Here is a 288,358-nt window from a genome sequence, read left to right on the forward strand (position 1 = left end):
ATTGTCTCAGCAGGATGCCCACCATAGTATCATTAGCTCTGTGCTCCAACTTTTCTTCAACAACATAACCCGCATGTTTAAGAAAAACAATTTTTTTTTAAAAAAATGGATGCTTCCGATTTAGAGGGTTATCTAGAAATGAAGTTTATCTTCGTGAAGGCAAGCTTTGGAAGGACAAAGGGCAAGCAAGTCCTTGCGTTTGGGCTCTGCCCTCCTCTGCTCCGGAATGAAAAGCTGAAGGCAGTATTTGGTCTTCAAGCCTGTGAGTCTTGCAGCCACCAGGAGGCAGTGGAGAGGCAAGTATGTCAGGCTGGCCTGCAGGCTCGGAAAGCCGTCAGTGGTATCTGAGCCCAAAGGGGCTAGTCACAGAATTTCAGGACGAGTGTATGTCTAAGTACAACTGTGTGACTGTCCTTCGTTTATAAATGACTTGACGTTTTTTCTTGCATTGTTTATTGCCCTTTCTTTGTTCTGTATTTTTAACCTTCTAACTTGCATGTGTTGTGGGGAATTTCTTTTCTGGCTCTGACTAGTTGGTCTTCTGTAGACTTCTTGCACCTGGATACACATTTGTTTCTCTGAATTTGGGATGTAGTCTCTGATTTTCTTGAAAATATTTATCTGCCTTTGCTGCACGATTGTTCTTGTCCTGTGGGTCTTTTTATGGTTCCCCGGAGCTGGGTTCTTGGTGCAGAAACTACGTATCGATCTTGATAAAGAGTAGTGAGTGAGGAATCACAGCGTCGGCGTCTAAGGTTTTTGTGGAGTTAAAACTGGCAATGGAAGAGGGGTAGACACATAAAGGAAACAGTACAGAGCCTGGAACATTGCCACAGGAAAAACTGTGAAAGATATTAAAGTCAAGGAAAGATGATTTGTTCCACAAATTGTTTCCCACTGGATACCCATGAACCGTGGAGGAAAAGAACCAAGGAAGAGAGGAAGGAAGGGAGAGAGGAAAGGAGGGAAGATAGAATGTTCAATCCATTCAACATAAACTTTGGAGGTGTGTGTGACCTTTTGATCTGGTGACACAATATTGTCATCTAAAACGTTCATGATCAAAAACCATACACTCTTGACCCCTCTGGCTCCTACAATCCTTTCCCCCTCTCTTCCGCAGGATTCCCCGAGCTCAGCCTAATGTTTGACTGTGAGTCTCTGCATCTATCAGTTACTGGATGCAGCCTCTCTGGTGACAGCTGGGCTAGGCAGTGATCTATCAGTATAACAGAATATCACTAGCATCATCACATGGACATTTTTTCCTTCCAGTCATGCTTGATTCTATCCTAGGTCTCTGGGCCACCCAGCCTGTGGGTGGTGGTACTCCAGGCAGTGTCAGAGTGGGCACTCTCTGGTGGCATGGTTCTCAGGCTGGACCAGTCATTGGTTGGCCACTCCCTCAATCTCTAGGCCACCCTTACCCCAGTATATCCCATAGGCTGGACAGACCATAAGTAGAAGGATATGTGGCTGGGTTGTTGTCCCAGCCACTGGAAGTCTTGCCTGGCCACAGGAGGTTTCTAGATCAGCCTACATTATCCTCTTTTGTTGGGAGTCTTAGCTGGGGTCATCCTTGTGGATTGCAGGAGTTTCCCTTGCACCAGGTTTCTGACCCCAAGTGACTCCCTTCCCAGTAGTCTCTTTTAGTAGTCCCCCACCCCCACCCCCACCCTATCTCTCATGTCCTCACCCCCACCTACCCCCAGTCTATCCACGAAATCTCTTTTATTACCCCTTCCCAGAGAGATTCTAGTGTCCTCCTTGAGCCCCCCCCTTGTTACCTAGCCTCTCTGGGTCTGTGGATTGTAGCCTGTTAGCTTTGCTTTACAGCTAATACCCACTTATGAGTGAGTACATACCATGTTCGACTTTCGGGGTCTGGGTTACCTCACTCAGGATGATGTTTTTCTAGTTCCATCCACTTGCCTGCAAATTTCATGATGTAATTGTTTTTAACAGCTGAATAATAAGCCACTGTGTAAATGTGTCACATTTTCTTTATCCATTCTTCAATTGAGGGGCATCTAGGTTGTTCCCAGGTTCTGGCTATGACAAATAAAGCTGCTGTGAACATAGCTGAGTAAATGTCCTTGTGGTGTGATTGAGCATCCTTTGAGTATATGCCCAAGAGAGGTATTGCTGGGACTTGAGGTAGATTGATTACTAAATTTCTGAGAAACCGCCATATTGATTCCCAAAGCTGCTGTACAAGTTTGGACTCTGCCAACAGTGGAGGAGTATTCCCTTTGCTCCACGTCCTCTCCATCATGAGCTGTCATCAGTGTTTCTGATCTTAGTCATTCTGACAAGGGTAACGTGAAATTTCCCTGCTGACTCAGGATGTTGAGTCTTTTTTAAAAAAATGTTTCTCCGCCATTTGAGATTCTTCTGTTGAGAATTCCCTGTTTAGATCTATACTCCTTTTTTTAAAATTGGATTATTTGTTTTTATATGTCTATCTTGAGTTCTTGAGTCTTTTGAGTTTTTTTTTATATTTTGGAAATAAGCTCTCATCAGGTGTGGAGTTGGTAAAGATCTTTTCTCATTCTGCAGGCTGCTGTTTTGTCTTATTGATGGTGTCCTTTGTCTTACAGAAGCTTCTCAGTTTCATGAGATCCCATTTATTAATTGTTGATCATAGTAGCTACACTATTCATTTTCTGTTCAGGAAGTTGTCTCCTGTGCCAATGCATACCAGGCTGTTCCCCACTTTCTCTTCTACCAGGTTCAGTGTATGGTGTGGGAAGTCCTTCTGTCTATGTGTTGCTTTTATTGGTTAATGAATAAAAAAAAACTGCTGTGAGCTTATAGCAGAACAGGGCAGAACAGAGCTAGGCAGGGGGAAAATAAACTAAATGCTGGGAGCAAGAAGGCAGAGGCAGGGAGAAGCCATGTAGATAGACATCAGAACTTTACCCGGTAAGCCACAGCCGTGGCAATTCACATATTAATGGAGATGGATTAATTTAAGATATGAATTAGCGAGAAATATGCTTAAGCTATTGGCCAATCAGTATTGCAAATATGGTTTCTGTGTCATTATTTGGGGGCTGAGCAGCTGGGAACAAACAAGCGGCTTCCTACAACAAGTGTATCTGGTTTTATGTTGAGGTCTTTGATCCACTTAAACTTGAGTTTGTGCAGGGTCATAAATAATAGATCTATTTGCATTCTTCTACATGTCAACTTTCAATTATACCAGCGCCATTTGTTGGAGATGCATTCTTTTTCCCATTGTATAATTTTGGCTTCTTTGTCAAAATTCAGATGTCCATAGGTGTGTGGACTTAGAAATCCCACAGAAAAAACTAACCTGGGCTCGTAGGAGCTCATAGAAACTGAACCAACAACCAGGGAGCCTGCCTGGGACTGACTTAGGGCCTCTGCATATATGTTATATTATATAGCTTGGTCTTCCTGTGGGACACCTAACAGTGGGAGCAGGGGCTGGCTTTTGAGACTCCGTTCCTCATACTACGTTGCCTTGCACTACTTTAATACAAGACAATCTGCTTAGTTTTACTACAGCTTGATATGCCATGTTTTGTCAATATCCATGGGAGGCCTGCCCTTTTCTGAACAGAGATGGAGGAGCAAATGAGGATGGGCAGAGGGGAGGTGGGGAGTTGGGAGAGGAGGAGGGAGGGCAAACTGCTGTCAGGATGTAAAAGAAATAAACAGCCACACAATCAGGTCACCAAACCCAGACATTCAAAAGTTAGGTCAAAGAAGTCTTTGATGTAAACATAAACTAAAAACTGTATTATTCTTAGTGGGAGAATTTTGATGTATAACCCAGGCTAGGTTCAAATTCAGGTCCCAGCCTTCCGTGGGCTTAGACAGCAAGTGTATACCACCATATCTGGCTTAAACTATAAACCTTTAAAAGACATAGAAAAATATTTTTCTACCTGTGGCTTAGAAAAAAGTCCTTGGTCTGAAATATCAAAGGCATATAAATTGAATCATCTGAATTTGCATACGACAATGTAGCTTAGTGAAAGAGTTCATGCTCAGCATATGCGACATTTGGGCTTAATTCCCTAGCAGTAAAATAAAAGTGTAAAGTAAAAGGAAAATGGGAAACAACATAAAAACATTATTTCAGCTGGGCGGTGGTGGCACATGCCTTTAATCCCAGCACTTGGGAGGCAGAGGCAGGCGGATCTCTGTGAGTTTGAGACCAGCCTGGTCTACAAGAGCTAGTTCCAGGACAGGCTCCAAAACCACAGAGAAACCCTGTCTCGAAAAACCAAAAAAAAAAAAAAAAACAAAACATTATTTCACTCAAGTGTATCAGATGAAATATTAAACTGGACAGGTACCTTTATGAAAACACTCATGTGTGAATGGGCATGCCGATTATTTGCAATGGCCAAAGACTGTGGACAATCACATCTCCTTTAGAATATGAATGGTTAGCCACTGGTGGCACAGCCACACCAAGACTCCTCTGCAAGAGGACACATGGCAGTCTTGTGCCCTTGGCCCTTGCACCCCCAATAATTATTGAAGGCATTATGGTAGACGTAGAAAGAAAGGCATCCTCAAAGTCCACATATGGTTCCAATCAGGTAACTCGGTAAATGACAAAATGAAAGGGCGGACAACAGATTGGTGATCAGCGGCTAGAGAAGGTGAGAAGGCCGCTGGTCTGAGAGAGCATGGAGAACAAGAGCCGTTCTTTGTGGAAGCGGGATCACTGTATGTTAATCGTGTTGGCTGAAAATTACACCAGTTTGGACTGGCCTAGAACATACACCTATGCCAGTGACTAGTTTTGATATTGATAGTGTACTATAGTTGTAGAAGATATAATCATAAGAGAAAACCGAGTGAATTTCTCCAGACTGTCTCTGTAGCATCCGTCCAGTATATTAAGTGTTTCACATTAAAAAGACAGATCTTGTCATTAGACAAGTCATTCTTTTTTTTGTTTTTGTTTTTTGTTTTTCGAGACAGGGTTTCTCTGTGGTTTTGGAGCCTGTCCTGGAACTAGCTCTGTAAACCAGGCTGGTCTCGAACTCACAGAGATCCTCCTGCCTCTGCCTCCCGAGTGCTGGGATTAAAGGCGTGCGCCACCATCGCCCGGCAGACAAGTCATTCTTATTCACTAGTCAGGTGCTGATTAAATTTTTTTTTTTTTTGGTTCTTGTTTTTCTGTGTATCCCTGGCTGTCCTGGAACTCACTCTGTAGACCACACTGGTCTTGAGTTCACAGAGATCCATCTTCCTCTGTCTGGGATTAAAGGTGTGCGCTGTTGCCGCCGCCGCCACCACCACAACCTGACTGATTCAAAATAGTAAATCTCAGTTAAATAAGATAGTATTCACTTCAGTTCCTTAGTCACATGAAGTGTATTCCAAGTGTTCCTTATTATACTTCCCAGAGGAGGAACAGTCCAGTCCCCGGAGAAAGTACAGTCATTTACTCTGTGTGTAAAGACAGGTAACTTGTGTTGGTACTCACACAGTTTTAATTGATCTGCCTAGAATTTTTAAGCCAGAAGTAATGGTCTTTCCCAGTAAAATTAAAGAAAATAAATGTACTCAATATGTATTTTTAAAAGCATTGCCATTTTTTTTAATGGGTAACAGTTTGTACAGAGACTCATAACTGGTTGAAACATTGAGAATGAATGAGTGTTGAACTTATCCCTACAGAAGAGGTGCACACACACAAAACTAAGCCATGGAGGCAGAGAGAGGCTAGGTGGAGGAGGAAAGGGAGGGATATGTTTATAAGCTACTGCATGCTTATACGAAGCTGTCAAAAATGAAATTAAAATATTTGTAACTTGTAATTTTGAAGCTGTCCAATATTTTAATAAGGAACTGAAATACTTGTTTCATGTCTAGAAAAAAAAAGTAAGTTTTTATTTCTTTATTTTCCAAAGCAGTTACAATTTTTCTCCAAATCCCAATAAAACATATATAGGAGATAGGAAAAAGGAGAAGATAGATTTTAGGGGAAAAGGAAGTCAGTTTGAAACGTTTTCAATACCCTAGGCTTTGTGCGGCTTGCTGCTAGTGACTGGCCTTCCAGGGGTAGCTCACTACCACAGAGGAAGTTCAAACAGACCTTAAGCCTTAACTAAAGCTATTTCTGAGGCGAAATGACCTTGAGGAAGTACCAGTTCTCTTCCCGTTTTCCTCACAGCAAACCAGCTGATTAAGATGGAGAGAACTCAGTGAGTGGATGCTGGGTTTCAAGATGCTGTAAGGTGCTCCTGGTCCCTGGCTGTGTGAAACTTAAAATTTACAAGCAGATTAAACAGGAAGGGTTGAAGAATTGTTATGAAGAGGACATCATGATGTAGAAAGCAGTTTGTCAGGCCTAAACAGAAAGTATAACAAGAAAAACAGAACCGTGAGTGTCTGGTTGGGAGCTGTCTGTGGGTGGGCTGTGGCCCTCACTGTAAATGGGTCCGAGACAGCCTCACGGTGAGAGTGCTTACAGGGGTGTCTGCCAGTCGAGTTCAGCAGCTGCTGACAGTGCTCTTCGTGTGAGGACATGGGCTATGATGCTGCTTCTGAGTTTCTCCTCCCATGAAGTTTTGTATTTAGCCTCCTAACTTTGGGGTTTATGAATTGTTGCATTGGAACAAACTGATTGAAATTTTGGGTCCTAAACCACTGTGGAATTTAAACTTATGTGATTAGATTGGTCATAATTGCTTTGGTTAGAGTTATATCTGGTTTTATGAAGTCTAAAATGGCAAGCTCTGAGTTGTGAATGTGGAAATGGGCACACATTCATGCAGGATTTTACTCAGGGCAACATATTCCACATCTGTGTCCATATAGTCCCCGGATAATGGAAAGGCCCAGTCATTAGTTTGTGAAACATCTATAATGTAGGATTTTTTTTTTTTAAAGACAGAGTCTCCCTTTGTAGCTCTGGCTGTCCTGGAACTCACTATATAGACCAGGCTGGCCTCAAACTCACAGAGATCCACCTACATCCACCTGCTTCTGCCTCCCAAGTGCTGGGATTAAAGGTGTGTGCCAACCACCGCCTGGCTATAATGTAGACATTTATTCTCTATGAAGTTCTACACTTTAAACTATTATGAGATATTTCAAATAAATTTTTATTCATACTCTCTGTCTCTTTCTGTCTTTTTTGTTTCCCATACTCCTAAAGCATTGAAAAGTAGGTTAACAAACAAACAAACAAACAACAACAACAAACCAAGAGCCCTGGCGACACATGCCTTTAATCCCGGCTCTCCAGAGGCTGAGGCAGGCAGAACTCTGTGACGTTAAGGCCAGCCAGGTCCAGACTAGTCAGGATTACAAAGTGAAACCTATCTTTAACCAACTAACCAACCAGCAACCAAACCAAACCAACCACAAACCAATCAGCCAACCAACCACCAACCAGTCAAACCAGTCAACCAACAAATCAACCAGCCAAGGGCCAGTATATTTATTAAGATGTATGAAACATAGCAGCAAAGCAAGACAGCTTCAGTTCAGCCACAGGAAACTGGCATGTGGTCATTTTAAAGCTTCCTGCCACCCGCCTCAGCTACGGAGAGGCATCCAGAGACATTGACATCTCATAGATGCCTTCCTGTGCACACTGCCAGTACTTCCTGCACCACAGCCACCATTTAACCCGGGTGAGCTCAGGGGCTCTAGTGGGTGAGGTTTGGGAAGCATCAGGCCCTGAGGTGGACTTCTGTAGTGCCACTCACGTCACAGAGGACAACTAGGAAAGGTCACAATTTTAACAGTGTTCGCATGATCATCATAGCTGCATTACCAGCTCTCAAAACCACCACCTCTGGGAAGTGTGAGTCCGGATGAGGGGAGGCTTATGAAAGGTGGCCAAGTGGAGTAACAGGAACCTGCCAAGCTGACTCTATTCCTGTCACCCAGGTGAAGACAGAAGCATAGGACCAGCTCCACAAAGTCGTTCTTTGACACATGCCGAGTGGCATGCACACATATAACCACATTTGTACGTATGCACAGTAACAGTAAATACACCTCATTATACCCTATATCCTGTGTCATTGACACTAGCAGTGAGCAAGTGTGAGAACCGTGAAGTGCACTGAGCTCATCTCCCTGATGTTGATGTGTAGTGTCTACCATACCTTACTACAACAGGAGAATTTCTAGAAGGCTCCAACTGATTTTCAACTGTATTTCTCCAGCTGGTCTCTTCTATGCTTCCACTTGCTGGTTCATAAGTTATTCTGAGTGTTTATTTTGCTGTCCTCCTCAAAATCCCTCAAGTATTCAAAGGAAGTGCATGATTTTTTTTTTTTTATCTCAGTTGTCTTTCGGTAATGCAGTAGTTTGTTGAAAGGATTCTGAAGCTGAGTCGAGATATTGTAGTTTGAATCTGACTATAACATCATAACAAAGAAAGGGAATTAGTGTTAGATGGTTATGTGAAAGTCGGGTAGACACGTGGCTGTATTCTCTTTGGGCAGTCTAAGAAGCCTGTGTTGTAACCAAAACACCCATTTTAGCCAATAATCTTATCTTTATACATAATATGAGTAGCATCTTTAATTAAAATCCTTACGTGTCCAAGCAAAAAGTTACTCATATAGCAATGTGATCTGCATACTTGTTTCTGAAAAGGACCTGAAAGCTCCTCCTTCTCTGGGGAACACAGTCACATTGCTCAGAATTAGTTATTCCTTCTCTTAGCTCTTTGCGGGGGGGGGGGGAGCTGTGAAAAGATCCTAGTGGTCCTTAAGAACTTTGTTTTTCGTGTGTGTGTGTGTGTGTATGTGTGTGTGTTGCTAGATCAAACCTAGGGCCTGGGACAGTCTAAACAAGCTCTGTCCCACAGAGCTGCACCCCCAGCCTAAGACCTGTTTTTTTTTTAATTTATTTATTTTTTATTGAAAATTTCTACCTCCTTTCATCCTCTCACTTCCCTCCCCTCCCTCCACTCCCCCCCCCTCAGTCCAAGGAGCAGTCAGGGTTCCCTACCCTATGGGGAGTCCAAGGTCCTCCGTGCTCCCCCCAGGTTCAGGAAGGTGAGCATCCAAACAGACTAGGCTCCCACAAAGCCCATCCATGCAGTAGAATCAAAACCTAGCGCCATTGTCCTTGGCTTTTCCGTCAGCCTCCACAGTCAGCCACATTCAGAGATTCTGGTACTCACTCATAAGTGGATTCTAGCCATAAATAAAGGACATTGAGCCTATAATTCATGATTCTAGAGAAGCTAAATAAGAAGGTGAACCCAAAGAATAACATATAGTTATCCTCCTGGATATTGGAAGTGGACAAGATTGCCGGACAGGGGTTGGGAGCACGGGGGTCGGGGTGGAGCGTGGATAAGGCTAGATGGGGAGAGAGAAGGGAGGGGGAAGATGGGGAGAGCTTGAGGGAATGGGATGGTTGGGATGGAGGAGGGGTAGATGAGGGAGCAGGGAAGTAGATATCTTAATTAAGGGAGCCATTTTAAGGTTGGCAAGAGACTTAACTCTGGAGGGGTTCCCAGGTGTCCAAGGAGATGTCCCCAGCTTGTTCCTTGGGCAGCAGAGGAAAGGGTGCCTGAACTGACCTTATCCTATAGCCACACTGATGAATATCTTGCATATCACCATAGAACCTTCATCTGGTGATGGATGGAGATAGAGACAGAGACCCACATTGGAGCAGTGGACTGAGCTCCCAAGGTACATATGAAGGAGGGAGAACATTAGCAAGGAAGTCAGGACTGCGAGGGGTGCACCTACCCACTGAGACAGCGGGACTGATCTAATGGGAGCTCACCAAGGCCAGTTGGACTGGAACTAAGACCTGTTTTTAAAGGAAAGCTTGTCCTGAACCTAATGGCTTGCTGTAGTTAAATCACATGCAACTAGCCAGCATCGCCCTTCCTATCCCACCTACATCTCTCCCTCTGACCACATGTTGAAATACTTTCTTGGGGTTTTGAAATATAATCTTGGGGTGTCCTCACAACTAGGACAGTTATGAAATAGCACTGTAGTTCCTGTTATTTATGTATTTGCCATGCACATGAGACGCATGCCTGCTGTCTAACTACAGATGGATAAAAATTCTGCCCCCAAATGATCAATGCAATTGCCTCTCCTCAAGAGGCAAGAAAAACATCGATTGAAAGAGAAACAGGTGCTGCTGGCTGTTACATGAAAGGAATCTTTTATGGGGTGTGGTGAGTACTGCTGTCTTATGACCACAGTTTCAGAACGATCTCGGCATACAGTAACAGAATTTTCTGAGTATATAGATCGAGTTGCTGGTTTGTGGCTTCATTCACTGTTAACTGATCATAAACATTTCTGCTGTGACTGAAAGTTGTTGTGAATCTTCAGCAGAAAGTTCTATGCTGCGGCTTTCTTTTTCTTTTTTTATTTATGTTATTTCTTGTTTTCATGACCCAAGATATGTCTGAAGGAGCGGCAGTTTTCCCTGTGGGTCATAGTACAGCCGTGTTCCCCAGCAGCCATAGAAGTGAGTTCAAAAGACTGGAGTCAATTATTATTATTATTATTATCAGCACCATCATCATTATTATTATTTTCTTCTTCAAGGCTTTTGGGAAATCACATATGACTTATCAGAGTCTGAAGTCTAGTTCACTGGACCAGATTTTCTCAGTATTTTTTTTTAGTAATCTTATATTCTCTTACATTTAGTCAACTAACCAAACACAAAACAAAACTAACTTAGGTGAATGTGTTTGTTCAGACAAAAAGCATTTTAAAAAGACAAACTTTTGCTGGCAAGAAAGAGGAAGAAGAGTGTGCCTGCAGCCTGCCTGGCATTGCTGCTGGACAAGCTCCGAGGCTCCTCTGTGTTGCTGCTGTCCCGCAAAGCCAGGACTGCAGCGGGTACGGATTTTGTGTGACAATCATTACTCCTGTCATATAATATTATTTTTCAAGCTACTAAGATTTCTCTGGAAGTTGCTTTCTGAGGCTGTGTCACGGGGCAGGTACCTTGATTTGTAATACGTTCTGTTTTGTAATTTTAGCTCATGAATAACTTTGAGAAGAATACTGGTGTGTATTCTATAGTGCCAGGTACCTTAGGGCAGAACCCCATCACACATAAATTCTTGATTTTAGGATAATAATAGAAGCTGACCTAAGATTTGAAGAATAGCTACTGTATTCGGATTTTAAACATTTCAAGTTGTAATCTTACTTTTCCTTAAACTGTTACTTCTTGTTGTGTCCACCAGCCTCTGCCCCCTCCATAGTAAGAAGGCAGAGTGAAATACAGAGAGAGAGCATATACAACAGGTCCTTGGAGGAGAACTGAGTCAGGCTGTAACCAAGGCTGATTCTCCTGCTGTCTGTGTCTTTGTGGATGGAAAACTAGATCCATGTGTGAGGTAAGCTTAGAACAGGTTATGAAAACACCGGTGCCTGTAGTTACACAAACCCAAGAGGCTTTGACCAAAGTTTATGTAGATTAGCAGTGACTTGGGCACCTCTCAATAATTCAGTTTCAATAAAAGAAAGCCTCTTGTCCTCTAGATTGTCACCATTTATAAAAACGCTAACTAGATTTCAGTGGCACCTCTGCTATTTTGACCGAGGGTTCTGTCATTTGACATTGCTAGAATCAATTTAGATTCAGATTCATTTTGTGATTTTTACCTAAATTATTTCAAGCATAGACCGTGTTTTCTATTTTATATATTTTACCTAGCATGGGGCTCTCAGAACAACACGGGCATGTGAGGTTCGTCAGTCATTCGGAGCGGCTGTTTTTACTAACTAAGTGGGCCTCGTTGTGTTCTAGCTTTCTGTAGGAGAATGAAACAAAATGGCTTCACATTGTTGGATGGAAGCAAACTGTGTTTTTTTTTTAAAACAAGAATATTTCTGTAAATATCTCTATTGGAAGATGATGGGGTTTTAGGTAATGGTTCCTACAACTGAACTAAAAGAAAGTATTGATGTAGCCATCCGTCCAGACAGTTCTTTACTATTTGCTGTGTTCCACAGCCTATACACAACCAATATACAGCAAGACTCACTTGTTTTTTCATTAAAGAAATTTCATTGATTTTTCTCAGTAAAATCTTCGAGTAAGTATTAAGACAGATCCATGTCAAGGACATGGTTCTGACCATGATGAAGTAATAACTGTTGGAAAACCTTCTTATCATTAAGAAAATAAAGACCAAACAAAAACATGGGCCCAGATAAAGGGCTAGGCAGATAAAGGCACCTGCTGTCAGCCTGAGTACACAGGTCTTATCCCTGGGACCAAGTGGAAGGACAACACAAACTCCTGACAAGTAGTTTTCTGACCTCTGCATCTATGCCATGGTGTGTGTGTGCACACACATGTGTATGCGCACACACACTTGATGGCAATAAAGTTTATACATTTCAAAATGAAAACGATTTCAGAAGCATAACCTAGAGCCGTCTGCAAGCCTACAAGCTAATATACCTGTATTAGAAAATATATTGGAAAAGTCTAAAGTACAAAAACCTATGTAATAAACTTAGAAGCCAAATAACTCTACCTAGAAAGTAAACAGTGGTAAATGTGAAAATTAAAACTACGCAACAGCGAAAGTAAAAGAAACAGAAGGAAACGTTTTGGAAAAGCTTAGCAAAATTGATAAATCCATATCCAGACATTAGAAACCGGAGGAAACAATACTGTTGCTCGGATTCTACTCAGTTGTAAGTGACTTTATGTCAGTGGGCCCTGCAACATATATGAAAGAGACCAGTTGCTGCGTGGGATATACATAGGGCTGGGACATAGGATAGGGTAGAGTAGAGTGCTTTTAGCATGAACAGGCCCTGGATTTACTCTCTGCCACAGACCTGTAGGACGTACATACTTAGGAAAGCAATACAGAAGCATAGAGCATTCAAACTGCTCGGAGTCTGCTAAACAAATTGAATTTGTCTTTTAAAGATCTTCTAGCACGTTCTGCCATGATGCTGACAGACCACATTTGAGAGCCTGTCAGGCTGTGGTCTGTGAACAAGTTAACACAGCCCTTCTGGTCAATGCTTGTCTTCCATAATTGATTAAATGACATGGTACAAACTAAAAGTGTTCTCCTTGGGTGAAAAACATAATAATTAACTAATACTATCTTTAGTTAGGAGCAGTTCATCTTCTAACTTACTTCAGAAAGTGTGTGTCCCTACTACCATGAGACAGCTTCAGTATTTGTGTTTGTGAAATTACGTATGAATAAGTGTGCAATGGGATTTCCTGGGTGAACACGCTGGGTATAAGCACAGTTGTACTCTTTCTGGACATGCTGCTTTAACTGTGAGAATTAAACCAAGATGATGCTATTTTTAGCAATAACAGTTTGGTTTTGGGTCCTGAAGCAGAAAGAGGAATGGAGTATCTGTGTATGTTTTCATGTATATGTGTGCAAGAGGGAGTCTTTTCTTTCAAACATTGCCCTTTGTTCAGACACCAACTTAGAGGTGTGGGGATGCAGTTCAGTTGACAGAGGACTTGCCTTTTCATGCGTTAAGCCCTGGGATCATTCCCTAGAATTTCACAAATGCAGGACATTGGCACATGCTTGTAACTCCAGCAAACAAGATGTGACTGCAGGAAGGTCAGAAGTTCAAGTCATTCTGTGGGTGGTCCTGGATTGTGTAAAGAGAGTAGTCTGAGCAAGTCAGCAAGCAGTCCGCCTCCAGGGCCTTTGTCAGTTCCTTCCTCCGGGTTCCTGTCCCGAGTTCTTGCCTGGACTTACCCGGATGATGAACTGCAAGCAGTCATGGAATAAAACCATTCTTCCCCTAGTTGCCTTTGGTCAGGATGTTTTACCACAGCAATAGAAAAACCAAGTAAGAAATTGGTGCCACATCAAAGAGTATTGCTCTGACACACCCGACCTTGAGATTTTGGGAGGATTGTGGTGGCCTTTGAACTTTAGGCTGGAAAAGCTGTTGAGTGTTGAGCTCAGTGGGTCATTCTGTGGGTGCTTGGAAGACAGAAAGAGTGAAAGAAGTGTAGACGATGGAGGCGCTGCTTGTGAAGTTTTAGAGGGAAGTAGACACTGTCAGTGTCGCTTGTGTGATATTTTAATGAAGAACCGCTGAAGTCAAACCTTCCCTTTACTGTTACAATTGACTCTGGTCAGATGGAGCTGAGAAATCAGTGGTGATTAAGAAGGGACGAGCATCACTGAAGATCATAAAACTGGGAATATTTCCTCAGGGACAGGATACAGAAGTTGTGGCCAGAGACTGTATCTCATGCTGGCAGGTAACATTACCCAGATAGTCATGAAGGAGTCGAGGAGACAACTGAGGTTTGACACTGTGAGTTAGGGATGGGGTCCATGAAGAGAGGCCAGAGAGGCCATTACTGAAGGTACAACCTCGGTTGCAGTACAAGCTCCAGGATCCAAGGTGTCATGGAGAAAAGTTGAGGCTTGGCAAAATGTGGCATGGGCAGAGTCCCTCAAGAGAGCCTTGGAGAAGCTATGGGTGAAGGTGGAGCTGAGTTGAAGAGACCCTAGAACTTTGGAGAGGCCTGTAACATGGATGAACAGCAAGGACGACAGCAGCCATGGAACCAGCCTGAGCCCGTTGAGATAGTACATGCTGCGGCAAGCCCTCTGGAGCCGTGGAGTGGAACCAGCCCGAGCCTGTGAGGTAGTGTGCTGTGCAGGTTCCTTGGAGCTAAGAAGGTCACCAGTCACAGAAATCTGACAGATGAACTGTACAGTGTTGGATTTTTCCTAGAATGTGAACGTAACTGTTCTCTGGCTCTTCCCTCTTGGAATAAGAAAATATTCAACTTGGTTTTTTTTTTATATTTTATAAGAACCTACAGTTACGAGGATTTGGATATTAATGTACATTGTTTCAAGTTGACAAGGAGTCAATTGTGCTGACCATTTTTTAAGTCAGCTTAGTACAGGCTAGTGATTTTAACCATCCTCTCGCATAAAATTTCCCTTGATATTTTCATCTTTAAATTTCAAATAAGGAAGGGGATATAAGAACAGATAATGGGACTTATATTATTAAATGCATTATATTATAAGTGAAGTTTACATAACTAAACTTCTTATGGGTGTATTGACGCTTTACTAAGTGACCATTTCTTTTGCTTGGGATCTTTGGTGTGGATATATGGATCTCTTGGCATCTTGTATTCCTTTAAGTGGGTTCTTGTAGTAAGCATTTATGCTATTTTTGCTCAAATAGTTCATCCCCATTTCCTGACAATATATTAATACATTTCTACTCTTTTCATAGTCATTGTTTCTAAACCAAGTCTTACTGAAATTCTGATGGATTTTGCTTTTCAGAAGGTATTAATTAATACTTGTGGTTTTTTTCCTTTCTGAAACTAAACTTCTGACACTTTAAACAACACGGTACTTGACTGGCTATTTTTTACAGGGCTGAATTTATTCCAGCCACAAGTAATGCATATCATTTTCCTTTTAATGTTTGTATTATATTTCTTTCTAATGCCAGCAAAAGAGCTCTGAGACTTCTGGTACAGAATGGTGATAAAGAAGACAGCTAACCCACGACATGGTTGCAGCGTGGGTGCTTTGTTGTCTTCTCAGGCTTGCCCTAGCTTTTCTTCCTAGCTTGTCCTTTTAAAAGTTTACTTCTTAGGCAGTTCCGAGTGCCTATCCGAGTGGGATAGTGTGAGCTATCCCAGTGTGTGTTTGGTGTGGTGTGTTTGATTTTTCAGCCACTATGCTCTTCCAAGGTTTATTCTCACTCATTGGTGAACCACACAGGGCAGTTTTCCTGCTGAGTCAGCATGTCATCTTCAGGACTGCAGCAAAGGTCTAAAGCCACCCAGAGCAAACCCGAGCCATGTAGAGCTTATCCTGAATGAGTAAGACTGGTATATTTAGATTTAAAATCTCCGCTGCCTTTCCTCCCATTCAATAAGTAACAAGAAATAAATCATGGCTTTCTTCTTAAAGAATTGATTTTGAAAACTTGACTTCATTTCCAAAATAAGGTATTTTATATATTTAAATGTATTTGTTTTAAAAAACCCTTAAAAATATAAAACCAGTTTTTCAGTTCTGTGGGGGATTATGGATTAGAAAATGACTTGCTGATGTAGCTTCGTTTTCTGCAATGCATTATCTTGATTTTGCAAGTGAACTTTCAAGTTTTTTGTTTGTGCAACTAAGTTTCTGTGACCTTTCTTCCTGAATGAGCAGCACAGCCTATCTGAAACATTAGGACTTTGTCCTGGCAAGGGTCAGTTTGCAGAAAGCTTTTAGTTGGTCTGTACTGCCTGGTTTAAATAGCCAAACACCTGCTGAGCAAGCCCTGTGAGTGGCTGTGCAGGCTTCCTCACTTAGGCCTTGCAGGGCTGGAGCACAAAGACCGCGATTGTTACCCAGTAAGCCCGAGTCACATCCTTCTACCAATCGCCTTAGGAGGGCTGGTTACCATGGAATCCACCATCTGTTCACTCCCCGCTGTCGGAATGTGATTATCCTTGCTGGGCTGAGACTGTGGGGTTAGCAAGGCAGCCCATGTAGTGTGAGATTATCTGCAGTGCACTGGGCATTGGGAGACTCCGGCTGGCTTCACCGGAAGAACAAATGAGGGCAGTTGTGCTCCAGCCATTTGTGACTTGTAACCACAAGGAAATAAATCAGCTCTCCTAGGGTAAGTAGCCCGGCGCTGCATATCCAGTTTGTACGGCATTTGGTGTGAATATCATCTCTCTGTGGTCAAGGAAAGGAAGCCCTAAGATCTTCGGTAAGATGCCCCCTGAAATGCTTACACCCCGTCTTATATTGTTTTCAGACAACCTGTACCATTTACGTGCTGGAATTATCCTGTAATGTTTAAAAGTATCTCCTGCTTGTGAAAGTGTACTGTGATCGTAGAATGTGGCAAATAGACAGTCATCTTGTAATGGCTTCTCCGGTGAATTACACCGGTGTTCTTACTGAAATACACCCACGGCGACAGCGGGTTCAAGGTTCGTTCTTCTTTAAGGGATGACTCCTGCCGGCGGCATTTGTAGATTTTGCAGAATTGAGGTTTTTGCTGGAGCACATGTGTGGAGTGTGGTGCTGATGGAGTGCTTCTGCCCGGGATCCAGGGGCCGGTGCATGTGGAAACAATGTGACAGTGCGTGGTGACAGATGGAGGCTCCCCGATAAGGGAGGGCTGAGCCCCGGCTCGCCTCGCAAGAGCTTCCTTTGTGATTGTTGCTTCTCCTTACCCACAGCTACTTAAAATGTGCATTGCATATTGTAAGCGGCAGAAGGAAATTTTAATTTTAACAAATGGATGACTGACATTTTTCCCTGGTGGCTCAGAGGTTGGTAGCTCGAACAAGGGACTACTATGTCCTTTGTAAAGCAGCATTGTATCTCCTTCCCCCCAAACTGTGCCCTAAAATAAGGAAGTGTGGAACAAAAACAGCTGTCTATTCTGGAGCTGTCTTTTGTGTCAGTACCTCTGCCGTTGAAACCCCGGCACGAGCACCCCGAGTTTGGCTGGTCTGCCATTTTATCTTCTGTAGGGAAGGCTGCAGTCGGAGGCTCTGCCTGTGCAGTTCAGTCAGGCTTGAACTGGGGTGTCCTCTTGGGTGTTAATATTAGTGAGCCAGTGGCTACTTAGGGAGCTAGAAACAGTCACCGGTCACAGGCACTACGCTTTTTCTTTTTGAACCGTATGAAATAGGTAACCTGGCATTCCTCAAGGACTCATGCTTGTGTTTCATTAATAGTTTTCAAGCCTACTTTTGTGCAGTCCTGGTACTAACTGTAGTTGACTTTAGTATTCTGCGTTTATGTTAATTTTTTAAAATATGCAAATTAATCTAGGTACATAGTATCTTGAAGAGATATCTTTCACCAATACTAAACATTTGTCTACCTGAAAACTTCCTAATAACTATACAAAGTTTCCAGTTAATCTTGTGTTACTCGGAAATTTTTTTTAACTAATCAAAATCAATAAACATTTTAAGGTTTATAAAGTCAAATCATGTATATTTAGGTGTTATTGTTGCTCTAATTACCCTGTATCTTAGAAACCTGAAACAGTATTGGGGTGAAGCGTGTTATCACAGGCCTTGGCTGTGGTCATTCTATCTGCTCTTCGCCAGTTGACATCTGTGACTGTGCTGCTATTTTCCAGTCACCAACTTCAGTTAGCAAGGTGGTGTTTCTAAGTGGAGGTCTGTCACGATGTTGTAGGCTTTGGCAGGTAAACTTGGAAGCATATTTCTTAAGATCCTGCTTGTTCAGGTTTCTAGCATGGCAAACCCATGAAGTTTGGTGAAGTATGATCAAAATCTTTAGCAGAATTTTTATATTGAAAAGAAAACGTGACCTGGCTGGATGTAAAACAGTCGCAGTGCCCAGCTATCTTACCTGCCAGCACAACACTCTCACGAAAGTCCAAGGCAGACATGGAATTCACTGGAGAGAACTGAATGAGCAGTCACTCACCTATGACTTTACAAAGGGATTTCATTTTGTCTGATGTGGATAACACTGTGATGAATATTTTTCTTTTCTATAATTAAAAAATATCTCTATCTGGGTGCATTTAAGATACATTAAAAGGAATAAAAAAGTTCAAAGGCTTTGTTATATTGGCCACTGACAAACTTAGCAGCTTTAGGGGGTGACCCCAAATGAGATTAGTGAAGACCACAGGCAGGGCCAGTCATGCCGAGCACTGGTGGTCCTTACCCAGACACTCCGAGTCTAGAGTGCAGAGCAAGATGGCTAGTCCTCACTTCGTGTGGGTTTAGACCCTCTACTCATGGCCTTTCCACACTGGTACCAGCCCTGGTGCTGGCTCTTTTCATGAGGATTGAGAAGCCATGAATTCTCAGGTCTGCTGAGAGCACTGGCTTTGCTTGTCCCCATCTTTCCAAGGGTGGGGGCTGCTAGTTTCTTGAGCCTTCTGCTAACTCTCCCAATGCTGTCTTTTCAGTTCTTCAATGTAATTTAGGAGCCATGTGTGTTTTATGTTGATAAATATGTAAAATGAACTATTCAGAGTTCTTTCGCATAAAAATATTAAATAGGAAACAAGTAGAAAACTAAATAAAGTTCTAAGCGTGATTCAAATCATCACTGTGAAGGCATACAGATCACCCTACTGTCAATTTACCATGGTCATATTTTTTGCTTTTTTATGTGAGCCATAGCACTGAAATGCTACCTATAAGTAAGTTGGTCATAGGACTAATACTAGTAGTTAATTTTGAATAATTTTCTTCCTGTTTTTAAATTTTTTTTTTTTTTTTTTTGGTTTTTCGAGACAGGGTTTCTCTGTGGCTTTGGAGCCTGTCCTGGCACTAGCTCTGTAGACCAGGCTGGTCTCGAACTCACAGAGATCCGCCTGTCTCTGCCTCCCGAGTGCTGGGACTAAAGGCGTGCGCCACCACCGCCCGGCTTTTAAAAAAAATTTATTCAAATTTCTGAGTTAAATCCTTCTGTCTCTTTAGAGCATAGAGTCATTCTTTTCAAGTTCATTCTTTGAGGCCCCTGTGACCTGCTTTGTCCTTGAGCTGGGATGATGGAGTAGAAGTGGGTGTTTAGGTCAGAAAATCAGGGTATCCTACCATTGTTAGCAAATGCTGCTCCGCCTAGAGGCACTTGGAACTGCCTGTTTGTTGTTTGTTTTGTTGTTGTCGTCGTTGTTTAGTAGATGTACTGAAAATTTTTTCCTCTTCTCCCACAATTCTGTATTGTCATGATTTCAGGTAGTACTTAGAATGAGTCAATACATGAGCAGAATTCCGTACTGTGTTAGATGCAAAGCCTGTAACACATGCACGTTGGAAAACGTAAAGTCACGCAGACGCTGCGTTTGGGGAGCAGCCTTTCAGCTGGCCCTCGATTCCAGCGCTGGCTGGTCTGAGTTGTCTTCTTCTGTCTCGTTGACCCCTGAGCTGCTCTGCTACACAGAGGCCAGGTTCCCTTAATGTTGCAAGGAGTCAGCCTCTCTGGGCCACAAAGAGCCCCTTCGTGGACAGCATCGTTTTTCTTTTTTCTCCTTCAGTTCAGGTCACCTTATCTTGGAAAGATGCCTAGAAACACCTTATTCTTAGAAGAGTTTTTTCTTGTACGAATAGCCACACTGTAGTGCTTGGCTCTTTTGTAACCATGTGTCCTTTCTTTCTCCCCTCTTCATCTGTCTCAGCCTTTTCTAGTTTTATTTGTGGATTGTTTTTGTTTGTTTGTTTGTTTGTTTAGGTTATGGGTTTCCTTGTCTTGGACCCAGATGAGTGAAACAGACCTGGTATATTCACGTAGGCAGTCAGGCTAACTTGGAGTTTTCCAGTTCCTATTGTATATCTGTGTATATACATTTCTGTAAAGATTCCAATAGGAACAGAATCATTTAGCTTTTATCCCAATTTAGAGAAGAATTTCAGGCCTATAAAGATGAAACAGTTATCCCAGGTTACAAAACCTGTGAAATTGCTCACGTTGGTTATGGCAGGTTAAATATAGAACTGAGAGCGAGGTCACTGACTTTACTCCTCTGATGAGGAGCGAACATGGGGGAAGGACTCCCTAAAATCCCACTCGTAGAATTTTCAGTGAGTATTGAGAGCACAGAGTATCCAGAGAGTATTGAGATACTTTTCTCAGTTATCAAATTCACAAGAAACACAGGTTTCTTATGAATGTTTGACATTTAATGAGGCAAAGCTGTCAAACCAAGTAGATTCCCAGATGCTTAGTTAGTATGTTTTCTCCCTATGACTGTCTGTACATGAACGTTAAATGACAACCAGGATCTTGCTGGGTGACTCTGAGGTAGGCGGGGTGGAGTGGGGTAAACACTAGGAGAGAGATAGTCCAAGGTACGGGGATAGCTATAATCTGCGGGACACACCTGTCACCTAGATAATCTGCCCTGTTGTGGCCCAGTGGGTCTCTGCCTTGGACATCACAGTGCTCAGCCTGGGTGGCTTATCTCATTCCCACTTCCTCTGTTCCTTCACCAAGCACATGTCCACCTTTCCTAAGAAGCCCCTTCATACTATCCGGACCTTCTGTGACGATGTTACTGTCATTACTGTTAACTTTTCATTTCTTCATATAATAATTATCAAATGTTGACTTTGTGCTAGGTGCTAGGATTTGGCGCTAGGGTGCAAGCTGATTGGTGAAATTTTCACAAAAGAGGGATAAGACATTATAAAAGTAAAAAGAAATAATTGGGCTTTTAAGCAATGTCCATTTTCTGAAGACAGACAAGTGTTGAGGGGTTGGGGTAGGAGGCTTTAGATTAGGTAATCAGGAATTGTTTATATAAACATAAGACCATCACATGTGGTCCAGGTCCATGGGTGTCATCTTTACCTCTGCAGGGAGAAGATGCAGGGTGTGTTAATAGGATTATATAGAAATCCTGCTGAAGGGCGGTGAGATGACGACGCAGTGGGTAAAGATGCCAGCCGCCAGGTCCGAGGACCTAACTTCCAGCCCGGGAGAGTCGTGTGGTAGAAGAAGGGAACTGACTTCCTAGGTTGTCCTTTTATATCTACATGTGTGCCCTTCCTTCCAAACACAAATTAAAATAACAAAAGTCTTTGGCTTCTTGTACTAGGAATGGGCACAGCAGATCCATTTTTTTTTTTTTTATAACTTAATGCTGTGTATGCGCCCTTTATAAACCAAGATGTTACTAGCCATGCTTGAGAAGACATTTCAGGACAGTGGGGATGAACATCAGCATTTAAAAGCCCAGCACAAAGCCAGCCGTCATGGCTCACATTTGTAATACCAACACTCAGAAGGCTAAGGCAGGGAATTGTTGTGAGTTGGATGAAGGTCATGTCTTATCCTTGGTATAAATGTTTTTAAAGTCAACACACGAAGTGAAAGTTGTGTAGTGAGAAGTGTCCTTGAGAAAGACCTTAGGACAGGATAGCTGTGAAAATCAATCTTGTTAAAGTCCAACATGCTGAGAGTGGATCCTTCCCCGCGAGATAAAATGATTGTTTTGCGTGGAATAAGGAGTGTGCGGCTGAGGGCTCACCCTTGCAGTCATGGTGACCAGAAATCACAGCAGCACCTGCTTTGTAATCTCTCTCTGCACCATGTTCACCCTCCTGCCACACCATCTTTGAGCATGCTCTCTCACACACAGCGGCCTTCTCTCCTTACAAAGCATATAGTTCCATTTGAGTAACTTTAAATTTGAGTAAGAGGGGTTTATCATCAATGTGCAGGAGATGGACTCTGCTTCGTTACAATTTCTTGTAGATTTAAATTGTTAATAATTGTTTTGCAGGAATTTTATGATAAATATAAAAGTGAAAAGGTAAATTAAAATGTCAGAGAGAAGATAAGCCTGTTTCAGATCATTGTTACTACAGGCTGCTTTGTGTTTACACTAGAGAGTGCACAGGCAGTAAAAACTGTAAGGATAAACTTCCTACCAATTGTGCTGGCTCAACAACAGCTTTGTGATTACCATTTGTACTCAGATTGAAAACTGCACAAATATTGGTAAAAGGCATTTCAGAGAGGACCCGAATGTGGAACTAAGTGATGGGTAAAGCCCCTCACGGTCCCAGTGCTGTGTTAGGGAAGTAGCCCGTGCTCTCAGAGCTGACGCAGTTAAATGTCCGGGGAAGATCCTGGGCTACAAACCACAGAACTTTTACAAAAGGAAGAGCAAGGATGCGAATGTCTTCAGAGTGTGCAGCTGAGCAGCAGGCAGTGAGGCTGACTCATATCTTGAAGGCAGATAATGCGTTCTGGGAGAAAATTGTGGGGTACTAAGCTGTGGCTTTTATGTCCTGTGATGTCTTATTTTCTCATTTTTTGTATGGCCAAAGCAGTTTTAGGGAGAAAGGGCTTATTTCGGCTTCAGAGAGATGGGGTCCATCTTGGAGAGGAAGGCACAGCAACAGAGCATAAAGCCAGCCAGGGGAAATAGCAAGTGGGGCCAAGCTTTCCCCCGGTGCCATACTTCCTCCAGAAAACAGGGCCACCAGCTGGGGGTCATGTGTTCAGATATATGGGCCCTCTGGTGGGCGCTTCCCATTCAAACCGCAGCAGTGGTTATGGTGAAGTGCGGCAGTAATGCGTGGACAGGCTGTGCTGTGACATCAGACTGCTTGTTGAACCCTCAGATCTTACCTTTCCCTATACAGTGAAGACCTGTAATCTGGGAGAAAGGTGTGTGCCTGAGCATAGTTGGTGCTAGTGTGAAGTTGCACTTGACTTCCCTCCTCTTCACTGGAAATGGCCAAACTCCATGAAGAGTACGCTGACCTCAGCATCAGACTTTTCTATAAAGCTGATGTTTCTCCTTTACATAATTGAAGGGCACGGTATTTACATACAATTTCTAGTATTGAGCAGATCAGACAGAATCTCTCCATATCAAAGTTAGTTGCTATTGCTGTGATAAAGAAGTAAAGGCAGTCTTGCCCCCAATGATCTCATCTTAGTAACTGAAATGCATTAACACAAGACTCTTAAATAACGGTGCAATGGTATGGGAAGGTGCTGTGGTTGCACAAGGAGAAAGAAGGGTCCCTGTCATGTCCAGAAGCAAGAAATGTCACTTTTGAGACAGCTATAAACGGACTCTTAAGAGCAATATGCGATTGGCCAGGGGGAAAAGGTTTCTAATAACAGAGGAACTTACACTAAAGCTGAAGATCTATAAAAGAATAATGCAGGTTTGCAGTATAAGAGTGTGGGCTGGGTGTGGTGTGCACAGTGAGGACTATAGATAGAGCACCGACTTTTGTTGCTGTAGCTATGTCCTGGCGAGTTTGTGGAATAAGCTCACAGATTTTAAGCTGGTGAGCTCTGTGGTTCTGTGCTTCTTCTGGAGCTGTGACCTTGACAGTTTCATGGGGGTGCAGGGCCTTGGCATCTCCCCAAGGAGCAGTGGAACCTCAGGTCATTAGAGTTAGGACAGTGGTACATGAATGTAGAAAGGACGGGACTGTCAATGAGTAGAATTATTAGGACAGCAGTTAATTGGATATGTGAAGGATGTTGGAAGATTCGGAAGTGTTAAAAATAGCTTGAATGTGGGTAAATGAAATATTAGCTAATGTCGGTGACACAAAGAGGAAGTAGAATTGAATCCCATATTTGACTCAGAAATTTCATTTAATTTCTTATCACATGTCTAACTGATCCTGATTGGTATATGAAATTTGTGCCCTTTACTTTAACATTCAATTAAATTTCCTCTTTGCCAGTCTCATAGAGTACATTCTGAATACTGTTACCATCACACCCTATCTCCGTCGTACCCTAGATCCTATCACTACCCTTCCAAGAATTCCCTTTCCTACATTCCTATTGCTTTTAAACTAGCATACAAGATGGAAGGTATCATTTTGACATGTTTTAACTGTGTGCTTTGGTGATTCTTCTTCCTTCCATCCCACCCACCCCACGTCTCACCTAAATCCAACACTCTCAATATGCTGACTTTTCCCAGCTTCCCATCAGCAGAACAGCAAAGGGTGACAGATTTTTAATTTTCTTCCTACCTCATTCCTTGACTTCTCACATCCATTACCATTTAAAGTTGTTGCCTAAGGCGACTGAACTCTTGCTGATGGTGAAGGCAGAAGACAGCCTCTGGATTCTCGGTGTAAAATAACACACACACACACACACACACGCACGCACGCACGCGCACGCGCGCACGCACGCACACGCACACGCACACGCGCACGCACGCACACGCACACACACGCGCACGCACACACACGCACACGCGCACGCACACACACGCACACGCACACACGCACGCACACGCACGCACGCGCACACACGCACGCACACGCACGCACGCACACACACACACACACGCACACGCACGCACACACACACACGCACACACGCACGCACGCACGCACGCACGCACGCACGCACGCACGCACGCACGCACGCACGCACACACACACACACGCACGCACACACGCACACACACACACACACGCACACACACACACGCACGCACACACACACACGCACACGCACACACGCACGTTCACGGAAAGCCTGACCCTAATGAATAGCTACTTCGTTAAATTCTTTAGTTTAAGGTACTGAAGCAGTGTGAATGTGGAAGGCAAAAGTGGCTAAGATTTGGCTTTCTTAGAAAATGTAAGGAGGGAATATTGCCATTGACTAAACCCCTTAAACACACTGCTAAATCACCACTTTTCCTTAATTTTTGCATTCTTTCTCTAAAGTTTTGTCCATCAGCACCAAGCTCGGTTGAGCCTTGAAGTAGTTCATGTAGCGCTGGGCAGGTCCACTTACAGTCCTAATTTTACTTCATACTTAGGTTTGTGACTCTTTGGAGATGTTTGAAGACAAACCACATAGCCTAGAAATATCAGAAGAAAGGAGAAACACTTGGTATCTCACAAATACATTAACTGTATAGAGAAAGTACTGTTTAGCTCACGCATGTAAGTTTTGTACAGGTGGAGTCAAAGATGCCATGAGACTAAGGCAGTGACTCCCATGCTGCCCCAGTGTCCCTGCTTTTTTAGCTTAGCAGAGAAAATTAGCCCTCACAATTTCTGCCAGCTCTGGGACCATCCTTGCTTAGTTCTCCCTGGTGAGGTGGCCGTGATTATGTATGTGTGCTCATGAGTGCTTAGCTAAAGGCCCGTGGGTAGAAATTACTAGATAAAGCACTTAATGGAAAGAATAAGTCCTTCTCAAGCCTCCTTAAAGTGCTTGAGGCTAAGGAATCGGAGGCTACGCTGGTAGAGCTGAGAAATTACGGTGAATGGTGGTAAATCTCTCTTCCTGAATGAGTCAGAGCCTTTAGGTATTTGTTTTGCTTTTTCTACCTGCCTTTTTCCGGTTTTCCTTTTGTTGCTGTGCAAAAACATTGTCCAAAACCAACTTTGGAGGGGAAAGGTTTATTTGGCTTACACATCCAGATCATAGTTCACAGAGAGAAGCGAGAAAGGAACTCAAGCAGAGCAGGGACCTGGAAGCTCACGCTGCTGCAGCAGTGACCGTGGAGAGCGGCTTTTCACAGCTCCCGGTGGCTTGCTTCAGCCTTCTCAGACCACCCAGAAGCACTTGCGCAGGGATGGCCCCACCCACTATAGGCTGGGCTGTCCGTCACTAATAAAGAAAATGATCTGGCTTGCCTGCAGGCCACTTTTATGGAGTCTTTTTCTCAGTTGAGGTTCCCTGTTCCTAGATGACTCAAACTTGTGTCAGTTTGACAACAAAACAAAACCATAGACCACAATCCCTGCTATTCTTTTAAGAATATCTCTGCCGGCATTCAACATTCTGCTGGTGGAGCCATTGCACATAGCCTACTTGTTTCCTCCTGAATTGCTTAAAGCCTGCCTCCTTCTGACTGTGCTGAGTGAAGCAGGCAGACAGAACCTGTGTTCTTGGGGATACTTGTGAGTGTTTGTGTCTTTTGGATATAGAAATGAAACCAAAAATCCACAGAGGAAGAATATCACAGAGGAAGATAGATTTGAATTTTTTTTTAAAAAAACTCATTTTGGATATATTTACTCCTTTTAAAGCTGGAGGCAAGTAAGCTCTTTTCCCCATTGGTGGGGGAGGAGTCATGCGTGGAGGTCAGAGGACAACTTTCAGGAGTTAGTCATCTTCCACCGTTGGGCTCTATGGTTTGAGCTCAGGTCTTCAGGCTAGGACAGGCGCCTTTACTTGCTCAGCCCTCTCTGGTGGCCAAACTAAGCTCTTAATCAAGATAATTGCAATAGTAGTTTTCAACCGCAAGGACTAACAGCTACTTCAGCTGTGAGGACTAAAGCTACTTCAGCGCATAACTTGATTTTATTTTGCACTTAGAAAAAAAAGACATATTTTAGTTTTAGTTATGGTTCTAATTGTATGTCCGTGTGTGGGTGTGTGCATTTGAGTGTCCACTGAGTGTAATTGTATGTCCGTGTGTGGGTGTGTGCATTTGAGTGTCCACTGGGTGTAATTGTATGTTCGTGTGTGCATATGTGCATTTGAGTGTCCACTGGGTGTAATTGTATGTCTGCGTGTGCATATGTACATTTGAGTGTCCAATGGGTATAATTGTATGTCTGTGTGTGCATATGTGCATTTGAGTGTCCAATGGGTATAATTGTATGTCTGTGTGTGCATATGTGCATTTGAGTGTCCACTGGGTATAATTGTATGTCCGTGTGTGGGTCTGTGCATTTGAGTGTCCAAAGATGCTGGGAAAGGTATAGATTCTGTAGAGATGGAGTTACAGGCACTCTTCAGGTACTTGTTAGAGATCTCATATCAGTTCCTCTGCAAGAACAGCAAGCTATCTTATTAACCACTCACTCATCTCTCCAGCCCCCAACTTTTCACTTTTATTTAGTTTTGTAGGTGGGAATTGAACTCACAGCCTCGAGCCTAATAGGGTTGTGTTCTACCATTGAGCTATAGCCCCATCCCCACTGAGAAACCTCACCTAACTATATATCTTACTGTTAATCCCAAGTCATTGCATTAATATAATAACTAAATTTGCCCAAAGCAGAACTGAAACTATTCACAGAAGCTAATTTTTAAAAAATAGCATTAGTGTGCAGAAAAAAATACCTAAAAATACTCTGAAAAGATGAGATGAAGCTGCAAACTGGAGCTAATTTCCCCTCAAGGCTGTGGCTAATATAGTCACCAGGCCTACTTTGCCCTTAGTACATGATCCTGTGAACACCATCCTGGCTTGTTATTTAATGTGGACATTGATAAGAGTCATTAATACCGAACATAAATTCTTACTTTGATGCTTAATAAACTGCAAAGGACATGAACTATAATGTGGCATTTTAGATAAACTTGGTTTTGTGTGTGTGTGTGTGTCTGTGGGGTTTGAGACAGGGTCACTCTGTGTAGCCCTGGATGTCCTGGAACTTGCTATGTAGACAAGACTGGCCTTGTACTCGAAGATCTGCCTTTGTCTCCTGAGTACTGAGCTTAGACAAACTTAATTTAAAATAGAATTAAATGTGCTGTAGTAGAATAAAAACCCTCATTCTAAACCCAAACACATTTGTGAGTTCTATTTAGAGTACACATCATTTTTAAAGACAATATCTTTGGTCTATGAGAGTTCTGTGAGCCACCTTAGTGCTCAGAGAAAGAATGTGTGTTGGGTGGTGGGGTACTTGGTTTAAAGTTATGACATTATCTGATGAATCCATCTATGACTTAACATTGGAAATACTGCTGAATAATACAATAAAAATTCAGAAAATGACCATAATTTCATCAGGCAATTTCAGGTCGAGCACGTTCTCAGTGAGTACTCAGCTCCCAGATTCTTAGAAAAACTTACTATTAACATATTTTCAAGTCAAATACTCGTGCACCTCTTGTATGCTCCAAATTGTTCTTTTCTTGAGGAAAGACTATAGTTATCGAACCTAACTTTGACTGGGTCTGGTAACAGTATATATAGCCCCACTTAATTCAGAGGCTAAGTAAGCTAGACAGATTGCTGAACCCAGGAGTGCAGGGTCAGCCTGAGCAACATACAGGTCTTAAGAACGTTGTTGTTGGTGGTGGTGGTCTGATGGGTTCATCCTAATTTGTCTTGATGTAGATGGCTTTTTCTTTAGAAGAACTTGGTTAAAGCGTCAGAAGAAGGTGACTTGCAGGTTTCTGGTATTTTTTTTTCAGTTGCTGCTTCAATTTACATTTCTCATGAGGACTTAGATTGACAGTCTCTTTAGTATTGGGTTACATAATTTATGACCATTTATTTGAATTCCATGCTTGGAAAAAAATCTTATTTTAATTTATGTCTTTAGCCTGAGATAATTTTTATTCAGATATTTCTTTACCAGATTATCTTATTTCGTTTCTATTTGTTTATTTATTTATTTATTTGGTTCTGGGATCAACCCTGGAGCCTGTGTATAACTAGCTCCTCCACTCCTGTATATATCCAGCACTTTTCTGTTGCTTTCAGATAAGAATTTATAAACCAATGAAATTCTTTGAATTTTTTCAGTGTGGAGATTATATTTTATCATCAAATTACAGTGTTAGCTCTTCTTCTGCCGTCTAGACTGATCTAGAGAACATGATTAAAATTTTGGAAGCCAGCGACTTGAAATCATCTGGTTTCTCAATACTTTGGTAGGCAAAATATGGCTGATCCAGGTCATAATTTTATTTTAGCATTGGTGCTATAATGTGTTTAAGTCCTGTCTTTGATCGCTCTGTTGTTATGATAACCACTATGACCCAGAGTAAGTTGGAGAGGAAAGGGTTTATTTCAACTTACACTTCCAGATAAGGTCAACACTGTGGGAAGCCAGGGCAGACACTCAAGGCAGAAACTGAAGCAGAGACTGGAAGAATACTGCTTGCTGGCTGGAGCCCTCTGGCTAGCTCATTGTTTGATTTCTTTTTTTTCTTTCTTTCTTTTTTTTTCCCCAGTGGCAGATTTATTTATTTGTTTATTTATTTATTTATTTATTTATTTTTTAATTAATTTATTTATTAAGGATTTCTGCCTCCTCCCCGCAACCGCTTCCCATTTCCCTCCCGCTCCCCCGATCAATGAGGAATACTGAGAATTCAAGAACAATCGCAGTGGGTTTTCGATCCTACTGCATGTACTGGCTTTGTGGGAGCCTAGGCAGTTTGGATGCTCACCTTATGAGACCTGGATAGAGGTGGGCAGTCCTTGGGCTTCCCACAGGTCAGGGAACCCTCATTGTTTGATTTCTTGGAGCCTAGGGATGGTGCTCTCCACAGCTGGGCCCTCCTGTGTGACTGTTATCCAAGACAGTTCCCCACGGGCATGCGCACAGGAAACCTGCAGGAGGCAGTTCCTCAGTTGAGGTTCTTCTCTCTTCCCTGGAGAATCCAGTTTGTGTCAAGTTGACAGTTAAAAACTAAGCAGTATAAATCATATTTATGATTTAAGTCTTAGGAATAATTTAAATGTTGAAGATTAAATGTGAAAGATCCTTGAGAACTGTTTAGGAACCCAAATATGATCAATATGTCTTCTAGACGCCATTTTCTTCAGGGCAATAGTCTGCTGATTGTTGTGTGCAGGCAGACTATTGGGGACAGGAAGCAGGCGACAAAATGCAATGGTTTTTTTTTTTTTAGTATTTATTTATTATGTATATAATATTCTGTCTATGTGTATGCCTGAACGCCAGAAGAGGGCACCAGACCCCATTACAGATGGTTGTGAGCCACCATGTGGTTGCTGGAAATTGAACTCAGGACCTTTGGAAGAGCAGGCAATGCTCTTAACCTCTGAGCCATCTCTCCAACCCCTGAAATGTTTTTCATAAGGAGTTAAAAAAAAAGACTCAGTACTCCCCTGATGCCCAAACCCACTGGGCTTGAACTCACTCTTAAACCTTCCCTCTAACTTACAGAAATCCTCCTGCCTCTGCCTACTGAGTGCTGGCATACAGGTGAAGCACCACACTTAGCACCATTCCTAATTTGTAGAGGTTCTCTGGCGCCATTATTCTCTGCCTCAAATACGTCTAGTAGATCTGATCCTTACGAGGAACTCTGGCGGCAGTGTGGATGGTGAACATGCAAGCTCACTGTGTCCTTTGTCCCTGCCATTTTACAGTCCGCCAGTTATGTTGACTGATAATACATTATCTCAGGCAGTGGAATTCTGGTAGTACTTGGTACTGCTTGGCCACAAACACCACAGGCTACACCATGGGCATAGGATTTAAACAAGTGTGATACGAAAGGTCCACGTGTTCTCATTTTGACGACTCTCCTGTGTAGCGTTTAGTCTTCCTCATGGGTTATACAGTCTTTCCCTTTGAGGTCAGAGTGACCTTTGAATGAGAAAGTACTTTCAGTCCAGAGTGTTGGGAAAGGGTACTAGAGAAAAGATATTTAAACATTGCCTGGACTGGTCTCCATTAGGTTAGGTGTTAAGTATATTGTTTATTTCTTTTCAAAACTGACTTCTGTGTATATATCCTTATTGCAATATATCTTTTAACTTTGTAGCAATCATTGAAGTAGTTTTAGTAGACTTTAGATCAAGCTTGTAAAAGATAAAGCAGCTCCTTGTAATCTGCAATACAGATGGAAAATTGCTAGAATTTTTGGACAAACTTTGTCTCATTGGCAGGTGGGATTTATAGGTCCATAGCTTGGGTGAGAAAGTGTATCGGTGAACCCTCGGTTAGAGCAGCCATCAACATGGAGCGTGGATGGAAGCGGACTCTTTCAGAACTTTGTAAGCAAGATTTTTAAAACAACAGGAGCATATGTACTCATGTGTTAGTCTTTATTCATCCTAAGTTGCTTTCTTCTTCAGATTTATTATTTATGTGTATGAGTGCTTTCCCGTGCAGGAATGTATGTGCACTATGTGAATGTGGTTCCTGCAGAGGTTAGAAGAGGCTGTCAAGTCTCCTCAAACTGGAGCTACAGAGGGCTGTGAGAACTATATAGGTGCTGAGACCCAAACCCAGATCCTCTGGAAGAGCAACCAGAGAACCCCCTGGGCCATCTCTCTAGCCCCCGTCGTGAGTTTTTATTTTATAATGCATATATTAGTTCATCGATATGTTGGATATTTATGGTAAATTTTATACTCAAAGGGATATTGCATGAGGAAGTTTGGAGACCACTGTTCTAGACAACCTTCCTCACCCTTTGCGCACCTGCAAGAGGAAGGACCCTAACCAAACTTGCCAATCACCTTTTCCTTGACAGCTTCCCTTTTTGCTACTTGAGAAGAGGCAGTTTAATGAAATTGTTTGCAGTGTTTGCAAAGGTGCATACTGATCCTAAGAGTGAATGTCATTCACTGTGCTCTCTGAAGGTGCATACTGATCCTAAGAGTGAATGTCATTCACCGTGCTCTCTGAAGAAAGGTGCATACTGATCCTAAGAATGAATGTCATTCACCGTGCTCTCTGAAGAAAGGTGCATACTGATCCTAAGAATGAATGTCATTCACCGTACTCTCTGAAGAAAGGTGCATACTGATCCTAAGAGTGAATGTCATTCACCGTGCTCTCTGAAGCAAAGGTGCATACTGATCCTAAGAGTGAATGTCATTCATCGTGCTCTCTGAAGCAAAGGTGCATACTAATCCTAAGACTGAAGGATCATTCACCGTGCTCTCTGAAGCTTTGGGAAAAAGTACTAAAGAGCATCATAAGGACATTTAGTGATATTTTATATAAAACAAAACAAAACAAAAACTCAACAAGGGCCAAGACACATAGTCATATTTGATCCCTATGGCTCCAAAGACCGATATAGTTGGTTTGACTGAAGGAACTGTGAATGAGGAAGGAAATGAGCATCCCCAGGGGCCAACGTATGAGCCAAATAATGAGTTCCAGTGATTTGGCATCCGTATTAGAAGGATTTTGAATTTAACTTTTAGATTTAATTTTAAAAATTCTAATTTGCTGCTGGTAACTATAAATTTCTAGTGTTCTAAACCTGAGTCTTGGGGCCACACAGAAGGCTCAGTGATTGGGAGAATTTGCTGCTCTTTTATAGGGTCCAGATGTGGGTGGCTCTCAGCACCCACACGGCTGCTCAGAACTGTCTGTAACTCCAGTTCTGGTGGCTCTCACTGGAGCTCTGGCTGCATGGACACCAGGCACACATATGGTGCACATGCTCACATGAAGACAAACACTTATGCATAGTTAATTTAAAAAAAACAGTCTTAAACCCGAGTCCTAGCCATCTGTTTACCATCCCACATTGAGGGCAGCAAGGAGTCATATTTCAGTAGCAGAGACTGCTTACAGGAAGCACACCTTTGTTTCAGCATTGCTGTTATGGGTGGCAATATAGAAATATAGATAACAGAAATTGACAGGATAATAATAAGAAAATTTCAGGTATTTTTGTAATTTATCCTGTAGCCATCTGTCAGATGAGGCTCAGTTGATAGAAATGTGTTGCTATTTAAAGTTGGCGTTCTTTTGATCGTTGACCGTATTTCCCCCACGAAGATGATAACTTGGACCATGTTGTAGAAGTTTACTGAATGTGGTTTTACTAATTTTCTTCCCTTGGAAATTTGTTACCGTACCATACTACTGATTATATCAAGAGAAACTATGTTTAACAATACCATTATGTATCAGAAGGGATTGGAGAAATGAGTAAATTAGAAGGCTAACTGGTTACATTTTGCATATATTTTCGTTCACATTCTTACTGAAGCCTTGAAGAATTTTGTAGCATGGGCCAATGAGATGGATTAGCTGGGAAAAGCGCTTTCATCCAAGCCTGAGGACCTAAGATCTGTCTCTGGGACCCACATGATGGAAGCAGACAATGAGCGTTTGCACACACACACTAAACAAACATAGGAAAATGTTTTTGGTGGCCAATACAAAAGACTTGTGGCTGCTGTTAACCAGCTAGCTGTTAGGCTTTTGGGGAAAGGAGAGAATATTTAGAAGAAATTAGAAATTAGGACCAGGCGACCAATGAAACCTAGGCAAATGAAAGTCTCATTGCTGTCCCAAATTAGTATAATTGGCTGTAATTTACCCTTTGTTTCATCTGTCAAGTGCAAAACCTACATCTTATTTTCTTAAAACCCTAGAGGAGGTTTTTCTGGGACCTGCGTCCTTATTTCAGAGTTGGATTAAAATTAGGTTCCTGTGAAATTTCCACAAATAAACATTTTTTCCCCTTCTCAGAACCCAAGCATATTTGTAGTAAGAAGGGCATGAGATAGGAGGGGGAAGGTGAACAGTGCAAAGCCTACAGGCCTCCTGTAGAGTGTAGGCTTTATCTCGGTCAGCTGTGCCTTGTAGCACTGCGAAGACCTGAACCGACCAGCAGACCTGACGGAGTCCCTCTCTATAAAGGCCTAAACCTTTCTATTCTTTGGCTGCCTGATGAGACGCTGCATATGCTTCCAGACACACCTCAGACTTCAGCGGCAGTCCATTAGCCAGATATTTGGGAACCAAAGCAGGACGGTAGAATGAAGGTTTGGATGTACTTCATTGTGAAGTGACTGTCTACAGTCCCCTTGCCTATCAGCTGTCCAAAGAGGGGACCAAAACAAAAATTCAACAACTTTCCAGAGAAATAGCATGGGATGTTTGGTTAGCTGACTAAGCACACAGGATTTAGAAAGCAAGGGGAGGCTGCCTGGTTGAACTTGGGAAGCATGGATAGATAGCAGACTAGATTCTAATTGTTATAATTTTTATTGCGATGGTCCCATTTTAAACCTTTTACATTTTAATAATTTTCTTATGATAATACTATAACGATGATTTTTGTTGTAATAATGCCCCTTTAAACCTTGTATTTTATTTTTTCATACAGTATATTCTGATCGTGGTTTCTCCTTTTTCACTTCCTCCCAGATCCTCTCCACATCTCCACCCTTCCAATCCCACACCTTCTTTCTCTCTCTCTTTAGAAATCAGACAAGTCAATAAAATAACAAACAGACACAGAAAAGAAAAAACAAAAACATGAGAAACACTTACACATGTAGACACACACACCTACAGAGAGAGAGAGAAGAGAGAGGCACAAAATCAGGACCCATAATGGATAAAACAACACATTATAAGACAGAACATTTCCAAAAGTACCACTGAGTTCAATTTTTGTGTCGGCTGTCTACAGCTGGATATGGAGCCTCCCTTAAGTGTATACCCAGGGAGACTCCTTGGAGAAACCTGCCTTTTTCTCTGTCAGCAGTTGTGAATGGGTGTAGGTTCTAGATTAGGGGTGGTAGTCCATGTCCACTTCTTCTTTGAGCACTGGGACTCCATTTGGGTTGGATCTGCCATGGTCTCGGAGTTCATATGTGTGGCAGTCCTGTTGTGTCTGAAAGACGGTTTCCTTGGATCTTCCAGTCCCTCTGGCTCTCATGATCTTTCAGTCTCCTCTTCCACATTTTCCCCTGAGCCATGAAGGGAGGGGTTTGATAGAGACATCCCACGTAGGATTGAGTGTTCCAAGGTCTCTTACTCTTTGCCCATTGTCCAGTTGCAGGTCTCTGTGTTAGATCCCGTCTATGATGTTTAGGAGGAAGCTTCTCTGATGATGGCTGAGTGCAGTACTTATCTATGAGTATAGCACAATGTCTGTAGGAGTCATTGTACTGTTTTTTTTTTCTTTAGTAGAACAGTAGTTAGTTTTTCCTTAGGCCCATGACCTATCTCATCTCAGTTTCCTGGCCACACAAGCAGTGATAGGCATGAGTTCAATGTCATGGAGTTGGCCTTAAATCCAATCAGATAGTAATTGGTTACTGCTGCTGTTGGCACCAGTATATCATGCAGGCGGGTCACTATTGTAGATTTCCGAGTTTGTAGCTGGGTTGGTGTTTACATTTCTCCTCGGGTAGCGTGCAGAGTACCTTCCCGTACCATGAGCACTAGTCATCAGGGGTGAAGGCTCCCGGAAGGAGCCAGCTTCACTTATCTATGTTCAGTGAGGTATGTAGGTGTTATCTTCCGCAATAGGGCCTTATCAGCAGTTTGTGGGGAAGCCACCAGCAGTCTTTGCAATAGCCTGAGTTATTTGGGGGAGTTTTCCACGGGACCCCTTTGGCTAACAACTCAATTCGGGACCCCTTTGGCTAACAACTCAATTCGATGGAAGCTGCTCCTGACACTGTAGGTTTCCTTTGGTGGCAAGAGATGTCTAGTTGGGGCTTCATCTCTGCTTTTATTTATTTTTTTATTCTGTTTAGATTTCTTTCATATATGTATGTATTTAAGAAGTTTCTACTATAGTAGGTTTCCATGTAACTCCTCAAATGACCTCTTAGTGTTAACTGCCCCTTTTCATATTCCCTTCCATACCCTCCACTTCTCACCCCACCTCCATTTAATCCCCCATTCTAGCCCCCTCTTCTTTCCTTAACTATCTATTCTGTTTGCCCTACGTTAGTACCCCTGCCCGACGAGCCCCTTACACTATACCTAACCTCTGGAGTTCTGCGGTAGTAGTGTGCCTATCAAAGACTTAACAGCTACCACCCACATATGAGTGAGTACATACCATATTTGTCTGTTTGGGTCTGGGTTACCCCACTCGGGATGACTTATTCTAGTTCCATAGATTTATATGGGAATTTCATGATTTTTTTTTAACATCTGAGTTGTTAAATGCTCCATTGTATACATGTTCTACATGTTCTTCATTCATTCTCTGGTGGACATCTAGGCTCCCCCCCCCCAATTTCTAGCTGTTATTAAATAGAGCACATGTGAACATGGCTTAGCAGATGTCTCTGGAATAGGATGAACTGTCCTTTGGGTATAGCTGGTTCTTGAATGACATCTATTTCCAGCTTCCTGAGGAGCTGCCACGTTGACTTCCGTAGTGGCTGTACAAGCTTGCACTCCCACCAGCAGTGAATGAGTGTGCTCTTACCCTGCATCCTCAGGAGCATAAGCTGTCATTTGTTTTATTCATCTTAGCCATTCATGCCAATGAAAGGTGAAGCCTCAAAGAGGTTTTGATTTGTGTTTTCCTGATGACTAGGGATATGGAACATTTCCTTCGGTGTTTCTTAGCTAGTTGTGTCTCATCTTTTGAGAACTCTCCATTTAGTCCTGTAAGCCACTTTTTAACTATGTTCTTTTCTTGATGTCTGGTTTTTGTTGTTGTTGTTGTCATCAATTCTTTATTTGTTTTAGATATTAACCCCATATTGGATATTACTAAGATCTTTTTCCATTCTGACGTCTGTCACTTTGTCTGAATAATGGTATATTTTGCCAAACTGAAGCTTTTCAACTTCCTGAGGTCCTGTTTGTTAATTGTTGTTCTTAGTGCCTGTGTCTGTGTCCTTTAGAAAGTCTTTTCCTGTGACAGTAAAGTTCAAGACTATTCCCTACTTTCTCTGCTGTCGGATTCAGTGATTCTGGTCTTATGTTGAGGTCCTTGATCCATTTGGAATTGTTTTGTGCAGGGGGATGAATATGGATCTCTTGGATTCTTCTACCTGCAGTCATTCACTTTGACCAGCACCATTTGTTGAAGACACTGCCCCCCTCCCCCGCCACCAACAGTGAATTTCTGGCTTCTTCATCAAAGATCAAATGTCTATAGGTGTGTGGACTTACGTCTGGGTCTTAGCTAGGATCCCGTGGTCAATATGTCTATTTCTACACTAATGCTATGCTGTTCTTATTTCTATTGCTCTGTAGTACAATTTGAGGTCTGGGGTGGTGACACCTCCGCAATTCTTTTGTTTTTCAGGAATTTTTTTTAGCTATCCTGGGTTTGGTATGTGTGTTTACATATAAAGTTGGAAATTGTTCTTTTAAGATGTATGAAGTATTGTGTTGGAAATTCGATAGGGTTTACATTGTATCTGCAGATTGCTTTTGGTAGGGTGGCCATTTTTAATATATTGATGCTACCAATTCATGTACAAGGGAGATCTTTCCATCTTCTGATGTTTTCTACAATTTCCTTCTCCAATGTCGTAAATGTTTTATTGTAGAAGTCTTTCACTTGCTTGGTTAAAATTATTCCTAGATAATATTTTTGTGTGTGTGGCTATTGTGAAAGGCACTGCTTCCCTGTTTCTTCCTTAGCCTGCTGTCATTTGTATATAGGAAAGCTACTGATTTTTGTCTGTTAATTTTGTGTCCTGCTACTTTTGTTCAAGTGTTTATCAGCTGTAGACGTTTTTGGTATAAGTTTTCGAGTCATTTATGTATAAAATCATATCTGCAAATGAAGATACTTCTTCCTTCCTATTTATAGCCCCTTGATCTCCTTCAGTTGTCTTATTGCTCTAGCTAGAACTTAAGGACTATATTGAATAAGTTTGGTGAAAGTAGACATCCTGTCTTGTTCCTGATTTTAGTGGAAATGGTTTGAGTTTTTCTCCACTTAGTCTGGCTGGTGTTGGTTATAGGCTAACTGTAAATTGTTTGTCTTATGTTGAGGTATATCCCTTGCATGCCTAGTCTCTCCAAGACTTATTTAAAAGGGATGTTGGATTTTGTCAAAGTTTTTTTTTTTTCTCTATCCAATGAGATGATCATGTGGTTTTCGTCTTTGGTCTGCTTATGTTGTGAATGTCAATTATCAATTTCCACATGCTGAAAGATCCCTGCATCTCTGGGGAAAATCCAACTTCATCATGGTAGATGATCTTTTTGATGTGTTCTTGTATTCAGTTTGCAAGTTTGGCGTTTTTGTTTGCTTGTTTTTTGAGAATTTGTTGCATCTATCTTAACAAGGGAAATTGGTCTGTAATTTTCTGTCTTTGTTGGATCTTTGTATGGTTTAGGGGAACTGTGGCCTCGTTAAAACAATTGGGCAATGTTCCTTCTGTTTCTTCTTTGTTGAATAATTAGAGTACTGGCATTAATTCTTTGAAGATCTGGTGAAATTCTGAAACCATTTGTCCTGGGCTTTATTTTGGGTCGGGGGAGATTGAATTATTGTTTCTATTTCAATAGGGGTTATGTGCCTGTTTAAATTGCTTGTTTGATCTTGTTTTAACTTTGGTAGGCCTTATATATCAAGAAATTTATGCATTTCTTTTAGGCTTTTCCAGTTTGGTAAAGTATAGATTTTAAAGTATGTCCTTATGATTCTCCGGATTTCCTCAGTGTCTGTTTTGATGTCCCTTTTTTGTCTTTAATTTTATTACTTTGTATCTTTACTTTTTAGTTAATGTGGCTAAGCGTTTCTCAATTTTATTGGTTTTTCTCAATGAACCATCTCTTTGTCTCTTAATTCTTTGTATTTTTTGTTTGTTTATTTGTTATTGTTTTTTCTATTTTAATGATTTCATCCTTGAGTTAGATTATTTCTAGCCTTCTACTTTGGGGTATTATTCTGTTTCTTTTTTATCTAGGTCTTTCAGATGTGCTCTTAAGTTGTGAATATGGAGTCTTTCCTATATATTAATGTGGGTACTTAGTGCTATGAACTTACACTTAGAACCACCTTCACTGTGCCCTATAGGTTTGGATATGTTCTGTTTAGTATTGTCGTGATCCATTTTGTTCGTTTGTTTGCTTTTTGTTTTTGAGACAGGGCTTCTCTGTGGCTTTGGAGCCTGTCCTGGAACTAGCGTTTGTAAACCAGGCTGGCCTCAAACTCACAGAGATCCGTCTGCCTCTGCCTTCCAAGTGCTGGGATTAAAGGCCTGCGCCACCACCACCTCGCTCATGACCCATTTTTAATTCAGTAGTGAGTTATTCAGTTTCCATGAGTTTGTATACTCTCTGTCTTTTTTGTTGCAAATAATATTCAGCTTTACTCTGAGGTGGCCAGATAGGATGCCGGGGTTATTTTAGTGTCCTATCTGTTGAGACTCCCTTTGTGTCCAAGTATGTGGTCAATGTTGGAAAATGTTCTGTGAGCTGCTGATAAAACGGTATATTTCTTTTTTTTTGTTTGGGTGAAATGTTCTGTAACTATCTGCCATTATGATGTTGTTTAACTCTAGATTTATCCGTTCGGTTTTTGTCTGGATGACCTGTCCATTGGGGAGAGTTGGGTCATCCACTATCAGTGTGTGAGGGTCAGTATGTGATTTTAGTTAGAGTTGTGTTTCTTAGATACCATAGTGTTTGGTGCATTGATGCTTAGAATTGCAATATTTTCTTGATGGATTTTTTCTTTTGACATGTAGATAATGCCCTTCCCTATCTCTTATGATAAGTTTTGGTTTGAACTCTATTTTGTAGATATTAAAATAATATAACTTCTTGCTTCTTTCATCCAAATTTTTTTCTATCCTTTCACCCCGAGATGATGTTAAAGGTCTGCTTCTTGGATGCAGTAGGGTGATGGATCCTGTTTCCTCATCCAACCTGTTGGTCTGTGTCTTTTTATTGGGGAATTGAGACTATTGATGTTGAGAGTTATCAATGAGTATTGTTTACTGATTCCTGTTATTTTGTTGTTGTCTAGTTTTATTTCCTCCCTTCCCAATATTATGGTCTGTGGTTATTTGTTCCTTACTTTTTCTTAGGTGTGGCTAGCCTCTTCAGGTTGAATTTTCCTTCTAGTGCCTTCTGTAGAGCAGGCTTTGTGGGTAGATAGTGCTCAAATGTCTTTGTCGTGGGTTCCCAGGAAATGCCTGCTGGAGTTGGGGGCTGGGATAAAGCAGTGAGGCTGGGGACTGGAAGGTAGGAGGGGAAGAGCTGTGTAATCATTGGAGATGGGGCTGGGGTAGTGGGGCCTCGGCAGTGGTCTGCTGCGCAGCTAGGGCTGAGACTGGGGATTGGATTTGGAGGGGATGGGATAGAAGAAGCTCTGCAGTTAGTCTCCCTGCCTCCCTGGTCAGTGTGGCTGCTGCTAGCCCACCTGCTTCCCTGGCTGGAGAGTGGCTGCACTGTTAACTGAACATACAACTAAAGAGGCAATAAACTATGTTTGTGTTACCCATTTTAAATAAAAGAGTAGAGATTCAAGGATAAGTTCTTTTTGAAGATGTATACAAAACAATTTAGAACAAAAATAAGCAAAGGATCCACCTGGCTTATGTATAAATATTTCTAGGCCTCATTTTCTAAGGTTCTCAGACATGAAAAATGGAGAATATATACCGATTGAATCTTGTACTTTTTAATTGTGTTATTTTTAGCCACTGAGAGAATTGTTTTAATACCAAGCTATTTGGTGTCATTATATTATTATATAAATGCTAATAAATACAAAATAGTCTGAGTAAGATTATAGTCATTCTGTGCAAATGGTGATTTCTCCCAGTTAGACAACATTTGAAAATAAGAATTTTTCTTCTCAAGTGAAAATCAAGCCTTTCATTGAATCCCACTGCCATTTTTATCCAAACAAGGCTGGATGCTAATTTTCCCTTATTGCCAAGATGCACTTATTAGAGATAATTCGCTGAAGCTGGTTCTGTCATTGTTACATGACATTTTCAGTTGTGTGACGTGCGATGTGCTGATATAAACATATTAGCTTTAAATGAGAATGCTGAGGCAGACAACTTAGTTAGCTTTTAAGTGACTATACGTAGAATGTGTACAGAAATAATCTCTCTACGGTGGGGGAGATGAATGGCAGGGTGTCAGTTCACTAAGGCTGCAGAGGAGAATTCTGTGAACAATTATATTTGGTTAGTGTGGATTATAGGTATTCTCTAGGTTGGTATGTATAACAAACATTCTAAATTAATGAAAGTGTTGGAGCCTGTTTATTTAGAAGGATTCATCTGTGTACCGTCATCATTCCAATGTGCAGAAGGGGTTTATGTAAAGATATAATTAGTTCACGTTTTGCAATTTGTTCCAATCTTTTAAAATCTCAGAAAGCATATATAGCCAGTGTTCATATCTATTGCAGAAGATGAGAGGGCCACAAATGTAGCAGACATTGTTTGAGTATCACCTGCCAGAAACAGTCACCCTCCTGTCATTTTGTTTGCTTTGCAAATTTTGTTACTTTGTTGGTTTTTTTCTTTTTTTTTTTGTTTGCTCATTTTGTTGCTGATGTTGGAAATGGGGTCTTACTATGTAGCCGATGGCCTGAAACTCATGACCCTCCCGTCCACCCTCATCATTGAATGTCTTCGAGGATAAGTTGCCTTTATTCTGTAATGTTGAAGAAATAAAGGATTTCAAACATTGAGACGGCTCTTCTTATGTTATAATGGTGCATATTGACCATACACTGTATAAGCTTCCTTATTTTTCAGGATGCTGTCATGACTCTGTGATCAGTCTGCCCAAGTGTGGATCTTCTGCTCCCTCTAAGTTTTGCACTTTAAGCTGCCATATGGAGTAATATTTACTTTGCCTTTTCATTGCTTCTCTAGAATGTGCATGTGTGTGTCTCTGGTTTGCCCCTTGTTCTTGCCGAGTTACACCACTGCACAATGTCTGTCTGTTTACTAGTTGAAAGCTTGGTGAGCATTCCTGGGTTTGGTATTTATGAATAAAGCCCCAGTTAACATCCATTCTGTGCAGGCCAGTACTCAGTTCTCTTTACTGACTACCTGCAAGTCAATGCCGCTAGTTCATAGTGCGAGTGAGTGCATGGGTAACCGGACAAGCAGCTTCCATGGCTAGTACTGAAAAGCCTGGAGTTTCCTTGTCTGTTTATATGTGCACATTGGCTATTTGTAGACAATTGAATTCCCATTTGTTTGTTCAGTTAGTTTGATGTGGGAGTTAAAGCCAGGGTCTTTGCCAGTGAGGTAAAGGCCTTAGTGCAGATTCTCCTTAGTTCAGCTGGCGCTTCCATGAAAACAATATATTGGTTTTCTGGGTTTTGTCTATAAAGGAAAAAGTGAATTGAATTATATCCTAACCTGTTAAAATAACTTGTTATTTTCTTTGTTTTTGTTTTTAGAGATAGGGTTTTTCTATGTAACCCTGGCTGTCCTGGAATTTTCTCTGTAGACCAGGCTGGTCTTGAACTCAGAGATCTGCCTGCCTCTGCGACTCCAGAGTGTTGGGATAAAAGGCATGTGCCACCACCGCCCAGCTTAAATTAACTTCTTAAAGCTTACCATTTTATTTCTATGAATAGGCACATTTTTTAAACCCATAACCCTCATTTTCTCGTCAGTAAAATGCTTACCTTATAGTAAAGGTTCGCTGAAATGTCCCGTGGAGAGAGCCTAAGGCAGCACCTGGCACAAAGGAACTATTAGCAGGTCTCAGAGAAGAAAAGGATGTGTTTGAAGAGCAAACCCCAGGCAGTAACTTAAATACTGCTCAGGAGGCTTAGGAGGTGTAGACTGCAGGACGTTTGGGAGACAGAAATGTTTGACTTTTGCAGTGCTGACCCTTGACAGGGCTACATGGTCCTAGATCCGCACAGTGCCGTTTCAGTACACATGGATGGAGTCTGCACTGGAAGTAAAGACAGTTAGTTCAGACTTCTCTTTGGTTTCTTTTCTCTGTTAGAAAATTCTGTACATATGGCAGACGGTGATGGTTCAGCCTTTAATCCCAGCACTCGGGAGGCAGAGGCAGACAGATCTTTGTGAGTTCAAAGCCAGCCTGGTCTACAGTTCTAGCACAGCAGGACTGTTTCACAGAGAAATCCTGTCTTGGGGAAAAAAAAACAAAGCACTAAATGGATGCGGAAGATGGCTCACATTTCTATACGTAGGCATTGTATATTATACTTACAGTTTCGAGGGAAAAGGGGGGGCATGAATCTGAAGCATGTGGGATGGGTTGGAGGGAGAGAGGCAGAAGGGAATGATGTGATTATATTTTAATTAAAAAGAAAGTAATTTTAAATATATATTAAAATTTGCCATCTGCAGAAAACAAAACTTGGTCCTTAAATGCAAACAACCTGTGTTGTGCGCGTGTGTGTGTGTGTACATGTGTGTGTACATGTGTGTGTGTGTGTGTGCTCACATGTGTGCATGTGCACCATTCTATTATGGGGAAAGAGTCTGTTCATCTGTCATCCTTCTGTGAGCTCATAAATACTTTTATTTTTATTTACTTGTTTATTTTTACCAGCTGCGTCCTGAAATAACGAAACTTAGTTTCCTCTGGAAACTGTTACGTGCTGTTTGTTAGTTCTGCACAAAGTTTATTTCCCAAAATCAGCTGTACTAAAACAGAAAGTTACAGTATCAAAATAGACTTGAGGTCACTCAACATTAATGTTAGTTTCCAGACGGCGAGTCTGTGGCATCTTTGTCCAGCGCGGCGATTCGGAAGAGTAGCGGCCATCCATTTTCATGTGGGCCCCCGAGGGTTGTTGCTAGGTCAGGCCCTGATCTGTTTATAAACTGCTTGGCTCTCAATCATATCGGAAGTTTCTGCGCCTATTGCATCGGAAGTTTCTGCGCCGCTCCATTGCTTGTTTTACTCTAAGAAGTAGATGTCTGTCCATTCTCATCTCCTCTGTCCCTGGAGCATCGCAGCAGCAGGCCAGCCTCCTGGGAGCTGTAGCAAGTGATGCGCTGGGTTGTTGTTACACAGAGAGTCCAAGAATGCACCGAAGTCCATAGTACGCTGCCTGGATCTCCAGCCAGGCCCTGAGCGGTAAAGCCAAGAGATTTAACACTCGAACCGAGGAAACCTGAATTTTTTTCTTCCTAACCCGGGTAGACTGTTTATGTGGAGTCATGACCACTGATCAAGGTATGTCCCCTTATTTTCTAGTGGCCGCTTTCACGTTATTTTTAGACTGTGGATTACTGTAGAGTCTGAGTGCCAGGGTCATAGTTTGATTTTATTTAAAGTTAAATTGTTTTTCACTCTCAGAAGTAAAATAACTTTCTCCACAGCTTTTGTCTTTTAAAGGAAGCTTTATCTCTCTTAACAAAGCACAAACTTGTTTGGTTAATAAAAAATAGGAGCCAACTAAAAACCTTGTTCAGCTGCCAAGAGAAGGAATGAAAAGAAAAGGAAAAAAGAAGCCAGTTTCTTCTTTTTCTTCTGTGAACAAAGTTAAGAAATGTTTGCTTCTAATGCCAGGATGTCAGTGTTGCCCTGTGAGCCACACAGATCTCAGTCTCAGTCTCGGTTAGGTAGGGATTTGGGGGAGTTGTAACTGTAGTTCTCGTTCGTGCTTTTAAGATAATACTGTAGAGCCAGGTTTGGCTTTGGTCGTTTCGTTTGTTTCTTTGTTTGCTTTGGTTTAAAAATTGTTGATGGTGGTATCAAGTCACTGTGGTTCCCTTGAATATTCTAGAGAACGAATTCATGAGCAATTAAGTCTTTCGAAGAGAAATGAAATTTCACTCTTTGGTAAAAATGTAATCACATGACAGGAAGTAGCTCCTAAAAATACTGTTTCCAACTGAAGTGGGAAACTAGGTCTGATGGCTGAATGGGAAGGTTATCACAGGTTCCCGGCAAGCTATGGTGAGAGCCTATCTCAACAGCACCCCAACTCCCCCCACCAGCCCCAAAAATACCAAAACTTTTGAATCTGGCCAAGGGGTAATTAGACAAAGCTTTAGCCCCAGCACTTTGGAGACAGGGGTATGAGCTCAGGTCAGAAGTTCAAGGCCAGCCTGTGTTACACAGATAGTGTTTCAAAAATCTGAGAAGGGGAACTAGAGAGATGACTTGGCATTTGTTGCTCCTCAAGAGGACCCAAGTCCAGTGTCCAGCATCATGTCAAGCAAATAGCAGCTGCCTGTAACTCCTATTGTTCTGAGGATCCAACACCCGCCACGGTCTGGACTCCACGGGCACTTGCACACATGTGGCGTATGCATATGCACACACTTGAACACACACACAAACACCCATAACGATTAAAAGAAAAAAATGACAGCTTTAAAAGAATGGCTGATATGGGCTGATGTCTTCAGTGCTTTTCTTACTGTGACAGTGTGGATAAAACCATACGCATTCCTGAAAAATGCCAGACGAAGTGAAACATAACTGGCAATTCTCAAAGTTGCCCAAATTCCCTTCCTTGTGGCAACTCTCACTCCTTCCTTCCAGGTCAGCTGACACACCTTACAGCAGTCCAGTGTGGGGCTGATCCCACTCCTGCGGCAGAACTCGCCAGGCCCTGCCCTCTCCCTCCCAGGCAGAAACCGGATTCCTGCTTAGGGCTTCCACTTTTCTTGGGTGACATTCGGGGTTCCTGTAGGGTCTCGCAGGTTGCCATGGACACTCCGCCTGAGGCATTTTAAAAGAAGAAATGCAGCGAAAGGGAAGTAAGCGTTCTTTCACTCCGTCGGCCAAGTTCTGTTTTTCTTGTAATAGCTTCTGCCTCCAGAAGTTTGGTATGACTCGAGCAAGCCTCCACGCCCCCTTGCGAAGGTGGTTCCCGAGCCAAGGGCACCAGCCTTAGAGCTGAGCCTGGCCTCAGCAAGACTCGACAGCACTCTGGGACCCACTGCGGCAGTGTGGCCTTCATGAGTGCCTTTCAGAAGAGAGAGGCAGCTGACAGGACAGTGGCCTTTCCTCTCCCGTCAGTGGGTAATCTTTCTATGACATCATGTAAGTTGAATTTGTGTATATATGTATTTGGTATACACGTCACTTGTACCTTTTATAGTATTTCTTTGTTTGGGATTTTTTTTCCTTGGTTTGTTTGGTTTGGTTTTTGTTGTGTGGTACTTTTGAGACAAGGTCTCAAGTAACTGGCTAGCTTGGAATTGAATATATAGACCCGGATGGCCTCAAACTCGGAGAAAAACTCCTGCCTCCTGTGCAATTACCAAAGTGCAGCAGCAATGCTGGGCTTTGTCTTATCTTTGTAATTTGTTTACTGTGTACGGTGTTTTGCCTGCATGTGTATCTGGATGCCTCTTGCATACCTGGTGCCTGAGGAAGCCAGAAGAGGGTGTCAGATCCTCTGACTCCAGAGTTACAATTGCTGTGACCACAATGTGGGTGCATAGAATGGAACCCAGGTCTTCTGGAAGAGCAGCTTCTTAACCGCTGAGCCATCTCTCCAGCCCGTTTTATCTTTTTAAAATGACTTTCAAAAGCTTTTCATTTTTTTAAAATTGAATGTATTTTATTTATTTTTTTTAATTTATTTATTTATTAAAGATTTCTGCCTCCTCCCCGCCACCACCTCCCATTTCCCTCTCCCTCCCCCAATCAAGTCCCCCTCCCTCATCAGCCCGAAGAGCAATCAGGGTTCCCTGACCTGTGGGAAGTCCAAGCTTTTCATTTTTTAAAGCTTACACCTGTGAGAAATGTTTTTCACATAAAAAGTAAAATGTAACCTAATTTGCTGAAAGAGTCAGCAGGAGGAGTATTATGCGGGCCTTGAGGAGTAGTGATTTAGTCTTGAGTCTTCGTTTCGCGGAGTCTTTGAGGGGTTAATTTTATCATTTATTTTATGCAGTATTGTGTGTCTGTATGTGTGATGTGTGTATATGAGTTGTGCCACGATGAACATGTAGAGTTAGCGGACAACTTCTAGGAGTTGGTCTTCTCCTCCCACCATGGGATCTGAAATGGAGCTAGATTCATCAAGCTTGTATTATGTGATAGCTAATCTTTGTGGCCAACTAGACTGGGAAGAGGGAACTGAGGAGTTAGGGAATTGGCTCCACCAGCTTGGCCTGTCTGTGGGGTGTGGTCTTGATGATTGATAGAAGAGGCCCAGCCCATCCCTAGGTATAGGAGCCTGAATTTAAAAAGTAGCTGAATGTGAGCGAGGGAGCAGGCAGGTGCAGCCTTCCTCCATAGTCTATCCCAGTTCCTGCTCAAGCACATCCCCTAGCATCTCTGGGTGACCAACTATAACCTTCAGCCAAATCAATCCTTTCCTCCTTCAAGTTGGTTCTGATCAGTGTTTGCTACAGCAACATAGACATGAACTAGGGCATGCCTCAAGGGCTTTTCTTCCTGAGCCATCTGCTGGCCTATTTTATACACCTAAACCTATATGTAGCTTCAATTGTAACATAGGTGTAAGGTTAAATTTAAGTTTTTCCTCATAGGTAGCACACTATTTTTTTTATTTAAATTATTTTTAATATATTTATTTGTGTGTATGTGTGCACACATGTGAAAGTGCTTGCATGCATGCAAACACACATGCATGGATGTGTGTATCACTTGCTGCCACACAGCAAGTGCATGAGGAAAGGCAAAAAAGTGCAAGGTAAGGTAGGCTGAGAAATGCAGGTCAAGGAGACGTTATTGACGCTTGCTTGCAGAAGCTGCTAGGTTAGGATTTTAGTCCCTGAAAAGCACATTTGGAGAAACCCGAGTCAGGAAAACTAACCAGACGGTCGGACACAAATGAATGGAAATCTACAGAGCGTGGGAAGATTTGCTTATGAAAAGTTATATTTTTCCTTTTTGCAAAGAAGCAGTAATAATCTACTTTGATTGAGGGAATTAGAACAATAGTAATTGGTTTTAATAGTTTGACTTTCTTTTTCTTTTTGGCCACATATATATTTTTGTGACTAAGTGGAAAATAGTTTGGAAGTGCCCAAAAGGAACAGCAAAATCCAAGATTCAACTTAATACATAAACCAGACCTCTTGTGTAAATGAGTTGGCTGTAACTCTTAAAAAACAAAAACTAACCTTGCCCCTCAAATGACTTTCCTCCCTAAGTTTTTGCTTCCTTCACACGTCCGAAGTGAATAAAAAAGTTTCCATTCATTGTTACTTTGAACTGAAGAGCCTTCTATGGTATGTCCATCTTAATCTTCTCCTTCGGAATGTCAGAGCTCTTAATGAATGACTTTTGTCAGGCAGGCAACATCTTAGCGTTTGTTTTTCCTATTCAGAAGTACTATGGTGTCTTGATTCATAGGACCCTTCTGACACCAAGCGTGTGAGGCTTTTCCTAACACCAGCTCTAATCCTCCCACTCTCCATTTGGTACTTACTAACCAGCTGTCCCTAACTTAATTTTGATGCTAACAGCCGCTAGCGTTAGCCTCAGAGCCCAGAGGTTGAGTATACAGTCCACCAGACTGCTTCAACTTCTGATCAACAGTTAGTCTGTTACTGCCCCAAGGTCAGTGCCTTGCCAGTTGGCTGTGTGGGAGGCTCTATTGTCCTCTGAGGCCAGTGGCTTGCTAGAAGGGCTCCCAGAACTCGGGAAAGCTCTGTGCTGTAAAAGTTACAATCAAGGCTGCCTATGAAATGAGTCAGGGAAAAGGCTCAGGAGCCAGGATGCTCCACCTCCTGACACGTAGGCATGCATTCCCACCTGAAGCTCTGGGAAAGTGTTTTTTAGAGGTTCGGTCATGTGGACAACAATTGAGCATTAACTCAGTCTCCAGCTTTTCTTTCTTCTCAGAAATTGCAAAGAACAGGGGTTTGACAGTTGCAGTTAACTGGTCTTGATCTGGCTGCTAAGGAGCCCCACCTGACGCTATCCAGGAGCTCACAGTTTTAGAACACAAGAGTCTCCTGTCACCCAGGAGACTCCAAGGGTTTGGAACCCTGTTAGGAACATCACACTGCTGTTGCTTAGGAATTTCCAGTTGGTTTAGGAGATGCTCTTGCCAGAATCCAGAAACGAGGATTAAATACTATATATTTCTGTGGCACAAGGAGTCTAAAATCAACCACTCTTCCTCTCCCCGCCTGTGTGTGAAGAGGGAGCCATACTTGGCATATAAATACTGGCCCTGACTTACACATGCGGCTCTGAGCCTAAATAAGTTCTTGTGAAGGGGTAGCAACTTTTCATGGTACTCCTGTTCTCGTTTGGGTGAAACCTTAGTGGAATTGGTCAAAATCGTAGTGTTCATTTCACAGAACTTCCACAGTAAACACTAATTTGATCTAAGCCAAGAACAGTGGTTCTCAGCTTGACTGTGTTCACATCTAGCAGAAAGTTAGAAAACACCTGACCCTGGGGGCCCACCCCACCGAGAGTCTAATGAAGCAACCTGAGGCCAAGGGTGGCGGTTTCCTTTTTGAAGGTTCCACAAGTGATTCTAATGGTAGTCATTGCTGAGAAGCACGACAATGTAGTTTTCCCATGCAGTACGTATCTCAGGAAGATAGTTTTTGTTAACCATGCTCAGAAGGCAGTTGACATTAGAGCATGCAAGGCCTCCAGGGTTTAGGACAATCTGAGAATAAATGTAGCGCTGCTGGCCTGCCCAATCCATCCTGGAGTTGGTTGTAAGCAGGCCCGATGAGTTCTGATGCTGCTATTGAGTTCCATTAAACCTGGAGATTTTTACTTGCCCAAGGTCAGAGGGCAAATTAGAGAGAACCAGAGTTACAGAACTATAACATGGGTCGATAGTTTGTTGTTTTTACTATTTAGGTCAGGAGTTGTAGGTCAACTTTTCTGTAAAAGGTCAGATTATGAATGTTCTGTATACAGTGTAATACAGCGAAGAGAATGCACGCATGCATGAATGAAGACGATCGCCTCCAGTAGTGGACAAGATGGGTGATGAGCAAAGATTGGCCTATGACTCGATCTATTAGAAAAGCTATTACCTTGGTGGGGTAATGACCTTGCAGATCTTCCCTGGCGTCTGGCCCTGCTGCTGATGGACAACAGCTATGTGTATCGGTGGGTATGTGGCTAAGATTTAGCATGTAGTTAGGAACTGTGCTCATCTAGCAAAGTGGCAGTGGTAGATTCTCTTCAAAGATGCATGACTGTTTAGTGCAAGGCTTCATTTCCTTCGTGCTGCGTGGGTCTTGCGTCCAATTGAACAGCTGTTGGTTATCACCAACATATAGGTACCATTTATTGCTCCTTTACTGATGTCTTGCCATGCAGTCATTGTTTTGGTTCATAGCTGTCATAGTTGGACGTTAGTAGCAATTTCTTCCTCTTTTGGCAGATGGCATAGTACTGTCTAGTACTATTGAAGCTGGACCATAGCAAGGAGACTTTCTGGTTAGATGTAGCTCAAATAGTCTGAGTCCTTTGTCTTGTAAGTGTGGTGTCTTTAGCAACAGGGACTTATCTCAAGCCTCTGAGAAACAACCAGGGGCAACAACAATAGTCTATATTGTTTGGGGAGTCATGTTGTTTACCCTGAACCATAACGAGAAAGGAAGTTTCTTGTGCCTAGTGCTGGGCTTGTGTACGGTTCTTCTTGGGAATATTGACAGCCAAAGGGGCATAACTTCATTTCGATGATAGATAAATGAATATTAAATGCATCTTATATAATTTTAGGTAAATGTAAAATGATTCCTTGAGGCTGTCTCAAACATCCTCGGTGTCATTTGCCTTCTTCCCTCATTCTCCTGTATTGACCTCCTTCTCTCTTCTCAGATGAAACCTGCTCCTTCCCAGTTTTCCGTTTGCTGTTCCTTATCACCTATATCTTGCTACTCCTCTTCCACCCCACAACCTCCTGCTACTGCCACGGTCCTACTTCTCAGATTTCTGGAGTTACTCCATGTAATATTCTCATATCTGAAGATTTGGAGCTAGGAGCCACAGATGAGACCAAACCCTGGGACTTGGCTGTCTCATGCGACATAAGTTTGTGTAATATTCTTTTTTATTATTCACTCACCTGTCAAAGGACGTCAAGATTGTTTCCATTTCCTGGCTATTGTGCATAGGTTGGCAGTGAACTCTTCTGAGCATCTGTGGCGTAGGATGTCAACTGCTGGGTGAATGCCAATGGGTGGTGTGGCTGGGTCATATGGTAGACTTGTTTTTAGGTTTTTGAGGATTCTCCACACTGATTTCCAGAGTGGCTGCAGCAGTTTGCACTCCCATTAACAATGAGTAAGCATCCCCTTCCCCCACACCCTCACCTGGGATTTTTGTCATTTCTGTTGTTCTTAGCCCTTCTGACTGAGGTGAGATAAAATCGCAATTTACATTGCTATGGATGATGAGCACATTTGAAGTATTTCTCAGACACTTCTGTTTCTGCTGTTGAGAACTCTTTTTAGATACTTAGTCCATTTTTAATTTAATTAAATTAATTTAATTTTAATTAGGTCACTTATTTCCTTGGCTTGCATATCTGAGTTCTCTGTATATTTTGGATATTGATGCTGTTGCATGTGTAGATGGTGAAGATTCTCTCCCAGTTTGTGGGTTTCTTTGTTACTCTTTGGATTGTTTCTTTAGCTATACAAAAGCTTTTTCATTTTATGAAGTCTCACTTGTCAGTCATTGGCTTTACCTAATGGGCAAACCTCTTCAGAAAGTCGTTCCCTGTACCTATGTCATGCAGGAGACTGTCTATGTTTTCTTCTAGCGGGTTTAACATTTCAGATTTCAAATGGAGGTCTTTGGTGCAGTTGAGGCTAACTTTTTTTTTTATTGTTTTTATTGATCTATACCTTTTTGGCTGGTCCCTTCCTTTCCTCTCCTTCTACCCTGTCCCATGACCCCCATACTCCCAGTTTACTCAGGAGATCTTGTCTTTTTCTCCATCCTATGTATGTCTCTCTTAAGGTCCTCTTTGTTGTCTAGGTTCTCTGGGGTTGTGGAGTGTAGGCTGGTATTTCTTTGCTTTATGTCTATAAGCCGCTTATGAATGGAGGCTGACTTTTTATACAGGGATATAGATTTGGGTTTAATTGCATTCCTCTGCATGTGGATATTCAGTATATCCAGAATCATTAGTGAAGATGCTGGTTTTTTGTTTTTTGTTTTTAGCTCTGGTGCATGTTTTCGGCTTCTTTGTCAAGTATCTATAATTATGTGCACTTATGTTTGGGTCTCCTTTTTTCTTCCAGTGATGGATCTAAATATCACTTTTTGTGCTAGTACCATATTGGCTTTTGTTGCTCTAGCTCTGTATATCTTCGAGTCTGGAATGGGAATCCCTCCAATATTACCTCTTTTGCTGAGGATTATTTGGCAAGTCAGTATCTTTTTTGGTTCCATATGAATTTTAGATTTTTTTAAACTCTATTTCTGTGAAGAATGATGTGGGTGTTTTATTTGGGATTGCACTGAATATATAAGATGCTTTTGATAGGATGTTCATTTTTACAACATTAATTTACTCACCCATTCACATGGGTGGGAGTTTCATTTTTCTAATATCCTTTTTCTTCAATCTCTTTGGGTATTTGAAGTTTTCACTGTAGAGGTCTCTCATCTCCTTAGTTAGATTTATAGAAGATATTTGGTTGTCTTTGATGCTGTTGTACATGAGAATATGTCCATGATCTCTTTCTCAATGTTTGTTGTTGGTGTATAGAAAAGCTACTGGTGTTTGTAAGTTTGACTGTTTATTTATTCTTTCTTTTTTCTTTTTTTTTTTTTTTGGTTTTTGGTTTTTCAAGACAGGGTTTCTCTTTGGTTTTGGAGCCTGTCCTGGAACTAGCTCTTGTAGACCAGGCTGATCTCGAACTCACAGAGATCCACCTGCCTCTGCCTCCCAAGTGCTGGGATTAAAGGCGTGCGCCACCACTGCCCGGCTTGTTTATTTATTCTTATCCTGCAACTTTGCTGAAATTGTTGCTTGTTTTAAACAATTTCTGATGTAATTTTTTGGATCTCCTATGTATCACATGTTATCGTTTGCAAGTAGAAATACTTTAACTATTTTTTATATTTCTATCCATTTATTTTCCTTCCCTTGCCTAATTGTTTTGTCAAAAATCTTCACATATGTGTTCATCAGGGATATGGTCTGCAGTTTTGTTTTCGTTGTGATTTAACTGGTTTGGATGTTAGCAATACTGGCTTTATAGAATGAGTTTGGGAGTTCCTCTGTTTTAATTTTTGTTTATTTGAATAATTTAAAACGTATATGTTGTATAGTTCCTTGAAAGTTGGTTACAGTTCTGCTGTGAGTTCCTCTGAATTTTGGAGTTGTTTTAATCAGAAGGGTTTTGGTTTTTATTATTAGTATTATTATTGCTATAATCTTCTCCTTTGTTGTGGATCTGTTTGTGTCTTGATCTCTGCTTGATTTAACTCTGATAGTTTTTGTTGAATCTAGAAATAAATTCATTTCTGTTAGATTTTGCAACTTAATGTAGTACAGGTTTAAAATATTCCCTTATTGTACAGCATATTTCTTTAGTGTCTGTTGTAATGTTTCCCTGTTTGTTTTTATTCTGTTAATGTGCATCGTCTTTTTCTTTCCTTCGGTCGCTTAAAATGAGGATCTATCTTGTTTAATCTTCTCAACGAAGCTGCTCTTAGATTCTTTGTTTTGTTTTCTTTGTTTCTAGTTAGTGTTCTGCTTGTGAGTCTTATTATTTCTCACTGTGTTTTCTTTTGCTGTGACAAAACATCCTGACTAAGGCAGCATATAAAAGAGTTCAATTTGGCTTTCAGCTCCAGAGGGTTAGAGTCTCTGGTGGTGGACTGAGGTATGGTGGTAGCCTCTGGAGCAGCAGCAGAGACCTCGTGTTTCCACACGTAAGTGGGAGGCAGAGCGTGCGAATTCAAAAGGGTGTGAGTCTTTTGGAATGTCAGAGTGCACCCCTCACCCAGTGACATTCTTCCTCCAGCAAGGCCACACCTTTACTCCTCCTCAAACAGCCACCAATTAGGGACCAAGTATTCAAATGCCCAAGTCTTATTGGGGCCGTCTTAACTCTAACCACCACACTTAGAATCTACTGGCTTGAGTTTGGTTTGTTCCTGTTTTTCTAAATTCTTCAGTTGAATCACTAAGTCATTTATTTGTGTTCTTTTTATTTATTTTCTTAATGTAGGCACTTATGGCCATAAAATTCCCAAGCTAGGGTGGCTTGTGAACAAGCCTGGTCTATGGGTATGGAGGTAGGCCCGTGGGTTTGGAGATGGCCACAGACCAGGAGGCAGGGCGGGTGTAGTGGGAAAGGGAAGAAGTGACTTGCCCAGCAAAGGTGGTTCATGGACAAAGAGTTTGAGAGCTATGGGTCGGATGTCACCTGATAAGGGGAGAAATAGCAAAGGGAGGCGGCAAACCATGTGGGCGACTTGGAAACAAAGAACACTTAAAATAAATTTTAGGCCACACAGCCATGTAAATAAAAGGGACAAATCAGAAATGTCTAAATTTTCCTTGCGGTCCTAAAATGAAAGCACCGTTGCCCTGTCATGGCAACTCTGGGCCAAAGGAGCCATTGCTCCCCTCCTCTTTGCCCCCACCCTTTCTTGTGAGTGGTTGCTTCGCCGCCAGTCCTGTCTTATTCTTCCCAGCAACTGCACTAATTTCACACTCTTATCCTTGCTAAGTAATATTGCTTCATAACTGGCCAGCCAGGGATTGGGGGAAAACTTCCATCCATATGAAATTACCTATCTCCCCTTGCTTCTTGACCATAAAGCGAATGTATTTTTTGTTCCCAGATATTAGGTGAAAACAGGGTGCTTTTAGTTGAAGGGTTTTCATTTGGTAACTTAGGAGAAATGGGGTGGGGAAAAGAATAAAGTACCTGCATATGATGTGCTCACTGCCTTATTCATGCACGCTATACCCGAGACAGCGGACATCTGCGATTGTTAGTAAGATGGCATCTGGGCAGGTTCACAACTCCGGATATTTCCACATTTGTTCCTGGAATGTGGAGAGCATTCTTGAGTCTAAACTTTTTTCCTTTTACCCTCACTTCTGAATATTTGGAACTTAAATAGAAATAATGTTCAATGCTTCCAATTTTAGATAGAATTGGAAGTGTGGGGAAACATACTGAGTTACAATACAGTAATATAGCTTTAATATATAGTTGTATATTTTCCTATTGTTAGATTTTTTTTAGTGTTTCACATGAAATAGAAACTAAGAGTTTAGGCAAAAAAAGAAATACTTGCCTGCAGAGTCTCTAGAATGCATTTGTTCAACATATTTATTAAGCATCCACTGCATGACAGGGTGGCCCACAAATCTCTCCAAACAAAAATGACTGACTTCTACAGCTTAGATTCTGTTGTTGTTGTTGTTGTTGTTTGTTTTAATGTTTTGTTTTTGGTTTTTTGGGTTTTTTTTGTGGGGGGGGGGCGTTTGCTAGAAAGGGTTTTTCTTTGTAGCTTTAGAGCCTGTCCTGGAACTCGCTCTGTAGATCAGGCTGGTCTCAGACTCACAGAGATCCTCCTGCCTTTGCCTCCTGAGTGCTGGGATTAAAGGCGTGCACCACCACTGCGTGGCCAGCTTAGATTCTGAGCAGAGAAAGCGGACAGTGTACCATTCATCACATAGTACAAGAGCTGCTGGGAATGATTTGGAAAAACTGAAGGAAGACGAGCTGCAGAAAGCTGTGTGTCAGGGTCGTCTGTATTGAGAAGGTACAATCTGAGCCAAGATTTGGAAAAGATAAACAGGTGGCCATCAATTATCTGGAGAAGCATCCCTTCGTGGAACAGCTAGACTGAAGGTCATAAAAGGTGTCTGTCCTGTGTGTGCAACAAAAGAGCAATGTGAACTGAGTGGTGTGAACAGAGCAATGGTAAATGATGAGACTCCTGGTGATGGAGCCCAGGCTAGGCTGTACGGTGACTCCTGGTGATGGAGCCCAGGCTAGGCTGTACGGTGACTCCTGATGATGGAGCCCAGGCTAGGCTGTACGGTGACTCCTGATGATGGAGCCCAGGCTAGGCTGTACGGTGACTCCTGATGATGGAGCCCAGGCTAGGCTGTACGGTGACTCCTGATGATGGAGCCCAGGCTAGGCTGTACGGTGACTCCTGATGATGAAGCCCAGGCTAGGCTGCTCAGTGACTCCTGATGACAGAGCCCAGGCTAGGCTGTACGGTGACTCCTGATGACGAAGCCCAGGCTAGGCTGTACGGTGACTCCTGATGACGAAGCCCAGGCTAGGCTGCTCAGTGACTCCTGATGACAGAGCCCAGGCTAGGCTGCACAGTGACTCCTGATGACGGAGCCCAGGCTAGGCTGTACGGTGACTCCTGATGACGAAGCCCAGGCTAGGCTGCTCAGTGACTCCTGATGATGGAGCCCAGGCTAGGCTGCACAGTGACTCCTGATGACAGAGCCCAGGCTAGGCTGTACAGTGACTACAAATCACTGTGAAGAACTTGGGTTTTCACCCGGTAAAATGGGGAGCCACTGGGGAAGTTAAACACAGGATCTCTATTGACCTAGTTTCAAAGTATTTCCTGTGTTGGGGTAGGGGAAGTATGGAGACTCTGGAGGGAGGGGCTTGCTTTGATCCAATTTAAGATGATGGTATTTAATGGCAGAAGAGTAACAATCAAGGTAGTGGTCGACATGAAAAACCTGGAACTATTTTGAAGGTAGAGTTTGGTGGTTTGAGTGGGAATGTCCCCATGTGAACACTTGGTCCCTTGTTAGTAGCAGGGTTTGGGGATGTTTAGGCGGTGGAGCTTTGCTGGAGGAAGTATGTTATTGGGGGCCAGCTTTCAGAGCAGAGGCCTCATGCCACTTCCTGTTCGCTCTGCTTTGTGCTTGCATTAAAGTTGTGAGCTCTCAGCTTCCTGATTCTGCTGCCTTGTTTGTCAGCCACCCTGCCTCCCTGCCATGGAACACTCTTATCCCTCTCTCTGGAAGCATAAACCCTAATCTCTCTCTCTCTCTCTCTCTCTCTCTCTCTCTCTCTCTCTCTCACACACACACACACACACACACACACACACACACCTTGGGTGTAGTGTTTTAATCATAGCAGCAGAATGATACCCAATACACATAGTCAGCAGAATTTTCTGAGGGACAGGATCTACTCGATGACATTAAAAAGGATTCCTGTTGCTTTCCTGGGTTTTGACTTAGCAGGGATTGAGCTGCACTATTTGAGGTAGAGAAAGTTGCAAGGCAAGCCTGGGAAGCAGCTGTGAGATGCAGATGGGGCATGCTGATCGCGAGACAAGTCTTACACTAGTAGCAATGCAGTGGGACAAATGATGTGTCCTTCGGAGTCTGGCCTGGCCGGCAGTCTGGAGCAGAGCCTGGGAGAGTGGCGTCTCAGTACTGGATAGTCCCCGCTCATCATGGAAGTCAGGACACAGCCTGGGAGAGACCGCACACTCGGGAAATGGTAACATGATTGCTTACTGTTAGAGATGACAGGAACTTAGGATGTGGCCTGTTTGTCATTGCATGATGTTGTATGACGCTGTTCCTGGGGACACAGGAATGAAGTCTGTTAGCTCCAGCTGGAGGAATGACATCAGACCAAAGTATGGTTACCTCCACCGTTTGTCTTGGTGAGCCAGGGAGCTTTATTGGATTCCCTTACAGGAGTGTGGGCAAGAGATTATTTAGGAGAGCAGAACTGACTCAAAGACAGCCATGTCACCAAAGCCTATCCCGCATAGTGACAGCTCATGAACTCTGGGAACCTGGAACTCACTGCAGGCAGCCCCACAGTTTAAAGAGTGCCCTGCCCGGGTGGCTCCGGTGATCTGGCCATCTTCCAGGAAGCTCTGCTGGTCTCTGCTTCCCCCAGAAGGCACAAGCTCAGCTTCACTGAGAGTGGCTGTGGGCAGACCTTGCAGTTTAGTGTGCTTGACAAGGGAGAGGTCTGTTCCATCGCCTCCACTTCGGAGCCTCCCGAGGCCTTGGGCTCTGCCTCCTGAGGCCCTGGGCTCTGCCTCCTGAGCTCCACAGCTCCCATTTGATGGAGTGTTTCACCTCCATTTGGAACATCCCGGGTCTTGATAGTTTCCTCCAAGATGAAAGGTTTTATCTAGAAGGAGACTGTTGCATAACATACGAACATTTAATTTTAAATTTCAATTGTGTATAAACATAATAAAATATATAGAACATAAATCTTAAATATCTTATGCTACTCTGTACCCCTTACCTGCTAAAATATTACATTTTACAAATGTGAAACTCCATATTGTTTAAACAATAATTCAGTGGTCTCAGTCTTCCAGAAACTGCAACCCTTTAATACAGTTACTCAGGTTGTGATGACCCTAACCATGAAATGATTTCATTGCTACTTCATAACAGTTTCGCTCGTTACAGATATCTGAGTTTGCTGATGGTCTTGGGGTTTGGACCCACAGGTTGAAAACTGCTGTACTGACTTGCCACGCCCACTTCTCCTCCTCAGCTCTTGGCAACTTCCATTCTGCTTTTGCTCTCTATGGACTTGATTATTTTAAGTCCTTAATATAAATAAAGTTATATGATACTGTCTTTTTGAGATTGGGTTCTTTTTCTTAGCATAATATCCTTAAGATCATGAACATAGTAGGCTATATAAAACCCCTCTTTTCTTTTAAAGACAGAATACTCTTCCATTGTACACAAAACCCTTTTTATGTATGAATTCATCTTTTAATGGACATTTGGTGGTTTCCAGTTGTTAGCTATTATGAATGATGCCTTGAAACTAGGCATATGAATGTGGGGGGGGCATATGTTTTTTTTAAAAAAGCTGTTGTATGTATATGTTGTGATTGCCATAGGTTTTCCTCTTCTTCTTTGTATAATCTATCAGCACATTTTTATAAGATATTTGAATGCTATACTATATAGGTGGCAGACATGACAGCCTTTATTCATTGTTTTGCCTCATCCTGTTTCACGTTCCTAGTTACCTGATGGAGGAAGGTCATTGGCTAATAAAGGAACTGCCCTGGCCCATTTTATTGGTTAGAGGATAGGTGGGAGGAGTAAACAGAACAGGACGCTGGGAGGAAGAGGAAGTGAGCTCAGTCTCGACTGCTCTGCTCTGGGAGCAGACGCCTGAGAGAGTCGCCATGCCCTGCTCCCGGGATGAAGCTCCGACCCAGGATGGATATAGGCTAGAATCTTCCCGGTAAGCGCACCTTGGGGTGCTATACACAGATGATTAGAAATGGGCTAAATTAATATGTGAGAATTAGCCTAGAAGAGAATGGGCCAAGCAGTGATTAAAAGGATACAGTGTCCGTGTAATTATTTCGGGGCATAAGCTAGCCGAGCAGGCGGCCGGGGTGCTGGGGGAACGCGGCCCCGCCGCCCCTTATTACTACAGTTACCTTTTTCTTGTTACTTCCATTCTCTCTTCGTTGATTTAGAGATTGAGCACCTGAATCTATATATTCAAATCTGAGAAACTACAAATGTCTTAGATGTCTTGAAGGAGTCAATTAAACAAAAAAAAAATAGATGCTTTAAAAATGCTTCTTGGATTCTGGAGCATTTCAGGTGCTCAGGATGCAGATTCTCAGCCAGTAAAAGCTGTGCACATTTTTCCATAACCAAAACATTTCAAGCATTTAAAATACATTCAACACATGCATCTGTTGCATCTTATTTCCTGTGTGGACTGTTACAGCATTGTAAACTGTCACACATGCAATTATAAACATTTAGTACATAGTTTGACTTCCTACGAGGTAAATTTCTAACACCAGATTTCTTCACTGTAGCATGAAGTTTGTAGACTGAGTTTTATAACCTTGATGACATTATTGTTATCCCTTTAAGATGCTCTCAGTTTCTTAGCCAAGGTCTTTCAGCTAGCACACGAGATGCAGTGCTTTTCTGCAGTCTGTCGGAGACATGAGAAAAACTTTAAAGGGGGCTAGGAGAGGACTATAAGGGCTGGGTGTCCAGCTCAGTGGAGAGCTTGTGAATCCAAGTGCAGATTCCCCAGCAGCTACATAAAACTCTAGGCATGATACTGGTCACCAACACTGGTGGCAGGGGACACGCAAGTCCTGGAGGCTCCCTGGCTATCCAGTCTAGCTGGAAGAATAACTTCCGGATTCAATGCTAGACCCTTTCTCAAAGAATAAGATGGTTAGACCTCCCAGTGTGGGAGGAGACAGGCAAGTCCTGGAGGCTGCATATCCAGCCAGTCGGTCTAGATGCAGTGAGTTCCAGACTTAGTGAGAGCTTTTGTTTTGAAGAATAAGGTAAATGGACAGGCAAGGGGACTCAGCAGGTCAAGGAGGTTGCTGCACAGACCTTAAGTTCTCTGTGTGTGCCTACCTGTGTGAGCTCATTCACTCCCGCAGAGACAGCATTAAAAAATGCCTTGTGCTAAAAACAACTGGCAAACACCCCCTTCCCAAGTGACCGAAGTAAATATATCACGTGTTAATCACGCTAGAGCAATAGAATGACGTGATGATGCGACAGTGAGAACATACCATGAAGACTCTCGGAAGGACATTCTCTGCAAAATGCCCAACAGTATTCTTCTGAAGGGCTGACGTCATGCAAAACCAGTGGAGTCTGGTGTGTCTGAGAGCAATGATGGCTCTAGCGTGTGATAGCTGGACTAAAGCTTGTAAGAGAAAAAGGGTGTTTGTAGAAAATTAGTGAATTCTAAATAAGAGCTAACGCTTAGTGCTATAACAAAGTCTGCATGCAATGTATTTTATTGACAAGTCATTTTAGATGAGAATCTATGCACAACTTTGTTAATCTAACATTTCTTTTAAATGGGGTTTTGTGTTTGGTTTTTACTATCTCTATACTTCTGGGCTTCTACTAAAATTGCTATAAGAAGCTTCTCTTGTTCTCTTAAATACCTATGAAATTTCCCACAACACATAATAACCAAACCACTAAATGTACAGAAGAAAAAACAAAGACTATTAAAAGCTTCAAGGCAATGAGATGAAGTGACATAAAGGCAGACCTGTCAAAATAACTCCTGACGTCACTGAAGACTCTACAATCCAGAAGGGCCTGGGCCAGATGTTCTACAAACTCTCAGAAACCACAAATACCAGCCCAGATTACTATAATTAGAAAGGCTTTCTATTGCAATAGATGAAGAATGAGAAAACCATACTTAAACAGTATCTATCTACAAATTCAGCCCTACATCAACCCGAAGAGGCTAACCACACTCAAGAAGACGCAGGGTGAGACAGTTTTAAAGCAGAATTTTACCAGACTTTCAGAGAAAGATTAACACCTGTACTCCTCAAATTATTCTACAGAATGTAAAAAGAAGCAACTTTGTGCAATTCATTTTGTGAGACTAGTTACACTGGTAGTTCAACCACACAATGATTCAACAAAGAAAGACAATTACAGACCAATTTCCCCCAAGGACATATATGCAAAAATATACATACACACAATGTAATGTTTTCAACTGTTAGAAACAATGAAATCAGGACATTTGCTGTTTAATGATTAGAACTAGGAAAAAAATTCATTCTCAGTGAGGTAACCCAGACCCAAAAAGAGAAATATAGTATGTATTCACTTATATATGGGATGTTAGCTGTTAAGTCTTTGATAAGCAATGTACAATCTATATCACCATAGAAGTTAGGTATAGAGTAATTGAGGGTTGAATCTCTCTAGGTGTGGAAATAGAACAGAATAGTTATAGATGGGTGGGGGAGGGATGAGGTGGATGAAATGGAAACAATAAATCCAATAGGGAGGGTAAGGAAAGATAGGGCCAAAGGACAGCTAAGTCCAAAGACCATTTGTGGGGTCCTATGCAAACCTAATACATAGTAGCTTCCTAAAATACATGTAAATACGAAGGTGATTCAAATGGAATCCCCAACTGATGGGGAGATGGACCAACTAGGTCTCTCTCGTCCCCAAATGAAGCTTCCAGTTCCAGGAATGAGATACATCTGATCTAGTTGTTGGCCAAGTGGCCCCCAAGGAACCCCCAAACAATCCAGGCTATTGTTAAGGCTAAATACCAATCACCAAAGTGCCAGAATAGTTAAGTAAGATACAAACCACTAGGCTAATTCACAGCCTATTGCTTTATCTGTCAGAGCCAATTCTTTAACTGTAGGTCATTCTGGGATATAAGATCCCTGTAGTCAATGTGCAATATTCTAGGTATGAGCACCCTTTAGTTTCTGTTCCCTGTCACCCCATAAGCCCACACTCAAAAAACGGTCTCCCAATGTGAGAAGGCTGAGGCAGGCACAAAAAGAAAGGAGGTTTTATTTTATTGTTGTTCTCCAAGAGTCGGGACAAAGTAGCTCATGAAGTGTCGCAGGTTTTGCCAGCTGTCTTCCTCATGGCGTGTGTGGCACCTGTGACTGACTGCTCAGGACACCTGTGCCTCCCTGCTGTGCCTCTGGGGAGGCCTCCTCGCTGGTGTGCTTCTGTTATTACTTTTCTTTTAAATGACTTTAGAAACGGTGTCCTCTGTCCCCTTCCCTGTGCTTCCATGGTTTCTGATTGTGACTGAAGGGTGAGAACTTGTTTTAAACAGTAGACTGATAGAAAGTTTCTAGCCATGGCTGATCTGTAACAATGAATTGATAAAAAAAAAATTGTGAAATTGATCTCTTATTATAAAAATTCTGGGTGCATCTATGGGAGGTAGTCTGTAGAAAAAGAACATTTGTGAAACCCGTCATACAGGATAAGCTTATTTCTAAACACATGAATTGTTTCTTTTAATATGTGATGGTTGTGGATTTTTGTTTTTGAATTGTGTGAGTGTGTGTGTGTGTGTGTGTGTGTGTGTGTGTGTGTAGGTGTGTGTGATGGGGAGGGAGGGAGGGAGGGAGGGAGGGAGAGAGAGGAGAAAAGGAAAGAGATTTATTAAAGTGGCTTACAGTCAGTCTGCCTAGTCCAACAATGGCTGACAGGAAAGCTAAAAATCTGGTAGTTGTTCAGTCCTTGAGGCTGGATGCCTCAGCTGATGAGGCTTTAATCATTGTCAGAATTCTGAAGAAGGGGTTTCTAAGAGCAGAGGAATGTCCCAGCATCAGGATTGATGAACTTGCCAGCAAGAGTGAGGGCAAGCAGGCAAAAGCAAAGGCTTCCTTCATCACCGTCTTATATGTGGGCTGCCGCCAGAAGGTGTGGCCCAGATTTAGGGTGGGTCTTCCTGTCTCAAATGATTGGTTAAACCTCACGTCTTCTTCCCAGCTGCTTAGGTTTTTGTTGATTCTAGATACAGTGAAGTTGAGAACTGAGATTAGCCATCACAGCCCACCTTTTAGCTTTTATAATTCAGGCTGAAGTTGAACCAGTTGGAGTTTAAGTGTATGTTAAAGTGTCTCCCTGTGCTTTCCATTGAGCTGCATCCTCAAAGCTGCCCTCACGGGGACCACAACAGACATACTTAGACTGCTCCGCTATGCTTCAGTTGTCTCACACCCAAATCCCCTGAAGCTTGACTTGCTGTGTACTTGAGGCACAAACAAACAAACAAAAAAGGATTTTAATAGCATTCTATCAAAATTTTCAATAGTACTTGCTTTGGTAAACCATACTTAAGTCGTATCAGAGTTAGTTACAGCTCAAGGTGTCTGTTGAAAGCCATGTTAATTTCTGCTTTAGTCATGGGCCTGTCTAATTATTGAAACTTCATGTTTTCTAAAATCTGGCTTAACAACTGAATTTCAGAGGGAGCACAGAAATGAAAGCAGTCGTGGTTCAGTACATCTTGTTTCGCCACTCGGGTTGAATGGGGTTTGAGGACTCAGCTGGGCTTTTCGGATGGGCTTTGTTCTGAGTTACCTGAAGGCTTACGAGACCTTCAGCAGCTCTCACTTAGATATTTGAATCGTGCAAAAATGAAACTTCCTTTCCTAACAACAGCTTCTTAAATGTTTACTTTTTGTTTCAGTTATAGTGAATTTCTGATAGAAATTTTATTTCTCCTAGTCGGGGTTTCTTTATTATTAATATTAATTATTAATTAATTATTAATTATTAATATTGCCCTGTCACACCCTCCCAATTGAATCTATCAATAAAGAGAAAACATTGGCATACGACTTTCTATAAGTCTGAAGTTCAGCATATAACTTATATCAGAAACAGAACAGAGGACCGACTCGTTTCACTTTGACATTACTTTCGTCGTCTCCATGCCAACTGTCACAGTTGTATTTTCCTGTTTCTTTTGAATAATTAGATCGTAGACTGACCCTAGAATATCACCTAGCACCTACATCCTGCCCTTTCTGCAGACAGAGAGGGTTCTTTATACAGACGCTTCCCTTCCGCGTGAACATGACGCTTTCTCAATCTCGCGGAATGAGGTCTCCCCAGCAGAAGCAGTCAAGGGCAGCATGTGTGTGACAGGGTTCCTAAGGTCCTGCAGCGCAGTGCCATCAGAAGAACAATGACTCTGAAGAACCGTGCAGTGTCTCTGTATTTACTTTCCCTTTCCCTTTAAACTCTAGGCATCAATACCTGTCCGAAGGTCAGTCTACCTTGTACGACAAGCAACACAACCACAGAGGCTCAGGGAATAAATGGGAGGACACCAGCAAAACGCTCAGCTGCAAGTCCAAAGCCACAAGGTTTGTACTCTGGGGCTCTGTGATTGGCCAGGTTTAAGAAGCTGCAGAGAATGAATGCAGGTCATTTGGAGTGCCTGTACGCCTGCCTGCTCAGGTGGAGACCAGGATTTGCTCTGCTTCTAAAACAAAGTGTGCATTCTTTATTATGATCCTTCCTTTATTACAATGCTTTGCATGTTTCTGAGTTGCTTTAGAATTTTGTTGCTAAGGCTTTCTGAAAGAAGTCTTTAAAATGAGTTTAGCGTATTACCCACGAGATTATGGAATTCTGGCCACTGCTGTGTTCATAGTGATATGAAGTATGACTTGTCAAGCAAAGTCAAAAAGTCGGTGACTTACATAACAAGCCCAATTATCATCTTTAGTTCTGGCCATATCCCTCTATAACAATAAAGTGAATATAGACATAGAAAGTTTTTAACTGTGATTTAAGATATTTCATGTGCAAAACGCAAGACAACCCTTTGCTCAGTGCACCAGAGTTGAAAGATAAAAATGATAGTAAACTGAAATTAATGTACTTCTGGTTTATGTAACTATGAAAAATAATAACAATAAATTGATATTTAAAAGGCCGTTGTGGCTTTACTTGCTTTTGGAGGATGTATTGCTTCACTACAATGTTTTCCAGTCAGAACACTGAGAAAACCAAGGCAGCGGTCTAGTGACCACATACCAAAACTATCCTGTTACCTAGTGAGGCAGTGATGGCCTTGTTTTATTGTTTCATATAGTTGAATGGTTAAGTCAATATATTGTTACTTTAATACTTACTTCCTATCTTTTTAAAATTTATTTAATTAATTTATTTATTTTTACAAACCAATCTGAGTTCCCCCTTCCTCCTCTCCTCCTGCTCTCCCACCTTCTCCCCACCCCACCCCCCATCTACCCCTCAGAGAAGGTAAAGCCTCCCCTGGGAAGTCAAGTAAGTCTGCCCCATCATCTCCTCGAGGCAGGACCAGGACCCCCCCCCCCCACTCCATGCCTGTGGTGACAAGGTATCTCTCCACAGAGGATGGGAATGGGCTCCCCAAAGTCAGGTCATGCACTAGGCTTAGATCCTGGCCCCACTGCCAGTGGTCCCACATACTGCTCAAGCCACACCATTGTCACTTGTCCTCAGGGGGCCTAGTTCGGTCCTATGCAGCTTCCCCAGTTATCAGTTTGTATTCTGTGAGCTCCCACTAGTTCAAGTGAGATGATCCTGTGGGTTTCCCCATCTTGCTCTTGACCCCTTTGCTCATATTATTGGTCCTCCCTCTCTTCGACTGTACTCCGGGAGCTTGGTCCAGTGGTTAGTTGTTGATCTCTGGATCTGCTTCCATCACTTTCTGGATGAAGGTTCTATGATGTCAATTAAGGTAGTCATCAATCTGCTTACAGGGGAAGGGCAGTTAAGGCATCCTCTCCACTCCTGCTTAGATTCTTAGCTGGAGTCATCCTTGTGAAATTCTGGTAATTTCCCTGCTGCCAGGTTTCTCGTTAACCCCATAATGGCTCCTTCTATCAAGATATCTCTTTCATTGCTCTCTCTTTCTGTCCTTTCCCAAACCTGACCTTCCAGATCCCTCCTATTTTCCTTCCCCCTCCTCTTGTACCCTCCCCTCCCTGCTTCCACCCTCATTCCACACTCACTCAGGAGATCTTGTCTATTTCCTCTTCTCAGGGGGAATCCATATATGTCTCTCTTAGGGTACTCTTTGATACCTAACTTCTCTGGGGTTGTTATGTAGTCTGGTTATCCTTTGCTTTATTTCTGATATTCACTTATGAGAGAGTATGTTCTATATTTGTCTTCGTGGATCTGGGTTATGTCACTCAGTGTGTTATTTTCTAGTTCCATCCATTTGCCTGAAAATTTCAAGATGTCATTTTTTTTTTTACCTCTGAGTAGTACTCCATTGTGTAAATATACCACATTTTCTTTATCCTTTTTGGGTTGACGGGCATCTAGGTTGTTTCCAGGTCTGGCTATTATGAGTAATGCTGCTATGAACATAGTTAAGCAAGTGTCCTTGCAGTGTGAGTGTGCATCCTTTGGGCATATGCCCAAGAGTGACACTGCTGAATCCTGAGGTACATTGATTCCTAATTTTCTGAAAAACGGCCACAATGATTTTCACAGTAGCCATATTCCCACCAGCAGTGGAAGAGTGTTCCCCTAACTCCACATCCTCTCCACCATAGGCTGTCGTCAGTATTTTTGACCTTGGCCATTCTGACAGGAGTCAGATGGTATCTCAGGGTTGTTTTGATTTGAATTTCTCTGATGACTAAAGATGTTGAGCATTTCCTTAAGTGTCTTTCAGCCTTTTGAGATTCTTCTATTGAGAATTCTCTGTTTAGATCTGTACCCCATTTTTTAATTGGACTATTTGGTATTTTGATGTCTAGCTTCTTTATTTTGGAGATCAGCCTTCTCAAATGTGGAGTTGGTAAAGATCTTTTCTCATTCTGTAGGCTGTTGTTTTGTCTTATTGACTGTGTCTGATTTACAGAAGCTTCTCAGTTTCAGGAGGTCCCATTTATTTGTTATTCTCACTGTCTACACTATTGGTGTTATTTTTAGGAACTGGTCTCCTGTGCCAATGCATTCAAGGCTACTTCCCACTTTCTCTTCTGTGAGGTTCAGTGTGTAGGTCTTTGATACATTTGGACTTGAGTTTTGTGCATGGTGATAGATATGGATCTATTTGCATTCCTCTACATGTCAACATCCAGTTATATATATATATATATATAATTTTTTTTTCGAGACAGGGTTTCTCCGTAGCTTTTGGTTCCTGTCCTGGAACTAGCTCTTGCTTATTTTTTGCTTCTTTGTCAAAAATCAAGTGTTCATATGTGTGCAGATTAATATCTGGGTCTTCGATTTGATTCCATTGGTCCACCTCTCTGTTTTTATGCCAGTATCAAACTGTTTTCAATATTGAGCTTAAAGTCAGGGATGGTGATGCCTTTAGATGTTTCTTTATTGTACAGGATTGTTTGGATTATCTTGGGTTTTTTGTTGTTGTTGTTGTTGTTGTTGTTTTTTCATATGAAATTTAGTATTGCTCTTTTGAGGTCTATGAAGAATTGTGCTTTGATTTTGATGGGAATTGCATTGACTCTGTAGATTGTTTTTGGTAAGATTGCCATTTATACCATGTCCATGAACATGGGAGGAGCTCTTTCCACTTTCTGATATCCTCTTCAATTTCTTTCTTCAAAGACTTAAAGTTCTTGTCATACATGTCTTTCACTTGTTTGTTTAGAGTTATCCCAAAATATTTTATGTTGTTTATGGATATTGTGAAGAATGATGTTTCTCTTATTTCTTTCTCAAAACCCATTTATCATCAGTATGTAGGAGTTCTCTGGTAGAATTTTTGGCATCACTATGTAAACTATCATATCAACTGCAAGTAGCAACAGTTTGACTTCTTTCTTTCCAGTTTGTTTCCCCTTGATCTCCTTTGGTTGTCTTATTGCTATACTTAGAACTTCGAGTTCTATATTGAATAGATAGGGAGAGAGTGGACAGCCTTGTCTTGTTCCTGATTTTAGTGGGATCACTTTGAGTTTCTCTCCATTTCATTTGATGTTGACTTCTAGCTTACTGTATATTGCCTTTATTATGTTTAGGAATGTTCCTTGTATCCCTGCTCTCTCCTAGACCTTTATCATGAAGGGGTTTTGTATTTTGTTGAAGGATTTTTCAGCAGCTAATGAGATGATCATTCTCTCCATATTTATTCAATATAGTTTACATAAGTGACGCCAAAACCTCTGTCAGAGTGCTATGAACTTTCCTCTTAGCACTGCTTTCATAGTGTCCCATAAGTTTGGGTATGTTGTGAGGTCATTTTCTTTGAATTTTAGGAAGTTTTTAATTTCTTTATTTCTTCCTTGACTCAGTGGTGATTTAGTTGAACATTTTTCAATTTTCATATGTTTGTGAGTTTTTTGAAATTAATGTTGTTGTTGAATTCTAATTTTAAGGCATGGTTATACTATAAGATACATGATGTTATTTCAATCTTTTTGTATCTGTTGAGGTTTGCTTTGTTACTGAATATGTGGTCGAATTTTAGAGAAGGTTCCATGAGGTGATGAGAAGAACATATATTCTTTTGTGTTTGGGTAGAATGTTCTATAGATATCTGTTAAGTCCATTTGGGTTATAACATCTGTTAGTTCCTTTCTTGCTTTGTTAAGTTTCTGTCTGGCAGACCTGTACATTGGTGTGAGTGAGGTGTTGAAGGGCTTAATATATGATTTCGTGTGTGGGGCTTAATATATGATTTAAGCTTTAGTATTGTCTCTTTTACAAATGTGGGCACCCTTGTATTTTGGGCATAGATGTTCAGAATTGGAACTTCCTCTTGATGAGTTTTTCCTGTGACTTTCTTCATCTCTTTTGATTGATTTTAGTTTGAAGTTTATTTATATTAGGATAGCTACCCCAGCTTGTTTCTTAGGTCCATTTGATTGGAAAATCTTTTCCTAACTCTTCACTCTGAGGTAATGTCAGAGGTGTGTTTCTTGTATGCAGCAGAATGATGGATTCTGTTTTCATATCCAATCTATTAGCTTGTACCTTTTTATAGGTGACTTTAATCCATTTGTATTAAGAGATATTAATGATCAGTGATTGTTAGTTCCTTTATTTTTGTTTTTGTTGGTGGTGGTGGTATTGTGTGTGTGTTTCCCTTCTTTGTGAATTGGCTGCTGTGTGATCATCTCTTGCATGTGTTTTTATGGATGTAGCTAACTTCTTTGGGTTGGAGTTTTGCTTCTATACATTCTGTAGGCCTGAACTTGTGGATAGGTATTGTTTAAATCTGATTTTGTCTTGGAATATCTTGTTTGTTCCGTCTACGGTGATTAAAATCTTTGTTGGGATTGCATCTGTGGTGCCTTAGTTTCTACAAAACACCTGTCCAGGACCTTCTGGCTTTCATTGTTTCCATTGAGAAGTTGGGTGTAATTCTGATAGGTCTGACTTTGTATGTTACTTGGTCTTTTTCCTTTGCAGCTCTTAATACTCTTTGTTCTGTATGCTTAGTGTTTTGTTTATTATGTGTCAAGGGGACTTTATTTTTTTTTGTTGTTTATTTTGTGTTCTGTAAGCTTCTTGTACTTTTCATAGACATGTCCTTCTTTAGGTTGGGAAAGTTTTCTTCTATGATTTTGTTGAATATATTTTCTGTGCCTTTAAACAGGACTTCTTCTTCTTTAATTCCTGTTGCCTCATAAGGGGCAATTTAATCCTGGTACTGTGAACCTGGTCTAGGCTGAGGAGCTCATAGGCTCTTGTTGGAGGCTGTTGTGAAGACATCACATACTTTGGCTAAAGAGCATAGAGAAATCAATTAAATTGACCAGGACTCTTCCTTCCTGCTGGCTACCTTTCATTGCATCAGAAGTTGCCATGGAGGCTGCTAAGGAAGACATCAGTGGTCTCACCCAGAGCTGGACCTTGCATGCTTCATACAATGTCACCCAGCCAGGCCAGATGTGCATTAGTGGCATGACTGTTACGGGATAAACAACTGCTTTTTAAGTTTGATTTGATACTTGTACCACAAGAAGGAATTCATAAATGGTTAAGTAAACTTGTTTAAAAGTCCATGGCTAGGGAGTTCAAAGCCCCTGTGGTGGGACTTGCTATGGTTGATTTACTGAGCCTTTTAAATATTTGTGTTTGTACCTGTAGACCTGGATTACAAGGTTTCTTAACCTTCATCAGAAAGCTTTCTGTAGTGGGCAGTAGTTAGTGCAGAGACTCCTAACTGGCCCAAGTGTTAAGAATGTGACTGAGTGCTCAGCCTGAGGATCACCTGTGTCTGCTTCTCACTTCTGGGTCCTTACATGGCCTTAGGGACTGGACTTGACTGGGAATGTCAAGGGAATGAAGAAAAGACAGACAGACACATAGAAAAACTTGGATCAGGTGGCCTGGGCCCTCTGATAGGAAACCAAAAGCTGCCCAAATCTCACCGTGTTTATTCTATACAGTTGAGCATGGAAGCAAGGTTATTGCATACAGATGACTCAGTGAAGCAGATTTAGATAATCTCCATCCATAGGATCAGCCTCTACAGGTGAACGAGTCTTCATGTCCTAAACATGCAAGGAGAAGCGATGATGGACAAATTCAGCGCACACGCTCAACATTTACACTTGGCACCCCAAGTAAGGCTTTGCCATCCCTCTGCCTCACCTGGAGAAGGCTTTGCCACTCTGTAGCTGAGACATTAGTCCTTGATATGCCCATGCTTAGGGCTTTATTTGTTCTCTACATCACCCCATACCACCCTCTAAGGCTCACAAAACTCCCTGGCCAATGCCCTGCCTGGCTGGTGGGTCTAGATGCTATGAGAAAGCAAGCTGAGTGAGCTCAAGGAACAAGTCAGTAAGTAGTAACACTCCAGGACCTCTGCATCGGCTCCTGCCTCCAGGTTCTTACTGTTTTCCTGCCTTGACTTCCCCCAGTGACAGATGTAAAAGCTGTAAGATGAAATAAACCCTCTCTTCCACAAGTTGTTTTTTGTCACGATGTTTGTCACAGAAATAGAAACCCTAAAATGCCAATAGAGAAAGATTGTGTAAAGAACTGTGGCCATAGGCTCTTGCCTACAATTTTTGACAGACATTTCTAGTTATATAAAATTACAGTTTCTTAGCTCTTGATTCTTAGAGATTCTTTTATTTTTTTGAGACAGGAACTATGTTGACCAGGCTGTACTCAAACTGCCTCTGACTCTCATTCTGGATTAGAAGGTGTGCATATTGTTCGTTCCTGATCTTCAGAATGTTGATATGTAAGGATGATGACTTAATGCTAATTTCCAGCTCAGCCTACATATTTAGGGGAGTGAATGCTTCTTCTCTGTCCTTTCAAAGTCTGTGCTGGGCCTAAGACTTAAATTGGCATAGTATAGATTGACAGGAGAAACCACACACGGTTTTATATGAGACCTGCATTTTATATGAGATACACATTTTTATATGAGACCCAGACTCACAGGAATAAGGGTCCTGAATGTAGAGGTGTTGAAGGGGAGGACTGCGATCATTGTAATTTTTAAAAAGTGGCACAAGAGAGAAAGATGCCATGCAACAGAGTTTATGTGGAGGGGTTTTACTACAGGAAAGGGAACATAGACAAGGGAACGGGAGGGAGACCTGCCTCTGGGGGCAAGAGCAGCAGAAGAGAAGAGAGGCAAAGAGAGACAGAAGACAGGCAGAGAATCGGAGAAGAAGAGAGAGAGAGACAGATGATAGAGAAAGAGAGAGAGAGACGGGGCGGGGGGAGAAAGAGGGGGGGAAAGATGGGGCAGGGTCCTTTTAAAAGGGAAGGTAGTGACCATGCACAGCAGGTTCTCTTAGTGGCTGCAGCTGAGCACCTGTGTGTCAGAACCCCAAGGGCAGACCAGTAGAGACGCCTGAATACTAACAATCACTAAATACAGAAGATTGGTAGGTGGCACCAGAAGGTTTTGCATGTACTGATGATTTATGCCAAGAAAGCTTATTAAGAAGTACAGCATCTTCTATACTATTTTCAAGGGGAAGGCCATGGTCAGCAGAAAGCTAAAGCAGACAGTGTTGGCAAGAGAATACAGGATGCCTCAGACACAGCTGTCTTAGGACTAATGACCGCAGCTCTTGGAAGGGAAAGTTGGTTTGCCCAGAACCGAAACCTTAACTCTTTTGAGACCCTGGCCCCACCCCCAGGCGTTGCCAAGTCTGTCCCTGGGAAAGGATACAGAACTAGGCTTGTCCTTTCATCCGGGCCCCTGAGACAACCTGGATTGATCAGACTTCCAACAATATGTATGTTAGAATTGCCACAAGAAAAGAAGACCTAAAAAAATCTGTTGAATCTGAATTTTTATTTAATAAATTAGATAAAGAGAAATAAATTATGTAAACATAAGAACACCAAAGGACTTTCCCATAGGGTACTGGAGCAAACGAGAAAGATGGAGAATAGTTTAACAAAGTTTGTTAACATAGATTGAAGGCTCCCACTATCACTGCATGAGGGTCTATTGTGATTTTAATTGAAATACTGTTTCTTGTATGAACTCGGGTATGCTTTAGTTTGGTTCATGAATGTTTAGAATTGTAATATCCTCTTAGTGGGTTTTGTCTTTAATGAGTATGTAGTGCCCATCCCTGTCTCTTCTGATAAGTCTTGGTTTGGTATCAATTTTGTCACACATTACAGGAGCTATCCCTACTTACTTCTTTGATCCATTTCTTGGACTACATTTTTTATTCTTTTACCCAAAGGTGATATCTGTCCTTGGTGGTGAAGTATGCTTCTCAGGTGCAGCAGAAAGATGGAACCTTTTCTAATTCAGTCTGCTCATCTATGGCTTTTTAGTTAGGAATTAAGACCATTGGGTTGAGTTATTAATGAACACTGTATATAAATTTCTATAATTTTGTTTTGGTGGTGTGAGGTTTTTCCTCCTCTGTTGATGAACTATTCTGATGTTATTTACTTTTCGTGTCCTCTATGGTGTAGTTTAACCTTCTCCAGACTGAAGATTTCCTTCTAGTGTCTTTTGTAGAGCTGGATTGGTGGACAGAATTATTTAAATTTGTTTTTATCTTGTGCTGGTTTTTTTCTCTGGTGTGATTTATTGTTGACTGGATATAGTAGTTTGGGCTGTCATCTGTGAGCTTTCAGAGCTTGTAGAACATTTGTTCTGGCCCTTCTAGCTTTCAGAATCTCTATTGAAAACCCAGGGGGTCTATTAGTGGTCCTGCTATATTAATGGTTCTGCTATATTAATGGCAGGGTCCTCTCGCCTTGAAGTTTTTAATATACTTTTTTCTGTATATTTAGTGTTTGAATATTGTGTCTCTTGAGGAATTTATTTTATACTTCTGTCTGTTTGGTGTTCTGCATGTCTCTTGTACTTTTTCCTTCTTTTTTTTTCATTTTTTTTTATTATTGAGAAAAGGAAGAAAAAAAAAAACAAGTTTCCACCTCCTCCCAGCCTCCCATTTCCCTCCCCTCCTCCCACCCTTCTACCCCTCCTCCCATCCTTCTCCCCCTCCTCCCACTCCTCTCCCCCTCTCTCTCCAGTCCAAAGAGCAGTCAGGGTTCCCTGCCCTGTGGTAAGTCCTAGGTCCTCCCCCCTCTGTCCATATCTAGGAAGGTGAACATCCAAACTAGCTAGGCTCCCACAAAGCCAGCACATTGCGTAGGATCAAAACCCCGTGCCATTGTCCTTGGCTTCTCATCAGCCCTCATTGTTCACCATGTTCAGAGAGTCCAGTTTTAACCCATGCTTTTTCAGTCACAGTCCAGCTGGCCTTGGTGAGCTCCCAGTAGATCAGCCCCACTGTCTCAATGGGTGGGTGCACCCCTCGTGATCCCGACTTCTTTGCTCATGTTCTCCCTCCTTCTGCTCCTCATTGGGACCTTGGGAGCTCAGTCCAGTGCTCCAATGTGGGTCTCTGTCTCTATCTCCATCCATCACCAGATGAAGGTTCTTTTGTACTTTTATAGGCATCTCTTTCTCTAGATTGGCCAAATTTTCTTCCATGATTTTGTTAGAAATATTTCCTGTGCCATTGACCTGGGTTTCTTCTCTTTCCTCTATTCGAATTATTCATGTTTATTCTTTTCATAGTGCCCTAGATTTCCTGGATGTTTTGTGCCTGGGTTTTTTTTTTTTTTAGAATTAACATTTTCTTGACTTAACAGTCCATTTTTCTACCCTTTCTTCAAGACTTGAAATTCCTTCTTCCTTGTCTTCTCGTCTGCTGGTGAGGCTTGCTCTGAGCTGTTTGTCTGACCTCCTCAGATTTTCATTTTCTCTTTTATTTCAGTTTGGTTTTTCATTAGTGATCCTGTTTCTTTCTAAATTCTACTTTCATGTCTTGAATTTTTCATTATTTGTTTCATCCATCTGTTTATGTTTTATGGTCTTCATAAAGGTATTTATTCATCTTTAAACACATTAATTATTGCTATTTTCAAGTCTTTGTCTTGTGCATCAGCTAAATTGCTTTTTCAGGGCTATTGCAATAGGCTTGCTGGCTTATGGAGGAAGTGTATTGTTTTGTGGTTTTTCACTGGGGTTGATGTATCTGGAGTTAAGTAAGATATTTGAAGTGGTTCTTGCTGTAGATATGGTGTTGCCTTTATGTGTTGGGTGTTCCATCCTTTGGTTGCTGTTGCCCACTTTGGGTCCAAGCCAAATGTGACAGCAGAGAGGTCCCTGATAGAACGAGAGTAACAAATGAATGGTAGGTGTGGTGAAGGGGAAGAACTAGAGAGGTCCTTGCCTCTGTGTCTCTACCAAGAGGCTAAGTCCCAAAAGGATGACCGTGGAACTGGAAGGAGGGGTTCAGGTCTAAGGGGGCAGCAACAGGTCTAAGAATAAGTCTGGGGAGTCTGGAATTGAGGGTGGGGAGTTGAATAAAGGCATTTGTCTGAGTCCCAGCTAACTGTAACAGCTAAGGTCCCTAGTAGAGAGCTGTTCTGTGGGTTGGTGGAGAATCACAGAGGAATGGAGATAGGTTAGAAGGAACGGCTGAAAGGGGCACAGCAGGAAAACCAAAGGTTCCCTGGACTCTGTCTGGGTCCATACCAACAGCTGTTTTTCCATTTTGCAACCAAGGCAGACATTGCCAATTGAGTCTGCTTTCAATCTAATCTTGGATTTTCTCAAAATTTTAATAAAGTAACAACTAACTAAAGTTATTATGCTGAGAAAAAGTCGATGTGACTGATAATAAAAGTTGCTTATGGAATGTTTGGTAGCTACACATCACACCCATGTGCTAGAAACCTTTTGTTTGTATTGTTCTTTTACATCAAGAGTTTTGAATAAAAACATGAAAGCCATGAATATGAAAAATATTAAGAGACTTAGGGTAGTGAATGTGGGCAAGAAAGGGAGTCTTGGACATATAATTTGGAGGCATAAATGATTTTATAAAGGAGAGTGTTGTTAGAAGGCATTTCCCCGGTGCAGCATTTCTTACGTTTGGTCAAGGCTTTTCACATGGATCACATAGTAGATATTCTGCAAATCAGATATTTACATTAGACTATAATTCATAACAGGAGCAAAATTACAGTTATAAAATAAGGACAAAAATAAAAACAATTTTATGGTTGGGGGTCACCACAACGTGAGGGTCCCAGCATTAGGAAGCTTGAGAACCAGTGCCCTAGTAGGCTGTATGTCTGTTAGTGCAGCCTATGGCATTAGTTCACACTTAGTTCATGTTTCACCATACATTTGAAAAGTTATGTAATGTGAATGTTGAATGATGGTAACAATATAGAAACAGGAATATATGTGAGTAAGCTAGTTTATGAAAACCTGATGTCAGTGACCTCAGAGGTTACAGGGCATTGTGAGGCCACGTGGGGTGCCAGGAACCAAACCCAGATCCTCTGTAAGAACAGCCAGTGCTGTTAACCAGTTAGCCGGCTCTCCGTTTCAGCTTCCACCATTTTATGAACTGTATTTTTGAAAGCATTGTCTTTATAGAAAGCATGCCAGTTCCTTTGATTCAGATCTCCTTATGTTCAGAGATCAGAGTCAGATTAATTGTTCTTCTGACAAGGCTCATTGAGATCCATTTTTGTTCCCTGTAATAAATTAATAAATGATGAAAGCTTGGCATGTTATATCTTTTAATAACTTTCTAAGGAATTCTGTAAATGCTAATATTTTATAGAATGACCTGTTTCTATTTTTGGAGTGAAATGAAGTAAATGATTGATTGGTGATGTCAGCTCAAGACAACTGTCTGATGCAGCGGACAGCACCATTGGGATCCTGCTCTTGCTATTTTATTGACTGGGTTTACCGTGGAGAATGGTAGTGACATGGGAGTAGGAGTCTGGATGCCAGCTGTGAGATCAGATAGGGTTGTTATCCTGGGCATCACCAGCCCTTCTGCTTCCGTAGATGGAAGAGGACAAAATGCCACTGGCCTCAGACTGTGGGGTTTCATGTGTAAAACTTATCCAAGAGCAAATGAGGGAAAGGCTTTTGTTATAGAAGATGCTGCATTGGGGAACAATACAATGGATAAGTAAAAGAAAAAGTCAAAAGTTTACCAACAGAAAACTGCTATTATGTTATATTGCCATTGTTTTGTGTTACCTTGGTAACTGTTTGTGGGATAACTGCCATCACTCTTGTTGTAAATAGGGCGACGGGGCTGCGTCCCTGGCACCCCAGCCGCCTGGCTAGCTTATGCCCCGAAATAACAACACACAAACTGTATTCATTTAAACACTGCTTGGCCCTTTAGCTCTAGCCCTTACTGGCTAATTCTGATATCCTGATCAACCCATCTCTAATAATCTGTGAGAACCGGTCTTACCGGGAAGATTCTAGCCTAGTCCATCCTGGGTCGGAGCTTCATGGCATGTATCTGCCCGGGAGTGGGGCATGGTGTCTCTCTCAGGCGTCTGCTCCCTAGAGGAGAGCTGTGGAGTCTGACCTCACTTCCTCTTCCTCCCAGCATTTTGTTCTGTTTACTCCACCCACAGGGCCAAGCAGTTTCTTTATTGCTTAACCAATGAAATCAACAGATTGATATATGACACTCCCACATCACACTCTATTACAGTAAAGTCTGCCTTGTAGAAACCAATGTATTTCTAGCACTTTGTGTTTAGTTTGTCACCTTTTCTCTGGACAAATAACAGTCTGCCACAGAGTTTAGAATGCTGTAGTCTTATGTAGATTTCCAGGCATTATCAGAGCGTATATTCAAATATAATTAAATGATTTCAGGGAGATCTGGAGAAGTACCACAGACTAGATGAAGTTCTCCTTGGTTAGCTCAGTTCCAGACTGGCAGACTCCTTTATGATACTTTACTAATGCTGAAGAATTTTGAGCCCACCCAGGATACCAGAGTCTTCTCTGCTACAGAGCCCAGCACTGAAACATTGAATGCTCTTCTTTTTCTACAGTGCCTCCAAAGCCATTACACCTGCAGAATTTACCTACACCCCAAGTCCCCAGGCATAAAGCTTTACCGAGTGCAAAACCAAGGATGGAGGAAGCTAATCCAGCCCCTACGTCCTGTGCCTCAAAAGGGAAACCTAGTAAGGTGTCAGACCTCATCAGTCACTTTGAAGGAGGCAGGTAAGAGTTACCGTGAATGGGAGGGGGGAGATGGCCTTTGAAAGTCATAGCATCTTACTAAGTTTCCAGCCTTTAACAAGGACATTTCAAAAATCAATTCCATGATCCTGCATTAATGGTAGGCATTAACATTTACTACTTCTCATTGCCTGTGTCTGTGTTGTTCTGAGTAACTGCTGTGGCCATGCTGCTGTCCACCCTTGGGAGTAAGGCCACCATGTCATCTCTGACTCCATTGTCCTCACTCTCTGAGGAGCTGCCTCCTATGCATTCTTGCCTTCCTGGGCCCTCTCTAGTCTTTCTGACCCATTTTACTTAATGAGAGGCTACTATGCCAATTCAGTCCACTCCTCTCTTCTTATTGGTACCTCATGGTAAGTGTTACAGAGAGATATCATTACTAAACACAAAGCTCATGCTAAATACCCATTTCATTCTCAGAGAGAGAACTTTATATTCTTTAGTTATAATGTATGGGCAAATGTGTTTTTCTCGTTTAAGAATAAAAGCCAAATCCATATAAGTTACTCTTCTATTTGCACTGCCTAAATTGTTTTATTGTGGAATTGTGTTATGTCACTAGAAATCCAAACAGAATGTATATAGTTTCACTTACACCCATGAAGGCAAATATTTTCACTCATTCAGGTATAATATTGAGATATAATTTCCCATTACAATAAATCACTTTTTAAAAATAATTGTTTTACGATTTTATATGTATGGATGTTTCATGTGGACTATTACATGAACTTTTATATATATGTGTATATATATATATTAACACTATAGTCAGGAATATTTGGAGGATGTACTGGGAAGCATGAATAAGCACAAAACTACAATGTCTTTCATTCAAAATTCAAAATGTAAGTATAAGCCAGCTAGGGGCACAGGCCTATAAACACAACACTTGGGGCTGAAGGAGGGGGGTCCAGAGTTTGAGGAGAGCCTGGCCCCTATTGCAAAACTCTCTCAAAAACAAAACAAGCAACTAAAATGCAATGTATTTACAAGATATTATACTTATTATAATGTTACAAATGCTGGAGAAAAGTGATTAAAAGCTTGTCTTCATGTTTCATTCCTGACCAGTTGTGTTATCTCCTATAAATCCTAAATACCTCCAAAGGGAATTTATGATGTTTTTGATAGCTAAGATTGTAGCAATATTTAAAAGAATGATTAAATTCCTTTAGTTTTCTTCTCATAGTAGATTGATTCAAAAACAGAAGAGTGATCCTTTCAGTTACAGATTCTGTAGCCACTAAAGTGACTGCAGAATATAAGGAGGGCTGGAGACGGAGCCTGGTATAAATGCTATCACCCAGGGCTTGCAGAGACCTCAAAGCATTCAATATTCCAAAGGCCTGGTGTAAATGCTATCACCCAGGGCTTGCAGAGCCCTCAAAGCATTCAATATTCCAAAGACTGAGGTCTCTAACTCTGATCAGTTTTGTGTCCCATTCATTGTGTTGTTTGAATTTATCTCTCCAGGTAAAATGTGGACAGTTTCTATACTGTCTTAAGGAAGGGTGTGTTGTCATTCATGGTTCTAAGCGTATGTAAGATAGATACCACGTTCGTATTTGGGCAAGGCTTTGCAGGAATTCTACTTGTGATGGAATCCATTGCAAGTAACAACAACATTGGCCTGCTGCCATACATGTGGAGCCAATGTCAGATGTTCAAATCCACTGGAAAAAAAACAAAAGCTTAGACTAAATTCAAATTTGTATTAAATGAATTTGTTCTTACTGTTAGCAGAAGTAAGGTAAGGGTAAGGGTAAGGGCGTGGGGATTAGAAATATAGCAAAGAATAGGAAGATGCAAATGAAAATAATAAAATGGAGAAACATAAAGGTAGTATCGGGCGGGAATTCTTTAGTGAATACTGAAAATTTGCCCACATTTAATTTCCAAGTGCTTAAAATACACCTGACCCCAAAAAGTAGGACTAGGCAAAAGGCTGTATTAGCATGATACAAGGAAATGAACGCACCAATTGAAAGTGCGGGCTACATTCACAGTTAAACATCCTGTTGCTAGAACAAAACAAGCCACCAAGTCCTGCTCGTGCCTTAGACCAAAACATTCTGTAGGCAAGCCACTCCCTGGGTGGGATCTCCATAAAGGGAACTGGAACTTAGTTACATCCTTAGACTTTTGTGTGAGGTAGGAACACATCTACTTCTCTATTCCTGGAGCACGTGATCTGGCAATTAGCCTCACCTGCTGACAATAATCTTGAGAGAGCAGATCTCCCTGATTTACAACTACCTGGGACCTTTGTCTGAGATAGAAGCACAGTAACCTTGACAGAACTAGAAACTCTCTGACTTTGATCCACGTGGAAATAGGCTCATATTTCAGGCCTCCACATGAGGTTTGAAGGCAGATGTCGGGAAGGTGTGCATTGTAACTCTCCCTGGTCTCCACAGCAGGGCAGGAACCCTGTTTCACTTCCCTCAGTTGCTTCTTCCTTTCTCGCTATGTAGTAATAAGAAGACCATTTCCTCACTTTCCGTACTGATAGCGAGCTGTACAGAAGCAAAGGCAGCTGTTAATACTCAGCCCATTATCCTGCTATTTCTGTTTTCGAAACAGGGTTTCTCTGTGTAGTCCTGGCTATCCGGGAACTCACGCAGTAGACTGAACTGGCCTTGAACTTCCATAGGTCCGCTTGCCTCTCCAATATCCTATTCTTATCTCACTTACAGGCCACTAGGATCCCTCAGGCATTCCAGAACCAAAGATCAACAGCCCATATGCCCGGCTGCATGCTAAGTCTCTTTAGCCATCACATGGGTACATTATTCCTCGGGTGTGGAGCACTCGAATGACTAGGATGAGGCTGTTCATTTCTGGGCAGGTATAAACACAGTGCCATGAGGTTAGGGCTAGATGTCATGACCCCACAGCAGGACAGCGGCCCTAAAAGGGTCTGCAGAGTGGGTTAATACTGACTTTACTGCTGGCCAATGCCCACAAGCCTTCAAGCTGCTTTTCAGTTCTGACCCCTGTTGTCACAGCCTACTATCTGGTGGAACAAAAGGAGGCCACTGGGTTCTGAATAACCACAGAAAGAAGCCAGGGGGACCTTGCAGGGCCACATGTCACTGCAGTTTGGGGCTGTAGATGAAGACCAGTGAAGTGGCTCAGCAGGAGTAGTGCTCGCTTTGCACGCCTGACCACCTGAGCTCAATCCCTGAAAACTCAGGCCAGAAAGAGAAACCAACTCCCAAACGTTGTTCCCTGACCTCCACAGTGCTTCATAGTCCATGCATGCGCGCGCTCTCTCTCTCTCTCTCTCTCTCTCTCTCTCTCTCTCTCTCTCTCTCTCACACACACACACACACACACACACACACACACACACACACACAGTAATAAATGCTTTTTAAAGGACCAGCTAGCTGAGTGTCATAGTTTCACTTGGATGAAAGTAATACCATCCTGTTAAGTAGAATGATTTGGAGCCAGTAAATGTTACTTTATTTTCTTTTTTGTTGTGGCTTTCTTTTTCTCACATTTTTCTTTCTCCTGGAGTAAGAAAAAAAAATACTCTTTTTTAGCTTAGAAAAACCTCACGATTTTAAAAAATAACGTTTTCCCACAGACAAGCACTGGGCTTTCCCAAGCACACTGCATGGCTATCTTTACTCCCTACCCCACCCCTTCACACACTTGCTGGGCTTCCACAGGCTCCAGCGTCTCCTGAGAACTAGTTTAACTACTGCTTTCCCCTCTCCAGCTTATTGCTCCTGGTACCAATGTACCTTTGATGTCACTTACTGTAGTAGATTGTTGAATGTTTCCCCTGGCATTCCTTTCGAAGATGACAGAAACTGGACAGCTTGGCTCATCTCTGAGGACTTTCTCACAAATTATAAAGACTCTATATACACTATGTATTGAAGACAAACGCAGTAGAATGCGCCACACTTAGGTAGACTGGCCACTTCCAACATTTTATGTATAAGCATTTCTCCTTCTGAAATGTTTTCCCTTCTCTTATTATTGTGGCTCTGGTGTTGAACTTGGACCATATTCTTTTTCTGATTCCTTTCTTTGTTGCTAACTGTCACTATTCGATTCTTCCATTCCTCAGTCCGCAGCAGCAGTGACAGGTTGGGGTGATCGGGATGGAAGGAGGTGACAATACATCTCAATACTCTCTAAAGCATCTTTCCTTAGTGCACATTTCCACCCCATCACCCAGGTTCCACCTCTACTGAAGATGGTAATCAGTCTTAGATTTTTGTTGGCAGCGTATTCACCTGCTCCTCAGTCCATCTGAAATCTTTCCTTGTAACATGGGGCAAAGGTTTAGAGCCGGACTTCTTAGCTTGAATTCTGGTTTTACCACTTGGTAGCCAGGTGACACTGGCTGTATGAAGGAATCTTTCCACATATAGAGTCCTCTGTTTGTGGGCCCCTCTCCAGGAATTATTGTAAGAATAAAACCCCATAACCAGTGTAAGGGCTAGCATAGTCTGAGGCACTTAGTGGATACTTCGCCAATGCTGTCTACTGTATCATTGCACAGAATCATCACAGTAATCTCGAATCTATTAGACTTTGTTGAACTCTTCACACATCAAGCTAAGTTGTAGGAGAAAAGCTGGAACCAGACAAGACCATGTTCGTTCTCATAGGATGTTAGTTTGTTTCAATTTCTTTTTATTTATGTCATAGAAATGTCTCAGTCTATAGTTTTGAGTTTATGTTTCTTCTCTTATTTTGTAGGTTAAAAGTATAGGTTAAAATGTTACTGTTGTCTTAGACCAGCCTCTAGCAGCGTAGGACTTTGATAGGAAGTCACAGAGTCGGTGAGACTAGACTTTTCTGTCTGAGGTGGGTTAGGGAAAAAAGGCACTCACAAATTCTCTTGATGGTTTCCTTCTTTATTCTCTCTCTCTTTTTTTTTCCTTAAAATTGTTTTTTTATTATTACACAGTGTTCAGTCTGCAGGCCAGAAGAGGGCACCAGATCAAATTACAGATGGTTGTGAACCACCATATGGTTGCTGGAAATTCAACTCAGGACCTCTGGAAGAGCAGCCAGTGCTCTTAACCTCTGAGCCATCTCTCCAGCCCCTACTCTCTCTTTATTATCTCTTTTTTCTCATGTTGTTTACAGCTTTTGTACTCCAACAGAGTCTTCCAGGCAGTACAAGAATCAAAACATTTGCATTCCATTTTTAAGTGAGTGATTATAGGTAAAAACATATTTTTCATCTCCCTTACATGATTAAATATTTTGTATATTACAGGTGAGAACAAATTATCCCAAGAACCCACATGCATTCATACCCAAGTAATTTGTTGTAGACTAACCGTGTGGCAAGCAAGATGTTTTTGTCAGGTCTTTTATTGGCAGGTTACAGTTTGCAGTTACAAAGAAAGGGCCAATTACTTTATTACTTACCTTGAAAGGTAATCTTATAAGGATTTTTTTTGTTTTGTTTTTCGAGACAGGGTTTCTCTGTAGCTTTGGAGCCTGTCCTGGCACTAGCTCTTGTAGACCAGGCTGGCCTAGAACTCACAGAGATCCGCCTGCCTCTGCCTCCTGAGTGCTGGGATTAAAGGCATGCGCCACCACCGCCCGGCTCTTATAAGGAATCTTAAAGCACTCACAAACCTAAACTTTTATATATGAAAAAGGATCAGTCAACTCTACTTAAAATCTTTAGGGTACATAACCATTCGTTAATGTTTGAGGGCAGAAATGGGTATGAGGACTTTGGTCATCAGCCAAACGTAACAAGGAGAGTAGTCAGCCAGTAATAATTGGGCTGCTTTGTTCTTGTTCCCTGACCTTACAGTGTTCCTCATTCAACCATGTGCCTTTCTAAGACTTTAGATTGTCTCCTTGGGTTTTCCACCTCAACGCTATTTAACAAAAACATCTTAGTCTAACTTTGTTATTTTTGAAGCTTTATTTCAGCTGTGATGCACTCCAAGACTTGTGAACACATCTCCCGACATTAAGGTTAAAAGCATTTAAACTAGCTAGCCTATTGGGATTTAACTGTTGGTCATTAGCTTGAGCTACAATCCATGCAGCTCCTTGGGCGAGACTCACAGACCCTGGCTGTGAAACATGTCCTTGATTTTATTTTCATTCATCAAAACTCTGTGTAGGCTATCATTATTATTATCAAATTAGACAGTACAGCTAAGGAGAGGTCATCTTCTTGACAATCCACAGGTAAAAATTCCCAGTAGGATGGGATGTTTCAAGCGATAATCACACTATATCACAGGCAGTGGAGCTCTCCCCAGGTCCACTCACACCATGCTAGATACCAGAGAAAGAAAGCCGCAGCAAACATGTAAAGACACAGCAGAAGCAAAAGACATTCCAGGGTCTGCAGTCCTGTGTCGCCTTGCCTAAACGAGATGGACCCATCAGAGTCCCTTCTGGTGCGCTGATACCAGGAACTTCAACTACAACTTGCTGCTCCTCTGGTATGGCCAACAGCAAATTGCTGTACAAATATTCCCATAGGAACATAATTATGTATTGGGAGTGAGGTTCCATTGTCCAGTTAGTGCTATCAAGATTATGTAGACTATCAACAGTAATAAGGGCTTAAAAATGACTAAAAGAAGATTAGAGGAAGGGATGAAGTGTACTGCTTAGGGAGACCAACCAAGAAAGGGTTCTCAAAAGGCCTGAGTGACAGAGGGAGGAGTGCACTTTACCAGTGCCCGGGGGAAGATGTGCTGGGCGGAGACGAGCAGGGCACTGACCCTAATGTGCACACAAATGGAGAACTACAGAGGGGCAAGGCCACAGTTAGGAGAAGGCTGTCCCAGGAGATGGGAGATGCAGGAGCTGGAGAAGCTAATCTTACAGGTTTCCTGGATACATTTGTGGACTCTTGCATGCTTAAGGATCTGATTTGTAAGGACTGGATTGGAAAGATCAGGAGCAAAATTAAAGATACCAGCTGGCAGCTACTATCCTATTTATTATGTATAATAAAGGTTTAAAAATGTTTCTGTTTTCCAAATCAAACCAACTTGGGTTTATAACAAGTTTATAAACCATAAATGTCTATGCTTGTTTGCAGAAATGATTAAAAAGTAAAGATCTTGGGAACAGGTATCCTCATGAAACAAATATTCTTTTATCTCAGTCTTTACTGAATGAGTTGTACTAGTAAACGGCTCACGGGAATGCTCTAACCAGGAAAGAAATGTTCAGGTTCATTCAGTCTGCTTTTGCTGTGAGCCAGCCACTGACAGCTGAGCCACCTCCAGCCTTCCCCCTTTTCTTGTTTAAACGCGACTCATGTCCCAAGGATCCGTGTTTCCAAAACCACCATGAATAAGAGTCGTCTCTTTTCACCTGGAATTGACTTGTCTTCATGCTAAAACTTTTCATGCCGATGTTTCTTTTTCTATTTTATCTTATAGTGTTTTGTCAAGTTACATCGATTTGCAAAAAGATTCTACAGTGAACCTAAATATTCCTCAAACTCCGGGACAGCATGGATTGACCTCCACACCTCCACGGAAATTCCTAACCCAGCACTCTCCACAGAAGCAGGAAAACAATACAGATCCGACTCAGGGCCAGCGCGGTGGTTTGGCCAACGGTGTGGTGGCTGCGCAAAGTCGGGCGGATTGTGGGGACGGGAAAGCGGCTGTGAGGAGCCCAGAGGCTGCTGTTCAAAGTGCTGAGGCCTCTCCTGACACACACTTGGTGAACGGAGAAGGAAATGAAACTGCCACAGATTCTGCATCATCCATAACCAAAAACCATGATGAAGATGCCTCTGACAGCAGCCGCCGGACTCGGGGTGCTGACTTAGGGCTGCCCTCCAAAGGAGGAGGGTCAGGGATGGAAGCTGAGCTACCAGAGAAGGAGAATGGCGTGAACACCATGGAACTGGATAAGTTGGACCAGCACCCTGAAATGAAGGTAAGCAGAAGCTGTCTCGTTGCAGGGGAAGCATGGCCTAGTGTGTTCCGGTCCAGGCTGTTTCACAGCACCTGGGAAATGCGTGCGTGACTCGGGTTATCCACACCAGCAGATGAACCATTTGCAAGCTCTGGGAGCTACTGGGTTCTACCCTGTCTCAGAAGTGTTTCCCTTTTTCTTCCTGTGTGGCTTCTTTTGGTCGCTCTGTTGTGATTTCTAAAAGCATGGTTGTATTGTAGACAAACCACAGCAACCACGTTGTTTCCACTTGGGAGGCAGATGTTCTTTGAGACTCTAGATTTCGGTGCTATAGACCGGTATTGTTTCTGTGATGTAAAAACCACAAGCCTAAATAGGAAAATGCAGGAAATACTAGCTGCCACAGCCAGGGGTGTCACCCTAGACAAGGGTGGGACTGTAGGAAAGTGGCCCAGCGCCAGGAGATGAGACTGATCTGAGACGGATCCCTTACAGTGAAACACGGGCTCACGTGTAGCCCTCTGACTGCTTCCGTGTGTGCGCAATAAATAGCTCAGGTTGTTGGGGTGACACAGTGGAGCCGAGCTCACATCAGATAGGAAATCTTGCTAGCTGTATTTTATCAAACTTTTAAGAAAATCTTTTTTTAAGAATGAAAAAGAATATTATTGATCAAACAGAACCAGAAAATCTTGAGACTACTTCTGGCTCATCCATTAACTCATAGGTATTTTGGTATGATTCTAGCTATAGATTTGTTTTGGTCTTGTTTATTTCCGTATCTTACTTTGGGATTTTAATTACATGGCTTTCATGCCATGCTTTGGATATCTTGTAGCAAAGGTGTCATGTAAGTTTCATTCTGAATTTCCCTAGTCTTTAGCATGCTCTGTATTTCTCTGAAAATGAGCTAGAATTCTTTTCCTCAGTCTTTCTCAGTGATTATACTAAATAAAATCAAAACTTTGACAATTGTAGGAACATCATCAAATAGAAAATCCAAATCTTAAATCTGTTTCTGAAAATTTATGCTTATATACCCTAGCATCAGCAGACACTCTTAAGTAAAGGGCCGGTTCTAAAATGTTAACGTACTGATTGGTGGTTGTATTTAGAACAGTAGTGTCAGTGCGATCAACGAAGGTTATAATTCTGAGCAACTGGGTGGGAGAAAGTGACTCGTGCTTCACACCATTGTCTGAAAAGCAAAGAAACACAGCACAGCAAAGGGATTCTCCTTGTTCATCAGTGAGCAGGAAAAGCCTGGTGTTTCTGCACATGAGAAATAGTGACAGGAAGAGACAGGCAGAAACACCTTGTCTTTCACAGTTGACAGGAAGAGACAGGCAGAAACACCTTGTCTTTCACAATTGACAGGAAGAGACAGGCAGAAACACCTTGTCTTTCACAGTTGACAGGAAGAGACAGGCAGAAACACCTTGCCTATCACAGCTGACAGGAAGAGACGGGCAGAAATACCTAGTCTTTCACAGTTGACAGGAAGAGACAGGCAGAAACACCTTATCTTTCACAGTTGACAGGAAGAGACAGGCAGACACACGTTGTCTTTCACAGTTGAGATGGCATCCTCAAGGATCGCTGTGATGCAGCAAGTGCAGCCCCTATCCAGGAACTTTGCTGGTGGCTTCTGCGGTTGGTTCCTAGCTACTTCTACGTTGTGTTCTGCTCTGTCGTAGCTGCATATTCTTAGATGACTTTTACTTGACTTGAGAGAGAGAATGCAATTTTCTTTTTCTTTCTTTTCTTTCTTAGAAATAGATATCTTTCATACAATATATTCTGATTATTCTTTCCCCTCCTGTTTCTCTCAGATCATACCTCTTTCTCCACCCAGACAAATTCATACCCTTACTTTCTGGTTGTCACTAGAATACAAACAGGAATCTAGAAATAAGATAGGAACAAATAAAGCAGAATAGGACAAAGCAATCTTTTTTTTAGCTAATGAAGCATAGAGTAACACAGGGCCTTTCCCTGAGAGTCAGTGGATGGCGTGTGTGGTGTGGGGTGAGCTGTTGATCCAAACACCACCAATATCAGCAGGTTGTAGTGTGTTACCCTCCTTCTCCGAGACTTGCCACGTTGTTTCATTATCTCAGAATGCAATATGTCAATAGTATAGGGATAGTGTATTTTGTTAATTTTGTTATTTTGTGTATTTTAGCACAATTAGGAATAAAAAAGTTCTTTTTAAATTTTTTAGTAGAATATTGTAGAGTAAGCAGTTTGAACAAGGAAGAAGTAATAATGCTCCTCTGGCTCGTGATTGGACAAGCTAATAAAACTGTGTAGCTAAGGGATATAAACTGCATGACCACAGAGCCCTTTTCCGCAATAACGTAGTAATTCTTTGTAGTTATGTGTGATAAAATTCCCTTGGTGACCTTCAGATCATCCAATGCTTCTTGGACTTTCTAATGTGATAAATTTTTAAGATATAATGGAAGATTTTAAAATTCATCATGCACACAACTGAAAAAATAATTGCTCTGTCTTTAGATGAGTAGATCAAGAATTTCAGATAGATCTCATTTAAACAAATAGTCAACCTGATGTCCATATTCCTGAGAGCTGGTTTGTAAGTTCTAGTGGGTAGTACACCTGCCTGTATACCCTTGATGAAGGAAGAGCCCTTCTCTGTCCAGAAAGGTAGTTCTCTTCCCCTGAGCAGGAGGCTTCAGGCCACCCATGGTGCAGCAGGGTGGGAAGGAATGCCTGGCTAGCTGGCCAGGCTAAACAGATTAACCCCAAGGATCGTAGCCAGACTCCCCTCCTGTCCTCAATGAATGTTTCCCAAATGCCCACAAGCAGAGGGAAGATGAAAGCAATGGCAAATGTGGTGGAATATTATTTTAACTGGGCAAAGATGTACTACATTTGTTTATGTTGCAGAATATTACTTTAACTGTGCAAAGGTGTGTTACTTTGTTTATGCTGCATTTGTTTAATTATGTAAAGATATGCTACGTTTATTCCACCTTGCCTGCCTAAGACAGCTGATTGGCCCAGTGTAGACAGAAGTTTCCATCCTACCTGGTCCTGCAACCATTCAGTCCCAAATAAACGCTCAGAGGCTTATATTACTGTATTGATTATATTAATTATAAACTTATATTTATATTAATTATAAACTGTTGGGCCTATTGTTTAGGCTTCTGAGCATTCCCCTGCCTCTGCCAACTCACAGAGCCCCTGGAATTGCATAAACACATGAACTTCCATGGCTTTATGTGGTTTCTGGGGCGAGGATCTGAACACCGGTTCTCAACTTGAATGGCAAGCATTTTATCTGTTGAGTCATCTTCCTAGACGTGCAGTTGGCCTCACCTGCCTTATCATGAGCTGAAGAAGAAAGGGAAGGATGAAGATAAAACTGAGATTTAGAACACAAACTCTGGCAGTTTGAATGAGAATGACTCCATAGGCTTGAATTTATTTGAAAGTATATATTTGAGTGCTTAGTGGCCAGGGAGTAGAATTATTAGGAGATGAGGTCTTGTTGGAGGAAATGTGTCATGGGGGTGGGGCTTGGGGTTCCAAAAGCCCAATGTCTCTCTGATCAAGATATATATATATATATATATATATATATATATATATATATATATCTGATCAGGATATAAAGCTCTCAGCTACTGCTCTACCGCCATGCCTGTCTATTCCTGTTATGATGATATGATGATCAGGAACTAACCCTCTAAAACTATAAAGCAAGCCCTCAATTAAATGCTTTCTTTTTTTAAGGGTTGCCTTGGTCATGGTGTCTCTTCACAGGACAGAACAGTGAGTAAGACAGTAAGTGAGGATAAATTCAGTGCTATTAGCAGACGTCTGTGACAAGCTATATAACTGAGTACTGACGGACCACGGCATAAAGGTGGCTGGCTCTAAGGTTGGGCCTTGCTTTATCGAGGTGAAAGGTGTCCCATGGGGTATGTTAAAGAGGAGCCAGAGGGCAGTAAGTAAGATGGTTAGCTATTATGACAACTTGTGACCATGCTTCTGAAGGATTTGGGCACAGAGAGCAGAGCCCATCAGCAGCCTCCCAGCCTTGCTGAGGGCCTGAGATGCGGGTATGGAGAGCTGGTCAGAGTCTGTAGCTCAGCAATAGGAGCCAGGGAGAGCAGAGGCCAACGTGGGCTCAGCTGAACACTGAAATAAGGCAGAAATTTGGAAGGATCCGCTGAGGTCACGGTGTGCTAGAAGATCTGGTTTGTGCAGGAAAGAGGAAGATGGGGTCTTGAAAGCATCAGTTGTATGTGTCTGAGAGAACAGAAAGAAGACCTGCACAATGATCCAGTACTCAGGAACAGACTCGAGGTATTTTCTAGGTATGGATACCTCTGTGGAAAGTGAATACCTCATCTTGGAAACAGGGTGGATCACAAATAAAAATAAATTTTTAATTTTGTGGGTTTTTAAAAGAATTTTATATGATTCTTACCCATGTCTCCCCTTAGCCCCCCCTTATCATTCCCTCCAAAATCCATGGTCTGTTTTGATTATTCTTGTCACTAGCATCTATGTATGTGTATTTAAATGCATGTACACACACCTACAGAGCTATGTAGCTCTTCCCTTCTGTGCATGGGTCTAGAGGCTTACCACTAGGGATTGTACAACCTATATGGGAGCCCATCCCAAGATGAAACTAATTCTTCCTGTCTAAGCAGACTCTGACAACCTGTAGATCTGCAGTTAGGGGCAAGACCATGAGGAATCTCCCTTGTCCATGTTGGCACATCAACTGCTGTTGTCATTGTGGTGGTCTTGTTCAGGTGACCATACTGTTGCGATTCCATAGGAGTATTTTCTGTCAAGCCTAGGGAACACTACCTAACAGCATTGTCCCGGGCATCTTACTTTCGTGTCCTCCCACCCACTCCTTCACACTTGTTCCTGAGTGTTAGGTGTCGGAGTTTCACTGCAGATATGTCAGTTGGAGGTGGACACCCTGCAGTCCCCTCTTCTCTGCATTATGACTGGATGTGGATCTTTGATGATGGGTAAGGTTTATACTTATCTGTGGGTATAAAGATGGGCATTCAGAATTCAGTCAGAAACTATGTTTGTTTGGGAAAATGGCAGCAGTAAGTTCTCCTCTCAGGTCACCAGCCGGGGTGTTTGGCCTATCTATAACACTAGCCACGAATCCTCCCTTAAATCCAATTAGAAAGATTATTGGCTACCCCCACAGAAAAGTGCCGCTGTTATACCGTTGTTGATATCTTACAGGTTCAGTCATGGGTTTCGTAGTTGTGTAAGACTGTTATTTGTGAAGGCACTGAAATGATGCATTGAAACTGAAGCACCACTTGAATTGGAGAACACAATGTTTATTTCCTACATCGATGCCAATTTTTATGAAAGAACGGGCCTCAAGAAATTCTGAGATGTGTCTATAGAAAGCCACCCCCTCTTCTGATGTGGAGGAATTTAAATAATGAACAGCCAACGTGGGTAGGAATTCCCCAGAGCAGAGAATCATTTCACCGCCTGGTGGTTAGCATGGATCTTTTGCATACACGTGTTGAGTAAACGGGAGATGGGACAAAGTGCAGCAAATTTGTCATCTGTGAGCAACGATTTAAAATGAGGTTTCCTGCTTAAAATGAAATCTCGCGAGAGTTCATATACTGAAGAGCTAAGAAGCGTAATTTCAACCACTCATCCATTGCAACAAAGCAAAGCTGTAGCAGCAAGTAAAGGGGGACTAACCGTGGAGAGAGAAGTACCTGAAGGGATGTGGAAATTGCTGAGATGGCATTGTAGGCCGAAAGAAATTTACATACATATTCTATTACTATAAAGGGGAAACTTTTTTTATTATGGTGGTGTCATTGAAATATATTTTTATTTGGAGAATCAACTTTCAGTATATGAGTGTAGTCACATGATATTTAGGTGGTGGTGTTTTTGTTCTGGTTTGTTGAGATTGCTGCGCTGCTGTGGGGAGGCTGGTTTTCCCAAACAGAGGCTCTCTCTAGCCTGGACTGCCTGGCAGCTCAGTGATCTTCCCAGGTAAATGCTAGAACGACAGTCAAGAGCCTCCGAAGTAGGCTCTAAAAGGATTTGGAGCTTTGGGGGGGTTGGTTGGTTTTTTTTTTTTTAAGGAATCAGATGGACTGGAGAGGCAGCCCAGCAGTTTAGCGTCTAAGGAATCGGCTGAACTGGAAAGAGCCCAGTAATCTAGAGTGGACCAGAGTTCAGATCTCAGTGCCCACGAAAAGGCCCAGCTCCCCGTGCAAGGCTATGGCCCCAGCTCTGCGTGGGGATGGAGACGGGATCAATGGCTCTTGCTGGCTTTCAGCCTAACTAAGAAAATAAGAGTCCTGTGTTCAGAAAGAGACTCTGCCTCAACGGCATAGGTGAAAAATGGGCAAGGATCCTTGAACTGTCATGTGACTTCTGTGTTAGTGTGCACAGGCACACGTCATGCAAATGCACACACAGTCACAATTATATAAAAAAAATCTTTAAAGAAGCAAAATCCTTTTACCTTCAGGAGAGGTAATATAGGGTGCTTCTTCATATAATTTACTATATTTTAAAATTATTTAGACTTGTGATTATTTGTTAGTTATCTTGAAATGGCAAGCCTGCTCCTCTAGGAGGAAATTGGGTTGTTTATTGAATCAGTGTTAGGTAGCCGTTATTGTTTCCAAGACTCACAGTACAGAGGGTTTCTCAGTGAAAGGTTAAGGGCAAGGAAGAAAGAGCTCAGATAATTCTGAATTTGCAAATGTTAACAAACTGTAGCTACTTATTTAAATATCTTATGTTAAAAAAATCAGGCTAGACCCAATATGTCAATGAAACTAAACCTATTTCAGTCTGGAGATGTGGCTCAGTAAGATTACTTGCCTGGTATGTTTGAGAGTTCCATCAAAAGTACCACAAAAAATAAGATAACATATAGCCACTTCCTTATTTACACATAAATTTAATTAAGCCCGGTGACATAAAAGGAAGCATCAACTCAAATTAACATCAATTTCTCCCATACTCAAAGAACACAGGTCACTTCTGTAAGCCCCATGCAAGGCTTTCTTCCAAGCAGGGAGCAACATTCAGCGGTGCTGTAAACTGCTGTGACCTTGAATTTAGTTACTTCAGACACTTGCTCTAAGCTTCCTGCTGAGGGCTCAGTCTCCAAGACCCACGTGCTTCACTTAAATTGCAAACCATAAACTCAACCTGGGCTTCTGGCCATCAGCTATAAACGAATTCACAAGACGCCCTCCTCAAGGTTGGTTAACTTGAGTGGTTTCCAGAACTAAGGGAAGGAAATGCTTCTGGTCACTGGTTTCCTGTATGGAATGTCACAAAAATTAAAGACAGATGTGTAGGGCGGGGACCAGAGAGGAGGTCAAGCCTGCCCTCTAGGGTAGCATTGGCTTGCAGGAAGCCTGTGTTCAGCTGCACAGATGTTCTCCAAGCTGAACAGATGTTCTCCAAGCTTGGGATCTTCCACGTGGTCGGGAGGGACCTTTGAGTAGGCACGGTTGCTGATAGACGGAAAGGAAAGTTGTGCCTTTCTCTTCAAGTTCTCGCTGGCATTCTTTCTTTGCTGGTATGGACAGCACAGGACACCTTCCAAATGAAGAGGCTCATTGGGGTCTACTCTTGGGCATGGCCAGCTCCAGGTCAGAGGTGTGGAGGGGGGTTATTTGTAATCTGCCTTGGAAACACATAGGAAAATTTTCTTAGATCTGTCATAATATATGATAAATATCACAGAGCGCCGTCTGGGTAGATATAACATTTCTTTGTAAATCAACAATAGGTGTGTTTTAGAAAATAATCTTTTAAATTGGAAACTATTTTTCCATTAAAATTTATAGATTTTATATACCTAATGATTATTAAAATGCTCTTAAAAAGTCTGTGTCAGCTGGAATTTCTTTGGGGAAAAATAAAATATATATTAAAATGCACCATAGCTACAACACTCTGTGTTAGAGCAGGTTTTGTTAGCAGACAATTGGTACCTGTGTTCTTTGTTCATATCATATGACTGGAATTGATGTCATGACTTTTTAACTGTGGGACCCAGCCATCTTCAGCTCAGTATTTTTGTTGTGTGTACATGGCCCGTAAAGCAAGAATAAAAATTGTGCCTGTTTTATAGCTAAAAAGATGACAGAGACTGAGGCATACTGACACGTCTTGAATCCCAGCACTGAAGTCAGAGGCAGGCAGATCTGTGTGAGCTCTCAGCCACCTTGGTATATACATGGCAAGTTCAGGACAGCCAGCCAGACTGCATAGAGAGACCGCCTCAGAAAAACACAAACAAATCAAATTATGAAAGATATGACCATAACTCAAAGTCGGCGATTACATGTTAAAGGCTCTTTAGATGTGAACATGTGGAGGAACCTAAACCAACGCTCCGTTAGTCTAACCCTCACCTGTACCATAAGATACCTACGGCTTGTTCTGAGAACGCAAATCTAAGTGATTAACCTTGCCGCCAGTGGGCGAGCTGAGTACTGCTGCCACCCCATGGCTCTGCCGAGTATGACATGTGTTCGATGTATTCATACTTGGCCAGGTTCAGCTCAGGTACTGTGCGGTCAGCAAAGCATTGTTTCTTCTAAGCATCCTATTCAAGACCCCAGAGATCCGTGACCTCAGTGACGACCTCATTTCATGTCAATAATAAACACTGTAACCTGTCAGCGTGTTTTATGACCCATGAGAAATACTTTATATTTTTAGCAAAATAAATCTGCTGAATTATTTTTTAAATAGTGTGAGGGGCCAGGAAAATGGCTCAGCACTTGCTAAGCAAGCAGAAGACTAGAGTTCAGATTCCCCAGAACCCATGAGTGCATGTAGTGACCACGTATAATCCCAAATTCAGGAAGACAGACAGTGTTCTTGCCAGCGGTGACAGCGGTGTTGCCAGGCACAGATGTCACAGCAGTTCCATTCCGATCAGATTGCGCCGTCTGCTTGTGCTCAGATATCCCTGAAACATTAGGGAAAACTGCTTTGATGGAGCTTTCTCATTTGGTGTTTGTTACTTAAGGAAAATGTCTAGCTTCCTTTTCTTATGTGCAAATATCTGATTTTTTTTTTTTTTAGGAGACTAATGAGCAGAAACTTCACAAAATAGCCAGTGAGCTTTTGCTTACAGAAAGAGCGTACGTCAGCCGGCTCAACCTCTTAGATCAGGTAACAGTTTGCCCTGGGGATGGGAACATTTCAGGAACTGCAGTGCGGCCCTGACTGGTTTGGGTAGTGAAAGCTACGTGCTCTAAGGAAATGTTCACAGCCTCATTGATAAACTTGCTGACTACAAGATGTTTGCAGCTCATAAGAGTCTAGGTTTCTGTATGCAAGTCACAGAATGACTGTGTTCCATAATGTCAAACTTCATTCTGTCTTGACCGTTTGTTATGTTCTTGGGAGGCCATGTTAACTGCTGAAATTTAAGCAGACTCAAGGGTTCCTTCAGTGGCACAGCTGTCTTGGCACTGTGTCGTGCCAAGGCTTTGGAAGCCCACTGTTCAGCCTCGTGTGGAAGCTGGCTGGTCATCCAGTCATATTGGTTGCATACTGGGTCTGCTGTACCACAGTTTGTACTTTAATTATCTACAGCCTCGAGCATGGTTTCTTCCGTACACTTAGAGAGTTCCTAAGTGCATCAGGCTGGCTTCAGAATGCTCTGTGGTCCCACAGTAGTGGGTCACCCACTACGGCAGGCATCTCTTGCTAAGAGAGGAAGTGGCCGCGTTTGAGGGTTTGTTGTTTTGTTCTCCTTTTTTGCCACTGGTAAACTGGGATGTTGAAGGAACACAGGGTCCTGGTCACACCTTATTGCTGGCTTCCAGGGTCAGCCATTGTTTGGATTTTGTGAAACCACTTTACATTTGTATTCTGTGCAACAGTGGAGTTGTAGTTCAGATTATTGGTGTCAATGAACTTCCCTGTGAGACCGAAGCAAGCCTGGGGCATCTGAGCCTTTAAGATGGCTTTTCTTCCTTATGGGTATGCAGTCTCGGAACGAGTAAGCGCTCCATGGTGAAAAGAGGTCTTTTCTTCTAGGCAAGTTGTTATTTTTCTTTAATGTCAACTTAATTTGACTACTTTTGCCAACATTTTACATGCCTTAATCTGTTAATTATATGGCACCCCATCTGCTAGTCTATAAGGAGATAATTTGGTAGTATGTTTTGCCTCCCAGTAATAAAGAAAATTAATAATCGTTTGGACATCATGAGGGAACGGACTTTCGTCTGCCTGGTTTTAACAAAATGGCAGTTAAGGAGTACTGTAGCCCTCGCAGAGTGTAGCTAAAAGTTGAAGACTCTGTTTTGTCAATTATCTTCCAGGAACATGTTACAGTGTCCAGGAGATCCCTGAGCACACAGATAAGTGCTCAGGTTACCATGTGTTATTATCTATTTAAAAACAAATTAAAGCCGGGCGATGGTGGCGCACGCCTTTAATCCCAGCACTCGGGAGGCAGAGGCAGGCGGATCTCTGTGAGTTCGAGGCCAGCCTGGTCACAGAGCTAGTTCCAGGACAGGCTCCAAAGCCACAGAGAAACCCTGTCTCGAAAAACTAAAAAAAAAAAAAAAAAACAAATTAAAATATGAGAACTAAAAGGTTATTGTTGTTGTTTTTGTTCTCTCATTGTCCAGATATTAAACACCACTTCTACTATGGGAGTTAAGTTCCCTATCCTCCCCTTTCAAGATACATAGAGTATTAGCAGGAAGTACGTGACGTCAGCAACCACCACACCGTAGTCACCTTTCTGGTGCTGTGATACGACCCTGACAGAAACAAGCCAAGGAGGAAAGAGTTCCTTTTGACTTGAGGTTCAAGGCCAGGGCACAACCCATCAGACAGGGAAGGCCAAGAGGACAGGAGCTTGATAAAACTGGTCACATTGTATCGTAGTCTAGAAGCAGAGAGCGGCTAGTGTGCTGTGCTGTGCTGCTCAGCACCTCTCCCCACTGAGTCCAAGACCCCAGCCAGGGAATGCCACCACCCACATGGGCAGGTTTCCCATCTCAGTTAATGCAATCAAGATGATTACCCAAAGACATGCCCAGGGCCTGCCAAGTTGACAGTTAACACCATCACACACCATCAGAGCAATGTATAGTTGCTATAGATGTCATCCAATCATGGTAAGGGAACACTATCACACCGTACACATAACCTTTCCACATCCCTAATTACAGCCATAGATGAGAGGTGTAAATCCCTGTCAGTTGGAAATTCTCTGGCACAGAAAAACTCTATTAACTATGGACCTTACCATCATTCTATAGGAAAAGTTAAATAACACATAGGTGGGGGCATAGTTTTAGTTAGAAATAACTCACCCTAATTCACACTTAAAATTCTTCAAAATCAAAGCATGCATTTCCTCCTACCTTTCAAGGAGTGATTGATTTCTTAAGCCACAAACTTCCCCATTTATTCAACGAGGTGTCGTTTCTAGCCCAGTGCAGACCTGCTACCGTGAAAATCAGATAACCAAGAAATCTAAGTAACATTTGATTTATCTTTTATTCAGGTATTTTATTGCAAACTGTTAGAAGAAGCGAACCGAGGCTCATTTCCTGCAGAGATGGTGAATAAAATCTTTTCTAACATTTCGTCAATAAATGCCTTCCACAGTAAATTTCTGTTGCCAGAGCTGGAGAAGCGGATGCAAGAATGGTAAGAATCAGGAGTGCTGTGCCTGAGACATGCATGCAGGGTGCTACTCTTCAGCTTTTACAGTAGAACAGACACACCACACGCTGCTAATACCACAGTTAGTATAGTGCAAGGTCTTCATATAGAAACTGGACTGTATTCTTGGGTTTCTTGGAATAGGCGTTTGCGTCTGTTCTCTGAACAGTACCCTGACTAGTGAAGACAGGACCAGGCGTGATCGGCAATTCCGACAGTAGGCTCTTTCTGCGATTCCGAAGCTCCCATCTAAAAATGTGTTCTTGCTAATGTTAGAATAGGTCATACAGAGAGCCTGCTCTCTCTGCAGGCCTACTGATTTCCTCATTCTATAAGAATCTTTAATGACCTTTCTATATTTAATATAGGGAAACTACACCCAGAATTGGAGACATCCTGCAAAAGTTGGCTCCGTTCCTGAAGATGTACGGAGAGTATGTCAAAGGCTTTGATAATGCCGTGGAGCTGGTTAAGAACATGACAGAGCGTGTTCCCCAGTTCAAGGCAGTGACGGAGGAGATTCAGGTAATAGTCCACTTTTCTCCCTGCTCACAAGTTAATTTTTCCTGAGAAATTATATGTTCTTCAAGATCTCAAATTGAGATGAAAGTATTTTTCCGAGAAACTAAGCCAAAATCCATTCTACTCTTAAATTCTGCAAAGACAGTATCTGCACAGTTAGATCAGTTATTGAGTGTGTACCACCTGCTTAGTGCTTGAAAACACTCAGTGTGCATTGCTTTTAAACTTTTTAGTTAAAATATACTTACAGCATTTTTATTTGAAATAATTACTTACATTTCTCCTTTCCCTTTCTATGTTCCTCTTACTCCCTCTCAAATCTATTGCCACTTCTTTAATTGTCATTGTCACGTGTGTGTGTATAAATGCATACACACACCCCACACACATACACCACACACACACACCCCATACACACACCACACACATGCACCACACACACACACCACACACACACCACACACACACACCACACACACACCACACACACACCCCATACACACACCACACACATGCACCACACAAACACGTGCACACACCACATGCATGCACCCACCACACACAGGTGCACACAGCATACTCACACCCCCGACACACACCCCACACACATACACTGCACACACAAGCACACACACCCCTCACACATGTACAAACACACACCACATGTGCTCACACACCCTGCTCCATCCACCAAGTGTTACTAGTTGACACATGTTTTCAGGGCTGACCACTTGGTACTGAAAAACCAATTATGGGCTCACTCCTGGAAAAGACCAAATCCGGCTCTCTCAGCAGCCATTAGTTGCCTATAGTTCTTGACCTAGACATAGGCTCTATACACTCACCTCCATCCACTTTAGCATGCCTATTGTTCAAGTCTTGTTGAGGTTTCATGGATGAAGCATCCCTGTCATTTCTAGGAGACTCGGTCTTCCAGAAGACTTTGTGATTCTCTGACTCTTGCACTCCCTCCACTCCCTCATCAGTGATGTTCCCTTAGCCTTAGCTAAGAGATTGTACATCCGGTTCTGTAATGGTTTCCATCTGCTACAAAGAGAAACTTTCTTGATCATGGGTGAGAGCTACACTTTTGTGTGGTTATCAGGTAGGTATTCAGGATGCAGTTAGGATTTGGACTGCTTTAATAAGTGGCAGTAGTAGGTTCTCCTCCAAGATCCAGATAGCACTAGCCATGAGTATTTGACTACATTTCCACCTGGTAATCAGACCTCGGGTCCAATCAGACAGCTATTGGTTATCTCCAAAACATGATCACCTCTATTGGAACTCTGAGGACATCCTACCATGCTAGTCATTTGTGTGGTTCGTAGGTATCACACCTGGGTAGAACTATTGAGAGCCTCCCCACCCATGATTGCATAGCATGTCAGCTAGTCCACAGTGTACCATGTATTACCAGTGTAGTACCATGAAGGCTAACCCACAGAGGGGATGCCCTTAGGTCAGATCCATCCTGACTCAACTGAGTCCTGTGTCTAAATTATGTGGTATTTCAGCAATAAGGACCCACCCCCGAATTCGAGAAGGTAAGCAACATCAGCAGCAGTCATCCATAAGGTTTGGGAGTCTCTTGGACTCATCCAACCTACAACCCAAAAGGAGGTTTCTCATGCCTGGTGCTGAAGGCTTTGGTAAATAGTATATTTACCAAATAGCTCTTGCAGGGAGCATTAGCACGCCATGTCATAACCTCATTAAAACTGTATGCATATATGTATACATATACTTTTAGGAAAATACAAAATGTAATTTCTTTTGAGTTTTCGAAACTCTTTAGTGTTGTCTCTCCTCTTCTGTTGGTATCCTCCACTCTCTCCGTTAAAGCCCCCTCTCCATTTCCCCATTTCTCCCCTCATATCATCTCCATCCTGCTATTCCGCTCTCCAGTACCGCTATCCCAACCCCATGGTCCCTTTTCACCTTCCTGACTTCTTCAGCTATTCCAGTTATGTGCTCACATCTGGAGATGAGGAACCATAAGTGAGAGAGAACATGTGGTGTGTTGGGTGTCTTCTGGGTCTGGGTTACATCACTCAATACAATATTTTCTGCTTCCAACTGTTTACCTAAAAATTTCATCTTTCTTTAGAGCTGAATGGTACTCCATTGTGCAGATGTACCACATTCTCACTGTCCAGTCTTCAGCTGAAGAGCATTTCAATTGTTTCTACTTCCTAGTTTTTGTGAATAGAGTGCAATGAATGCAGCCGAGCAGATATCTGCGGAGTGAATCCTTTGGTCATATGCCAAGGAACGGTGTAGCTGGATCATAGGGTAGATTTGTTTTTAATTTTTAAAGAATTCTCCACCCCGATTTTGAGAGGGACTGCAGCAGTGTACAGTTCCACCAATGGCGAATGAGAGTGCCCATTTCCCTTCATCTTCTCTAGCCTCTCTGGTTCATTATTTTGTTGATCTGAAGCATTCTGCTTGCTCAGTTCCATAATTACTAGGCATGATGAACATTTTTTGAGGTGTTTCTTTGCTGTCTTTATTTCTTCTTTAGAGAACGCTTAGATCCCAGGCCTAATACTGAGTCAGTTTTTCCAAAGTTCTTCATATAATCTGAATATTACCCCTCTATCCGATGTTTACTTAGCAAAGATTATCCACCACCCTGTGGGCTCCCTTGTCGTTGTTTTGTTTCCTAGCTGCACAGAGGTTGTTTATAATTTTATGAAGGTCCAGTTTCTCAATTGTTGCCCTTAACCCAGGATAAACATAAGTAGAAAAATGTCTTCAATAGAATACTTATAAATGTATCGATTATTCACTGTGATCAAGGTGGCTTTAGCTTAGAGATACTAGAATCCTTCAACATACATGAATAAATCCCTAGAAATAAGTTTAACCAAGGCGGTGAAAGACCTCCACAGTTAAAACTTCGAATCTCTGAAGAAGGAGACTGAGAAACACGGCAGACAACAGAAAGACCTTTCATTCTTAGTGGACGGTAGAAGTAATATGAAAATGACCATCATACCAAAAGCAATTTACAGATTACTATAGTTCCCACAATATTTTTCACAAATACAAAATTCTAAATTCTAAAATTCATATGGAACCACAAAAGACCCCATATAGCTGAAGCAATCCAGAACAAAAAGAATAATTTAGGAGGAATCACTATTGCAGATTACAAGACACATTACACTATAGTAATAAAAACCATATGGTACTGGCAAAAACATATATACTGAATAAAGTAGAATACCCAAAATAAGAATGAATATGTATAGCAATCTAATATATAACAGATATGCCTCCTTCCCACTCCCACCCCCACCCCCCCAAAAAAAAGACACAGGAGGAAATACAGCATCTTCAACAAATGATGCTGAGGTAACTGGATATCCACATAAATAAAAATAAAATTAAGACTCCTATCTCTCATCCTGCCCCAAAATCATATTTAAATGAATCAGAGACCTCAGTGTAAAGCATTTTTCTTAAATTCTAAAAGAAACATGGGTAGTACTTTAGAAGGTTTAGGTGTAAAAAAAAATATATTTTGAGTAGGACTCTATTTGCTTTTGAAACTAGCAAAGGTTAGTCTTTTGGAGTGTCTTAGTCACTATTCTGTTACTGGGAAGAGACGGCATGACCAAGGGAACTCTTAGGAAAAAAGCACTTAAATGGGGGCTTGCGTAAGGCTTCAGAAGCTAAGTCCATTATCATCATGGCAGGGAGCATGGCAGCAGGCGTGGCTCTGCAGCAGCAGTAAGAGCTACGTGTTGATATGCAGGCTGACAGAGAGAGGTGAGACAGAGAGACAGAAACAGAAAGACTGGGCTTGGCATGGGCTTTTGAAACCTCAAAACCCGCCCCCATTAACACACTTCCTCCAACAAGGCCACACCTCCTAATCCTTCTAATCATTCAAAACAGCTCCACTCCCTGGTGACTAAGCATTCACACACATGGGCCTATAGAGGTCATTCTCATTCAAACCACCACATCTCACTCCCTGGCCCCCATAGCCTTGTAGCCATACATAATGTAAAAACGCAGTCAGTTCAACTTCAGAAGTCCCCATAGTCTATGACAGTCCCAGCCCTGCTTTAAAACCCACGGTCTCTTCTGTGACTCATGGCAGTCTCTTAACTGTATCCCATTGTAAAATCAAAATCCAAAAGCAGATCACATACTTCCAACATACAATGACACAGAATATATATTACCATTCCACTGGAAAGGAAAGGGAGCATAGTGAGGAAGTCCTGGACCAAAGCAAGACTTAAAACCAGCAGGGAAAATTTCAAATTCTGCATCTCCAAATCTGACGTCAAAGTGTCCTTCAGAACTCTAACTCCTTTCGGCTTTGTTGACTGCAACAGGCTTCTCACTCATGGGCTGGATCCACGCCTGATCTGCAGCTTTTCTTAACAGGCCCGCCATGACTCTGGAATATGGTGGTTTGAATGAGGATGACCCCCATAGGCTCATGTATGAGTGGTGCTATTTGAAAGGATTAGAAGGATTGGTATAGCGTTGTTGGACAAAGTATGTCACCAGGTTGGGTTTTGAGATTTCAAAAGCATACCAAGTCAGTGTCGCTCTACCTCTGCCTGTAGATTAGGATGTAGCCCTCAGCTTCTTTCCAGCACTGTTGCCATGGCTGCTGCTATGTTCTCCACCATGATGATAATTGATTTAACCTCTGAACCTGTTAGCAAACCCTCAATTAAATATTTTCTTTAATAAGAATTACATTGTTCATGGTATCTGTTCTCAGCAATAGAATAGTGACTAAGACTGAAGTAGGTACCAGGAAGTAGCATATCACTATGACAGGCATGGACATGATGAATGTTGGAAGGATATGGAAATCTGTGAAACTCTGGACTAGAAAAGGGGTTGGATATTTTAAGCAGGACATAATAGGCCACCCTAGCATGAGCAAGGATAGTTGTCATGAGAGCAGTGTGGGTTCAGCTCATGAAGTTTCAGAATGAAATATTAGTTAAGTGACCTAGAGACCATTGTTGTGATATTTTGGTAAAGAATGTGGTTGTTTTATTGCCCTTGTCCTAAAAGTCTGCCTAAGGCTAGACTGAAAAGTGTTGAAGACTAATGGCATTGGCAGAGAAGATTTCAAGATGGTGTAGTATCGACTCTCTTGTGGTTATTAATAATCACTCTTATGCGACCTATAATTAAAAAAAACAAGCTATACAAAGAAAAATACAAAATGTACAGTTTGAAGAGAAAATGAGCACCAGGAAGTGTAATTGAGCTAAAGGAGATAAAAAAAAATTAAAGCCTAATGATAAATGGAATAAAGGGAGTGGTGACCTCAGGGCAAGACCCCATCCACCTAAGTTTATAACTTTTAAAAAGTAATTAAAGGAAATTTTAAGCAAGGGAAGGTGCCCATCAATAATAGAAAGCTTATGTAAATGCAAATGAAAAGGGGGCCGTGTGTCTCTGGTTCTAGAGTCACGGATTCAAGAGAAGGACTATGGAATCTTTCTTCACAGCTCTAAGGAATGCTGCTAGAAAGCCTAGATTGTGTTGTAGACCTCGTGATGTTAGAGATGTCAGAGTCATGGGGTACCTGTTAAGAAAAGCTGCAGATCAGGCGTGGATCCAGCCCATGAGTGAGAAGCGTGTTGCAGTCAGCCGAAAGGAGTTAGAGTTCTGAAGGACACTTTGACGTCAGATTTGGAGATGCAGAATTTGAAATTTTCCCTGCTGGTTTTAAGTCTTGCTTTGGTCCAGGACTTCCTCACTCTACTCCCTTTCCTTTCCAGTGGAATGGTAATATATATTCTGTGTCATTGTATGTTGGAAGTATGTGATCTGCTTTTGGATTTTGATTTTACAATGGGATACAGTTAAGAGACTGCATGAGTCACAGAAGAGACCGTGGGTTTTAAAGCAGGGCTGGGACTGTCATAGACTTCGGGGACTTCTGAAGTTGAACTGACTGCGTTTTTACATTATGTATGGCTACAAGGCTATGGGGGCCAGGGAGTGAGATGTGGTGGTTTGAATGAGAATGACCTCTATAGGCTCCTGTGTGTGAATGCTTAGTCACCAGGGAGTGGAGCTGTTTTGAATGATTAGAAGGATTAGGAGGTGTGGCCTTGTTGGAGGAAGTGTGTTAATGGGGGCGGGTTTTGAGGTTTCAAAAGCCCACGCCAAGCCCAGTGTCTCTCTCTCTGCCTGCAGATCAGGGTGTAGCTCTCAACTACTCCTGCCATACCTGCCACACCTGCTGCCATGCTCCCTGCCATGATGATAATGGACTAAGCCTCTGAAACTGTAAGCCAGTCCCCATTTAAATGCTTTCTTTCATAGGAGTTGCCTTGGTCATGGGGTCTCTTCACAACAATAGAACAATAACTAAGACTTACAATAACTAAGACTTAAGTCTAAATAAATTTAGGCTTAATGCATGTAATTCTCACACTTAGGAGGCTGGGGAAGCAGGATGGAAAGTTTGAAGCCAGTGTTGGCTACCTAGTAAAATGGAGTCTCAATAAATTAATAGATGAATAGTTATTTATAAAATGAGTTCCCAGTTTCCTAATTCACTTTCTTTCAGTGGTTGAAATCTAAAAAGGGAATGGCTACATTGCAATTAAGCCTCATTTTTTTTGTTACTTTATATCTGTACGTGGGTTTGCCTCCATTTTGCCAAGCTTATATAATAGTTTTTGATAATGCCATGATCATCTTTGTTAATTCTCCACTGGGTATTCAAACTTGTAGATCACGAAGTCTTTGACTTCATGAAATAGAATTCTATGCATCACATAATATTTTTGTGGCTGGAATTCTATGGCTCTTGACTTCTGCCTTTTATGTTATATGAATAGATTTTATGGCACTATTTTGTTTCCTTTTATTTTTAAATAATTGAACTTTTTATTGGTTGCTCTTAGAATAATAATATGCATCTTAATTTATTCTTGCCAGCTTCAATATTCCTAACATTAATCTTAGTGATACATGTGATTTCTGTATAGTTTTCTTCCTTACTCTGAGCCCTGTTCTCTTCTTGTCATTTCTATTTGTCCTGATGAAGCTTTCTATTGCTGTGACAAAACACCATGACCATAAGCAGCTTGGGGAGGAAAGGGTTTATTTCATCTTACAGCTCTCAGGTGACTTCCCATCATTGAGGAACCTTAATTAAGGAGGAACATGAAGGCAGGAACTAAAGCAGAGCCCTGGAGGAACCATTTACCAACTTCTCCACGTCACTCTGCCTGCTTTCTTATACACCTCAGGACCAACTGCCCTGGGGTGGCACCACTCACAGAGCCCGCCAAGCCCTCCCACATCAGTAAATGAAAAAAATGTCTTTCAAATGTGTCTACAGGCAGATCTGCTGGGCGTTTTCTTGGTTGTGATTCCGTCTTCTCAGATATCTCCAGCTTGTGTCAAGTTGGTCAAAGAAACAACCAGGACAGTATCTAAAACTACAGTTCTATGTGCTTTTTTTAAAAAAATATTTATTATTTATTTATTTATTTATTGTGTATACAATATTCTGTCTGTGTGTATGTCTGCAGGCCAGAAGAGGGCACCAGACCTCATTACAGATGGTTGTGAGCCACCATGTGGTTGCCGGGAGTTGAACTCAGGACCTTTGGAAGAGCAGGCAATGCTCTTAACCACTGAGCCGTCTCTCCAGCCCTGTGCTTTTTAATTATAACCCAATACTATAAGGCTATAATGATTTTGTACAGTGTCCCATATTTTTAAGATAAAAGATGATACAAGGACTATAAATACATATATTTGTTATTTATTTAATTTTGTAAGCCTTATTATGAAAAATACTTATAAGTAAAATAAATGTTGCACATCAAAATTAACCAAATCAAAAGTCTATAAATCTCAAGGCACTTCAGTACATTTAGAATGGCCGTTGTGAAGTTGTGGCGCTTCAAGTTTTGTTTGGGTTTTGTTTTGTTTTTCATTTTTGGTTACTCGGGTGAAGGGTCTGTCAATTTTCTGTATCTTTTCAAAGAACGAGCTTTTATATCTGTTGATTCTTTGTATTCCTTTCATTGTTTCTATTTTGTTGATTTCTGTACTGATTTTTATTATTGTTTTTACCATGGACTTGGTTTGGATTTAGTTTGTTCTTGTCTTATCAAGGTTTTGAGTTGCATCTTTAAGTCATTGATTTGTGCTGGTGAGGGCATATTGCCCTGGCTGTTACTGACTGTATTTTAGGTTGGGTCTAGGCATCACAGATGAAGAGGACTGTGGTGAAGGCATATTCCCTGGCTCTTACTGACTGTGTTTTGGGCTGCTATCTAGGCATCACAGATTAAGATGACTGCAGTGACTCTGGGTGTTGATACCTGCTCTTGTTTTTGTTGGGTGGGTGTTCAATTCATTGGTGTTTGTTCCCTTTCTGGATCTTAGAAAAATATGGTGGTTGTGGGTTCCCTGGTAGATAGCACTTCTACAGGTCAGTGTGTGGCAGAGAGGAGTTGGGATAGCTTAGGAGAAGAGACTGAAGGGTTGAGGGATCCACACTAAGAGGCAGGGTCCCTAGGAAGCTGAAAGTGTGGTGAGAGGAGGACTACCTGGAAGTAGGTTGCAGTGAGACAAAGAATAATCTGGAGTGACAGAGATGAACGAGCTGTTAGGACTCTAGGTCTGAGGCAAGAGTTGGGGTCTCCAGTGGGTTGAGGTGGGAGGACCAGCAGCTGGAAGCATGTTGTTACAGGGCTGAGGGTGATCCTGGTGGATACTAATGGAGGGTGGGAAGGAGAGTAAAATCACCTCCCTCTGTCCATTCTCTAGTGCCAGAAATGGGTCACACATCGTTTAGTTCTTGGCCAAAGGGCTCCCAGGGAAACCTTAAACAATCAGGCTATTGTAGTTCCATGTCTCATTGAATACAAAGAAGTTGAGCTGATGCCTAACTAGAGCCTTCACCCATACAAACCAGTGTTCATGGTGCTGTGAGTTATGCTGTGCTACCAGAGGAGAAAGGTAAACAACAACCCAACCACGAACCCTGCATTTTATAACCATGACCTGACTACATGTTACACTGGTGCAGTAGTGGGACAGACATTGTGGGAGTAACCAACCACTCTATGATTGGATTTAAGTCCCAGTCAGTGAGATGGAAACCCTACCTTACACTGCTTGGCTGGCTGAGAACCAGGGACTAGATAGGCCATGGGCCTAGGAGAAAATCATGTACTACTCTTATGCTAAGGGAACATAGCAATAAAATGACTCCCAATGACATAGATCATTGCCTTGTTGAGCCAACACCAGAGGAACCCCAAACTGGACAATGTGTGGAAAGTGAGAGGTTTCGGAACACTCAGTCCTAAGTGGGATGTCTTCATCACACCTCTTCTCTCAGAGTTCAGGGACCTATGTGGAAGAGGGGGAGGAAAAATTGTAAGATCTAGAGGGAGTGGGTAACATGAAGGGGACAGTGTCTCTGAGACGCAACAGGACTGACATATGAGCTCACAGAGACTGGTAACATTCACAGGGCTACACACTTTCAAGTCAGGGGGACAGGGAGAGAAAGGGGGGAAGAATAAGAAGAGAAACCTAAATATTCAAAGTTAACATCCAGAAATGAGAGAAAACGTGCATCAATGTCTTTCTGGGTCTGGGTTACCTTACTCAGAATGGTTGTTTCCAGCTCCATTCATTTACCTACAAGTTTTGTAAAATTTATTTTTGGTTTTTCAAGGCAGGGTTTCTCTGTAGCTTTGGAGCCTGTCCTGGAGCTAGTTCTTATAGACCAGGCTGGCCACAAACTCACAGAGATTCACCTACTTCTGGCCTATCTCTCTCCCTTTGGGACTTTCAAGTTCTCTGCCTACTCTCCTCATGGGACTCTCTAGCTAGCCTGGAAAGACCCAGGCTACTTCCTCCTTTCAAGGCTTCCCAGAGCTCTGTCAGCTTTATTTGGTAGAAAATATGGCCCCTTTCCTTTTGGAGCCCATTCCCTAAAGAGGGATACCTTGCTCAGCCTAGATGCAGGGAGGGGGGCCTTGGTCCTGCCTCAACTTGATGTGACGGACCTTGTTGATTCCCCACAGGAGACCTTACCCTCTCTGAGGAGTAGATATAGGATGGGGTGGAGAGAAGATGGGGGGAGAGTGGGAAGAGGGGAGGGAGGGGGAATTTTGATTGGTATGTAAAATTGTTTTTAAAAAATAAAAAAAAATGTTAAGTTAAAAAAATTCCCTGATGAAAGTTCTTTATTACATTGCAGTTTTATATTGGTCTACCTAATTTTTAACTATTCCTTTAAGAACCTTAATCACAGGGGCTGGTGAGATGGCTCAGTGAGGCTGATGGCCTGACTTTGGTCCCAGGACCCAGGTGGTACAAAGACTGAACTGAGTGCCACAGGTTGTCCCTGACCTCCATACTCACATGCACATATAGCAAATGGATAAATGTAATAAAAATATTTAACAACAAAAATCTTGCTGATTGCAGAGGCAGAAGATCTGTGGAAGCTTAACCCTGCAGCACCACATGCTGGAGCCTATTCAGCGCATCCCTCGCTATGAGATGCTCCTTAAGGACTACCTGAAGAAGCTGTCCCCTGAGTCCCCAGACTGGAATGATGCAAAAAGTAAATGCTTCTATTCTCCCTCAGCAGCAGCAGAATGACATAGCCAAATGGTCCTACAGTCGTCCAATTCCCAAAGAAACACACCGACACCTACATTAATTATAAACTGGTTGACCTATTAGCTCAGGCTTTCTTATTAACTAACTCTTACATCATACATAAATCCATTATTCTTGTCTGTGTTAGCCATGTGGCTTGGTACCTTTTATCAGTGAGAGATTCTCATCTTGCTTCCTCTGTATCTGGGTGACGACTGCAGACTGAACCTTTCCTCTTCCCAGAATTCTCCTATTCTGGTCACTCAGCCTATACTTCCTGCTTGGTTGCCCCACCTATACTTCATGCCTGGCTACTGGCCAATCAGCATTTTATTAAAACGATACAAGTGACAAATCTTTACAGGGTACAAGACCATTGTCCCACAGCACTTCCTGTTCTGGATTCATGTTCATCACCAACTGTGAGCTCTAAAACTGTAAGTTAGAGATGTTTGGAGCAGTAATACAGTTGCCTTTCCATTGGTGTGGCTGATATCTACCAAGGAAACTGAGAAGACATTTACTATGCATATATAACTGTTAGCCTTACTCCCCAAGACACACAGGATGTGAGGTGCTTTATTGTCTAGGAACATTTTCCTCCAAAATTTATTCCATTTGTGTTGGTCATCTTTAATTATTTTATTAGATTAGAATGAAAAGGTTTTAAGCCTAATTAATGAGTTTCATTAATTCTTTAGCTTCTCATGCAGTTTTAGTTTTTTATGTTATTAAAGATTGAGCCCAGAGATTTGCATATCACATTCTAATATGTACATGGTGCACCATATGAAGTGGCTTTAAATCTCAGCACTAGGCAGACAGAGCCAGGTGGATCTCTGTGAGTTCCAGGCTAGCTAGGTCTAAATCGTGAGATCCTGTCTAACTAAACCAAACAAATAAGCAAAATGTTTACCTCCTCTCTAGTATAGTTTTTTAAACTTCTCAAAAATTAGAGATGAGTAAAGCAATTAAGAAATAGTCATGGTTCAGTATTTGGCCAGTGCTGATAATACCAGTGTAACGTGCTTCTCCTCTGTGTTCTTTCCTATGCCAGTGTTATTCTGAGGTAAGGACCCAAATCTCATCTAGAACACAGGCCATCTCTGGGATGTTTTCCCACCATGCCTATGACGTAGTGACCACAGCAACGTCTCTCTCTCGGCCCCTTCTGAAGTTTGCATGAGTGTTTGACTTGTGATTATTCCCAGCCTGACACTTCTGGGACACTCTGCCTCTCCCTTATTTTATCCCACGAGTGCTGGGTGTTAGTGGCCGAGCTTCTGGTACAGCTCTTCCTACATTTCTCTTGGCAGTTGCCCCAGCCTCTACCATTTTGTTCTTCTCCATCCTGGATTCTGTATGTCATCCATAGAACTGCCTGTGCTCACATGGTCCTGGAACATGTAAAGATGCTCTGACCATGTCCTCTTGCCCTGCCTTAGGAGGAGTCACGTTTAGAAAGACAAGGGGGTCTTCAGAGCCCAACCTACAAATCAACCAGGTCACAGAACGTGGGACACATCACCTGCTCAGAGCATCAGGGATGCGGAGACAAACTCCTCAAGTCAGACCCTGCCATAAGGACACTGCCTCCCTCATCCCTCCTTACCATTAAGCATGGGACTCCACACGGCAAAACCACAAAGGAATAGAAAGCTGTTTTTATAGCATCAGTCGCGCAGGCTGGGGCCACTTCCAAATGAAAACAAAAATAATGTTAACTCTCCGATTTTGAAATACTGCCATTATTCCTCTCTAAGACATTGTTGGTGGGCCCATAGACATACTGGGGAAAGCGGGGAACATAGCTTGGTGGTGGCCTCTCACTTGTAACCATGTTATCTCCTTAAAGATTCCCTCTTGGGAAGCCACACAACAGCCAGCCTGGCAGGCTTTCTGCAAATTTTCTCCATGTTGTTCCTGCTACTGTTGGCGTCCATCACTTTCCTAGTCTGGCTTCAAATTGCTTTTCAACAGTCAGGAATATGCACCCAGAGGAGTGGTTTTTCTGTTCCTCTCTGCGTTGTTATCTGGCTCTCTAGATTTCCATCTCCAGAGGCAGAAAATGCACTGGGCCAAGCCAGGCTCATTCTCAGTGGGACTGTGAATGGGTCCATCTTCACCATCGTCCCCAGGATGCAGGCCAGCCCTCTAGGAAGGGACAGTTCTTACAGAGGGAGATGAGATGGTCCTTGTGTGAAGCTGCCAAGCCATGGCTACCAGGACATGCCAAGTGCATGACTTAAATCCTGTGTACAGCACCATTTCAATATTCTGAATCTAAAGATTTATTCTTGCTCTAAGTTATAGACATAAGATACTCTTCCTGGCTTCCCTTTGCTGAGGAAGTCCTAGAAGTTGGGCTTTTAGAGTCCTGAAAGTAGAAGATGAAGCAACAAAAGTATGTTCTGTTCAACAATGCAAAGAACACGGAAAATGTGGGCCCAAAGGAGTGGAGCCGCTGTTGCAGGACATTGGCCTGGGAGGTGCTCCCGAGGAATGCCCAGCACAGGCCTCTGCCCCACAGTTCTTCACCCTCAGCCCCGGAGCTCCACACCACACCACAGCCTTCCTTTCCCTCCCAGCACTCTCAGGCTGCAAAGCCCTCAGATTTTCTCCATCCGAATCAGGCCGGCAGGCTTTCCCAAAGAAAGCTGTTGATGTTTAGTAGGAAAAGTGTCCGAAGTTTGAGTCACATGATCTCGGGTCAAGTCACACAACGTCCTCATTTCTGTCATGTGACAAAAGAAAGAACTAGCCAACTAGTAGACAGGTTCTTCAGGAGCTACTTTCCAAAATGTTCCGTGTACTCCTTTAACTGTTACTAATACCAAACTCTACGTAGAGTAATATTTTCCCCTACAGATACCTATGATATGGTCTAATTTATAAATTAGAGATTAACAGAAATTAGAAATTAGAGATTAACTATAGAATAATTTTAACTGTGTGCTATAATAAAATTCAAACTTCTGGCTTTTTTCCTGGAAATTTCTATTGGCTATTTTTGAGCTACAGCACATAGGCAGATGGTGTGGGAGTGCTGTTTATATGAAATCACCCCTGGCAAATGCCTCGAACCTGGTAATGTACACTGTAAATGCAAGTTCATTTCTAAGGCCTGTTATATATTAAATTGCCTGGGAGCCTGATCATCACGTATGCTATTTTGGAAGTAAATACCCTGCAATTGGAGATACAATTCTAACAGATAACTTGTGGAAACTGCATATCACAGACATATATTGTTTTTGATCTCTGTTTCTATGTTACTCTAGTAGCACAGGAAAGACAAAATATTTATTTACTTTTCTTTTTTCCCACTTAGAGTCACTTGAAATTATATCTACAGCAGCAAGCCATTCTAATAGTGCAATAAGGAAAATGGTAAGTGGCTTTAGAGGATATGGGAAGCTTCCGGTTAGGCAGCAGTTGGTATATAGCCTCTGACCATTGTAGATTTAGACCAAAATGAGCAGGTACAGGTGAGCAGCAGAAAGCAATTCCTACCAACTCTCTAGTCCATTCCCCTCTTTTCTTAGCATTCACTTTATTGATGCATGTTATACCAAAATGAAAACTTACTCTCCGTATCTATTAAATTATGTAGATTTTAGTTAAATTTAAATTACCTTCTTATATTTGATCTTGCTGTATTTTGTTTTAACTTCCCAGGAGAACCTGAAGAAACTCTTAGAGATTTATGAGATGTTGGGAGAAGAAGAAGACATTGTAAATCCCTCAAATGAACTCATAAAAGAAGGCCAAATCCTCAAACTAGCAGCTCGGAACACATCAGCACAGGAGCGCTACCTCTTCTTAGTAAGTTCAGTAGTGTCAGCCAGTTGCACACAGCAGTTCACTGAAACCCCCGTGCCTGTCTTGGGGAAGTGACACACTCTTTTACTTCCAGAATAATTGCACCCCACCTGCTCTAGTCAACACCGGCTCTTGCATAGTCTTTTCTCCGTCTTTTGTGGTTTTCCCTGGGCCTTGAAGTAGGAGATGGATGCAGGTGTCTATTTAGAGTTGACCTCTCAACGGTCACTTACTTTCAACACCTTGAGCAGGCATGAATCTCTGCATTCACTGCAAAGAGAAGCTTCTTGGATCAGGGATGAAAGTAACCTTTGTTTATGGTATGAGCATAAATGATTATAAAGCAGATTCACACACAACATGTCCATTTCACAACACAACAGTCATTGAGTACCACATGGCTTTGTTGACAAATTTTCCTCTCGCAGAATCCAAGTCCAATCAGAAAGCATGTGGTTACCCCCGTATCAGCAATGCCACTGTTGTCTGAGCAGTGGCAGGAGCGTTTGTTGCTGCTGCATCTTTTCCTGATAGTTTGAGTAGCAATGGAAAGTATACTATGAAAATGGAACTCACGTCAAGTATTAAGTTCTAATGATGATTTTGGGAACAGGGAGAAGTGTAAAGTATATTAAATGGAGAAAGAAAGTAGTCAGATACGTGATATTTTGTGTGACTCCTGCTGCCTAGTGATTACTTACATTTGTCCCTTGGTTTAAGTTCCACCTTGTAAAAATGCTAAATTAGTCTCTATTTTTGTCCAGCAGACCTCGGAATATTTTATTTTGTCTCACAATTCAGTCACCCTGTAGTCATTTATTCTTCCTTTTTACAATGAATATTTAATTGAATTCCAAGGAAATCTCAGTGTGGTGCTATACACCTATGTCCCCAGCACTTGGGAGTCTAGACAGGATTGTAAGTTCAAGACCTATCTTAGTTCCACAGTGAGATAATAGAGAGAAAGAGAGAAAAGTTAGATATTCTTTAAAAAAAAAAAACAATCAGTGGCATTTCTGCCCAGAGTTACATTAGTCAGACTTTTATTTTATTATCTTCCTGTTCATTCATTTTTATTCTGTCTCTTTGCAGTTCAACAACATGTTGCTGTATTGTGTACCCAGATTCAGCTTGGTGGGCTCCAAATTCACAGTTCGAACAAGAGTCGGCATTGACGGGATGAAAGTGGTGGAGACTCACAATGAAGAATACCCACACACTTTCCAGGTGTCTGGGAAAGAAAGAACGCTGGAGCTGCAGGCCAGGTGAGAGCCTTCCCACCACAGCTTTCAGCAAACTTCAGAATAAGTCGCACACGACCCTGCGGTCCTCGTTGCTCTTGTCATTTGTTATCACAGCGAATGCTCCAAACCTCTGGAAATCTGACTAGCTGTAGGTGGAAATCGGGGTTCATTGAGACAGGCATCATGTCTTTCCTCTGATCCCTGTATTGCCTAGGGCAGAGGTGTGTATACGGTAGGCATCAGTCAGGTTATTCCAGAGGGGCAAGGCACTTAAAGCAGAGCGCTGCTGCAGCATAGCCCTGAGGCCTGTGGGAAGACTCCATGCCTCCTCCTCCCACAGCATCACCTAATGATTATTATTCCATGTGAAATTCTCCCTGATAACAAATTGCTGCAAAGACAAGCCCAGGAGCAGACACAGCAGGCGAGGCAGCACACCAGCAGGGGAAATGTGGGCCACACAGCACAAGGATAGGAAAGGGAACCTGCATTTGAAACAATAAAAGGAAGCAGGAGAGGTGAATGCAGTACTGAGAGCACTTGCTGCTCTTCCAGAGGACTGGAGTTTGGCTCCCAGGACCTGGATTTGGCGTCTAGCATCCATGGCTCACAGCTGGCCTCTGATGGCCCTGCACAGACATAATACATCACTTAACATACTCGGGCACATATACGGTGCATAAAATAATGAGTAAATAAACCTTTTAGACTTATAAAAATTCAACCAACTCCTACATATCCCCTCCAAAAAACTAGCAGTCCTATAGTAAGGACCAACAATGAAAGCAATTTGGAATAACTTCCAGACAAAGAATTTTCTAAAGTTAATTTTTTATACCTTATGTTCTCATCACAGTTTCCTCTCACTGATCCTTCTGGCCTCCTCACCTAACCAACTCTATTCCCCCCCCCCTCTCTTTCTCAACAAACAAGTAAATAAACCAGAATTTAAAAAACTGAAAAGGAGAAAGTACAAGAAATATACACAGAGACACACATACCCTAAAAAAGTAAAAACTATAATATACAAATAAAAGACAAAAAAAATGCCCTAACAAAATGGTATCAGATGAAAAGGTCTATAAAAATTATCATTGGGTCCACTTTGTGTTATCTGTCTTCTTAGAACTTAATGAGCAGAATGGAATATGTAGAGAACACATCATGACTTGAAGACAAGGACAAGGATTGGGTCAGTCAGTCAAGACCCATGATAATTTAAAAAACAATGGCAAATTAGTAGAACATGGGAGAACTTTGGGACAGCATGAAAGAGCTAAAAAAAATTCTATAAAATATGGCCAGAGAAGTATATGTCTAAAACAGAAAACATCCCAATAAAATCATAAAGAAAAGGCAAATCTTGGGAAGAGAAACTAGTACAGATACAAGAGACATAGAAAACACCAAATAGAGCAAACCAAACGATACCCCCCCACATCACATTATAACCAAGTGGCCAAACATGCAAGACAAGAAAGGACACAAAAACTGCAAGAGATGGCCAGTTAGAGTAATAGCTGATTATTCAACAGAAATCCTTAAAAGGAAAAAAGCTTAAAAATATGTATTTCAAGTTCTGAAAGACTGCAGCTGCTAAGCCAGACCTATTTGATATAATAAAAGAAAAAGGAAACAGTTTCCATGACAAAAGGAGGCAAATGGAAAAAATAGAATCTATTTCCAATTAAATGAAAAAGTTCTAATTTAAAAAGGCAAATAGAATTTATGAGCTTAACCCAGTATGCTAAAAGTAATACGTGAGACTAAAGAGGAAAATCACCTCTAAGATGCCACAGGAGAAAAATAAACAACTCTAGGAGTGTTAAGAAAATAAAATATAAAACACAAAATAACCAGAATTAATATATACCATGCAATAATAACTCTGAATATTAATGTTCTACTTCCCCCAATAATATATGCAGAATGGAATGGAAAACTCCAACTTTTTGCTGCCAACAAAATCATATCTCCCATCAAAGATAGACACCACCTAGAAAAGGGTGCAAAGGGGCACTCACTCCAAGGAGCACTCACTCCAAGGGGCACTCACTCCAAGGGGCACTCACTCAAGGGGCACTCACTCCAATGGGCACTCATTCCAATGGGCACTCACTCCAAGGGGCACTCACTCAAGGGGCACTCACTCCAAGGGGCACTCACTCAAGGGGCACTCACTCCAATGGACACTCACTCCAAGGGGCACTCACTCAAGGAGCACTCACTCCCATGGGCACTCATTCCAATGGGCACTCACTCCAAGGGGCACTCACTCAAGGGGCACTCACTCCAAGGGGCACTCACTCAAGGGGCACTCACTCCAATGGGCACTCACTCAAGGGGCACTCACTCCAATAGGCACTCACTCCAAGGGGCACTCACTCAAGGGGCACTCACTCCAAGGGGCACTCACTCAAGGGGCACTCACTCCAATGGGCACTCACTCAAGGGGCACTCACTCCAATGGGCACTCACTCCAAGGGGCACTCACTCAAGGGGCACTCACTCCAATGGGCACTCACTCAAGGGGCACTCACTCAAGGGGCACTCACTCCAAGGGGCACTCACTCAAGGGGCACTCATTCCAATGGGCACTCACTCAAGGGGCACTCACTCCAAGGGGCACTCACTCAAGGGGCACTCACTCCAATGGGCACTCACTCAAGGGGCACTCACTCCAAGGGGCACTCAGTCCAATGGGCACTCAGTCCAATGGGCACTCACTCCAGTGGGTGTAAGTGAGGACAAAAGCAGCAAAGCTGTTGTGGTTTCAGACAGAATAGATTTCACACAGCACTAGTCAGAACACGTGACAGTCACTTCAGGAAAATTAAATATTAAAATCAAACCCCCTGTTTAAAATGGTGATTCAAAGTCAGAGTTTTTATACCAATGAAAACTGGCTCAAAATATTTGTAAATAAGAAGGAAGCTTGCACACTGAAGGTATAGTAAATGAGTTTGATTGTAGTAAAATATGCGACCAATGAAAGAAATGAGATGGATTTTCAAATAAACTGGTTGCTGAAGTTAATTGACTTTACTGAGCCGAAGTGCATTCTTCATCTGTTTATTTGACACTTTATAATATTTTGTAGCTATAAGCAAACAAAAAGGATAAAAATTATTGGTTCCATATAGTTAGTTTCTATTTCATTTGGTTTTTAGACAGTCATTTTTCAGTTACTAAATAGGAAATTTAAATATAGTAGCAAGTAAATTGATAAAAAGTAAATAAATATTTCTTGACTTAAAAAACAAAACACTAAAGTATTTGTCTGCATTTAAAAGACTGATAAATGAATTTGCTTCCAGAACAGCAAAGCTGGGAAATACAGCAAGGCCGACTGGAGCTCCCTATGGGAGATAATGTGGAGTCTGCCATGCTGATCGGCACAGTTCCCACCAGCATTGCCTGCAATATAATGCTGCTCAATAACAATAAATGCCAGAAAGATGGGTATCAGGGACACAGGTCCATACTGTCACTCTCAGCAGCCTGAGGAGTCCTCTTAATGTTTTAGGGACCTCACTCAGCTCACACCAAACACTGGGACTCATTGCTTCAACCAGAAGAGATTCAAGACTAACCAGAAAAAGCAGAGATGAGTTTCTTAAAAAGTAATGGAGATTAGATGATAGAGACACACTCGGGTATGGGCTCCTCAAAGAAGTTGCACAAAGTAAGACAACCAAGCATAAGGATGGGCTTCCCACGCGAGATTTGCAGCCAAGTATTGTAACATTAGCTCTCTCTGCCACTTGAAAGTGGTAAGAAGCATTTTTATTTTTTTCTTTCTTTGTCTTATAATAAGTGAGACATAGGGTAACTTCAAACATCACTTGAATGGAATCATAATCTGATGAAGTCAGAGGCACCTAGGCTGCACAAGGAATTTGGTACATGATATTTCATTTCCCTGTAACTGGATTTTTATGTGATTCTTAGAACATTGTAGGTTTGCAGGTGGGGAGAGAAAAGGACCTTCACCAGCTGATTTTCTGGAATCCTTGCTTCTCTGCTGGCAAAACATTTCAACCAGGCTTGCTTCAATAAGAAGCTTGCTTTCCTGCACATGTCACTTTAAGGTCCCCTGTCTTTCCACCCTGCTAGTACCATGCAGACTTACACCTGTTGGAATGAGGATAGCCTTCAAAATCCCTCAATTAAAAGGTCTGACTTAATTAAGAATCCACTTGAAGAGATGTTCCAAGTTTGATATAAGCTTCCTACATGGGAGAGGAAATGCAATCTTTTCTTAGTGTGCAAAAAGGAAGTTGAATATGATCAAGTAAACTTCCCCCCAAGGAAAATTATTAGACTCTACAGCCCATGAGTCTGGGAAACCCGTTTCTGCATGATTTGAAGTATTCGATGTTCTCCTTCATTTGTAATGGTTCAGGTATGGTATTGCCTGAGCCTTTAAGGAAGAGGCAAACAATTGTTTAACAAAGGACATGTAAGACCTTTCAAAGACCTTTTGCTTTTATCTTTTTCTAAAATTTAATCATAAATTCCCAAAGACTGGGTTTTTCTTGTTTTTTTAAAATCGCAGTATATCTACATCGCTCATACTCTTCCCTCCGCTGTCAAACTATTCCCATGCCCCGTGCTCTCAAATTCACCATGGTCTCCTCTTTGCTATTGTTATGTGTATATACATATGTATATGTATATATATGAATATGTGTGTGGTGTGTGTGTGTGTGCGGGCGCTCGTGTGCATGAACAAACGTATATACAACTTACTGAGTCCATTTAACATTATTTCATGATACAGGTATATTTTGTTTTATTTCATGATGCAGTTATATGTTGTTATCCTCTAGTGTGTATGTGTATCTTGGACATGACACAGGTATTTCTTGTTATACTCTTGGAATTCAAAGAAGTGTCTTTTTTAAATTCTAGTCTGGGGACTCATCGAGGTAGTTCTCATTAGAGAACACTTCTATAGGACTAGTGGATTTGGCAGGAGTCATGCTGCCTTGACCATTCATGTTGTTTGTTTGTTTCTGCAGTTTGGCCTGGACATGTGGACTCCTTTCTTGGTTATGTGGCTGATGTGAGAACGTAGCCTTCCTTAGACTGTGCCAGTGCATGAGCTATATGACAGGAGCTAGCCCAAGTAAAGGTGGCGGGTGAGCTGTTTAGTTGAACAAGGCAAAGTTGGCTCCCAAACCATGGGTCTGGTGCTTGGCAATGGTGTAATGGTGGCAGCAGACAGACAGAAGGAAGGGAGAGGAGAGCGGCGTCTCACCCATCAAAGGGATGGTTCCATAGAGAGCAACTAGACTGTGGGTGTGGATGTGGTGACTGGTGTGGTGAGGGATGAGGACAGAAAGAGAAACTTACCAGGCAAAGTGAACGGACCTGGTTCTCAACTGGAACCAGACTTGTGGCTATCCACGCCTGTCTCATTCCTGCACTGAGGTTTTCCCCACTTAGGATGCTGGCTGTGGGTTTGTAATATTATATTGTCCTGAGATATATTCTCTCCAGTCCTACTCTGTCTAGGACTTTTATCATGAAGACATGCTGAATTTTGTCGAAGACTTTTTCTGCATCTATTGAACATTCAATTTTTATCTTTAAGTCCATTTATGATTTATTACATTTATTGATGATGCATGTTGATCTAAACCTAAATCTCTGGGATAAAGCCAACAGTATCATGATGGGCTGTCTTTTTTTATATATAACTATATTTTATTTACATGAGAGAATTTTTACATCTGTATTCATCAAGAATATTGGCCTATAGTTTTCTCTTTTGTGTTTATTTATCTGGTTTTGATGTTAGAGTAATACTGGCTCTGTAAAAGGGATCTAGAAGTGCTCCTTCTATTTACAGGGTGTTTGTTTTGCCTTACTAATTTAACAAGATTTGCATATAGCTCTTCCTTGAAAGTCTCGTAGAATTCTGCTGTGAGTCCATCTGGGCATGGATTCCAGTAATTTTTAAGATTATAAGAATAAGCATAATGTGTCCTAAGGTGAGATGTTAGTGGTTATTAGTTGCCATGTGTTTTTAAAATTATAATACTACCTTTGATTTTTCTAGTATGTCAAGCATACAGAACCATCTGGTGGGTGATTGCTAATGTCATGATTTGCTGTCAGAATGAATGGGTACCAATGGTAGGCAACAGTCTGATCCTGTATCAAGAAGATCTAAAGTCCCTTTAATTATTTCCAAACCACTCCTGTGTTTTCTGGGAATCCAGAGTGACGGTAAAGCATGTTTCCATTCAGAGATTGCAATTCATATTTTCTTCACTCATTTTTGTTTTGTTTTTCTTTTAGCTCTGAACAAGATAAAGAAGAATGGATCAAGGTAACTCTTTTACTTTCATTTTCCTTTTCTGTGCATAAGAAATGTATGCATCAGGGCCTGGAGAGATAGCTTGGTGGTTGATTGCACTTGTTACTCTTAGAGAAGCTGGGTTTAGTTCCCAGGACTTACATGGTGACTCACAACCATGCCTAACTCCAGTTCCAAGTGTGCAGTGCCCTCTTCTCACCTCTGTGAGAAGGCAAAATACGTACATCAGGCAAAACACTCATAAGATATATTTTAAAAAAGAAAAATATTTGGGCTTTTTAAATATAAACTATACAAACAAGTTCATTTAACTTTAAATTCTCATTAAAATTATTTATGTGACAAAATATACTTATTAATGTATATGTGATATTGTAATGTATGTTTTGGTTTAATTTATATTTTAGGCCCTTCAAGAGAGTATCGATGCTTTTCATCAAAGGCATGAAACCTTCAGAAATGCAATTGCAAAGGACAATGACATCCACCTAGAAGTGTCTGTAAGTTCTTAGCTTTAAGATGCTCTCTCGGTGTGTTCTGAAAGCCCTCTGTAGTCATTCTGTTACCAAACCTCCTCCCTGGCAATGCCGGAATTGGTGATTTAGAAATAGTCATTCTCTCCGAGGTGGGTATAGTGGTAAGTGCCTAAGTGCTTTGAAAGTTTCCCTTCCTCTCCTAGAACTTGAGGATCAGAATGCGGTGCGAGCAGCGTTGGGAACGTGCTACTAGAAAGAAATAGTAATTGTTTCCACCCTGCCTTTCCGTTTAGACTGCCGAGCTAGGAAAGAGAGCCCCGAGATGGATACGTGACAACGAAGTGACGATGTGTATGAAGTGCAAAGAGCCCTTCAACGCCCTGACAAGAAGGCGGCATCACTGCCGGGCATGTGGACACGTGAGTGTGATTCTTGGTTGTTATGGCAATGGTAACTATGTAGGTGAAGTGAACTCATTCTCCTGGAAACAAATAATCACTGACATTCACTTAGTAAGCCTGTTTTGCAGCTAATGATGTGCAAAGTACTGTGCTGTCTCCTGAGGGACAAGAATATGGTTAATAAAAGATCCCTGGCTTCGTGGAGATTACATTGTGAAGAAGAAAATAGATAAAAATTCAAATTAGTATGAGTGGGTTAAGAAAGCAGCCAGAAAACTGAATTGGAAAGTATTGGTCATGGAGGTTTTCAGACCAGATCTAATGAGACACAACAAGGCCTATCTGGGAGACTGATATGTGCTTAGCTGCCTAAGGGGGAAGAAAGTCTTCATCTTAGAGGGGAAGCAAGAGGTGCTCTGCACACAAGGAGCTGTGCCTACAGCCCTGGAGCGGGGCGGCCCTGAAATGCTGGGAAATCCTGTAGCCAGGCAACATCAAAGGGGAAAAAAGTGGCACAGATGTAGTTAGAGTGGAAATAGAGAAATCAGTGTGGTTGGAAAGGCAAGAGATGAAAACCAGAGTTCAAGAGAAAGTCACAGCCTTTGCAGGGTAGGGCAAAGCCCTCTCTCTCAGCAGAAGAGAAAGTCACAGCCTTTGCAGGGCAGGGCAAAGCCCTCTCTCTCAGAAGAAGAGAAAGTCACAGCCTTTGCAGGGCAGGGCAAAGCCCTCTCTCTTAGCAGAAGAGAAAGTCACAGCCTTTGCAGGGTAGGGCAAAGCCCTCTCTCTTAGCAGAAGAGAAAGTCACAGCCTTTGCAGGGTAGGGCAAAGCCCTCTCTCTCAGCAGAAGGGAAAGACAGGTGCAAGTATGGAGAAGGGAATTAGATGGGGTTTTACCGTGTGGAGCGTGTTAATAGTGGGAAATGAGGGCGTTTGAGGCCCGTGTTATCCTTTTATTGACTTGGACAGAATGATCAGCTGAAAGCAAGAGACAGGGCTGTCTGAGTAGAGAAAGACGACTGAGTGTAAAATAGTTTCATCCATCAGAGAAAAGCGAGCCTTGCAGTGGCGCGGGCCGACTCATTACCCTTTGAAAGTTTCTACTTAGAAGTCTAAACAGATATGAGTCAGCTTAGCCACAACGGCTTTCCGTTTGGTTAGTTGGTTATTTCTTTTTTTAATAATAGAATCTAGCCGTGCAGGTCAGAAAAGGCAGAGAACAAGATTCATGGAGAGTAAGTGTGACGAGAAAAGCAAGGGAGAATTGTAGGTGTCTGCCTTAGATAAGCCATGATTAAATATTGGAAGCAGGAGAGCTAGTGTACGGAAAAGATTTCTGAGTTCAAAGCTGCATGGGCATGGACCACCATAAGCAGGTTAGAAATATGAGGCGTCCTGGCGAATGAAGGGCAGGTGTTTGGAGTTGGCACCGAAGTCCCTGGTGATGGTCCATATCGTCAGTGGCGGACCCCAAGAACAAAAGGCCCCAGTAGACTGCCTGAGAATGGCACTAGCTATTTCAGCTCAGCATCTTTTCCTCCGCCTTCCTATAAGTTCTAAGTCACAAAGACTGAGTTAGCGAGATCTTGAGATGATAGCAGAGTGTGAGAGATGGGAAGAGACAATGGCAGGCCTCAAAAGTGCAATGGGCTTTTTGAAAACAAGAAAAGAGCCAAAGATCAAAACGCCCAGCTCTCAGCGCTGAAGTCCTCAGAAGTGATGCTGAGCTAATGGTCAATCACCCCCTACTTGACAGTAAAAAGTTTGATCCTACTGTGATAGTTCCAGAAGAGCTTTAAGATGCAGAGAGAAATAGGAGACTTTCTGAGTATATGTTACAAATAGAACAGTATTCACAGGGGTGGAGCTCAGAAAATAAACAGAAACTCTGGCACGGAAGTGAGGCACCGTGGAGTTAATTCTGTCTGATCTCTGAGAAGAGGATGGGTAAGCAAATCTACTGCTATGGTATCGGCTCTTTCCCGCGGTGGCATGGCAGCTGTCAGTCAGCATCCTGAGTGACAAACGCATACCTAAAGAGAGCCCTTTAGCCACTATTTGGAAAATAGATTCTTGTAGCATGTTAGGATGAAGGATATAGGGAGAACCAGCCAGGCTATAAGAGTTCAAATGTGAGTGCTAATAACTTGTACTAAAAAAACAGATTGAAGACACACCTTGAGCAGTTAAAGTCAGCAGGACACAAGATGATGCATCTGTGAAGGCAGGTGAATAGTCTGGAAATTCCCTGAATGCCATGAGATGGCTGTGCTGTTTCCTGTGAGAAGAGGGACAATGAGAGGAGACAGACAGATGATGATACAGCCAGGGCCAGGGACCTTTAGAGGTCAAAGTCATGTTCAGATTCGGGCACATACATCGTTAAAATATTTTAATATATTTAACATCTTTTGAAATGTTCTTAGGCTAATAAAAATGTAACTTTTGTAATTAAGTTTCTTGTGTATGGATGACTATTTCCTGACTATAATCTTCTTAAGTCTACTCATTCATTTTGAATTTCCTTTTATAAAATTAAAGGTGGTTTGCTGGAAATGTTCTGACTACAAAGCCCAGCTTGAGTACGACGGTGGGAGACTGAACAAAGTCTGTAAAGACTGCTACCAAATAATAAGTGGATTCACAGACAGTGAAGAGAAGAAGAGAAAGGGGATTCTGGAGGTACACTCGGTCCATGCTTTGTATTCTCAGATAACACCGTCTAGGCCATAAGGAGCGCAGACAGCGTGCTTATTCTCGCTGCATTAGCACCAGGCTAACAGGGAGCAAGAGTCACGCTTTTGCTCTAGTTTGTTGGCCTTGGACTCTTGCCTGATTATAGAAAGTGAGATGTTCAGACACGTGCATGTTTTCTTCATGGAAAGCTTTCGATTTCATCATATATTAATGTTGAAAACCATTGCATGAAAATTTTTAAATTTGGATAAAGTACTGTTTTATTTCCTAAAACACTACTTAGCTTGCTGTGTTAAAAGATCGGTTCTTTGTGGTAATGTAATAGCCAGGGCAACAGTTTCATGACCATATCGCTGTCAAAGCCCATCTCCAGTAAGTTTGACTCATATTTTTTATTAGAGTTAATTCAGACTAAAATAGTTTGTATCTGATCTACATTGAAAGATGTGTTGACAAAATAAGGGTAATTTGTTTTTTTTTCCATTTTTTATTGAGAAAAGGAGAAAAAAAACAACAAGTTTCCACCTCCTCCCAGCCTCCCATTTCCCTCCCCCTCCTCCCACCCTTCTCCCCCTCCCCCCCACTCCTCTCCCTCTCCTTCTCCAGTCCAAAGAGCAGTCAGGGTTCCCTGCCCTGTGGTAAGTCCTAGGTCCTCCCCTCTCCGTCCATTTCTAGTAAGGTGAACATCCAAACTGGCTAGGCTCCCACAAAGCCAGCACATTATGTAGGTTCAAAACCCCGTGCCATTGTCCTTGGCGTCTCATCAGCCCTCATTGTTCGCCATGCTCAGAGAGTCCGGTTTTATCCCATGCTTTTTCAGTCACAGTCCAGCTGGCCTTGGTGAGCTCCCAGTAGATCAGCTCCACTGTCTCAGTGGGTGGGTGCACCCCTCGTGGTCCCGACTTCTTTGCTCATGTTCTCCCTCCTTCTGCTCCTCATTGGGACCTTGGGAGCTCAGTCCAGTGCTCCAGTGTGGGTCTCTGTCTCTATCTCCATCCATCACCAGATGAAGGTTCTATGATGATATGCAAGATATTCGTCAGTATTGCTATAGGATAGGGTCATTTCAGGTTCCCTATCCTCAGCTGCCCAAGATGAATACGGGATGTACTCACTCATAATTGGTTTCTAGCCATAAACAAGGGTCATGGAGTCTACAATTGGTGATCCCAAAGAAGCTAAGTAAGAAGGTGAACCAAAGGAAAAACATATAGTTGTCCTCTTGGCTATGGGAAGTAGACAAAATGGCCGGGGAGAAAATTGAGATCTTGGGGGTGGGGTGGGATGGGGGTAAGGGGAGATGGGGAGAGAAAAGGGAGAAGGGGAGAATGGGGGGAACTTGGGGAAAAAGGAGGATTGGGATAAAGGAAGGTTGGATAGGGGAGCACGGAAGCACAATTCTTAGTTAAGGGAGCCACCTTAGAGTTGGCAAGAGACTTGAACCTAGAGTGGCTCCCAGATGCCCAAGCCAAGGTCCCCAGTTAGTTCAATAAGGGTAATTTGTATAATAAAGCCTTGTGGTGGTGAGGTCGAGGTCACCTAGAGATACAATTAAATTTTTTACATCCAAAGTCATAAATATGCTTAGTTTAATAATGCCAAAAAATCAGTAATTGTGTACTGAGCATTTATAAGAAAATATATAAAAGTCATTTGCCAACTGAGAAAGGAGCTTAAACTTCAATGTCCATTTGAGGTTAAATTGTGAGCCCACAAGCTAAAATTGTAAGTCTAAATTCTCTTAGGATATAGACATTACTGGTATTACATAAACCTGAGGCATTCATGGGCAGGAAGAATGAGAAGATGTTCTTCTTTGGGTCCCAGGACCAGAAGCTCAAGGCTTTAGTAGAAGTAACTGACTAGTGTGACAGAGTAGAGTGAGCCTGATGCTGTGTTTCTTAAAGAAAAGGTTTAGGCTGCTTTTATAAAATAAAAATTTAACTTTTTAGAAAACCTTATGCTTGGGGAAAAATCAATTGGGTTAATTCGTGTAATCAAACAAAAAATATAGTGTTTGGAGGTAGAAACTCAGCATGTCCACGCACACATAGAGCATGTCTAAACCCTTCTCCTGCCCCAGCCTGTGTACTGTACACTCTAGAACAGAGGCCAAGCCTTTCATGAGCAGATCAGAGGAAACACATTTACAGGCCAAGAGGCCAAAGCAGTGGTTTACAGAGGTCTCTTAAGGGAGAAAGCAAATTTTTATCAGCAAAACTTAAAGTGTTTAACTCAATGTATTTGTACATTCTTTTCCACATTTTGTATGTTTCTGTAGTGTTTGTGTCTCTGCAAGTTCTTGATGTGTGTGAACACACGTTTTGAGGTGTATGTGCACATGAGTGTTCGCACATATGTAGGCCTAAGGTTGCCATGAGGAACTGTCCTCAATTGCTCCTCCACTGTAGTCATTGAGGCAGGGCCTCTCAAACAAACCCGGAGCTCACAAGTATGATGTGGCTAGTCTTGCTGAACAGCCTGCTCCTGGGAGTCCTCTGTCTCCATCTTCCGAGGCTGGGCGTACAGGCAGGTCACCATACCTACCTGCATTTATATGGGTTTCTGGGGCAAGAATTCCTGTCCTCTTATTTGCAGGGCAAGCATCACCTGCTGAGCCATCTCCCCAACCCTGTAAGCTTCTTTCTGTCCTTTCAAACCACTGCACCATTGTTCAGGTGTTTTGGGTTTTTTTTTGGGGGGGGGGGACATTCCAAAATACATTGTTTTAGTATATGAATTTTTTGTAATCGGGACCTGTTATTCAGAACTAACCTTTTTGAGGGAGGATGGTACCTTACTCAATGTTTCCTATCATCAAGTTGGTTTGTTTGTTAAATTATTAGCTTATGGGACGTACAAAACAGTGCTGAACTGGAGCTGACTTGCAGATTGTCATTTGGTTGATGTTTCTTAAACTACCTAGGGCCACACCTTGATCATATCCCAAACATCACTGCCCTCTCAGGCAGGGTTCTTTATTGCAGTGGTTCTCAGCCTTCCTATTGCTGCGACCCTTTACTACAGTTGCTCATGTTGTTGTGACCCCAACCATGAAGTTATTTTTGTTACTACTTCATAACTGTAATTTTGCTACCATTATGAATCGTAATGTAAATATCTGCATTTTCCGATGGTCTTAGGCAACCCCTGTGAAACGGTTGTTCAGCCCCCAGAGGGGTCACAGCCCACAGGTTGAGAACCACTGCTCTAGAGAAGCAGAGCTGGTAAAATAAATGTGTAGAACACAATACAGGTTGGGTAGTCCAACAAGAGCCATCTGTATATGGAAGAGGCCGAGAGAACCTCATAGCTGCTCAGTTCACTGCCTCAACCATCCCACTCTGGCACTGGAGGCCTGAACGATTCTTGGAAAGTTGCTGATCTTCTTCTTCTCAGGTTAGAAGCCAAGAAGCTAGATTCCAGAGTCAAAACATGACAACAGCAACAACCATGGGAGACGTGCCTTCAGCAGCACTCCTTTCCTCTGGCCTCGGGGTGTCTGAGGTGCTGCCCATCTAAGAAGGGTCTTCTCAGTTCAGTGATTCCTGGAAATGTCCAAGGTGCCCTGCCCAGAGTAATACTAGGTCTGTTTGGGCTGACAGTCAGGATTAACTACAAGTACCATCAGGAAACGAATGGCTTTTCCTTTGCTGTTTTGTTATTGTTGTTGTTGCTGCTGCTGCTGCTGTTGTTTTGAGAGAGTGTCTCCCAAAGCCAAGAGTGACCTCGAACCTCTGATCCTTTTCCCATCCCCTCCCAAGTACTGGGACACAAGCACACAGCACCGTGCCTGGTTTGTGTGTTAGAGTTTGAGGAATTTGAGAAGAAAATGTTACATTTCCCCAATGACTCACATTTTTAGTGCTAGACCCATATGATGTAAGAGGCTACATATGAAAAAGTATTTTTAATTTTATAAATAAAACTTAGTGGGGATTTGTTTGTTTTCTTTTTTGTTGTTTTGTTTGGGGGGGTTAGTGTTGTTGGTTGGTTGGTTGGTTGTGGTTTTTTGTGGTGGTTGTTCTTTTGCTTTCTTTATGTAACTACCTTTGTTATAGCCTTGATTTAGGCTCCAACTTTCTATATAAAAGTTTGCTGACTAATATTCTGAGCACATATTAGTTGGCACAATAAGGCTCCACAGAGACTTGTGTGTGTGTGTGTGTGTGTGTGTGTGTGTGTCCTGTGGATAAAGCTGAGTAACACTGCCCTGAGGCTGTTGCAGAGTAATAGAAAGAAAGCAGCTTACTTCTATTAAGCACTTAGTTAAATATTCGTTTCCCATTTATCTAGTACCTAACACATTAGTAAGCAAAGCAGAAAGCCTTTGCCTCACAAGTTTCTCTAGTGAAATGCTTCTAATTACAGCCTGCAAGGACAGAGGGCTGAAGGTCACAGCTTCTAGTTACAGCCTGTGAGGACCAAGGGCTGAAGGTCACAGCTTCTAGTTACAGCCTGTGAGGACAGAGGGCTGAAGGTCACAGCTTCTAGTTACAGCCTGTGAGGACAGAGGGTTGAAGGTCACCTTTTGCTTTTTTTCCTCTTGCCTTATTGGAACATTAGGGCCATAAGTTCCGTGTCTTGATTCAGGCTGACTGAGCCCAAATTCTGGCACACCAAATTCCAAATTTGTATTCCTGGGGAATGTGATTAAAAATTCTGAGCTTTAGAAACAATGAAAACACTTAGTTTCTCAGTGTTGGTGAGAACAATACACGTCTCAAGCAAAAAGAAGTTCTATGGTAAATGGTCGATAAATGCTGACTATTTAGGGACAAAGTCTAGTAATACAGAGAGTTAAAGATAACTTCAATAGGTTTTCATCTCATGATAGAGAAAAACTAGTAAATGTAAATCTATCTTTTTGGAGGGTGACTCAGGAAGACGTGTCACATGAATATACTGTGCGTTATAACTATTTCCCTTAAGGCAGGTTCATCCTGTGTTTATTCTTTCTCTCCATTGTATTTTCTAGATTGAATCAGCAGAAGTATCAGGAAATAGCGAAGTGTGCAGTTTTCTCCAGTACATGGAGAAGTCGAAACCTTGGCAGAAAATATGGTGTGTGATCCCCAAGCAAGACCCCCTAGTGCTGTACATGTATGGCGCTCCTCAGGTAACTAAACCACGTATGTGTTGTTGACATGGACAGGACAGAGGGGGCACGGGGACACTGATCCTCAGGAAGACAAAAGAGCTCAGGCAGTATCACTGTGTCCTATTTTTTAAAAATAATGAAAACTAAAACCAATTTGGTTGATTTAAACAGATGGTTCTTTTTATACCTGCATATTATTCACTGGGTAAATGGTTGGTCCCTTTTCGTCTCTTTTCCTTATTTAGTGAGTGAGGAAAAGTCAGTTGAGTAGGAACACAAAAGTGAGGAGAAGGAAAGTGAAGTAAAGAGGGAGCACGCCTGTGTAATGATGGGAAACGCAGGACACTTACACACCAGTGTTACAATGGGAGACATGGGACGTTTGCACAGCGGTGTAACGGTGGGAAACGTGGGACGTTTGCACAGCGGTGTAACGGTGGGAAACGTGGGACGTTTGCACAGCGGTGTAACGGTGGGAAATGTGGAACGTTTACACAGCGGTGTCACGGTGGGAAATGTGGGACGTTTGCACAGCGGTGTAACGGTGGGAAACGTGGGACGTTTGCACAGCAGTGTCACGGTGGGAAATGTGGGACGTTTGCACAGCGGTGTAACGGTGGGAAATGTGGGACGTTTACACAGCGGTGTCACGGTGGGAAATGTGGGACGTTTGCACAGCGGTGTAACGGTGGGAAACGTGGGACGTTTGCACAGCGGTGTCACGGTGGGAAATGTGGGACGTTTGCACAGCGGTGTAACGGTGGGAAACATGGGACGTTTGCACACTGGTGTAATAATGGGAAACGGGGGATGTGTCATGTGGTTGGTTTTGTTGTTGATAGTGATCGAGACCTAAGGACAAAGTAGCTTGAAAGGAAGAGAGAGTTTACATAAATCTTGTATTAAGATTAAATTAATACTAAACTCAGTAACAAATTTTTATGACCCATATACAGCTAAGCTGGACCCTGGGGTCAACTCTAATGCCAGTTTAGTTTCCAGCACGAGCTTTGAAAGTGAACAACACATAAACCAACTATACATCCATTCACTTTGAAAACATAAAGAATTAAATTTGTCAGATTTGAGCTTCATCGTACATCAAGAACTAGTAATTTTTTTTTTAGAAAATCTTTAAAAATGCCAAGGTATACATCTTATTCTACTTTTCTGTTTTTCCTGTTCATAAATAACTTGAACCAATCATTAAAGGCAATAGCATTATTAATTCTTAGTAATGCTTGCTGGCTTAAACATTAAGAAGCTGTTTGTTATTCACCTCGGTCTCCTCTCTTCACTCAGTGGAGAAGTGCACGGGCTCTGATGAGCAGAGGAGCAGGCGCCACGCCAGCGCTTCCTGGCTCATCTGGGTGTCAACTCTGCTCCATCCATTCCATTCTGTCAGCATCAGCACGGACCCCATAGACACTAAAATCACGTTCATTCTATTCTGATCAGCATCAGCACGGACCCCATAGACACTAAAATCACGTTCATTCTATTCTGATCAGCATCAGCATGGACCCCATAGACACTAAAATCACGTTCATTCTATTCTGATCAGCATCAGCATGGACCCCATAGACACTAAAATCACGTTCATTCTATTCTGATCAGCATTAGCACAGACCCCATAGATGCTATAACCACATTCATTCTATTCCGTCAGCATCAACACGGACCCCAAAGACAATATAACCACATTCATTCTATTCCGTCAGCATCAACACGGACCCCATAGATGCTATAACCACATTCATTCTATTCCATCAGCATCAACATGGACCCCATAGACACTAATATCACATTCATTCTATTCCGTCAGCATTAGCACAGACCCCATAGACGCTATAACCACATTCATTCTATTCTGTCAGCATTAGCACGGACCCCATAGATGCCATAACCACATTCATTCTATTCTGTCAGCATTAGCACGGACCCCATAGACGCTATAACCACATTCATTCTATTCCGTCAGCATTAGCACAGACCCCATAGTCACTAAAATCACTCTTTGTCCAAAGAGAGTCCAGAGAGTCCATAGAGTGAGGACCTGGGGGTCAGTATCAAAAGAGAGTTTTGTGTGGCAAGGACCACATGTAACTCTGTAACAATATAATGCACACTCATATGTACAATGTCCTTTGCTCAGGACGTCAGAGCGCAGGCCACCATACCACTCCTGGGCTACATCGTGGACGACATGCCAAAGAGTGCAGATCTGCCACACAGTTTCAAACTGACCCAGTCCAAGTCTGTGCACAGCTTTGCTGCCGACAGTGAGGAACTGAAGCAGAAATGGCTGAAAGTCATCCTTCTAGCTGTCACCGGGGAGACACCAGACGACCCAAGTGAGCATCTAGACACCTCGAACAACCTCCCAGGACCCAAGAGAAAGTCAGAATGCTGAACTCCAGCAGCTGCCAGTGTGGAGTCTCAAGTAAGACAAATAGCTCAAGACGCCCCAACTCTCCATCCTCGTCTCTTAGCACTTTACATTGAAAACTGTGGTTTCATAAACACATCTTTTGGGGACTTTTTAAATATGTTTGTATACTCTTAATAAAATCAATGTGCAGGGCCATTCTTCTGTTGAAGTTCTGAAATAATGTGGCAAGTGGAACATTTTTGATAAGCTATTCCTTAATTATGTATGTTGACCTTGAGGGGGTGGGGAACGGATGTCAATTGACTGCGTCACTACCTGGTTATAATGGGCCTTTCGTTTAAGGCCTTCAATGTCTTGTTCACGTGTAGGACTTGTAACAGTGGGAAGGATATACCTCCGTGTAACCAAAAGAGATCTTTGGTAAAAAGTACAGGGACAGTTTAGAGTATCGTATGAACGTGTCTAGTTTGTAAGTCTCATGCTACAGAAATTGTGTCTGTTCTTATACAACACAAAAAAGATAGGTTGCTAATGTTCCCACTTTTGACTTAAGATAATACTTGTTTTTGCAGAATTACTCCTAATAATAAACTATCTAAAATAGAAATCGATTTACTTGTATAGAGTATTGAAAATAAGTATGAACGTGAGCTTTTCTCTTCAGCTTTAGTTCCGTTTTCACTCCAGCTCATTTTTTAAGTGTAAAACCTATATTGTCTCTGAACTCAGCGCTGTTCTAAACTTAAGAAGAAAATTTTGGTGATTTATGTTTAACTGATTGGAATCCAAATGTAGTGATATTTTTATAGTAAAGTATCAGTAATTTATGTGGTGTAGGCTAGAGTCTGAATTCCAACAGTATTTTTAGAGTACTATTTTTTAGTTCTGTACCTATTTAAAACAGTGCCTCTCTTAGAAGGTGCTATTAATACTTATTTAGATAAAAGATGGGGGGGTTAGTTAATGTTAACTAAACATTATTATTTTACCTACTCTGACTATTCTCAACTTAAGTGCACTTTGGTTACTGAGATAAAAAATTGTATGGATTATTTTACTTTTTACCATAACATACTTGTCTTAGTAATTTAATGTCATCACGTACAAAACCTTTTACTAAAGCTTGAACTATGTAAGACATGTAACCGTATACAGACCTGGGATATGTGGAAAACATGTTTAATGTTTTCCTCTCTATAAGAATATCGTGAGTGGAAATGAGGACTACATAGAATGAACACGTACGACTGCTGTGGGAGCCTTCCTTCTGTCAGTTACAGAACACAGCCCATGCATGTGCCAGCTCACGTGGGAGAAGGCATCATTACATAGGGAGTAGAGAAAAATCCTGCCGACTCATGCGCTAGAAAACAGAGCGGAAATCCGTATTGCAGAGTCCACGCAGGTTTCCAGGAGGTGCGAAGCATTGGAGAAAGTGGAGTTCTTCTCTCTTTTTATCCTGCATGGAATCTCAGATGAACTATGGCTGTCTGTTATAAAGTCTACTCTCCATTAGTTTGTGACTGAATTGCCTATTTTTAACCTTTAATACTTTTCTCATAGTAGAGGTTTTCTCTCACTTTTTCATACTCTAAACTTTAACTCTTTTACTGTACCATTTCCTAGGAATCCACAAGAATGTCTCCACTACACACAGTCTTTAAGGGCTACACTTGAGGCCACCACACATTTAAACAGCTCATGATGCATAAGAAAGGTTTCTTGTTTTTTCCTACTCCAAAGGAGCAAGGGAACCAGTTAGGTTCCCTTCATCCATGAAATACCAGACCTGATTATTAACATTAAACCATCAACTCAGAGCCACCAATGGGAGAAACAAAAAGCCAACTTCTTATTCGCTACTAAATGAGGCCCGAATAAAAAGAAAGTGTACATCGTTTCTCTTTTCTGGTTGTCAACATTGGTGCTGCATTTGGGTGGGAGAAAAAGAGGCAGGTGTGCAGGGCACCTGTTGGCAGAATGAAGCAATAACTCGACCCCTGACTTTACTTTTCATAGCTCAAGAAAAGAGAAGCAGTGAGATTGTAGAATGACTATCAAAATAAAGATTACTTTTGTAAATATGAATAGAAGAATGAATGGGATATCCCACTTAGAAGATTTATGTCAGATTACTTAAAAAATATATTTGATCAGCAAGAAGACTACATGTTTAACTACCAGAAAATTCTTGTATAGAAGTAATGTGGATAGATGCTCGGTGTTGCATAACTTAGATTATTGAAAGAATACTCATAAAGAAGATGTTAGCATGCTCTTATTTTTCATTAAATAAGGAGTGTTAGTTCCAGAAGAAGGGCTGTGGCCATTTCAGTCACCACCTTAACTGCTCTGCCTGTACGTACTCTTAGCCAAGCACAGTGAGCAGCTGTCCCATCTCGCTCTCAAGAAAATCCCTAATAATTTCAGTAGGAGAAGAAAAGTGATAGAGTAATATTAGTTACATCTTAAAACCGCAACTCTGGGGCTAAGGAGGCTTCTCTGCAAAGATGAGAAACAGAATTCAGTCAGCTCTCCAGAACGCACACCAAGGCGAGGTGAGCATGGCCCAGCACAGCAGGGACAAGGGCAGGAAACTCTGGTGCAGGTTCAGACTAGGTGAGCATGGCCCAGCACGGCAGGGGCAGGCAACCCTGGTGTAAGTTCTCTAGCCAGAAGAGCAAAAGCAGAGAGTATAAGGACAGCACAAAACCTTGCCTCAGTGAGGTAGAGCGGTGCCATGACATGACGTAAAACTCAGTTCTCTACACATATGCACAACTGCCCAAGTTTATGTGAACACATGCGTGGATAACATGGATAACATGCATGTGTACATATATTTAAAAAATTGATTAAAAAAGTTGTAATTTGAGGGGTTATTAGAATAATTAACCCTCTTTCTGAGATAGCTGAGGTTTCGTGATAAATTGAGCCTGGAAATATCCTTTGCTCTCCTATCCAACTAAATGTTCTGCATGGTTCTTAGTTGGTTGTTTCCACTAATTCAGTGCTTTCAAAAGTCGTCTTCAGAAAAGTGTCCTTCTTTCAAACTGAAGAAAATATTTATTTGGTAAAAACTGTTATTCATTCAAGGCATTCCACCCTTTCGACTCAAGTGTTGCTTTTGTTGACAGTCTACCATCTGGGAACTGTGAGGTGTGGTGTATACTTTTATCTTGTGTTTTAAATGGAGTCTAATAATGACAAATGCCACTAGCCACTGTTGTAGTAGTACCAAGCAATGAGACTCGCCAGGTGTGAGTTGAAGGCCCTAAGAAAATCAACTTCCTAGGAGTGATGTGGTCATTGGAGTTGTTGAGCACAGGGAAAGGGAAGAAGGGAGGGCATTGTTCCATGGTTTCAGATTCTGTCAACTCCGTTGAATTTTTGCAAACGATACAAATAGTGAAGCAGTTATATTCTTCTGATCTGTTTTATCAGCTGTGTTGTGTTTTCTGTGAATTGAATTCAACACAAAGGCTGCCATACTATCTTCCTTAGGTGACCTACATCAACTATTTTTAGTTATAAGAATTAACCTTGTAAATGTTTCCTGTAGAATTTTCTAAGCTGTCTTTGTTGCAGTCACAACTGTCAATTCCATGGTACTTCAGGGTTATTGAAGAGTCACTGATGCCTTCTAGAAACTTCTCCCCAAAATACTTCTGGAGTTCATGATTCCATTCTTCTTTCTCCTCCTTGTTGAGATAGAAATGGTTTCTTCCTTCAATTATTTTCAGATATCGTTCGTTTATCTCTAAAGCCTTAAGTTACTCAGAGCATTTTGTCTGCAATGTGTTGCTAATCATGAGCTCCCTGCAGTGTGTTCCCATCACAAATGAGCACGAATGAGAACAAATAAATGGCTAGGAAGCACAGGTCTTATTGTGGCAGTTATCTCTGCTGCTATACAGAGTAGAAAGTAGCTTTACTTTCTTACATCACTGATGTTCATGTTCATAGATCTAAGATAAGCACATGGTATTTATAATCTAAAATTTGACAAACAGAATATCTTAGTGTTGTGTTCTTCAAGAGTGTATGAATACAAGAACTGTGGCTAAAGAGTTCCTCTTGTTGGGATTATGTTGATATCTGGAGTGGATCCTGTAGCTTCTCCATTTTTAGTTTTATTAGAATCAAATTACTTTTTAATATAACTATCGAACTATAGCTTCCCTAGATTTAAAAAAGGAGAGCATTAGACCACTAGATCCTATCTAAAAACCCCGTCTGTGACTTTATATGTATATGTATAAATGTAAAAGTTATTACTCTTCAATTCTCACCAAAGGAACAAAATTTTGTGTAAATTTTAATTTAAGTATGTTAACAAGAATTATTCACATGTATTTAATGTTATAATCCATCTTTACTCAGGCCCCTCAATCTTGCTAAGTTAAGGATGAGACAATGATGCTTTTGTTACATTGTTAAAATAGAGAGGAATGATGTTAGCAAGGGAAACAACAAGGAATGAATGGATGTGGGTAAATGGACTACTGGTCTCCAGGGAAGAGCAGCATATAAAAACACTAAACTGTACAAGGGAAATCAAGTAGAAGATATCCATGTACTTGTTTGTTGATGAAATCCTTGGACCCAGGCTATAACCTTAGCCTCTAAATTATAGATGACACTATCTTATTATTACTTTATTTTTCCTTAAGCTTTTAAGAGATAATTTTATTCTATAAAGGATTGTCTTCTGGCATTGATTCTAAATTCAAGTTTCTAAGCTAAGGGCATGGCCAAATGCTGTGTCTTTTCTATATTTCAAGATAAAATAACACATGGCTTCTATAAGACAGTTAATTTGTTGGGGGGCATTACATAAAGGTTATCTTTTGTCCTAAAATTCATTTTAGTCAATTGAATAAAATATTAAGTTATATGTTAATATATTTTAATAGGTGAATACTAAATACAAAGTAAAGACAAGTTTGGGAACAAACAAACCGTAGAGCCCATTGTGATGACAGATTGCATTGTATATTATGGTATATGAGGACTCAAATATATCATATATCCATTCATATATAAAACCAAACTGGTATTTCATTTTTTAAGAGATAACTGTTATTTAAAAAGTAAGTATTATCTTGATTTTTCTTTTGACTTGTTGACTGAGTTTGATAGGGCATATCAGAATATTATAGTTGACTCTAATGTGAAAAAATAAACACCCAATTTTCCAGTGGTATGAATGTAAAATACTTGGACATAGTGTATATATAGTGTAACATCTGTATATTTAATCATAAAGGCAGATAATCGAAAACATTGTACTATTAAGTCCTTCAATTCTTGTTAAATATGAAACGTTTGTATCTTGTAAATAAAGATATCCTTAAATTGGTTCTGGAGCCTTGGCTGTTAATTTTACTGGGAATGTGTGTTTAGTGGGCATGGTTTTGATTTTCTGATCAGAAATAAAAAGGTTATTCCAACAGGCTATTGCTACTTCCAGTCTCCAGGCATCAATAACCTAAAGAAAATTCTAAGAAACTTTCAAATGTGACATCATGAATAAAACTTTTCCAGAGATCCCATTTCATATAAGTTCTCTTTGGTGAGTTTACTTCTTTTTGTTTTAGAGTTTTCAAATGTTCTGTTAATTCACTAGTGTGGGATTTTTCCAGCTTCTTTATGTAGGCATTTAGTGCTTTGAACTTTCCCACAAACCTATGAACACCTGATTTTCGACAAAGGAGCTAAAAGTATACAATGGAAGAAAGAAAGTATCTTCAACAAATGGTGCTGGCATAACTGGACGTCAACCTGTAGAAGAATGAAAATAGATCCATATCTATCACCATGCACAAAACTCAAGTCCAAATGGATTAAAGACCTCAATATTAATTTGACCATACTGAATCTGATAGAAGAGAAAGTGGGAAGTAGTCTACAACACATGGGCACAGAAGATCACTTCCTACATAGAACCCCAGTAGCAGAGACAATAAGAGCAACAGTGAATAAATGGGACCTCCTGAAACTGAGAGGCTTCTGTAAAGCAAAGGACACTGTCATTAAGACAAAAAGGCATCCTACTGAGTAGGAGAAGATCTTCCCCAACCCCACATCAGACAAAGATCTGATCTCCAAAATATATAAAGAACTCAAGAAACTAGACATTAAAACTCTAATTAACCCAATTAAAAAATGGAGTACTGAACTGAACAGAGAATTCTCAACAGAAGAAGTTTAAATAGCCAAAAGACACTTAAGGTCATGCTCAAACTCCTTAGCGATCAAGGAAATGCAAATCAAAACAACTCTGAGATACTATCTTACACCTGTCAGAATAGCTAAAATCAAAAACACCAATAATAGGCTATGCTGGATAGGATGTGGAGTGAGGGGAACACTCATCCATTGTTGGTGGGGATGCAAACTTGTGCAACCACTTTGGAAATCAGTGTAGCAGTTTCTCAGGAAACTGGGAGTCAACCTACCTCAGGACCTAGCAATTCCACTCTTGAGAAGATACCCTAGAGATGCCCAATCATACTACAAAAGCATTTGTTCAACTATGTTCATAGCAGTATTATTTGTAATAGCCAGAACCTGGAAACAACCTAGATGCCCCTCAATAGAAGAATGGATACCTTCTTAGGTATGGAACATATACACTTTAGAGTTCTACTCAGTGGTAAAAAAAAAACAATGACATCTTGAATTTTGCATGCAAATGGATAGAAATAGAAAACACTATCCTGAGTGAGATAACCCAGACCCAAAAAGATAAATATGGTATGTACTCACTCATAAGTGGATTCTAGCCATAAATAAAGGACATTGAACCTATAATTCGTGATCCTAGAGAAGCTAAATAAGAAGGTGAACCTAAAGAAAAACATATAGTTATCCTCCTGGATATAGGAAGTGGACAAGACTGCCGGACAGGGGTTAGGAGCACGGGGGTTGGGTGGGATGGGAATAAGGGGAGATGGGGAGAGAGAAGGGAGAAGGGGAGGATGGGGAGAGCTTGGGAGAATGGGATGGTTGGGATGGAGGAGGGGTGGTTGTGGGAGCAGGGAAGTAGATATCTTAATTAAGGGAGCCATTTTAGGGTTGGCAAGAGACTTGACTCTGGAGGGGTTCCCAGGTGTCCAAGGAGATGTCCCCAGCTTGTTCCTTGGGCAGCAGAGGAGAGGGTGCCTGAACTGGTCTTATCCTATAGCCACACTGATGAATATCTTGCATATCACCATAAAACCTTCATCTGGCAATGGATGGAGATAGAGATAGAGACAGAGACCCACATTGGAGCACTGGACTGAGCCCCCAAGATCCAAATGAGGGGCAGAAGGAGCGAGAACATGAGCAAGGAAGTCAGGACCGCGAGGGGTGCGTCCACCCACTGAGACGGTGGGACTGATCTAATGGGAGATCACCAAGGCCAGTTGGACTGGAACTGATGGAGCATGGGATCAAACCGGGCTGAAGAGAGAGGGGGAGTTGATTGGGGGAGGGAGAGGGATATGGGAGGCGGTGGCGAGGAAGAGACAGAAATCTTAAATAAATAAATTAATTAAAAACTCAGCTCCAAATAGATCAAAAATCTCAGCATAAAACCAGATACACTGAGCCTGACCAAAGAGAAAGTGAGGAATAGCCTTGAACTCATTAGACAGAAAAAGACTTTCTGAACAGAACACTAATAACACATGCACTCAGAGCAACAGTTAATAAATGGGAACTCCTGAAACTAAAAAAGCTACCATATGGCAAAGGACATCGTTTGTACAAAACAAAAGGCTATATACTGGGAAAAGATTTTTACCAACTATACATCTGATAGAGAGCTAATACCTAAAATATATAAGAAACTAAAAAGTTGGACACCAAGAAAGCAATGCAATTAAAAATTAGGCACAGATCAAATCAGAGAATTATCAAAAGAGGAAACTCAAGTGATTAAGAAGTGGTTAAAGTAATACTCAACATCCTTAGTCATCTGGGAAATGAAAATCAAAACTAAGGATATAAGAGAAATCTTACAGAAATCCACAAGTTAGCAAACTAATTTCAAAATACAACTTTAAACAACAGGAAGTTTGAACAGAGGCACCCTGTGCATTTAGACAACACTACTCCCAGGAGATACAAGCTACCGTGTGAAAGCCACAGTGCAAGGAGGGCATCATATACTTTCCTAGAAATTATTGGTCAGAGAGCCTCCAGAAGTCTGCACAACAACACAGGCTACTGCCGTTACCCTTGATTACAACTACATTGTAAGACCCTGTTGCTGAAACACAGCACTTGGGCTTCAAGGCAGAGAAATCATTAATGATGTTACCCAGTTCTCAACCCTGCACGCTACAAAACTGACCTGCCGGCCAAGGCGTGCCCACTGATGTTACAGTGGCATGATTGTTATGAGGTAATTAGTGTCTTTCTGATCGAATTTTCTACAGGAGGGATTTTTTTTATATCTTGACCACAGTTTCCCCTCCCTCTTCTCCTCCCATTTCCTGCCTCCCAACTAACTGCCCTCTGCCCTGCCCACACCCCATATACTTCTTCATTTCTATTCAGAAAAGGGCAAGTATCCTATGAATATCAACCAAACATGGCATATCAAGTTGCAGTAAGACTAGGCACCTCCCTTTGTATTAAAGCTGGATGAGGGAAAGTGTCCCAGCAAGAGTCAGAGACAGCCCCAGCTACCACTGTCAGGAGTTCCACAAGAAGACCAAGCTACATACTGTAACATATATGTAGAGGTCAGACCCATGCAAGCTCCCTGGTTATTAGTTCAGTCTCTGAGCTCCTGTGAGCCCAAGTAAGTTGTTGCTTCTGTGGATTTTCTTGTGGGGTCCTTGACTTCTCTGACTCCTATTAGTGTGTATTAGGCTTTGATGTGCAATTTAAGCTTCAGTAATGTTTCTTTTACATATGTGGGTGCTCTTGTATTTGGCACAAAGATGTTCAGGATTGAGACTGCATCTTGATGGATTTTTCCTATGATGAGTATGAAGTGTCCTTCTCCATCTCTTTTGATTGATTTTAGTATGAAGTCTATTTTGTTAGATATTAAGAGAGCTACACCCACTTGTTTCTTAGATCCATTTGATTGGAAAATCTTTTCCCAACCTTTACTCTGAGATAATGTCTGTCTTTGAGATTGAGGTGTGTTTCTTGTATGTAACAGAAAGATGGATACTGTTTTCATATCCATTCTGTTAGCCTTTATCTTTATATAGATGAGTTGAGTCTATTGATATTAAGAGATATTAATGACCAGTGATTGTTCATTCCTATTGTTTTTCTGTAGTAATGTTTATGTGTTTCCCTTCTTTGGGGTTTGCTGGTGTGAGGTGTGATGTTATCTGTTGCCTGTGTTTTTGTGGGTGCAGCTAACTTCCTGGAGTTGGAGTTTTCCTTCTAGTATGTTCTGTGAGTCTGAGTTTGTGAATAGGTATTGTTTAAATCTGGCATTGTCTTTGGAATATAGGAAGGCTACTAATTTTTGTGTGTTAATTTTGTACCCTTCTACTTTACTGAATGTTTGTCAGTTGTAGAAATTTTCTGGTGAAATCTCTGAGGTGTTTTCTAAATGCCAGATTGGGACTGCAGAGAGATTCAGAGTCATGAGTTTGGAAACCATTGTGTTTTTGGTTTCTCCCATGTGAGACAGTTATTGTTGGATGATGCAGACTGCATCCTTTTAGTCAGTCTAATAAACCCCATATATATACATATGTATATATATGCTTTCATTTTTTCAGTTCTGTTCATTTAGAGAATGCAGAAAAATACACCCACTATGACTGTGAAGGGTCAATCTGTAGTTTTAGGTCTAATCGTGTTTCTTTTATGAAGCTGAGTGCCCATGTTTGGTATAGATGTGTTTACAATAAAAATATCTTGTTGCTAGACATTTTTTCTATAATAAGTATGAAGTGTCCCTCCTTATCTCTTTTAATTAGATTTTCTTTCAGATTTATCTTCCTGATATTAGAATAGCTACACCTTCTTGTTTCTTAGATCTATTTGTTTAGAATATCTTTCTCCAGGCTTTTACCCTAAGGAAGTTTCTATTACTGGTGTTTGAGTATGTTTCTAGGGGTAGCCAAAAGATGGACATTACTTTCTTATTCATTTTATTAGTCTTTTTTATATTCAGTTATCACTATAATTATTGTGATAATTATAACATTATCATACGTTGTGTAGTAATTCCTGTCACTTTGTTCATTTTGTAGCATTTTATCAGATCTCTATTGTTTATTTGCTCCCTATGACTTCTGAGATATACATACACACATACATATACAATACATACTTACACACATATCATATATATGCATATTCCCAACTACAGTCTGCTAAGTCTATATAATAATTGGGCTTATGTTTTCAGGACTACCATTTGGTATTGGATGACTGATTGATGTGCTCTTCCCTGGAGAAGACATTTCTTCCACTCTCAGAGTTCTTTACTTGCCTATAGTGCTTCCTGTAGGGTTGAGGCCTTCCCGTCTTTCCTCCTTCAACTTTGGGTAAATATTGTTGTCCTTGTTCAGCTCATGTTAGGCAGTCATGTTCATGAAACTTCATGAGTGTATGTAGGGTTAAGACAGCCCCTTTATGGGGCGGGGTTTGCCTCGGGCGTATGCCTGCCGATAAATGGGCGCGCGGCTCAGCGGCTCGGCCCTTTTTTTCCCCCGCCCTACCTCCTGTACTACGCTGGAACTTTGGTTCTGTAAGTTTATCATTAAAGTGGTAAATATTCTTTGATATCTGCATTGCATTTATTTTGCGCGGATACAAGTGTAGCTTGTGGCATTGCTAGGAGCCTTGTCTCACAGCACACTCCTCTCTTTCTGCTCTCTCTAGTCTGCATTGTTCCCCGAGTCTTAGGTGCAGGAGTTGTTTTATGGATATATTAATTGGACTCCACAGCTCTGCGTTTTTATTGGGTGTGGTTTTCACTAATAATTTCTATTACAAAAAGAAGTTTCCTTGATGAGAGGTGAGGACTACACTTATCTGTGGCTATAAGGACAGATATTTAAAGTAGAGTTAAGAATTATGTTGGAGCTGGGCGGTGGTGGCGCAGGCCTTTAATCCCAGCACTCGGGAGGCAGAGGCAGGCGGATCTCTGGGAGTTCGAGGCCAGCCTGGTCTACAAGAGCTAGTTCCGGGACAGGCACCAAAGCTACAGAGAAACCCTGTCTCGAAAAACCAAAAAAAAAAAAAAAAAAAAGAATTATGTTGGTTTATTAAAGCAGTGGCTGTAGGTTCTCCATCCAGATCCTTGACTTCAGTAGCCCTGGGTGGTTGGTTAGGTTTCTAGCACCAGGCATGGTTTCTGTCTTGTTGTGTGAGTCTTAAGTCCAATTAGAGAGCTATTGGTAACCACCAAGGTATGTGTGCCACTAGTGCATTCTTCGGTTTATTGTGCCATGCTGGCCATTGTTGTGGTTCATAGACATAATAGCTGAGTAGAACTTATTGGTTGTTTCCCTCCTTTGTAAGCTTAATGGTGCCTTCTGGTACCTTGAATCATTCAGATCAGTTCCAAGTTAAAGGCAGTTGGGCCTTGCATCTGAAGTTCATGGTACTTCAGTAATAGGGACTTACCTCACACCAGTGGTTCTCAGTCTTCCATATGCTGTGACCCTTTAACACATGTCGTGGTGATCCTCAACAACAAAATAATTTCACTGCTACTTCATAAGTGTAATTTTGCTACTGTTATTAATCATAATGTAAATGTCTAATATGCAGGATATCTGATAGGCAATTCCTTTGGGGGTTGCAACCAACAGATTGAGAAATGTTGCCGTATACCTCTGGGTATAACCAAGGGTAGCAGCAATGGTCTGTATGTTTGGGAGTCTCTTAGACAACCCACCAACAATTCAAAATATAGCTTCTTATGTACAGTGTTGAGGTTTTTGTAATGTGGTCTTTGACTCTTGGAGGGAGCATCGTTAGCCTAGATGATAATTTTTTTTTATTTTTTTAAAAAATTTTCGAGGGGGCTGGAGAGATGGCTCAGCGGTTAAGAACATTGCCTGCTCTTCCAAAGGTCCTGAGTTCAATTCCCAGCAACCACATGGTGGCTCACAACCATCTGTAATGAGGTCTGGTGCCCTCTTCTGGCCTGTAGGAATACACGCAGACAGAATATTGTATACATAATAAATAAATAAATATTTAAAAAAAATTTTCGAGACAGGGTTTCTCTATAGCTTTGGAGCCTGTCCTGGAACTAGCTCTTGTAGACCAGGCTGTCTCGAACTCACAAAGATCTGCCTGACTCTGCCTCCCGAGTGCTGGAATTAAAGGCGTGTGCCACTATCACCCGGCTAGATGATAAAATTTTATTAAAACTATACATGTATATCTATATACAGACTTACATGTATTATAGGTTTTAATTTTAGATAGTTAATGACATGATTGCTTATGACTTTTTCAGACATCCTTATTGTTGTTTTACCCTTCTCCTCCCTTTTTCTGTATTTATTTCTATCCTGTTCACTCCCCATTTGCCCAATCAGATCACTTCTACCCTGCCATTTCCCCTTCTATTGCTGCGCTGTCCACTTGGCCTTATTAATGTGCCCTTTTTCTGCAGTTACTGCAAGAAATCCAGTAACATATGAAGATGTGGAGCTAGGAGCCTCTGATGAAAAAGCATATTCAGCTTTTGTCTTTCTGGGTCTGAGATACCTCACTCAAATGATCTTTTCTAGTTTCATCAATTTATCTAAAAATTAATTATTTCATTCTTTTTACAGCTGAATAGTACTCCATAGTGCATGTACGACATTTTCATTATCCAGCCATTGGTTGAAGGCATTTAGGCTGTTTCCATTTACTAGTTATTGGATACAGCAGCAGTGAACAAGGCTGAATAAGTACTTGTGAAGTAGACTATCAAGTCTTTAGGGTATATGCCAAGGAGCTGTACACTGGATCATATGGTAGATTTATTTTTAGCTTTTTGAGAATTCTCCACTCTGATGTTGATAGTGACGGCACCAGTTCACAATCCTACCACAGTAAAGGGTTCTCCTTTCCCCACACCTCCTCCACGATTTACTGCCAGTTGTTGTGTTAAGCCTTGCCATTCTAACTGGATAAGTTATTTTAATTAATAATTCCATAATTGCTAGAGCCAGTGAACCTTTTTTAAAAAAGATATTTCTTAGTCATTTATTTATTTTTTCTTTTGAGAAGTATCTGTTCATGTCCTAATCCCATTTTTCAAATGAGTTGGGTTTTTATTCTCTGTTTTTTTGAGCTCTTACTATATTCTGGATATTCATCTGTCAGTTGTATAGCTGGCAAAGTTGTCTCCATGCTGTGGGCTTCCTCGTCACCTGGTTGTTTCTTTAACTATGCAGAAGGTTTTTAGTTGAATGAAATCCCACTTGTCAGTTTGTTGGCCTTAATTCTTGGACAAATGGAGCCCTACTCAGGGATATTTTCCTACATCAATATCATATAGGGTACTGCCTATATCCCCTTAAGCACGTTCAGTGCTTCAGGATTTTTTTTAATTTAATATAATTTCTTTATTGATTCTTTTGGGAATTTCACATCATGCACCTTAATTCTACCCACTTCCAAGTCCCTCCTTATCCTCTCCTCCTCCTGCAGCATCCCCCAAAAGAAAATAAAAAACAAGCAAACAAACAAAAACATCTTCTCTCCTTTCCTGTCTCTCCAACACCCCTTCATTCATCCTAGTGGTACTGGGCGCCGTGGTGTGTCATGTAGTATGTCCTTTGGTCCAATCGGTTTTACTTGTAAATGTTCATTGCCATGAGTCATTGGTTTGGCTCAAGGTCTCTTGTTTCTGGCATGTAACTAAAAGATAAAACATAAATGACAATTTTAGCCATCAGGGAAATATGAAGTAAAATTTTTTGCTATTCATCTTACTCCCATCAATATGTCCAAGATAAGGAATGGGGCTAGATGTTGCTTAGCTTTAAGAACACTTGTTGCTATTGCAGAAGATCCATGTTTGGTTCCCAGCACCCACATGATGCTTCACAACTGTATATGACTTCCATTCTATGGGACCCAAAACCCTTTTCTGACCTCTGAGGTATCATTCATGAGTATGGTGCACATACATAATTCAAGTAAAACATACACATAAAATAAAAAAGTATTTTCTAAAAAGACTCTGACCTAATGTTTAAAAATGGACCTCATTTACTAAAAGACAGGCAGAAAAATGGAAGGGAAAGAAAGGAAAGAAGGAAGGGAAGAAATCAAAAAACAAGTAGCCTCAGATGCTGACAAGAATTTGGGAAAGGGTGAGTACATCCCATATTCATCTTTTTGGGTCTGGGTTACCTCACTCAGTATAGTGTTTTCTATTTCCATCCATTTGTATGCAAAATTCGAGAAGTCATTGTTTTTTACCGCCACATAGTACTCTAATGTGTAGATATTCCACACTTTCTTCATCCATTCTTCCATTGAAGGGCATCTAGCTTGTTTCCAGGTTCTGGCTATTACAAATAATGCTGCTATGAACATAGTTGAACAAATGCTCTTGTCATATGATAGGGCATCTCTTGGGTATATTCCCAGGAGTGGTATTGCTGGGTCCAAGGGTAGGTTGATCCCGAATTTCCTGAGAAACCGAAACACTGACTTCCAAAGTGGTTGTACAAGATTGCATTCCCACCAGCAATGGATGAGGGTACCCCTTCCTCCACAGCCTCTCCAGCAAAGGCTATCATTGGAGTTTTTTATTTTAGCCATTCTGACAGGTGTAAGATGATATCTCAAAGTTGTTTTGATTTGCATTTCCCTGATCGCTAAGGAGGTTGAGCATGACCTTAAGTGTCTTTTGGCCATTTGAACTTCCTCTGCTGAGAATTCTCTGTTCAGTTCAGTGCCCCATTTTTTAATTGGGTTAATTAGCATTTTAAAGTCTAGTTTCCTGAGTTCTCTATATATTTTGGAGATCAGACCTTTGTCTGTTGCGGGGTTGGTGAAGATCTTCTCCCAGTCAGTAGGTTGCCTTTTTGTCTTGGTGACAGTGTCCTTTGCTTTGCAGAAGCTTCTCAGTTTTAGTAGGTCCCATTTATTCAATGTTGCCCTTAATGTCTGAGCTGTTGGGGTTACACATAGGAAGCGATCTCCTGTGCCCATCTGATGTAGGGTACTTCCCACTTTCTCTTCTATCAGGTTCAATGTGTTCTGACTGATAGTGAGGTCTTTAATCCATTTGGACTTGAGTTTTGTGCATGGTGATAGATATGGGTCTATTTTCATTCTTCTACAGGTTGACATCCAGTTATGCCAGCACCATTTGTTGAAGATGCTTTCTTTCTTCCATTGTATACTTTTGGGACACGGAGCCTACAATTGGTGATCCTAAAGAAGCTAAGTAAGAAGGTGAACCAAAGGAAAAACATATAGTTATCCTCTTGGCTATGGGAAGTAGACAAAGTTGCCGGGGAGAAAATTAAGATCTTGGGGGTGGGGTGGGATGGGGGTAAGGGGAGATGGGGAGAGAAACGGGAGAAGGGGAGGAAGGGGGGAACTTGGGGAAAAAGGAGGATTGGGATAAAGGAAGGTTGGATAGGGGAGCACGGAAGCACAATTCTTAGTTAAGGGAGCCACCTTAGGGTTGGCAAGAGACTTGTACCTAGAGTGGCTCCCAGGTGCCCAAGCCAAGGTCCCCAGTTAATTCCTTGGGCAGCTGGGGATAGGGAACCTGAAATGACCCTATCCTATAGCAATACTGATGAATATCTTGCATATCATCATAGAACCTTCATCTGGTGAGGGATGGAGATAGAGACAGAGATCCACACTGGAGAACTGGACTGAGCTCCCAAGGTCCTAATGAGGAGCAGAAGGAGGGAGAACATGAGCAAAGAAGTCGGGACCACGAGGGGTGCACCCACCCACTGAGACAGTGGAGCTGATCTATTGGGAGCTCACCAAGGCCAGCTGGACTGTGACTGAAAAAGCATGGGATAAAACTGGACTCTCTGAACATGGCGAACAATGAGAGCTGATGAGACGCCAAGGACAATGGCAAGGGGTTTTGATCCTACTTAATGTGCTGGCTTTGTGGGAGCCTAGCCAGTTTGGATATTCACCTTCCTAGATATGGACGGAGGGGGGAGGACCTAGGACTTACCACAGGGCAGGGAACCCTGACTGCTCTTTGGACTGGAGAGGGAGGGGGAAAGGAGTGGGGGGAGGGGGAGAAGGGTGGGAGGAGGGGGAGGGAAATGGGAGGCTGGGAGGAGGTGGAAACTTGGTTTTTTTTTCTCATTTTCTCAATAAAAAAAAAGATTTAAATAAAAAAAAGAATTTGGGAAAGGGGACTGCTGGTGGCAGTGTGCACTGGTGTAGCCACTATGGGAATCATTTAATGTGGGGGTTCCTCAAACAGCTAGAAACAAGTATGATCCAGTTGTACCAATCTTGGGCATGTACCCAAATGATTCTAACTACAGAGACACCTGTTAATCCAGAATCATTGTTGCTTTATAGACAGAAAATGGAAACATCTTAGATGTCCATCAATTGATAAATGGAAAATGAAACATTTACACAGTGGAATATATTGAGTGGTGGATAGGAGGGTAGGACAGAGGAGGGATTTGGGGACATAAAGGCTAGTTTAAAAAAGCCATATGGAAACCCAGTACTGTATTCTTCTTCTTCTTCTTCTTCTTCTTCTTCTTCTTCTTCTTCTTCTTCTTTCTTCTTTCTTCTTCTTCTTCTTCTTTTTGGGGGATTTTTGAGACAGGGTTTCTCTGTAGCTTTGGTGCCTGTCCCGGAACTAGCTCTTGTAGACCAGGCTGGCCTCGAACTCCCAGAGATCCGCCTGCCTCTGCCTCCCGAGTGCTGGGATTAAAGGCGTGTGTCACCACCGCCCGGCTGTATAATTCTTCTAAGAGATATACAAATTCATATATATATATATACATATATATGTATAATATGGATGGATGGATAGATAGATGATAGATAGATAGATAGATAGATAGATAGATAGATAGATATGCCAGGCAGTAATGGCATATGCCTTTAATCCCAGCACTAGGGAAGCAGAGGCAGGTGATCTTTGTGAGTTCAAAGCTAACCTGATCTACAGAGCAAGTTCCAGGGCAGCCAGGGCTATAAATAGAGAAACCCTGCCTCAAAAATAAAATAAGACATACACATATAAAGGTACAAATGTAGTTACCCTATAAGTGATGGACAATACCCCAACTAGACACGATATGCTATCACATAAAATTCCAATACCAGGAATGGGTTACCATTTTTGATCTATTGAATAGTGCAGTCCTAGGGGCCCCCAAACATTACAGGCTATTGTCAATGCTTACCTTTCAGAACATGATCATAAGACCCTTTTACTAAAAACACCACATATTTGAGACATAGAACATTTGGAAGCTTGGTCCCTATTGGCCAGTGTTTATAGTGCTGGGAGGTGCTATTCTTGCCATTAAAGGAGAAAAGTAATTATTACTCTCACCAAGCTGTGAATCTTATGAGCTATAATAATAACTGGCTTGGCAAGATGTACTCTCTGGTGCTAAAGCGGTACAAACATCGTGGAAATAACCAACCACTCTTTGATTAGATTTAAGGGCCACTCCAGGAGATAGAATCCATACCTGATACTGTCAATTAGGCCAATAACTTGTGGCTAGATCTGTCTTGGGACTTTAGAGGAAAACCTACTATTATGGGCCTCCTAATGATGACATTGCTATAGTCATAGGTTGGTCAGCCTTCATCAATGTCCTTCTTGCAGTGGATGACAAGCAACACAAACTCAGTTTGTCAACATGTAGAGAATAGGAGTGTCCCGCTCTAAATGGGACATCTATATGACAACCATCCCTGCAAGGAGGCTCAAAGATCTGTGTGGAAGAGGGGCAGAGAGATCAAACAAGCCAGAGGTAGTGGATGGCTTCAGGAAAACAGTGCTTTCCAGACGCAGCTCATCTGATGAACACATGAACTAACAGAGATTGTGACAGTCTGTACAAGACCTGTAAAGGCTTAAGCACGGAGGAAGGAAGATAGCACGAAGTCTCACCCCAGGCTGAGGAGCCTTTGATTGCTGCGGGGAGAGGAAGAGTTAGGTGATTTCAATGATATGAAGCCTAATATATTGATAACAGTCCGGGTTAGGGATATTGATCGGTATTAGTATTAGACTGAGGATTAGTGGGCTAACACTTTTTGTTTTAAGTTGCATACCTATTTAAAAATATTTTTTTATTTGCTTCTTAATCTCCATTATGATCTCTCCAGCCCTACTCTTAGCTCAAAGCAGCCTGCTTGCAGGAGCGGAACCCTTCCTCCCACCCCACCTCTACTGTCTGGGGATTCTACCTCTTGGTGAGGACCCAGGCCTTTTATTCCTGTCTCTCCAGACTTATTCTTCACCCCATTACAGCCTACCTCCAGGAGCCCCTCCTCCCACCCCACCTCCATTTCCTGGGGTACCTTTGAGTACAGACTCAGCTCTTTCCCACCAACCCTCTCAGCCTTGTGTTGGCTGTCAACTCACGGAAACACGTTCTATAGGGACCTCCAGTGGCCACACTAGGCTAGGACTAAGGTAAGTGATTTTACTCTCCTAAAATGTCCTTGATTGTTTCTCATAAAGTGTTCTCATAAGGAAATGACATTGGTTAATCAAGAGATTCTCATATTTTCTTTTTTTAGAAACAGGATTTCACTATGTAGTGCAGACTTAGTGATCCGCTTGCCTAAGTATCCCAGGGCCGGGTTACAGATGTGTGCCCCGACTCCCGGAGGCATATTCATACTTAACACTTTAACAACCATTATGCTTCCAGCTCTTCCCTAGTGTTTTGATTAGAGTAGACACAAATTCGTTGTCACAGCCTCCTTCTCCTTGCTCCGGAAGGTCGAAAGCTGAAAGCTTCTAGAATAGGCCTCCGCGTTCCACTTAGCCCGAACTACATCTCCCGGCAGACGTTGCGCCCCACCTCCGGCGTGACGCGTGGCCTGCCGGGAGCGGGCTGGGAGGCGGCGGCCCGGCCCAATGGGTGCGGGCTCCCGAGGAGAGGGCGGAGGAGAAGAGGAAGCAAGCGGGGCCGTGGGCCGCGTCCCCATTCATTGCAGTGGCCTGCTGGGTCGGGGTGCCGTGTTTTCCGAGCCATGGAGGCGCTAATCCCGGTCATCAATAAACTGCAGGACGTCTTCAACACGGTGGGCGCCGACATCATCCAGCTGCCGCAGATCGTCGTGGTGGGAACGCAGGTGAGGTGAGGCCGCGATGGCGAGGCCTGGCCGGGCCGAGGGCCTGCGGGTGTCCGCGGGAAGGAGGCCGCCCGGTGCTCCCCTCTGGTCTCGGGCGTTCAGCGGGCCGAGTGGCCCTGCAGCCTGAGGCCGGGCGCGGCTTGGCCCAAGGGCACTCGGGGGACGCGGGCGGGCGGGCGTGTGAGCGGCGGTCGCTTCCTTCCGGCGGCTGAGGACGCGGTCGGCTCAGGGCTCGCCGTGGGGCCGAGGGGTAGCAAGCTAGTCGGCGGCCCCGGAGCGTTACAGCGTCGCAAGATTAAAGACAGTCCCGTGTGGAGTTGGAGTTCTGAGGTTAGGCAGGAGCACCAAGTTTGTCTTGTACCACTCCATGACTTTGGTGTTTATAGTTTTGTGGCTGTGACCCAAATTTGGCATAAGATTCTCTGGCCTTTTCACGTGGGGTACTATAGATGAGCCAGTATTTTGTTTTTTACGTGAAAAGAGTGTTGAAGAAATAAATATCTAGAGTAACGGAGATATGTGAGATATTCTGTCTCTTACTCCCCCCCCCCCCTTTTTAACCGCTTGTTTTGGGCTGAAAAGGAATAACAGAACTTTGGGGTGGGGGAGTTGGGACAGGTCCTACCCAGTATTTCAAGGTGGCTAAGAATTCACCATGTAGCCTGAATTGGCTGAAACGTGCAGTCCAGCTGCCGCAGCTCCCTTGACGGACAAGCCACCACTCCCAGATTTCTTTATTTTTTTTTATTTTTTTAATTTTATGTGTGTGAATGTTTCGCCTGGTGTTACAGACGGTTATGAAACTGCCTTGTGTGTTCTGGGAATTGAACCCGGGTCTTCTGGAAGAGCAGCCTTTGCTTTTAACCTCAGGCCATCTCTCCAACCTCTTAATAATACAGATTTTTAAGTGCTTCCGTTTGTTAATAGTGTTCTCTTCTGAGGCGATGATTTCTCCATATTCCATGGGTTGCATTGTTAGGGAAAGTGCATAAATATTACGATAGGAAATAGATCAGAGGATATCCATACACTTCAAACACTCCTGCAGCTTATTATTATTTATTTGGGCTTTAAATGGTTAAAGCAGTAGAGATAATTTTTGGACCATTTGCTTGGTCTCTTTATAGGGTTAGTATAGATTCTATTCTGTCAGTCATGTCTGCGTATTCCAGCTTTACCATTTGAGGATAGCAGTTCAGTCTTTGAGTATACCACAAACAATATTTTTGTTCTTACTGAGACCATTTAGTAGGTCTCTAAAGATTTTCAATGATACGGTATTGCTCATTGTAATGAGATACTTATTTTACATGCCGGCATCGGTTTCCCCTCCCTCTGTTTATTTCTAAGTTTGTTTTTGTTTTTTTTTAATGTTACGCGTATGATTTATCTGCATGTGTGTTGTCATCTCATGCTTGCTCTCTGGAAGCCGGAGGAGGCAGCTGATCCCCCTGGAACTGGCAACGTAAATGGCTGTGCATGCTGGGAACTGAACTTGGGTCTTCTGCAAGAGCAACAAGTGCTCTTAACCGCTGAGGCATCTCTAAAGCCCTGAGAGAGTGGGACTTTTTTTATTTTTTTTTTAAGTAGTTTTTGTAAATAAAATTAGAAAACATGACATAATTAATTTTTTCATGCTAATTGAGAATTGTTATGTATTTTTTTAATTTATTTATTTATTAAAGATTTCTGTCTCTTCCCCGCCACCGCCTCCTAATTCCCTCCCCCTCCCCCAATTAAGTCCCCCCCCCCCTCAGCCCGAAAAGCAATCAGGGTTCCCTGTCCTGTGGAAAGTCCAAGGAACCCCCACCTCCATCCAGGTCTAGTAAGTTGAGCATCCAAACTGCCTAGGCTCCCACAAAGCCAGTGCGTGCAGTAGGATGAGAGCAGAAACTTCACATGGACTCTAAAGAGATTTTCTAATTCACTTTCACTATGCATCAGTAAAAGAATCAGGGAAATGGTGAATCAGTTTAAATAATTTAATATCAAGATGGCTTTTCTTCAGTAGATGGGCCAGAGCCTTGGGAATTCATCCCAGTTGTGATACTTACACGCTGCTTCTCTGTGTTAATATTAGAAATTTTCAAAGGATCAATTTTTGACTTGACAGGTTTTTTTTTCCACCCTCTGTCCAGTTCCTTAGTATCTAAATTTTTGTTCTTTTTTTATTCAGGTACAAAAGAAGTAGAGTTTAGAAACTTTAGTTTCCCCCATGTTTAGCACTAAATCATCTTTCCCATTTTTATTCCAATGATATAGAACAATAAAGCACATAGTTCATATTCTTATTTAATGGAGTAGTACAGTGAGTGAGTTCCAGACATGCACATCCATAGCTAGACTCTATTTTCTGTTTTTGTAAAGACAGGAAGAATCTCTGTCTTTTCAATTAAATTCCTGCCTGTTCCTTTCTGTTGAGTGATTCTCAAATAAGTGTATGAAAAATCATTTTGAAAACAAATTTCCTGGATCCTATTCCTAGATGTTTTGATTTTATAAATCTGAAGTGAGCAAGGTGACATGAAATTCTGATAAAATCTGGTTCATGTATTCTAAACTGAAAAGTTATTAGTGAATTTTTGAATTTTAAAACACATAGTATTGGAAAAAGAATAATTTGGGGTTTTCTGAGTTTACGAGCACAGTGCCATTCAATAATACTGATTTGGGTTACATTCATTTTCTTTTCTTTCTTTTCTTGTTTATTTTGAGAACGGATTTTACTATATATCTCTGGCTGGCCTAGAACTCACCGTGTAGACAAGGCTAGCCTTCCACTCAGAGATCTGCCTGCCTCTGCCTCCTGAGTATTGGGATAGAAGGCCTGTGCCACCACAGGTAGCACCTGGGTAGCATTCTTGGCAGCCTTTGTCAACTTATAAGCACACCGGACCTTGACTGCTTATGTCGAGCACATAATTTTAACTCCCGACTCCCTTGGGTTAGGAGTTAAAGGAGTTGGGGAGAGGGAATTGTGTTTAGAGGTACCAGCCACTTATTCTTTATTACTTAGCTAATACTTTGTGATTTCTGAGATAGTCTGCATGGAAAGAAAAGCAAATGGGGAGAGAAAAGATTGATACTTTTTAGACCATGTTGTATTTTGCAGGCAGAAAAGAAGGTAAGATTTAAAACAAGTTCTGTGTCTCAATGTGGGACATTTAATCACTATTTTTAAAGCTGAGAATCAGGAAGAGCAGCCCTATAGGTGTATAATCCAGACCTCCACCGTTTTGTGCTGACGTTCCAGTGCAGATGGCCTCAGCCCGAGGCTGTGGCTTAGTGTAGCTTGTGGTACATTTCCTTTGCCTTTCATTTCAGTCATTTCAGCACTCCTTCAATGATTGGGACACATCTAAAAGGATTTTCTCAACCAGTTTGTAAACTAACTTTAAAAAGTTTAACATTTAGCCAGGCATTGGTGAGATATACTGTTAATTCTAGCACTTGGGGAGAGACAGGTGGATGTCTGAGTTTGAAGCCAGCCTGGTCTACAGAATGAGTTCTGAGTCAGCCAGGGCTACACAGAGAAACCCTGTCTCGAAAAAAAAGAAAAGAAAAAGAGAAGTTTGACCTTTAGAAAACTGAAATATTTACACACCATAAAGTCATAGTGAAGTGCACATTTGGTGACTTTAGAGTAGACACGGACAGAGTTGTGAAGTTAGTGCTACTTTTATTCCTAACTTTGCTGTGCTGGCTAGTTTCTTGACATAAGCTGAAGTCATTCAGGAATAGTGAGCCACAACGGAGAAAATACTGCTATCAGATTGGACCAGAAGTGAGTCTTTGGGGCTTTTTTTTGATTAAATAAGTCTGTGGGAAGTCCCAGCCCATTGTAGGTAGTACTGCTCCTGGGCAGGTGGTCCTGTGTTCTATAAAAAAGCAAGCTGAGGGAGCTGTGCTGAGCAAACCAGTTTGCAGTTTCCTTCCATGGTTTCTGCTTCAGTTCCTGCCTTTAGGATCCTGCTCTGAGTTCCTGCTCTGATTTATCTTCATGAAATAAGCCCTTTACTCCTCAAGTTGCTGTTGGTCATTGTCTTTTATCACAGCAGAATAAAGCAAACTAGAAACTTTTTATTGTCCCATAAAGAAACCTTTACCCATTAAGGATCCACTCTTTCTTCTTACCTTCCCCCTAAATCCTGATAAGCATTAATCTACCTTTTGTCTATAGGTTTGCCTGGTGTAGACATTTCATATAAATAGAGTTCTATGATACGGTCTTTTGTATTTAGTTTCACTATCCCAGAATGCCTGTCGTGGTATGCATTAGTGTAAGTTGAGTATCTTTACTGCAAAACGGTCTCAAGTGCTCCAGTATCCAACAATTTTAGTGCCGACATGATGCCACAAGTATAAAATTCCATGCTTTGCTTTGTGACAAATAGATTGTGGTTAAAGTATAGACACAAGTTAAAAGAGTGGTTAAGAGTGCTGTTTTTGCACAACAGGTGTCTCACAGCTGCCTATAACTCCAGCTGTAGAGGACCCAGCACCTTCTTTCTGGCTTCAGCGGCTACCGCACACATGGCATCACTCATAAACATATACAATATACATATAAATAAACATAGCTCTTTAAGAAAACTACAGGTACATTAATGTATTGATATACATGAAGCATACATAAACTGTGTCTAGATTTGTATCTCATCTCGTAAGATACCTCATATACACATGCAATATTCTACAATTCTAAGACTCCCAAATCTGAAATGCTTCATTTTTGACCCAAGCATTTCAGATAAAAGAATTCAACATGTTTTTTTTTTCTCTCTCGATCTCTCCCCCCCTTTTGGTTGAATAATACTCTTCTATAGATTTGCTGTAGCTTATTTATCCACAGCCTGCCTTTTAGTAGTATACATTTAGTAGTATTATTAGTATAGATAGAATATCTTTGAAAGACACTGGTTGTTACTGTGTTTTTGCTAGTATAAATAATTTTGCTGTAAATATTTGTTTGCCAATCTTTGTGTGGACAATGCCTTCAGTTCCCTTGATTCTAGGAATAGATTTGTTAGTTCAAATAATAGCAATTATGTTTAAGTTGTTTTGCTTTATTTTGTTTTGTGTTTCTGAGACAAGGTCTTGCTGTTTAGTACAGGCTGACCTAGAACTTTATGGTTGTACATCTGCCTCTGACTCCTGCGTTTGGGATTACTGGGGTGTTTCACCTTACTGTGCTCAAATTAATCATTGTAAAGACAGTTCAGTGGCAGTTAGCACATCATTTTTTTTAAAAGATCTGTTTATTTATTACATATACAATGTTAGAAGAGGTCATGGGGATCTCATAGACTGTTGTGAGCCAACTTGTCGTTTTTGGGACTTGAACTCAGGATCTTTGGAAGAGCAGTCAATGCTCTTAACCTCTGAGCTGTTTCTCCAGCCCAAGTTAGCACATTCTTAATGTATATATACCACCTGTCTCCAAAACATTGTATTGTAAAAGAAAACTCTAGTCCTTAAGTAGTTGTTCCCCATTTCTCTTTATGTTGTTCTACTTTATTTTGTTTATGTTGTTCTACTTTATTCTCTAGATTTACTTATTCTGAATATTGTATGTTAGTAGGATACAGTGTATGATAATTTATGTCTGGCTTCTTTCACTTAGTATAGTTTTTTTTTCATGTTGTAGTGTGTACCAGTGTTTCATTCCTTCTAAAGGTTAAATAATATTTCAGTATATGGATAAATGACCTTTTGTTTATTCATTCATCCCTTGATGGGCACTTGGATTGTTTCTGTTGCTCTAAATAGTGTTGCTCTGTGTACAGGTCAGTTCTCAGTTCTTCGTGAGTAGCTAGGATTGGAACTATAGGCCATAAAACGTCTACGGTGGCTGCACCATTTAAAAATTGTCACTAGCTGGGCAGTGGTGACACACACCTTTAATTCCAGCACTTAGGAGGCAGAGGCAGGCAGATCTCTGTGAGTTTGAGTCCAGCCTGGTCTACAAGAGTTAGTTCCAGGCCAGGCTCTAAAACTACAGCGAAACCCTGTCTTGAAAAACAAACAAAATTAAATTAAAATTGTCACTAACAGTATAGGAGGACTCATCAGTATTTCTATCCTCATCAATATTTATCTGTCTTTATCCTAATAATGTGTGCACACTGTGTCGTTGTAGGTTGGCTTTGCCTTTCCTTAGTGCCTAATAATCCAAAGCATGTTAATGTGCTTGTTGGAGTTGTCCTTTTATTGTTGAATTGCTAGAGTTCTTTATAAGTTGGATACTAGGGCCTTACTAATATGCTTGTAAATACTTTCTTCTCCTCAGGAGATTGCCATTTCACACTGACTAATTAATGTTTTTCAATGCACAGAAGTTTTTGATCTTGATAAAATTGATCTTTTTCTTTGTTGGTTAGACTTCTGACATATTGCTAAATTCCAAGACATAGAGGTTCATTATGTTTTCTTCTCATGTTTTTAGCTTGCCTATTTACCTTGCATAGGTTTTTAACCTATTTTCAGAAAATTTTTGTCTGTGATGGGGGGCCCACCTTTATCTTTTATATATGCCTATTTACTTGACTAAGCACCATTTGCTTAGGAGTTAGTCTTCTGTTCATTGCATAGTATCGGCATCTTTCAATATCAGTTAACCATAGATATATGGGTTTATTTCATATGTATACTCTTAGGTCCTTACCACACTGCTTTGTTTACTTTGCTCTTATTCTACATTGTTTGGTTATTTGGGCCCCATTAACAATCCATGTGAATTTTAGTATTAGCTTTCTTATTTCTGTAACTAAGATTATTTGGATTTTGACAAGATGAAATCTCTTTGAGTCAAATCTAATTCTGTAGCTCAGTCTGACTTTGAATTATCAATCCTGAATCAACTGCATGAGTGCTGGAATGATAGGTAGCACCACTCTGATTGGTAGTTTTTCTTTCAGCGCCTTGAACCAGCCCATTGCTTAACTTTTGATGGGCAGTCTACTATATCCATTATTAATCCTACTGAGGATTACTTGTACTGGTGCGTGAGTCATGTCTCTGATTAACTGTTGTTGTTGCTCTTGGTCTGCTCTTCTACAGTTGGATTCTACTCTGTCACAATGACTTGTTCTGTCTCTTATTTGTATGGAGTTAGACTGCTTGTTTGTAGACTCAGGGTTGTATTATGCTTTTCTGAAAAGTGGGGTGGGGCTCTGTTCTTAGGACCTTGAGGCTTGAACCCAGGGCTTTGTATGTGCCAAATGCACAGTTTAAATGTGAGTTATGCCTCTAGCTCTATGGAGTGGCAGTTTTTGTAGATATAAATTTGGTCTTATCAAATATCTGAGTCTTTTATGATCCATAATTGTATAGTCAATAAAATTCTTTACTGATGGCTGTAGTATAACATTTTAGAAAGCCTGGACTATGGGAGTTGACATGTTAATATTTTGAGCTATGTGTGCATTAGTTATTCAGTGTAAAAAGAGTACGTTAATGTCTCATTTCTTATGGGTCTGTTTAGGTGGATGATCTCTTTGTTTAACTTTGATGATTTGGCTCAATCTAGAAATTCCTCTATTTCTTTTTGGCTGTGTCAGTCAGAAACCACACTAGGCCCTAGGCCTTTAAGCTATAGAAACTGTCTTCATGACCACATGTACATTGCAAAGGAGTTTCTAAGTAATCATGCCTTATATTTTATTGTGCACCTGGAATTGGAATGACTGTTGCCTGGAAACTGTTTTCCAACTTGTACTGTATTTAAATATGCTGACAGTAAAACCATCTGGCATCAGACTTTCTAATTTGATCCAAACCAACTAAGTCAGGCAAACAAAGTTTTCATTCTCACCAATCGTTTCCCTGTCTGCCATGGTGCTTGCTGGGTCCCCTTCGATGCCCTGATGCCTGTGATTAACTCACATGGGACAGCTAGAGGAAATGTGTGTACAGTGCAAAAGCCGAAATGTAATAAACGCTGAACTTGTGTTCAAGTATATGAAGAATATCCATGGAACTGTTTTGTGGCATTCTAAATTTCAAATCAAAAACTTGGAACATGGTCACACCCAAAAACTGAAACATTGGTATGAATAAAGAGTCTTATTATAAACCAGTAAGCATAAAACATTGCATTTGAAAAACTGAGAAAGCCCTTGAGCCAGAAGGCATGCAAATTGAAGCAGACTGTTAATGACCGCGTATTGAAGTAGCAAAGTTCAATGACCATGTATTGAAGTAGCAAAGTTCATAGCAAACTGAAAGTAATTTGGCTCAGTCTTATTTACACAGCCTAACAGCGCTTAAAATCTGTATGCTCTTAAATGTAGCAGCTTAAATGAAGTAGGTCTAAGAAGCTAATAAGTTACTGGAGTCTATATACACCCATACAGATTGCATCAATTTAAATAATCATGTGTTGGGTTTTTGTTTTGGTTTTTTGTCAACACAAACCTAGGGAAAGAGGGATTGAGAATATACTTACCTAAAATTGGCCACTGGGTGTAATAAGAGGCCACTTGTTCATTTCCCGATTGCCCAGACTCCCGAAATAATCACACATAAAACTATATTATTTAAGTCACTGCTTGGCCAACCACGTAACCGTATTGCTAGCTAGCTCTTACATCTAGAATTAATCCATTTCCATTATTTCTTTTCTTTTTTTTTTTTTCGAGACAGGGTTTCTCTGTGGTTTTGGAGCCTGTCCTGGAACTAGCTCTTGTAGACCAGGCTGGTCTCGAACTCACAGAGATCCGCCTGCCTCTGCCTCCCAAGTGCTGGGATTAAAGGCGTGCGCCACCACCACCCAGTCTCGTTTCCATTATTTCATATTTCACCACGAGGCTTGTGGCCTACTGGCAAGGTTCCAACCGGCAGTTCGTGTCTTTCCCCTCTGGCGGCTCCATGGCATCTCTCTGACTCCTCTTACTCTCTCCTCCTCTTCTGCTTGAAATTTCTGCCTTGTCCTATTCTGCTAAGCCACTGGCCAAAACAGATTTATTCATTCGCCAATAAAAGCATCACATAGATAGAAGGACTTCCCGTTTCATCTGGGAAAGTCTGTAGGACATTTTCTTAATGATTGATGTAGGAGGACCCAACTCATTGGCGATGGTACCATCCCTGGGCAGGTGATCCTGGGTTATATAAGTGGCTGAGGAAGCCACGAGAGGCAAGACAGTAAGCAGTGTTTCTGCATGGATTCTGCTTCAGTTCCTGCCTGAACTTCCCTTCATTCTGTACCTTAACTATAAGCTAAAATAAAGCAAAAGGGATTTCAAACTAAAATTAATCAGAAGAGATAAAGAGGGACATCCCATTCTAACCAAGGGAACAGTTAGCCAAGAAGAAATTACTATCTTAAAGATGCATCAAACTCAGGAATGCCCAATTTTATTAAAATTGTACTACTGGGGGGCTGGAGAGATGGCTCAGTGGTTGGGAGCATTGCCTGCTCTTCCAAAGGTCCTGAGTTCAATTCCCAGCAACCAATGGTGGCTCACAACCATCTGTAGAGTGGTCTGGTGCCCCCTTCTGGCCTTCAGGCATACAGACAGAATATTGTATACATAATAAATAAATAAATAAATAAATAAATGAATGTACTACTGGCCCCAGTAATCGAGGCGCATGCCTTTAATCTCAGCTCTCGGGGAGGCAGAGGCAGGTGGATCTCCGTGAGTTCAAGGTCAGCCTGGTCTGCCTAAGTGAGTTCAGGCATACAGACAGAATATTGTATACATAATAAATGAATGAATGAATGAATGAATAAATGTACTACTGGCCCCAGTAATCGAGACGCATGCCTTTAATCTCAGCTCTCGGGGAGGCAGAGGCAGGTGGATCTCCGTGAGTTCAAGGTCAGCCTGGTCTGCCTAAGTGAGTTCCAGGACAGCCAGGACTACAGAGAAATCCTGCCTTGAGAAAATAAATAAATAAATAAATAGTGTGCTGCTGGACGAGTAGCATCAATCCACTTACAGTAAAGGACTTCAGTACCTCAGTTTCTCCAGTAGACAAGTCATCTGGATATGAAATAGGTAGAAATGTGAGAATTAATTGACATTATACATCAAATGGACTTTAAAGATATCTACATAATATTCTATTCAAACACCAAAGAATACATATTCTACTCAGCAGCACATGAAAGCACATGGAAGACCACATGCTGGTCTACTTTAGTCTAAAACAAATAAATAAAAATTTAAAAGTTTGAAAGCACTCCTTGTGTCCTATCTGAACACGATGCAATAAAACTTAAAATTTACAGGAAAAAACTCTAGTAAATAGCAGATTCATAGAGATTAAAGTACTACTTTCTAAATGATAATTAAATCAAAGATGAAATCAAGAAAGAAATTAAAAAAAAAAACCTTCCTAGAACTAAATAAAAATGAAACGAGAACAACCTTGTGGCAAACAGAAAGCAGCCCTATTTGGAAAGTGTGTATTTCCCAAATAAATACATACAAGGAGGCTTTTTTTTTTTTTTAAAGAATGCCCAGTGTTAGTTTGCCTTATTTCTAGCCAGCTTTTTTTTTTTTAACTTAAATTATTCCGTCTATCTTTTGCCTCTGGGCTTTTATCTTTCTCTATTTCTTTTTACCTTTCTTTACTTCTTAGTCCATGACTTGCTGTGTAACTAGGTGGCTCATCTCTGGAGTCCTCCTTTTCTCACGCTCTTCGATCTTTCCTTCCCAGATTTCTTCTCCTTTTTTTCTCTCTGCCTGCCAGCCCCACCTATCCCTTCTCCTGCCTGGCTATCGGCCATTCAGCTCTTTATTAAACCAACCAGGTGTTTTAGACAGGCAAAGTAACACAGCTTCACAGAGTTAAATAAATGAAACATAAAAGAATGCAATGCATCTTTCCATCATTAAGTAAATATTTCACAGCATAAACAAATGTTACATATCTTAATATTCCACAACAGGAGTGCAAATAAATGGCTTAATGATACAACACAAAAAATTATAAAAACAAGAACAAATTAAACCCATTCAAAAGCAAGAAATAGTAAAATCAGAGCTGAAGTCAATGAAATTGAAGCAAAAAAAATACAAAGATTCAAACTAAGCTAGTTCTTTGTGAATTGGAACAAAATTCACCAACCCTTAGCTCAACTAACCACTAACAGACACTAAAGAAATTCAGAGTATTATGGAAATATTTTAAAAAACCTGCACTCTATAAAATCTAAATGAAAGGGTTGATTTTCTAGATTCATTGAATTCACTGACATTAAGAAGTCAACAGCCCATAACAAGTGAAGAGATTAACATAGTAATAAAAAAGCTTCCCAGCTTTTTTTTAAGGCCAGGACTAGGGCCAGATGGATTTGTAGCAGAATTCTACCAGACTTTCAAAAACAAAACAGCCAATAGTTTTATTTCTTAAACTATTCAGAACAATAGAAACAGAAGGAGAACTCCCAAATTCCTCCTCCAAAGCTTGTATCAGTCTAACACCCAAACCACATAAAGATTGAACAGTAAAAGAAAACGGCAGGTTATATTCCTGAGAAACATATACTAAAAATATACAATAAAATAATTGCAAACAGGATGCAGAGATACTTTGAAAAGACCATATACCTGTGTGTATATATATATAATTTTCCCTGAAATGCAGGGATAGTGAACACTTGCAAGTCAAAAAAGGAAATCACAAACATGTACTAAAAGACAAAAATCACATGGTCACCTTCAAAAGATACAGAAATAACCTTTGAGAAAATTCAACATGCCTTTGTGATAAAAGCCCTAGAGAATGTAGGGCTACAGGGAACACAATAAAAGCTACATGTGAAAAAACTACAGCCAACTTCTTCTAAATGGAGAAAAACTTGAAGCAATCCCACAGTCAGGAACAGAACAAGGATATCTACTATGTCCACTCCTTTTCAATACTGTGCCTCAAATACTAGGCAATAAGCAAGAGAAAGAAATTAAAGGGATATAGGCAGGGAAAAAGAAATGAAAGTATCCTTGTTGGAAGATGATACTGTAGATTAGCCACCCCAAGAAGTCTGAGAAAACTTCTAGAAGCCATAAACAAATTCAGCAACATGGCAGGATACAAAATTAGCTTGTATTCATCAACAGCTTTTCTGTATACCATCAACAAACATAACAAGGAGGTCGTGAACACAAGAGCCTCAAATTATAAACGCAACCAAGGAATTAAGGGCCTCTATAATGAAAACTTTAAACCTTTGAAGAAATAGAGAAAGACACTAAAAAATGAAAGATATCTTATACTCAATGGTTTAGTAGAATTAACATTGTAAAAATGAACTTGGGAGGCAGAGGCAGGTGGATCTCAGTGAGTTCAAGGCCAGCCTGGTCTACAAAGCACTTTCCAGGACAGCCAGAACTGTTACATAGAGAAACCCTGTCTAGAAAAACAAACAAACAAAAATGACCATTCTACCAAAAGTTATTCATAGACTCAGTGTAATCCTCATCTCATTCTTAGCAGAACTAGATAAAACTATCGTGCAAATTCATACAGAACCACCAAAGACCCAAGGTAACTAAAACAATCCTGAGCAAACAAAACAAACAAACAAACAACAAAGCCCTACAATGTTGGAGGGATTGCAGTCCCAAATCTTAACATATATTACAGAGCCATAGTAGTAAAAACAATTCAATATTGGCACAAAACTAGACATTTACACCAATGGGACAAAATTAAAAACACACATGAGCATAAATCCAGCCACTTAGTATTTAACAAAGACGCCAACAACATATGCTGGAAAAATGAAAACATCATCAAAATATGTTGCTGGGAAAATGATTCCACATACAGAAAAATGAAATTAGACCTATGTCTATCACCTTGCACAAAAATTAACTTCAAATGAACCAAAGACCTAAACCTGGAACCTAAAACACGGAAACTGCTAGAAGAAAACTTAGGCCGTGCCCTACATGATAGAGATGCAGGAAAGGACTTCCTGAATGCGACTCCATTTGCCCAAGAATTAAGGCCAACAATTGACAGGTGGGACCTCATGAAACTAAAAAGCTTCTGCACAGCTAAAGAAACAGTCAGGTGGGTGAAGAGAAAGCCCACTTCTGGGAGAGACTCTGACAGAGGATTAATACCCAGAATATATAAAGAATAATAAAACAAAAAACAAATTTATTCTAAAATTGGGACTGATACCTGAATAGAGAGTTCTTAAAAGAAAAAAAAATGACTGAAAAAAACTAGAAAAATGTTCATTGTCCCTAGTAATTAGAGAAAAGAAAATCAAAACAACTTTTAGATTTCATCTTCCCTCCAGTCAGAGTGGCAAAGATCAGTGGAACAGCTGAAAGATTTATGGCAGTGCGACCCTGGCAGGTCCATGGCTGGTGGGAGACAGATACTCCATACAGACAGAGCTTGGGTATAGAGTTTATGTAGTGGGTATTGGGAAGGGTATAAGGGTAAGGAGATTATGGAGGGGGGAGAAAGAAGGGAGGAGGGGAAGACTGAAATCAGTTTTCAGCTTGTCTTGTTGGGAGGGGGAATTGGGCGTGGGCGGAGCTTGTCTTTTAAAGAACCGGACCCGAAGGTACCCAGGTTGAACAGGGAAGCTCAGCAGAATTATAAGAACAAATAATAAAGTGGGGTTCAAGATTGAAGGGTCCTTCGTTCATTGTTGGTGAAACTGCACACTTGTTTAGCCACTGTGGAAATAAGTTTGGAGAATTCTCAAAATCTAAAAATAAACCTACAATATGATCCAGCTATGCCACTTCTTAGCATATGCCTAGCAGACTCGACATTATACTCCACAGGTACTTGTTCAGCCATGTTTATTGCCTCCTTATTCATAGTACTTAGGAAAGGAAAACAATCTAAATATTGTACAACTGAGGAATGGATAATGAAATTGGTATATGTATTCTGTGGAGTGGGATTTAGCTGTAAAGAAAAATGAAATCATGAACTTTGTAGGTAAATGGCTAGAAATGTGTGTGTGTGTGTGTGTGTTTGTGTGTGTGTGTACATTTTTTTTTAAGTGAGGTAACCCCAAGCCAAGAAATACAAATGCCACTTTCTCTAGAAAGGCCAGCACCAAATCTTCAGCTATGAGTAACATAGCCTGTAGTTACATCAGAAACTAGGAAAGTAAACAAGGACCATTGCTTCAGTAGGGGGATTGGAGAGCAATAGAGAGGGTAATATCAGGTTACAAGTATTCTGATCATGAATCAACTCTTAGTTAGGGTTTCTATTGCTGTGAAAAACACAACTTAGGGAGGAAAGGGTTTATTTAATCTTACAACGTTCAAGTCATATTCCCTCACTGAAAGAAGTCAGAGCAGGAAGCTAGAGCACGGACCGGAAGCAGCAGTGGTGGGAGAACACTGCCTTCTGGCTTGCTCCCTGTGTGTAGCTCACTCAGTATGCTTTCTTATGCAGCCCAGGACTACCTGCCTATGGGCGGCACTGTTCCGGGGAGCTGTGCACTCCCCATCAGTAATTAATCAAGAGAATGGCCTACAGACTCACCTATAGGCAATCAGATTGAAGTATTTTCTCCTTTAAGGTTTCTTCCTCCAAACATTATTGGCTTATGGCAAGTTGACAAAAACTAACCAGAGAATTTAATGCCTGCTCACTACATTAAAAATATAGTTAATAATGTCCCATTTAAAGTGAAATAGTTATGTATTATTAGTACCTATAGCATATAGGCTTTAAGATTTGCTTAAGAGAGTGTCAAAAAGTAGAATAATTTGATTGCCAGGCGGTGGTGGCGCACGCCTTTAATCCCAGCACTCGGGAGGCAGAGGCAGGCGGATCTCTTTGAGTTCGAGACCAGCCTGGTCTACAGAGCTAGTTCCAGGACAGGCTCCAAAGCCACAGAGAAACCCTGTCTCGAAAAACAAAAAAAAAAAAACAAACAAAAAAAAATAGAATAATTTGGAGCGAGGGGCTGTTTTTTATGTATTTTAAGTGTGGGCTTTTGTTTTCTCTGAATTTGAGCTGTTCAACTTGTGTGTGTTTGTTAGTAGAATCTGTTTAGAAAGCTCATTTATTTTGCTCTTGTGTGTTCTGTTTTCAGAGCAGTGGAAAGAGCTCAGTGCTGGAAAGCCTCGTGGGGAGAGACCTTCTTCCCAGAGGGACTGGTGTGGTCACCCGGAGACCTCTCATTCTGCAGCTGGTCCACGTCTCACCAGAAGATAAACGAAAAACAACTGGAGAAGAAAATGGTAAATTTCAGAACTGGAGTAAGAATTGTTTTAAAATGTTATTCTGTTTTTGTCTATTTTTAAGATAACGAATTTCAAGTAAAAAGTTGGCTAGTAAATTGGAAATAATGGCTATAGCAAAATCAGAAATCTTGTGGAGTGCTTTTAATCTTTCATATAAAACAATTTTTATTGATTGGAAATGCTGAACAGTTTTTGGTAATAGTCCCTTTTGAATAATTCAGCTTAGTAAACTGTCTTTAAATAGAAATCAGTAAAAAAAGTTCCTATTTTACTTGCCATTTTTTGGGCTTATCATGTGCTCACTAATTTTGATGATACTTTCCATTAGTCCTAAGAGAAGGGCTATCTATTACTTATAGAAAAATTTCTTGGTTTTGTGAGGCAGGATAGTCTAAATTATCTTCAGAATCTAAGGATGACTTCAAACTTGAGATCCTCTCTCCTCCTGCATCTACTGAGCACCTGCATTACAGATGTACTGCCATGTCCAACTGTAAGAAGAGATTAAACATTTAAAGTATTACTAATTTGTGTTCTTCTTAAATATAAGGTTCCCCTCTATAGCATGTACTACTTGTACTTTTCTTTTTGTTTTATTTTGTTTTTTTGAAACAGGGTTTCTCTATGTAGCCCTGGCTCTCCTAGAAATCCCTCTGTAGACCAGGCTGGCCTCGAACTCACAGAGATCCACCTGCCTCTGCCTCCTCAGTGCTGGCATGAAAAGTGTGTGTCACCACTGTCTGGCCTGATGGGTTTTTTTGTTTTTTGTTTTTAAATAGAGTATATGAATAGTAAGACCAGAGTATGAATATTGTCATGATTGTATATAGCTGGATCTTTTAAAATTAAGGTATTTTAAGAAATGTTCTCTGTTAAGAAATTTTAAATTATTTATGGTACATATATGCATCATATTAATCATATTAGTGAGATTTGAAATGGTTGAAAATAGTATACCCAGTGATCTTTTTCAGTTCAGGGTCTGACATAGACTTGTGTCCTCACATTGTGGATGTGCTCTGCCTTGCCCACGGTGTTTGTGCAGAGCACCAGCTGGAGAGATTTATCCTCAGTGCAGTCTCATTGTTTATCTTCTGCCCCGAGATGGGTGCTACGTGACTTCTGGTTTTCTCCCCTTCGTTTGTCATAGAAGACATTGTAGTGATGACTCTAATTTTATTAAAGTAGGGGAGAAACCTGTCTTGAGCATCTACTATGACTTGAAAACAGGGACTCCAAAATAACTGAAGAAAGTTAATGAGCTTATAGATATTAGTCAGTATATTTTATAGTTGACTGTCAGCTAAATAGGAAACTTTTTAATTGCTAGGTATCTTTTTTTTTTTTTTTTTAATTTTCGAGACAGGGTTTCTCCGTAGCTTTTTTGGTTCCGGTCCTGGAACTAGCTCTTGTAGACCAGGCTGGCCTCGAACTCACAGAGATCCACCTGCCTCTGCCTCCCGAGTGCTGGAATTAAAGGCGTGCACCACCACCACCCGGCTTAGGTATCTTCTTGATATACTAGTATTTATTTTTTATTTCATTGTTTATTATTGAAGTTTTTTTGTTTTATTTATTTTACTTTGAGACAGTCTTGCTACATAGCCCTTACTGACTTCTAATTTACTGTGTAACCAGGTGGCTTATTTGCAGTTTCCTCTTAATACAGACATGCACAACTATGCCCAGGTTATTTTAAGTTTGAACCTTGAGTTTAATCATTCTTGACGAACCTGTGGCTTAGCCTCAAATATCTAGAATAAAATTTTCGGAATTTTATCCTTACCAATTCCATCAAACACATTGCCTAATACCTTAAACCAAGACTTTCAGGAAGTATATGACTCTAGGTCACCTTTTTTTCCCTCAGCCATTTTGAAAGGGCAGTTTGTCTATCAGAGACCATTTGTAGATGTCATGTTTTCTCAAATCAAGTTAGCCATGTTAGTTCCTTGGTGTCATTTTGCTTATATGCCCAGCATGTTTTGTTGATGTGTGGGCAGGCCAGTTAAACTGCACTTTTTTATCTGCAAATCTATTACTCCCGAGCTTAGACCCTGTTACATATGTGCATTTCCTTATATATAAAGGAAAATATATACTGTGTTCTACCCTTCCTTGAAGTGATAGCTACTTTAGAGTATAAAATAAATATGAATTTGAGTATTAAATTTCATTCTTATTCTACCATAATTCTTGGCTTTTTTTAAAAAAAAAAGCTTTTTTTAACCATTTATTTCTATTTCTGAGTGAATATGTGTGTAGGTGTGGTATGTGTTTGTTCTTGCAAGTGTGCCCCAGTCATTGGACAACTGGGGGGAATTGGTTATCTCCGTCCACCAAGTGGGTCCTGGGGATTAAACTCTGGAAATTAGGCTTGCCAGAGAGGCCTTTACCTCCTGAGCCACCTTGCTGGCTATTCTTACCTTCTTATCAATGCCACTTTCTCCTTTGGAAAAGCAATCTAGGCTTACCAAATCATTCTGGCCTTGTGGAAATTAAGAGCTAGGGGAGCAGATCAACATACAGTTTGGTTTTAAAAAACATGAACAGTGAGAGAAAATAGTTGTGAAGAAAGCATCACAAAAAAGAAGAAAAGGGGGGAAAAAAGCCCTCAAAAAGATAAAAACAAACCCAAGACTTTTTTGTATATGGTTCTTTTTTATTTTATTTTACAAATCTGCTTTTATTTACTTTTTATTAGTTTAAAGTCATGAAAGGTACAGCCTCACAGATTCTGTGTCCAGTGGACTTTACAGGAAGGTTGCTTCAGAATTAGGCATGAACCGTGCCACTGTTGCCATGGGCCCGAGTTCCCAAGATTACTCTTCTTTTGTTCAGGTTCCCTCCAGATGTCAGTGTTGTTTTAGCTCTACACACACAAACACATCTCTTGCATTAAAAAATTCCCTTTCATACTGGGTATAAAAGCTATAAAAACTTCTTGAGGTTTTATACATAAGAGAGCCCCAATTATCAATAATGTGTTAAGAGCAGTGTATTGTAAGATGAAACAGTACTTTTAACCTGAGGTCTATAAAAACTGGCTAAAATACTTTGTATTTAATGAATATAATTAGCAGGAAGTGCAAGAATTGTGACAGTAGATCCTGCTGGATAGAGTTCATAAATTTACAGACATAATGTTTTGTGGTGTTTGCTAAACGCAAAGAAAATACCCTCAGAAACAGTCATTTTTAGCAAATAGGCTAATTGCATTATTTACTAATTTTGAAGGGTTCAGAGGATGTGCTTGTCATATCTCCTGCACTCTTTTAAACCAGACACTTTATCTTTTCCCGCAGTAGGCTTTTAAATAGCTCAGGCAAACTTTTTGAGAGTAAAATAATTTTAATACATTTAGAATTAGCAACAATAACATGATGATAATGAAAATTTCTAAATCCTTAAAAAATCCTTAAAAAAATCAAAGCATTACCTACACTATGCTTTGCTTATAGTACATAAAAATATATTTGTTCCTACAATTCTATTAAGTTTTGAATAATTAAATGCTTATGTGCATTTGAAATGTAATCATGTTTCTACACATTTAAGTGTTTTAGAAATTTAAAGTTTTAGGGATAAGCACTAAAATTACTTTGTGCTATTTCTCTTTAACTACAGACCCTGCTACATGGAAAAACTCAAGACACCTTTCTAAAGGTTTATCCATTTGTTCTTAGCCCTTCTTTCTAGAATGCGTGCATGTGTGCTTATGTACCCTTCCAGGCTGTGCGCATCTGTTTTCCTTCCATTTTATTTGCCTGTCCACATTGACTGCAGGTTTTAGAGGTTCTTGTTAGTGTTTTGGCATTGCATTAACATGCAGGCTTTTTTGGTAGTGAATTTACCTTAATTTTTACAAAAACATAATCGTGAAGACAGTGAAACTTTTGTATGGCTAATTAAATTAAAAATAGCCCTGTGGTATGTGATACTGCCTCTGTGAGTTCTATGACCTCCATTAGTCTGCTCCTTCAAAGAGCCTTCTTGGAAGAAGGTCCTAAGCTTCAAGTAGGATCTGGTTTTATGTTTAGTCCAACAAAGATCTAAATAAATGTTTATGAGGATATCTTATTTCAGGTGACTCATATGCATTAAATATTTTAAATCATTAAGCTATTTTAAGCTTCTGAATTTGGTGGGAGTAGAATAGCTGTGCTTGGGTAAGCTGTCAAGAGGAGTAGATTGACTAGAAACTAGCAGGAGGCTGACTCCTTACAGTACATATGTATTTCTGTTTTTATTCATATCATTCGTTGGCCTTGAGAGCAATCACCTTGACAGTGTGCACTGCAAGCCGCTAATGCCCTGTCACTGAGAGCTTAATATATAGCCAACAGAAAACCAAATAAAAGACAAAGATTTTTTTTAATGGGAAAATTAGCTTATTTCATTCTTATGCTGCATGCATATTTTAAACTTTAATGTTATATACACATTTGTTATATATGATTTGCTTTTGCATTATTCTTTGGGATTCTTAATTTTTCTTCCTATAGTTCTTCAATTTTTTTGTTGGATAAACTGCTTTCATGTATAAAATTGTTGAAAGAAATGATCAGTTATCCTAATCGCAAACCAATAGGAAATAAACAGTTTGTAAGAACTAGATTTCAAATGCTGGGAGGACTTGCAGGCAACTCTACTTGAAGTTAGGCCTGCCTTTGTAGTCTATGCTGGGCTTTAAAAAATGCGAATGTGTATTTATCAGTCTTAAAATTGAGACAATTGGTATCTTGTTGTCAGTGAAAAGCAGTTCATTGTGTTAGCTTTTAATTCCTAACAATAAAACCCAATTTCTAGTCTCTAAGGAATGAATTTTTCTTTCTCTAGGAGTTGAAGCAGAAGAATGGGGTAAATTTCTTCACACCAAAAACAAGGTAATCACTCAAGAATATAAAGAAATAACATATAGAAAGTAACATTTTTGTAGGATAGTGGGGAATATAGTTTCTTACTGGTGATGTTTTTCTTGAAATAAAACCAAATTTGTTTACTTTGTAAACTTTAAAATAAAATTTGTCTCAGTAACATTTCTAGCCTCAGTTTAATATGACTTGATCCAATTCGGAGATTTTTAAGGACTGTAAGATCAGGCAACTTTGAAACAAATCTTAGAAAAATGTATATATACATGAGAAATTGTGAACTAGTCTTCTGAAGTAGATCCATATATATTCTTTAAATGTGGCCTCCACCCCTTAAGAACTGATCTTATTTAAAATATGATTCTTTTTGTTTCAACAATTTTTAGCTTTACACAGATTTTGATGAAATTCGACAAGAAATTGAAAATGAAACCGAAAGAATTTCAGGGAATAATAAGGTAGGCACTGTTTAAGACCTGGAAGACTTAAACAAAAGTAAATATATTGTTGAACATCTTCTGTATATAATAATATATAAGCGCATTGCAAAGTCTTAATCTCCTTCCCTCCACAGCAGTGATGTTGAATATGGGGCCTAGTACATGCTAGATAAGCGTTCTACCACTGAGCTGTATCCTAAAGCCTTTTTTTCCTTCTGAGACAGTGTCGCACTACATTACTCACCTAGGCTAGTCTTGAACTTGGGATCCACCTGTTTCATCTTCCTAAGTAACTGGGTATTAAAAATCAGTGTGTTACCAGACTTTGTTTATAATTCATAGTCTTTCTTTAAAAACAGAATACTTTACAAACATATAAAAAAAACTTAGCTGAATAATTATCTTTGTGTAAGTTGTGGTGGTTTATATCCGAATTCCCAGCATTGGGGAGTTAGAGGCAGGAGGAGCTAGCTACACACAGAAATAGTTACACAAACAACAAACACCAAGAACTAGGGACATAGCTCATTGATAGGCCATTTGTTTGGGGGAGGTCCTGGGTTAGATCTCCAGCAACACACACTGCCGTAGTTTCTTTTCTATTGCTGTGATGAATACCCCAACAAAGGCAACGTAAGGGAGAAGGTTTATTTAGCAGTTCCCAGATACAGTCCATCATGACAGGGATGTCACAGCAGCAAAAGCTTTTGAAGCAGCTGGTCACATTATGTTCAGAGTTGGAAAAGAACATTGAGTGCATGGGTACATACTAATTTTTAATTGTCTTTTTCCACTTATATAGCTGAGGTACCACTCACAATTCAGATGAGTCTTTCCAATTCAAGAGTGATAAAGACAGTCTTCTACAGGCATGCCCTTTTCCCAGGTGATTCTTGTTTCTGTCAAGTTGACAGTTAACACAGCTTATCAGACACATGTATGCATACACTTATACACCTTAAAACTTCCATACATGTAAAATATTTATATTGTGTGATCTTAATTACATAGTACTTGATTACAGTAAAACATTTACTTTCTAAGAATGTGAGAATTTTAAATCAAGTATTCTAAGATACCTTTAATGTCACAATCGCTCTCCTTTAAATCATTTTTGTACCCTGTATTGTGAATCCTTTTGTTTATATTGCTCTTCTGTGTAATCTGGAGGAACTTTAAATCTCACAAGTGGTCCTGAGCCATTAGTAATATCCAGTATATATTTGTTGTCAGGTCCTGTGACAACAGAAGTCATTTCCTGACAGAAATGCATTTTTGCAGCTGCTTTTTGACCTGTTGAAAATATTTGCCTCTTTTCAGTGACTGTTTTGCTCACTGTCAGACTCTAAGCTAGTACGTTGAAGTCACTACTGTTGCCACCACACTTTCTAAATTCCCTACACCAGGTTGAGCCTGGATTATGACAATAATATAGCTAGATGGGACTAGATTATGTCAGGGATAGCTTTTTGTCTCAGGGGTCTGAAAATTGAGGTACTTTTGCCTGAGCAGACTCTGACTATGTGTGTACACTTTTGCCACTTGATATTCGGATATCTGAGATCAAATTCATGGGCATAGCTTCTTACCTGTTCCTCTCTCAGCTCAGCACCATTAGCTCAAGGACATCATTTTGGATAAATGAAATGCACTGTTCTTCTGTTTACTGCTTTTAAAAGATGGCATATGCATATAGAAAAGGAAGTGAAGTTATTTAGGGAGAAGAAATTTTATATATTAATGGTATGGGGTTGGATAGGATTATAATCCTTGTTTTTATGATTGGCTGCCTTCTCATTCATGTTTCATTATGCTTCTATTACTGAAAAATTTTAGGAACCATAGTTTAATAAATATTTTAAAGCATCTAAAGTCTATGTACTTGAATGTAGTTTACTTTAGCATTTCATTAATTGAAATTTAATTCTGATTGTAATATATTTGAAACTCATTTTTAGGGAGTAAGCCCTGAGCCAATCCATCTTAAGGTTTTCTCACCCAACGTTGTCAATCTGACACTTGTGGATTTACCAGGAATGACCAAGGTAAGGAATATCTGTTGCTCATGTTTTCGTTTAAAGAAATGTGTTTTGTTTTCTTTTTAACATTAACCTAATCTGAGAATAATGAGTTGATTTTGCAGTTATTATTAATATCAGAAAGCCCTCATTTTTCCTTAAAATGCTTTCTTTACCTTGGCTCCAGTATATCACAGTCTAGAATCCCATCTACAGTCTCTCTGACCACCCCTTTTTCCTCTTGCTTGCTGGTTTCTTGCTGTCCCACTATAGTCTGAACAGGTCTTTTCTTAGATTTCTTGTGCTCTTTAGGTACACAAAACACAATCTAATTAGATTGATAGTATATAGCTTTAAGTTCATGAGTTTGAATATTTTGGCATTCAGATTATTTCCAGGTACATGTCCATCTAAGCACTTGGCATACACATTTAAATGTTTTAATAAGCATTACAGTTTTGCTATGTCTAATACCAAATTTCTGATCTGTCCTTTAACTATATTTGATCCATTATCTTCCCTATGTTCATAATTGGCAATTACATTGTACTGATTGGTCAGCCAAAACCTTACAGTCGTCCTTAAGTTTTCTTTACCTTTTTTTTAATCTCTCTTTCAGCAAATCTCTGGGCATTCCCTATTTTTAAATTATATCCAGAATTCTATTACCTCTTTACATATTCATAGCAGAGGTAACCATTGTTATTTCACTTGGATTAGCATAAATTACAAGGCATATAATAGGTCTCGCTTGTTTATTTTTATGTGCATTAGTGTTTTACCTATATGTATATCTATGTGAGGGTGTCAAATCCCCTGGAGAGGGAGTTACAGACAGTTGAGAGCTGCCATATGAGTGCAGGTAATTAAACCTAGATCCTCTGGAAAAGCACAGTGCTCTTTACTGAGTCATCTGTCCAGCCCCTGTTCTTATCTTTTAAGTAATCACAGTATTCTATTAAAGTGAAAATTAGATTGTGTCATTTCTTGACTTAAAATCTCTTCAGAGACTTCCTAGTTCTCTCTACTGAGAATACTGAGAGTACAAGCTTAAGTTCCTGGAAATATCTACTCCTGTGTTATTCTCTTACTTTATTAGTTTACTTCTCCATCTCAGGGTGGCCTTTATCGGTCTGTCTACTGAGGCTGACCTTGAATTCCTTATCTTCCTACTCCCAGACGCTGGGACTACAGGCCCCCATACTAGGTTTCTCTATTTTTCTTCTCGAGTTGCTTTTGTTCTGGGTTTCTGCTCTTATTATTCACTCAGTATGGAATGTTCTTTCCCCAGATGTCTATATGTACTTCTCTTTACCTTTAGTTTCTGCTTAGTCATCTAAACTTTATTATCTAATTCAGGTAGCCCTGATTATTCTGTTTCAAAACATCATTTAAAGCAAGAATTTAGAAGCATCACTCCTCAGCCTGTGTTCTTGATTGCCTCATCTACCTCTTGGGCCAAATTGTTGTGTCTGTTTAGTATTTGCCTCTTATTACTAAGACAGATGCTCTAGGAAAGCAGGAACTTGAATATCTTCATTTTATTGCTGTGACTTAACTCAATATGTAGAAGAGTGCCAGATGCTGTCACCATACACGGAATGAATAAATGGATTCACCTGACAAATAGTGAGTGAATGAATGAATGAATGATCATCTGTATGCAGTTGATACTCAATAGTCCTTGACATATGATTTATGAAGTAGTTAATTTTTTATATTTGGAAGAGTTACATTTTGAGGCTTTGCACATTACGAGATTCCCAGGTACTGCTATAGCATATTATTAATTTATTTTAGCTATTTATACATACAGAAACACTTGTATTCTGTGAATTAAATTTGTGGAAAAAGCTGAGTTGATTTTGATTATTGCTCATTTTCGTTTTGTTTAGGTACCTGTAGGTGATCAGCCAAAGGATATTGAGCTTCAGATCAGAGAGCTCATTCTTCGGTTCATCAGTAATCCCAATTCCATCATCCTCGCTGTCACTGCTGCAAATACAGATATGGCAACATCAGAGGCACTCAAGATTTCCAGAGAGGTAGATCCAGATGGTAAGGACAGATGTTTTGTTTAATGAATGTTTGACTTACCATGGTAAATCTTTCCTCAGAAAAAAATATTATTGAAAGGAATATCTCCAGTTAATACAGATCTTAAAATGCTTTTTATTTTTCCCATAATTTTAAACAGCAATTAGAACAGAAAACAGTTACTTGATTGCTGTAAAGGGTAGGCAAAAATACTTCCTATAAGGTCTATATTTTTAGTACCTATCCAATAATTTTAACATTAGTTTTTAAAATGTTTTTTTATTTGTGAAAGTGAAATTTCAGGTTTTGAATACCCAACATTTAAGAATACATAACTTGTCAGGTAATGGTGGCATATACCTTTAATCCCAGCACTTGGGAGGCAGAGATCTCTGAGTTTGAGGCCAGCCTGGTCTACTGAGCAAGTTCCAGGACAGGCTCCAAAGCTACAGAGAAACCCTGTCTTGATTAAAAAAAAAAAAGAAGAATACGTAAGTCATAATTGTATAGATTATTATGATACAAGAAATAACTATAGAATCTCCTTTCTGTAGATAAAAGCACAAGACAGACTTAGTCTAGAGGGGTCCCTGAAGGTATCTCTTTTTACAAGGTACTCTTTACCCGATTGTAACTCAGTGATACTTAGGATAACAGAGGCTTCTCTCAGTCTATATCAAATGCTAGCTTTGTAGTGAGTGGATAATTGGCCCATAAGGAAACCATTTTTTCACCTAAATGTTTGAAGATCAACATCTTTGTTACAGTTTTTCCCCTGCTTTGAAAAAAATAATTTTAAATAAAAATTAAACAACTGTTAATTAAAGTTTTCATAAATAGGTATGGTGGTGCACACCTGAAATCCCAGCACTTGGGAGTAAGAGTAAGAAAGGGTCATTGTCAGCTACGGTGATCTACATAAGGCCCTGTCCCTAAATAAATACACTAATAAAATAATCAAGCAATAAGATGGACATATATTTAATCTAGTAATCTTTTTTTTCTTGGAGGCAATGCCTCACTATGTAGGCCTGGCTGGCCTGGAACTTGTTAGATGATCTAAATTGGCAATACATTACAAGGAAATAATGTAATATTAATATGTATATTAGTATCCTACATTAGTATATATTACTATCAAATACATTTATTAGTATCAAAATTTAGAAGTGGTGCTAGAGAGATGACTCAGTTGGAAAAAGTGTTTGAAGTGCAAGAATGAAGACCCAGGTACAAATCCCTAGAAGCCAGGCACATCGAAACACCTTAGTAACCCAGTGCTGGGGTTAAAGGAAGGAGGACAGACCCCTAGAGCTTACTCTTCTGCCACTTTAGCCAGTTGGTGAGTTCCAACATCAATGAGAGACCCTGTCTCAAAGAATAGGATAGAAGGCAATTGAAGAAGATGTCCCGTGTATGGACTCCACATAAATACACATGCATATATGCACATACAAAAGCAGTTAGGTGCAATTTAGAAGCAACTTCTTAATGGGGATAACACAATGTGTGACGACAGTAAGTGGTGATTTTGTAGGTTTGGAACAAAAAAGATTTTTTTTTTAAAAAAAAAATTTTATTTTTATTATTTTATGTTCATTGGTGTGAGGGTCAGATGCCATGTGGGTGCTGGGAACTGAACTCAGGTCCTCTAGAAGAGCAGCCAGTGCTCTTAACCGCTGAGCCATCTCTCCAGCCCAAAGAAAATGTTTATAACTGAAAACTGCCTATTCAAAGTTGCACCTGGCCGGGCGATGGCGGTGCACACCTTTAATCCCAGCACTTGGGAGGCAGAGGCAGGCGGATCTCTGTGAGTTCGAGACGAGCCTGGTCTACAAGAGCTAGTTCCAGGACAGGCTCCAAAGCTACAGAGAAACCCTGTCTCGAAAAACAAACAAACAAAACAAAATCAAAGTTGCACCTGCCTCTGCTGGAATTGTTATATATATTGGTGTAGAGTGTTGCATTTACTTTGGGAAAGGAGAACAACTTTCTCTTTTTTTGTCTTTTGCTTTTTGCTTTTCAAGACAGGGTTTCTTTGTGTAGCTTGACTATCATGGATCTTATTATGTAGATCAGGCTAGCATCTGGCTCCCAAGTGCTGGGATTAAAGGTGTGCACCGCTGCCCAACTATGGGAAACAACTTTTAATCAGCAATCCCATGTTAAATTTTCATATGAAAACCTCTGGAGCCTGGAATGCTCACTCACTGTTACACCAGCATCCAAGAGAGTAAGGTTAGCCTGGGCTAATGTCCACTCAGATCCCGTTTCAGAAATCAGGGGCTTAGCAGGTGATGGTTTTAGTGGGTGATTGTTAGCAGGTGAAGGTTTATTGGGTTATGGCTAGCAGGTGATGGTTTATCGGGTGATGGTTAGCAGGTGATGGTTTAGCCCGTACAGGCTCTTGCTGCCAGATCTGATGATCTATCTGAGTTGGAGGCCTCAGCTATCACATTGTAAAAGGAGAAATAAACTCCTGAAAGTTGTCCTCTGACCTCTGTACCTGCGGTTGTATTTACATGACCCTTCCACTCCTTCCACCCCTAATGAGTAAATGAATTAAAGAACCCTTTGTAGGACTGGAGAGATGGCTCAGAGGTTAAGAACACTGGCTGTCCTTCGAGAGGTCCTGAGTTCAATTCCCAGCAACCACATGGTTGGCTTATTACCATCTGTTATGAGTTCTCATGCCCTCTTCTGGCCTGCAGGAATAAATGCAGGCAGAACACTATACATAAAAAATAATATTTTTAAAATAAACATTAAAAAACAAACCTTTGTATACAAACATCTGTGGTGATTTTATTCATATTTTCCCCAAACTAGAAACAACTCAAATATTTCTCAAATCAAGAAGGAATAGCTCAATTAGTACACCCATATAATAAACAGCATGAACTGTTTATTATAAACAGTGAACTGCTCATGTCTGCTACAGTGTGGACCGCCCTCAGATGCGTCATGGTGAATGAAAGAATACAGAGGTAGAACTGAAGGACAGTTTTGGTTGCCTAGTAAAAGAGTATTGTGGGGAGGTGAATTGTTAGGATTGAGGTAGTATGTACTTGTCAGAAAGAAGAGAATTAGAGTCTGGTCGTGTGGTTCACTAATACAGTGAGTGCTTAGCGTATCCAAGGCCCTAGGGTTCCCCCCCCTCCCCCCCGGCCCAGCACTGCCAAAGGGTTGGGCGGGGGACAAGATTACACACCAAAAATAGTAAATATTAAACAAAATTTTAGACGCTTAGAAATATTGACCTAAGGACTACTAAGAAATTACTTACAGAGCTGGGGAGTTGGCACAGTGGTTAAGAGCACTTGGTAATCCTGCAAAGGACCAGAGTTTGGTTCCCAGCACCCACATCAGTCAGCTGACAACTGTCTATTACACTAGCTCCAGAGGATCCAACTCCCTCTTATGGCCTCTTTCCATGCACATACATAGACACTCACGTATACATAATTTTAAAAAGTTATTTTTAAAAATTACTCATGAAAACAAGTTTTAAGATTGTATGCCATATTTAAATTTCATATAAAGTACTAGAAGCAAATATTAGGAAAATATTTCCAAAATGATGGAAGAGGCAAAGTGTTAGGTAGAATTATAGATGAAGATTTTCCTTTATTAAATGTAATGCTTTTTTTTCTTTTCTTTCTTTCTTTTTTTTAATGGATCTCTCTTCCCCTTCCTTTTTATACTTACCAGGACGCAGAACTCTAGCTGTAATCACCAAACTTGATCTCATGGATGCGGGTACTGATGCCATGGATGTATTGATGGGAAGGGTTATTCCAGTCAAGCTTGGAATAATTGGAGTAGTTAACAGGTTAGCAATTAAAATGGAATAAAGGTGCTAGAGAGTTGGTTTAGTGGTTAAGAACAGTTGTTATCTTAAAAAGGACCGAAATTCAGTTCCCAGCACCCACATTCAGTCACTCAACTACTTGTAACTGGAGCTCTAAGGGATCCAGTACCCTTTTTCTGTCCCCCAAGAATACCATGTGCATGTATAAACATGTATGCACGTTTTCACATAAATAAATATTGAAAGAATGGAATAAGAATCCCAGCATTCTCACTTCAAAGCAAGCCTGATTTTGAAATTCTGTCTGAAATGTGGTGCTGTCCTGTTTTCCCCTCTTGTTCTTAATGCTGGTGTTGCCATAGGGGCCACTGCACTGAAAAGAGACAAACGCCTCTCCGAGTATTTGGGGGTTTGGTGGTGGTGGTGGTTTCTTTTTTCAAGTATTTATTAGCATGTATATGGAGGTCAGAGGACAACTTGGCAGGAGCCAGTTCTCTCCTTTTTCTATTTGGGTTTTGGGTTTAAATTTGGGTTTCAGACTTGGCAGCAAGAGCTCTTACTCAGAGTCACTTCGGTGGTCCTTTTGAAAACTGTTCTTCCTCTCTGATTTTCCCCATGGAAAATGTTTCTAAGGTTCAGTGCCACAAAATGGAAGATGATTACATAATTAACCTTTACTAATTCTTTCGTACAACTTAAGTTATGTATGAGAATGGTATTAGGTGACAAAAAAAAGTATTACCTAATTTGTACCCACTCAAGAGAAATGAAAGGTGGTGGGATTTTAATGATTGTTTTTAATCCCATATCATTAGTAATGCTGTGTTATGCCAGGATATGACTTGGAAACTTTAAAGATATATCCTAAAATTGCTGGTATTAAAAATTATAGAAAAGAAACAACTACTGTTGAGGGCTTATGTTTTATCCATTCTACAGTGAGCAGTTAGCAATGGCGTCATTGGAATTCTCAGAGTAGCGCCTAGTAGGAGGCAGTGCTGTCTGTGCTCAGGTGACAGTCTCTCTTAGGTCTCCCTTTCTGTACAGTAGGGAAACCGGTTATCTGGAGACTTAAGTGCTAACTATAGTTGCTACGTAGTCTGATATAATAGGGTTTGAGTCAGTTTTAACATCTCAGGGCCTCAGGTCATTAAAAATGAATTCAGGGGCTGGAGAGGTGACTCGGCTGTTAAGAGTACTTGCTGCTCTTCCAGAGGACCCAGGTTCAATTCCCAGCACTCACATGGCAGCTCACAACTGTGTAACTCCAAGAACTGACACCTTCACACAGACATACATGTGGGCAAAACACCAAAGCACATAAAAATAAATTATTGAGAAAAAAATTAAAATGAAAATATTTTGTTAAGTGATATCTAAGGTTCATTCTAGATGTCCGTATATATTCCTTTCTCACTGAACGACAACTTGCAGCTAGTTTCTTTTCAGGCAAGCATGTGCTGTATATACTACTGCATCCTGTACTTGTAGATGATTACACTTCAAGTTAACGTCTTTATTCTTGGTAGAATTTAGTCACCTATGCATAAGTAAAATATAGCTGATATATGCTTATATTTTTATATCAGTCTACAGCTTACTGAAGGATACTACTTTTGTGCATAGGTTAATAGTAACAACAAAGCTGATACTATTCAGCTTAAGTCAAACAGTTCCAATCTTGACTTTCTGCCCTCCTTGGTGGCTTATTGGCTGAGGTGTCAGTGCTCTAAAGTATGAGGCATGTTGTAGAGAATCACCTTGTTAGAAGTCAGGGAACAGTATCTGGTGCTAACACTCAGCCCGAGCAGAGAAAAACAGCACTGGCTTCGGTTGAACAAGTTTGCTATTTTTCAACATAGGAGCCAGCTAGATATTAACAATAAGAAGAGTGTGACTGATTCAATCCGTGATGAATATGCTTTTCTTCAGAAGAAATACCCGTCTCTGGCCAACAGAAATGGAACGAAGTATCTTGCTAGGACCCTGAATAGGTAACATTTTCACCTTTTAAAGATGAAATGTTTTCATTTTTGGCAACTGGTGTCTTAGAATGTTCCTATTTAATTTCATATATGTTTTCATACTGTTCCTTAAAGTTTCACTTCTGAATTCTTGTAAAGCAATGTCTCTATATTTATTGGGATGTTTGGTATTAAGTCATGTACTCTGGAGTGAGTATTCAAATAGTTTTCTTAATTAGGAAGTTTTTTTAATTTTCAGTTCAACCTCATTTCCCATTACTATTATATGGTTAAATACTCATTTTTGAAATAAAACACTTTGAATAGTGTTTGCAATCAAGTAACAATAGCAACAACTCTTTGGGAAGCCCATCTGAGTTCACACTTTGTTTTGAGGCCCAGATCCTTTGGCGTGACGATCCCAGTTCATTTAAAGTTGATCTAAGTTCCTGGATGACGTAGGGGTAAATTTGCATATGGGGTCTTCTTTTATCCTTAACCTCTAGGCTGCAGACAGCACTAGCAAAATCATTTCACTGTCCGTGTGCCCACAAAGCAGTGTCAGTGACTTGGGGCTTGGAAATGGGTCATAGCCAAGGAGTATGTTCATCCCTTTATGTAACTCATAACCATCTATCACCGACTTTTTAAATTGTCACCCAACGAATATCAAAATGCTCACCTGTTTTATGTGGCCCATAAGAAGAGCAGCAAGCTGACTGGACAGCAGCAGTGGCCGTTGAGGAGTACAGTGAGCTTTGGGGACGGACACCAGGAGGGCATGGCAACCACAGTACCCTGACTGAGCAGTTAGGAAGTTTTTGACAGTTAATTGGATTTTGAACTTTACTAAGATATCAGGTGATTTCCAGATATTTAGATTTTATGAATTTAATTAAAATTTTCAGTTATCACATGACATACTTTTTAATTTAGAATTTCTTTACATTTATTCATAATAGAAATAACATGTGTTCCATACTTCCTATTCTGAACACCTACTGATGTAGGAACAAAAAAGGAACACCATTTTCTCTTATCCGGTACAATGAAGGCAGAAGAACTTGGATCTTAGATTTATTTACACTGTTGTAAAAGGTTATTAAACCAAAATTCTACGTAGAATTGTACTGGGTGGCTTACTTTATAGACTACAGTGACTTGAAAATAATGTGCCTTGTTCTAGTTTTATTTGTGACTTTCTTCTAGCAATCACTACAGCTACTTTTGTGGGGGTTTTGTTTTGTTTCGCTCTTTTTTAGACTAAGGACCTCTAAACGAAGATTGCTTCATTTCCCGTTCTTGGGATATAGGGGCTAAAAATTTGTTTTCTTATTCTTACACATAAGAACAGAGAGTTCTTCTGGAAGAAGATTTCTATAGGTTTCCCCACATACCATTTATGTAATTTGGTAGATTGTAGCTAGCTGTCCTGCAGTTCACTTCTGACACTATTTATGTAGAGACAACATCACATCTTATAGGTTAAGGTCTTGGTTTTTTTTATAGGATTTCCCTTCTACTTTAGATGTCAGTTGTCAGCAAAAGCTATAGACTATTTTTCTTAAGAGCTATAATCACTGAAATAGGCAGTAGGCCTCAATGAACACTTTGTTTATGTTTATTCATGTAGTAAAAGATTAGTGTAGAGGATACAGGTAGAGCAGTTAGAAAGGATAGATAAGGCGAGGTATAGGGTATTGAAAAGTGAACCAGAGTTGATGCCCTGTCTGGGCGTGTCATGCTCCAGAACCTTGCAGTTAGTTTCATGAACTCTGCTTGAGTTTTCATGGTAGCTTCAGTATATGGATATGATTGATTACTGCACTGGCCATTGGTGATTAGTTCAACTGGGACTGATCCTCCCAACCCTTCAATGTTATCTTTCTGGAAGCACACACCAGTCCTTAGATACTTGAAGAGACTTTAATACCTGGGTACTAGGAAGATTTCACCATTATACCCTTTTTTTCATTGCCTTGTTGGAAGTATTAATACTTGGTTTTATGCTAAAACCTGCTTTTCTGATCTTTTAGGTTGCTTATGCATCATATCAGAGATTGTTTACCAGAGCTGAAAACAAGGATAAATGTCTTAGCTGCTCAATATCAGTCTCTTCTGAATAGCTATGGTGAACCTGTGGACGATAAGAGTGCTACTTTACTGCAGCTTATCACCAAGTTCGCCACCGAGTACTGTAACACTATTGAAGGAACCGCAAAGTACATTGAAACCTCTGAGCTGTGAGTAAGACATTGTTGTGAAGATTTGGTTACTTGGATTGCATATAATCTTGAAATTATTTAAATTTTAATAGTAGAGAAGCTGGCTCAAGAGCTTTTGAGTTAAAGGCAAAAGAAAGACATTTAAAGGGGGGTAAGAAAGAAAGAAGTCAAACTATCTCTGTTTGTAGATGACAGGATTCTTTACTTAACAGACCCCGCTAAGTCTACTAGATAACTTATAACCTATTAAACATAGTAAAGTTACACAATATAAAATTAATATTAAAAAAGATCCTTCCTATGTATCAACCATGTGCTCTCAAACAAATGAACCCCATCCAAATAACCAAAAATAATTATGTGGCCAAAGAGAAAGACCTCTGTAAAGAAAATGTAAAGACACTGAACGGGGAAATCACAGAAGATACTAAATGATGGAAAGAGCTTACATGTTCCTGGATTGACAAAGTTAGCATTTTAAAAATGAATGTGAAACCAAAATTAATTTACAGATTTAATGAATAGCTATCAAAGTTCCAATGTCATATTTCATGGGTTTAGAATATACAATACAAGCATTTTTATGAACTCACAAAATCCAACATGTCAAACTCAGAGCTATAGTGATAAAGATAGTCTGGCACTGGCATAAAAAACAGACAGGTACACTGATAGAGTAGAATAGAGGACCCAGAAGTAAAACAAAGACCTGTGCCTATTTAATTTTTGACAATGGTTAAAAACATTATTTTGATAACAGAGAGCCTGTTCAGCAAGTGGTGCTGGTAGGACTGGATGTCCACATACAGAATTAATGTGGATTCTTTCACTTTATACAAAAGTGAACTCAAAGTGGACCAAAGGCTACTGGAACTTCTAGAGGAAAACATGTCAGTTCCCTGGAAGACATTGGGATAGGAAAGAATTTTTTGAATAGTATCAGCATAGGGGACAACATGAAAATAAAGGTCCACAGCAAAGAAACAATTAGCAGAGCAACCAGCCTGAAGTGTGTTGCTAACTACACTTCAGACTAGAGACTGATACCTAAACTTTACAGCCAGTTTTGGAAATTAAATACCAAGGAAATAAAAATCCTAATCAAGCGGGCAAATAAATGGGATTTAGTTTTAACAAAACCACACAGATGGACGATACTTATTTTAAAAAGTGTTCAGTATTTTGAGATACTATCTCATCCCAGTCTGACTGACCTTCATCAACAAACGTGACAAAATGTTAGAGCAGTCCTTGATCGCTGCCTGTGGGGGTGCATATTGAATACATCCATTGTGAAAATGAGTGGATAGTTTTCAAAAAATTAAAAATAGTACTACCATATGACCCAGCTATTTCACTCTAGGGCATATACCCAGAGAACTCTGTGACCTACCATAACGGTAATTACACCTCATGCTTACTGTTGCATTCGCTATAGCAAAGAGTTGGAATCAAACTACTTACCCATCAACAGATGAATGTATAATGGACACTGGAGCACATATAAATGGAACACTATTCAGCTCTAAAGAAAAAATATTGAAAGGAAACAGAGTGGACTTGAGAGGAAGCCTCATTCACTGTTGGTGGGATATAAATTGATAAAGCCATTGGGTTTATAAGGCTTTGTCAGAAGATGAAACAATCTTAAAGCTTAAAGAAAGACATAACTTGTAGCTTCTTTATAGCAGTGTGTAATCATATGCCTTGCCTTTCAGATGCGGTGGTGCTAGGATTTGTTATATTTTCCATGAGACTTTTGGGCGAACCTTAGAATCTGTTGACCCGCTAGGTGGCCTTAACACTATTGACATTTTGACTGCCATCAGAAATGCTACCGTGAGTATGCCGAGCCAGAAGCAGAGGGAAAGCTTTATTTGTATGCGTAGTTTAAGTTGATGTACAGTTTCTTTTGCTGTCATATTTAAAACATTTTTCAGGAAAAGGAACAAAAAAGGGATTCTTTTTATCCTTTAGAAGACGTGAATTGCACATAGCTATAATAATAGAGCTGAATTTTGTCTTTTCAGGGTCCCCGTCCTGCTTTATTTGTGCCTGAGGTTTCATTTGAGTTACTGGTCAAGAGGCAAATCAAGCGTCTAGAAGAGCCCAGTCTCCGGTGTGTTGAACTGGTCCATGAGGAAATGCAGAGGATCATTCAGCATTGTAGCAATTACAGTACACAGGTACCTGTGAGATGGAACAGGGCCATCAGATCAATCCTGTGTTCAGAGTGGGAGAAAATGGGCTAAAAGCAAACTCGTTAGTTCCCTTAGTTATGAGTGATTTTAAATGGTGTTTGTAAATGTAGCTTCCAAATCTAATTCAGTACTTCAGTGATTATTTAGTTTTCAATTAAACAGACTAACATTTTTATTTCTCTGTTATATACAGGAGTTGTTACGGTTCCCTAAACTTCATGATGCCATAGTTGAAGTAGTGACTTGTCTTCTTCGTAAAAGGTTGCCTGTTACAAATGAAATGGTGAGCTACTGTCTTGTTTGAATCACTATCAGCAAAGGTTTAATTTGGTTGTTTTCTTCTGTATAACATTATGATCGCTTCAAGCATGTTTCCCAGTGAATCATAAGTATTTGTCTTATTTCCAAAGAAAGTTTTTAGTTATTTTAGTACACAGTATTTTTAATTTTGATTTTGATGTTTTAATCATTACTAGCCTGAAATTCCAAGTTTCATGAGGACAGAATATTGTTAAACGTCTTGAGTAGCTGCTTCTGTTCTGTCCTGCTATTGTTGTTGTGGTAAATTAGTCTGTGCAGGATGCTCAGCAAGCCAGACCTTTACAGCAAGCTCACTTTATTCTGAATCTGAAGCACATGGGGCAACCCATATTCTGCTTGTTCTGTGACCTGATGGTAGGAGTTAGTTGTTACTATCGTGAGATGTACCTGTCCACCACCTCCCCCCCCCCAAAAAAAAATACTAAAAAATGACAGAAATCTGAGCTTTAGCATTTGAAATTACTCTTATGCCACTAAAAATGCATTTATGTCTTGGCTCAGATTACTGAGCCTCACTTGAAGTTTATCAGTAGTATCCTTGGAACTGTTTGTGAGTGGCTGCTGAGTGGTCGCTTGCTTAGCAGGGATTGCTGTCCATAGATGCCTAAGCCTGATCTCACATTCTACCCACCGGCATCCTAGACCTACTGGAACTTCATGTCACCAGCTCTGCACTGTTGTTGAGTGCTGTTCTGGAACTTGAGACAGTCATAAGAGCCTTGGTTCCTTTTTTATTACCTGCAAAAGAAATCTGATTTTTGTTTTGTGGGGTTTTTTTTCCCCCAGCATATTTTTGTCTGTATCTTGTGATTTAACTAGAAGCACTATAACCTTGGCCAGAAAACAACTAGTTGATCACAACAAGTAGCTCACCTTGTGCACTTGCTCATTTGGGATTTGATAAGTAATGTTTTAATAATTTTTCTTTTGTTCAGAATTGGCAGTGGGGTAATCAGTTTTGGAGAAAAACTGTGACCAGAAACATAATTTAAAGACTAGAAGATAAAAACACTTTAAAGGTGGCCATGGTCCTGTAAACAATCCCTTACCCTCACCAATATTTAAAGCAACCCTACTGAAACTCAGTGGGTCATTAAAGACAAATGAAAGAAAAGGGACTGCTAGTTGGGAAGAAGAAAGGAATGAACAGGAGGGGAGGGAACAAGAGTAACAGTGAGTATGACTAAAATGCATTATAAACGTTAAAAACATAAGTAAAACCACTAATGGATAACTAGTAATATTAATTTTTTAAAGATAAAAAATGACTTAAGCTTATTCTCCATAAGCCTTAGGAATTCTGTGAAAGAATGATATATTAATTTTCACTTTTTCTTTTGATTGCTATAACATTAGACTTTTAGCCCTTTTGATTTTAACTATGTGCTTCATGGTTCAGGCTAAGTTATTACTAACTACCTCAGGCATAAATATATTCATTGTTGGAATAAAATTAACATGTTTAACTTCTCCCTAATTATGAACTGATTTTTGTTAAAATTTGACACTCTGAAATGAAGTTTGAATAACAAATTATTAAAAGCCTGGAACTTAAAACTTCATCAGGTAAATAACTTTTCCCAGTAATAGGAAATTACTTTAAAGCTCTCTTACTGTCATTTTTTCCTTACTGGAAGTACAATTTTAAATCTGAAGGTTAACTTATTATCATTGGGCTTAGAGTGTTATTTCAAGTATTGTCATCAAGTATTTGAAAATGTTTCGTATACTTTTTCAATATTTTCTGTGTATTAAGGTTTTTATATTTAGGCTTACCAAAGTTAGGCTAAACTGGCATATTTTTGTATACTAGTCTTATTTTGTTTTTTGTAGGTACATAATTTAGTGGCGATTGAGCTAGCTTATATCAACACAAAACATCCTGACTTTGCTGATGCCTGTGGGCTAATGAATAATAATATAGAGGTGAGTATAGTGATCATTTTCAGAGGTTGGAAATAGCTATAGGTAATTTTATACAAGAGATGTGGCATATTGCTGCTGATTGTATGCCCAGGAAATACGTTTAAGTCATTACATTGCTTTCTTAATTTTAGTTCTCAAAATAACCTGGGACAGTTATTTTTACTTTCTACTTAGGAAACAAAAAGGATTTATTTATTAGTGTTGAAGAATGGTCTTGCACCTTTTCAGTAACTATTATAATTTTTTGTATTGAAGTGTATAAAACCAGGTGAATGTTTATAATTGAGTTTTGGTTCTGCAAACTATGAAGGAAACATTCTAAGATTAACAGACTTCATAATTTGGGAAAGTAGTAGATTCTTCAAAGTAAAGTGTCTCCCCCCCCCCCACTTTTTTTAAACATCCAGAAAGTAAATTAGTAAGTTATGTTAAATGTAGGAACTTATGGGCTGTCCTAGCGAGATAGATAGCACTAGCTGTTCTTCCAGAGGACCTGAGTTTAATTTCCAGCACTCACATGGCAGCTCAACTCCAGTTCCAGAGGATCTGACACCTGGCCTCCATAGGCACCAGCATGCATGTGGTACACAGATACACATGCAGGCAAAACACCCATACACATAAAATAAAAATATTTCTAAGAGGCACACTATAGAACTTATAGAATGACTAGATTTTATATAAACGATATATAAAAGGGACTTATCAGAAGGACTTACAAGCTGTGGTCCAGCTAATCCAACAGTGGCTGCCTATAAACAGAAAGTTCCAAGAATCCAGTGGTTGTTCAGTCCATGAGGTTGGCTGTCTCAGCTGGTCTTCAGTGTATGGTGAAATCACAAAGAAGTAGACTCATTTTTGCTATAAGTAGCTTTATACCTAAGAAATCATTTTGAAACTTTGTTAACTTACAGATCTTTGTAAGCTTGGGTATTTATGAGATGTTTTCATTTAAGGAGCAATTTTGACATGATTTTTAACTTATATCAATTTTCCAAAAGCCTATGAGACTTAGTATCCTCGCCTCTATTTGTCTATATGTACTTGTCTTGGTGCTTGGATACTGCAGGTGCTCAGTACATGACCAGGTGAATCTAACATTGCTAAATTCGATAGGTGACAGGCATTCTGTCAGTTATCAGTGCTTTTTCTAGGAGTCAGTGTTTTTTAAAATATAACCCTTTTTTTTTAAAAAACAGATGTTTAAGTTGTGAGTTTTTTGTTTTGTTTTTATAGTCTGAATGACTTAGGTTTTACATTTTCTATGATTTATATACTTCAAATTCTTCTACCCTTCATTTGGGAGTCCCTGGTCAAAGGAGCTGCTGTTTCTGTGTTGTATTGTATCCCTCAGCAGATTTGTTTTGTTTTTTAATATTATATGGTATCAGTTCCAAGAGTAATAATAAATCTGTAAGTTATTCCACACTTTTCACCTAAGGTGAACATGTTGTAGTAGGCCTATATCTCAGTATTCTGATAATCACAAAAACTTGGTTACATTTTATAGGAACAAAGAAGAAACAGGCTAGCAAGAGAACTCCCCTCAGCTGTATCACGAGACAAGGTAAATAAAGTTGTTTTTATAGTATATTCCCCACACCAAGCATTCAGCGTCAGCCGGGTGTATTTCTGTGTGAAAATGTAATTTTCTTTCTCTGATTCTAATACTTTCAGGGTATTAGAATAAGAGTTTAAAAGTTTTTAAAAGCTTTGAATAATTTAAATAAGTTGGCTTTCAAGTGTCAAGGATTCTTTAATTAAGATTCAGATTTGTTCCAAAGTGATTTTATCATAAGGGCTATATGTAGTAGGTGTTAATTCTTGGCAGTTGTTGTTCCTTTATCCTGGGTTCCTTGTCAGAAAAGTTATCAGTAAGTGCTCGCCACCCACACCTCCTCAAAAAGGAGCAGCAGCTTTAGATTTGGGTGTTCTTACTTGTTCATCTGCAGAAAAAACTTAACACAGGACAGTGCTGTAGGAAATAAAGCAGAGTACAGACTTCTATCTCCATGGGTAACTTTTGTTTTCATACTTGACTATTTTGCTATGGATGGAAAATTTTGTCTATAAAGTGTTTCCAAATGCATTTTTGGCATCCTTGATTTTTTTCCCCCCTGCATTTTTGCCTTTAGTCTTCTAAAGTTCCAAGTGCTTTGGCACCTGCCTCCCAGGAGCCCTCCCCTGCTGCTTCTGCTGAGGCTGATGGCAAGGTCTGTTCTCATTCCTAATCTAAGCCTGCATGCCAAGTTTGGAGACAGTACGCTGAATAAAACGATATTAATATGGGGTATTGTGTTAGACTAATTTAGCCTAATCGAGATTTTTAAATTGTATAGCAAAGTATATATCCAAGTATTGTTGACATGCTTTCCTTTGCTTGCTATATAGAAGATACAGAAAAGTGATTCTAAAAGGAAATTATCTTCTACGTTTAAATTTTCAAGCTATTGCTATTTAAATCTTGCTTGTTAAATTGCATGTTTTAACATATCTTTTAACAGTTAATTCAGGACAGCAGAAGAGAAACTAAAAATGTGAGTCTCTTGCTTTAGAATGGAAATGTTGGTGCCTTTGGTTCTCGCTAAAACATTCTTCAAATTCATCAAAAAAACCTGTTTGTATAGTAATATCCATTTCTTGTTGTCTGTGTTATAGTCTTAATGTTCCTTTAATCTGTGTAAAGTGGGATTAGCCTCGCTCTAACACTGTTTTAACTGTTAACAATAGTCTTTCTACCTCTGTTACCTTTAAGATTAGCTTCCCAGTGTCTTCTTTTGGTAGAGACTAAGATTTCAGAGCTGGAAATGGTACTCTGGGTCTGAGCTCCAGCCTCTCCAGTGCTTTCCTGTGTTTCCCATCAGTGTCAATATTAACTCTGAATACAGAACTTCATGTGTGCTGTCAAAGATTAAGAAAATTCAGAACATATGAAAATTGTAAGAGTGGAAGACTTGTCGATTCTTGATAATAGTTTTCACAGAAAATCATGAGTAGAATACTCAGGCCTATTCCTTTTCCGCCTTCTCTCCCATTACTTTCCAGGTTTAAGTTTCTCATCCTCTGAGCCTTACAGATGTCTACATCTCTCCGCCATGGTCTTCAGAGAACCATGCAAATCACTGCACAGAGTTTCATTTCATTCATAGTTCACTATCCTTATGATTTCATTTATCATAATTCATGTATGTTTAACACTAAAAATGTAATTACTCAGTAACACCTACATATAGACATCACTTTTATATTTTTGATACTGTGACAGATTTTTAAATTTGAATGACTGCCCAAACTGCTATTTTTCTTACAAGAACCATAACAATCTCCCACTACATGTGTATGACTCAATTCTGTTAACTTTAGAAGATCTTAAAGATCTAAAAACGTCTCTTGAACATTGATGTATTTATTGTTTTTCCCACTGTAGCAAGTAGTCATTTTTTTCCTTTTAGAAGTCAGAGTCAGAACGCAGAAAATAAGGTTATAGAAACAGTTGTGAAAGGGAGCAGTGGATCTCTCGCTGGATCCTTTCTCAGGAGTATAGACTATGAGGGTTATGCTGTGTTTATGTTACATTTCACATTTTAGGTAGCTTGTTACTGTGATAGTTGGGTCTAAGGATGTAGACTTCCTCTTATTAAAGACTTTTTTCTTTTGACTATCAGGGATATAAATTAGTTTTAGAAATATGTAGAGACATGAGCTCACAGCTGTGTAAACTCACAGTTGAATGGGTAGTGCTGAAGATTACTTTGAGATGGAACCACATGGCAGTCCTGTTTTTTTTTTTTGTGAGTCTTTTAATCTAGTGTTTGAGGAGTGGAGAATGATGCAACATTTTGAAAAGTCAGTAAATGATAAATACAAAGTAAAAATTAAATGGAGCCTGAACTGGCTATTGGCTTGCAGACAGCTTCATACAGAACCTCTCAGGTTTCTAGTGACAAATGCCACCATCATCTCTGACTTTATTATCTATTTGAATAAATTCCAGATAGGTGCTACCTGTATGTTCTTGATTACCATCCAAGAAAATGAGCTTCATTTGTTGTTAAATATGCAGAATATAGGTTTGGAACATGTGTTTTCAGGTTGCATCTGCAGGTGGTGGGATTGGAGATGGTGGTCAAGAACCAGCAACAGGCAACTGGAGAGGAATGCTGAAAACGTCAAAAGCTGAAGAATTACTTGCTGAAGAAAAATCAAAACCGATTCCAATTATGCCAGCAAGTCCACAAAAAGGCCATGCTGTCAATTTGCTGGATGTGGTAAGTCATAACAATCTGACTTAAATCTACAGACGTACCAAGTTAGTAGCAGACTGTCTCTACACAGAAGAAATTAAAGTCTCAAATTTTTTTTAACTTTTAAATATTAAATGTTGCCATTTCAGAACGGCACAGAAGTAATATTTTCCCTTATCCTTTTAGCCAGTTCCAGTTGCACGAAAGCTGTCTGCCCGTGAGCAGCGGGACTGTGAGGTTATTGAAAGACTCATCAAGTCCTACTTTCTAATTGTCAGAAAGAATATTCAAGACAGGTCAGTATTAATATATAAATATTGCTGGGTGAGTTCATGATCTGTTTCATAAAATCATACGTTAAAAATTTTAATTAGCTTTGATTCCAAAACTTAACTGTGGTAGCAAGATTGTCTTATGGAAGTGTGGTAGCATTCCATGATTAGGATATTATGTATCAGCTAGAAAAAAATTTTAGAAGAGGATCTAGGAATAGTAATGTATGTCTGCAATCATAGATATAGAAAGATTCAGCCTTAAGGAGAATGATCACAAATAGAAGGCCAGTCTGAAAACAAGCTAGAGAAGGGTAACAGTGTGGTTCTATGCTATATACAGTATAGAATTAGTTTAGTACAGTATTAATGAGGCCCTGGATTCAAGCCCTCACAGTGCCCTGAAAAAAAATGAAAAAAAATACAGTTGATGTGGTTAGATTTTGTTCAGTATAAAAGTACACCCTTTGCCAGTAATAACATCCTATCTGCCTTACTTCTAATACATCGTATTTATGACCTAGCCTATTAGACATTTCATGCTAGTGGGAACACAATAATTAATATGTGGCCTTTTGTCTGGCTTCCTTCATTTGTGGGTATCCCTCCTGCCTTTAAAAAAATTTTTAAGAAAACCTTGTGTTGTGGTCATTTTCACTCTCGCTTCCCCAACTCTTCCCGGATCCATCCCCCTCTGCCCTTTCTCACCCAAATAAGTGTTTGTTTTTCCCTTCCTCAATCAAGGCCAGTTTGTGCTGCCTAATGTTTTTGGATGTATGGCCTTCTGCTGGAGTTTGACTGACTTAACAGGGCCTATACTCTAACCCTCTCCCAGCAGCTAAGAATTGCCAGTAGCTCCTCTACTGGGGATGGGATTTTTGGACCTCACACCCTAATCATGCTGAATTTTGCACTGTTTTTGTGTGCTGCCACAACAGCTGAATTCATATTTGCAGATGGCCCCGCTATGTCCAGAAAAGTTTTCTTGTCATCCCCTACCTCTTCCACAGTGATCCTTGACCCTTAGAGGAGATAAAGGTGCTCCATTTAATGCTGGACATTGTGTGATGTCTTATTCTCTGCATCTTGGCCACCTGCAGGTCTCTATGTAAATCATCATCTACAACAAAGTTTCTCCAATGAGAGTTAAGAGGTGTCTCAATCTATAGGTATGATAGGTCACTATGAACTGCTTTGATACCTCATTTAGTATAATAGTAGTAGGTTATCTTCTAAGGTCTTGGTCCAATAATGGTGCCAGGTATGGGATTTATCATGTAGAATGGGCCTTAAATCTAATCTACTTCTCACTATGTTTTAAAGCTTATTCATACTACAGTATGGATCAGCACTTCCTTTTTACAGTTGACTATATCAACTCATCACATTATGGATATTTGATTTTCAGTTTTGGCTGTTAAGAATAGTGGTCATTGTTGTGTTTATGTATGAGCTAAGTGGGATGAATGAAGCTAAATTTTCAAAGATTGTAGCTTGGATTAATGTTACTTGGAGTAGGTGTATTAAATATTCAGTGTTCTTATTTATTTTTTTACAGAGCCACTCTTTAGAGCAGTGGTTGTCAACCTTCCTAATGCTGTGAGCCTTTAATATAGTTAGTTCCTCGTGTTGTGGTGACCCCTACCATAAAATTATTTTCATTGCTACTTGATAGTTTGCTACTGCTATGAATCAAAATGTAAATAACTGATATGCAATGGCTCTGAAAGGGTCATTTGGCTCCTCCCCACCCCCCACGGAGGGATCGTGACTCATATGTTGAAAACCACTGGTCTAAATTTTTTTAAATAGAATTATTACCAAAACTTCATGATTTTACTTTGTTTTGCAGTGTCCCAAAGGCAGTAATGCATTTTCTGGTTAATCATGTGAAAGATACTCTTCAGAGTGAATTAGTAGGGCAGCTGTATAAGTCTTCCTTATTAGATGACCTTCTGACTGAATCTGAAGACATGGCACAGCGTAGGAAAGAAGCAGCTGATATGCTAAAGGTAACTATTAAGTTGTTTCCAGTTTTCTCAAAAATTTTTAAATTGCATTCTTATCTTGCCCTCTACCCCACCCAGTAGTACTTGATTATACTCAAATTTCAGAAAAGATACTGCCTTTCTTCTAAGCATTGAAAATGGAGACATTTCTTTACATTAACATTGTAACTGGAGTTTTTATTCTTTTAATACAGGCATTACAAGGAGCCAGTCAAATTATTGCTGAAATCCGAGAGACTCATCTCTGGTGATCAGAACTGTTAACACCCAGACTGTGTTGACTTGAACCTGGTAGCTACTATCTACCTGAGTAGAAGTTTATTTATGAACTCTTCTGTATTGCAGCGTATGAATTTGCTCGTGTGAAGATTGGCTATAAGCTGAAAAGTATACTCTGCATTACAAAACAAATCACACATTTAATTCACATTTTTAAAGTTTCCTATGATACATGTATATCAAGTCTGTCTCAGTCAAGCTTACAAGAACAATGGATGTTCTAGCTGTACAAAGCAGCTTGCGTGTGGAGATGATGACCCGTGTAACTTTTCTGTAGTCTTAAAGCTACAGCCATTGTCCTCAGAAAGAAAGCTCCAGGACATTTCATGACTATAATGCATGCACTATTTATATAGACTGATCTGGCTTTAAAAGATGGAGCCTGACAAGTGTATCCACCTATCCTTCATTTTTATAGTCTTAAGAAAACTCTAACCTTTGCTGTTTTAAGAAATGTGTAAGATCCAAAAGACTTATAAAGATGTAGGAACAGACTGTCGTTATTGGTTTATCCATTTCAAAATCTACACTGTGTAGTGTTAAAAATTAAAATATACTTTGATTCATAATTAAGTCTGAAGACATGAATTGACTTCCTACATTAAAAACTATTGGGAATGTACTTGGTAATAATAGCCAGTCCTTTTTTAATTTCTAAAAGATCCAATGGAGACCTAACCTAAATTTCCCATAGTTTACAAATAGAATAACAGCAATTCAAATACACCTTTAAAGTGGGACAGCTGCATTGGGCTCCAAGACTCACAGTGAGGTGGGACCTAAAATTCCACTCTGTACAAATTGGTAATAGCCACGTTAGTTCCATACCAAGAGAAAACATTAGAATGATGGTATGAAAACACTAGTGGAACTTTGTTTCTTAAAGAAAAATACTTGGACATACACCTAAAAGCTTATAGACTATTAGAATGTATTCAGAGGTTGAGGGTCATGTTTACAACCTATTGTGTGAAAATTGTCTGGACAATTCATGGTGTAAATTAAGCATTAAAAAATTTTCAGACCTAAGTAAATATCTTTGGTGTATCTAGTTCTGTCTCCAACCAAATAATACATTAGTGTTAAAAACACTAAAATTTCTTTTCAGGTTGGCATTTTATGAAACATTAGCAAGGAAAACAACATATTATCTATTAGTTTATGATACCCACTTAGTAATCTCAAACACAAAAGAGTCCATTTCAATCTGATGATACAGTACCCAGTCTATTAACAGTACCAACTTGACAGGAAGTGCACACTGCCTACTTAATGTTAGCACTTGGACAACTATTAGGTATCTATGGTTTATTTCTTAAGAGGGATGACTACCACTTTTTTTAATTTGTATAGGGAGAAAATGCACCTTTATCAAACATTTCAAGTAGATTTTAAATGGAAGATACTAGCTTTAAAAATATACTGCAGTAGTGTACTTGTTAGCACTACACACTTTGTACAAAGAGAAGCTTCTTTTGTGTGCTTTTACACCGAGTTGTGTTCAGAAACGAGATAATTTGTCGTATTTATAAGATCACTGTGTTCTTTCTGTGTAAATAAAGCTGCTGGTATGAAATGACATTAAAGTTTGCCAGAAAATCAATTTTCCCAGACTTGCCTCAGAAAACGGTGTATCTACTTAATGACAATTCAACTTATATTGCACCAAAAGTTTTACGGTGTTTTTCCTATTACATTGTCATCACCAAGGCCCTGTTAGTCTCCATGTCTACAGATTGAAAACAGAAACTTGTTCCAAGTAATCCAGGGGTGAATGCTCAGAATGTGAACAGTACACTTTGCTGTGAGACTCCCAGAAGCTGCTCAACACTTCATGTTTCACTGCTCCCGTGCACAGTTGGGTGGCACTCTCTTGATTTTTACAGAATCAGTTCTGGAGAATTAACTAGTTGCTTAGTGTATACAAACCTCAACTACTCTGGCCTCAAGACTTTTCTGTCTTTGTTGTTCTTGTGACTGCATACTTGGCGAGTATACTTGCATACTTTGATGTCTTAAGATTTCAGCCGTAGGAACCCCATTGACAGAAACTATGAGTAAAAATACTGAAACACATGCAAGGATGTGGAAAACTGAACTACAAAAGAAATCAGGTACTGCTTTGCGTTTTGTTGGAAAAGAAACTTCCTTATTACAGTTTCTATTAAAAATTATTGCCACGTCTTTTTAAAAACTATATTTACTTCTTAGCATAAGTCACAAATTAATGTCTGACTTTTAACCAGACCTTAGAAGCTTGTCTAGTTTACAGAATTATGTAACACTACTGAACCCTGTAAGTGCTCTTTGCCTTAGGTAATGAATAATCCCATATGCTTCATTTCCATTGTACTTCCTCATCAGCCCAAGAAGCAAGATGGCCAGATCTTTCATAAGAATAACACAGTTAAATAACATTTTATTTATTTAATAATGCACAAAAGTATTTACATCGTAAGACCTTGTGTTTGTTCCATTCTTGGAAAACCTGCCATGATTTGAAAAATGATGGATAAATTTGAAAAAAATCTTTCACAACTGAAGCCATTTTATAATGTAGAAATTCCTTTTTCCTATTTTAAGTAAGGAAAGTCCATTCTTGAGAATATGTTGTCCAATTACTAAAACACTCTCAGGATTTGTTACCTGTCTGTGATTTATGCTGACTCCGCCTTCTGTTATCATCCGATACCTGAAAATAGAAAGGTTTAATAACTAGAAGCATCCAATCACCTAACATGACCTTTCTGTCAGTATGTTGTCTGGCTGACATGAACTCACACTGCAGCTCAGATGGGTCTTAAACTTGTGATCCTCCTGCCTTAACCTCCCAAGCATCTGAGATTACAGGCCTGTACAGGTGCCACCACCACCTAGCCTCATAATGGTATTTAATGGAGAATCAATTTCAGAATCTTTCTATTCTTTTGGAGGGGAAAAACTGCCAGACAAACTTCTGAAAACAAAAAAGAACAATTTGCCTTTAAAGTATGCTACCCATAAGACAAAAGTAACAAATACCCCTACTTTACGCTTTAAGAAAATTGATAGGAAACTAGAAAATATTAAGACTGAATAGTAGCCGGGCAGTGGTGGCGCACGCCTTTAATCCCAGCACTTGGGAGGCAGAGGCAGGCGGATCTCTGTGAGTTCGAGAACAGCCTGGTCTACAAGAGCTAGTTCCAGGACAGGCTCCAAAACCACAGAGAAACCCTGTCCCGAAAAACAAACAAACAAACAAAAAGACTGAATAGTGACGGGGGACGCTTTGTTAACCAATTATCTTCAAGAGGTGGGACAAAATTAGGGTGTGGCTTTCTGGGAACCAGAGAAAATGGGATGCATGACCCAGGTTCCCTAGCAGCTTGGCTGAGCTTGGACTTCTTGTTCCTGTGTAGAGTTTTTTCCCTTACAATAAATAAAAATACAATTGTTTATCTTTTAACTAGCCTGGATATTTCCTGATTCAAGCTAACTTCTGTAGAATAGTACTGTTTAAAATAAAAAGAAAATTTTCTTAATCAGCTGATTTTCTAAGTGGAAAAATCAGTAGCTAATTTAATAAAAGTATGATAGCAGAAGATTTACTGAAGTTCACATCCAGTTCATTCAATAAATTTCTTACTATGTGCTAAACATAAGTAGCATCAAAGAGATAAAGACAAAGCTAACACCAATGCCCAGCACTGTGTTGTGTGATAAAGGACTAGATGTTTCTCTGAGAGGCACAATGACATTTTTAACAAATAAGATGCTATGCTAAGACACCGGATGATGATAATTTTGACAAGCAAAAAGAAACAAAAAGGAGCCTTGAAAGTCTGAAGAAACACTGGCTTTCTTTTATCCGCATGTGTTACTAAAAAAGTTAAGCAACTCATTGAACATAGCTTTATAAAATCAAGCCAGCAACAAAAATGTTTCTATTTAGAAATAAATTCCTTTCTTGTAGGAAGACGTTACATGGTGAACATGTAGACCAACGCTATTATTGACGTTATGAACAATGCTGACTCTGACTAATCAACAAACATACCAGTGTGATGATCACAAGAAAATGCATAAGCCCAGACTTGCTGGAGGGGAGAATTGGACTCCAGCTTTAAATTTAGTGTACTTTAGGTAAAATGTATTAGGAAATAATAAGGTAGAGTGGCAGGTCATGAACAAGGAGACATGGCACTTGGTCTGCACCCAGAGGCAGACATTCCAAAACAGTTAAGAGAAAGTAACTAACATGTCATTTATGTAATAACCATGGGCAAATGACAGGGACTTTATGTGCAAGGTCCCAAAGATGAGGCACCAAAAGTGTCTGATTATTGCTTTTCCTTGTACATGTTGTTTGCTGTTCATTTATAAATGGATATTCCACGTGCCAGATCACTTTTTGTAGAGCAAGTACCCTAATAATATGGTAGGGCTGAGGAATTGCAATAAGCAGAAAAATGTAATTCCCAAAGGGAACAGTCTATAGCTTATAAGCTTTATGAAGTTCTGTTTCTATGTTCATTTCTTTTCAATGATTAAATTTTTTAAGAGGGAAGTCCTGAGAATCTTTACACTTCTGAGACCAAACCTGAGCTGACTGATCCCAGAAAAATACTGAATGAAGGAGCACTGTCCTCTACAGCGAGGTCAAGGCATTTTCAACTATATGGCCCTACCTTCTGCAGGAAATGAGTTACTTGAAAGCACTATCGGGAGAACACTCTGGAAACATGCTGTCAAGTGCAACGTTTCATTGTGAACTAAGGATCAAAGTTAAATCTTACCCTCGGGGACCATCTGGAATGGCATTTGCTTTACGACATGTATCGATGACACTTGTTCCAGGGTCAAGAACTAATTCAGAAAATGAAGCTTCTCTAAACAATTCTTTTAATTCTTGGTCAGACATGACCTCCAGTGCCTCTATGCTGCTATGGTAAAGGGCCTGTGTACACCTGGAAAACATTAAACCACATCAGGGCTGCTTACACCCACCCCACCCTCAACCAACTGTGGAATGCCCACTGTGTTCCACAGTGTAGTTTTTCATTCAGCAGCATCTATTTTGTGCAATTCACTAACTTTTAAAGATCTATCCAAGAAAGACAATTTTAAAATACTACAGTTAAATACAGTCCAGGTTAGTCATGAGAAACTCCTAAAACATCATCTCCAATTTTTCTTGTCTAGCCACTGAATTTCAATAAGCATTAACTTCTCCTCTCAGCATTCCCAAGCTGCCTGAAATCGTGAGATTTCCCCCTTCCTTGTTAGCATTAAACTTAGTATTACACTTGTTTAGGCGGCTCTACTGTTGTACTGTGGGTAAAGCTTCTCTGTCATTTCTAGGGGACACAATCTTACAGCCACGCCAGTTTCCAATCCTCTGACCCTGATACACTCTTTCCTCCCTTTCTTCCAAGATGTTCTCCGTGCCTTCTGTGTAGAGCTGTGTTGTGGAGTGGGAGCATTAACTATTCTAAAGCCAACCTTTTAGCAGAGTCCAGACCTTCTTGTCCATGAACAAGCTTTGTTACTTCTGCAGCCAGTCGTTTCTGAGCACCCCGCTTTTCTGGTTCTTTGATATGCAGCTGCATAATGTGATCAATCTCCGAAAGGGGAAGGAAAGTGAAGAGCTTCAGGTACCTGCAGGACAAGGAATGCTGCATTAGATGTGCACCGTCCACTAGCTCCCTCAGGAGAAGAAAAACTACTTCATGTACTCAGGCTATACACTTAAGACATACACTACCCTAGTGGACACTATTTTCCAATATTTGTTTTCCACATTCCTTAAGTAACAAAATGATACAAAAATAAACGAAGGCTCCAGCTCCATCTCCTTCCCTTTTTAATGCCAAGAGATAATTTATGTGCCTCCTAGAGCATACTTTGACGTTTTTGTTTTATGTGTATCCTTAAATAGCATGTGTAACTTAAAATTTGACATGAATAGTATTCTGTAGGTTAACTTTTGCAAAAATGCTATGTAGAAAAAAGCTTAATGAAGCATTATAAAGCACACACTTATGATGTCATCCTCTTAAAAAATACAAGATTATGAATAAAATCATGCAAAATATATTTTCTGTCTAACTACTCTGACACACGAGCATGTTCAGGAGATTTATGAGATCACAAGCATAGCTTTCCAAGCTACTGATACTCTACTATGGGCACTGTGTGTTTACTTTTAACATAATAATCATGGCATGAATACCCTCATACTTTTCTTGTACACACATGCATGAGTTTGTTAGGCATATGCCCAGTGGAGACTGTCAGATCGCAACTTATGTACAATTATTATTTCAAAGACCTCTAAGTTTACTCCCCCATCACTCTGGAATAGTTGGTACTGTCATTGGTGCAACAGGAGACAAAGACCAGCGTCTGAGAAGTTCTTCTTCCTCTGACATTTGCACTCGGGGAAAAATGAATCCTTGATCATACCACAGAAGACTTGAGGAGACCACCAGAACGAAACAAGATGAGTGGGTTTATTAAGATTAAGGTACAGTACACAACTGAGACTCATGACTAGGTAGGTAACTTCACAACAGCTACCAGAGGATTTTGTGGCTAAATTACACGGCTCAAAAGACTGATTTACCGCATTTAAAAATTAAGCAAAAGTTAAAACTTAAGTAAAAATAAAGGAAATGGCTTTTTTAAAGTATCTTTGCAAATGAAACTGTATGTGGTACACTGTTTGGATTTAGTGAGGAGAGGAGGGTCCCACGATGCTGCCCAAGACATCCTGGAACTTAAAGAGATGCCCAGCCTAAGCCTCTCCCACAACTGGAATCAGAGGTACATTTCGCCAGCAGAGGAAAATCTAAAGGTGTTTGATGGTACACTACAGGAAAAAAAAACTGGAGAGCCTTAGCTGTGAGATGCGACAAAGGGAGTGACTATCCGAAAATGTGCAAGTGATACATACAATCCTATGAACTTGCTAGATAGAGATAAAGACGATTTGGGCTTCAAATTTTCTAGCCAGTCGCTGTTTTAAGCAGCAAACAGTACCCAGAAGGACTGAGGTGTGGTGTCATGCTCATCTAGTATGTAGAAGGAAGAGCATGGGGAGACCTCACCGCTGCCAGGCACAAGGGTGCAGTCAGTAATCCCAGCTGGACACCTGGCTGAGGCCGGAGACAGAAGTCAGAGGCTGTCCTGGGCAACTCACAACATCTGCATTTTTTTTCAGGCCTGGGGTGTATACAGCTCAATGGTAAGCACCTGCCTAAAAGTTGTTCAACCCTGGGTTCAACTCTAGTAGTGTAAAAATAAATTCATGACAGTCAAACGGCCATATCCTGTGAAGATACCGTAAATAGAACAACATAAAAAACAAATCTACGAAGACTAAAGGTTCAATAGCTAAGGCTGAATCACGAGTACATATTAATTTTTCTCAGCTTTCAATTAAAAGCTCACCTCTCCACAGAATCATCCTGCTGTCTGACAAAGAACTGATAAAGCTCAAATGGTGATGTCTTCTCTCGGTCTAGCCAAACGGCGTTGCCAGCCGACTTCCCCAGCTTTGCTCCAGTTGTACTTGTAATCAGTGGAACGGTGATTCCGAATACATCTTCTCCGGTCAACCTACACATACATTCACCGTATTCTGTAAGCACAATCAGGCCCACCAAGCAAAATTCAGATTTCAGTCTGGTTACTTACTATGTTGGGGCTTTTTTTGTTGTTTTTTGTTTGTTTTTAAATACTCCTCTCAATCTGGATGGACTCTAGTCTTTAGGAACTATAGCAGCATTCACTTTATAGTTACTTAGATCTGTCATGCTGAACTGCGATTGCGCAAAACCTACAGGCAGTGATTTTGAAAAATCAGGCGGAAAAAAAGACAAAACTGGGTGAAGGGGCACTAGGAAGGTACATTTAGGGTGTGCTTTGTAAAGAGTTTTTGTTTCTTTATGATTTGCCGTGTAGCACACAAGCCAGCCCTACCCTCCAAGTTCCTCTAGAAAATGCTGTGAAAATCCTTACGGGGCGAAGGGCTAAAAGAACAGAAGTCCAACTATTTTCAGGTATAAACCACAAGTTGGAAACAGGGTGATTCAGACATAATCCATCTCTTTAAGTGGCCGGCTTTCGGCAGTTCTGCAACACCCCCATAACTCAGACCTTCTAACTCGCAAGGGCAGCATCTTTCTCTGAGCATCTTCATCTCGGGTAAGGGACTACTAGGGAGCGAGCACTCGCCCTGGATTTCTGGAGACTAACGCACGCTTACTTGTGGACGAACTCGTAGCCCGACACGATGTTGCCCAGCTGATCCGCCCCGCCGAGCTGCACGCGGCAGCCGTAGCGCAGGAAGAGGTGGTAGAAGTCGTAGGCCTGCAGCACCTGGTAGAAGAACTCGGCCAGGCTCATGCCCTCGGGGCTCTTGAGGCGACTCTGCACGCTCTGGCGGCTCAGCAGCGTGCCCATGCGGAAGTGGCCGCCCACGGTGGCCAGGAAGTCCACGAGGTGCTGCTCCTGGAACCAGGCGGCGTTGTCGAGCACCGTGAAGGAGCCCCAGGGCCGGCCGTCGCCGAAGAGGCGCGCGTGGTTGGCGGCCAGGCTCTCGAGCCCCCGCCGCAGGGCGCGCGCGTTGGCCTGCACGCGCTCGGCGCTCAGCGCCTCCCGCCCCTTGCTCCGGCCGCTGGGGTCCCCCAGGCGGGCCGTGGAGCCCCCCACGAGCGCGATGGCGTTGTGGCCGGCTCGCTGGAAGTGGAAGAGCCCCAGCAAGGTCAGCAGGTGGCCCACGTGCAGCGAGTCGCCCGTGGGGTCGAAGCCGCAGTACACCGTCTGGGGCGACGCGCCCGCCCTGCGGCGGTCGAAGAGTTCGGGGAGCTCTGTTTTCGTGCCGCTCTCGGGGAAGAACTCCTTGAACAGGCCGCGGGCCCTCGGGGCCGCCAGCATCCCCCGCGCGCCCGGACGCACCACACGCGGCCCGCGCGGCCAGAGCCCGGCCTGGGGCGTACGGTACAGCCTCCTCAGCGTGGGCGCCGCCATGTTGCACCACGCGCAGGGCATGCTGGGCCTTGGCCGCCCTGCGACCTCGCGCGCCTCAGGGTCTCTCTCTGCGCATGCTCCTCCGGGGCGGGCGCTCGTGTCCGATTAAACTTTAGTGCTGTGGGCAATTCTGCAGTGTGGCTCCCAGTGCTCTCCGAGCGGACGTCACGGTAATATTTCCTGTCTCACAGCTGTTTACTGTTAGTTAAATGATCATGCTGAAAGCCTGTGACGTCCAAGTTCCGGAAGTCTGCAGAAAGAGATTGGGACTTGTTTCAGGCTCGGAGCGCTGTGGAGACAAAAATCTCGTTGTACCAATGTCCCAAGTTAATGAGAGCCTCAGCACGCGCGCGCGCGCGCGCACACACACACACACACACACATCATCCTTAGTGAGTGTCCCGGCACGCACGCACGCACACACACACCATCCTTAGTGAGTGTCCCGGCACGCACGCACACACACACACACCATCCTTAGTGAGTGTCCCGGCACGCACACACACACACACACACCGTCCTTAGTGTCCCGGCACGCACACACACACACACACACACACCATCCTTAGTGAGTGTCCCGGCGCGCGCGCTCACACACACACACACACACACACACACACCATCCTTAGTGAGTGTTCCGGCGCGCGCACACACACACACACACACACACACCATCGTTAGTGAGTGTCCCGGCGCACACACACACACCGTCTTTAGTGAGTGTCCCGGCACGCACGCACACACACACACCGTCTTTAGTGAGTGTCCCGGCGCGCGCGCACACACACCATCCTTAGTGAGTGTCCCAGCACGCACGCACACACACACACACACCGTCCTTAGTGTCCCGGCACGCACGCACGCACACACACACCGTCTTTAGTGAGTGTCCCGGCACGCACGCGCACACACACACACACACACACACACACCGTCTTTAGTGAGTGTCCTGGAGGCGCGTGCACACACACACACACACACACACACCGTCTTTAGTGAGTGTCCCGGCACGCACGCGCACACACACACACACACCGTCTTTAGTGAGTGTCCTGGAGGCGCGTGCACACACACACACACACACACACACCGTCTTTAGTGAGTGTCCTGGAGGTGGCAGTCTCCTCCAAGCTTTAGCGAGTGGCAAGTCCGAGGTCATTCAAATTCCTAATCTATCAGGTGTTTTCAGAACTCCCGCTGACCAGGACGAGAATTCTCACTATCTGGGGGGTGAGCCAGCCCCCAGGTTCCATCGTAAAATCTGACTCGTTTTCTTTAAACAATTTAACTAGCATACAAGAATTGTACAAGATAATGAAATTTATCTCGACATTTTCAGACATGAGTGTACTTTGACAGTATTTTCAACACCGAGCCTTGTGCTGGACTCCCTGAACTGCCGGTTAGAGATTCGAGTGCAGGGGGATTACTGAGAAGAGCCGTTTGTGGAGAACGCCTGCAATAGCATGGGAGACACGGGGGTATGGAGGGAGAGGGGAACAACTGAGCTGTGCTGGCTGGTTTTATGTCAGCTTGACAAAGCTAGAGTCACTGAGGAACTTCTACCGAGAAAATGCCCTGATCATACTGGCTCAGGAACAAGCCAGTGGTTTATTTTCTTGATTGGTGGGAGGGACCAGCTCACTGTGGGCTGGCGGTCCTCAGTGCTATAAGAAAGCAGGCTGAACAAGCTGTGTGGAAACAGCTAGTAAGCAGCACCTCTCCATGACTTCTGCTGGGGTTCCTCCCACCGTCATCTGAATTGAAGCAAGATGGTAGGCTTATTTACAAGATAAAACTTAGTTATAAAATCAAATATTAGTCCTGGCTGTAACCTCAGAGTCTGAAAGCTTAACCTTTGGCTGCTCCCGACTGTCTTCTGGACAAAGCTTCAGCTCTTCCATCACATCAGGTTATGAAAAGAAGATCACGATGTGGATATTTCTGCCAAGGCTGCTGTCGCTGTCATGTCTCACGTAGCACCTGCTCTGTTGTCCCTCTATGAAATACAATGTGTAAGAGACGAAATGGCAGGGAATGGGGACGATTTGTTATGTCGGCCTTCCTGCCTCAGCTGCTCAAATGCTAGGATTATAGGTGTAAATCACCATGATCAGAGTCAGATCTATTCCTAAAAGATTTTAAAATAAACTTTAATACTAGAAAGAAGGTTTTAATTTTTCATCATCTGAAAATGTCTCCATTAAGTCTAGGCCCATCACATAATGCTGACGTAAGTGCACATATTAATGAAGAGGAGCAGTATTGACGTTGAGTAAGCCACAATATGAAGTCATACATATGTGGTGATATTTTACTTGAACCCTAACAAATACAGCTTGCCTGGAGACCAGAGGGCAAAGCTAGCCACTAATTAACCATAGAGGTCTAGAGGTTCGTACTTACAGACAGGAAGTAATATGGCTGGGCCGAGAAAGAAAGAAAGAAATATAAGGCAGTACTAGACCAGCACTCGGTCCTTCTTTTTTGGCTGAGGAGTTAGCAAGGTAAGAGTTGGCTGTGGCTTGCTCCATCTCTCTGATATTTTAGCATTTACCCTGATATCTGACTCCGGGTTTTTATTATTAAGACCAATGAAAACTTGTGCAACAGTCAGACTTTCTAATATAAAAATGTTAACATGCCCTCTAAAGCCACCGAGGTGGAGAGTATCTGTCATATTAACTCAAGATTTATGAGTGAAAGAGTCTTCCCAGGCTGTGTACAGTATCTGCTGGGTACTGAGAGAACTTCCTGATGCATCTTACAGTCTCTCCCTGACCAAAGTGTGGGACATAAACTGTAGATTTAAACACCTATTGTTTACCCCCAGGATTTAAGTGCCAGTATTTCATCCTTTGGGATATCTTGCCATTCCGATCATTGTTATTCATAAGCATTATAGTTGGTTGGACTACTGACTACTGACTTTCTCCCCTGGAAGCTTACAAAGCACCTTCAGGTGCTATGAGAACTAACTGTCAATGTGGAAGCTTCCAGGTAGTTCCACACTGAGTCCTCTGTTTATGGTTCTTAGGGGGAGCATTATCACTACAAAAGTTATAGTGTGGTATAGCTTCATTTAAACTGCATTTGTACACACACACACACACACACGTTTTTCCAGATAGGGTTTCTCTGTGTAGCCCTGGCTGTCATGGAACTCACTGTAGACCAGGCTGGCCCCGAACTCAGAGATCCACCTGCCTCTGCCTCCCACCACCCAGAAATATACGTATATACTTTTAGGTAAGCATAAAATACTATGCCTTCCTATGACTTTTTCAAACATCCTTAGTGTTGTTTATCCTTTCTCCTTCCATCTCCCTCTGTAATGCTCTTGTATGACAAAGTTCTCCTTGGAGAATCTACGTCACCCCAGACAGGGAACCAATGACTGTTGCACAGAGTACAGATCCCACCAAAGTCCAACTCGGTGGAGCAGGAATATGGAGGAAGGGTTATTTACAGGAGCAGAAATGACTCGAAGACTTACTAAGACCCACCTCAGCATGAGTGAGAGCTCACAGAGCTGGTAACCTGGAGCAGGCTGCATAGCTTGCGAGCAGCTTGACAGTTTGGACAGTGTCCCTTCCAAGAGACCAGCTGGTCTGGACTGAGTCTTCTCTGCAGCTTTTCTTGTCTGAGAGTGACTCACTCTCAGCAGTTGGGTTTTTTTGTTTTATTTTGTTTTGTTTTTTGCTTACTCTTGGGAGGGAGGGGCCTAGTGAATCTGGTCACTTTGGCTTCATAAAGCTGTTTTGAGTTGTTTACTTTCTGGCTTAAGTAGTTCCTCTGCAGGGCAGAATGTTTCAATTTGGAGGAAACTGCAAGACAACAGTTGGCTCCTAACACAGCCATATCTGATGGGAACTGGAAAACCACTAAGCCAGCACAGCTTGTTGATGAAGATCCCATGAAGCTGAGCTGCAGAATCTCTGCCATGGTAATATTTTCACTTTTGGTTTTGATCTCTGCATGTTGCATGTTTGGGGGAGGGAGAGCTTTTAATATTTGTACAACTTTGAAGTATTGGATTATTGGGAAATTTCTTCTGAATCATTTATGCCTTCTCTCAGGAAATTCCTGAGCATACTACCTCCTGTGCTTTAGGGGAGCTATCCTAACCTATTAGGAGGTCTTTCTGATGCATCAGAGGTTGTGACACACATAAAGAAGCCAGAGATCTCTGAGGCTCTGAGATATTCTTGAACATCTTCCGCTCTACTTACTCACAAAGTACAAGTCTCTTTCTACTGTAGGCAGTCATGTAGCATATACAGCGACACAGTTAGATTGGCTTGAGTTATCTCTGCCCTACATAGCTGATGTTCAACAAACGGTGTGGAAAGATGTTAAAAGAATGAAGTATCGGGACCACCGTGGTATCAAATGACAAAAAAAAAAAGAATGCCAGGATTAGACATGTAAATAAATTCTATAAAGATATAAAATGTAAATATTGTATTTTTTTTTCAAGACAAGGTTTCTCTGTAGCTTTGGTGCCTGCCCTGGAACTAGCTCTTGTAGACTGGCCAAGCTGGCCTCAAACTCACAGAGATCCACCTGCCTTTGCCTCCCAAGTGCTGGGATTAAAGGTGTGCATCACCACTGCCCGGATCATAAATATTGTATTATGCCAGAAATTGAGTTATAACTCCATCAACTTTGGCCTGAGGACTTTTCTTTGGCCAGTTGGCACTCTGATCATCAAGAGTTAATGATATACCGTTCAGGACCTGGCAATCTGCCTGGCCTGGCTTGGAGATTTTCTTTCTGTCTGATGTCCTTATAGCTATAAGAGCCGCTGGCCTGAACATGGGCTGTTACATGCCTCTAGAGTCTTAAAAATTGAGTTATGGGGTTGCTGAGTAAAAATGGCTGTAACGATAACTCTGTTCTGTCACAGTGTATCAGTGATGACTGAAAGATAATGCACAAGGAAGTTGGACACATGGCCGGGAACAGAGATGATTCGATCTATGGTTTAGAACAATATGAATCTATCCCTGCTTACTGAATGCTGTATAAATAAAGAAACACACTGACTGCCAGTCAGTCAGGCTGCAGGATTCTCCCAACCACCATGGCCTGACTCACTCCTCCCTTGCCGACTCCTTGCCTCCTCTATGGAACCTGTCAACAGCTTGGCGTGGCCCTGGGAACCCTTCCTCCCTCTCACATGCTAAGGACCCCCTCATTTTTCTCATTTTCCCCTTCATAGCATTTGTGTTTTCTATTCCTTCTCTAGAGATCTTTCTCCGCCCACTCCCCATGGTCCCATTTGACTTTTCTGGTTTTTGCGGTTTCTCCGGGTTATATACTCACATCTGAAGGTTTAGAGCTAGGAACCACCCATGAGAGAACACACATCATTTGTCTTTCTGGGTCTGTGTTACCTTGTTGGATATGTTTTCTAGATCCACACATTTACCTGCACGTTCCATGGTTTTGCTTTTCTTTGCAGCTGAGTAGTACTCTGTTGTGCATATGTACCGCATTTTTACCATCCATTCAGCACTTGAGGGACGTTTCCTAGCTACTGTGAATATAACGGCAATGAATGCGCCGAGCAGAGTGTCTGTAGAGTATACACTGAGTCTTTTGAGCATATGGCAAGAAGTGGGGTAGCTAGGTCTTCTGGAAGATCTATGCACTGGATAATTTTATTCGACAGAAGCTAAAGTCATCACGGAGAAGGGAGCCTCAGTTGAGAAACCGCCTCCATAAGATTGGGCTGCAGGCAAGCCTGTAGTGCATGTTCTTCATTAGTGATTGATGGGGAAGGACTCAGCCCAGCCCACTGCAAGCAAGGATACCCTGCTCTGGTGGTCCTGCGTTCCATAAGAAGTAGCCTGAGCAAGTCGTGATAAACAAGCCAGCAAGCAGCACCCCTCCATGGCCTCTGGGTCAGCTCCTGACTCCAGGTTCCTGCCCTGAGTGCCTGCGGGAATGAACAGTGATGTGAGTGTGTAAGCCAGGTAAACCTTTCTTCCCCAGCTTGATTGTTGGTCGTGGTCTCATCTCAGCAATAGAAACCCTAACTTGATGACACAGAAATAGAAGACAAATGAACCCTTTCCTCTCCAACCTCCTTTTTGGTCATGGTATTTCATTGCAGCAATAGAAATCCAAAGTCAAACTACTTTTAGCATGTTAGGAATTCTCCACAGTGATTTCCATGATGGATGCATATGTTTGCAAATCAACCAATAATGGATAAAGGGTCTCTTTTCCCCAAATCCTTGCTGGCATTTGTGGGTAGTTATTTTCTTTATCTTGGCTATTCTGACTGGGATAAGAAAATCTCAAAGTAGTTTGTATGTATTTGTTTATTTATTTATTTATTATGTATACAATATTCTGTCTGTATGCCTGAAGGACAGAAGAGGGCACCAGATCTCTTTACAGATGGTTGTGAGCCACCATGTGGTTTCTGGGAATTGAACTCAGGACCTTTGGAAGAGCAGGCAATGCTCTTAACCACTGAGCCATCTCTCCAGCCCTCAAAGTAGTTTTAATCCATATTTTCATAGATTGAAAATGTTTTGAGATATTTCTTACCTGTTATTATTTCTTCTTTTGAGCACTCTTTGTTCAAATCCATAGCCTATTTCTTTAAATTTGGTCACTTATTTTCTTGACTCTTTGTTTCTTGAGTTCTTTATATATTCTATATATATTCTAATACTCTATCAGATGTATAGCTGACAAGGATTCTGTGACTTCCTCTCACTTGATTGATGGTTTCTTTTGCTTTTTATTTTTATGAGGTCCCAGTTCATTTCAACTGTTGACCTGGTTTCCTGGGCAGATGGAGTCCTGTTCAGAAAAATCCCTCCATAAACTTACATCTTGTAGGGCACACCTTTCCCTCTAACAGTTTCAGTACTTCCGGTTTCACATTGAGGTCTTTAATAAATTTTGAGTTGATTTTTATGTAGGTGAAAGATATAGGTTTAACTTCATTCTTCTGCATGTGGGCAGCCAGTTTTCCCAGCACCATTTGCTGAAGATGTTGTCTTTTTTTCCGGTACATATTTTGACACTTTTTCTGATGTTGGCTGTAGCTGTGGACACTCATGTTGAGGGCTTCTCTTTGTTCCTAACCAGGGAGGCGAAAGACTTCTCTAATGAAAACTTTACATCCCTAAAGACAAAGATTAGCTCCATGCCATCCTGACAGGTGATGAGGGTACACAAATGGACTTCTGCTCCGTCTGTCGTAACTATGAGTTCACCTAGAGAAGGGTGCTCTTCTGCGTACCTGGCTTAGAGCACCTTAGCTCCCTAGAGTACAGAATGTTAAGGATTTGATGTCTCAGAGTGTTAAGACCATTGACTGTGTATCATGTTAAAGTCTTTTGTTACCTTCTCCCCCTGCACCTTTTATGTTGGGTGTAAAAGCTGTGGAACAATAAATGTGAGCAAATTTAAGCATTTCAGTCACTGGAATGCCCTCCAATACTTTCTATGTTTTCTTTCTTATTATTTTTATGCGCCTTCATATTCTTTACTTATATTTCTTCAATTCCCTTACCCCTACCCTGGTAAGAATTTTTTTTGTCAAGGCCTGTCCTCGACAGTATTGGCCCAGTCCTGCTGGGGCTGACAGTGGTGGCCGCATCGTGCCTAGGCAGAACTAATCCATTATTTGTCTTGGTTCTGCATTTTCCCCATTTATATTATGTATATAATTTTGCCTGCATGTGTGTCTGTGTACCATGTGCATGCAATACTCATGGAAGCCAGAAGAGGGTAGCAGATCACCTTGAACTGGTTATAGACTGTCCTGAGCCACTATGTAGGTGCTGGGAACTAAACTCAGGTCCTCTGCAAGAGCAGCCAGTACTCTTAACTGCTGAGTCATCTCTCCAACCCCAGTTTTTTTTTGGTTTTGTTTTGTTTTTTTCATTTTTAGTAGAAAGATAAATCCAGGGTTTCCAGTTGGGATAACAAAGCCACACTGGTTCCTGCTGCAATCCTAACATCACTTTATGTCTCTGGAAAAGTCCCTAGATTGAGTTCCCATGAGTTTTGATGGGCTCAGTGTGTGCAGGAGCAGGGGAAAGATCCTAGGGCAGTAGTTCTCAACCTGTGTGTCATGACCCTTCTGGAGGTCAAACAACCCTTTCACAGGGATCACTTATCAGATATTCTGTATGTCAGATATTTACATTCTGGTTCATAACAGTAGCAAAATTATAGTTATGCAGTAGTAATGAAATAACTTTATGGTTGGGGTCACCACAACATGAGGAACTGTGTTAAAGGGTCACAGCATTAGAAACATTGAGAACCACTGCTTTTTGGTGGCAGTACACACCTTTAATCTTAATCTTAGCACTGGGGAGGCAGAGATAGACAGATCTCTGAGTTCACGGTCAGCATGGTCTACAGAGTTAGTTCCAGGACAGCCAAGGCCACACATACAAAAAAAAGAAAACAACGAAAGGAAAGAAGGAAGGAAGGACAGAAGGAAAAAGAAAAAAGAAAGAAAGAAAAGAAAGAAAAAGAAAAGAAAAAAAGAACCGCGGTTCTAGGATGTAGAAATAGAGCAGAGAAGTGCCTGAAATCTGGAACCCAGAGGAAAGGCTAAAGGGGATCCAGTTCATCCAGGAACTTTGCCCTCCTCTCTTAGTATTACCTGTTCTCCTACTGTGGAAATTACTTCCTCTCTAAGACAATCCCTAGGGGCCCAAGAGAAACATGAGGCTGTGAGGCTGTGAAAGTGAATCCTGGGGATCCCTCGATAGCAGCCAGATACATGAAAGGGAAGAGACCATCAGATGCTCACTGTTCGGAAGCATCTCATTTTCCACAGCCACGTGAAGCAATGAGGTCAAATGAACACCCCAAATTAGCATATCACATAGCTCTGGGGAGTCTAAATGCAAACCCAAGTTCTTCCTACCCAGTGAACCTGCTCCCATCCCCTGCTGCCTCTGCAAGGAAACTGCAGACTCCAAATTCAGGAGCAGACTTTCCTCTAAGAACATTTTGTTAGTTTCATTTCCTATCCTGTAATTGTTGCTTAAGGTGAGGAATGGTGAATGCCAAGAATAGAGTAAGCAGTGTTCTCTCTGCTGTCATTGAATATGTCTTCCCAGTGAGAAAGCATGTGCACACTTAGAGATTAATAAAGGAACTCTTTAATAACATGCAACTCATCTAGCTAATGCACTAAAGAGAAACAGCCTTGAACAAAAAACTACCTGCTGCTTATATAGGCCTTGACTTACACATTCCATATCCGCTGTCATCCTTAAATCTCCCTCATGTCCCAGTTACGTCTGGCCACTTGGGAAGATGGGTAGTCACATAGCAAAGATACTGCCAGAATTATTATTAGAATTGTTGTAATGGTAAAAATAAAACGTTTGCTGCAGGTCCCCAAGTGGTGGCAGTGGGCAGTGGGTCCCAAGACCATGGCAGACCATGAAGGCAGCTGGGTCCCAGGCAGGGAGCTGCATGATGGGTGAGAGACCAAGATGGATAGGCATGCCATGTAGAGAAAGTAGGTATTTATTTAGTGGGTTATGGAAGGGAAGAGAAAAAGGGGGAAGGGGAGAAAGAAGGAAGAAGAGGAGAGGGGGGAAGGGGAGAAGTGGGGAGAAGGAAGAGACAGAAGCTGCCTCTTCAAGAAAAAGATGGAAAGAAAGGGACTCAGACTGGAAGCTGAAGATCAGCTTGCCTCAGTGGATGGAGAGGGAGTGGGCGTGGCTTGTCTCTTAAAGAGACAGGACAGACCATTACAATGATGATGATGATGATGATGAGGAGGAGGAGGAGGAGGAGGAGGAGGAGGAGGAGGAGGAGGAGACAGGGCTTCTCTGTATAGCCCTGGCTGTTCTGGAATTCTCTCTGTGGACCACACTGGCCTTGAACCCACTGAGATTCTGCCTCGGCCTCCTGCGTGCTGGGATTAAGGACGAGACCATGCCTGGTTCAGAATTAATATCTTTTAAATACACCAGTGTTGTTCTTTTTGAATAGTTGCTGCCAAGGGTAATTTTGCCCACCAGGTAGAATTATGCTTCATGGTGACCAGGACTAAAGGAGGTTTTGACCCTGCTCTGCCTCCTTTAGCTGCTCTTTAGAGTTGTATTTTGGATAAGGGATGGGTCTAATGGCTGGTTGAAAACAGGGTTGTTGCTTTTGCTATGGGAATGGAGCCTGCCTGGAGGTCAATCTTAGTGTATCAACAACTGCAGCCAGTTCTCCAGCAATCCTACACTTCAGTTATTTCTAACAAGCCCGATTGTTAAACTAGACCTGCCTTTTGAGTTATTTCGGAGGCAGCACTCCCTTAGCTAAATTCTATTTGGGTGACTCAGTGTTGCCTACTCACATAAACATATAGTAAATCCTAGCCCACCAATTTTATTCCTCAGCTCCTCTCTCCTACATCATTACATTTACTCTAAGTCCCGCTGTTCAACTGAGCACCCTTTTTTTATTACTTTATTATCCCAGTTTAGGGCTTCTGGGTTAGCTGCAGCTCTTGGCTTGCTCCCCACTGTTCACCACGTACTTTCAGGGGGCTTGTCTTAGTGAAGAGCAACAACTGCAATAGAAGAACACAGCTAAAACATGCAGTGTTAGATGGCCACCAAAGGGAACTCTTGAATTACCCATCCTCTGAGACCTCAAAAATTTATGATGGTGTGGGGATAAGTGGACAGAACTCTCGTAGGCCTATGGTTTCTGGGTGCTGCGCTCCTCTTCCTCCCTCAGTAGCCAGTGTCTTACAGCACTGGTTTTGGTTTCCAGGGTCACAGTGCCTCCAGATTCCTGACTATCTGGGAATTAGGACCCTGAAAGTTCAGTTCCGTCAGGACAATGCTTTAGAGACACTTGAACCCTGACTACCCAACTGTTGACTGAAGTTTCTGTCCTGCATGGTTCCCACAGCCATTAAGTCCCAAAGAAACACACAGAGGTCTACATTAATTATAAACTGACTGGCTAGTATCTCAGGCTTCTTAGTAACTCTTATATTAGCCCATAATTCTTGTCTGTGTTAGCTATGTGGCTTGGTACCTTATCTGGCAAGGCACTCACATCTTGCTTCCTCTGCATCTGGGTCACAACTGCAGACTGAAACTTCCCTCTTCCCAGAATTCTCATTGCCCTGTCTCTACTTCCTGCCTGGACACCTGCCTATACTTCCTGCCTGGTTACTGGCCAATCAGCATTTTATTAAAAAAAATAATACAGGTGACAGGATAAAAGACCATTGTCCCACAGCACCCAGCCTCCTCCTGTGGAGCAACATTCTCCACATTCCATCCCTCCCCACCCCTCCTACTCCCTCCCTCAACAACAACAACAACAACAACAAAAAAAAAAAAGGTTGAAGGCCAACTTCCTTTCCCTTCCTCCCCTCCCCTTCCTCTTATTGCCTCTCACTACCCCTCCATGCCACAACACACCTCTTGGACTCCTACACATTGGACTAACCTCTCCCAATCCTCTCCTGTCTCCTCTCATACCAGGTCTCACCACACCCCTGCCCTTCTCTGCCCTCTCCTGGAGGTAGCAGGAGCTGATGGCATTATTAAAGTCCACGTGCCCTTCTCTCTTCCAGACCTCTCTCAAATAGAAAAGCAGTTGGGTTCCTTCTCTGCTAATCCTTCTGTTTATATTAAAGAGTTTCACTATCTATCCCAGGCCTACGATTTAACCTGGCATGATTTCTATGTCATTCAGGCCTCTACTCTCACTCCTGAAGAGCAAAGTGGAATTCAGGCAGCAGCTAGACAGAAGGCAGACCAGACCCACCTAGTGGACAACACAGTCCCTGTGGGGGAAGTGGCCGTGCCAGCCACAGAACCATACTGGGTTTATCAACCAGGCCAAAATAGCCAACAGAGACCGGACATCATGGTTCACTGCCTCCTTCAGGGTATGGAGATGGTCACGGAAAATGTTGTTAACTTCGACAAACTCTGGGAGATCACACAGCTAGCTGATGAAAACCTGGCCATTTTTTTAAACCAATTACAAGAAACCATGGTTCAATATACTAGACTGGACCCAGCCTCCCCAGTGGAGGCTGGCTACCCATTTCATTTCTCAGTCAGCACCAGATACTAGAAAAAAATTTAAAAAAGGCTGAGGAGGGTCCCCAAACCCCCATACAGGAATTGGTGAAAACGGTCTTTAAAGTTTTTAATGCCTGAGAAGAGGCAGCTGAGTCCTCCTGATAGACGAGGCTGCACCAGACTGCAACACTCCAAGCTATTCTGCACTCTGGAAGGATTGGGGTTTCCTTACTACCAAGGGCACTCCCATAATTAATGAACCCCTTATAGCCAATCTCTTGGAGGCCCTCTCGCTCCCTGCAGAAGTAGCCATAATTCACTATCAGGGATACCAATCCTCCAAGGACCCAGTGGCCTTAGGCAATGCCAAGGCTGACTCAGTGGCCCGGAGGCTGGCCTCCAGCTCCCCTGATTCCATAGAATATATTTTGTTTTTAGCTCCCTCCTATCAGCCCTGTTACAAACCAAAAGAGAGGGATGAGCTCATAAAAAGGGGGGGGGGCACAAAAACAAAGAATGGATGGTTCTATTTAATAACTGCCTCATCCTTCCTCAAGACCAGGCATTGTTGATCATTTCAGACATCCACCAGACTTTACACATAGGCCCCAAAGCTTTGTTCTACTTCTTGGAGTCCCTCTTTGACCCCACCCATCTCCGAGATCATATTTCACAGGTTCACTCCTCCTGCCAGACATGTGCCCAGGCCAACCCACAGGGTTAATGGACCCCTTATAGCCAAGCTCTTGTCTAAAAGCCCCCATAGGGGACTCTCTACACGTCAGTCTCTACACCAGCTTTGTAGACACCAATCGGGCAAAGATTGGCAGGTTGATTTCACCCATATGCCTACTTATAAAAGACTCCATTATCTCCTAACACTTGTGGACACTTTTATAGGGTGGATAGAAGCATTTCCGGCCTCAAGGGAAACAGCAGATGTGGTGGCTAGGTACTCCTGGACTACATCATTCCTTGGTTTGGTGTCCCATGGACCATCCAGATGGACAGTGGGCCAGCCTTCACTTCCAGGGTCATGGAGCTTGTGTCCGAAGCTCTCAACATCTCCTGGAACCTCCACATCCCCTACCATCCACAATCCTCGGGAAAGGTGGAGAGGGCCAATGGACTCATTAAACAACAGCTTATCAAGCTCTCCATTGAACTCAAATTATTTTGGCTCTCCCTTCTCCCCATTGCCCTTACCCATCTCCGGGCCACCCCACATTCTTCTGTGGGTCTGAGCTCTTTCGAGCTCCTTTATGACAGGCCCTTCCTCCTTAATCACCACCTCCCAGCCCAAATTCTTCCACTGGCAGGGTACCTACTCTACCTCTCCCTTCTGAGGTCCCTTCTCTCTTCACATGCTGACAGCTGTCTCCCTGCCCCCACACCAGTGGACCCAAATGCCCCTGAACTTGTCCCACTCTCCCCAGGGGACAGAGTACTCCTCAAAAAAACTAGTTCCTAGGTCTCTCGAACCTTGATGGACAGGACCTCACACAGTAATCTTCACCACCCCTTCAGCTGCCAAACTTCTGGGACACCCATGCTGGTACCATCTCTCTAGGCTCAAGCGGGCACCTACTCCCAGATGCCATAATAAAGTGCCTATCTGCTCCTGGTCCTGGCACACTCATCTTTGTCAGTACAAACAAGACGGGTAATAACTATTTTTTCTCCTAGCCACCTGCCTTTTCATCTCCCGCAAAGAACAGATGCCTGACATGTCCATTAAACTTGTCGATGGCTGAGTCCTACTCTGGCAGGTGAAAATGGTTGGAAGTAAAGAACTTCCTTTGGGTGGTCTGTTTCTATTTAGTTTATCATGCTGGCTCCTACAGGAATTATGGTTTTACTTTCTTTATGCTAAGAAGTGGCTTGAGAGTAGACGTGCAAGCTGGGGGTATGCTTAGTGCAGGAGCGCCTGTCCAGCACGTCAAGGACCCTAGGTTTGCTATTAAGTGTTATGATTTATGGCAGTGCAGGTGACCCTGGCAGGTCCCACTGCAGGTGGGAGAGGCCGTGGCTGGTGGGAGACAGACAGAAACGCCACGCAAGGGAGCTTGGGTATAGAGTTTATTTAATATTAGATGGTATAAAGTATAAGGGTTAGGGGGCTATGGAGGAGGGGGGAGAGAGGGGGAGATGACAGAGAGGAAAGGGGGAGGAGGAGAGGCAGAGGCTGCCTCTTTAGAAGAATGGACAGAGAGAGGAAGAGAAAGAGAGGAGGAGCGAGATCAGCTTACATAATTATAACATTCCAATCTTTCTTTTAAAATAAAAAGGCAAGGAGTTAGGCATGCCAGAATAAAAGAATAAGGGAGTTGAGTTCTTGAGACTACTTCCTGCTGATTTGTAGACGTTGAGGGAATAATTATACTGTCCTGCTCAGTCACCTAGGTACCCTGTCCCTTTAAGAGACAAACTCCGCCCACCTGTCTCCCCCTTCCTAAGGTAAACTGATCTCCCGCCTCCTCCTCTTCTTCCTGTCTGTTCTTCTAAAGAGGCAGCCTCTGCCCTCTCCTCCTCCCCCTTTCTTCTCTTTCTCTGTCTCTCTCTCTGTCTCTTTCTCTCTCCCCTCCATAACCCCCTTACCCTTAAACCTTATACCCTCCCAATACTAAATAAACTCTATACCCAAGCTCTTTCCACATGGCGTATCTGTCTCCCACCCGCTGCGGCCTCTCCCACACACAATGGAACCTGCCAGGGTCACCCGTGCCATCATAAATCATAATGTTAAGCACTAGAGCACAATAATAAAAAAGATATGTAGCGCTGGGTAATAAACAAGACACACACACATACACACAGGGTAGGGGGCAAACCTTCCAGATAGAAGTATCTAGGAAAGTTTTATTTATTAAAATAGTGGGATAGAGGAGAGGGTGCTTACGAGCCAGTTCTTTGTCACTGCTCTCTGAAAACGGGATGCTGGGAGCTACTGCTTAGTGTTCTGTGAGCAAGAAGAGATCAAAGGACAAATAACAGCAAGTTGAAGATGGCCTATCAGGAAGAGAGGGGAACTTGGGTTTGTTTATTTAGTGGGCTGAGGATGGAAGCCAGGGTCCTATGCATGCTGTAAGCAGTCCACCACTGAGCTGTATCAGGAACTGGGGTTCTACTTTCTCCTAAGACCGGAACTTGCTAGTTAACCCTGGTTAACCTGGAACTTGCTATGCAGATCGGGCAGGCCTAGAATTGGCAGCTACCCTTTCCTCCTTTCTCCATCTCCTGAACGCTGGGATTCTAGGTGTGAGTCGCCACACTCTATACAACCCCAGCCAGGGACTGTGAAAGAGCCCAGCCTGAAACTAGCCTGGCAGTCTGACACTGGGTTTTCACCTGTTACTCCAATGCAAATCAGCGCTGAACTGTGAAGGCAAAGACAGAGCAGGAGGCAGAGGCTACTTTACACTGGGCCGCAAGGCAATGACCATGGGGTCACTTCATTCATGAGTGATTTTATGAAGAACTGTTAAAGCATGCCACTAAAATACATTTTATCTATTTTTAAAATCAGGACTTCAAAAATCCAGTTAGATTAAAGGAAAAAAGAAAATTTGTTAAGAAAAAAAAAAATCTGTCGGGTGGTGGTGGAGCATGTCTTTAATCCCAGCACTCAGGAGGTAGAGGAAGGCAGATCTCTGTGAGTTCGAGGCCAGCCTGGGCTACAGAGTGAGTTCCAGACAGCCAGGGCTACTCAGAGAAACCTTATCTCGAAAAACCAAAAAAAAAAAAAAAAAGTAAAAAATAATCCATTTCCTCCTCTTTTTTTTTTTGGTTGTTGGTACTTTTGCTAGTTTGCTTTGCTTTTTTGGTTTTTAATTTTTTAATTCTATGTGTTTTCTGTGTGTGGGCATTTCACTTGCATGTCTGTCTGTGCACGTGTGTTTCCCTGGATCTGAAGTGACAGTTGTGAACTTGTTATAGAATGAAAATACCTTCCCAGGGAGAACTCGCTGCCCACACTAAGATATTAATATCGGAACAGGCTCTGCAGTGATAGCACACAACAAATTCTGGCTAACGCACAAAGGGATCCAGCCTCAAACAGAACAGACAGAACTTTACCAGCGTGTATAGCCTTAAGATCATATGTTCACATATGCTACCATCCTACCCCTCTTTTAGGGCCCACCCCTAGGTTACACTTTGAGAATTTAAACAAAGACAGGAAACTGCAAGTCTGGTCACCTGGGTAGAACTCTTTCTTTCCTTCCTTTTTTGGGGTGTGTGTGTGGGGGGGGGAGTTTTAAGATAGAGTTTCTCTGTGTAGCCTTGGCTGACCTGGAAATCAGACTGGCCTTGAACTCAGAGATTTGCCTGCCTCTGAGTGCTGGGATTAAAGGCCACCATCCACAATGTTCCTTTTGAACGGCTGTTACCCAGGGTCATCTTGCCCAGTTGATAGAATTATTGAGAGACCAGGACTTAATGGCGTTTGTAAGCCGTGCTATCCCCTTGGAGTGCCTCCTGGAGTCCTTTGACAATGGTGACGGGCCTAAGGACCAGCCTAAGTTTGGGTTGTCCACAAACAAACACTAGCAAAAACATTTCCTTCGGGCTGGAGAGATGGCTCAGAGGTTAAGACCATTCCCTGCTTTTCCAAAGGTCCTGAGTTCAATTCCCGGCAACCACATGGTGCCTCACAACCATCTGTAATGACTTCTGGTGCCCTCTTCTGGCCTGCAGACATACAGACAGAACATTGTATACATAATAAATAAATATTTAAAAAAAATTTTCTTCCTCAGCAACCCTAAACTTCATTTATTCTCCACCAACTTTGTTCCTGCGGTTCCTAAGGAGCCTAGTGAACGTACCATGTAACTTCCAGTCACACTGGAGGCAGCACATGCGCCCTAGAACTCTGCACCTGCACAGCCACAGCTGCAAACTTCTGGTTCTTGGGTGAAGCAGAGGGCACTGTAGAAACCAGCATGGTGAAGTTCATCTCGTAAGGCCTACGGACATGTTCTCAGAGTATACTCACCAGTCAGCTGCAGGAGGAGGCCTTCGGTGCAACCCACGACCCTGAAAGCTGGAATTAAAGGGCCCCTCCAGAGTGTCCAGGGCTGCTGCTGGTGGCTGTGGAGAGCATCCGTGTGGGGTTGTGATATTTGGACATGCTTTTCATTTCCTGCCAGGTATACTGTGTGGTAACAGCTCGCAGGCAGAGCCCAGGCTTCTGAGACTTGAGCTACTCATTGATGTTAGATTTACGAGGGAGTCTGTCCAGGCAGCAGGAATGTCTGCTGCTGCCTCCACATGCTCCCCTAGCTAATAACTACCTTCTGAGCTATCTACCTGCCTTCTGAGCTATCCACCTGCCTTCTGAGCTATCCACCTGCCTTCTGAGCTATCCACCTGCCGTCAGGTTGCTACTCCACATGAAGAAAATGTTTAGAGAATGGTTCTCAGTTTACTATAATTGCCAATTTCGAATTTTCTGCTTAGAATGAACTCCAAGGATGGCTCACTACTGAGGTTTTAGCCTGATAAACCAGACTAGACTGAATCTTTTGTCCTTTTGCCCAAGGCTTAGACCCGTGTTGCTCTGTGTGCAATAAATGACAGCCTCAAGAGCTATACATGACCTCACTGATTCTGAGTCATAGATTTGTCACATGCACAACACTGTGCTTCTTTAGGGATGTCATGATGCCTTCACTGGAGCTTGGAGAAGGCTTGAAACAGCAGGTTTGTCTTTTTTTAAGGCAAGGATATAGCCCTGGCTGAATTAGAGAAGTCACTATGTAGCCAAACTGGACTTGAACTTACAGAAATCCACCTGCCTCTGCCTTTGGAATGCTGGGATAAAAGGGTCACCACACTTGATCCAAGAACCTTTTGATCTCTGGCTAACTCTTCCTTTCCCAAACGTAAGTACAGGCTATTTCTATACCGCAAGCAACCACACAGGACTCATGCTCTGAGACACAGTATTGCAAACTACCTGCCAGCCTTATCTGTTCCTCCATGCCTGCCTGGTCTGGAAAGGACGTGTGAGCGCAGGAGTACGAGACAGGACACAAATTAGTTACAGGAGTGTGTAGGACATCAGAGTGTGAGCGCACGAGAGTTAGCTCAAGAGTGTAAGAGTGTGTTTCAGTAAGCGCACATGTGTGTGATTGCATAGCTGTGAAGGAGTGTGTTGTGTGAGTTTAGGATGCTGTGTGGGGGAGCACAGGATTGTGAGTGTGCAGGAGTGTGTGAGGGGAGGCTGAGAATTAAAGAGGTGGATTAAAGAGGAGCTTTCCGCAGCGGGAAGCTGCACAGCTTTACCTGTAGGACACACCGTGGGCATGGCGTTATTAACTGACACACTTAACCCTGCCGTCTTTACCTGTAGGACACACCGTGGGCACTGCGTTATTAACTGACACACTTAACCCTGCCGTCTTTAGGACACACCGTGGGCACTGCGTTATTAACTGACACACTTAACCCTGCAGTCTTTACCTATAGGACACACCGTGGGCACTGCGTTATTAACTGACACACTTACCCCTGCTGTCTTTAGGACACACCATGGGCCCGGTGTTATTAACCGACACACTTCCTCAGAACCCATTATACAGATAAAGAAATCTGAAGCTCAGTGAGATTAAGAAACTTTCCACAGAGAAATGACACAGTGTGAGGCCAGGTTGGATGGCTGGCATGAGACCTCTGGCTGTCGGGTCAGACTGCAGCCATAGGTTCGTAAGGAGAGAAGCTGACATTGCACAGATGCAGACGTGTGAGCTTTCCTCTTTGGTCTGGGGAGAATCCTGGAGGGGGGCCAAGCCCTTTGCTTCAGATAGGCCCTCTGCAGCTTTGCTCTGACTCTAGGAATGTGATTATCTCTGCTTCGTATTTTCCCATGCATAATTTTTTTTAAAGAAAAGCCTGAGGAGACAAGGATGCCACTGAGTATCTGCAGGTCTCGCTGGCACAGCCTAGCACTGAAGTCTGGCTGCCTACTCTGCAGAATGAAGATGAAATCTATGCCTTGGCAATGCGAAAGTATGCGTGGGCAGCCCGTACATGGCGGTTCTGTTGAACTTGTCCACATTGGATTTCAGGGTCTAAGTTGATGTGGATGACTCAAGAGGACACCAGATCTCACTACAGATGGTTGTGAGCCACCATGTGGTTGCTGGGAATTGAAAACGGCACCTGCCTCAGCTCAAACAGCTGGATTCTCCAGGAGAGTCTCCCAGGCACAGTCTGCTGGGTGTGACCCTAACAGATGGCATTCTTTCTTGCTTCAGAACACACTCATCCTAAGGAGATATTCCCTCACGCAGGCTTTCGAAGGCTGGCGTATATTTCATCAGAGACGTCAGGACCACCGCAAACTAAATTGTTAACCTTAAAGCAGAACTGCATTTTGAAAAGTGGTTCCTCCTTTTGTTTCTCCTCCCTCAACAAGGATCTTTATATCGCATGAGTCTTAAGATGGGGTTATACTGGGCACTAGCTGAATGAATGTTTTCTGTTGCCATTAGGATCAAGTCTTTTTTGATGCAAGAAGATACTCCAAAAACTTGATTGGGTGTCTTCTGAATTGTCCCCTAATCCTGAGGCTCATCCTCACTACAGTGTGAAAGTTTGTTATATCTTTGGTAAGCAGAAATCTCACAACCTACTGTATATATGTAATATATATAAAAGCTTTATATACATACACACACATAATTTTTTGTTTTCTTCTAAGGACTTACATCTTAGAGGGTGACTTATCTGGTATTAGTTTGTCTGCCCTGGCTATTTTTTCCCTTTGGCATGTTAATCCCGTTTATTTTGTAGATAACCTTTTCAAGGTAAACAGGGGATTACCAGTCACTTGCTCCTGCAATGCAGTCCCAAGCCAGAAACCTCCCAGTCTAGAAAACCATTCAGTATTCCCGGACGTGGAGCGGCTTTAAACCTCCTAGCACAAACTGATCCGAAGGGAGGGAGGGCTTGTGGGGGCAGAGGCACAGCCGGGAAACAACAGCTTTAGGTACAGACCATTGGTCAAAGCTGATACTCATCTAGCTGAGCCAACGGGGCTGTCTGTGAACAGAGGAGCAAAGCGAGAGAGGAGGGTCAAGCCAGCTAAGTTCTCATAGACTCAGACACATTATATACACATAAAGTCTAACAATAGTGAACACAATTGTGTGTCTTCCAATTTTTATATACTTTGAGTTTAGGACTTTAATTTGGAAATAAATAAAAATAACTTTAGGCAATGTCGCTTCCATTCTTTTTGTATTTAATATAACCGGATATTAACACCTTAAGATAAAGACACCAGAAGCAAACACAGAAATCCACAGGAACTTTTAAACTTCTATCGCTTATTTGGAGAAATACACGAGCCCTAAATGCTTATTGTTAGACCTTTGGTGAAAGATTTAGTTTTTAAGAAAAAAATTAAACCTCTCAACCTGGGCAAATCACCTAAACTAAAACTTTTAAAGTTAAACACATTTTAAGTTCCAAAATAATCCAGAATTAAACAAACATTTAAATAGAAATGGGAATTTACTTTCTCTTCATTTTTTTTCCCACCAAAGTAGCTGAAGGATTATTTTTTCTCTTACTTTCTTATGCAAATGATGTCAGACTTCAAAGGATCAATAAAGAGCAGAATTGTAGTGGAGTACTAATGGGAACGGCTTAATTACCATCTAGTTAAAACTGCCTTTCCCACAAGTGCCCTTCCCTAGCTATCCCTCAGCTGCCGAAGGCTGGTACTTCTCAGTTTGGGCTACAATGGCTTCTGGCCCCTTCTCGAGGGCTCTCCTGTCTTGTATCAGGGAGAAAGCATGAGCTACAGCGGCCCTGGATCACACTGTCAAAGTGGACAACGTTGACGCTGTGATTCATTCAAACCAGCAGTCTCAGCTGGCTCCCCTTGGAACCTTGCCAAAGAACAAAGGATTCTTGTCCCAACCGCAGTGGGCAGCAAAGTCCAGACCACACTGGGCCAAGAGATCAACACCCAGTGGTGACATCACACAGACATGATTTCTTGAAGTGAAAACTCCATTTATACCATGCTTAGGGAGAACATGGAATTTCAGAACCAATACTTGTCTTTATACATGGCCAGACTTTTTTAAAGATCACTTTTTATTCTTTGAGAATTTCATATCATGCGCCCGATCCCACTCATTTCTCAGTCCTTCCTTGTCCTCCCTCCACCCTTGTAGCCTCCCCTCCAAAAAAGAAAGGAAAAAGTAAAAAAAATAATAAAAAAGCCCCACTTTGCCCCTCCTCCTTGCCCACCTGTCCTTCATAAATGTATTCGCCGCAGTGGTAAGGGAAGCCGCGGTGTGCTGTGCAGTAGGCCCTTGTGCCCAACGGTTTTACTTGTATAACGTTCACTGCAACATGTTGTTGGTCTGGTTCAAGGCCTCTGGCTTCTGCTAGACCATCCATACTGGACCCCTCCCGCCCAGACTCCTCTTGGATACCATGCTGTTGTAGTCATGGAGACCCTGTGGCTATAGCTCTGCAGGACCGCCCTTAATGAACTCCAGTAGTCACAGATGGGGGAGACGTTGGGGTGGGCCTGGGTGGTAGCTGAGTTGATCAGCCCAGGCCTCCGCTGGGAACCCCCACTCAGGCGAGGTGAAGTGCAGGGTCAGCTTCCCTGCAGGCAGCAGTCAGGGAGAGGCAGGCCCAACTCTCCTGTGAGGGCAGGGCAAACTCTCTCAGGGGCAGGGCCAGCTCAGCATGGCCCTTGGACATCAGCATGGCTTTGGGTGGCAGCCCAGACCACAGGCACCCTCATGGCCTTTGGTAGTAATAGGGACCACAGACATCAACACAGCTCCCTGGCTACCGTGGAGCCACCTCGGAAGCAGCAGAGGTCCAGACATCACTTGGCTCCAGGTGGCAGTGCAGGCCGCTCTCGCCAGCCTGTTCCTCACCACAACAGCGTCTCCAGTCCCACCTCTCTCCACAGCACGAGTCGCTCTGTTTCTCTTCTCTCCCATTTCTCCACCACATGCTTGCTCGTCGCAGTGGCGCGCGGTGGGTGAGTCTCTACAGCCACAGAGTTTGCTATGACACTTCTCAACTGATGCAGCTCTGGAATCTACATTTCTTACATCCATTTAAATTGAAAGATAAAGATAAAGCAGAGCTACCCAAAAGGGTGGAAAACAATCACAAACGACTTGTCACCAAAGCTTTATTCTTGTCATCTCTGTCCTGTTCAGTATGGTGAACACACGCCTGTGGTTCAATAATGGAGTAACATGCAGACGAGGGACAAGAAGGAAGCCCAGACAAAGGACAGAAATGTCAAGCTCACTTTAAAAGTCTAGCCACTCAGGTCTTTCCTCAGGTGCTCCTTGGCTGTTACCCACATGTATTCACATGTACTGTGAGCGTGGATGATGGTGTCCGTGAGCTCTACAGGGCACAACAGACCTTGTAGAAGTCTTAAGGATGCCTAAACAAATTATATCGTGATTATTCATTTTCTAGACTTTGGGGATAGAAATACAAAAGAATATAAACAAAGCATGCTTTCTGAGGTTTCTTGGGTCAGTTAGTAGAAAAATAGGTGTTTTCTTTGGGGGGGGGTTATAGTGGGGAACCCTGAAGCTGAAATTTCCAAATTTATTTCCACCTTTGTCAGTCTTTAAGGGAGTGGTAGGCTTTGGTGGTCCGGCTGTTGACAAAGTCTGTCTTCTTAAACTGAGCCTTTGGAAGAAGCAGACAGAAATGTAAAAGGCTACTACATCCTCGCGTAAGAAAACGCCTCATCCGTTCATCAGCGGAAGAACATTTAGGTTGGCTCCATTTCCCGGCAGCTGTGACGTAAGCAGCAATGAACATGCTGAGCATGTCTGGGAAGCAGGGTGTCAACTCCTTGGCGTATGTCAAGGAGTGGTGTAGATTTGTTAGCTTCAGGATGCTCCGCACTGGTTTCAGAGTGGCTGCAGCAGCTTGCACTCCCAGCCGTGAAGGAGGCACCGCGTTCCCCACAGCCTTACCCGCCCCTGTCATTTGTACTCTCCATCTTAGCCCTTCCGATTACGGCAAGGGGAAATCTGAGAGCAGTTTTGATTTCCATTCCCTAACTGCTAAGGCTGGTGGAATATGTTTTGAAACAACCCAAATGCCCTTTAACTGATGAATGGCTGATAAAAATGCAGTACATGTACACAATGGAACTCTATTCAGCTGCAGAGAAAAACAAAGTCATAAAATCTGCAGGTAAAGAGATGAAACTGAAACACTCTACTGAGTGAGGCGTGCAGCCTCTAAAGACAAGCCCCATGTTCTCTCACTTTGTGGCCCCCAGCTCTTAATCTCCACATGCAAGTAAATAACCTGCAGAATCAGGAATATAACACTAGACCAAGGTAGTGCCAGGGAATTAGGGGAAGGTGGAGTGGGGGTGAGGGGAAGGTGGGGGAGGGGGGAGGGAGGATGGTGGGGCTGAGGGGTAAGGGGAAGGTGGGGCAGAGAGAGTAAGGGGAAGGTGGGGTGGGGGTGAGGGGAAGCTCTTGAGTGGGAATGACAAGACACGGGTGACATAAAGGTGGAAACAGAAAGAACTGGGGCACTTTCACTGGAAAGGGGGAGGGCGATGTGGAGAAAAAGTGGAGGAGGAAGGATAAATAACACTAAAGATGTTTGAAAAGACATAGGAACTCATTTTATGTTTCCTAAAATTATCTGTAATATCTATGTATATTCATAGTTTCATAGTTTAAAGAAGTTATGCCACGTGGAGTACCTAACAAACCCCTGGTACCATGCATGTGAAGCATCCTCTTGATTTGTTGGTCAGAGGAGTTCAAAAGACTTCCACAGCAATATAAGTTGTTAACGTTTCCTGTGTTGCCCACAGAACGTAAAGGTAAATCCCTATTGCTGAAGACACCATGCACTTTGGGACTCAGGACTTGGAGGAATGAAGCTGGAGCTGACTGGATCCTCCTTCCTAAGGAGGTGCTCACAGAGGGGAAGGTGCTGTGGAAGTGGCCAAGAGAGGAGCAGTCAGTAGCTCTAACCAGCTGTGAGGTCTGTGGGCCACAACGACGGGCCTGTCAAGACAGCCACAATGCTGCCAGAGTGGCGCTTTATTTTGGAAATGATCAATAATTGAATAATTGTCTAATTGGACTTAAGGGTCGCCCATAGGACTGATGTCATATCTGGTTTTGTAGGCTGTGGAGAGGTCATTTCCCCAAGAGGACAGCATTCTACTGCCAGATTCTAATATCATTTCTAACTGCATTACAAAGACTTTCCCTTAGAGCCACAGGTAAGTGTAGAGTCCACTCCTCGTCCAAGTTTTATTCTGCAGCATACAGAGACTATTACAGAGATCCACAGTGGGACTGTGCAGTACCTAACCGCAACTGATATATCTGGAATGCAGCCCTGGGTCTAAGGCTCAGGGAAAACCATGGAAGGGAAAGATTTTAAGATCCAGAGGCCCACAACACGGCTGATAGATCATATTCCCTAGATATGGCAGGGAAAATGGATCCATAGACTTTCAATAATATGATTGAACAAGACCAGCAAAATGGCACCACCAGCTGACGCATCAGTGTGGACAGGGGTGACCCCATATTACCCCTCTCCTGATGAAGAGCTACAGGCTAAAGGCCGCTGTGAGAGGGAGAACCAATCGCTCCCAGTGATAAACTCCTACATAGGTTGTCCAATTGCATGAGGTCAACCTTGGATACAAGCAAAGCTAAGTGGACTCAGTAGGTTACATGTACATGTGTACACGTATGTATTTATGTATGTACTCATGCATATGTGTATATACATGTAACAAAGGTACTTAAAGAAGAGAACCTGAATTTGGGAGGGACAATGCAGTGCCCATGTATGAAATTTTCAAAAAACAAATCAAAACAACAATGACAACCATAATAGCCAACCAATTTAAATACAAAGAAGAAAGTGCAGCTATCTGGTGATTTCTGATCACCTGGCTGAGGGCCAGGTCAAGTGTCACGTTTTATCTGGGCAGTGCGCTTACCTTCTTGTAGGCATTATGGAGTTCTGTATGTGTCCACAGAGAGTACAGAAGGACAGAAGCTGCTTTGCTGGCCTTGTTGGGGGCATAGCTGGAAAGAGAGATGCGTGTGGATTAGTGAGAAACGGAGTTTGGCCATTCCCTTCTCGTTCCTCAAGTCGCCATTGGTGCGGCTTCAGCAGTTGCCACTTGTCACACACAGAGGATGAGCTGCGAAAGCCAGAGTTCACTTAAGAGCTCTTTTATAAATCATAAGGGGAGCGCTGGTAAATAAGTAATTTACGGAGAAAGCCCACGATGTTTATACGTGTTTTAAATCCTTCAGTTTACTTACAGTGCCTTTTATTTGTATTTTTATGGTCATATCTACAGAGTCCAACGCAGAAAACCAAGCGAAGATGTGTGCATGCCTCCGAGACAAAAGGACCCTCCCAATGGGGGGCAAACCAAATTTTCCAAGTTAATAAAATACAGTCTTGTTCATTGTGTCTTTAGAACAGGGTCGACAGAGAACTTACTGTCCCAATCCAGTTCCCCACTGCATTTGACACCGCACTGACTTCTGATGCTCCAGTTCTAAATGTGCCCTCAACTTCCCATTTCTGGCTAGATGTCAGTTTTCTTTCAGATTTCATTACCATCTATTACCTACTAACATACAACTGTATTTTCTTTCATAAACAAAGAATATGGGTTTATTTCCCTTGGCACAAAGGTCTATTAACATGCAATCAAGAACACAGATAGCAGGGCTGGAGAGATGGCTCAGCAGCTAAGACCACTGACTGCTTTTCCAGAGGTCCCGGGTTCAATCCCTAGAACTGCATGACAGCTCTTGACTGTCTGTAATTCCAGTTCCAGAGGACCCGACACTCATGGAAAAATACTAATGCACATTAAAAAAAAAAAAGAATACAGAAAGCTACAATGTATACAAATGTTGGGCTTCGCCTCAGCTTCTCTTCCACACTAGCTTTGCCGGAAGGAGAGTAGCACTAGCCTCCTGTGGAGTTCTTAGTACCCTAGGGACATTCAGGGTCTCTTGGAAGAAGTAAATTCATTTAAGTTGCAGGTCCCTTACATTCAAAACTCTATAAAGTTCTTTAGTGACAAAGAGTTTTTATATTCATAACATTTATCTTTACGCTGTTTGGCACTTTTCTTTTTAAAGATAGAATATGGTAAAATGCCATTTTGCCTATAGTCTACAATTCTTCAATCACAGCCACTGCTCTGGGAAGCTAACTAATTACATCAGGAAACACCAGAATCCACAAGTAAGAGAAACGATGGCGCCTGTCTGACTGGATTTTCTAGAAGAGAATGAGGGCCCAGATCTGGATGCTGCCTGTGGCCTTGCTGCTCGTAGGACTCAGAAAGGTAACGGCAGCTAGGGCATTGATACAGTCGTGGTGGCGGGAAACGGGGACAGGAACTAGGGGACTTACCCTTCTCCTGCGCTGATGGTCATAATTTTCTGCAGGCCTCCGGTGTTGAGGAGGTCTCGTGCATTCTGGTGACTATTCTGCACTAAATTGTTCAGTGTGTAGCAGGCAGAGGCTGTAGTTTCGATGAGAAGGTCAGTACTTGGGACTGTGTCAGGAATTATGGAAACCAAATCTGGTAGAGTTTCTTTGGCTACAAATTGAAGGAAAAACAATGCTTGGTTAGAAGGATTTTTCTTTTAGGAGGATGTGTGTGTATGAACGTGTGTGTTTCACACACAGGAGTGTTTGGTATGTGTGCCTCCTGCACACGTACATGAAAGTCAAGCAGGTTGTCAGCTGTCTTCCTTATTCCCTTTCCGCCTATCACTTTGAGACAGGGTGTCTGACTGAACCAGGGTTTGGTTTTAGGGCACTGGCTGGCCAGTGACTCCTAGGCTCTGCCTCTCCCACCCCCAAGTGCTGGAGTCACAGGCTGACATATGAATCTGAAAACCTAATGCCCTGCTTTGAGTGTACTGAAAACCTAAAGCCCGCTCTCAGTGTACTGAAAACCTAAAGCCCGCTCTCAGAGTACTGAAAACCCAGTGCCGGCTCTCAGTGTACTGAAAACCTAAAGCCGGCTCTCAGAGTACTGAAAACCCAGTGCCGGCTCTCAGTGTACTGAAAACCTAAAGCCCGCTCTCAGAGTACTGAAAACCCAGTGCCGGCTCTCAGAGTACTGAAAACCTAAAGCCCGCTCTCAGTGTACTGAAAACCTAAAGCCCGCTCTCAGAGTACTGAAAACCCAGTGCCCGCTCTCAGAGTACTGAAAACCCAGTGCCCGCTCTCAGTGTACTGAAAACCTAAAGCCCGCTCTCAGAGTACTGAAAACCCAGTGCCCGCTCTCAGAGTACTGAAAACCCAGTGCCCGCTCTCAGAGTACTGAAAACCCAGTGCCCGCTCTCAGTGTACTGAAAACCTAAAGCCCGCTCTCAGAGTACTGAAAACCCAGTGCCCGCTCTCAGAGTACTGAAAACCCAGTGCCCGCTCTCAGAGTACTGAAAACCCAGTGCCCGCTCTCAGTGTACTGAAAACCCAGTGCCCGCTCTCAGTGTACTGAAAACCCAGTGCCCGCTCTCAGTGTACTGAAAACCCAGTGCCCGCTCTGTGTGCTGAAAATTCTTCCACAGAGTAAAAATGTCAAGCATTTTAAAATTTCATACTCTTCAATCCAGAAATTTTGTTTCTGGCAATACAGACATTACCTTAAAAGTTGAAAAAGATTTCCACAAAGATATTTTGGATAGAGTTATATATGTTAGAAAAAAAATCACAAAAGCCTAACTATCTTATAGGAATATGTTTAATTAACTAAAATACACTTTAAAAATATCAAGCTTCTGGTTTAGTTAAAATGAGGGGAACTTAAGACACCTGGACAACCCACAGCAGACTCTGCAGACAGCCTGACTGCAGGGTGCACACAGTAGGCCCCTCCCTGATAGATGTCTCTAACTTCTAACACCGGAAGCAACAGCACCTTCCTCCACAGGTTGTTCTGGGTGAGCCCAGGAGTTTATGCCCATTAATTGTGGCCACATGCAAGTTATCAGAAGGTTAAACCCCAGACTAAAAGACCTTGGGAACATGGGTATTCCTTTCACAACTTATGTGGACAATATGGAAATAATTCTGACCAAATAACAGGAAGGCCCCAGCTACCCGCTGAGCTCGGTGCCACATCCTTTTCATCACCAACCAGGAGATCCCTTCATAGACCCAGGCTGAGGAAACACACACGGTAAAGGCTGAGGAAGAACAGCAATGAAAGGGGTCTATCATATTTAGTTGTCTTAGGAAAGTACAGGCATCAATAAAATACATTCTACAATATACTATGGGAAGGCATCTATCTAAACCTATATCCACAATATATTCATTCTAGATAGATAGATAGATAGATAGATAGACAAATAATGAAATAAATATCTGGCTAAAAAAAATCTCATTTAAAAACACAACATATATTGAAATGAATTTTTACTTATTCTTGGCTATTAAAACTCAGAATCAAGATGGGTCCTATTGCATAAATTACACGTTGACTCTAGACCAATTTACAATTTTAAAGTTGTAATTATGCAACTGTAATTATATTGATGACACACATGCAGATGAGACCCCCCCCCCCCCGAATGGAACAGCCAGTGGGTGAGAGGTGGCATGCAGATCGAGTGTGGTCCAAGATTTCTCTTCTGCAAGTCATCAAAACAAATGAAGAAAAGGCTGGATGGGAGGAGGGAACTTGCCCTCCCGTGCAGCAAAGACAGGGCTGCTCATCACCGGCCCCCTGCACCTGGAAGTTCACTGAGCACCTATGACGCGCGGCCTTCGACTCACCAATTTCATTCTGCAGAGAAAGATTCCGTGACAAATTCCTCAGCAGGGAGACCGCAGTCTTTTTCACACTGGGATCACCCACGTGCAACATCTTCCGGGTGTGCTGAAGGCCATTTTCCTTCTGGACAACCATCCGAGCTACTGATGTGGGCATCTGTTGTGAGACAGATCCTGTAAATGCTATCACATCCACTATCGGAGAAGTTCTCTGCAGAGTCCAGAGGTTGAGGGACAATAAAAGCTAGAACTCTAGTGAAAGGACTTTACATGTATTTTCTTTAAATTCTTTGACATTTTCAATATAATTGCTAGGTAACAATTCTTTTTCAGCTGGGCAGTGGTGACACACACCTTTAATCCTGGCACTCGGGAGGCAGACGCAGGCGGATCTCTGTGAGTTCGAGGCCAGCCTGGTCTACAGAGTGAGTTCTAGGACAATCAGGGCTGTTACACAGAGAAACCGTGTCTCGAAAAACAGCAACAACAAAAAGGTTACTCATTATTTTTGTGCATCTGTGTTTATAAGCACACAGATCTGACTTTACTTTGTATTACACCTAAAGTTTTAACGTGTGTATGGCCACACCCTGCACATGTTGTGGAGGATGGAGAGGACATCCCATGCCTTCCATTGTCCTCCACTTTCTTCCCTTGAGCCAGGGTTTCAGTGAGCTTGAATTCTGCTGTTTCTGCTAGGCTGGCTGGCAAGCTCTTGGGACTCACATGTCTTCATTACCCCCAGGTGGACATGTTGGCTTTTTATGTCAGTGTAGGGCAGTCAAACTGAGATCCCTGTGCTTGCAAGGAAGTGCACCTCCCAGTCCTCTTGGGCTGAACTTTTAAAATCACGGGTTGAGTAATATAAACTTAACTAGACAGCACTTTTTTTCTATTTTCTTGAACTATTCACCTAATACAAGCTCATCTTTGTGGGTTTGGTCAATTTGGTCACATGGCTGCTAGCCGCTTATACAGAGACCCAGAGTCTTTGTTTTCCTAGACTGCCAGCTGAGGTGAGAAAACACAGTTCCTCTGTTACCACTTGGCTTCATTTAGTAGCTGATGCTTAGTTACCAGTCCTGTTTCTTCTGGTTCAAGTTTTGGTAACTAACATATTTCAACAAATTTATTTATTTCTAAACTACAAAACCAATTCATTACAAAAAGAGAAGTGGTATTTTTAAGAAGCATTTTCATTAGTTCTTTGAGAGTTTCAAAAATATAATGTGTTTGCCATATTTATCTTTCTCTCCTAACTCTTTCCTGATCCTCCCCTCCTCCCTCCCCATGCAACTTTGAACTGTCTTCTTTTAAGAGCCCATCTTGATGTACGGCCTCTCCGCGGTACCCACCAGTGTAGTTAAAGTTGCCTCGGCTTACAATTCTTTGCTCTGTAAAACTAAAAACCTTCATGAACCTGCGTCCATGCTGGAACATGGAATTTGGGGTAACCTAAATCTGTGTTCCCAGGCCATGGCCACTCATAATGGCTCCAGAATAAACTATCTCTTATTTGCCTTTAAAAAGAAAAAGGAAAAGAAAAAAGAAGGAAAGAAACTCAACTCCAGTTGGTGCTGCTCAGCTACTATTAGGTGTGGGTCTGCCCTGGAGTATGGCCGACTCATCAGGGATCTTCACACTAAAGAAAACTGATGTTCTCTTTCTCAGCAGCTACCAAACCCAACAGCTCTTCAGCTAGAGGAGGGACTCTACGTGTGTCTCCCCAGCCCCACCACTGGGGTTTTTCTGGCTTGAGCTTATGCAGGTCTTCTGTGTGCTGTCTCACTCCCTGTGAGTTCATATGTACACTGTCAGGTAGATATTAGGTGTTTGAAAAGGCAACACACTGCTAGCTGGATTATGCTTTCTTACCATGTAATCTGCTTTCACTGAACTTGCTAAGATGACCAGGCTTCCCCTGAACTCACTGAGATCTGTCTGCCTCCTGAGCACTGGCGTGGATTACAGCAGTCTGTGTATCTGAGACTACCGCTGGGTCAGGCCTAGGAAAATCTTACTCAGGATCTAAATGCTGACCTGGCTTTTTCTAGCCCTTTCTAGTTCTGTAGCCTTAGCTTGTGTCTGTGACTTTATATTAAACTTCCATTTGAAGTTAGTATGAGGCTATCATGACAACAATTCTTGTGATTCTTATCCACTCTTTAGGATGCTTACCTTTTTTGTCTCATATAAAAACTGCCTCCTACCACCACCTGTATTCTTCATTTTCTCAATTCTATTTTCTAGAATTGAGGGTTTTAATGTAGAACTAAAAGGAATATAGGATCTCTAAAACTGTTTTTGTGTTTATATTTAATATTCCTCAGGAAACTGTACATCACTTTACTTGAGTGTCAAAGTCTCCATGGCTAAAGGAAGCTAATTATTACTACTTCAAATACTTTGTAGCAACTACTAATCTTCCATCAACTCTTCTCCTCTAAGAAGGTTTCTTCCCCAGAGATATCCAGAAAGGAAGCTGTTTCTTGGGTACAATTCAGGACCTTGGGTGAAGAGAAGAGATGGGCATTCCTCTCTCCCCATATGCCATCTCCATGTATATTTTATCTGACGGCCTTGAAGACTGGCTGCCAGCCTTCTACTTCCTATCCATGCAGCTAAGCAAACTAACCACTTCACACCTCCTAGGCTTCCAGCTTCAATTCTTTCCATACATTAACTACTTAGTCTCACTGTGACAAGGAACCAGAAGAACATTGTCCTGTGTGGCCATGGAGCTCTGAATACCTTTTTGTCTTGTTCTCTATTTTCTATCACATTTATCTCCACGATTAGTCCCTTTTCCCCACCCTTAATTCCTAAACTTCACATCACTAACTGTCTCCTGCTAGCATCTGAACTAACGCTGGAGTGGCCCAGCTATCACATAAACGCGTGTCTACACCCAACAATGCTGTCGTCGCATCCTAGTTCAGCTTCACCGCCCACCAACGCTCTACTGTTCGGTCCATTTAGCTTTTTGCCTTTTCTGATTTTTTTAGATTTGTTATATTGCTAGAATAAATAGTACATTTTCAGATTAGCATTTCTGTGATCTCATTCATCCAGCCTCCCCCATGACCTCAAATGGTGCTGATAAACTTGGTGATTTTGGGCCGGGTGGTGGCGGCACACAGCTGGGCACAGCGCCTGGGAGACAGATTTAGGTGAATTTCTGTGAGTTCAAGGCCAACCTGGTCTACACAGTGAGTTCCAGAACAGCCAGGGGTATGTGAGAGGGAGAGAGAGTGAGAGAGAGAGAGAGAGAGAGAGAGAGAGAGAGAGAGAGAGAGAGATGCAAGTAAGGGGCTGGAGGAATATAGCTCTGTCTTTTCTTTCAGAGGACCCAGGTTCAGTTCCCAGCACCCACATGGTGGCTCACAACTGTCTCTAACTCCAGTTCTAGGGGATCTGACACACTTGACACACAGACATATATGCAGGAAAAGCATTGCAGGAAAAACATCAATGTACATGAAAACAAAACAAAACAAAAAAAATCTTGCTGATTTTAAATACTAACGGCAGATCTGGAATAAAGTTTCTTCCAAAATCCCATCAGATTTAAGCAGCTAGTGCTCATCTGCTGTCTTCAGAATGACGTTCCGACACCTTAGTGTGGCTCATGCTGTCCGCCTCACATGGCTTCTCTCCGTTACCACTAGTCCCCAGTTAGCTAGTAAAAATGACTATTAGTTTCTCTTGTTGGAAACAACGGAGTTCCTCCTTTCTCTTTGTTCACAAGCATGCTTCTGACAAATCAAATAAACAATGGTTGGTACTCTTAGCCGCATTGTAATGGTGAGGTGGTTTCTATGTGAAGACACTTATACTGCACACAGATACATTTTCTCAAATGTTTCTGTTCCCTCCAAGAGTGTTCAGCTATGTAGCTAAACGCACACACACACACACACACACACACACAAAGACCGGCTGTGTAATGAACCATTCTGGAGCGATTACTTCATCATCTAGGTAAATATAAACTTAGTTCTAACAATGATTTAAAATAGAATATAGAAACATAGCAGGCACACATATATGGCACAGGTAATAGCCTTCTGCCATATGCTTTGACTCTGATGATAAAAGTAAGTCTCTGGAAAGAAGATGAGCTCTGCCCTGTGGATGGGCTTCTAAGACACAGGTGTGCAGATGCCGTTTCAAATCCTGTGCTGGTGTGGGCACCACTGATTTACCGACAAAGAATACATTACTTCAAACTGTCCGGAGAGATAGCTCAGTGGTTAAGAGCGCTCACTGCCTGATTGCCCTCCCTCTCTCCCTCCCTCCCTCCCTCCCTCCTTCCCTCCCTCCCTCCCTCCCTTCCCTCCCTCCCTTCCTTCCTGAGGTCCTGAATTCGATTCCTGGCACCCACACAGTGGTTCAGGGCCATCCGTCCGGAGCTCTGGCGCCCTCTTGCGGGAAAAAGAAGAATACACCACTTCTGGTGTGAACAGACTTTCTGTGAGGGCACACATCCTTTGCAGGTAGTGCAAAAGGCAAGTGACCCCTGCCAACACAAACCTGTACCCTGGGCACTTTACCCAGACCAGGCCAAATGGGCTAATGAGACACCTTCGCTGAGTTCTTAATAGCAATATTTGTGAGGACAACGGGCTGTTAAATGTAAGCCTGCTGTCATTTCCAGCTGTCCTCACTACCATACGGCTCACAGGAACAGACTCCAGAGGTGGAGCGAGGCAGTCAAGACTAATCATGGAAGAAGACAGACCCACCCCAGACATCTGAGTTCCATATGAGAAATTCCTTCCTTTCCCTCTGTGTTTTTTTCAACTCATTTGAGGCAGAATTCTGAGGACTGTAATGGCAGAAGGACTAAACAAAATAAAAGCCAAGGCGTTGTTTTTGTAATTGCAGTCTGACGCGGCTTTCCAGAAACTGAGGTTGAAGTAGTAGAAGGCTGAAACCTTGGTGGTTTCTGAGAACTATCTTGGCTGGAATGAGGAAACCTTGCTCCTACCTGATTGCTTCACCTCTGCACCTAAGGTAGATCTGTCTACAATGCCCTCATTTTAAAAAGTAGAAAAGCTGTCACAAGACTTACCGGGCCACCTCCTGCTGTGAGATTCTGGAGCGCTCCTAATGAGGCCTCTTGGGTATAATTTCGGGCACTCTTGGCAATTAAGGACAAATACATCCTTATCACAATGGAATGCCACAGCCACTCCATGCCCCGGGGGCTGCTCTTCTCCTCGGGCATTGGCACGTCTTGGTATTGCTAAGCACACAAGAGTAAATGCACTTCAAGTGATGCCTAGGACCCTGACCCACACCAACAGACCAGAAATATTGTCTAGAAAGACTAGCAAATCAGGAAACAGGATATATGATTTTCAGTTACTTAACTTTTAGCTCACAGTAATTCTGCCTTTCTAAGGGACTCTCACACTCTCCGACTTTACACTTCACATTACAGGAATTAAACACAGGTGCTTCTGAAACTGTCTCCAGCTGCATCTAACCTAGATTCTAAATGGTCACCACTGGTGTGGGAATTCATTTCCATCAATAGCTTTTTTGGTCCCAGCCTTAGGGTGTGGCTTTTGTGTACTGATATGATCTCTTATTAGGGAGAGGAGAGGTCTCTCTCGCTCTCTTGGGAGGTCAGAGCATAAGCAAGCTGGTACGCTTGTTCACGTCTCCCTGGGGCAGAGCCGTGGGACACTGTGGCTGGACTCACTGTGTTTTCATCTTGTCCTATATTCCGTGAGTCTGTATTTCCCTTTGAATCCTTTTGAGTTGTAATAAAGACAATCTGTACCTCTCGCATCAGCCCATCACTTTGAAGATCAGGGAACAGGTCTGGTTCCCTCAAAGGCTTATGGAATTGTTTGGAATAGTATCAAGGATCTAAATTTACCAGCCATTTTCCAAATTCAAGAATACACTAACACTAAGAATACATTCTTTCACTTTTATGTCAGTTCTGAAAGAGGTATGTTATCTTTTCTAGGGAATTTGCTTTTAAAGTGTTCCCAGTTTATTTTTGGGATACACAATGAAAACACCAACCCTTCTGGTAATGCTTAAACAATGACTGTATCTCGGCCCACAGAGGACACAGGACAGCAAGGTTGAATCACTAACGGCACAAATCTGGAGTCAGATTAGTGGGGACTGAATTTTATCCCCTTCACCCAGTCACCGAATTCATATAGGAAAACTAACGAAGTTTCCTTATTGGTAGAGCCTCAAGGGAGGGCTGACGTGGGACCAGGAGTGAGCGTCTCCCTACCCTCATTCTCCCTTCATCCCCGGCTACCTCTCAAAGGATCCCTGACATACCTCTTTTACTTTCCTACTTCGAGTGCCAAAGCAGCCGGTACTCTTGTTACTGTTGGTCTGGATATTCCGGTTCTGCACGTAGATACTCTGGGAATACTTCTCTGGGAGCTCTGTCTCCAGCTGGTAGGAGAGGTTATGAAGAATGCACACACAGTTCTCTGTGGCCTGCGGGAAGAACGTGACTCCTGCTCACAGTCATAGTGACACCCCTCTCGGATGCCTTGTCTACCACAAGGCCTAAATATAGGCTTCAGCTCTCAAAAGCCTTACTGCATGCAGTTTAGTATGCTTGGACAATAAGGTACGCAGGAGTACCTAGGACCTCTGGGACGGCTAATGCGAGACTGTGAACGAATGGTCACGAGTACTTTTAAAATACAGAATCCAAGTTTCTTAAAATAACAAGTAGCCTCCCCCAACCCAACCCTTTTTAACATAACTGGAGGCTGAACCCAGGGCTCTTCTCCAGTGGTCAGATGCTCTACCAGTGAGCTGTAGTTCTAGCACCTTAGAGTATGTCTAAACATCCTATGTCCAGAACAAATTCAAACTTCCCGCACATAAATTAGTAGCCACACTAATACGGAGGATAGTCATGACACTGCCCACAGTGACCTATCAGAGGACACTATTACAGCTAGTATAGGGACACGCAAATGAAAGCAGCAGATGGGGCGCTGGAGAAGTGACAGACAGGTGGGCGGGAGGAGGAGCAGCCTGAGGTCATCCATATTGCTGTCATCTTTTGAAAGATAATGAGAATTCACTCACTCATCTCTTCGCCAGTCACTCACTCAGTGACGATACTATACATGTCCGGCCAGTGCTTCCCCCTAACCTACAATCTCCAGCCCCGGATATGCTGATTATCAGAAAGAAAACAGCAAGATTGGGTGATGGAAGAAATGAATTTAAGGGTTTATTGCTGAACATGTAGTATTTGACGAACATCCACACTGAGATGTTAAAACGTGTGTTGGAAATTTGGGTCTGGAAAAACTCTGAGTCTAAGGCTAGATAGAAATTTAAGTATCTAAGCACGTAATGAAAGCCTTGGGCTCGGAAAGCAAATCAAAACTACATCAAGCAAAAATTTTTACCAGTTTGAAGCATCTTAGTAAGTCCTAGTGGGTAGTCTGGCGTGAGGATGTTTAACTCTCGAGTTACCTTATCGTCCGGCTGGTAGTCTGCAATGGTTCCTCTGACATAATGGACCAACGAGTCAATGAGCCCATCACATCTTCTCATTGTCTTCCTCCCATCAGGGCCAGCTGAGCTCATGTTTCTTTCAAGAACAACAAGAAACTGTTAAGATACATTTTCTCTATCCTGAAGGCCTGTGTGAGACACGTACTATGAATCTCCAAAGTCTGTGTGAGATGCGTGCTATGCATCCCAAAGGCCCGTACAAGGCCTGTGCTAGGAACCCAATAGGCCTGAGTTTCAAAGCTTCATTTAAGGCGTCTTCCAGGTGTTTGGAACCTGGCAAACAACCAGAAATGTGAGAGCTTGCTTCATCCCATGTTATCAAGGCCCAAGCATGACTTATTAAATCTTGTCCATTTTTCTGAGAAACAGATTTGAGGCAAATGTTTGTAATTAAAGGAATACAGCACACTGGACACAGCAATAAGTTGTGTGTCCGAGTCCCAGCTGGCCCCACGACTTCACTCTAAATAACCTGAAGTTGTCTGGCTTCGCATTTCTTATCTGCAAAAGTGTGCTGGACTCTGTTGCTGGAGTCTTGGAGGTTTTTATACAAACTGTTAGTGATAAATATTAAGCCTGATACTCTAAACATGCCAGTCCTCTCCTCCAGAAGGCAAAGAGCTGCAGAGAACGTGCACTTTCCAGGGTCTGTGACGCCTGACTTATGAACATCTTTCTGTTTAATCTTTTCTAATTTTGCTAAAGCCGTGAGCACAAGTGGAAGCTGCTTCCTTATATAGAAATGCAGCTCATCAAACACGGTAAAGCAGAGTACTTGCAGATTCAGGTCATATTTATATGATGGCATTATTGCTTCTAGATTTCTTTGCATTGAGTTTTTCTTTTTTTTTTTTTTTGGTTTTTCGAGACAGGGTTTCTCTGTGGTTTTGGAGCCTGTCCTGGTTGAGTTTTTCTTTTAATCATTAGCCACTCAAAAAAGTTTCCCCTGAAAAATGTTAACACATCTGACAGGCTGTAGAGATGGCTCGGAGGAGCCAGGTTCAGAAAGGGGCTGTAAAGATGGCACCAGGTTCAACTCCAGAGACCCTGGTACATTCTGGGTTTTGTAGGCTCCTGCATGCACAGGGTACATATAAACTCAGTCAGGCGTATACATACAATAAAAAGAATACTAAAAAAAAAGTTAGATTTTAGAATTTGAGAACTGCCCCCTATTCATTTTGCCAACTTTAATTAAAAAGAAATATTGTAAACTATGTCGTGTCTGTTTATGGACAAGTAAAATATCAAAAATATATTCAGGAGTTTTTCTTTATATGTCTCAGGCAGTGTCACTGTTAGACTAATAATTCAAGAACTCGTGGGGTCTTATTTTCTCTATTTAAAAATATAACTGCACTAAGTGACTTCAGAATACTTTTCTGTCCCCACATACTGCTTTCAAAGGAGCCAATGTGCCCGGCATTACATCAAGAACTAAAGGACATGGGAGTGGACATAATACAGTTCCATGGGGTCCCGGCGATAAGCTGGCCTCTGTGCAACCAATGCTTGGCTGCTTTACTTCTGCAATGTGGCTTCACGGTGGAGAGAAGACAGCACTAACAATTTAATGGCTGTGGAACTGACACAGTGAAAAAATGTGTCTTAACAAAATTCCTTCAGTGACTGTGATTCTTCAAGCACTTCACTACCTTGACTTTTGCTGTTACTTTGTCAATTACAAGACAAGACAACAAAGGCTGGCGAGACAGCTTAGAAGTAGAGGAGTTGCTCCAAGCCTGGGAGCTGAGTTTATAACTGGTACACACAGGGCAGAGAGAACCGAGTGGCCAAGCTGTCCTCTGACCATCACACGCACATCCCTCCCAGTAATGAAGACATTTTAAAAAGGTAACTAGTGGGTTTGTTAACTGGAAACAAAAATCACGTTGACGAGAGCATTTTCTTAAATGGTCATTTACACCGGCACCATCTGTCTCTGTCTGCTCTGGCCGTCACCAGTCCTGCAGTCTGCTAAGAAGCACGCTGATCATTTTAACCCTTCATATCGACTCCTGTGGCATGTTTCAGACCAGGAAGGTCACCAGAGTCAACCACTGTTCTTTTCCACTGCTAAGGTCAAAAGAGGGTCCGGTCCTCACGGATTCTCCTGTGCTTAAGAGGAGTCCATGTCTCCTTTAGCCTAACTTTTTTAAATTAGTCCGCTGTCCATCTGTTGAGAACAAACACTGACTTTGGAAGCAATGAGACAGTTCTGCAGTGACTCTTCCGTGCGGAGTGGACAGCAGGGAACACTTTGGACTGGGAAGATGCATCAGCTCCACAGCAAGTGAAAACACATCCTTTTCTCCCTCCCAATTTCTCACATGAAGAAGTCAAAACGAGTTTAAGCTACTTTTCCTGCTGACACCAAATGAGTGGAAACGTCAGGAAGGAGGACAATTTCCTTCCATTTTATTCTATATGTATGGGTCTGTACACCGTGTCCGTGCAGTGTCTGTGGGGGTCAGGAAGGGAGGACAGTTTTCTTCCGTTTTATTCTATATGTATGGGTCTGTACACCATGTCCGTGCAGTGTCTGTGGGGGTCAGGAAGGGAGGACAGCTTCCTTCCGTTTTATTCTATATGTATGGGTCTGTACACCGTGTCCGTGCAGTGTCTGTGGGGGTCAGGAAGGGAGGACAGTTTCCTTCCGTTTTATTCTATATGTATAGGTCTGTACACCGTGTCCATGCAGTGTCTGTGGGGGTCAGGAAGGGAGGACAGTTTTCTTTCGTTTTATTCTATATGTATGGGTTTGTACACCATGTCCATGCAGTGTCTGTGGGGGTCAGGAAGGGAGGACAGCTTCCTTCCGTTTTATTCTATATGTATGGGTCTGTACACCGTGTCCGTGCAGTGTCTGTGGGGGTCAGGAAGGGAGGACAGTTTCCTTCCGTTTTATTTTGGTATGTATGGGTCTGTACACCGTGTCCATGCAGTGTCTGTGGGGGTCAGCAGAGGGAATCAGATCTCCCGAAACTGGCTTTACAGATGACTGTGAGATGTGTGGCTGCTGGGAATTGAACCTGGGTCCTCTATAACAGCATCCAGTGCTGCTAACTGCTGAGTCATCTCTCCAGTCCTATAGAACTGGTTTTTTATTCTATGTAGAGTGGTGTAGGAGAGAGAAAACTTCATCCAACATCCACTCTTCCTGCACTTTGTTTAGCAAATATCATATGTCCCCAACCACAAGAAAATGTTCTTTAGGTTTCAAAGCTTCTGATCTTTTCCAACCTCTGGATGAGAGAGACGACCCTTTAAAGTCACCCTGACACTTCAAAGGTCAGCCTTGCTCACTCGTTGGATCTCCTGTGTAGCTTGCAAAGAGGACTTAGCTTTGAGTGACTTCAGAGTGTTTATTCTGGTCCAGACGGTAAAACGCGGGGGCGCTGCTGCCAGCCTCACCGCAGTAACTGTTATCTTTAGTCTTTATTGTCCAGACACTGCTGGCTTGAAATAGGCCTTATCAGGGGCTCTGGCAGCTGATACCTTTGCTGACAGGAAGTGTATGGAACCCTGATGCGCAGAACTGACCTTGCATATCAAAACTATTTCCCATCTCACTCAGCTATCCAAAAATATAAACAAGGGGAGACTATCCCACTTCACCTGTGGACAGAAATCACTAGACAGAAAGTAATTTGCTATTACACTGCTCTGACAAAAACCAATAATTAATGTAGAATGACATTTATCTGAAAGCATTTTTTCAACAGTTAATCTTTAATGTTTGTAAGAAACAGAATTAGACAGAATATATCCTTTTACGATATGCCTCCTGAATCCTGAGAAATACTTATTATTTTTTCCTGTATGTAACCCAATGGAGACTTAACGTGGAAATACCGCAGAAGCACAAACTAAGTATACTAAAATAACCATCCTATTGCAAAGTAAGGCTGAGCTTCTAAGCCAGCCCCCAGTACAAGTAAACAGCAAAGAAGAGAGAGTTCATGCAAGGCTCAGTCCACTAGGCCCAATGTGGTGTCCACAGCAAAGAACTGACCCAGGCTCCTGCACGCCCTCCCCCTCCCCCCGCATGGCTTTTACTGGGGTCAGGGGATTAATTCTGACCTCTCTGCACCTCTGAAGAGGTCTCAGACTTCAGAGTTTTCAAATGTTTCAGATTCCTTGTCTGGGAGCAAATCTGCTGTTCTGGACTCTCTCCAAGACTGTTTACCTCTCACATTCCTGAGTGTCAAAGGAAAAGGGAGCACAAAGTACCTTGGCCCTTGCTAGAATTAAAAGGAAGACTGGCATGTCTCCGTTAGGATTAATGGTGTCACGATGGAATCACCATTCATACAGTAGACTAAAGAATGGGACTAGAATTCCGATAGCATAGGAAACAGTCCCAAGAATTGACAAATGAAACTACAAGAAATTAAAAAGTTTCTGTACAGAAAAAGAAACAACAAACAGGCTGCAGAATGAGGGAAAAAAATGTCCAGCTACACCTCAAACAAAGGGTTAATTCTTGAACATATAAAGGACCTCAGAAGTTAAAAACCAAAGAAGTAAAGCTGCTAATCAATCAACAAGTAATGATATGAACAGTTTTCAAAAGACAGTCAAGTAGACACTAAACCACTATGGGACACTAAGTGGGGAACCTGCCTAGCATCTATGAAGTTCTAGGTCCAATTCTCTGTAGCCATGAAAGGAAGTAAAATAAAACAACCCTCCATTAAACAAAAAATAGAAATAAACAGTCCTAAAGAAGTAGCATAAACTTTAAAATTACTTTTGCTTCACAGAACAAGAAAATAATTCTTTTGATGATAGTTATAAAAATCACCAAAAATGGCTACTACTCACTGAGCTAAGCCAAATACCCCACCACAGCAGTGTCTTTACAGACAGACGGAGTAAGAGAAAGAAAGGGATGGAGGAGAACATTTCATACTCATCAAAGGAAAAATCCATCAAGATAAAGTCTGAATTCTGAACATCTATGCCCCAAATACAAGGGCACCCACATTTGTAAGAGAAATATTACAGAAACTTAAATCACAGATTGAGCCCCACACATAACAGTGGGAGACTTCAACACCCCACTCTCACCACTGGACAGGTCTGCCAGACAGAACCTTAACAGAGAAATAAGGGGTTAACAGATGTCATGAATCAAATGGACCTAACAGCCACTTACAGAACATTTCACACAAACACAGACAATGTACCTTCTTCTCTGCACCTCATGTAACATTCTCTAAAACTGACCACATGCTTGGTCACAAAACAAATCTCAACAGATATAAAAAAAAATGGAATAACCCTCTGTATCTTATGGAATCACCAGGAGATAAAGTTTGAGTTTAACAACAACACAAATGACAGAAAGTCTACAAACTCATGGAAACTGAGCAACTCTCAACTGAATTACCACTGGGTCAAGGAAGAACAAATTAAAGACTTCCTACAATTCAATGAAAATGAATGCACAACATACCCAAACTTATGAGACACAGTGAAATCAATACTAATAGGAACATTCACAGCACTATGTGTCTGCATAACGAATTTGGAGAAATCTCACACTAGCAATTTAACAGCACACCTGAAAGCTCTAGAACAAAAAGAAGCAAACGTACCCAAGAGGAGTAGATGACAGGAAATAATTAAACTGAGGGCTGGAATCAATAAACTAGCAACAAAGAGATACAAAGAATCAATAAAACAATGAGTTAGGTTTTTTTTAGAAAATCAATAAGATAGACAAACCCTCATCCAAACTAATAGAGAGAGAGAGAGAGAAATAACATCCAAATTAATAAAATCAAAAACCAAAAAATAACGACATAACAACAGACACTGAGGATATCCAGAGAATCATTGGGTCATACTTCAAAAACCTGTACTCAACATATTGGAAAATCTACAAGAAATGGACAGATTTCTTGATAGGTACCACATACCAAAATTAAATCAAGATCAGACCAGATAAACAATTTAAATAGACCTATAATCCCTAAGGAAATAGAAGCTGTCATTAAAAGTTCCCTAATTAAAAAAAAGAAAGAAAGGAAGGAAGGGAGGAAGGAAGGAAGGAAGGAAGGAAGGAAAATCTCAGGGCCAGATGATTTTAACACAAAATTCTACCAGAGTTTTAAAAGACAACTAATATCAAAACTCCTCAAACTGTTCCACACAACAGAAACAGAATTCTGTTAAATTCCTTTTATGAGGCTTGTCACCCTGATACCCAAAATCACACAAAGACTTAGCAATGAAAAAAATTACAGAACAATTTCCTTCATGAACATTGATGCAAAAAAACTCAATAAAATATTTGCAAATCTATTCCAAGAACACATAAAAAAGATCATTCACTATGATCAAGTGGACTTCACCCAGAGATGCCAATGTAATCCATCATATAAACAAACTGAAAGAAAAGAAACCACATGATAATCTCTGTAGATTGCTGAAGAAGCCTTTGACAAAATCCAACTCCCCTTCATGATAAAAGTCTTGGAGAGACCAGGGATGCAAGGAACATACCTAAGTATAATAAAAGCAACTGCTAGCCAACAACCAACATCCAATTAAAAGGAGAGAAACTCAAAGCAATTCTACGAAAACCAGGAAAAAGACAAGGCTGTCCATATCTATTCCATGTCTATTTCATGTCCATACTCTCTCCATATCTATTCAATATAGTACCAGAAGTTCTAGCTAGAGCAATAGGACAACAAAAGGAGATCAAGGGAAATGAAGAAGTCAAACTTTCGCTACCTGCAGATGATATGATAGTATACATAAGTGACCCCCAAAATTCTACAGCTAATAAGCACCTTCATCAAAGTGGCTGGATACAAGATTAACTCATAAAAATCAGTTGCCCTCCTATACACAGATAGTAACAGATTGAGAAAGAAATCATGGAAACAACACTCTTTACAGTAGCCACAAATAATATAAAACATCTTGGGGTAGTCCTAACCAAGAAAGTAAAATACCTGTATGACAAGAACTTCAAGTCTTTGAAGAAGGAAATGGAGAGGCTATCAGAAGATGGAAAGATCTCCCATGCTCATGGATCAGTAGGATTAACATAGTAAAAATGGTCGTCTTACCAAAAGCAATCTACATTCAATGCAATTCCCATCAAAATTCAAACACAGTTCTTTACAGACCTTGAGAGAACACTATTCAACTTCATATGGGGAAAAAAAAACAGAATAGCTAAAAACAATCTTGTATAATAAAGGAACTTCTGGAGGTATCACTATCCCTGATCTCAAACTCTATTATAAAGCTATAATAATAAAAACAGCATGGTATTGGCATAAAAACAGACTTGTGGACAGATGGAATCAAATCGAAGACCCCTAAATAAATCCACACACTTATGGACACCTGATTTTTGATAAAGAAGTTAAAATTACACAATGGAAAAAAGAAAGTATCTTCAACAAATATTTGGCATAACTGGATGTTGGCATGTAGAGAAATGCAAATAGATTCATATCTATCGCCCTGTACAAAACTCAAGTCCAAATGGATCAAAGACTTCAACATAAATCCAGGTACACTGAACCTTAAAGAAGAGAAAGCTGGAAGTAGCCTTGAACACATTAGCATAGGAGACAACTTCCTGAATAGAATACCAGTAGCACAGACACTGAGATCCACAATAAATGGGGCTTTCGGGGGTGGAGCAATGTCCTTCCAGTAGAACCCATTCACGGTGGGCTTTTTCAAGGGCAGAGTCTGGACTAAGGCAACTCCAGGGGAGGGGTCTGCTGCTTGGCACCCTGAGGGCGGGGTCTGTAACAGGTGCAAGCTGGAGATTCTACACACTTTTCCCTGGAGACACCATGGTGTGCGCTCACTCGTAAGTGGACATTAGCTGTAAAGGAGATCTAATGCCCTCTTCTGGTCTCTGTGGCATCAGGGGCTCACATGGTGCATAAGCATGCACAGACAAAACACTAAGACACTAAAATAAAATTAAAATAAAAGAATTTCATCTAACTAAATTGGGAAAATTAAGACATGGATGAATTTCTAGATTCATATGACATGCCAAAATTAAACCAAGACGAAATAAATAACTTACTATTTCCACAACCAGCAAAGTGACTGAAGCAGAAATAGTCTCCCAACTAAGGAACTTCAGAGAACTAATACAATCACTACTTACATAAAGTACAATATATAAGATCTAAATATATAACATAGATTAATCCATGAAATGGAAAAGGAAGGTCCCTGAGCTCTTTTTATGAACCCAGCATTTTACCCTCATTCAAAACCAGATAAAGACACCAAGCACAGACACAGATTATCAGCAATCTCCTGATGAACAAAGACAGATACAAAAATTCTCAACAAAATACTTACAAACTCAATCTGATATCACATCCTAAAGATCCTTCATCGTGAACAGGTTGGCTTTACTTTAGAGATGCAGAGATGGTTTGTCATCAATCAAGAAATGGAAGTCGTCACATAAACAGACTCAAAGAAAATTATCATAATCATTTCAATAGAAACAGAAAAGGCTTTTGAGTCTTAGTGACCATGTCCCAGTCAGTAGGTGGGAGCCTAGCCAGTTTGGATGTTCACCTTCCTAGATATGGACGGAGGGGGAAGGACCTAGGACTTAACACAGGGCAGGGAACCAGGACTGCTCTGTGGACTGGAGAGGGAGGGGGAGAGGAGTGGGGGGAGGGGGAGAAGGGTGGGAGGAGGGGGAGGGAAATGGGAGGCTGGGAGGAGGTGGAAACTTGTTTTTTGTTTATGTTTTTTTTTCTTCTTTTCGCAATAAAAAAAAAAGAAAATTGCAATCTATTTGTAAAATGAAATCCTATATGTCAATAAAAAGAATGTACAGCAGAAATGTATATGAAAATGAACAAATTTCAAAAAAACATTATGCTAAATAAAATAAGCCAGACATAAAAAAAAAAGAAAAAAAAAAGAAAAGGCTTTTGAAAAAATCAAACATTCCCTCTCGATAAAAGCCATGGAGAGGCTAGGAATGGCGAGAGCATACATCAACATTATATAAATATATACAATACATTTATAGCAAACTCCACATTAAATAGAGAAAAACTACAAGTGTTCCCAATAATATTAGGAATGAAACAGGATAGTCCCTCTCTCCACTTCTATTTATTACAGTGCTTGATGTCTCAGCCTGAGCAGTATGTGAAAAAAATAAAGAGACAGAAATAGGAAAAAAAAAAAAGCAGGTCAAACCTTGCTTGTAGATGGTGCAAGACTCTGAAGACGGAACCAAAAAATTCTTAGTGCTGATAAACTTTGTCAGTCAAGTGGCAGGGTACAAAAATCAATACACAGAAGCTTTACCTCTCTTATGTGCCAACGACAAACATACAGACAAAGAAATCAGAAAAACAATCACATTCATGGTAACCACAAAAATGACAACCAGGATAAACCCAGCCAAGGAACAAAAGAGTCCTATAATGGAAACTTTAAACGCTGAAGAAATGAATGGACTGTGGAAGACTTTTCATTCTTAAGGACTGGAAGAATCAATAACATAAAAATGGCCATCCTATTAATGGTAGTCTGCAACTTCAATACAATTCCACTCAAAATTCATGTAGAAAAAACAATCTAAAAATGTATATAAACGCATGAAAGAACAGAGATAACCCAAAGCAATACTGAACAAACTAATTACAGTGGGAGATGTCATATACCTTCTTCCAGATACAATGTCTTTATTACTTCATCTACACGTCCTCTTGGACAAAACTAGATCCCTCTCCCCTTGGGAATTTCAGAAATCTAAACAGCTCTCTAGAAACGGTACTCAAAGAATAAAAACAGAGTTCGGTAAGAACAAGAATAAAGGACAGCCAGTGATTAAGGCCCAAAGAAGGCCGGACAAGCTGTCTTTCTCAAGTTAGCTTCTTTCCTCTTATCAGTTCCCCCATACTTTGGCTTCAGCACTTGAATAAACTGGCCCAGTCCCTCACCAGGGCAAAGCAGGAGAGCTGGTCCTGGTGGTTCAGGTGCAGGAGAGCGGGTGGGCTGATCGACTCAGCTACCATCCAGGCCCAGATCCAGGGTTTTGAATTAGTCCACCCCAACATCTACCCCATCTATGACCTGCACATGAAAGGGACCTGTCCTGCAGAACAAAGCTGCATGATCTCCATGACACAGAGCAATAACAAGGTATCTGGGAGGAGTCCCAGTGAAGATCCAGTATGATAGTGTAGCAGAAGCCAGAGGCCTTGAACCAATCCAGTGGCCATTGCAGTGAGCATTTGCAAGTAAAGCTGTTTGGGTAAAAGGTTACACTGTGTGACACACCATGACACACCACAGCTTCCAAGGCAAGATTTTTTTAAATTTTCTTCTAATTTTTTTGTTTTCTTTTGGGAGGGTGTTACAAAGGCAGAGAGTGGATACAGAGGGATAGGGAGATGAGTGGGCTTGGGGTGCATGATGTGAAATTCATAAAGACTCAATAAAAGTTTAAAAAATATCAGAAAGAGCTAAAAAATGGCTTAATGATACAACTCAGAAAGCTGGAAAAACATTTTAGATCAGACCATATCCAGGACAACTTGTTATAATATATAATAGTTTTGCTGTATGTATGTAGAATACTCCTTTTCCAAATGTTTTGTTGAGTCTTTTTCAGACTGTGCTCCTCAGGGACATTGTCCTGTAATCTCCTGTTTGGTTGCTGCTGTGTTTTTCCTGGTTTGGGCATCACAGTGACACTGGTTTCTTAGGAGTGATGTGGAAGAGCTCTTGCTGTCTCTGTCTTAACAGTTTAAGAAGAAGAGCCATCACAGTCAATAGCAAGGAACAACAAAAAGTAGAGCAGAAACTTATGAAGTTGAAATAAAGAAAACAACACACACAAAAATAAGGACTGTAAGAGCTGGTTCTTGAAGACAGACAAGATTGACAGACCCTTGTCTCAACTAATGAAAGAGAGAGGTGACCAAAATTGACACAGTTAGAAATGAACAGGGAAATATTAAAACAATCACCAAAAAAAGACAAATATCTAGGTTCAGCCAATCTACCAAAATTAAACCAAGAAGTCAACAATCCAGACAGACCCATAAAAATGGAGGAAATTGAAACAGTAATAAAAAGCCTTCCAACGAAAACAAGAGAAGTCCAGGGCAAGGTGGATTCACGGCGAATTTGAGCAGAGAAGACGTACAGTGACGATGGCAAAGACGAGGAAACAGTTGATAACACACACTGCAGGGGATGTGGGGAAGGGGCCCTCATTCCGTACTGGTGGGATCACAGACTGGTGCAGACACTACAGAAACCAGCGCAGGAGTTATCCCAGAGCTGAACCCACCACTGAGGCAGCTATAAACCCGCCTTGGCATATGGATATCCTACCCCACAGACAAGTATTTACTCACTGTGATGCTATTCGCAACAGCACTGGAAATGACCTAGATGTCCTCCGGCTATGAATGAGCACTGAAAAGATAGCACACATACACACTGGAGTACTACTCAGATGTAGAGGAAATGAGATCTGCAACTTTGCAGGTAAAGGGATGAAACCAGAGATCAGATGAAGTAGCCCAGACCCGGAAAGAAAAATGTTCACATGTTTTCTGTCACTGCGGGCTCCCAGATCCAGTTTTCAGATGTAGTACATAGTCTAGAATAGTTGCAGAAACTGGGAATGTAAAACAGGACCATGGGCAGGAAGGGGTGTTAGGATGCAGTAGAGAGACCAGCGGGAGGACGATATGAACAGGAAAACAGTAAAGAGGGTCTTTAAAGAGGGTGAGTGGGGAGCGGGAAGGAAAATAGTGAGCTACAATCGGGAAGGAGGGAGGTAAAATATTAGTATGGATGGCCGAAAGAGACACAGGAATCATACTATTAACTACTTACCGTAAAACAAAGGTCTATAACATGTAATTCAGGGTATAAATACATATAAAAAGTTTTAATGAACTTTTCTCATCTGAGCTGATAGCTTTTTCTTCAAGAATCAAAGACCACCTAACAAAATCTCCAACAGAAGACATGAGAATCCCCCTTGAGTTGACCTAGGCTGCCTGAGAGATGCTCCTGCATATGGCCTATTGTTGCCCTTCACTACCCCCGTTGTGGTAGAAGGTAAGTCCCTATCTATGGCTAAAGACATCATGCACTTTAGAAACAGGATCCAGAGACCCCTGAACTGGATGATCTGAATGAACCTTCCCTGAGGACTGGCTTTCATGGTACCAGAAAGTACCATGTACTTTCGGAAGAGAGGGGCTACAAAAAGTCCTAATCAGCTGTGATGCCCATGAACCACACCAATGACCAGCATGACAAGACAACCCTTTGGATGCAGTAGTGGCACACATACCCTGGCAGTAACCAATGGTCTCTAGTTGGACTTAAGACCCGCTCAACAAGAGTAAGACCATGCCTGGTACTGGAACCCTAGCTAACTACTCAGTGCCAGTGAAGTGGTGGTTATTGGAGGAGAATCTACAACCACTAATTTACTAACCCAGCATAATGCCTAATATCAGTGCATAAACATTGGCCCTTATGCTCACAGGTAAGTGTAGTCGTCACCCCTCGTTAGGGAAACTTCTTGTAACAGATGGAGATGACTACAGAACACCACAACCAAGATGTGAGTTGTGGAGTCCAGCCCAATGGTTACCACTACAAAACACTCCCACATCTAAAGTTCAAGGGACACTGTAGAACAGGAGGCAGAAAGGTTGTAAGAACCAGAGGATCAGTGACTTTGTGTGAGAGTCTAGTTATACCAGATTCATAGCTATACCCACAAAAATCTTACCAGCATGGCCACCCAAACTGCATGGGAGAAAGCCCGTGAAGCCTCAATCCTACACAAAGACCTATGGGAACGGAGGAAAGCCAGGAGCGGGAGAGATGACATTCCTCCATGGAACAGCACACCAATTGGCTGTCCAGTGCCTAATGGTCATCCATGATAACATACATACAAGTAACAGGTTATATTTAGGAATATATATGGAAACACACATGCATGCACACACACATATGCATGTAATAACAACTGGTAAAAAAAGAGGCCATGAATTTGAAAGCGGGGGCAAAGGGTATGTTAGGGTCTAGAGGGATAAAAGGGAAGGCAGAAATATGATTAAAACACAATCTCAAAAATAAACAGCAAAGCCGGGCGGTGGTGGTGCACGCCTTTAATCCCAGCACTCAGGAGGCAGAGGCAGGCGGATCTCTGTGAGTTCGAGACCAGCCTGGTCTACAAGAGCTAGTTCCAGGACAGGCTCCAAAACCACAGAGAAACCCTGTCTCAAAAAACCAAAAAAAAATAAAAAATAAAAAAAAAATAAAAATAAACAGCAAAAAGGGAAAACCTAAAATACATGGAATTCTGTATATATATATATTTACGTATGCACATTAATTTTAATGAACTTTTCTCTTCTGGGCTGCCAATGCTCCCTCTTAGAGCAAAATACCACCTAATAAAACTCCTAATACAAGACATGAGAAGTCCTCCTTTTAGCTGATAGTCATGGTTGTTCAAGAGACTCCCAAAACATATGGCCTACTGCCATTGCCCTTGATTGCCACTGTGGGGTGGAAGCAAGTTCCTACTGCTGAAAACATTATGGCCTTCAAAAACGGCACAGAGACCCCTGAGCTTGAATTTACCTGCATGCCTGCTCTTTGACAATTAGCTTTCATGGTGCCAGAAAGCACTATAAACCCTTCTAAAGGAGGGAGGCAGTCAAAAGTCCTACCCAGATATGATGCCCATGAACCACATCAATGACAGCATGGCACAATAACCCCACAGCAGCAGTTGAGGCACACACACCTTGGTAGTAACCAACAGCTCTCTAACTAGACTTAAGTCTGGTCAACAAGAGAGAAAACATGCCTGTTACTGGCAACCCAGCCCATTACCCAGGGCTAGTGCAGTCATGGGTCTTGGAGAAGAACCTACAACCACCACTTTACTAAAGCAGCACAGTCCTTAACAACAATCTAGCAACATTTGTCCTTCCACCCACAGACAGCTGTAGTCTTCACTCCTCATGAAGGAAACTCTCTTTGCAACAGATGGAGACCACTACAGAAAACTGCAACCAATCGAAATATAGTCATGATCTCAGTACCAATGGATGTGTTACTAAAACACTCCAGCATCTAAAGGTCAGGGAACATTGTGGAATAGGGTGAGGAAAGATTGTAAGAGTCAGAGGATCAGGGAGTTTGTTCTGAGATTGTATTTCTAGTAATAACAGAAGCTACACCCATAAATTCTCATCAACGTGACTGTCTAAACATGAGCTGAACAAGGACAACAACAGACATGCCAACAAGGATGTGGGGAAGTTCAAAGGCTTTAACCACACAGAAAGAACTACAAGCAACTAAGACATGTTGGGAGCAGGAAAACATTCTTCCAGGGAAGAGCATACCCAACTGATAACCCAACACCAGTCAGCCCTGAAAACATACTTAAAGTAACATTATACAGACAGAGTGGGTTGGTAGAAACATGCATATACATATGCAATGACAAGTATTAAAAAAGAGGCCATTAATTTGAAAGAGGACAAGGAGGAGTATTTAGAGAAAAGGTAGAAATATTATAAAATTTATAAAAATATTTTATATAAAATATGTTTTATATTAAAATATATCAAAAATTTTAAAAGGCTTTAAGGGGGCATGGCTTTAAGAGGGTTTCTCCTTTAAATAGTTAGAAAGAGGAACACTGAGGTTTCATAATACCTTTTTAAAAATTATCTGTTTCTTTTTTGAAAAAGGATGTTTAAGGAGAAATATGGCCATACTACCTATTTATTTTTTGATGTTAAATAACCAACTTCTACAAACCAAGTATGCAAGTAATCATCTGCAGCAGCTACAGACATGGGGTGCAGGGTGCAGCAGCTACAGACATGGGGTGCAGGGTGCAGCAGCTATAGACATGGGCTATGGGGTACAGGGTGTAGCAGCTACAGATATGGGGTGCGGGGTACAGCAGCTACAGACATGGGGTACAGGGTGCAGCAGCTACAGACATGGGGTACACAGTGCATCAGCTACAGACATGGGGTGCAGGGTGCAGCAGCCACAGACATGGGGTGCAGGGTATACAGCTATCACTTTCTTCATGGGAACACTCTCATTGGGGCTGGTTTGTAACTACAGCATAATGTCCCTCAGTTGAATGACATATCAATAATCACCTGCTAGCTTAGTACTCGTTTGTCTCCCTTTACTGATTTGGATTTTACCACTGCTAGTCTAGTAACATCTTCTCAATGTAACTTTCCTGCTACTACTGTATTTTTCATCTTTAATCCATTTCTGACTCAGTGGGTTTAACATGGGACACCAGCTAATTTTGCTGACAGAAAAGAAAAACTAATTCCTCCTTATCACTCCCAGTGATTGCAACCTGTCCTTAGACGATGTTCCCAGCCTGTTTGATGATTTTCTACTACTGCCTAATTCACACACCGAGGGTTCCTGCAGCCTAAGGAACTGTGCATGCTAAGCAAGACTCTCCCCTGAGCCCCAGCCCTTGGCTCTTGTCAGAACTCATCACTGCCCCATCCTCTACATATTTCATTTGTGTACGCATTCTGTTCAAATGTTTATGACGACTCTTTGTCACTGTGCCTCATTTTACCATTTCATTCAAGCAGAGATTGAGAGAAATTATTATTAATCCTTTGTATAATCCCCCGTAGTGAACACAATGCTTTAAATAAAAGTAATATTTGATACTGTATTGGCAGGTTTTATGTCAGCTTAACAAGCTAGAGTCATTGGTTGAGGGAGCCTCAATTGAGAAAATACCTCCATAGGATCTGGCTGTAGACAAGCCTGGAGGGCATTTTCTTAATTAGTGATTGATGGGGGAGGACCCAGTCCACTGTGAGTGGTACCATCCCTGGGCTGGTGATCCTGGGTTCTATAAGAAAGCAGGTTGAGCAACCCAGTAAGCAGCCCTTCCATAGCCTCTGCATCAGCTCCCGCCTCCAGGTTTCTGCCCTGATTGCCTTCTATGATAAACAATGATGTGGGAGTGTAAGCCAAATAAACCCTTTCCTCCCTAACTTGCTTTTGGTCATGGTGTTTCATCCCAGCAGTGGTAACCTGACTAAGACAGATAAATATTAGTGATTAACTAGACAGAAATATCATACTAAATTTCCCCAGTTACCACCTAAGCAGAGTCCAAAATAGCATACATTTTTTTATTTCTCTTTGGGTGCCTAATTTGATTATACCTTCGACCTGAAGGGGTGGGTGGGGGCACAAGGTGGTATTACCTTAGGCATCCAGTGACATTGTAGAATATATCAAAATCCAGCAAGCCATTTGCTTTGGGGTAGTCTCCTTCGGGCCACCCCGAGAAGGGGATGACGACACTCTCTGTCAGGGTGAGCAAGGCTTCTGTTATCATGAGGTGCTTGAGCTTGTCATTAGAGGACAAGTTCCAGAGCAGACCTAGGAAAACAGCAACAATGAGAACAGTGCTCAACACTCAAGACCAGGCCGCCAGCTTCAGGACTATGAATGGGTACTTAAAGCAGGGAGCAGGGTGTTGACCTGTTTGGATGCTAACAGAAATGGATTCCTAAGATGATTATCGTGAAATATGCAAAATCATGCAGGTTCAAATTAACCAGGAGTGCTAATGGAATAGTGTGAATTTGAAACATCCCCACAGGATCATGTTTTGAAGCTCACCTCCCATTTCGGGAGGCTGGCTGAAGGAAGTAGGTCACTGGGGCAGGTCATTAGTGGATTATTATCTCTTGCTCCTTCCTTGCTCTGTGTTTTCCACCATGTGAAGAAGCAGCTCCATGACTCCATTCCCATCACGATGGACTATAACTCTTGACGCTCTGAGCCCAAATAAACTCCCTTAAGTTACTTTTGTTTGCCATATAAGAAAAGTAACCAATGCATACTGAAGCTTTTATTGCTATTTATTTTACAGAGCCTACCACCAAGCTGACCTCACTGTGTGATAACATACTCTGGGTTCACAACACGGAGCTGAGAAATAGCTGTCCTGTAACTACTATTTCAATGGTTTAAAGGATTTTTTTCTTTCCATGAAACAGAGAGGGTCAAGCAATGTTCCTAACGGCTGCTCCTCACTATCTGTGAACTTGACCCACTATTTTCTGCCCCATTCAGGGAAGGAGTACCTGCAGAATGTTCTATTCCACTGCGGTAGCTGATCAACACTCCAGGTAATGCCTGCGACTGCTCTCAGGGATGGGATCTGTGCCCTTTGCTAAATGCCCTTTATTCGTCTTTTAGAGCTCAGCAGTGGGAGACGAAGAGCACTGCATCTTATCTCTCCACAGGTTATAGTCAACTGCGATTTTCACTTTCCCCTCGATGCTATTATTGAAGGGAAAGGTTGGCTAGTCAACCAGAAAAAAATTAAAATAATAAAATACCAGGTTATTCAGCGCATTTACACATAGAAACTGGGACTTGGTGCTGAAAGACAACAGAAAATCACATATACAAGTAAGATTTTAAAAAATGTAGCTCTGATACCCAAATACTTCTCCATGGGAGAACTCCACTGTTTGCTGTGACAATGGTTCTGCCCATGTGTAACACTGTGTCATTCTTTTGTTCCCCAACAGTTTGCTCCAACTCACTACCATCCAGGAAAAGGCACAGGGAGGCCCGAAAAGAGAAGGGTGATTCTTCCTTTCCTAGCTTACCCTCCTCCATCCTCCCAGTAAGTAATTCCTACTTCTTAAATGCACTGCACGGAAAGCACAGATAGACAGGGTATCTACTTTATGATAGGTAGTACCATCTCCTTTGATTTTAATGACTGAATTAATGGTCTATGTAGTTAAAGCTTTATAATTATTTGATATGATGTATCCAATCAATTAAAATACATTAGGCCTAAGGTTTCAGGCTTAAACAGTTTCCTTTGGTTGTGTATAATAGCTAATCTTTGAAACAGCAACCAGATATTCACGCAGCCTACACATAGCTTCCATTAGAAATGGTCACGGTAGGACTGATGTCTGCTGAGAACAGGATTTCTGGACTGCAGGAAGTCTTTTCCTGATCAAACTAGTATGTGGGGTTAGTCGGGAGCAGTGTCTCAGCCGTGGGTGCTGCAATACAATGGCTCCGTCCCTCTCACTTCATCTTAAGAGGCCCTGGAAGGGGGACAGAGAGAATAAAACTCAGAAGGTAGTTGGAGACAATGTAAAGGCAGGCCTGACGTTGAGTTTTGGTTACTAAGCTACGAAAGAAAAGAGGAGAGAAACAGGAGAGAAAGTGAGAGAGAAGGGCGGGGTGGCGGGGGAGCACAGATGAACCGGACTTCCTTGAGTTCAAAATAAGCAAACAAATCAACAAGCTTCTCTGCTTGAAAATCTCACACACAATGAAGTTTCCTCTTCCTACAAAGAACCACACAAAGCACTCATCTTACATAAAAACCAAAGAGGATTACTTTCAACAAGGGAACGGAATTTTCCTTTAACAGTCAATATACATTCTTTCTAGCTTGACATGCTACATTATTTCTACAGACATATATAATTTAGGAAGTCTTGGTGTAATTAAAAAATTAATGTAGGATAATGCATCACTAGGTCAGGGCCACCAAATTTCTGGATGACATGACACCAGAGAAAAGTGTTCTTTGGAGATACAGTTATGCACAGACCCGTCCGGACATGCTCAAACAAACTCAGCAATCAACTAGAAACAGGGTAAGTACTTAGCACAAAGCTTAAAGATGTTCGGGCCACTATACACAGGGATGCTTGCTGCAGTCACTGAAGAAAGGCTGAATTAAATGGATGAACACCCTCTGTGGGTACAGGAGGCAAAGCCAGAATCACCAGCTGAAAATTTAAGGAGAAAAATTTTGGGGGACCACTCTGCAGAAACCAGAAAGACCCACTTAAAAGATCCAGCTTTAGAACTTAGGTCGGTAAAAAATTAGCTCACTTCTTCCTGAAATGTTAAGAAGGATTTTTATCCCTTGGTTATTGTTAGACTGGAAGTTTGTGAAGAGGACAGACCTGAATCTGGGCCACATTCCAGATTTACTGCACCAGAATCTCAAAATGGATTACAGGAATTCATGTTCTCAATGTAAGTTCCTGGGGGCGCACATCTATATTAAACATTCTATGAGACTGATTAAGATTTCAGTGATGGTGGTGAGTTGGGAGCCAAATTATCTCGAGTAATCTTTAGTCCCTATAATAGCCTGTTATTAACTATTGCAGATGGCCTAAAACCCCAGAGGCTTAGTTAAAATCCTTCTGGAGTATACAAATAGACCCCAGCTTCTACCAACTGAAAAGACTAAAATGCCATCAGATAGTATCTAAGATTTCCACAGATTTCTTCACTTAGCTTTAACCTACCTACCTGATGTTTGCACCAATGTGTTTAATTAATAGCTTCATATATGGCATATTGTTCTGTTATTATCAAAGGTCCATGAAATCATTACCACATTGGAGCATTTGAGTAACATAAATCTGGGTCCCAGGACATGTCAGAGAAAACTTCCTTTGGGAGGGAGCCATTCTTTTGTGTAGATAACTAAGAAAATTTTTCTAGCTGGGCTGTGCTGGTGCACACCTTTAATTCCAGTACTCTGGAGGCAGAGGCAGGGAAATCTCTGATTCAAGGCCAGTCTGGTCTATAAAGTGAGTTCCAGGACAGCTAGGGCTACACAGAGAAACCTTGTCTTGGGAAACAAAACAAAAACAAAAAGAAGAAAGGAAGAGAGGGAGGGAGAGAAAGGAAGAGAGAGGGAGGGAGGGAGGGAGGGAGGAAGGAAGGAAGGAAGGAAGGAAGAAGGGAGCATTTCTTGCTGGATCTGATGGCACTTGCTTATAATCCTAACACTGATAAGAATGTGGCAAACATTTAAGGCCCAGGCAGGGCTACCTGTCACACCTACAGAAACAACATGCATCCTTAAAACCCCCAAAATTCTGTCACTAGGAAACCAATGACCTAATAAGAGCAGGGCCAATAAAGGGAAGACTCACATCCAAGTTTTACTATGTAGCTGTGTCTATGTTAGAGCAACAGTTTCTTCCTGAGGCCTAGAAAGCACTTATTTAGTTGTTCTAGAGCCAAAGGAAATAATTTATTTTTATTTTTATTTTATTTTATTTTTTCGAGACAGGGTTTCTCTGTGGTTTTGGAGCCTGTCCTGGAACTAGCTCTTGTAGACCAGGCTGGTCTCGAACTCACAGAGATCCGCCTGCCTCTGCCTCCCGAGTGCTGGGATTAAAGGCGTGCGCCACCACCGCCCAATCTGTATCAAACGCCAAAGTTCACTTCAATTAATACCTAATTAAATGCCCTCCTGTAGGGAGGTCTGGCCTGCACTGCACCATTAGCCGTGCAGGTACCCTCTAATGCCTGGATGGTTTCTATAGCACCAGCATCACAGAATGCACTTTGACTTTAGCCTTCTTCCATCTGCACAAGAAAAGGATGGTTTAATGGATTATTTTCCTTGTCCAGTTTTCCCTGCTACTATGTTTCCTAACCCAATCACTGATTTTCAGGTTTCCTTTATGTGACCAGGAGCTGCTCCCACCTCCTCCTTTCCTAGTCACGGCCACTTTGCCGAGAATAACTGTCATTCTCCTTCAAAACTCCACTAAGACCCTTACTTCCCTTTAAAGGTCCACAATGAGACAGCCTCCTCCCAAGAGTCTTCTCTGACCATGAAGAGAATATGCTTGATTTTCCTAAAGTTCATTGCTGCCTGAAGAAATGCTGGGTTCTGAAAGGAAAGTTTGGTCTTTTAGCACACAGAGTCTCTGCTCTAGTTGAGTAGATGGAGAAACCAAACAGTTCCCCAGTTCCAGGCACAGTGCCCAACATTGAAGGTGTACTCTGAATGCGGGCTGAACGAAAGCATCACTGCTGCGTTCTGCAGATATTTTCATGGAGGTGACGGATGTGAGTGGCATCCTATAGGGGACATGCTGCATGTCTTTAAGTAGGGTATATTGGTAAAATTTTATAGAAAAAAATGAAGAGATTTGTCAAGCATGAACAGGGTGTAGGTTCAAGCCCTGATAGTAAGAAAAAAAAAAGGATTTGCCAGAACACTGGTAACTATTATTATTAATTCTTAAAACCTTTTGATAACTTTATTCTTTGAGCCACAGAATCTTTAACAGAATAACTGAGGTTTAATGCCTCACAATAGCTCAAAATCTAAAATCTTCTAGGTGATAACTACATTTCAAAATCTCTTGAGTTATAAAGGCTGCAGTAAGCAGAGTGCAGATAAGAGAAAGACAGGAGGGCTGGAGAGATGGCTCAGTGGTTAAGAGCATTGCCTGCTCTTCCAAAGGTACTGAGTTCAATTCCCAGCAACCACATGGTGGCTTACAACCATCTTTAAAGAGGTCTGGTGCCCTCTTCTGGCCTGCAGACATGCACACAGACAGAATATTATATACACAATAAATAAATAATAAAAAAAAAAAAGAGAAAGACAGGAAAAATGGCTCTTTGCATTTTGAGCAATTAGAACAGTGAACATTTCTATACCTCTCCATGGCACTCCTCTCACAGATCCAGAAAGCAGATTGTTGCATAAACACTGGGTGGACATGCTTCTCATTTTCCTTTAGAAAGTTTGAGGTACCTGGGGTAACATCCCATCCCCACGCATTCTCAAACCAGAGCTGCTGAGGAGTGAAGTTGAGTAGAATTTCCACACAGTCAATCTTGTCAACTGCTTTAAAAACATTTAGTCATAGGTGTACAGAGTTTCTAATGAAAATATTAAGCAAAAGCTTCATAATACTTTCTCCTTCAGAAGAAAGGAGCTCTGGTCTGGATATAGGCCACAGTAGCGTGGATCAATGACCCTATTCATCACGTGCTATGGGAAACCTAAGAAAAACACACGACAGAAAGCACCTGGCTGGGCACTGCCTTGCTGGGCTCTTACTGGCTAGCAGGAAATACCTGTTATTTGCTTTTTTGTCTCCAAGTCTCTGGTTTGCTTCAGCACCTGGAGTAGGCGAGGTACTCCATTCAGCTCAGCTACCTCCAACTTGTTGTCATTGTCTTCAAAAACCAAGTTCCTCAAGGCCCCACACACAGCCCGCTGGACATCTTCATTCTGGACTTTGAGCAGCTGCAGCAGCTTAGGGATGCCTCGGAGCTGATTAACCTAGGGATGAATAAATGGATATATCCCTCTTAGGAATTTCGACATTCAATATCTTAGGGACAGATGTTCGCTGATTCTAATTCTTATTAGTCAACAACTATATGTAGCCCAATATGAGACTCGTATCGTACCTGTCCGATAGGATAATCTGTCAGCGAGCTTGAAGAAGAATGGTTAAGTAACAAAGGATAGGTAAAGGGCTAAGTAGAGAGAAAAGCATTTGTTACTGAAGACTGGAAAGCAATAAACACAGGATAACCTCAGATATGGAGACGAGAAGAGTTGGATGAAAGAATGCAAAATTTCACAAATTACATGAGTACATTTTTCCAGAATAAAGTTTTATACTTGATGAAAATGAATAGGAATTACCATCAATAGTAGAAAAAATGCTTTTATTACGGCAATGTTAGCAGCCTTGAAACCTACCTCCAAACCTAAGTTACCATCAACTGCTTAGAGAACTTAAAGGAATGACATAAGCTACGTGAGAATTTTAAGTAAAAATTTTATACCCTTTAATGTGTTATTTAAAAACATTTCTTCTACCTATACATGCAAAGAGGAACATGCTGGCTACTAAGAAGAGAGCCCCAGCTAGGAAGGGAAGAGCAAAACAGACCACACAGCTGAGTATGCTAGTGCACACCTTAGTGCACGACAGCATTGTTGTAATACGAGCGGCGGGGCTGCGTCCCCAGCACCCCGGCCGCCTGGCTAGCTTATGCCCCGAAATAATTACACGGACACTGTATTCTTTTAAACACTGCTTGGCCCTTTAGCTCTAGCCCTTACTGGCTAATTCTGATATCCCGATCAACCCATCTCTAATAATCTGTGAGCACCGGTCTTACCGGGAAGATTCTTGCCTACGTCCATCCTGGGTTGGAGCTTCATCGCGTGTGTCTGCCCGGGAGCGGGGCATGGCGTCTCTGCTCCAGAGAGCAGCTGCCGAGTCTGAGCTCACTTCCTCTTCCTCCCAGCATTCTGTTCTGCTTACTCCACCCACCTATGTTCTAACCTATGAGGGCCAGCCAAGCAGTTTCTTTATTTTTTTAACCAATGACCTTCCTCCATCACAGCATGTACCCAGAACACGTGTGCCTCACTAGTGCACACCTTAGTGCACTACAGCACACCTGGAACACGTGTGCCTCACTAGTGGAAGCAGAAGGCTAGCAAGCTACAAAATGAGACCCGGTCTCAAAACAAAACAAAACCAAGAACAACAAAGATAAAATGGAAATAAATGAATTAGATTCATAGATCATGGCAGATGAAAAAAGCTGCACAGTGAACAATGTCAACTGGAGCAGTAATTTGGTATTTTAGGCTGCAAATACCATAAGAGAAATCAAAAGGCAGACGCGTCATCTGGACGGCCGGCTTGTGGTCTGACAGAGTCCTCATCACTGCCTCCATTGACATCTGACGGTTAAATGTTCAAGTTGGCCACGGGGTTTAGTGCAGATCGTGCTCATTTGCATCATCCCAATGTAGATGCTCTTAGGAAGCCAGCTTTCATGACTGACCCTGGGTTTTGCTATCATATGAGGCACACAGGTACCTGAACGGCCAGTTCTCCCACAACAATCCACCAAGATGTCATTGTCATTCTTAGCGTCTTTGTCTCAAACACAAGGCACTCAAGTGTCAAAGAAACATCACTAGAGTTTTAATCACACGTTGATAGTGGAAGAGTTCAATACCCCACTCTCGCCAATACACATGTCATTCAGACAAAACCTAAACAGAAATGCTGGAGCTAGCTGACTTTATAAACCAAATGAACCTAATAGATATTTACAGAACAGTTCACCCAAACATAAAAGAATAAATATACCTTCTTCTCAGCACTTTATGGAACTTTCTCCAAAACTGACGACATACACATACAAAAAAAAAAAGTTGAAATAACACCCTGCGTCAAATCTGACCAGCACAGATTTAAGCTGGATATCAACAACAACAGAAAGAATAAACTCATTAAAACTGAACACCTCAATACTGAAAGAAAATAGGTCAAGGTAGAAATTAAGGAAAAAATTAGAAACATTTTAAGAATTGCATGAAAATGCATATAAAACATACCCAAACTTATGGGACAAAATGAAAGCAGTTCTAATCTAAGAGGAAAGTTCATAGCATTAAGTGCCTACATAAAAAAATGGAGAGTTCTCATATTAGTAAGCAAAACTCTAGAAATAACAGACAAAAGGAGTGGAAGGCAAGAAATAATCTCAGGAGGACTGAAATCAATAAAATAGGAACAAACAAACAAAATACAGAGGATCAATGAAACAAGGGACTGGTTTTTTGAGAAAATCAATTGAGATTGACAAACCCTTAGCCAAACTAACTAAAAGGCAGAGAGAGAAGATCCAAGTTAACAAAGTTGGAGACAAAGAGCAGGGCATTAACAACAGACAGGGAGGAAACCAGAGATCCAAGGACATATGTTAAAGGCCTGTACTCCTAATAGAAAAATCAAATAGAAATGGACAGTTTTCCTGATTTATATCACTTACCAAAGTTACAGTAATATCAGATAAGCAATTTTAACAGTTCTATACCTCCCAGTGAAATAAAGCAGTAAAAAGTTTTCCAACCAAAACAAACAAACAAACAAAACAAACAATCCCAGGGCCAGATGGTTTTAGTAAAGAATTCTACCAAACTTTCAAGGAAGAATTAAAGCCAATACTTCTCTAAATTAGTCTACAAAATATAAAGAATATACAAAGAATTCTATAAAACTCTACAGAATGGACATTGCCCAATTCATTTTATGAGTCCACAGTTACTCTGATTACTCAACCACATAAAGACTCAAAAAAAAAAAAAGAAAGATAATTACAGAGCGATTTCCCTTATGAATACAGGCACAAAAATTCTCAATAAAATATTTGCAAACCGAATCTAAGAACACATCAAAAAGATCATAAATTGATAAGTGTAACCCACGATATAAACAAAGAAAAAAATGACCATCTCATTAGGTGCAAAAAAAGGCATAAGAAAAAATGAAACACTCCTTCATGATGAAAGTCCTGGATAGATTAGGGATACAAGGGCCATAGCTAAACATAATAAAGGCAATTTATAAAAAGCCCATAGATGTAAGTAGTGAGAAACTTGAAGAATTTCCACTAAAATCAGGAACAAAACAAGTTTGTGCACTCTCTCCATACCTTGTCAGTATAGTACTTGAAGTTCTAGTTTTATTGCTAGAGCCATAAAAGAACTGAAGGAGATCAAGGTGATATAAAGTAGAAAGGAAGAAATTAACGTATTTTATTTTCAGATAATGATAGTATACAGAAGTGGCCCTAAAAATTCCACTGGGAAACTCCTACAGCTGATAAACACTTCGGGCAAAGTAGCTGGATACAAAATTAACACACAAAATTCAGTAGCTCTCCTCCCATATAACAATAACAAACATAATGAGAAAGAAATCAGGAAACACCTTCCATAATAACCTTAAAAATATAAATATCTTGAGGGTAACTCTAACCAAGCAAGAGAAAAGTCTTGTATGATAAATATTTTAAGACACTGAAGAAAGAAATTGAAAAAGACTTCAGAAAACGGAAAGATCTCCCATGCTCATGGACCAGTAGACTTTATATAGTAAAAATGGTCATGCTACCAAAAGCAATGTAAAGATTCATTGAAATCCCCCTCAAAATTCCAAAGCATTTTTTCATAGAACTTAAAAGGACAATTTTCAGCTTCATGTGGAAACACAAAAAGGCCAGGTTGGCTAAAATAATTCTGAAAAATGAAAGAACTGCTGGAATTTTCACATGCCCAATCTCAAATTTTACTGCACAGTTACAGTGATAAAAACAGCATGATACTGGCAAAGAAACAGACATGTTGATGAACTCAATTGTACTGAAGACCCAAAAATAAGTCCACATACCTATGGACACCTGATGTTTGATAAAGAAGCCATAGATACACCCTGGGAAAAAAGACACCATCTTCAAAAACTAGTGCTGGTCAAACTGGATGGCTGCACACAGAAGACTCCAAATAGATCAATACTTATCACCCTGCACAAAGTTCAACTCCAAACGGATCAAAGATCTCAACTTAAGACCACATACACTGAATTGGATAGAAGAGAAACTGAGGAATAGTCTTGAACGCATGGCACAGGAAAAGACTTTCTGCACAGAACACCATCAGCACAGGTACTAAGCACAACAATTAACAAATAGGAACTCATGACGCACAGAAAAGCTTCTGTAAAGCAATGGACACTATCATTTTAACAAATGGCAGGCTACCAAATGGGAAAAGATTTGTACTACATATATATTGCAATGAGTCTTTCTCCGTCCTGACAGCCAGCTCCCAAATATATATTAATGTCACTTATGTGTGAGTGCTGGCTGTTAATTCTTCAATAAGCAGGCTGTAATTCCTATAACCACAGAGGTTAGGTATAGATTAAGGGACTAGGGATGGATCTCCCTAGGAGTAGGAAATAGAATAGATATAGATGGATGGGTGTGGGTGGTTACTGGAACAGGAGGATCAAATAGGATAGGGGAGGGAGGAGGGGGAGAAAGAGAATATGGAGAGAGAAAGCTAAAACTAAGTGCCATTTTAGGGGTCGTATGAAAACCTAACAAGTAGAAGCTTCCTAAAATATATACATAAAGTCATCCTAAATGAAACTGCCAAATAACAGGGAGACAGAGCTCCAACTGGACGTCTCTCATCACCACATGAAGCTTCCAGTGCCAAGAGTGGGTTACATCTCATTGTATTTGTCTTAGCAAGGCTTACTATTGCTGTGATGAAGCCCCACAAACAAAAGCAAGTTGGGGAAGAAAGGGCTTATTTCACCCACAGTTCCATATAACAGTCCACAATCAAAGGTGGGGAGGGCAAGAACTCAAGCAGGACAGGAACTGGAGGCAGGAGCTGATTCAGAGGCCAAGGAGGGGTGCTGCTTACTGACGTGCTTACTATAGTTTGCTCAGCCTGCTTTCCTATGGTACCACCATAACCCAGGACTATGGTACCACCCACAGAGAGCTGGGCCCACTGACATTAATTAAGAAAATGCCCTAGAGGCTTGCCTACAACCTGATCCTATGAAAATGTTTTCTCAACTGAGGTCCCCTCCTCTCAATGACTGTAGCTGTGTCAACTGACATAAAACTATTCAGCACAGCGTTCCTGGCCAAAGGGATCCTGCGAGAATGCTCTAACAACCCAGGCTATGGAAATGCATATTTACTGCTCTCCACAAATTGACAGTGAGGTCCTATCGCTGAGGACAACACCTACACAACTCACTAAACACGGGGAAGTCGGGGTACCTACCTAGAACCTTCACCCCTACTGAGTAGCCTTTATGATACTGGGAGGTACCGCGCACACTACCAGAGAGAAAGGTAAACCAGTCCAGCCACAAACCCTGCGATCTATATTATATGCTGGCATGATAGTGGGCCAAAGCTTGTGGGGGTAACCAACCAAGACCTGATTTGATTTAAGGCCAAGAACCTGAGACTAGATAGTCCAGGGACCTAGAGGAAAATCAAAAACTACTGTTCTGCTAAAGGAACACAGCAATAAAATTGAGTCCTAATGACATTCTACTATACTAATAGATCAGTACAGCTTACGATCTCCCTAAATTACCTATGTCGGCAAGAATGAGCTTGGTTTCTGATCTCCCTGTCTTCGCCCTAGTGCTAGGATTAAAGTGTGCGCCAGCACTCCTGACTTGTACAGTGTTGGGCTGCGTGTGCATTAGAAGCACAGTACTGGGTTTGCTGTGCAGGGTCAACACACCACCAATGGCTTGCTGGATTTGACACGGGGCTTAGTGGATACTCACTCTTTTCCGGGCTTCGGACTTTTGGAAGCTCTCATGCTGTATAAACGTAGCTGCGGCAGAAATCCTGGGCAGTGGTACGCGGTCTGCGTCGAGCATATTCACAGCTCTCTCCAAGGTCATCTCCACGTCTGCATTCCTAAACGAAGAGCCGCAGATTTGGTGAGAAAGCTAACCGTGCCCTCTGAGTGTCCAGAAGGGACTTAACTAGAATCAGCAACAGCTGCAACATCTGCACTCTAACTTCTCCTTCGCCTAAGAAACGTCAGCACCGGAAAGCAGAGGGTATCAGGAACTAGTGGCGGAATTTCTCTACTTCTCCTTAGACTGGTCTCTGGGATGTTGCAGAAGAGAGAGACAAAGAGATGCAACTCTCTAAGATAAATAGGATGATAGTTATATAAAAAAAAAATGTCCTGGTCCCCTTCTCTCCGCCACGGTAACGGAGTTATCTGGGGCTTGATGTGCAATCTCTCCTTTATTAATGGCATGTGAGGTGATGTCATGTCGTTGGGCAGAGAGAGGCTCCTTTATTGAAGACATGACTTACGAAACAGCAACCCCGACTGACTCACAGAGCAACACTTTGCTCTCCTTTTAATTCCTGCTGGGAAGACAGGCTAAGAGGGACATGGCTGCATCTAATTCATTCCAAGTAAAACAAACACCAAAGACATCCCGGGAGGTTGTTTTCTAACATCTGCTAGTTTATAAGTTCAATGCAGAGGTGAGGCAGTGACCACAGTGAGCAGTGCAGGGCAGGTCACAAGGTGACCACAGTGAGCAGTGTCCCTGTGTGCTGGGGGTGTGCAGAGGTGAGGCAGTGACCACAGTGAGCAGCGTAGGGCAGGTCACAAGGTGACCACTGTGAGCAGTGTCCCTGTGTGCTGGGGGTGTGCTGAGGTGAGGCAGTGACCATGGTGAGCAGTGTGGGGTAGGTCACGAGGTGTCCACTGCGAGTGGTGTCTGTGTAGAGGTGAGTGTGCAGAGGTGAAGCAATGTAATATATTTTCTGTAATATATTTTTATACATAGAAGTTCAGAATATGCCACCTCAAAGTATAAAGTTCTGGCTGCTGTTTATGTCTGGCTGAGCGGCATATCATGAGTATAAAGGTATTTAAAGAAAAGCAGAACACTGCTGGCCTCTATATTGAGAATTATATAATGACCTCATATTTGAAAATATACTTCAGGAGACAATTATAATCAGTTTAAGAAAAAGGGGAGGGCAGGCCAGAGCTAGGGTTCAGCCTGTCATGCACACAGCCCTGTGTTCAATCCCCATTACCAGTGTGGTAGCACAAACCTATAATCCCCAGTACTTGGGAGGTAGAGGCAGAAGGAGCAGAAGTTCCAGGCCAGTTGGGCTACCCAAATGACACTTCTGGAGGCCCAAAGAATGTGACCTGATCGATGGGTAGGGAGCTAGGTGGGAGATCAGAAAGAACAGCTGTTCCCTGGCTCCTGTCTTCTAAACCAGAAACTCAAAAAGTGAGTCCTTCAGCTTCAGTTATGACTCTCGGTGTCATTGGGCTGAGGAGAGAGCTTGACGATAGCATGCTTCCATGGCTTCCATGGCAACACACAGAAAATAACAAACAGCAGGAAGAACATAAAATGCTATTGGTCAGACTAAGAGTCACTTTAGAAAGTACCCGCTCATTTTCTGCGTGTGGAATGTCCAACTTACATTCCTGCCCCAGTTTGCCCCAGTCTGGCTCTCCTGACATAGCATACGGTTACATCTCTGAAGTCATCAAGCTGCTGCAAGTGTTCTCAAAAGAAGGGGAAAATCACCCGGCTGCCCAAGGTGTGGCAAGAACGCTGCTGTGAAACATGACTCATTCCTATTAGAGCAAAGGTCAGAGACGGACACTTCCGAGAGCACAGCAATAGTCTGAGCTGAAGCAAGAAAGCAAGCCTTCAACCGGGAAGTCTAATAGGAAGAAGCAGGTGGGAAGGAGATGGGGAGGCGTGAATCCTCAGCAGCCCTAACTGCTGTCTGTCTGCGTGGCGTGCTCAACGGAAATGAAAGTAGGGACAAGGAAGATGGCGAACAATCTGGTTGTCATTACATAACAAAAGAACAACTAATGTTTTGTCATAAATTATTAATTAAAATAGGAGATAGAGGTATAAATAAGAACAGCAAACTCTTTGAAGTTCAGAATATGTCACCTTATTGTAAGCATTTTCAGTTACTATGTCAGGCTGAAGGGCATTTGGAAACAGTAGGTAAGGAAGGAGCCTTCCTGTTCCACTTAAATCAGGCCATAGAACTTCCCTGGAGAAAGACACCGTAGCACAGGAGACTAGGGACCAGGCTGAAAGAGCCACACAGAGGGTTAAAATGACACCTCTCTTCTGCTAGCTTTCTGAGACAGCTCCTGGTCTCTGCTCCTCGGCTCACTACCTACCCAGAGCCTCTTCCTCGTGCTATGCACAGTTTGTCTTGGGTTAAAAAGGTACAAGACACAGGGTCCTTTGGGACCTACTTCCTTTCTACAGGCTTCTCCTTTATATGTTAAAGATGAGGACATATGATTTCCTATTGTTAAAATAATAATTAGAATAAACACGATGTGGAGGATAGTCAGCGTGACCTGTTCTCTGCTCTCAAACTTGGCTGGTGATTTGCCAGAGATCCACTCTCTCCCTAGTCTCCCTTACCTGGTCCCAGGGTGCACTGCTCTGCATTCTGGGAATCATTTGGCACAGAGCTGTTGCTTACAGCACACCTTGCTGATTTCGCTGCCCCTCTCCTGAACACTCATCCAAGCCATTTGTTTTTTCTCTCTATGGGCTTTACAGCAGGGCAGCGTGCATGGGAAGTGTCTAAGATTCACTTGTTGAATTATTCAATTCTAAGAAGTATAGAAATCCCATTTTTAAAAAACTCCACATAGAGTTTGTCACTTGGTGATTTTTATAAAACCTTTCTCACTAGTCTGTCGTGGACAGGTGGTGAGTGCCTCCTCTAGCCCCAGACTGCCCAGCTGCACCAGCCACCACCTGACTGGCACCCTTCCATTCTTCCGGGAAGACAAACCCATAGTTTACTGAGCATCCAAGTGTGGATTTCTAGCTGTTTCTAGGTAGTCCAGAGGATGCCCCACATATGTCCATATTCAAAATACTTGGCGGGCATAAAAAGGGAGAGCCTGGAAAGGGACTGGCCAGGGTGAAATGCGGAACAATGGCGTAAGGGTGGAAGACCCGTGTGCAGATGTGGGCGAGTGTCTCTGGGCTCAGCCAGGAGCTCTGGATGGAGCAGGAGTGCACCAGAGCGGAGGACTGTGCCATCGTTGGCTTCCCAGTCAGAGGAATGCCTTCTTCTCCTTCCCAGAGGAAGCAAAACTTCCCTTCAGAAATCAGAGTTACCTCCCAGTCTCCAGAACTTGAGAATCTCAGGAAGTAATTATCCTTTGAAATATAATTAAATATTGTACTAAACTACACTGACCAGTAAGACAATTTCCTGACACAACTACGGCTTTTAGCCTTAGTTATTACATCTCACTCTTCTTTCACGACACGTTTTTACAGTGCCTGCTATGGACCTGCCTTGCTCTCAGGGTGCTGACAACAGAAGGATGAACTGGACGTTAGCAAAAAGCTGAAGGCTAGGGGTACCAAGTTAATGCATAAACACAATGTAAAATGTGAGGCGGGTTCGGGAGGCTCACCCGAGCTGGACATCAGTGAAGGTGCTCCTCTCCCGGTGCGCATCCCCGCTGCCCACAGCTGCCTGGCCCGCAGTAGGCAGCAACCTCCCTGGGTCCTGCAGGGTGCTGCGGACTGAGCTTCGGGGCCAGGAAGAGCGGGCGGCTCTGCTTTGTGCACCCAGAGGCCGAGCCTGGGTCACGCGCACGGTCTCTTCCAGCAGGCTGCCTGCGCTGTGGCTGGTGCCTGGTGGATGGGGAGGCATCGTGGGGTTGAGTGGACCATTGTCGAAGACAGCATCGCTGAACGACCCGCTCACGGGTGGCCTGCGGACGGTGCCCGCCTGGCGAAGGCTCAGGATCTCTGAGCGTGCATAGCGTGGCAGGGTAAGGCGCCCACCGGGCACATGGCCCTGGCTCCGCCAGGCAAACTGGTATTCACTGTGGGCATAGCGAGTCCTTTCCGGGCTGCTATTTGGGGAAATCTCAAGTCTCCTCAGAGGTTGCCTCCAGGACCTCTCCTCCACTGACTTCTGGGAACTGTATTGTGCTGTTCCTCTCCCCCAGCGACTTCCGTAAGTAGCACTCATTCCAGACTGTAGGAGAGAAATAAAATTTAAGTTAAGTGTAATAACTGATCTTGGAATTACAATTTAACAAGTTGATTTTCTTGAATAAGACGGAAGTCAGTCCCTTTGAATAATAAGTCAGTTCCTTTGGGTTGTCTTGAGTCATATTTATTTGTACTTAGGATTTAATATCATCTAAACTTTTAAACTTTAAAGTCCCAGTTTTCCATAATGTTCACACAACTTTTCTCAAAATCTGGGAAATGAGATGGAGCACTTTAGAAAATAACCCTCCCTGACCAAAAAAAAAAAACCCCACAAAGTCTGAAATGGTGTTCCTGACAATCTAATCAGTTACGTCCTCTGGTGTCCCCACCTTTAGCATGTCATAGTCCCTGGTGACAGGTGATCGCCTTCCAACAAAGTCATTCTCAACCAAGTGCAGTTTGTAGACATACTCAGGGACACTGCTGGTTCGGTGAAGATTCCCTGAAATGAAGACAATATGAAGATAATTTAGAATATAAATGTACCAATCGACAATTACTGAATGCATGACAAGCATCTAAGTTTATATCAGGTGTTTCTAAATGCTGGTTGAAAGTTGTCATTTGGAAATGACAAATGATCAAAGGTTATCAAAACATTTGTTGGGTGTTTCCAAGTGCCAGGAAGTGCAGGCTTGCAATGCTGAAGTCCTGATCTCTCTCTTTCTGAGTAGGGACAGCCGAAATGAAATCAAGCAAACTATAAAAGCCAACCAAACAAACAAAAACCCCATACTAAACAAGAAAACCGTGGAAAGTCCAAACCAGTATAAATCAGAGAGTTTCATGAAAATCCAACACTGTTGCAATGCGGACAATTTCTGTGAATCGCTGTTTGGCTCAGATACTCAGCTCAGCACTAGAAAGCTGGGTTTCAAAGGCCAGCGGTAGTTCTGCTCCCAGAGTAGGAGCTCAGGAATTCTTTGCTGCTCTGAAGGCACAGGCAATGAATACATTCAAGCGCTACTAGATAAGGAAGCCTGTGTAAACAGGCGGTGGGGTCAGTGTAGTCAAAGAGAACAAACACCAACCAGTCTAAGGGCAGGTTAAGGTGTTGGCAAGGTAGTCAGTCTCTTCTGCAATGACTGTGCCTGTGGAGTCAGGACACTAGCCAAGTAGCCCAGACACTTCAGGGGAAGCCAGGCTCTGTGCTCAGTGATGCGTGTCTTCCTCATCTCTGAGGAATGTGGGGCGAAGACAGTACTGTGTCCCTCTTCTGTCTCTTTGGCCTTTTCTTGGTAGCTGTTTTGTAATCTCTCAAAGAAAAAAAAGACTTCTAAAATCTTAGTAATGTCTTTTTCTATTTTTTTTATTTTTGTCACACTGCATTCTTTTACGTGAAGAAGAAAGACACTCAACTGTCCTGAGATTTCTGATCCTCCAGGGAGCTGCTGAGGACAACAGAACACAGCAGTCCCTTTTATGTGACGGAAATGATCACCGCACTGCCTAACAACGTGTTCAAATGTTACACTTTCAAGAGACTAATAATACAGTCACAGGTTACTCGGAGGAGAATGAAGCTTGTTACCAGAAAGCCAAACAGTGTGAATCCATTTGAATTACACACTTGCGTCTATTTCCTGATGCCAAGCATTTCTCCTGAGGGGAGACATCTGCAGACTTGTAAGTATCGTTTTCAAGACACTGAAGTATTGGTTAGCCAGAAATCCTGATTCTAGGAAGCCTGCATTTTCCATGAGGCCTGGCGAGGGTCATGCAGCAAGACAGGACAGGGTGACCAGCTTCTTGCTCAGGGATTCACTGAAGCCTCTTGCCAGTGAAGGAGCAAGGACTCCAGCACAACCAGCACTTGTAAAAAGCCTCTCTGGAAACGTCACTAGCAGGGAAAGGATGTGGCTTAAGCCTCTCGGGCAGTCCTGCTGGCTTCTGGCTTTATCTTATCAGATCTATCCAGGGAATCTCTGGAGCCAGCCACTCACGTCATTTATAAAAGGAGAAAAGGGTGGAGTGGAGTGTGTAAAAGGTTTCTCAGCAACTTTTTGAGATAATAACTTCAGAGAGCCACAAAAATGGCAGATGGCTACAGCTACACAGCCATGACTGTCCCTTGAGGAGCCTGACCTGTGTGTGCTTGGGTGTGGCTCGCTTCCTATCTCTATGCTTAGGCGGCTGTTACAGCCGAGCACCTCGCTTTCTCTCTTAGCCCTAATTCCCAGGCCAGGATTGAAACCTTTTCTTTTTTAAATAAAATCTCTAACTTCACTTCACATCTGGTATCCATGAATTTCTTTTTTTGGGTTCAAGCCATAAACACTAGTTTGCCTTGTATCAAGGTCCCTAACCCATTCTCAGGCTGCCGAGGGAGACCATGTGGAGCGGTGTCTCTGCCCCCTTACTGATGACACAGAGGTTCCTTAAGTTTTAGCTTTTAGAATCTGGACTAACAATGAAGGAAAAAAATTTCTTCAAGTTAGGAAAGGCTTAAGGACTCAACTGTCAAGGGCCTGGTCTATCCTTACAATTATCCTTAGCTCTGCACTCCTGCCTTTCCCCTCATTCCCTGGTCCAGTCTACACTGCAGACTACCAGGAGACAGGGCCTGCTGACCCAGGATCAGAGACCAGCAGTACAAGACGCAGAGAAACACCAAGGCTTTGAGCCTTAAGGGTCTGAGGGAGATACGATAGAGAAAGCCTATATTCCTCCTATATCCAAACAGAAACTTCCTATAGAAGCCGTGATGGCCAAATAATTATTAATTAGCTGATGGAGAAGAAATCAGATTCTATTGCTATGATGAGACAGACACCATGACCAAAACAGCTTACAGAAAAAGGCATTTAATTGGAGGCTTGCTTAGATTCAGACAATGAGACCATGACCATCATGGTGGGAAGCATGGATGCAGGCAGGCACTGGAGCAGTAGCTGAGAGTTCTCATCTTAACTGTAAGGTGGAGGCAGAAAGGGAAGACTGGCCAGGTGTGGGATACTGAAAACCTCAAAGTCCACCCCCAGTGGCATATCTCCTCCAGTAGGCTACACCTCCCTACCCTTCCCCCAAACACTTCCAACAACTAGGGCATTCAAATATTAACTTAAGGGGGGCATTCTCATTCAAACAATCACACCAGATTTACTGTTTTGTTTTGTTTACAAAGTAACTTAGAGCTGGGTATGGCAGAACATGCGCCCTGCTACTCAGAAGGCCGAGGTAGAAGAGCATTTGAAGTAATGACTTTAAGATAGTCAGAACAATATATGAGACCCTGCCCCAAAACACCACCCAAATACATGACAAAACTATAGCAAATTAATTTCATCTTCAAGCAAAGAACAACAAATAAGTTATTGATTTGTTAGCCAATGTCATCGCCATTTCTATCTGCCACCCCTACCATCTGAAGTTGTTTTCTCTGGTGCTTTTTGGAACCAGGGCTGGGAGGATTCATTTGGGATCTTAGCTGTCTATCATAGCTGCATTTTTCTTTAGACTCCACATAGAGATGGTATGACATGGGCATGATGGCATGTGTCTGCAGGGTAAACTGGGAGGATTATTTGAGTTAAGAATTTATAGCTCATTCTGGCTCATCCAGAAAAATCTCACTTCAAAGGAAAAAAAAAAAGAATCACGGTTGAGATATCAGTCTGAAGATGGAAGGCCTTTAATGAACTGCCTGAATTCTCTTAGGAATTGGGCATGGTGGCTCGAACCAGTAATCACAGTACTTGGTGATAGAGACAAAAACAGGCAGAGCTGTGAGTTTGAGGCCAGTCTGTCTACACAGAGTGAGTTCATGGTCAGCTAGCACAAAAGACTGAAAACAAAGACACACACGCATTTCTTTTTTTTATTGCAGAGCTGGCTACATCCCTGTAGCAATGTAGCCACTGTCCCAACAGTTCCAGACAAGCAGGACGTGAGCAAGGGTGTCTCTTCCAGTTCAGGGGTTAGAGGCTAGCTTGTGCAAAATGGCAAGAGTCCACTGAAACCTTCAGGTGGAAAAACAAACAATTAGAATTCCTCAGTATGATTTAAATAAGGAATCCCAAGCCATTGTACCTCTTAGCTTTTCATTGGTTAGGGCCAACAGCTTCTTTCCTTACTGAGCCTAACTGCTCTTTCTTCTTAAAATATTCCTTAGATGACAAACGCATTTCCGCAGAAAATTTGCATTTTTATGTTTATCCTTTGCTGAAACCTATGATTCACAATTATCAAATTCTTTAACTAGCACTCAAAATAGCCATCTCCTCTGTGCGGTAGAAGAGAGGACTGGGGAAGGCCACAGACAAAGCGACACAACTGGACTGAGTTACCCAAGCAAAGAAAAAGGGGAGGAGGGAGCTGGGAAGGGGAGGAGTCAAAAGATAACTGTGTGTGTTGGGTGAGGGGTGGGGTGGTGGTGACAGGAATGAAGGGTGAGAAGTTACAGGCCTCACATCAGAGAACTTGGAATACCACGCAGAACACAGATTCTTCTCCCGGAGATAGCAGTGCGACCCAAGGTATTTAAGAAACAACCGACACTTGGTAGCTGCCTGGGAAATAGTGAGGCCAGATTTGAGCAGCCAGGGGTCCTTATCTCAAAGTGGACTTTTCCTTCTTGACATAAAGAATCGTATCTCATACTGCACTTCTAACAGACCCGCAGCAGCCCGTGACAAGTTAAATGCTCATGAGTTATTCCGCTCAGACATCCAAAATAGCCTACCTACACAGACAAGGTCAGCACGCACTCCTGCAGGCTGACATCTGCCCCATGCTTCACCACAGTGAAGCCAAAACTGTGAGGTCAGTGGTCACACATGTCCTTGTCCTAGGTGGACGGCAGGTGCCCAACACCACTCCTCCTCCATTTCTGGGTGTGTGGTGAAGATGGGAAGCTGCTCTCTACAAAAACATACAAGGCTCGTGCTGAGTGATCAGGAATCTGATATCCTGTTGAGGTTGATTCTATATTTGGGTAATATATATTTATTCTTTTCTTATTTGTATGACGTGTACATTCACCTGTGGTCTCTTGGTTCTCTATGATAAAATCATTTTACCTATCAAGAAAAATATTCATTAGTTTCTATCCTTCTATTTAAAAACTGGTAACCTGGGGGTTGGAGCAATGGCTCAGCAGTTAAGAGCATTGGTTGCTCTTCCAGAGGAGCTGGGTTCAATTCCCAGCATCCGCATGGCAGCTTACAACTGTCTGCAAGTCAAGTTCCAGGGATCCGACACCCTCACACTGACATACATGCAGACAAGCACCAAAGCACATAAAAATAAATAAATCTTTTAAAAAGTTTTTTAAAAAAATCTTAGAAAAAAAAAGGCAATCTGGGGCTGAAGAGATGGCTCAGATGGCTGGCCTTTCTGAGGACCCAAGTTTGGTTATCAGCAGCCTCATGGTAGTTCACAACTTTAACCTCAGTCTCAGAGAACCTGACGGCTCCTTCTGGCCTCCATGGGCACTGCACCCATCCACATGGTGCAGATTTTCATTCAGGCAAAATGTTCATACACATTAAAAAAAAAAAACTTAAAAAAAATCTTACAGGAGTCAGTAAATCAATGTGATACTCAGTCCACAGCTCCATATAATGCACACGTGTGAGATTCAGGACTCAAGGAAGTGATCAGTAAGCTTCTAGGGAGCAATGCATTTTCTTTGAAATTTTGAGAATAATAAAATTATAGAATTTAGTTATAATTACTCAGGCCAACTAACATTATTATACTTAAAGGTATGGCAGTAAGTATGTGCTTTCCTTTGATAGTAATGGTGACCTGTGTTTTTAAATGTGTAGATGTTTCTAAACATTTCTATTAAGGCCTACATGCTAAGCTGCCAATCAGATCTTTAAACACTTAAATTTGTAATTTCTAGTATCATACCCATACAGTAGATTTAAAGACATACAGTAGATTTATGTTCCTATTATAAAAGAACTTTATACACTGCCTAATCTTAATTTAGTCAGTTAAAGGGAAGAGGTTACTCAGATACAAAGATTAAAAAGTCTCTGAATTTGTGGTCTATATCCAATCTTGCTGATGCTATTTAGTTTTTCCTTCCCAAGAAGGAACATGGGACATGAGTAAATACATTTGGATACACACACAAAGTAGAGTTCTGCATTTATCTCAGAATTAAATAATTTGGCTATTTTCAAGATCATCTGAGCTGGAACCAAACTCTCTCACTGTAGGTCACATTGGTCAAGTCTGGGCTTTGAGTTCCATGATTTGTTATTAAGTTCCATATCAATATTAATGTTGAACCACCTGAAAATAAAATAAGCCATATTTTAATATGTGAGAAAAAAGTTTTAAAGTTGATATCTGGGGTAGTTTGAATAGGAATTGCCCTCGTAGACTTTTATGTTTGAGTGCCTGGCCCATAGGGAATGGCACTATTAGGAGGTGTGGCCTTGTTGGAGTAGATGTGGCCTTGTTGTAGGAAGTGTACCACTGTGGAGATGTGCTTTGAGTTCTCATCACATTCAAGCTACACCCAGTGTGGCACAGTTGCTTCTGCTCCTGAGGATCAAGGTGTAGAACTCTTAGCTCCTTCTCCAGCACCATGCCTGCCCACACGCCTCCATGCCCCGCACGATGATAATGAACTAAACCTCTGAAACTGTAAACAGGTCCTATTAAATGTTTTTCCTTATGAGTTGCCGCAGTCATGGTGTCTCTTCACAGCAATAGAAAACCTAACTAAGACGATATCCAAAAGGAAACTGTAAGAGGAGTCAACGAGTCACCAATAGCTAGAATACTCAGTTGATGGGCCTTCGGTTCCCATGACTACAGCGCAGCTGGCCCAGGGTGACTATGACTGCGGCAAATGCTTTCCTTTAAGGTAATTCCTGCTCTAAAGAGCAGTGCGTTGTTATAATCAGACTCGGTCCATTCTTACAGTTCCACCCGTTCTAAAGCATTTTTTTTCCAATTTCCAGCTCAGCATTTTACCTATGAAAGGAAACGTTCTTCCCATTCTAGGGGTGAATCATTCTTTATGACCACCATGTTGTTGGTATTCTGTTTTATTTAACAGAATATAACAAGTTTGTAAAAACAAACAAACAAACAAAAAACCTAAAAAATACAGAAACCCTTACATAAAAATGTTTTCCTGTACCAAATCTGCTAGGAGTGAATGAGAAAGTGTCCCATGGGCTCTATGAGGCTCACATGGACGTCACTACAGCCTGGGGTGTGAACGACACTCAGAAGAGCAGGACCACAGCCCTGCCAGGGCTTTCCCCCATTCCTGTGTCCTTCTACCTAGTAACTGACTAATCCTCCCTCTCGGTGAGTCACTCACGCAATGCCCTTTAGCAAAGGATTCTTACAGTGTAACACTTTCTGCTATTTTATCTTCAGGCAGTTTACCATTGATTTTACATTAAAATTGAATTTCGACTCCAGTTTAAAAAATCATTAAGAGCTTTTATTTCCCTCTGTGAAAGGGCAAGTCTATTATTGGCAACTATCTATGCCAGTTATGAAATAATCTCTCTTTGTGACAGCTCCCACTACTGCCTTTGTTTTAGGAACACGGTTTTATGCTATATAGCCCAGGTTGGCGTTGAACTCACAGAAATCCTCCTGCCTCAACTTCCTGAGTGCTGGGATCACAAACATGAGCCCCCACACTTAGCTTTTGTTAACTGCACTGTTTGACATCCAGAATGAATTTGTCTTTCTCTCTCCAGAACCCACACTAATCGCCAGTACTGAAAGTAGCTACACCAGGAAATCATAGAAGCAGACACGATGGGGGGGGGGCATTTTTATGGTAGATTTTCAAAGATGAATTGGAATACTGTTCACTGAGTGTTCTAAGCATTACACACCACAATTTAAAATGAAAGTGTCTTTCTATTTAGGCACTCGAGAGAGAATAGCAATGTAATAAGTAAAATAGTATTTTATAGTGTAATACATTTCTCTTTGCCAATCTTAAATGTTTCTATTTTGACTTTTTAAAATTTGATACACTATATGGCTATTTTATAATGCAGCCACCTACCTTTGAACCTGGCCCCACCTAGGCTGATAAAACTGACTTCTAAATATTCAGGAGTTTGAAATTATGCCAAAAGTCGGTGAGTGGTTCACAGTGGAAAAACAGCCGCTTGTAAGAAAGAGACGGAAGCTTAAAGAGCCTTACAAGGTATTAACTAAAATTTGCTACGTTTATCTCATCTCTTTCGCCAGACTATCTGCTGCCTCATCCTTCCTGGTATGTCAACAATCCAGAATTCTCCTGAGCACTGGAGCTAAGAGCAGTAGCATCTGGGTCACTTTTCCCAGATCAGCCCTGTTCAGCCATGGCTTGTGTTTCAGCATAGAGTCAGGATGCAAATAGAAGGAACTATAAAAACAGTGCAGCTACCCAGAGTCCCAAACCCTTCCAAAGTGCTGTCATTAAACACGAGAATCCCCTCATGCTGCTGATCCACAGCACATGGAAGCTGGCTCCTTGAAGCCGACTTCTTCTCAAAGCAGGGGTCTCTTACCCGCGCCTAAGCTGCTTTTCTGTGTAGGTTGCCAAAGAGCTGCCCTTGTAATCAAAAATAGTTCAAGGGCTTTATTCCTTAGTTGGAAGAGCCACTCACTGGAGCAGAGGCACCAAAGCTGTGCCTTTTGCTCTACCATATCAACTCCATGAAATATTTGTGCTCCTCTATTCTAGAGTGGCATATCTCCAGCTACCTCCCTTGCACACTCGTAATGAATTTTTCAGATTCAAAAAAAATCCCGGTTTCGGTATAGGATATCACAATTCCTCCGAAGAGATTTGCAAAATTATCTTCAACTTGGAGAAGTTAACGCCCTTGCTAGTCCCTGGGTGTGCTTATTGCTTTTGATTCAGGGCTGCATTCCTATGTGTGTTTAACTCAGCACCCGAACAATGCCTTGCAAAAATAAACACATTCAGTGGCATGGGCTGAATTCACCGAACAGCTCCTGTATGGTTTGGAGAGAGCAGTTTGTGGTGCCTGGACCAAACATCCTACAACTGTTGATGGACACACACCTCACACTTGACATGAATCACCATATCTGTCTCATCTGCCTCTCAATGCCATCTAAGGATATAAGAAAACGGAATACATGAGCTTGTAGACAACAGTCTGTCATGATAGGTGCTTAGCAAACTCCGCTCCTGCTGCCTTCGGCTCCACAGGGACCCCGCCATTTTTGACTAGTTGATGCCTGCTTGCTCTTCTGGCCTTGCTACTCTAGGACAAGAACATATCTTTAATATGCACTGTGTTCCCTGAACAGAGGAGGCTGCTTTAGTCCAGTCTAGCATTGGGCATGAGGGCATTCAGACTACAGTATGCAATGATACGCCTAGCCAAATACTGGCCTCACTATCCTAAAATCTCTAGCCAGACTCCTAACCCTAAATTTTGGGTCTTCTACCCAGGGACTAAAGCAGTTCTTTCTTAGGTGACCCTTCTCATCCTCTCAGAACTTCCTCGGTTTTATTTAGAGGAAAATGGGAAGGAGTCACAAGGAAGCGTGGGATCCGAATAATCTCATTTTATGTTAGTAAGCAAAACAATGCCATAACCAAGGATCAGTTTAAAACTCCAGGTTTTGGTGTTTAAATACCAGCTCTGCCACTTTCTATCTGGAATCCGAGTGTTATTTATTTGCTTAGTTTCCTTATCTCCAAACTTGGATTAAAAAAAAAAAAGAACCCCAGGTAGTTCTTGCCTGTAATCCTAAAATGGGAGGCAAAGTCAGGAAGTTTGAGATTGCATCTCAAAATAATGATAATAAATAATAATAATAATAATAGAAAGGCAAAAACAAAACTAAAAAACTAGTTCATTTAAAAAAGATAATATAAAATGCAAACCACATAGCCTAATTAGGGGCATTACAGGCACTCAGTTACATGAACTTACAATCATTAAACACCTCTTTACTTTTCAAGTATGCAAACATCAACCGCCTTAACCTTTAGACAAACTGAAAAGAGTACAGCCTCCCAGACTCTGCTGTCTGAGATCCACTGGCTGGCGCGTGAGTATTATTACTCCTAATAGGAAGCACATTCGCTAGAGCTTGTGATGATCTTTCTGATCAACCGCACTTCTGTCAACTAATCTGTGCATTAGTTTGATTTTTTTTTTCCGGTAAGAGCAGTCCTGTACCCACGCGCCCACGCATCTGTTGGTGCCCGTGCTGGTATGTGGGTGTGAGGTGGGCAGGCGCGGCTGCCTTTAGCCCGGCCAAAGTCTCCTTCCTCCTTCATATCCTCTGGCAGGGGATTGGGATTGTTCCCAGGCCCAAAGTCGACTTGCCCAATTTGTTCACGTCCCAGACCAAGCGCGGCAGATAATAAGTGGAGCGCTCTCAAGTACCTGGGTGACGTAGCCCTGCCTCAATTTAGGGGATGTAGCAGCCGCAGGGCTTTCAAGGTTTCTTTCTAAAAATATTTATGAAAAGTCGTGAACTCTAAAACACCTAAATAAAAGCCAAAAGGAGCTGCCTTACAGAAGAACAATCGCGCACACCAAAAGTCTGCATACAATTTCCAAGTGCTTTCGGAACCCGGGGGCACGGACCCGGATCGGGCGGCGAAGGGGGAAACAGACTGGATTCAGTAACAGTCAACGGGGTGATTAACACACGAACACGGTAGACCTGAAGGAGAAAGAGCGTTTGTTTCCGCGGAGACGAGCGGCCGGCCAGGAGGCGCTGCGGGTCCTGAAAGGGACGGGGATCAACAGGTAGGTGGGCAAGCGGGCGGGAGCCGCGGGGCCCGTCGCCGGGAGCCGCGGGGCGCGCGTCGCGGGTGGGGCTCGACTCACCGCTGACCACCGAGCTCCTGCCCCGGCGGGCCAGGGTCTGCTGCACCTGCTCCTGGATCCGCTGGCTCCGGGCCGCCGTGTCGCCGCGGCCGCTGCTGCCCACCAGCCTCAGCCTGGCCTCGGAGGGCAGGGCCAGGCTGGAGCTGTCCAGGTGTCCCAGGATCTGCTGGCCCAGCACCGTCCGGATGTAGCCACACTCGGCCAGGGAGCCCGGGACCGCCATCACATCGGCGAGGTGACCGGCGAGCGACTGCCAGGACCTGCCGCCGCCAGAGCCCCAGAGGCGTGGGGGACCCGCCGCAAGCCCCGCCCCGCCCCGCCCCGGACCCGGGCCCGCAGGGGACAGGGGCGTGGCTCCGGCAAAGCAGGCGCACTCAGCCCGGGGCGAGCACGTCCTCCGAGGTCCCACGTACTCAGCGCTCGGCTCGCGAGGGATTGTGGGAGGAGCTGCCCTCAGGACAGGTGCAGCCGGGAACCTCGCCTCCTGGCGCGAGGAGCACGTCCAGTTAATTAGGCTCAGCCACTCTGTTCCAAATGCTCACTGACGATGAAAGGTGTATAAAAGAAAAGTCGTCAAAAAGTCTTATTTTATCCTTAGTGCAACTCCAGTACGACGCGCTTTTTCGCACAGATGGAGTCTCAGAAACATATGTTCTTCCTCAGTGAAAGCATCGGCTCGCTCTTGCAAATACACAAATTGTACCCAGTGCGCGCTTGTCCACCCACTTCCTTTCTAAGGAACATGCCCACACAGAGAAACTCCAATAAGAGGCTCAGCGAGGAGATGGCTTTTAATATGCTTTTTAATAGCCCTTCTAACGTTGAGTAAGTGCTCTTTATGACAGGCTCTTTGTAGGGGAACCCAGGGAAGAGGCCTCTGACAGTAAATCTTCCACAACTTGAGTTTATCATGCTATTAATTATGCTTCAAATGCAGTTGAGGAGTGAGAACTTAAGAGCTATGCGCAACAGAAGGGTCCTTGACCTTAAAGTTGTTAACAACCGACGCCATTCCTCCAATACTGGTACTTAGGCTTGGGAGAGGAAAAGAACACCATGGGTGTTTGACACTGAGCGAGGTCTTCCCTTTGGTTGCTTGGGTTTGTATCTTTGTTGGAACGCTAGAGAACACAGTCGCTCTCCTGCCCGGGTTCCTAACCTTACGATTCAGGTACAGGGATGAGGTTTCCTGTTTGACGTCAAGGGAGTGAAGAGGGAATCCTGGACTAGTCACCCTTTTCCCACAGGCCTCGTGGTCGAAGGTCATGCACAAGGGACAGGGCAGTGGGAGCTATGAGGACAGCGGGTCTTGGAAACAAAAGCTCGGTGCAAATGTGCAATCGTGATGCTGAGATTTTACCGAAAGCAAAGAATTCAAGAATGAGTTTGGAGATTATAAAGGTTAAATTACAGCAGTCAATCCCATCGCCTGCCTCTTTTAAACCCACCCCTCTTCCGCTCCTTCCTCCTAGCTCCTCCTGGAAGTCCCAGGTCTGTTGCTTTAAAAGATGACTCTCCTACAGGGCCAGTGGACACATTCCCTGACTTTTGTACCTGGAGAAGTGCGGCTTAGAAGAGCCCTCTTCAGCTGGGGACTGGCATGTCATTTCTCTCGTTTATCTTAGGAAATGTAACTTCAGTTTTCTGTTTCCTTCTGTATCACTTTTGAAAAGTGCTGTTGTAATTATTGGAACCCTATTATGTACGCTCCAGTAAATGAGGGCATCTTTATTGATAACTAGATGACTTGAAAAGAGAAAGGCGATAGTTTGTAAGTGAAGGATATAGCATTCAATGCTAGCCTAACCTTTGCAAGTGCTGTGCCATGAGCCATGGTATGTAGATTTTCACACCTCAGTTCTCCTGTCTGCAAACCAGAACGACAAATGTACCGACACATAGTGTTGCTGAAATCCCTACACCAAGACTGTACAGAGGAAATGTTCAATGGCCCTTAGAAGTCCATTCTGGATTCTCTGACTTTCTACAAAGCTCTGTCATAGATCAGTATCTTGCTTAAGTGTGCAGCTTTCATAAACACTCATGCATGAGCCTCGGTATGTGCATGACTATGCACGTGTGTGTGTGTGTGTGTGTGTGTGTGTGTGTGTGTACACACCATTCACCATTCCTCTTCTCTGCATATTTTCCCCATAACTCTTACCTTCATCATGTGTTCTGGTGATTTGAACCAAAATGTTTCCAATTGTCTGGTCAGGTTAGTGGAACTATTTGGGAAAATTTAGGAGATGTGTCCCTGGGCGTGGGCTTTGGGGTTTCAAAAGCCTACACCTAGCCATATTTCTTTCTCTCTCTCTCTCTCTCTCTCTCTCTCTCTCTCTTTCTCTGCAACTTGTGGATCAGATGTGATCCGCTTCTCCAGAGCCATGCCTGCCTACCTGTTGGCATGCCCCCTGCCATGATGATTATGGACTAACCTTCTGAAACTGTAAGCAAACCCCCAATTAAATGCTTTCTTTACAAGGTGCCTTGCTCACAGTGTCTCCTCATAGCAACAGAACAGTGACTGAGACAGAGGTACTTTATGTTTTCCTTGTTAATTGCTTCCTGACTAGAATACAAGTTCAAAAAAAAAAAACCCACAGAAGCAGGTCTACATGGAACGAATGGGTCAAGCAAGAGTGTACGCAGTGCTTTACATATTGAGCACACAAAATCGTTAATGTCATTGGTTATGTTTTCAAACTCTTGTAGTAACTTGCTACATAAAGTCATATAAATATCAGTGCAACTCATTAGCTCTTAAAGTCTAAAAAATAAAGTAAATCAAGGTAAAATTTTTAAGTTTGAGCTCACAGAACTCAGGGATTCAGGAAAACTGTCTCCTTGAAAGTAAGACAAGCACACAAGCTTCTGAGAGCAGCTTTAAAAGGGAAAACCCACTGTAGGAAGTCTAGCTTAAAGACAGGGAGAGGAAGTTTTCAGACTCGGGCACAGTGAACCTAACTGTATTGTAGATATGTCTATATCCTAGCAAAGTGCAGGCCTGGCCCTATTTTCTCGGGGGAAAAAAAGTCCATTGACTTCCTAAATTATGACCAAGTGCTGAGATAACTGTTGAAGGCAGCTTCTTTCCAGCAAATTGAAACATGGAAACCAAATGCTAGGCACCCTTTATGGTACCTGGCTGTTCTATGATCAGCTACCTTTTAGTGTGAAGGTTCACTTTTGAAAACTTCTCTTTTTCTCTTTATTTTCAACAAAATACAATTTTTAAGAAGTAATTCCCAGAATGTTAAAGCGAAATGTGATGGATAGCCCAATAATCAGGTCCATTCCTGTCCTGTGTTGGCTTTTGTCAACTTGACACAAGCTAGAGTTACCTAGGAAGGAGAACCTCAGTTGAGGAAATGCCTCTGTCAGATTGTCTGCAGGCATTTTTCTTGATCAGTCCTTGTGGGAGGGCCCAGACCACTGTGGGTGGGGCTGTCCCTGGGCAGTTGCTCCTACGCAGGATAAAAAAGCAGGCTGAGCAAGCCAGTAGGCAGCTTTCTGCCATAGGTTTTGCTCCAGTTCCTACCTCAGGGTTCCTGCCTGAGTTCATGTCCCGACTTCCTGTGAGATAAAATAAACCCTTTCCTCCCCAAGTTGCTTTTATTGCAGCAATAGAAACAGAAGCAGGAGAGTCCCTTTGCTGTGATCCTGTGATGAGAATCCAGGAACTCTTGAGTTTTCACTTCCATTGTAATTTGACTTACACCTGATTTACTTACCATATTCATTTTTCTAAAACAAACAAACAAAAGACAGGCTGTTTAATCCAAGTTCATTTTAAACTAGCTATGTAGCCAGGAAGGACTGTGGTACTGAGGACCAACCCACTACCTTAAACAGGCTGTCAGCTAAACTACATTCCAAGCCCATGATTGACATACACAGTATCTACATGAAGTACTTATCTGTCACTGTTTCCAATTATATAGTTAGGTTCCCTCAAAGTGATGTTTATTATTTATTTAATAAATTTAAGATTTTATTAATTAATAATTATTTTTGTTAACCATATGCAAATTCTTCTGTGGAAAATTAGGGTGTATTTAAAAATTCAGAAAGTTATTTGAAAACTAAATATATAATTTATGTGGGTGTGTATGTGTATATATGTTCCTGTGTGCACATGTATGTGCAAGTGTTCATTGTATATGTGTGTATGTGAAGGTCAGAGTTCATCATGAGGGGTTTTTCTTAATCCATTCCACTTTATTGTTTAGGACATGCTCTCTCACTGTACCTGGAACCCCCCTGAGTGGACCGGCTGGTCAGCGAGTCCTAGGGGTTGACTGCGCTGTTTCTGCTTCCCGCAGTACTGGATTGCAGACCTACACTTATCATCTTTTTAGACTTCAAATATTTTCTCCAGTCATGACTCACAGGCTTGTATAAGCAGAATACGTGAGTTCAAATAACTTTTTTCTGGACAGCTGACCACAGTTACTGCAGCGAGGGTGTCAGATCCTTGGCCTGATGACCAGAAGCTGAATGGAGAAGTCAATGTGGAGAAGTCAATGTGTTTGGAATCATGATTTACGTTTGTTCTCTATAACCTAACAACCATGCTTGCAGATGTCAATATATTCTAAGGCACTTGTGAGGCTCCCTTTGGCTATCAGATTATTAAAGAAAAAAAAGATAATGACCAAAGAAATTGGAATCGCCCACCCCCACCAAGAGTCTATATTGGGAATGGAAAGGCCAAAACCTGATGCTGGGCACAGGAGACACTTGTCTGCTGGAAAAAGATATCACATCGTTCTGAAAGTTTGTCCTGCCTCATTCAGGGATGGGCATGAACACCCGTTGGCCCTGACTGCTTGGTTATTTTGCCTCTTCTCCTGCCTTGTGTTTGAAACTCAGTCTCATGTCAGGTGGGGCCACTGGGTCTTCCCAGTGTGGCCTTAGTGTGTGAATAGAATTTCTCCACTTCCCCTTTCTTTGACATATTGAGGATGAGTAGTCGAGTCTGTTTTGTTAGGGCTGTCAGGCTCTGACCTTAGCAACTCCAGTAACACAAACACAGAGATAACTAGTATTGTTCCATAAATAGTAGACCCAGTGGAACCTCTCTCCTGAAGGCAGCTTGTTAATTTGCCTGAGGTTTAGGTGACCTAAGGTTTCTGGAGAAGGCAGACTAGTCTGAAATAAAATGCCAGAATAACTCTCATGGCTACAAAAGAAAAATATCTGTTGACCTTTAAGTTTATGAAGTGACAGAGAAATTCATATACTTATGACTGGTTGTGGTCACGTTTCATGTATTCTTTTAAAAATACTGTACTACATATATTTTTAATTGTTTGGAAGATACTAATTGACTTAAGTATAAGTACATATTTATAATTGAACTATTTGTATTTTAAATCTGTCTTCTCTTTTTATATACACACCATTACTTCCTTAAAATTACAAAAGCTGAAGTATGGTAGAGTATTTATAAAAATCTAAAACTCGGGTTTTCAAATTCCCAGACTTCACCACCTTTTTATTCTTTTAAAGATGTAAAATATCATCCTAAAGTGGTGGCGGGATTACCATTGCTTCCAAAAGGTAGGACAAAGAAAGACTCTCCCTCCTAAGGGAGAGATGACTATGGTGTTCCAAAAGAATACATGCAGAAATGGTAAGAAATATGATGGCCACTGAGGTGGAATAATGAGACAAAGAAAATGGAATATGAAGGGAAAAGAAAGGGAAAGAAGTCTCTCACCCTGGAGTCTAATGATGTCTCTTCTAGTTGAGAAGCAAGATTTACCCCACAAATAACATTTTCTGTCAAGATTGTGGGCATAGAGATAGTGCTTGTTTCATGAATAGATACTTTATGTTATGACAGACTGAACTGTGTTGTTTTAGGCAGGGTTGTGGAAGGACTGAGGAATTTTATGCAGTAAAGGCCA

At 41.8% G+C, this 288,358-nt stretch overlaps 4 protein-coding genes across 14 annotated transcripts; 2 read left to right on the plus strand and 2 right to left on the minus strand.

Annotated features, from left to right (window-relative positions):
* Positions 1–16,682: 16,682 nt before the first annotated feature.
* Fgd4 (FYVE, RhoGEF and PH domain containing 4) lies at positions 16,683–136,177 on the plus strand. Its single transcript, XM_041677976.1, has 17 exons — positions 16,683–16,715; positions 64,288–64,407; positions 77,369–77,543; positions 84,971–85,478; positions 94,572–94,661; positions 97,021–97,166; positions 97,550–97,706; positions 108,174–108,312; positions 111,682–111,740; positions 112,029–112,175; positions 113,265–113,437; positions 119,726–119,756; positions 120,152–120,244; positions 120,514–120,639; positions 123,160–123,300; positions 128,294–128,434; positions 130,572–136,177. Exons 3-17 carry the CDS (start codon positions 77,452–77,454, stop codon positions 130,827–130,829), a joined length of 2,301 nt encoding a protein of 766 aa, XP_041533910.1. The 5' UTR covers positions 16,683–16,715; positions 64,288–64,407; positions 77,369–77,451; the 3' UTR covers positions 130,830–136,177.
* A 13,654-nt stretch (positions 136,178–149,831) lies between these two features.
* Dnm1l (dynamin 1 like) lies at positions 149,832–195,465 on the plus strand. Of its 8 annotated transcripts, XM_041678384.1 has the most exons (21): positions 149,832–150,077; positions 165,115–165,262; positions 168,893–168,931; positions 170,105–170,151; positions 170,526–170,597; positions 172,538–172,624; positions 174,493–174,655; positions 178,346–178,466; positions 180,308–180,439; positions 182,446–182,652; positions 184,353–184,473; positions 184,665–184,820; positions 185,029–185,118; positions 186,990–187,082; positions 188,593–188,649; positions 189,218–189,295; positions 189,587–189,619; positions 191,174–191,350; positions 191,513–191,622; positions 193,451–193,610; positions 193,802–195,465. In XM_041678384.1, exons 1-21 carry the CDS (start codon positions 149,976–149,978, stop codon positions 193,856–193,858), a joined length of 2,250 nt encoding a protein of 749 aa, XP_041534318.1. In that variant the 5' UTR covers positions 149,832–149,975; the 3' UTR covers positions 193,859–195,465. The 8 variants fall into 8 exon arrangements, with proteins under 8 accessions (XP_041534318.1, XP_041534319.1, XP_041534313.1 ...); XM_041678385.1 differs by lacking the exon at positions 189,587–189,619; XM_041678379.1 differs by lacking the exon at positions 189,218–189,295 and having other exon boundaries at positions 149,843–150,077.
* On the minus strand, positions 187,829–202,918 carry Yars2 (tyrosyl-tRNA synthetase 2). 3 transcript variants are annotated; one of them, XM_041678388.1, is made up of 6 exons: positions 202,135–202,918; positions 201,318–201,485; positions 199,368–199,523; positions 198,662–198,832; positions 196,533–196,578; positions 187,829–187,961 (listed from the first exon to the last, which is right to left on the minus strand). In XM_041678388.1, the coding sequence occupies exons 1-6, from the start codon at positions 202,896–202,898 to the stop codon at positions 187,956–187,958; spliced, it is 1,311 nt and encodes a 436-aa protein (XP_041534322.1). In that variant the 5' UTR covers positions 202,899–202,918; the 3' UTR covers positions 187,829–187,955. The 3 variants fall into 3 exon arrangements, with proteins under 3 accessions (XP_041534322.1, XP_041534321.1, XP_041534320.1); XM_041678387.1 differs by lacking the exon at positions 187,829–187,961 and adding an exon at positions 189,920–189,983; XM_041678386.1 differs by lacking the exon at positions 187,829–187,961 and having other exon boundaries at positions 196,294–196,578; positions 202,135–202,917.
* Positions 202,919–224,036: 21,118 nt separating this feature from the next.
* On the minus strand, positions 224,037–282,745 carry Pkp2 (plakophilin 2). Of its 2 annotated transcripts, XM_041678064.1 has the most exons (14): positions 282,444–282,745; positions 271,971–272,083; positions 271,050–271,621; positions 267,364–267,499; positions 261,290–261,497; positions 255,598–255,775; positions 239,255–239,372; positions 238,088–238,252; positions 236,847–237,020; positions 231,776–231,929; positions 229,397–229,586; positions 227,952–228,039; positions 225,570–225,643; positions 224,037–225,389 (listed from the first exon to the last, which is right to left on the minus strand). In XM_041678064.1, exons 1-13 carry the CDS (start codon positions 282,664–282,666, stop codon positions 225,575–225,577), a joined length of 2,388 nt encoding a protein of 795 aa, XP_041533998.1. In that variant the 5' UTR covers positions 282,667–282,745; the 3' UTR covers positions 224,037–225,389; positions 225,570–225,574. The 2 variants fall into 2 exon arrangements, with proteins under 2 accessions (XP_041533998.1, XP_041533997.1); XM_041678063.1 differs by having other exon boundaries at positions 224,037–225,643; positions 282,444–282,744.
* Positions 282,746–288,358: the final 5,613 nt, after the last annotated feature.

Source organism: Microtus oregoni, unplaced genomic scaffold, assembly GCF_018167655.1.
Source record: "Microtus oregoni isolate MIOR12 unplaced genomic scaffold, Mior012 000029F_ref0000214, whole genome shotgun sequence".
Taxonomy (NCBI): domain Eukaryota; kingdom Metazoa; phylum Chordata; class Mammalia; order Rodentia; family Cricetidae; genus Microtus; species Microtus oregoni.

Bases quoted from the DNA above. Each gene is read 5' to 3' on its own strand.
- Fgd4 (XM_041677976.1), top strand. From the start codon at position 77,452: ATGGAGGAAGCTAATCCAGCCCCTACGTCCTGTGCCTCAAAAGGGAAA. The intron at 77,544-84,970 runs GTAAGAGTTACC...TTTATCTTATAG, and splicing joins AGTCACTTTGAAGGAGGCAG to TGTTTTGTCAAGTTACATCG. The intron at 120,640-123,159 runs GTGAGTGTGATT...ATAAAATTAAAG, and splicing joins ACTGCCGGGCATGTGGACAC to GTGGTTTGCTGGAAATGTTC.
- Dnm1l (XM_041678384.1), top strand. From the start codon at position 149,976: ATGGAGGCGCTAATCCCGGTCATCAATAAACTGCAGGACGTCTTCAAC. The intron at 172,625-174,492 runs GTAAGGAATATC...CGTTTTGTTTAG, and splicing joins ATTTACCAGGAATGACCAAG to GTACCTGTAGGTGATCAGCC. The intron at 189,296-189,586 runs GTCTGTTCTCAT...ATCTTTTAACAG, and splicing joins CTGCTGAGGCTGATGGCAAG to TTAATTCAGGACAGCAGAAG.
- Yars2 (XM_041678386.1), bottom strand. From the start codon at position 202,898: ATGGCGGCGCCCACGCTGAGGAGGCTGTACCGTACGCCCCAGGCCGGG. The intron at 201,486-202,134 runs GTAAGCGTGCGT...ATGTATGTGTAG, and splicing joins GGCTACGAGTTCGTCCACAA to GTTGACCGGAGAAGATGTAT. The intron at 198,833-199,367 runs GTTGGCTTTAGA...AATGTTTTCCAG, and splicing joins GGTCTGGACTCTGCTAAAAG to GTGTACACAGGCCCTTTACC.
- Pkp2 (XM_041678064.1), bottom strand. From the start codon at position 282,666: ATGGCGGTCCCGGGCTCCCTGGCCGAGTGTGGCTACATCCGGACGGTG. The intron at 267,500-271,049 runs GTGAGCCTCCCG...CTCTTCGTTTAG, and splicing joins TTCACTGATGTCCAGCTCGG to GAATGCAGACGTGGAGATGA. The intron at 237,021-238,087 runs GTATGTCAGGGA...TTGTGTGCTTAG, and splicing joins GAAGTAGGAAAGTAAAAGAG to CAATACCAAGACGTGCCAAT.